The 245,490-nt window shown below is 43.9% G+C and overlaps 4 protein-coding genes across 15 annotated transcripts; 3 read left to right on the plus strand and 1 right to left on the minus strand.

Moving 5' to 3' along the window:
* Positions 1-9,190: 9,190 nt before the first annotated feature.
* Positions 9,191-25,385, plus strand: LOC122437264 (acetylcholine receptor subunit gamma-like). 4 transcript variants are annotated; one of them, XM_043461996.1, is made up of 5 exons: positions 9,191-9,661; positions 11,208-11,305; positions 11,820-12,020; positions 12,356-12,431; positions 12,714-13,528. In XM_043461996.1, the coding sequence occupies exons 1-5, from the start codon at positions 9,618-9,620 to the stop codon at positions 12,883-12,885; spliced, it is 591 nt and encodes a 196-aa protein (XP_043317931.1). In that variant the 5' UTR covers positions 9,191-9,617; the 3' UTR covers positions 12,886-13,528. The 4 variants fall into 4 exon arrangements, 2 of the variants coding, with proteins under 2 accessions (XP_043317931.1, XP_043317932.1); XR_006268200.1 differs by lacking the exon at positions 12,714-13,528 and adding an exon at positions 22,868-25,385 and having other exon boundaries at positions 9,193-9,661; positions 12,261-12,431; XR_006268201.1 differs by having other exon boundaries at positions 9,193-9,661; positions 12,261-12,431; positions 12,714-12,783.
* Positions 25,386-45,566: 20,181 nt separating this feature from the next.
* EFHD1 (EF-hand domain family member D1) lies at positions 45,567-91,236 on the plus strand. The gene is made up of 4 exons (XM_043461999.1): positions 45,567-46,283; positions 71,714-71,861; positions 79,972-80,106; positions 89,953-91,236. The coding sequence occupies exons 1-4, from the start codon at positions 45,991-45,993 to the stop codon at positions 90,085-90,087; spliced, it is 711 nt and encodes a 236-aa protein (XP_043317934.1). The 5' UTR covers positions 45,567-45,990; the 3' UTR covers positions 90,088-91,236.
* A 12,435-nt stretch (positions 91,237-103,671) lies between these two features.
* On the plus strand, positions 103,672-231,541 carry GIGYF2 (GRB10 interacting GYF protein 2). 8 transcript variants are annotated; one of them, XM_043462001.1, is made up of 30 exons: positions 103,712-103,761; positions 106,952-107,021; positions 108,403-108,468; positions 128,855-128,938; positions 138,818-138,947; positions 139,837-139,932; positions 150,536-150,647; positions 154,894-155,005; positions 156,052-156,092; positions 178,968-179,147; positions 183,168-183,385; positions 183,478-183,640; positions 183,719-183,904; positions 187,633-187,829; positions 188,824-188,983; positions 196,506-196,672; positions 199,414-199,505; positions 200,545-200,652; positions 201,674-201,774; positions 202,431-202,531; positions 204,371-204,532; positions 205,832-205,990; positions 208,638-208,874; positions 215,896-216,018; positions 218,966-219,175; positions 219,301-219,503; positions 220,648-220,802; positions 222,322-222,497; positions 224,770-224,938; positions 229,710-231,541. In XM_043462001.1, exons 4-30 carry the CDS (start codon positions 128,898-128,900, stop codon positions 229,775-229,777), a joined length of 3,867 nt encoding a protein of 1,288 aa, XP_043317936.1. In that variant the 5' UTR covers positions 103,712-103,761; positions 106,952-107,021; positions 108,403-108,468; positions 128,855-128,897; the 3' UTR covers positions 229,778-231,541. The 8 variants fall into 8 exon arrangements, with proteins under 8 accessions (XP_043317943.1, XP_043317935.1, XP_043317941.1 ...); XM_043462004.1 differs by having other exon boundaries at positions 103,732-103,761; positions 106,952-107,010; XM_043462000.1 differs by lacking the exon at positions 106,952-107,021 and having other exon boundaries at positions 103,673-103,761.
* Positions 161,693-169,626, minus strand: KCNJ13 (potassium inwardly rectifying channel subfamily J member 13). 2 transcript variants are annotated; one of them, XM_043462009.1, is made up of 3 exons: positions 169,508-169,626; positions 163,818-164,293; positions 161,693-162,591 (listed from the first exon to the last, which is right to left on the minus strand). In XM_043462009.1, exons 2-3 carry the CDS (start codon positions 164,275-164,277, stop codon positions 161,969-161,971), a joined length of 1,083 nt encoding a protein of 360 aa, XP_043317944.1. In that variant the 5' UTR covers positions 164,278-164,293; positions 169,508-169,626; the 3' UTR covers positions 161,693-161,968. The 2 variants fall into 2 exon arrangements, with proteins under 2 accessions (XP_043317944.1, XP_043317945.1); XM_043462010.1 differs by lacking the exon at positions 169,508-169,626 and having other exon boundaries at positions 163,818-164,317.
* Positions 231,542-245,490: the final 13,949 nt, after the last annotated feature.

The following is a 245,490-nucleotide window of genomic DNA, read 5'->3' on the forward strand; positions in this document are numbered from 1 at the left end:
TTTTAGCTTAAAGCCTGAATATAATGTTTACCTGGGAAACATCTGTGATCCAACTGTTCAGTAACCTTCAAATGGGCTGTGGGATGGCTTTGTATAATGCCTTACTGAGCAGCACTTTTGTCCACCTCCGTTAGCTGCTCATTTTAAAACTTAGATCAAATGTCACATGTAAGGGCATTTGAGATACAAAGGCTGCGATTGTTCAAAGTAAAATCGTGGACAGCCTGCTGGGAAAATTATTAATGTAGATCAATATAATGCTACTTAGAAAGTGAAATCCGCCTTTGTAGAATCCTCCTTCACCCCCTACAATTAAAAAATATATTAATTCCATCTTTGTTTTATTAATGGCAAACATTTCAGTACAAGTTCAGACACAGCACTGGAAACTTTGACTTCAGACTAGAGAAGGTAAGAGCATCAAGGAGGGACTTGTGATGTGATGCACCTTCTCTGTATGTTCTGGTAGGAATTAGGCTTTGTATCAATTGCCAGGTAACTGCTTGGGGTGGCAGAGGGAAACCAGAGCTAATACAGCGCAACGCTGCCTTTCATAAAGAGGTACTGAAAGTGTACCTGCCGTGTGTCCTGAATAGATGTTATAATAAGGAAAATAACAAAGGTTTTACCAAAATTAGAAGCCTCTTTCCGTAGTATTGAGACAGAAATTATTTACAAGATGATTGTCAAGAAAGAAACATCTCAAGTGAAGAAGTATTCTAGTTTCTAGACTTTCCACTGTAAAAGTCGGCTGTGGTCTATAGACAGTGATTCTTAATTGCTGACTGAATGGAAGTCATAGACCTGTTCTGGACTGCTTCCTCAGGGGCTTAGCACTCCCCTTATAATAGCCTGAGCAGTTAAATTCATTGATGTTTGAATTTAATAGCACTGAGATGAAACTAATATTGGCACTGATGTTAGACCAACTTCACCCTAAAATACATGGGCACTCCCATTGAAACAGAACTAATAATTTAAATTGGAGATAGCTCTAAAACGTTCTTCTATAAAGGAATATAAGTGCTAGGTATCTATCATTGACTGGTTTATTTTTTTTCCCAAATTATAATGATTAAGAAAGATACCAAGATCAGGTACATTATTCTTTATTAAATAAATTCTGTATCCCTTAAAAAAAAAATTCTGTATCCCTAAAATGTTTGCTTTTCTTTGTGGCTAAACCATTCCAGTACATAATCCATATTTGTACCACATTGAACCTGCAAGCAACAAAATCTTTAGTCGGAGTGCAATGTTTTGCCTGTGTACATACGTCATTTCACAAGTTTTAAACTTTAGCCATGTGCTCTTTCTTCCACAGTGTACTTAAGAGCTGAGAAAGGCCATGTGGATGTTCCTCATTCATTTTAGCCCTGGTCACTGTGGAGCCCTATACTTTTTAGAACTTAAAGGAACTTTAGTAGATATTAGCTTCTTAGTTGCCCATAAACCACTTACCATTTAATTATATCAATAATACACAAATATGTATGTATTTAACTCATTACAGAGTTGAAGTTCTCTTTGGAACCCCCCCATTTCCTACCCAAATTTACACAAATATAAATCTATTGTAATTGTTTAGGTTGTAAAGGATTTATTTTAATGTTTTAGAGCAATTCTTGCATACAGGGTAATTTTGGAAATGTATATTTTATTAGATGGTACTTAAAGTCCTTTTTTGCCCTCAAGATACTAATTTCAAATAAAAATTTTATATTAATATATAAGTTGATCTTAACTTTCTTTTAGGAGTACACATTTTGACGTTGTTTATCTGCTGGGAGATTATCAAATTTAGTTCCCTTTAGGAATCTTGGCAGTCTCTGTCCCAAGCTTTTCTGCGCATGATGTCCATGTTTTTTTGGTCAGACTGACAGGCATGACTCACCAGCACCCCACGGCAGATACCTCGGATGGGACCCTAGGTACCCCAGGGACCAGCACCAGCCCCCCATCACCTCAGCCTTAGCATCCCAAGCAGCCTGGGAGATTCCAGCTTGCTGCCCTGTTCTTTTTTTTTTTAAAGTGGGGCTTTGCAGCCCCTCCCAAGGCCCACTGGCTAACGGGGTACGGGAAAGGAATAGGCCTCCAGGGTCCTCACCCTGAAACAGCCATTCAGAGGCTCTTGCTGAAGACCCAGGTGGTGGCTCATTTCAGTTTCCTGATCTGAGGAAGGAAGGGATCTTGCGTCCACAGCCCACGCCCCGCCATGGCCTTCATTGCTGGATAACCTGGCCCTGCTTCCCAGGTTCTGATGGTCACAGAGGGAAACAGCTCATGTGAATCCTGCCACCCCTGCCGTGCACACAGTACATGTCTTCTCTCCTGCGGGATGCTGTCATCAGCCTTGCCTCCCCCGCGCCTCTTCCGTCAGAGGACGCAGCAGTTCAGGACTGCGGAGCAGCATGGCCCTGAGGCCAGGCCAGGACACGGGCGGTGTGGCCGTGATTTCAGGTCCTGAGTTAGCGCCCCTGGTTATCTGTCCACTCACAGGCCTTGGACGCAGGAAGAAAAGGACGGGGCAGCAGTGGGCAGGGGCCAACCCCCTGGCCCTGGCCCTCACCAAGCCCTTTGCACCCCACCCATGCCCCCGCCTCTGCAGCATCTCCAGGGCCCCAGGGCCCGCCCCTGGGGGCCTGCTTCCTCCCTTGGTATCCCCCAGTCTCAGCCTGGGGCCTCTGCCCTCCACTCACCACCTAAACCTGCCTGCCGCTAATGCTGCAGCTAATTCCTGCTGTCGCAAAGCCATTACCATGCACACAGGCTGCATTTTAGCATATGTGTGTGAGTGCACGCACACGCACGTGTGCACAGGGGAGGGGGCTTGGCAGGCAAGGTGCCTTGCTAATGCCTCGCTCATTGCCTCGGAGAGTTTATGCTGTTACCTGCCAACCTCTGGTCCCCTGCCCTGGCTGCCAGCCTCCATTAGACCTTGAGTGATGGGTCCTCACGCTCTGGGCAGGGGGTGACATGCCCAACTGGAGGGTCCTGGTGTCTCTGTCCTCCGCCTTCTCCTCCGTGGGTGGCAGCTGGACTCAGAGAGTAGCTGAACCACCCCCCACTCAGCCTCTGAGACCTCCAGGGCCCTGGGGGAGCAGAACCAACCTAGGGGTGCAAGATGGATGCTGGGAGGACTTCAGTAGCATTTGAGGCCCTGGCTTCCAGTCTCCCATCTGGCTCCAGCCCTTGCAGGCCCCTGTTCTCCCACCCTCATCTGCTTCCTGTGGACCCCCACCTTTACCCCCAAGTGCCATCACAGTTGCTCCACCTTGCTTCCTCCTGCCTCAGCACAGCCAGGTCTCCCCTAGGGGGAGGCAAACCCTCTATCCTTCCAAGAAGAACCTTTGACCTTTGTGTCAACACCCTTTGGTGAACCCTGACAGCAGCCGGGAGGCCCCCGTGCGCTCAGGAGGGAGGGTAGGGCACTGGTCAAGAGAGTGGCCTTCAGCACCAGGTGGGATTGCTTTTCCCCTCTGCTCCTCCAGTTTCTGATGGTCTGGTCTTGGCCAGGTCACTCAATTTCTCTGCGTCTCAGTTAGCCTTATCTGCAGATTGGGTCTGATAACACCTGGCTCAAATAATTATTAAAAGTCTAATAGATGGTTGCACCTCATTAGCCTTATCTGCAAATTGAGTCTGATAACTCCTGGCCCAAATAGTTATTATTAAAGGTCTAATAGATTGTATTACATTGAATCGCAAGAAATTGCTTATGTCCCAGTGGTTTACACGTTAATATTTACTGGGTGAGATACTGCACTGTCAACTTTGTATCCTTGATAAGGTATCTATCTACTCAATGCCCTTGCACTTTGGTTTTATAATCTTCACAGTTTGCATTTGTGCAAATGCTTAAAGAGTTCAAGCCAAGTGGGAAAGCACAAAGAAGAGGTAAGAAGCAAAACAAAAATCAGTCTCCCTGTCAGAAATAGCCATAATTAGTGAATAATAACCATTTCCAGAAATCTCTTTTTGCACTGATACAAGTAGAAATTTAGAGTGCTGAATGTATAGAAATATCGCTATGACAAGGGATCTATTTTAAATATAGTGTATTACAGTTTAGTTTATTTTCATGAAAGAAAATAAGTGGAAGGAAATGGAAAGAAATCACATAATTCCAGCAGATGTCTCTTCATCAGAGAGACGATGCTTTCTACATAGATCATCTCATATTAACAAAATGATATGAAAGCCATAAGAAGAAAAAGTTTTGACTAGGGAGACTCTTTCATGTAGATGTGGGGAGAAACGTGAATATTATAGTAGAAATTGAAGGCATTAAATTAGCAAATTTCAAAGAAATACCTGCAGCAAGACTGAGGAAAGAAAAAGCTTATGGAGAGAGATCACAAGAAAGAAAGAAAAAAAGACAAGAAAAGGAGAGGAAACAGGCACAATTGTGCGCCAGTTTGCACAGGGTTGAACAATGATATTCAAAATGGCACACATATTTAATGTAAAAGAATTTTGCCTACCTGTGCTCTCCTTTTCTAAAGATTTCTATCATGTTTAAATGGTGAGAAAGATGTAGTTTTTGGCATGTTATAAATACTGACATTTTGAAATAAAGCTGCTGCACTGTTTTACAATAGCCAAGACATGGGAGCAACCTAAATGTCCATCAACAGAGGAATAAATAAAGATGTGCTATATATACAGAGTGGAATATACACTTGGTCATTAAAAAGAATGAATAATGCCATTGGCAACAACATGAACGGACCTCGAGATTGTCATACTGAGTGAAGCATGTCAGACAGAGAAGGAGAAGTATCCTATGACCTCCCTTATATATGGCGTCTAAAAAGAATTGATACAAATGAACTTACAAAACAGAAACACTTGCAGATTTAGAGAATGAGCTTATGGTGACCAAGGGGGAAGGGTGGGGACAAGGAATAATTAAGAGAGTTTGGAACGGACATGTACCGTCTGCTGTATTTAAAGTGGATAACCAGCAAGGACCTACTGTTCAGGATGTGGAGCTCTGCTCAGTGTTACGTGGCAGCCTGGATGAGAGGGGAGTTAGGGAAGAATGGATGCGTGTGTGTGTGTGCCTGAGTCCCTTTGCTGTCCACGTGAAACTAGCGCACCACTGTTAATCGGCAGTGTGCTTGTGCTAAGTCGCCTTAGGTGCGACCCCATGGACTGTAGCCCACCAGGCTCCTCTATCCATGGGATTCTCCAGGCAAGAATACAGGAGTGGGTTGCCATGCCCTCCTCCAGGGGATCTTCCTGACGCAGGCATAGAACCCAGGTCTCTTATGTCCCTTGCACTGGCAGGTGGGTTCTTTACCTCTAGTGCCACCTGTGAAGATATAAAGAGTTCTACAAAATTAAAAGTCTGCTGTAGCTCTTTTGAATGTATCGGACCACTTTGATGGAACTCATATGGTTCAACCTGAGAGGTGAACCTCATGTTCTCTGAACTCATCTGGACTTGAACTGTTGTATTTTGTTTTTGTTTTCCTGGTATTTTAAGTAACATTCCCCTGAACTCTCCAACTTTTCTCACTAAATGAAGACAAAAAAGTTGGAGTCTGTGATTACAGTGGAAAAGAATTGTGACACCCCACCTGCTGCCCCCCCCCCACAGGATACCAGTGACCAGGGTAGGGGGTTGGCCCTGCTGAAGAAGGCCGGATTGAGCCTGGGGGAGGGGAGATGGTGGGGAAGACCCCCTTCTCCTCCCAACTGCTTCGGAAGAAAGGGGTTGAGGAGGGGAGGATTGCGAGTGAATGGTGCATGGGATGTACACAAAAGATTGGGTTCTGAATTGGAGGCTTGAAGAGCATGGTCTGCATGCTTCCATGCCTGTGACCCCTGGTGAACATACTGGGTCAGAAGCCAGGGGTCTCACCAACCACAGAGTCCTTTGTTCAGGTACAGGACCCATCCGTTTTTAGACACCCATGAAGCCTGCAGGGGGCAGCCCCGACCCAACACCCTCCCCCAGCCCCAAACAGCACCCTTACCTCTCCCTTATAAAGGCAGGTTCAGCCTAGGAGTGCCTTGGTGCCCTTGTTCAGTTGCTCAGTCGTGTCTGATTTCTTGTGACCCTGTGGACTGCAGCACGCGAGGCTTCCCTGCCCTTCACCATCTCCCTGAGCTTGCTTAAACTCAAGTCCATTGAATTGGTGATGCCATCCAACCATCTCGTCCTCTATTGTCCCTTTCTTCTCCTGCCTTCAGTCTTTCCCAGCATCAGGATCTTTCTCAAAGAATTGGTTCTTCCCATCAAGTGGCTAAACTATTGGGAGTTTCAGCATCAGTCCTTCCAGTGAACAGTCAGGATTGATTTCTTTTAGGATTGACTGATTTGATCTCCTTGTAGTCTGAGGGACTCTCAAGAGTGTTTTATTGACTAGGATACCGGGCTTTCACTCCCGTGGCCCACATTCAATCCCTGGTCCGGGAACTGAGATCTTGCAAGCCTCGCAGTGTGGCCAAAGGAAAAAAAGAATAGTCAAGTTCAGCCCCAAAGGAGGGAGAAATCAGAGCGGCAACTAAAGCTAGCAAGCTGAAGGAGACAGGCCACACCTGAGGAAGGGCCCTCGGGGCAAGGGGAGCCCCGATACTCAGACACCTTCTGAGCATCAGGCCACACACGACCTGGGGAGCCCCTCCCCCACCCCCACACTGCAGCCCCAGGTCCCTTTCTCTTTCCGTTCTCGAGGTGCCAGCATCTCCCTCGGTGCCTTCCGGGATCAGGCCCTCGCTGTTACCATGTCCGTGCCGGGAGACAGCATCTTACGGATTCCCAGTGTGTACAGGGTGCCAGTCTAGAGCAAGGATGATGATCCCCGCCAGCCCTTCGCTGGAAGCCCAGCGGGTGTCCTTCAGTCCTCCCGGCAAGATGGGTGATATTATCCCATTTCCCAGACCGGTTTGAGTATCAGGAACTGTATGGTTCCCTGGGCTACCATCACAGGTGATCATAAACTGGGTGGAAATTTACTCTCTCACACATCTGGACGCTAGAGGCCAACAGAATCTGTGTTGGCAGGGGCATGCTCTTTCAAAGGCTATTTGGGAGTATCTGTCCCATGACTGTCTAATTAATTTCCCATGCAGGAGGAAGTCCTCGGCTTGCAGCTCCTCCACTCTCTGCCGCCTTTGTCGCCTCAGCTTCCCCCTGTGTGTCTGTCCTTTTTTGCAAGGACACGGGCTTCCCCACTGGCTCAGTGGTAAAGAATCTGCCTGCAGTGCAGGAGACGAAGGAGATGTGGGTTCCATCGCTGGGTCGGGAAGATGCCCTGGAGAAGGGAATGGCTACCCACTCCAGTATTCTTGCCTGGAGAATGGCATGGACAGAGGAACCTGGCGGGATACAGTCCATGTGGTTGCAAAGAGTTGGGACATGACTGAAACAGCTGAGCACAGTGGATGAAGGGCCCACTGTAGACCAGTGTGACCTGCACTTCACTTTTTGGAGAAGGCAAAAGAGAAAAGGGAAGATACACCCATTTGAATGCAGAGTTCCATAGAATAGCAAGGAGAAAAAAGAAAACCTTCCTCAGTGATCAATGCAAAGAAATAGAGGAAAACAACAGAATGGGAAAGACTAGTGATCTCTTCAAGAAAATTAGAGATACCAAGGGAATGTTTCATGCAAAGATGGGCACAATCAAGGACAGAAATGGTATGGACCTAACAGAAGCAGAAGATATTAAGAAGAGGTGGCAGGGATACATAGAAGAACTATACAAAAAAGATGTCCACGACCCAGATAATCATGATGAAGTGATCACTCACCTAGAGTCAGACATCCTGGAACTCGAAGTCAAGTGGGCCTTAGGAAGCATCACTACGAACAAAACTAGTGGAGGTGATGGAATTCCAGCTGAGCTATTTCAAATCCTAAAAGATGATGCTGTGAAGGTGCTACACTCAATATGTCAGCATATTTGGAAAACTCATCAGTGGCCACAGGACTGGAAAAGGTCAGTTTTCATTCCAATCCCAAAGAAAGAAAATGCCAAAGAATGCTCAAACTACTGCACAATTGCACTCATCTCACATGCTAGTAAGGTAGTGCTCAAAATTCTACAAGCCAGACTTCAACAGTATGTGAATCGTGAACTTCAAGCTGGATTTAGAAAAGGCAGAGGATCCAATGATCAAATTGCCAACATCCATTGAATCATCAAAAAAGCAGGAGAGTTCCAGAAAAATATCTACTTCTGCTTTACTAGAAAGTAGAAAGGCTTTGACTATGCCAAAGCCTTTGACTGTGTGGAACTCAAGAAACTGGAAAAGTCTTCAAGAGATGTGACTACCAGACCACCTGACCTGCCTCTTGAGTAACCTGTATGCAGGTCAGGAAGCAACAGTTAAAACTGGACATGGAACAACAGACTGGTTCCAAACAGGAAAAGAAGTACGTCAATGCTGTATACTGTCACCTGGCTTATTTAACTTGTATGCAGAGTACATCATGTTAAATGCCAGGCTGGAGATCAGCTTGAGGAAGCACAAGCTGGAATCAAGATTGCCAGGAGAAGTATCAATAACCTCATATATGCAGATGACACCACCCTTATGGCAGAAATTTAAGAAGAACTAAAGAGCCTCTTTATGAAAGTGAAAGAGAGTGAAAAAGTTGGCTTAAAGTTCAGCATTCAGGAAACTAAGATCATGGCATCTGGTCCCATCACTTCATGGCAAATAGATGGGGAAACAGTGGCAGACTTTGTTTTTTGGGGCTCCAGAATCACTGCAGATGGTGACTGCAGCCATGAAATTAAAAGACACTTCCTCCTTGGAAGAAAAGTTATGAGCAACCTAGACAGCATATTAAAAAGCAGAGACATTACTTTGCTAACAAAGGTGTGTCTAGTCAAAGCTATGGTTTTTCCAGTAGTCATGTATGGATGTGACAGTTGGACTATAAAAGAAAGCTAAGCACTGCAGAATAGATGCTTTTGAACTGTGGAGTTGGAGAAGAGTCTTGAGAGTCCCTTGGACTGCAAGGAGATCCAACCAGTCCATCCTAAAGGAAATGAGTCCTGAATATTCATTGGAAGGACTGATGCTGAAGCTGAAACTCCAATACTCTGGCCACCTGATGAGAAGAACTGACTCATTGGAAAAGACCCTGATGCTGGGAAAGATTGAAGGCTGGAGGAGAAGGGGATGACTGAGGATGAGATGGTTGGATGGCATCACGGACTCAATGGACATGAGTTTGAGTACACTCTAGGAGTTGGTAATGGATAGGGAAGCCTGGCGTGCTGCAGTCCATGGGGTCACAAAGAGTCGGACACAACTGAGCAACTGAACTGAACTGAACTAACTTTTTATATCTGCAAAAGCTGTTTCCAAACCAGATCACATTCTGAAGTCCTGAGGGTTAGGACATCAACACATCTTCTGGGGAACACAATCCAACCCTCAATAGAAAGTGACTCACCCCAAATCACCCAGAGGAACAGGCAGAATCCCAAGGCCTGAGTTCTGAATCATGGCCGGAGCAGCCTGTCATCTGAAGAGCCTGGCTTCCACCTCTCCTGAGATTTCAATATGTCAGCAGCCAGTTTGTGCCCGCTTCTGTGTCCAGCCGGCTATGTTTAGCCAGCAGAGCCAGCATAGTTCTGGGTCCCACCATCATGTCCCGGGACACTGCCCTCAAAGGTGGCCTGGTCAGCTCTGGGTTAGTCACCCCCCCCCAGCTGCCCTTTTGTCCACCCCCTGGTGGGGCCAGAAGGTCAGGATGGTTTGGGGTGAGGGGAGGGGCAAGCACATCCATGGCCTGGAGGGGCCTGATGTGGGAGGCGTAGAAGGTCCTAGCCCAGGGTGGCAAGTGTGTGGGTGTCTCCTCACCATTTCCAGATGCCCACTGTCCCCCTCCTGTCCTCCTTCAAATACAAGAGAGGGCCTGAAGCCAGCAGGGAGACTGTGGGGCTGGCCCAGGTCACCAGAGCCCACAAGGGCCTCCTGACCTGAGCCTGCTGGGGCTTTCCCAAGGTATCGACTGAAAGGTCCAAGGTTGTCTCCCTCCTTCTGAAGGTGGGAGGCTGGGGCTGAGACTTTGCTCCTACCTGTGGGGGGTGGGGGGTGAGGGTGGAGCTGCTGTGGCCTCAGAAGGCACCCAGGGCAGGAGGGTCAGCAGACAAGGCCGGCTCACCTCGCAGGCAGGAGCCTGGGGCCTGGAGGGGAGCCTGGGAAGCAGGGGCCGCAGACGTCACTAACAGCCCCTCCTCATCCCACACCCTGGACAGAGATCCTGCCCCCAGCTCCAGAAAAACCAGGAGGAAAAAGGGAAGGACAGGGAAGCAGGAGGTGAGGGGGAGACCCCAGCTCTGCCACCTGCTGGTTAGGAGATAACCGTGGAAAGTGCTGGTTCCCACCAACCCCCAACCCTGCCTTGCTCCGCTGACCCGCACTCCAAGGGAGACCCGCACTCCAGAGGAGAGGACAGACCGGGCAGAGTGAACGTGGGCCCGAGCGAAAGGGGGCCGCGGACCAGGCCCTGCCCCGCTGCAATGAAAGGCACCTGGTGGGGAAGAGCCCACAGGGGACGGGAACCTAGAGATCCTGGATGCTTCGGACAGATTGACGCTGATGTGCCGGTCCCTGGAGCCAGAACAGGCGCCAGACCTCATGTCTTCACCTGTTTAGCAAATACAGAGTGTGAGGCTCTGACCTAGGTGCTAGGACCATCAGGGACTGCGGTGGGTGGGCCAGAAGGAACACACCCGCCCATGACACACGTGCACACGCAGGTTAGACCACTGCACCCTCAGACCCAGGGAGACGCTGAGGCTGTTTCAGTGTCCTCCTCCATCAGTGGGGGGAAGGCGGTCTGTGGGAGGGCTTCCCCCTATTTTAGAGGAGCAGTTTGCTTTGTTTTAATAAGGCAAACAGATCTGAGAGGTACAGGCTGTATTTCCTTCTCACCATCTGCCCCTCCTGCTCTGGAGGCAATGGGAGAGACGGACCTGGGATCTCGCCACGAGGGGGCGCACCGGAGCTGCAGCCTCCTGGTCCTTCAACTGAAACTTTTCCAGACTCCAAAAAAGAGCTGACTCCCTGCCCCGCCCCATATCATGCCAAGGTTTTGTGGAGAACTCAGAAATTTTTGACTGCGCTTTTTGAGGCAAAACTGCCCACAGTTGCCCTCAGGTGATGGTCTATGTGACCTCCGGGGTGAGTCTACACGCACTCCAGTTTATCCACTTTCCCTCCCCATCTCCCAGGTCCCAGACCTACAGCACCAAGCAGATCAGTTTGCAGCTGAGCCAGAAAGATGGTCAGACCATCGAGTGGATTTTCATTGACGCCGGGGCCTTCACAGGTAATCTGCATCCAAGGCCCCTGCTGGACCTGGCTGTGGGCGCAGGGCCAGGCAGAGACCATGCCCCCTCCCGTGTCACTCAAGATGAAAACTCCTGTAAACCATACGTCAGCATTTATATCACTCACTCGTGTCCCACTGTTTGCGACCCCATGGGCTGTAGTCCAGCAGGCTCTTCTGTCCATGGGGATTCTCCAGGCAAGAATCCTGGTGTGGGTTGTCCTGCTCTCCTCCAGGGGATCTTCCCAACCCGGGGATCGAACCCAGGTCGATTCTTTACCATCTGAGCCACCAGGGAAGCCAACAGTAACAGTAAACCATAAAATGCATGTAATTTAAGGGCCCAGGAAAGTGATCTTACTCATTGATAATGACTCCATTTTGGCAGGAGGGCCATCGAGCATCCATCTGTGCACAGTGGTGCTCCTGTGGGTACAGGCTGGCTGCCCTGCAGCTGGGTCCTGTGGGCTGCCCGCCCCCAGTCCCTGTGCCCACCCCAGCCTGCTTCCCGCAGAAAACGGCGAGTGGGTGATCCGGCACTGGCCAGCCACGATGCTGCTGGACAAGGTGTCCCCAGCCGAGGAGGCAGGCCGCCAGAAGGTCGTCTTCTACCTGTTCATCCAGCGCAAGCGCCTCTTCTACATCATCAACATCATCGCGCCCTGTGTCCTCATCTTCTCCGTGGCCATCCTCATCTACTTCCTTCCTGCCAAGGGTACCTAGTGCTGGTGGGAGGGGGGCTGTGGCCCGGCCAGCGGCACAGGGAGTGGGGAGGGCAGAATGGCTCTGGGACCTGGGACCCGGGACACGGAATCCTTGTGGGGAGGGGGCTGCCCCACGGTGAGGAGGTTGAGACTGGCTCTGAGGGCCTCTTGGTCATGGGCAGCGGGGGGTCAGAAGTGTACTGTTGCCATCAATGTGCTCCTGGCCCAGACCGTCTTCTTCTTCCTCGCGGCCAAGAAGGTGCCCGAGACCTCCCAGGCCGTGCCACTCATCAGCAAGTACGGCTGACTCTAATTCCTGAGCCCACCTCCTTCCTTCCCTTCTCAGGAACGCCATCCAGGCCTTTGTGGAGACCTGCAACCTCATTGCCCGCACCCAGCACCAGCAGACTCACTCTGACAGTGTAAGTCAGCAGGGGGTGGGGTGGGGTTTGCACACTGGGTGAGGGACTTGGACCTGAGATGGGGCAGGATGAGTGGGGTGGCCATGGTAGGCCAATGGCATGGGAAAAGTGGGGTTGGGAGTGGCGCCATGGGCCCCTGGAAAAAGCCAGGGTCAGACTTAATGTACGTCAGAAGGGGTCACGGAAATGAAGAGCAGAAGCCTGCTGGATGGCTAAGGATGCTCCAGAGATCCAGCCTTGGTGTCACCTCTGGTCATCTCTTACCCTGCCTCCCACCCTCAGGGGAACCAGGAGTGTTCCGGTGGGCCGAGTGCTGGATCAAGTCTGCTTCCTGGCCATGCCCTCACCTTTTGTCTGTGGCACTGCTGGCATCTTCCTCACGGCCCACTACAACCGAGTGCCCGCCCTGCCATTTTCCGGGGACCCCCACTCCTGTCTGCCCTCCTCTGACTGAGCTGACGGATCACCACTAGCCATGTGGAGTCTTATCAGCTGTGTTCTGATGCTGAGGTCATGAGTATGCTCTTCGGGAAACACCCTTGGGGGATATGTGAGAAAAGTGGGAGAAATAGAGACAGAGCTGGAACCCCAGAGTGGTCGGAGCTGGGATGTGGGCAGAGTGCGCTAGTGGAATCAGCATGCACGAGGCACTGGCTTGCTTGTCCTGGCACTCTCCTGACTTCAGCGAAGTGTTGTCAACTCCCATCACTTCTGAAGCCCTTCTGACTCTGTTTATCCTGTCCCCTGCTAGACACGGCCCTAGTCCTCCAGGCCTGGGCCTCCCTTCCCTTTTACAAGTTCCCTGCAGCCTCTTGAAAGAGGGGAGTCGAGAGAAGTGAAGAGTGGCGGCCAATGCTCTTTCGAAAGAAGGGAGGCAGCCCACTCCAGCTGGCATCTGCCTGCCTTCTGGGGGCTGTAGGCACCAAATATTTTATGAGTTTTACTCTCTTTTTTTCATTGTCAAGAGCTCCTCTTAGCATCACGGATAAGCAAGAGTCACTATTCCTCTATGTTTAGGTTGGGCAAATTGGGGCTTGCCAGAACAGTGATGAATAAATAAGGTTTGGAGTTCAGAATTCCCAACTCTGACCTAATCTTAGACATTCTAAGAAAGTTCTATGGCTTGTGAAATGACTCGTCTTCCTTCTTTTCTCAAAGGCCAGGGAATTTGCACTGGTCTGAAGGGATGGTTAAGAAAGAGCTAGGGTGGGAAGGAGGGAGCCTGAGAGGAGACCCTGACCAGCCTCCCTGGCCCATTAGGAAACAAGGTAGCTAGCTGGTCTTTGGGGCAGGCAGGGTGGGGGCGGTGTCGGTAAGGCCTTGCTTTTAGAGTATGGCTGGAGCCTGAGGCCTGAGTTCTACTGGTGACAAGACACAAGCACATTTTGTGCTTCCTGAACCTGTGTCTTCATCTGTGAATATGGGCACAAATATCAGTTCCTACCCACCTTCATCACAGGATCAAAGGTGCCAATGAAGATTTAAAAAATGTTACAGTGTCACATAAACACCTGACAACGGGACATTGTTGTGGGGGGAAGAGATCCCGGAAATAGCCAGGGTTGCTGGCTTTTGGGATCACTCATCAGCAGGTTCATTGCATTTACTCCAGAGCGTGTGTGTGCGCGCTGCATGCACTGCTGTGCATTTGGAGCAGCAGGTAATTACCTGGGGTGAGTCTCTCAACCTCTCTGACTGCCTCAGAAGGTGGAGAGGAGCTCTGTAGCTCCTGGCGCAAGTAAGCAAAGATAAACAATCGCTACCATTTCTTGAGGGCTACTTTGTCTACAGCCTGACACCGATTATCTCGATCAATCCCCAAAGCAACGTGAAGATACAGGTACTACAGTATAGGATGCTGCTGCTGCTGCTACTGCTAAGTCGCTTCAGTCGTGTCCGACTCTGTGCGACCCCATAGACGGCAGCCCACCAGACTCCCCCGTCCCTGGGATTCTCCAGGCAAGAACACTGGAGTGGGTTGCCATTTCCTTCTCTAATACATGAAAGCGAAAAGTGAAAGTGAAGTCGCTCAGTCGTGTCCGACTCTTAGCGACCCCATGGACTGCAGCCCACCAGGCTCCTCCATCCATGGGATTTTCCAGGCAAGAGTACTGGAGTGGGGTGCCATTGCCCTCTCCACAGCATAGGATGGTCAGTACCAAATAAAGAGCCTCAGGGAGGTTAGGAGAGAGTCCAGGATCGCGCAGTCCCACTGTGGGTGGAGTCGGGATTTCTACAAAGATCCTGCTCCCTTAACGATTCGGAGCGGCCCTTCTCGGAGCTCATCTCGGGAGGCGGACAGGACGCACTTGGCTAAGCCGAGCCGGCGGCAGGTAGGAACAAGGACCGGGACAGGAAAAGAGACCCGATTTCACGCCGCCCATCCGCCTAACCTGAACTCTTCCGCTCAGGAGGAAGGCGTCTTGAGATATCCGTCCCCTACCCAGGCAACGCGCCAACGTTCCGCTGTGCGCTGAGTAACCGGAAGTAGTCGGACCCAAGGAGGAGGGACCTGGCAGAGCGAAGCCATTCCGTGAGACCATGACTGTTAGCAGACAGAGGGTGAACAAGTTCGAGGCGTGAGAGGCGTGAGAGGCGCATGGCCGCCCCCCGGGGCCCCTTCCCCGAAACTGTTCTCTGCGTCCACCCCCGCCCAGACTGCAGGCGGCGCAAACTGCGGCACGGGCCACGCTGTCTGACTCGGGCAGCGGGCTGGGCGGCCAGCGGGGATGAAGGGGTCTCGGGGACCCCAGGGTCGAACGGACCCAGGGCGAAGTGCGGTGTCCGGGGGGTCAGGAGGTGGCCGTGCGGCCCGGAAGGAGGTTTTCGGACGCCCTGCCCGGGCGCGGGTTACCCGCGGCGTGGAGTGCGGAGACCTCGGCGGTTTGGGTGTTTCCGCAGCTTGGCCTCCCTGCCACTGAATCCAGTTTTTCTTACACACCCCTCTGGCCTAGGCGGGTCATCTCTCCTCTGAGTCTCAGTTTTCTCATTTGCGAAGCAGGGACCGTAACAGAGCCCATGTCATAGAGTTGCGAGGATGCAGTGAGGTAATGTGACTGCCGCGTTTAGCGCAGCGGCTGCTCTGTTATGGAGTTGTCATCATCGTCCTGAATGTTCTTCCTCTCCTTTCCCCGTCTTCGAACACTCTCTCCCAGGATTTCAGTTTCTTGCCCAACAGGTGAATCTTACCTATTGTTTGAGTTCTAGTTCTAGCATCAAACAGTTTGCAGGTGCAGAGCGTAATATTTTTGCACACTTCCCTGCAGCGATTGTGTCTGGAGGTAGATTTTGTTCTTGGCTCTCTTCTAGTAGTCTAGCAGTAAATCTGTCTTCTTTTCCGAAGACCTAGATTTCCAGTCTCAGACCCCCCAGTTACCAGTTATTTGACAGCAGTTATTTACCCAGTCTCTGAGCCTCTGGTAACCCAAACCGTGTTAGTGATTAGTGTCCTGCTGCTGCATGGGGTGTGCTAAGGATCAAATCACATTCACCAATGCTTAAAGGTACTTTGTAAATTGTTAAATAGTGAGATATACATGTGAAATGAAATTACTTTTAGTTTAGTGTTTGACCCACTGTTGCTGAGGGGAACTTGGAGTTTTTCCAGGACAGTGAGTGCTGGTGTGCAAATTCAGAGGTCCTGGATTCCAGCACTCTTGGCAGCTCCTCGGGAATGTTTCCTGGTTGCTGAGAGGACTCTGCTACTTGAAAAATGTCTTTGGGAGTTTGCTTCTGTAGCCCACTGTGTAGCTGAGCTCACCTCTATGCTGACTACCACCACCCCGACCCTGATCATCAGGAACTTCCCTGGTGGTCACTGCTAGAGAATCCACCTGCCAGTGCAGGAGATGCAGGTTTGATCCCTGGGTCAGGGAGATCCCCTCGAGGAGGAACTGGCAACCCACTCCAGTATTCTTGACTGGTAAATCCCATGGACAGAGCCTGGCAGGCTATAGTCCACAGGGTTGCAAAAGAGTCAGACACAACTGATCGACTGAACAACAAAAACCCCATCCTAAGCCCTGCAACTCTTAGCTCCAGATAGAAGTCCTGCCTCAGTGGAGCTTTCTGCCAACCCTATACTCCTTTCTCCACCAAACCGAAGAAATCAAAATTTCTTTTTAAGATACTTCATGGGACATCTGGCCCAGTCCTACCCAAATCATTTCTTATTTCTTGGTCTGCAGTAAGCTAATTTGAGAATGGCAGTAATGGCTTCCATAGGCACTTTGCTGCTTTTCACACATTAACTGCTTCAAACAACCCTGTAAGGGGGATCTTGTTACCTTGTTTTACAAATAAGGAAAAAGACTCTCTGAGATGAAATAAGTTGCCCACAGCAGGAAGGGCCACATATGGTGAGATTCATACCCAGGTTGTTCAATGATGGTTCAAGCACATCTTGACAAAAATTAACCTGGATTCTTTTTTTTCTTTGCTGTGCCCTGTGGCTCGTGGGATCTTAGTTCCCTGACCAAAGTTTGAACTGAGGCCCCCTACATTGAAAGTGTGAGATCTTAACCACTGGACCATCTGGGAAGTCCCTAACCTGGGTCATTTTTAATTAGTTGCAACTATTCATTATACTGAGCCAGATTTTTTAAAACATCTGTCTCATAGCTATTCATGAGAAAAAAGTAAACTCTCATTAGAAATTAGCAACTGAAGAAGGCACTCCAGCCCTTAGGTTGTGTTTTTTAAAATGCAAAAATGTGCAGTTTTTAGACCGCTGGTTTCTTGTTTGGTCTCTATACTCTTCACCACTTGGCTCCTAAGGACATGTGGACATGTTTCGGTTTGCCAGAGTCCTGCAAGTGACTTGTCCAGTCTAATCTGATGGGTTCAGCTTACAGAGAAGTCTAGTCTCCTTTCCTGTGTGGCCTTCATATGTAAACTAATCCCACACACACACACCACTCCTTCCCCCCTCCCCCCAGCATCAAGTCAGTAGGTATCGTTGCTATCGATCCTATTCATATGTAAAACCGTTAAGATGCTTTCTAAGTACTGCAGTCCCTACTGGGGTGAGCTTGGTTTTCAAATCCAGGTGCCAGATTTTATTTTGTTCCTGTTCTCTTTGTTAGCTTTGGCCCATTCTTACCTACTATCTGAACCACTTCTTTGGCACTTATTATTCTGCCTTGTATTGCCTTGATTTTCGAAATCCATGTGTTAAACATGTTTGTTTTCTGCCCGAGTTTCCTGATACTGGACATGTGAAGGTGAATTAGCCCAATTTCCTACCTGCAGTGAATTGTCTAGTCAGAGTATCGGGACATACCTGGGCAGAAGCTTGGTGAGCTGATTAGGCATCACCCAGCATGGATAGCCTCAGATGCTAATTGCCTGCCTGAGTCTAAGGAGCACTGATATTTCCACCTGGATAATATCTTTGCTCAAATCCAGCATCCAGCTGGAAAGAGTAGCCTCTGAAGATAGGATGCAAATGACTTGCCTTACGTGTTGTCCTGGAGAGCAGAGAGATTGCTTAGCTCCACCCTCAAGAAGTAACAGCATTAGATGAAGGTCCATTAGGGTTTCCAGTTAGTGTTTTAGAAGGGAGTCGAGAGTTGGGGACCAGGGGTCACAATAGCATAGTTTTTTCTCTGACATAATTGTTATTATTTTTCTGTTTCCCAGTAGTGGTTGGCAGCAAAAGCACTAAAAAGAAAGGAACTTACATGCTTTGCTGAGAGCTAGCAAAATGTGAAGTGCTAGATCAGCTGTGCCCTTTTTCAACCAAGATTGAAGGGAAAGGACCCCAGCTGGTATAGTGGGAAGTTGAGGGCTGAGAAGAGAGAAATGGTTTGAGTCCATGAGGGTATGCCCTAAAGAAGAGAGTTAGGAGCTGTCTTGGACCTAAGCAGTTAAAAAAAAAGAAAGAAAGACTGGTGAAATACTTGTAATCAGGAGACAAAAGTACTGACAGTGTAGCTGGGACAAGCGCAGACATTTATATGGGGATGTTTAGGAGAGGGGTCCCAACTCGGCCTCGAGAGAGAGATCAGGGGATATTTTAAAGAGACAGCGGCCCTTAGTCTGGGTCCTAAAGGACAAGTTAAGTAGGGGAAGAGGGGCTCCTTGAGAGCCCAGGTGATGAGCGCAGCGGAGGGGTGAGGCTGGGGACTGCAGGTGGGCTGGTACCACTGGGCGGAAAGGAGGGAAGGACTGTGTCAGATATTCTGTAGTATCGGATACACACAGCATGCTTGTCAATGTTGTGGGACCTGGATGCTCGGACAGGCCCCTCTTCAAAAGGAAACCCTACGGACTCAAATTTCATACCGGGGAAGGAGTTACTGTAAGCACCATTAGGTTTCCCAGGCGTCCAGGGAAGCCAAAGAGATGGCAGCATCGTGCACAACCCCATTCTCCTCCCCACTCTGCTCATCTGCTCCATCCCCCTTGCCCCTCCAGCCCTTCTCTGCCTTTGCTTATTGTCTTTATCCCCTCATGGGTTTTCTTACATGCGACTCACATGACTGACTGCCCCAGCTCCTGAACCTGTAAGATCTTTCACACCCTGGTTGAAAAGCCGAGGGAGGCACTGGGGCATAGGCTATTGGCCAGGCCGGGCTACCAGTGCCCTTCATCGTCCTGCCTCGACCAGGGAGGGGCTGGGGCTGGGTGTGGCACAGTGCACGACCTCCGGAGTGTGTCCTACAGCCAGGGCTGTGGAAAGGGCAGAGCGGGCACCCCGGCACATATGCAGTTTGTCCACTCGAAGGTTTCAAATAAGATACATACTTTTTTAGACATATTGCTAGTGCCTCCTTAATAGGCTACAGGGTAGTGTCAACCTAACTTTTAAATGCAACTGAGAAACCAAACAATCTGTGAAACTCCATTTCTTGTGATACTTGCTTTATTGCTGTGATGTGGAATCAAACCCACAGCAGCTCTGAGACATTCCTGTGTCTTGAGTTACAGTTTGACCATTTCTGGTACTTTTCCTGAGAATTGCCAAATTCCGTGTGACTGGGTAGGGCCAGAGAAGTGATTTCAGAAAAGATCCGTAAGTTGATGGTCCAGGTCTAGACTAAACATTTGTGAATTCACCTTCCATTTATCTTTTTGTCTAGATCCAATGAATTTTAGGTTCACTGAGAGCCTTAGTATTTTGTTTTGGAGGGTGACAAAATATGCTCAGAGACAGATTTTCTTTGCCAGTAGTTTACTTAACACAGGTTCATTGTGGGAGTTACAGTAATTTCATAAACCAACAGCATGCTGATGTCTCTTTTTAGCTAGTAAATAAATAACATACTCCAAACCAGTGATAGATTACTCACAGTATTTTTCTAGGCACAGGGATATGAAAGGAATAAAGTCTAAATTTAGTTCCAGGTGTACTGGAGTTGGCACTGGGTGAAAGAGGAGAGTGAAAAAGTTGGCTTAAAGCTCAACATTCAGAAAACTAAGATCATTGCCTCTGGTCCCATCACTTCATGGGAAATAGATGGGGAAATAGTGTCAGACTTTATTTTTGGGGGCTCCAAAATCACTGCAGATGGTGATTGCAGCCATGAAATTAAAAGACGCTTACTCCTTGGAAGGAAAGTTACGACCAACCTAGATAGCATATTAAAAAGCAGAGACATTACTTTGCCAACAAAGGTCCGTCTAGTCCAGGCTATGGTTTTTCCAGTGGTCATGTATGGATGTGAGAGTTGGACTGTGAAGAAAGCTGAGTGCCAAAAAATTGATGCTTTTGAACTGTTGTGTTGGAGAAGACTCTTGAGAGTCTCTTGGACTGCAAGGAGATCCAACCAGTCCATCCTAAAGGAGATAAGTCCTGGGTGTTCATTGGAAGGACTGATGCTGAAGCTGAAACTCCAGTACTTTGGCCTGCGAAGAGTTGACTCATTGGAAAAGACCCTGATGCTGGGAGGGATTGGGGGCAGGAGGAGAAGGGGACGACGGAGGATGAGATGGCTGGATGGCATCACCAACTCGATGAACTTGAGTTGAGTGAATTCCAGGAGTTGGTGATGGACAGGGAGGCCTGGCGTGCTGCGATTCATGGGGTCGCAAAGAGTCAGACACGACTGAGCGACTGAACTGAACTGAACTGAGAGGGCTTTTCCAATCAAGAAGTGAAGTCCAGCTGCCTGCTCAAAAATAAAAGTCAGTTTTTGCTAGGGAACTCCAGCACTGGTGGTGATGGGCAGGCTAATCTTTGCAGGGCTGCTAAACATTTTGTCACCACTGCTGAAGGAGTCAGCTTTACCACAGCAGAGCTGATGTCCCTTCTGTTCAGAGACTGCTGCAGGGTTTAACACCACTGCCCACCAAAGAGTCGCCTTGGTCACTGCAGGAGCAAGAGGCTCAAGATCTTCAGAGAGCAAGATCAGCAAAGGACAGCTTTGTTCAGATGGAAACTCGGATATTCCTCACACAACACTCAGTATTTATAGTCTAAATGTCCACTCACCATGCTTCCTTCTTAATCTGTTTTTACTGATAAGCCCCCAGTAGGGGCCACTCGGCTAACTGAACTCCTAGCACTTATGAATGACTACACATACTATCCTGATACACTTCATTCATTCAATCTGGGTTTAGAGAAGGCAGAGGAACCAGAGATCAAATTGCCAACATGTGTTGGATCATCGAAAAAGCAAGAGAGTTCCAGAAAAACATCTGCTTTATTGACTACACCAAAGCCTTTGACTGTGTGATCACAACAAACCATGGAAAATTCTTCAAGAGACGGCAATACCAGGCCACCTTAACTGCCTTCTGAGAAATCTGTATGCAGGTCAAGAAGCAACAGTTAGAACTGGACATGGAACAACAGACTGGTTCCAAATCGGGAAAGGAGCGTATCAAGGCTGTATATTGTCACCCTGCTTAGTTAACTTCTATGCAGAGTACATCATGTGAAATGCCAGGCTGGATGAAGTACAAGCTGGAATCAAGATTGAAGGGAGAATTATCAATAACCTCATACATGCAGATGACACCACCCTTATGGAAGAAAGCAAAGAACTAAAGAGCCTCCTGATGAAAGTGAAAAGAGGAGAGTTAACAAGCTGGCTTAAAAGTCAGCATTCAAAAAACGAAGATCATGGCATTCGGTCTTATCACTTCATGGCAAAGAGATGGGGAAACAATGGAAACAGTGACAGACTTTATCTTCTTGGGCTCCAAAATCACTACAGATGGTGACTGTAGCCATTAAATTAAAAGATGTTTGCTGCTTGGAAGGAAAGCTACGACCAACCTAGACAGCATATTAAAAAACAGAGACATTACTTTGCCAACAACGGTCCATCTAGTTAAAGCTTGGTTTTTCTAGTAGTCATGTATGGATGCGAGAGTTGGACCATAAAGAAAGCTGAGGGCTGAAGAATTGATGCTTTTGAACTGTGGTGTTGGAGAAAACTCTTGAGAGTCCCTTGGACTGCAAAGAGATCCAACCAGTCCCTGCTAAAGGAAATCAGTCCTAAATATTAACTGGAAGGACTGATGCTAAAGTTGAAGCTCCAATACTTTGGCCACCTGATGGGAAGAACTGGCTCAATGGAAAAGACCCTGATGCTGGGAAAGATTGAAGGTAGGAAGAGAAGGGGATGACAGAGGATAAGATGGTTGGATGGCATCACCAAGTTGATGGACATGAGTTGGAGCAAGCTCTGGGAGTTGGTGATGGACAGGGAATCCTGGCCTGCTGCAGTCCATGGGGTTGCAAAGAGTCGGACATGACCGAGTGACTGAACTGAACTGACACTTCATTCTTATCTCAAAACAACATCTTCATTTAAGTCATAAATAAGTGAGTTTGAAATCAGAGCAAACCAATACACAACACTGAGGATAGTTTCGCTGCTCCTGAAAGGGTGGCCCCTGTTGTACCTTTGACTGAACTTACAAGGCAAGAAGACATTTCTTCAGTCCTTTCATTTCTTTTTCATTTAACATCAATCCAGCATTTTCTCGTCATTGTTGCTGACGATACAAAGGTTAACAAGACACCAATCTAGGGCCCCCTCTATCTAGTAGGAGAAACAGATGTGGGAGGGATGGTGCCTTAGGCTGAGGGGTGGTGTTTGCACATAGCACAGATGTGGTTGCTTTGGGAGGTGGGGAGAGAGAAAGAGGATACCAGTTGACGGGAGTTGAGTTGTAGAGGATCTTACGTTTCCTTGTGTTATATCCCGCGTGGTGGACATGGGAGCGCATGGGACAGTGGAGAGGTCTAAGCTTGGAAGTTGAATGGTTAGCGTAGCAGTGGGGAACGGTAGGAAAGATGGTTAGAAGTGGCAGGGTAGAAAGGGAAGTTTCTCAAGTGCATTTGAAATGCCAACACAGTTATATAATCCAGAAATTCTCATTATTGACTGTTTTGGGCATAGAAAACAGTCCCTTACACTGTTTACCTCTTGCTGCTTTGTGTATTGAATGCTCTCTCTTCTCCCATTTTTCTCTTTCAGGGACAGTTCAAGCTTTCGAAATAGGAAAATCACCTCGTGAGAGTGCACAAGCTGGCAGTAATCCTTTTCTCTGTATGTGTGTGTTTGTCCAAAGAGGCTGGGAGGGCTCCGGCTGGCCCTTCCTGCTCAGCGAAGGGACGTCCCCCAGCCGCGTGCTCCCCTTTTGCACTCGTTCCTGGAGGACAGATTCCGCTAGACAGCCTCCAGCGTCGCTGACTTTATTAAGCGGAATAAACGGAACACGTGACTTTATAATAGGCCGACTTTTTTTTTAACGGGGTTCTGTGGGGGGGAGTTCACCTTTCGTCTTTCTGTGTGCTGTCCAGGCGCCTCCCCGGCACTCTGTCGTGACCACGTGTACCAGCCAGAGCTGTCGACTGAGAGTGAGCAGTGTTATGAATGTCTGTGCATCCAGGAAAAGCATTTTGTTGGAGAGTCCCGCAACTGCTTATAAATGCTCTCTTCCAGATCTGCCATTATTGAGACATTTCTTTATTTCACACCCCTTGTCCCCCAAGACCACCCTTTCGGAACGTGTGTGACTGATGCTGTAGTCTCCTGTCTTACACCCTCCAGTCTTCCCTCCTGTGGGACTCTTTGCTTTTAGGCACTGCTGCACTTAGAATTGTAACCGGTGGGCCACACAGGTCTCACTGAGGCAGCTTAGAAGGTAGGATTGTAGATTAAACTGCACCAAACTGCAGTTTGATGAGGAGCGAGGTTATACTAGAGGTTCCAAGCGCAGGATTTGGAGCTGAGGGCAGTTTCTGACCCAGGTTCCCAGATGGGCAGAACCTGTTGTGTCCAGCCTGTTGCTGTGGGTTCTTGCATTCCCCTCGTGGAGGAGGGGAAGCAGAGGTTGGCTGCTGCCAGGTGTTAACATGGTCAGTTCTGTGATCTCAAAACTGGGACATCTGGAGAAAAGGTGACCATGATGGACAGCTTTCCTTGCGTGGTTCTGCCTGTCTGCAGTGGTGGAGAAACCTGTCAGTCCTCATCACCTGGTAAACGTGTTAGCTGGTGTGTGCTGATCCAGGGAGCCCAACACAAACCTTGTGGGCTGCTGCAGGCAGGCTCTAAAAATGGCCTGGCACATGCCAGAGAAGCCAGGTGATCTGACTCCAGAAGGACTGAAGTCAGAGGTCAGGGAGCACCTAGGGCTGGAATAAGTACCAAGGACCAGTCTTCGGCAACCTCCGAGGAGCGCCATCTTACTTGGCTCTTGTGAGCACAGATTGCAGTACCTTAAATTAAGGCCTCCCCTAAAACCTATCCTTGCAGGCCGGGGGGCTTGGCCACCTGGTGTCAGAGAAATCATCGAGTAACAGGCATTTCCTTCTGGTATTGATATTACTCTTCCTACTTTCCAACTCCTGAACACACTCTCATTACCACTATCTTGGGGTGCTTATTCCTAAAAGAATATAGAGGCCTATAGGGGCCAAAAGGGAGGTGCTTCCATTGCAGGTGAACCTAGATCAGAGGTCCAGCAGCGATTTAAACTCCAGGAGTATGAAGAGTAAACTCTAGTGCCCAGACATTTGTGAAGGGCTCACAAATACAGGAGCAGCGCTGGCCCAAGCAGGGGACAAGGCTTCCTCCTGAGCTTAGACCCCAGGGAGGTCTTCACTTTTGCCTAAACTCAGATTTGCCATGAAAATTCAAAACAGAGCAGATGTTTGGATTTGCCCACTGGGCATCTACCTGACTGTTAGCGTGTGCATGTGGGTGCATATGTGTGTAACATGTTCACAAGTGAAGGTTTTGTTGGGCCAAGTGCTTAATTGTCCATATTTGTGTTTTTTGGTGTTTTTTATTTTGGGGGGGGTAGGGGTGTCTCATTTTGATTTCTTAGTCTCTTGTGTTTTCTAGAGCTGCCCGTGTCATTCCGCGCCCCCCACCACCACCTTCCTCTTTGTCTTTGCAGTATTTGAAAGTTATTTTTTCCCCATCAAAAATATGCTGGCTAGAGCAAGAGTTATTTCTGCTAGGCAGCATCTTGCCCTAGAACTCTCCAGATCTTCTGCCTAACAGCTTTAAATCCGAGATCAAAGAGTCAGTTTCTCCAACCACCTGATTTTCACACTAGTTTGCAATGTCTTTTCAATTCCTAATGACTCCCTGGACCCCCGTGACACTGAAACAGGACGCAGTTGGGGTTAAGGTGTCACCAGTTCCAGATAAACAGGAAGCAAGGCGCACCCGGCGTGGGCCAGCCTGCAGACGTGTGGGGCGGCTGCTGGAGGCGGGGCGCCCCTGTGCCCAGACGGGCTGCTCCCAGGACCCCCAGAAGTCGGCCCCACGCCTCACCTGCTCTTCTCCTCTTAGCCTCCTGTTCATGTGTGTGTGTGTGTTTGCCCTGTGACGTTGGCAGTGACAGTTTTCCACCCAGAGAGATGCTTGTGGTCCACGATGCTCCAAGAATGAATTTCCAAGTGTTTGCCAGTGGAGGAGCAGAGGCTGTGACAAGAGTGATTTATGTTGCGCTTTCAGAGCAGTTGTCTACTGCAGTAATAAATGGAAAATATCAGCAAGAACCTGGTTGAGGACTCTTTAATACAGTGGGGAAGGGGGAGACTAGTAGTGCTTTGCTTCCTGCTTCTGTCCTTCAGCACGTGAGTCTTCAAGTGCATTCCAGAACGAAGTATGTGGAGGAGTCTAGACCCTGCCAGTGTCATTTACATGAATGTAATGTCTGAAAACTGTTCTCTAGTTGATATTAATCACTGCCAAAACAATTTACACTTTTAATACCAAAATAATTTTAATTCTGAATTGGGAATGAGGAATGTTGGAATTCAAAGATTTAGATTTGGAAGTAAGAAATCACCCCAGGTCTTAGCCTGGAATGTTTTATTTAGCCCAATGGTGGACATGTGGGGCATTCCACTGACCCTTGCCCATGTGAAATACCAGGGGAGAATGAAACTTAATGCAGAGCCTTACAAAAGATTTAAAACAGTGTAGGTTTGAGACTGCATTTCAATAGAAATTTCCTTTCTATCAGTCACAGTCCAAGTGGAGACACAAACCAGGCAAGTTATTTTAACAGTATGATCGAATTGTTGACTCAGCCACTGAAAAGGCCTAAAGGAGACAAAACCAAGGAGGCAGTGAGTCCACGGGGAGGCGCCTCGGGGTGGATGCCGCTCACCTGGTCCTGGTGTCTGAGGGTGGAACGAAGCTGGCCTGAGCTTGTTGAGCTTCAGGAACACACTGCTGCTGCTGAGATGAGGCCAGAGCTCGTCTCTTCTCCTCCAGCACCCAAGTGCCCCCGGCTGGAGAAATCCAGTGGGCTGCCAGCTGCCAAAGTAGAAATCTCTGCTCAGGGAGTTAAAATCCCACAAGCTGCAAGGTGCTGCCAAAAGAAGAAGGAGGAGAAGAAAAGACTCCCTTCTAATGAGGGAATGTGTGGAAAATAAAAATAGTGGCTGTTAATGGAGAAGCCTGACAGAGACCCTCTTCGCCAAGTGACCCGGGTTCATGGCACCGCTGGGTCATGTTGACGCCATGAGTGCTGATATGGGCCGAGGACACTTCATCTCTGATGTCCTCCTCCCCAGATTCATAACCTGTCTACTCATGAGACAGCCTCAGACAAATCCACACTGAGAGACAGTCTGCAAAACACCAAAACACTTGACCAGTACTATTCCCAAGTGTCAGCATCATGATAGAAAATGAAAGACCCAGAAACTGTCAGATTGAGAGGAAGGAAATATGATGACCGATTAATGTGGAATCCTGGACAAGAAAAAAGGGCACTAGAGGGAAACGTGGGGAAATCTGAAGAAAGCCTGACGTTTTGTAAAGAGTAATGTATCAGGGAGGGCTTCCCAGGTGGCATTAGTGGTAAAGAGCCCATCCGCCAATGCAGGAGCGGTAAGAGATGGGAGTTCGATCCCTGGGTCAGGAAGATCCCCTGGAAGAGGGCATGGCAGTGCACTCCAATACTCTTGTCTGGAGAATCCCATGGACAGAGGAGCCTGGTGGGCTGCAGTCCATGGGGTTGCAAACAGACAGGGCTGAAGCGACTTCGCACACTCACAGTGTATCAGGGAATTCCCTGGGGGTCCAGTGGTTAGAACTCTGTGCTTCCACTGCAGGAGGCACGGGTTCGATCCCTGGTAAGGGAAGTAAGATTCCACATGCCACATGCATGCTCCCCCCCAAAAAAAGCCATGTACTAATGCTCACTTCTTAGTTCTGATCTATGTACCATGGTTATATTAGATGCCAATATTAGAGGAAGCCAGGTGAAGGGTATACAGGAACTTTATGTACTACTTCTGCAACTCTTGCATAAATCTAAAGTTATTTTAGTATAAGAAGCCCAAGAAATTTCTCGAGGGGCGATTCTTGATTTGAACGCCCAGATCTTGCTCTGTGGTGGCGCCCAGGTTCCTGCTCCCCAGAGCAGGTTCCAGCAGCTCCGTCAGTGCCAGCCTCGGGGAACGCCCGCAGGCCTGTTACTCAGGGAAACTCTGCCTGTTTTCCACCCACCAGCCTCCACCTTCCCCAGTGCCTGTCCTGAGCCAGCACCCAGCCCGCAATTGCTGTAGGTTTCCAGCCTGACAGTAAATCAACACGAGCCCCACTTGACACAAGGGAAACATTTCCATGAGCTCAGATTTTTAAAAATGCTTATGAAGCTGAACAGGGCCACCCCCCACCCTAACCACAGTGGGAGGGGAGGAAGAGTAAGACCCAAAGGAGCAGAGGGTAAAGAAAGGGGCCCCAGAGAGCAGATGTGGCTCCTGAAGGACCAGCAGAAAGAGGACAAGGTGGGAGCCCCAGGAGTGGAAGGCAGAGCCCTTCCCGTCGAGGAGCCTCACAGACTCCCCCCACCAGCCCTGCATGGGCTCTGGGTGGGCCACACAAGTCAGGGGGCTGGAGACCAAAAGGAAGGGGGCACCCCCCCGGCTGATGGGCCAACGGTCAGACTGTCTTCTCCCAAGTTAAGGCTTGGTAAGGTGGTCACAGGTAAACCATACCAGCGGAAAGGCAGGAAAAGGGCACCGTACCAAGATCGGACCTCTAGAACAATCATCGGTAAAATGTAAGTCCCAAATGAGCGCAGGCCCACCAAAATGACCATTGGCAACAGAAAGGATCGTTTAATTGATTATCAGAGCATAAAAGGAATAAGGGCCAGTTGGTGCAAGATAGTATTGTCGGAGGGAGATGGAATTGTCTCCCAAGCATGGAAGGGTGGGCCCAGAAGCATGGGAGCAGAGAAGAACCCAGAAATCATGCATGCCCGGCACTCAGCCAGGCAGGAGAGAGGAGGTGTGCTGACAACTGGAGACAGAGAAACCTTATTCGGTTCTCTGGAAGAAGAGAGATTAGCTAACTACACACAGGGTTAAGGCAGATGGTGGGTCTGGTGGGGAGGAGGGTGGCCACAGAAGTCCCCTAGTCTGGAGAAAGGAATGTCAATAGGTGAATGGCTTCAAATGGCTCGCTGACTGTGGAAAAATGGCCTTGTGCCATGGAACCAGGACCTCTGGGTAGATAGAGAGAGACAGGCTTTCAGTTTCAGAAAAGGTTCCTGATAATATGAGCTGTCTGTAGATGGAGTGACTGGTGCAGGCAGTGCAGGTGAATGAGCAGAGGCTGGAAGGTCACGTATTTGGGGGATTTACCGGGAAGATTCCCATGGCCCACTCCAGGGTAGACCAGATGGCCTTTAAGGCCACAGTCATCTCTAGGATCTGGTCTTAGAACTGAGGGGGCAACTTCTCTGCCAACCCCCACAGCCACACTGCTTCTGGAGATGCAATGGCATCAGGCTCTCAGCCTGCCGCTGGCTGGTGAATTACACCCCAGCCCCAGTGACAACCAGCAGCCTGCCAGTTTGGCCACGAAGGTGCTAAATGTCCAGGCTCTGAGCCCCTGGCCTCCTGGGAAATTCTTACAGCATGTTTATAAAATGATGGCTCGGTGGTGAGCTTTTCCAGGCTGCAGCTGCTAGGAAGGGGTAGGATGAGTGAAACCCACCATAAGCTGGGCAGGAAATTCCTCAAGACACAGGTCAACACGAAGCAACATAAGACCTAACCGCTCCAGCACCTGTCATGCCTCCGCCCCCTCTCCCAGGACCCAGAGGCCCAGGGCTCCAGCGAAGCACCTCCTCTGATGCCCTTCCTTCTGCAGTCCCCTCTCCAGCCCCGGCAAGTTAACGCCTGCCCCCCTGGAATGCCTGGCTGTGCCCGGTCCTCCCAGCCCACAGCACCATCATATGGTGCCTCTGCCACACCATCTCATTCTCCCTCAAATACGCTTTATACCCCTTTCTAAGGAAGGGTTTGGTGGGGTTTTTTTTTTTTTTTATTTTAAAAAGTGCTCAGTAGATTAACAAACTGCTACATCTATACGGCAGGATGTTATTAAGTAACATAAAAAGAAATGAACTCTCAAGCTATGAAAAGACATGAGAAACTTAAATGCATAGTACTAAATGAAAAAAGCCAGTCTGAAGAGGCTACATATCATGTGTTTCCATGACATGCTGGAAAAGATAAAATTATGGAGATAGCAAAAACAAAAAAGAAAACTAGTGGTTGCAGGGGAGAGGGGAGGATAAGGGAGGCACACAGAATTTTTAGGGCAGTGAAAGTTCTGTATGATACTGTAAGAGTGGGTAACTTTATTATACAGCCGTCAAAATCCATAGGATGCGCCACACCAAGAGTGAAGCCTAACGTAAAGTATGGGCTTTAGTTTAATAATAATGTACCAATACTGGATTGTCAATAGTGACAAATACACTACACTAAGATGTGAAAAATACGGGAAGTTGGGGAGGGTGGTAGAGAGGATCTGGCAACTCTTTCTAACTTTTGCTCAAATTTTCCTGTAAACCTAAAACTGCTCCCTTACAGGAAGTACAAAAAGGGGTGAGGTGATCTAGAAAAATCCATTACCTCACTCAGAAAGCCATTTTTACCACCACAGTATGTGAAACCTTTACTATAAACATATATACATGTTAGAGATTTCTAACAAATGGGATTATTCTGTTGTTGTTCAGCAGCTCAGACATGTCCGACTCTTTGCGACCCCGTGGACTGAAACACACCAGGCTTCCCTGTCCTTCACCATCTCCCAGAGCTTGCTCAAACTCATGTCCATTGAGTCGGTGATGCCATCCAATCATCTTGTCCTCTGTTGTCCCCTTCTCCTCCTGCCGTCAATCTTTTCCAGCATCAGGGTCTTTTCCAGTGAGTCAGCCCTTTGCATCAGGTGGCCAAAGTTTCAGCTTCAGCATCAGTCCTTCCAATGAATATACAGGGTTGATTTCCTTTAGGATTGACTGATCTGATTTCCTTGCAGTCCAAGGGACTCTCAAGAGTCTTGTCCAGCACCACAATTGGAAAGCATCAATCCTTTGGCCTTCAGCTTTCTTTATGTGCCAACTGTCACAACCATACATGACAACTGGAAAAATCATAGCTTTGACTATACGCATCTTTGGAGGCAAAGTAATGTCTCTGCCTTTCAATATGCTGTCTAGGTTTGTCATTGCTTTTCTTACAAGGAGCAAGCATTTGTCTATTTCGTGGCTGCAGTCACCATCTGCAGTGCATCTTCTTCTTGTTTTCACATTTTCTTTTGAAATAATTATAGACTCACAGGGTGTTGCAGAAATAGTAGAGAGAGGTCCCCAGTGCCCTTCACCCAGCTTCCCCCAGTGGTAACATTTTGCACAAAGATATCACAGGAACAAAACTAGGAAACTGACAATGTCACAATTGTGCTTTTGGTCTTGTAATTGGCTGTTTGTTCAGCAATGAATGTGAACATCTTCCAACAGTTACATCCCTGCAGTTGTGGACTTTCTGATGGCTACATAATTGCTGTGTAAACTGCTGTAATGCACTCGATAGTCTCTGTGGTTGGATGTTGGTTTATTTCCAACTTTTTTGCTGTCACCAAAAGCATTAACTTTGTTTTATTTTTTGCACGAATTTTAATAACAGTTACATGTAAGTGTATTTACTCAACATGCCTCCCTGAAGTGGCTTCATAAAACACACTTCCCTGAACATCTCTGGTAGTCCAGTGGTTAAGACTCCATGCTTCAATAGCAGAAAGCATGGTGGGTTTGATTCCTGGTCAGGGAATTAAGATCCTGAGTGCCTCACTGGTATGGCCAATAAATAAATAAATTAAATGCTATTTTAAAAACAAAAAAATACTTCCCTCCCCTGTGTCACTTCCACACTCTCCTGCTGGTGTTGCCTGGGATCACTTTTCAAATAAGCCATTTGCGCTGAATCCTTGCTCTAGGATGGCTTCTAGGAAAACCCAAACCAAACGATAAGAGGAGATTCCCTGACACACAAAACCAGAATGTCCAGAGATAAAGTGGACTTCAGGGTTGGTGTGATTCACTGGCCTCCTGACATCATCAAGGACCCAATCCTCTTCTCTCCAATCTGCCTCCCTCAAGACAGCTTGGCAGCGCCCCCTCATTGTGGCAAAGTGGCTGCAACACTTCCTGGGTTCTCAATGCACTCCATTTCTTCCAGAAAAGGATGGAGAGCACACATCTGGGAGCTCTGGCTAAAGAACAAGGAATTTTCCTTCCCAGTAGTCCCAGCAAATCTCCCTTGAGTCTCTTTGGCTTGATTTGGACAAAGTGGCCAAACCAAACCAGGCATTTGGCCAAGGGAAGTGGGTTACTTGGCCAATTGCTGTGGCAAGAGGTTGAATTTATCCCAGTTGGACTAAAATGACCCCTCCTTCGCCCCCCCCCCTGGTTTTTTCACAGTACAGGGCAGGGATGTCAGGGATACTGGGAATCATAGCATGGTCTACAGAGCTGTGAAAGGCTTTTGACATGTACCAGCAAACTGGCCCCTAGAAAATACCTATCTTTTACACATTCTCCTACTCTGGGTCTTACTATAAGTTTTTAAAATCTTTGCAATTTGATAAGTAAGAAAGTATATTATTCTATTTGTGACTTATTTGTTGGGTATTCATGTATTTTGTAAATTGCCTACTTATGTCCAGTTTTTCTACTAAAATAAACATTTTTACTTGATGAAGAGCTCTTTACAGATTAAATATACTAATCTCTTGTCATAGCTGTTGCCAATATTTTCCCCAGAATGTCATTTCTTTTGAGTTTCATTTATGGTATATTTAATTTTTTTTCACCTGGTTAAGTTTATCAATTTTTTCTTTATGCTGTTAGCTTTTGCTTAGTTCTTCTATTTTAAAGTCCTGAATCTTTAACCAAGCATATTTTTTCCAGTAAAACTGCTGTTTGTTGTTTTGTTTTTTCTTTTGTGTTTAAATCCTTAGTAAATCTGGAATAAGTTTGGCTTCAGATATTAGATAAGCGTGTAACCATATTTTTCAGTCTATGACATTAGCCAGGTCTTTTTCAAAGTCTTTATTGAATTTATTAGCATCTTGCTTCTGTTTTGTTTTCATTTTTTAGTAGCAAGGCATGTGGGATCTTAGTTTTCTGATAAGGGGTTGAACCTGCACTCCCTGAATTAGAATGCAAAGTCTCAACCACTGGACCACCAAAAAGTCCCCAAAACCAGGTTTTTTAAAACACCATTTATTAAACATTCTCCCAAGAACTTGAAATGCTTCCCTTATCATGAATTTTTTCTTCATTCGCTCAGTTGTTTCTGACTCTTTGTGACCCCATGGACTGCAGCCTACCAGACTTCCCTGTCCTTCATTATCTCCCAGAGCTTGCTCAAACTCATGTCCATTGAGTCCGTGATGCCATCCAACCATCTCATCCTCTGTCGTCCCCTTCTCCTCCTGTCTTCAATCTTTCCCAGCATCAGGGTCTTTTCAAATGAGTCAGTTCTTCACATCAGGTGGCCAAAGTATTGGAGCTTCATCTTCAGCATCAGTCCTTCCAATGAATATTCAGGACTGATTTCCTTTAGGATGGACTGGTTTGATCTCCTTGCAGTCCAAGGGACTCTCAAGAGTCTTCTCCAATACCACAGTTCAAAACATACAGTTCATGGGCCCACTTATGGATTTTCTATTAAGTTCCTTGGATCTGAATGGCTGTTTCTTTTTTCTTTTACCTTTAGAAATGATCTCTATTTTTTAGCTGTGATGTTGCATTTACAATATGCAAAAACACAAATAAAACTACCCAAGGTGTTTTGTCACTGAATGGCTTTTTCTATGCCTACAACACATGGTTTCAATAACCATAATTTAAAAATACATTTTAATAACTAAGAAAGTCTGCTATCACAATTATTCTTTTTCAAAAGTTTCTTGACTATTTTTGTACATGTATTAGAATTTATTTTTTTTAGAATTTATTTTTAATTAATTAAAAATAATTAATGGAATTAAAATCTGAATATTTTAATAACATACATTATTTTCAAGGCCGTGGTGTATATTCTTCTCTAATCAATTCTGTTATGTCTCTGCAAAGTTTTATTGTTTAGTTTTATTTTTGTTTACTTTTAAATCTAGGTTCTATTCATATTTGTTAAAGTCATTCATGTAATTCATACTTTATATCTTGCTATTATTGTTATTTTTTTCATTGTACTTTAAACTGATAATATAGGGAAGGGAAGAAGTATTGTTTTTATAAATTTCTCCTTTATAACCACCTTTTATTGAAAACTAGCTTATTAGTTCTAAAGTTTCTTGAGTTTATAGAGTGTGTGTGTGTGTATGTGTGCACCTGTAGAGGGTGGTTGATTCTTTGGACTTGCCCAGCTAGATGTCTCATTTTCATCTCCAGCTTCCTATTTCCCACAGTTCCTCAAGACACAGAAACCCCATCTCAGCCTGCACAGACTGGACTCAGAAACCGTGGCCCCCCTCCTTGGACACGCTTCTCACAGCTGCCCTTCGCCTTGGCGCCCACACATTCTTGGGTGGTTATGCCTTTAATACACAATCTCATTCTGTCCATCCAAGCTCTGATAGCCAGACAACTGAGATCCCATTTTACAGATAAGGAAGTGGAGGCTCCAGGAAAGGAAGCAATTTACCAGACTGAGCACCTACTAATAATTGCAGAGCCTAGGAAGAAGTGGGGGGCGGGCACCAGGCCCCCAGAAGTCCTCAGCAGACCTGCTCTCCAGGGTGTGTCCCAGCTCCCTGGATGTCTCACTGGCCTGTCTTGGTCTCTTGCCTCATTTTCTTCCGCAGGAGAGCCAGGGACCCAAACACTAAGCTGCAGCCCTCCCCCCCACCGCCCCCAGTCTCAGGGGCATGTTAAAGACTTAGGGACCAAGTCCTCAAGACTGTGACCCCAAAGTTCCCCACCCTCTTCTACTTTAGGCGGTGGCTTTTTTTTTTTTTTGTCAATGACTCTTGAGCATCTAGAAAAAACATATTCAACAAGAAAGCTTAATCCCTGGGAGAGCTGGGCAAGTGCGGAGGGAGGGTACGGCCTTTGGGGGTCAGGCCAACTTTGCTGCTTGCAAGCTGTGTGACCTCAGGCAAGTCACTAGACCGCTCTGCGCCTCGGGTCCTCCTCTGGAAAGGTAGCGATTTCCTCCGCCTGAGGTTCCCTTAGCATCAAGTACACTAAAATACCCCAGGAGCCAGCGTAGTGCCTGGGACGTGGTGAGGACCAATGATCCGCCACGATCACATATCAAGATAAGGTGGATGCCGGGGGAAGAACTTCGCTGGTCTCAAGGCCGAATGTGAGCGGCGCGGCGGCGCCCTCTGGCGGTCGCTCTCTGCTTTGCTGCATTTTTCCCACACCCGGTCCAAGAACAGAGGGAGCGCTGGTTGAGGACGAAAGAGACACCAGCGACCGTTTATCCGGCGGCTCCCGCCTCTGGGGGCAGCTGAGAGCGGACAGGCAGGGCGTGGAGCTACACGGCTGTCACCTGGGGTGGGGGTGTCCGGCCTCTCGTCTCCTCTTCCCACCTTCCCACTAGACACACATATCACTGTCACTCCCAATTCACCAGGCTTAAACCGAGCTACGGTTTTTCCAGTAGTCATGTATGGATGTGAGAGTTGGACTCTAAAGAAAGCTGAGCGCTGAAGAATGGATGCTTTTGAACTGTGGTGTTGGAGAAGACTCTTGAGAGTCCCTTGGACTGCAAGGAGATCCAACCAGTCCATCCTAAAGGAGATCAGTCCTGGGTGTTCATTGGAAGGGCTGGTGGTGTAGCTGAAACTCCAATATTTGGCCACCTCATGCAAAGAATTGACTCATTGGAAAAGACCCTGATGCTGGGAAAGACTGAAGGCAGGAGGAGAAGGGGACGACGGAGGATGAGATGGTTGGATGGCATCACCAACTCAATGGACATGAGTTTGAGTAAACTCCGGGAGTTGGTGATGGACTGGGAGGCCTGGCATGCTGCAGTCCTTGGGGTCCCAAAGAGTTGGACACGACTGATCGACTGAGCTGAACTGAACGTAAACCAAGCTCATCCCCAACCCACTTTGCTCTGGACATCTGGCTCCCTCATCCATGACTACTCTTGTGCAGAGGAGACATCAGTTGACTGCAGGATAATTTCTTTCACTTTTCAATGATTCTTCAAGCACCCCCCCCCCAAACGATCTTAACATACATATTAAAATCTAGTTTATGATAAGGCAGCAGTAGAAGGAATTGGAGACACGAGGCATGAGAATATCACTTCTGTTCACTATAGAAGAAGTAATTCCTGCAAGAAACACTCAGGCTGCTAAAATGAGTGGGTGAAAGGGGAGAGGGACAGGCCGCAATATGGTCTCGAAACATCTCCCCACAAAATATGTATTAAATACAAAAGGAAGGAAAGAAACTTTATCTTGAAAAAATCAGACATGTATTGTTTTCATTAAGTGGACCAAGCCATGACCACCAGCTGTGTGACCGAGGGACGTCACGTGTTACCCACCAGGTTGCGGGGGAGGGGGGGACACAATGCATGAGACACACTCTAACCACGAGGAAACACTGGACGGACCCAAACGGAGGTCCTTCTGTGAAACGACCAGCCTCTGTGCTTTAAGACATAGTCCTGAAAGTCAAAGGAAGACTGAGGGGCTGCCTCAGATGGAAAGTGACTGCAGAGGCAAGAGAGCTGGCTGCGATGTGTGATACTGAACTGGAAGCTTCTCCCTAAACGCTGCTCCTGGGACATGTGGTGAATAGTCTCCAGCTGGAGGAGGTACAGAAGCTCTTTGTCCTGATCCTGCAGCTTTTCTGTAACTTTGAAGCTGTTTTATGTCAAAATGTTGAAACAAACTAGAGGATGGGGCTGCTGGCTCCAGGGAAGAATAGAATCTTCTGCTTCCTGCCCTGAGAGCATCAGACAGTCCTCCCCCGCACTCCGGTCAGAAACAACTGGATAACTGGAGGAAATGCTCAAATGGCCTTGGGGAGCAGGCAGTGCTGGAGAAGAGGGAGGAAATGAGGTGAGTTCTACAGTGACTCAGATGGTAAAGAGTTTGCCTGCAATGCAGGAGACCTGGGTTAGTTCCCTGGGTTGGGACGATTCCCTGGAGAAGGAAATAGCAATCCACTCCAGTGTTCTTGCCGGGAGAATTCCATGGACAGAGGAGCCTGGCAGGCTACGGTCCATGGGGTTGCAAAGAGTTGGACACGACTGAACGACTAACACTTTCTTTTCTTTTCTTAATCTCTCCCAGGCTTTCTGCCTAGAAGGTAAAATCCAAACTGGCACAAAGAAGGGAAACCAAAGCAGAACCCAGTAATCTCCCTGAGTTAAAGAGTCAAAGATGGAAATTTGTAGAGGTCAAGATAACTGGAACTGACAGGACAGAGCAAGCAGGCAGAGGAAGAAGCAGATGAAGGGCTTTGCATGGACTTCCCTGAGTCTTTGGCTAAGTACGAATTGTACATGCATGGGGGAAGTACCGATTGTACATGCATGGGGGAAGTGCCGATTGTACATGCATGGGGGAAGTGCCGTGGGGCAGATGGAAACACTTTCAGGGAAGGAACAGTTACTGCCAAACTGAACAGTTCCGCAAACTCAGAAGCATGAGGAATTGTATCATCAGCCAAAGTGAAGAGATTTCATTGAATTCATAGGGTGTTGGGTAGAGAGTCCAGACATGCCACACCTTACAAGTGGGTTAAATTGGTCATAGAGGAAAGGCTAGACGAACCTTGAAAGAACTTAAAAACAAGTCTTAAAAGATCAAAGTGATCTGCAAGTAAACTACTAATAACTGCTTCCCATAAAAATTCCAACACTCTTTATTAGGTGTTCTTTAAAGCCCCTTTCAGTCTTGAAAGTCCATGATTTTTTATGTTAACCAGCTGATCTTTTTTAGTTTTAGCTTTATTGAAGTGTAATTGACATATATAAAGTGTACACTGTGGTGATTTGATATATGTATACATCGTGAGAGCATTCCCGATCTAGTTAATTAACACATCCATCACCTCACATAATAATTATCTTTTTTTCTTTCGTTTCGTTTTTGCTTAAAGGTCTACTCTAGCAAATTTCTTGTAGCTGTGTAGGGACATGGTAATTCTTCATTGCCGCCACTGGGTGGCACTTCCAGTTTTTAAATCCCCTGCCTGGCAGCAGATTTGAAAGCCTCTTCTCTGCGGCTCTGGGAGCTGATGATGGACAGGGAGGCCTGGCGTGCTGCAATCCGTGGGGTTGCAAAGAGTCGGACACGACTGAACCACAAGCATTGCTCCAGTCTTTGCTGTGATGTAACGAAACACCTGGAACTCAGCGGCGTTCATAAAGTGAAAGTCGCTCAGTTGTGTCCGACTCTTTGCGACCCCGTGGACTATACAGTCCCTGGAATTCTCCAGGACGGAATACTGGAGTGGGCAGCCTTTACCCTTCTCCAAGGGATCTTCCCAACCCAGGGATCAAACCCAGGTCTCCCACATTGCAGGTGGATTCTTTACCAGCTGAGCCACAAGGGAAGCCCGAGAATACTGGAGTGGGCAGCCTATCCCTTCTCCAGGGGATCTTCCCAGCCCAGGAATCTTTTACCAACTGAGCTACGAGGGAAGCCCTATTGTTGTTTTTACCACAATTCCCAAAGACACAGTGATGGAAAACGGCCACCACCACTGTACTGTATTCATGGACCCTCTGGGTCAGGAGTTGGGCACAGGGGCAGTGGCCCTTCTCTGTTTCTGGGTACCTGGGCCCTCCGCAGGGGCGACCCCAGTGACTGGGGTCAGAAGACCTGGGTCCCATAGTCCATGCCCTAGATGACTTCTTTGCTCCCGTGTGTGGCGCTTGGGATGGACTGGCTCCTCTGGGCCCGTGGACGAGAGCCCCAGCAGGGGCGTCTCTGGTCTGGCAACCTCAGAGTAAGCAGGGTTGCAAGAATGAGTGTTCCCAGAAGGCAAGGAGGAAACAGACAGGCCTTTCTTCATCTAGTCTCAGAAGCGATGTTGCATCCCTTCCACCGTATTCTCCCTCTCTTTCTGGCTGTGCTGGATCTTCACTGCTGCTCTTGGGCTTTTTCTAGTTATGGCTCTCAGGCTCCAGAGCACGGCCTCAGGGGTGGTGGCGCACAGGCTGAGTTGCCCCAAGGGGTGTGGAATCTTCCCAGACCAGGGATGGAATCTGTCCTCTGCACTGGTCCATCAGGGAAGCCCTTCCACCGTATTCTTTTGGTCCTCCAGTCACACAGGCCCATCCAAGTTCAAGGGGTGAGGACACAGACTCTATCAGTGGGAGGAATGTCAAATCATTTGTGGCCATGTTTCCAAACCACAGACTCTATCAGTAGGAGGAATGTCAAATCATTTGTGGCCATGTTTCCAAACCACAGACATAGATGCAAAAAAATTACAAAACGTGTGTACCCATCATGAGGGTATTTCTTGATGAAATTTTCCAACATGATATTGTTACCAGCGAGATCAGGAAATAAAACACTGTCTGAAAGCCCTCCTGTGTTCCCTCCCAGTCGTTCCCCCCACCCTCATCCCCGGTTTCTGACGCTGCACGTTACTTTCGCTTGACTTGAACTGAATTGTATACTTCACAATGGTCGACTGTGTGTTTTGTGAATTTCACCTTGCATGCGTGCTTCACTTGTGTCCGACTCTTTGCGACCCTCTGGACTGCAGCCCACCAGGCTCCTCTGTCTGTGAGATTCTCCAGGCAAGAATACTGGAGTGGGCTGCCATGTCCTCCTCCAGGGGCTCTTCCTGACCCAGGGATTGAACTCGTGTCTCTTAAGTCTCCTGCATTGGCAGGCAGGTTCTTTACTGCTAGTGCCCCCTGGGAAGCTCAAGTTTTACCTTAACTTTTTTGTTTACAAAGGGAACACAGTTCACAGGTACCAGTCAGCATGATATCCGAAGGCTCTCACCTCAGATGTTGCTAATGCAAGTCTTCCTGTTATGCATAACTTGATCAATCACTGAAGCATGACTACGAATTAAGCTAATAATGTCAGAAATTAAAAAAAAAAAAAAAAAGAAAAGCATTGGTGAATACAGCGGCTCATTGACTAAACTGAATAATGTTCAAAGCAGGCCCTCATTGGTGAAATTAAAAGCACTGTTTTTTTTAAGATATGTGGGTTGCTGTAAAATAGTTTAACCCCCCACCCACATCCATACTGCAAAGGACATGAGAATCCACCAAATTTCTAAGCTGCGCCCAAGGCTTGATTTTTATTAACCAGCTTTCAGCCACTGATGTAGGAGGGCTTCTGGTTGTTTGATGATGGTCATAAGTAAGGCAAGGAATCTGGTCTTTAGAGTGTATGCCTGCCTCTGGTGAAGGCTTTGGTTGGATTTTCTAAACAGTGGTCAAGAGCAGGGACTTGAGACTTCATCAAATTTATAGAATAGTCTGTCTGAGCTAGTCTGTGTCTGCTTGCTGGAGAATGTTGGTTTAATAAACATCTTCGTGTGTGTGTGTGTGTGTGTGTGTGTGTACTTGCCTTGATGCTTAGAGGCTTCCCAGATAACTCAGCTGATAAAGAATCTGCCTGCAATGCAGGAGATCCCAGTTTGATTACTGGGTCAGGAAGATCCACTGGAGAAGGGACAGGCTACCCACTCCAGTATTCTTGGGCTTCCCTTTCGGCTCATCTGGTTAAGAAACTGCCTGAAATGCGGGAGACCTGGGTTTGATCCCTGGTGGGGAAGATCCCCTGGAGAAGGGAAAGGCTACCCACCCTAGTATTCTGGCCTGGAGAATTCCATGGACTAGTCCATGGGGTCGCAAAGGGTTGCACATGACTGAGCGACTTTCACTTTGAAGCTTGAGGAATACTAGTTCCCTGACCAGGGATCGAACCCTTGCCCTCGGCAGTGAAAGCACAGAATCCTACCCACTGGACTGCCAGGGAATTCCCATAATAAATAATTTTATGTTTAGGAGAATTTGGTCTGGGGTTGGCTTTTCTTATAATGTGATAACAAGAATCTGGGGGAGTAAACACCCCCCTAAACTTCTTTGCCCAATACACTAACCAACCAAGTAAAGTCTGAGTTGTACCGGATCAAACCGGTTTAGGTGAGTTTGCTCATACCCTTGCCCAAGTTTTCATCAGTTTGTTTTTCTTTTTAACCACTGCTCTGTAGGAGTGCCCAATGAGGTTCTGGATACTTTGTTGCATTTGTTGATATCTTCTTCCAGTTAACATGTTAAACCTTCCATTACTTTTCCTTGCAATGTTGTTCAGTCAGGAAGTCCTGTCCAACTCTTTGCAACCCCATGGACTGCAGCCTGCCAGGCTCCTCTGTCCTCCACTATCTCCCAGAATTTGCCTAGATTCATGTCCTTTGAGTCAGTGATGCTATCTAACCATTTCATCCTCTGCTGCCCTTTTCTTTTGCTCTCAGTCTTTCCCAGCGACAGGGTCTTTTCCAAAGAGTTGACTTTTCTGACTCTTTTGTGATCCCATGGACTGTAGCCCACCAGGCTCCTCTGTTCATGGGATTTCCCAGGCAAAAATACTAGAGTGGGTTGTCGTTTCCTCCTTCAGGGGATCTTCCTGATCCAGGGATCCAACTCCAGTCTCCGACATTGTGGGCAGATTCTTTACCACGGAGCCACTAGGGAAGCCCTGTAATGGTACAAAGTAACATGCCTAACTCAAGGACCCATGAAATGTGCAAGATAGAGTGTTATCACTTTCAGAGTAACAGAGTATGGAGAGTTTGGTTTGGATGCTTTCATCTTCCTTGTGGCCATTAAACTTCAGGAAACTATCACTTGGGAGTTTTGGTGTAGTAACAAAGAAAAATGATAACCACAATTATCTGAAATGACGAAACAAACACTCCCACCTTTTCCGTTTATACATCCAACTACATTCCCAGCTATGGTTTGTCCAGTAATGAAAGCTATGGTCAAAGCTGTGGTTTTTTTTCCAGTAGTCATGTGTGGATGTGAGAATTGGACCACAAAGGAAGCTGAGTGCCAAAGAATTGATGCCTTTGCACTGTGCTGTTGGAGAAGACTCTTGAGAGTCCCTTGGACTGCAAGGACATCAAACCAGTCAATCCTAAAGGAACTTAGTCCTGAATATTCATTGGAAGGACTGATGCTGAAGATGAAGCTCCAATACATTGGCCACTTGATGCGGAAAACCCGCTCACTGGAAAAGACCCTGATGCTGAGAAAGACTGAAGGCAAAGGAGAAGGGGATGACAGAGGACAAGATGGTTGGATGGCATCTAACTCGATGGGTATGAGTTTGAGCAAGCTCTGGGAGATGGTGAAGGACAGGAAAGCCTGGCATACTGCAGTCCATGGGGTCGCAAAGAGTCGGACACGACTGAGTGACTGAACTGAACTGACATTCCCAGTGGTCTTTGGAAGCCTGGATTTTCTTCACAGAGTTCAGAGAAAGCACAAATCACAGCATTCTAATGCAGAAACAGATGTGATATCCAAGTCTACTGTTAAGGCAGAGATGAAAGACGTGTGTGTGTGTGTGTGTGTGTGTGTGTGTGAAAGATATGCAGAAATGTAAAACAGTGTTGGTCTTCTCACTTATATTATTTATGTTAATAGGTAATGGCTTATTATTGTCATTTTAAAAAGAACAGATTTGTTGAGATATAATTCACATGCATAGACTTCATCCTTTTGAAGCATACAATTCAATGGTTTTTATTATATTCATGGAGTTGTACAATCATCATCACTATCTAATTTTAGAATATTTCCAGTGCAATGAGGGATGGCATGAAGAGACTTAGGAAGAGCACAGACACTAACAATTACTTCATTCGTCAAGGACAAAACCTTTTCCTCTAAAACAAATCAAAGCCCTGAGATTTTGTCTTATTAAAGAGGTTGAGAATGCCAAGATATGCAGGACTGAATGCCTCCAGAGATGGATTCAGACCCAGGTTTCTGCTCACTTGGAAATGTTTTTCCATTTCTGGACTTGGGTTCATTTTGACTTCCTAGTAACTTGCAGGTCCATGCTTCCCGGAGGGCCGAGAGACTGGTGCCAACCCATCTAGGCTGAAGGGCATACCCGTTCTCGTCTGAATGCCACAGAACCACAAGAGACTCAAGCCTGCAGGCGTTTTCAGAGGGAGGACTGGCAAATTGTATTTTCCTAACATGGTCACAATGGAGGCTTACCTGGGGTCCAGTGGCTAAGACTCCCTGCTCCCAATGCATGGGGCCTGGGTCCGATCCCTGGTCAGCGGATCCCGTATACTGCAACTAAATATCCCGAGGGCCACAGCAAAGATCGAAGACCCCAAGTGTCATGACTAAGACTCGGTGCAGCCAAATAAATTTTTTTTTTTTTTTTTTACGAAAAGAGAACAAAATGAGCAATTTTTAAAAATCAATAGATTTAAAAAATGAAGACAGATGATCACAGTGACACATATCCCATCTCACACACTATTTTTAGATGATTTTTATCATGCCTCCATTGAGAGGTGGAGATTTTGTTTTTCATTTTGGGCTGTTCTGGGTCTTCCTTGCTGCGCTTTTCTCTAGTGGCGAGTAGGGGCTACGCTCTAGTTGCAGTGCATGGACTTTCCTCTGCCGTGGCTTTTCTTATTTAGAAGCGTGGGCTCTAGGGCTCGTGGGCTTCAGTAGTTGTGGCATGTGAACTCAGTATTTGCGGCTCCCAGGCTCTAGAGCACAGGCTCAGTCGCTCTGGCACACGGGCTTAGTTGCTCTGCAGCATGTGGGATCTTCCTGGACCAGGGATTGAACCTGTATGCTTGCATTTGCAGGCGGATTCTTACCCACTGGACCACCATCCAGGGAAGCCTGAGGACAGGAGATGCATGTCCTCTCTCCTTTATGACTGTTCTGACCAATAGAGTCGAGCTGTGTGATTTCTGATCCTATTCATAAGAGGCAATGAAGTTTCTACCTCACTCTCCCTCTTTGCAAGCCCGCCCTGGGAACCCAGCGACCATGCTGGGAGGAAGCGCAGGCCATTTGTAGGTGTTCTAGTCAACAGCTCCAAGGAAGGGCCAAGCATCAGCCAGCATCAGTCCATACCTGGGAGGGAATAAGTCTTCAGATGGATTCTCCCCTCCAGCCTCTGAGCTACCCCTGCTTGCATCAGGTGGATCAGAGAAGGGACTTCCGCATGAAGGTCTGTCCAAAGTGCAGACTTGTGAGCAAAGTAAAGGTGTTGTTTGGGCCTTAGGTTTGGGGATGGTTTGTTACACTGCAATAGGGAACTGAAAAGAAGTCCTGGAGGTAAAATACATTTGATTTCCCCTGTGAAATGCAAAGGGGCTTCTCTGATGGCTCAGACGGTAAAGAATCTACCTGCAGTTCAGGAGACCCAGGTTCGATCCCTGGGTCGGGAAGATCCCCTGGGGAAGGGAATGGCAACCCACTCCAGTATTCTTGCCTGGAGAATCCCATGGACAGAAGAAAGGCAAAATCTCCTGTACCCATCCTCCAGGAATGTTAGTGAAATAAACCACTCATGGGATGACACAGGCAAAATGGTTTCGACGGCTCTACAGCTACCGCACCTCCCCCTTGTACTGCTCCATTGCAAGCAATCACATTTGTTTTCTGGTTACAGCAGTTTTGTGTAGTCATTGTAGAACATTCAGAGAAGTGAGAATTAAAACAGTTGACGGAAATGGCTGGACTCCTAGCATTTACAATGGTTAATAATTTGACCCCGGGCTTCTCTGGTGGCTCAGTGGTAAAGAATCCGCCTGCCAATGCAGGAGACACGCGTCCGACCCCTGGTCTGGGATGATCCCACACGCCATTGAGCAACTAAGCCCATGCATCACAGCTATTGAGCCTGTGTCTAGAGCCTGGAAGCTGAAGCTGCTGAGTCCACGTGCCCCACCTACTGAAGCCCCAGCATCCTATAGCCAGTGCTCCACAGCAAGAGACGTCACCACAATGAGAGGCCCGTGCCCCGCAACTAGCGAGGAGCCACCACTTGCCACAATTACAGAAAAGCCCATGCATCGGCGAAGACCGAGCATAGCCAAGCAATAAATAAAATTATTTTTAAAAATAATAATTTGGCCCCTCTCTCTTTAGTTTTTTTCTTCTTCTGTGCATAGAAATGTATTTTACAAAATATCAGTCATATTTGCACAGTAGTATTGATGTATATGTGTGTTAGTAGCTTAGTCATGTCTGACTCTTTGTGACCCCATGGACTATAACCCACCAAGCTCCTCTGCCCGTGGGGATTCTCCAAGCAAGAATGCTGGAGTGGGTTGCCAGGCCCTCCTCCAGGGGATCGTTGCAAACCAGGGATCAAAACTGCCTCTTATGTCTCCTGCATTGGCAGGAAGGGTCTTTATCACTAGTGCCACCTCGGAAGCCCCAATAGGGATGTTAAAAACATTTTATTTGATCACACTATTTAAAAACTTAATTTTTCCCTAATTATATATATATATATATATATATATATGTATGTATGTATGTATGTATGTAGGTATGGGGCTTCCCAGTAGGGATGTTGAAAAGGTTCTATTTGATCACTTTATTTAAAAATTTAATATTTTCCCTAATTTTATAGATATATATATATATTTCGGGAAGATCCCCTGGAAGAGAGCATGGCAACTCACTTTACTATTCTTGCCTGGAGAATCCCCACAGCCAGAGGAACCTGGTGGGCTACAGTCCATGGTGTGGCAAAGGGCCAGAGGGCTGAAGGAATAAACACACAGGCCTCTCCAGATGCTAAGAATCCCTGCCAGGACCCCTCGTGCCCCTACACACCCCAGTGCCAAAGGCTGGTCCTGGATCTCAGGTGCCCACAGCCAGCAGTGGGGACAGGCCCTGGGCAGCAGCCCCCAGGCAGTCAGAACAGAGTCAGGACAGAGTCCTCAGGGGCAGAGTGTTGTTTACAAGATTTTTCTCAAGGCTTGGCTGACGTAACAGCCATCCACATCAGCCTTCTGTAGGGAATGACTGATTTTTTTTTTTTTTTTAACCATGGTGTTAAAATGCTGACTTATTTATTTTCAACCTTCTTTTTTACTTTCTTGTGTTTCACAGAAAAAGTCAGAGTCCCCAAAGTGGCGCTGGTGTCTTACCACAAGAGAGCCAGGAGTTCCTCTCTGCTTGCTTGCTTTTTTTTTTTTCTGTTTGCTTATTTGTTTTTAGTATTTTTAGTATGTTTTGGAGACATGTCTTTACAGCGAGTGTTTAAAAAGTCAGCTCGCCCTTCCCCGCGCTCCATGAGGGCGCCTCCCTCTCCCGGACCTCGCGGCCAGTGGCGGCGGGGGTGCCTCCCGCAGTCCTGGGGGCGCGCGGGTGTCACTCGGGGGCGCTCGGCTCCCCCCACCCCCAGTCTGTCGCCGGCCGCGAGCGCCGGCAGTCGGGGCACTTCTGGGGGACGAGAAAGGAACCGCCAGAACGGTAGTGAAACTTTCGCCCGCTGCCGTTCCCGGAGGACCCCAGGGTCCCCGGGCCCCCGGGGGCGGGCGGAAAGCTCAGGGTTGATCCGAGGGTCCGCGCCCCGTCCCGAGAGGCGCTCGGCCGGTCGACATCCCCGGGACAGGCGGGCACCTGTGGCCTCCGGGGCGGGCGGTTCCCGAGCCACAGCGCCTCCTTAAAGCCGCGGCTCCGCCCCGCCTGCCCACGGTTCCACCCAACCGCCGGGTCCCCGCCGTCTCGGCAAAGTGTCGCAGAGTCGCCAGCCGCCCAGGAGCGCACTGTCCGCCCAGTCCCTGAGTCTCCGGATCCACCGAGGCCATGGCCAGCGAGGAGCTGGCGAGCAAGCTGCAGCGGCGACTGCAGTGGGAGGAAGGGGACAGCGGGCTCCAGCCCGCGCCCGGAGCCGCCCCAGACCCCGAGCCCCAGCCGCAGCCGCCCGCCTGGGCGCCCACCGCCAGAGCCGACGCCGAGCTGAGCGCCCAGCTGAACCGACGGCTGGACATCAACGAGGGCGCGGCGCGGCCCCGCCGCTGCAAGGTCTTCCACCCCTACTCGGAGTTCCCGGAGTTCAGCCGCCGCCTCATCAAGGACCTGGAGAGCATGTTCAAACTGTGAGCGCTCCGCGCCGTGCGCCCCCGGGGACCCGGGGACCCGGAGCCCCGTAGGGAGGGGGCGGTGGCAGTGGGTCGGTATCTCGGAGTCCCAGGCCCCGCTTGGGGTGGGACGGAGGGGGCCAGTGCAGGGGTTTCTTTATCATTTAACCCTAACGTCCCCCAGATCCCGCACGCCCCCAGCGATCCCGGCGCGGCGGTGGTGGGCGATCCAGCCGGGCTGGGACGCCGAGGGCAGGAGCTGCGGTTCTCCCTGACCCGGCTCAGAAGTTCCGCTCGGGCCGCCGAGCCCGAGTCCCGGGCTCAGGGGTCCAGACGGCGGGTCCCGCCCCCTCCGCCGCCTGGGCTCGGAGATTTTGCCCAGCGCGCAACTTCTAGGAAACGGAGACGCGCTGCGCCTCACCTGCCAACTTTATCTCCCGAGGGAGAAATTAGCCTCTTTGTCCTTTATCTTTTTAAAAACAAAGGAGGAAACTTATCCTTGGGTGCCGCGCGGGGTTTGATGTACCCGCTGAGACAGAGAACTGGGAGTTTGTTAAACTCTTCGCAGAAGATCAGTACGTTCCGGGAGCTAGCGCGTTTGGGGAGCCTCCCGGGGGCGTCGCCTTGGCGGTGTTCCGCGTTCTTGCCTCTTGGGCAGGAGGCGCCCGTCGGAACCGGACACGGCAGCTGGCAGCTGGTCCGGCGGGGGCTCATTCCGGTCGTGCCCCTCGCGGAAGCCCCAACCCCGGACGATGGAGGCAGCGTTGCCTGGAGGCTTGTACTAGTAGTCGGCCTCGTAGTGTGGCAGCTCCCCGGGCCTCAGTTTCTTCATCTGGAGAGTGGGGAGAAGAAGTCATCCTGCCTTTTAAGGCCAGAAAGTATTTTGCACACCATAAGCTCCCAACTGAGCTATTAATATTTGTTGGAGAATTACGCCAAGACCGGGAAATGCCTGGGGGGACCGGAGGCCGCCGGCCAGGTCTTGCTTGGGGCGATTTAAAAAAGCGCTTGGAATGTGTTTGTCCTACCCGCGGAGGTTCTATTTAAAGGCGCTGTGGCCGGCGCTATGTGGCGGGAGCCTGAGCCCCTTGCTGAGGCCGGACCGTGTCCGGCTCCAGCCTCGGCACCGAGGTCGGCAGATTGGTACCCGGAGCCACCGCCTCCTCGGCTTCCTTGACACCCTAATTTCCCGGTCCCTCGCTTCCAGGCTTTGTTCTCTGGAGTTAACACCTGGTGGGTCTAATTTGGGCCATTAAGGAGCTCTGGGGCTTCCCAGGTGGCGCTCAGTTCATTTCATTCGCTCAGTCGTGTCCGACTCTTTGCGACCCCATGAATCACAGCATGCCAGGCCTCCCTGTCCATCAAAACTCCCGGAGTTTACTCAAACTCATGCCCATCGAGTCGGTGATGCCATCCAGCCATCTCATCCTCCGTCGTCCCCTTCTCCTCCTGCCCCCAATCCCTCCCAGCATCAGGGTCTTTTCCAGTGAGTCAACTCTTCACATGAGGTGGCCAAAGTACTGGAGTTTCAGCTTCAGCATCAGTCCTTCCAATGAATACCCAGGACTTATCTCCTTCAGGATGGACTGGTTGGATCTCCTTGCAGTCCAAGGGACTCTCAAGAGTCTTCTCCAACACCACAGTTCAAAAGCATCAATTTTTCGGCCCTCAGCTTTCTTCACAGTCCAACTCTCACATCCATACATGACCACTGGAAAAACCATAGCCTTGACCAGACAGACCTTTGTTGGCAAAGTAATGTCTCTGCTTTTTAATATGCTATCTAGGTTGGTCATAACTTTCCTTCGAAGGAGTAAGCTTCTTTTAATTTCATGGCTGCAGTCACCACCTGCAGCGATTTTGGAGCCCAAAAAAATAAAGTCTGACACTGTTTCCACTGTCTCCCCCATCAGCAAACAACAGTTAGAATTGGACATGGAACAACAGACTGGTTCCAAATAGGAAAAGGAGTACGTCAAGGCTGTATATTGTCACCCGGCTTATTTAACTTATATGCAGAGTACATCATGAGAAATGCTGGGCTGGAAGAAGCACAACCTGGAATTAAGATTGCCAGGAGAAATATCAATAACCTCAGATATGCAGATGACACCACCCTTTATGGCAGAAAGTGAAGAGGAACTAAAAAGCCTCTTGATGAAAATGAAAGAGGAGAGTGAAAAAGTTGGCTTAAAGCTCAACATTCAGGTGGCGCTAGTGGTAAGAAGACAAAGAAGAAAGAAAGAAAGTGAAGTCGCTCTGTTCTGTCCGACTCTTGGCAACCCCATAGACTCTAGCCTACTGGGCTCCTCCGTCCTTGGGATTTTCCAGGCAAGCTTTCTGGAGTGGGTTGCCGTTTCCTTCTCCAGGAAAGAAGACATAAGAGACGTGGTCTGAACCTGGGTGGGGAAGACCCTCTGGAGGAGGGCATGGCAACCCACTCCAGTATTCTTGCCAGGAGACTCCCATGGACAGAGGAGCCTGGGGGCTACAGTCCCTAGGATCACACAGAATCGGAGATGAATGAAGTGACTTAACACGGCAAGGAGGGCTGAGTCGAGGCAGAAGACTGTGACTGGGGCAGAGACTGAAAAGTGCATGGTTTGTCAGCACCCCTTTAACTTATTTGGGGTTATGCCTTTCCTGGCATCCTGTTCCCCGACTGACTGCTCCCAGGGCCCAGCGGTTCCTCCCAGTCCAGGTGGCTTTAGAGAGGGCATCACAGGGACCATCATATTCTTCTCGCCTTGGGGTCATTTAGATTTCTTTCATTTGTTTATTTTTATTATTATTATGTTTTTTCCGTAGAACAGACTTTGAAAGGCTGTTTGTTTGTTGGCTGCCTAAGAGTAATAAAGGGAGTCCACACAATCAGAAGGTTGGATGGCATCACAGAGTTGATGGACATGAGTGTGAGCAAACTCTGGGAGTTGGTGATGGCCAGGGAGGCCTGGCTTGCTGCAGTCCATGGGGTCTCAAAGAGCTGGACTGAATTGAACACAATCAGAGGAGCTTGGGAGATCAAGCAAGATGGCACCGATGAGGAAACAGATGCTGAAAGAAGGTCAAGCTAAAGGGCAGGCAGTGTGTGGTCTAGGGTCCTGAAGAACTGGCAGCCAAGTCAAGTGTGGGACTTCTTTCTCCAGCGCTACTGTGTCAGCCACAAGTCTAGGTGGGGTTTTCTGCCACTTGCAACCAAAACTGGCAGAAGTGAAAAGGGCATTAATGGGCTCAAGAAATTAAGAAAAAAGGGCTGGTGTCAGGTATGGCTGGATCTGGGAGCTCAAATGATGCCCTCAGAGCTTCATGTCTTTTTCTGAAGCCAGCTTCCTCTCTGTGTGGTCCCCCTTCTCAGGTGGCTTATCCCTGGAGGTGGCGGTGTGGCCACAGCAGCTCCCGTAGGTCCAGCGGGAAAGGTAACCATAGCAAAGGCCTTATCGTGTGTGTGTCTTTTGTAGCTTTACTGTTGTTTCTGGTTGGCTCCGAATCTGTTGTTGCTGCCAGAGGAATTCCTTGCTCTGATTGGCCGGGCCTGAGCCACCTGCCCCACCCCTGCGGTGACTGGCAGAGGGCTTGGCAGTGGGGCTCTTGCTGAGGAAGCAGGTGGGTGCACTGTGATGAAAATACCACCTTCCGGTGAAGGCCAGGTAGCTGCTGTGACTGCCAAGGGCAGGGACCACTGGGGGAATCATGCTTTCCCTGACGGTGGTTTGGAAAGACCCCTCCCTCCCCACCAAGTGTAGTGCTGCGCTGGGCTTAAGTCACTTCAGTCGTGTCCGACTCTGCAACCCCATGGACTGTAGCCCTCCAGGCTCCTCTGTCCATGGGATTCTCTAGGCAAGAATACTGGAGTGGGTTGCCATGCCCTTCTCTAGGGGATCTTCCCCACCCAGGGATTGAACCCGGGTCTCCTGCATTGGCAGGTGGGTTCTTTATCACTAGCATCATCTGGGAAGCCCCCCTTAAATCTAGTATCAAGACCCAATTATCCATTTTGAGTTTGGAGAGGGTACAGACAGAGCCCCCCCCACCCCCATTCCAGGGTCATTCACTGTGATCGTGGGCAAGTTGCTTAACCACATCTCGCTCTTCCTCTGTAAAATGGGGGCAGCTGTTTCTTTCAAGTTTTTTTTTTTAAGTTTTTAAAATTTATTTTTGGCTGAGCCGGGTCTTCGTTGCTGCGTGGGCTTTTTTCTGGTTGCAGTGCCTGAACTTTTCACCACCGTGGCTTCTCTTGTTGTGGAGCACCGGCTCTAGGGCATCGGGGCTTCAGTAGTTTTGACTCCCAGGCTCCAGAGCACAGGCTTAGCAGTTCTGGCTCACGGGCTTAGTTGCCACATGTGGGATCTTCCCAGATCAGGGATAGAACCCACGTCTCCTGCACTGGCAGGCAGATTCTTTCCCACTGAGCTCCCAGGAAAGCCCTCTTTCAAAGGTTTGTTGAGAACTGAGAGGAGTGGGTGACGAGTGCCAAGTCAGCCTGAGACATGAAACAGGGGCGTTTTGCTGAGAGCTGTTCCCAGCTTTGGCTCCAAGCCCCATGTCGGTGTCCGAAACCCTCCCTGCCCTGCTACCCACACCGGCACAAACAGGGACTCCTTGGCCCTGACCCCCGTGAGCGTCCACCTGAGCGTGACAGGGTCCCCCCTCAGGGGCTCCTGCCCAGCTTTCTCCCCTTCGAGGCAGCTGAAATCTTGCTCCCCTCACCCCACCAGGGTCAGGAGCTCCCAGCCTGGGGGTGTTTGTCACCTGGACCCTCTGACTCAGCTCTGCCCTTCAGTCCTCATCCCCCTCTTACCCGGGAAGGCTGCAGTGGGGCCTGGCATCTGGGGATTTGCCACCTGCTGGCCTGGCACTGCCACTTTCCTGGAGGTGCCCTTTGCAGTTGGTGAGGTCCTTGATCCCAGCTTTGCTCGCAGCTCAGCCCAGCTTTCCTGCTGGCCCTCTTTCATGTTTCCCTCTTCCTGCTGTCCTACATGACTTAAAAAAAACAAAAACTGCATGACTTAAAAAAAAAAACTACATCTACGTAAGTCCTCTTGAAAACCTCATTTTTGTTCACAGCCCCCTTCACAAGCCGGTCACTCCTGCACTGAACCTTTTCTGCAGCTGCTCTCTGAGGGCTGGGTAAGAAAAGCACTTCGTGGGGGTCTTCCAGGTGCCTATGCCTCCTGGGCATGCTCACCCCACCCCGATCCTCTCCCCGCCCTGTGAATGTGTTGCTACAGCGTCACCTTGTCCAGCCAGAAGCTGGTCATTGCCACGTGTCTGCTCCACCTGAAGCATACCTCATTGTTGTTGTTCAGCCACTAAGTCTTGTCTGATCCTTTGTGACCCCTTTGGCTGAAGCACACCAGGCCTCCCTGTCCTCCACTATCTCCTGGAGCTTACTCAAACTCGTGTCCATTGAGTCGGTGATGCCATCCAACCATCTCATCCTCTGTCGTCCCCTTCTCCTCCCACCTTCAGTCTTGCCCAGCATCCAGGTCTTCTCCAGTGAGTCGGCTCTTCGCATCAGGTGCCAAAGTACTGGAGCTTCAACTTCAGAATCAGACCTTCCAATGAATATTCAAGATTGTTTTCCTTTAGGTTTGACTGATTTGATCTCCCTGCAGTTCAAGGGACTCTCAAGAGTCTTCTCCAGCACCACAATTCAAAAGCATCCGTTCTTTGGTGTTCAACCTTCTTTATGGTCCAACTCTCACATCCGTACATGACTACTGGAAAAATACCTCTTCCTCCCTTTTTCTACTTCCTTTGCTTTTTATGCTTAAAGTGAAAAAAAATCGTGTGAAAAATCTCAAAGAAAACATAACACATTAACTTGTTTTCTGTGCTTTCCATATTTTATCCATTGCAGAAGCAGTGTTGCGAGACTGTTAAGAACATGAACTTGGAGCCAGGCTCCCTGGATTCAAACCTGACTCTACCACTTGCAACTTCAAAGGTTACTTTAGGCAGGTTACCTGAAGGCTCTGTGCCTCAGTTTCCCTTTCTGTCAGGTGGGGATAGAATGGCACCTGCCTTGTGAGATTATTGTGGAAATTAAATGCATTCATGTATGTGAAGCTGTTAGTGCAATGCTTGGCCTATGGTGAGGCCAGTAGGTTTGAGTCACTAATTTTCACGACTGTAATTTGGGTGGATATGCAGATTCTGTGTTGTCCGTTTTGTTGAACAGTTTGCAAACACTTTGCAATGTCTGGTTTGTCCTCTGAAGCTGATTTCTCCTGCAGCTTGAGCTGTGGAGCGTGGACATGGAGTGTGGCCGCTTGCTGGGTTATTGGTCCCTCTGGGACTGCACCCAGGGGGTTTATTGAAGGGATTTACTCACTGCACTGCGGGGTGAGTGGATGCGAGTCCCAGGGCTGCTGTAACAGGGACCGCAAGCTGGTGCCTTAAAACAAGAGAGATGTGTTTTCTCACCATTCTGGCAGCTGGAAACTGAAGTCATGGTGTCAGCTGGGCCACACTCCCTCTACAGGCTCTAGGGAAGAATGCTTCATGCCTCTTCTAGCTTCTGGTGGTTGCCAACAATCCTTGGCATCCCGGGCTTATAGACACATCACTCTAGTCTTTGCCTTGATAGCCTCGTGGCATTCTCCCTGTGTGTTGTCTTCATGTGGCCTTCTTGTATAGACACCTGTCATTGGATTTAGGGCTCACCCGAATCCAGTGATTTCATCATCTATTTTTTTTTTTTGGTTGTGCTGGTCTTCGTTGCTTTGCCCAGGCTTTCTCTCATTGTGGCGAGCAGTTCACAGGCTCCTGATTGCAGAGGCTTCTCTTGGTGCAGAGCACAGGCTCTAGGCACATGGGCTTCAGTAGTTGCAGTGCTTGGACTCAGTAGTTGTGACTCCCAGTAGTTGTGGCCATGCTGAGGGACGTGGGGGATCCTTGTCCCCCAACCAGGGATCAAACCCTCCCCCCCTGCAGTTGAAGTGCGGAGTCCTAACCATTGGACCACCAGGGAATTCCACAGTATGGCTTCATCCTAATTCACTTTACCACGTCTGCAAAGATCCTATTTGCAAGAGATCACATTCTGCAGTTCTGGGTGGCTGTGAATTTTGAGGGGACCACCTTCAGCCCATTATTGAGGGTGGGCAGAGGTGTCCAGTTCGTGTGCACCATGACTGCCTCGTCCTGACCTCCTGGGAGAGTGCAGTGGTGGGGACGCCCTGCCAAGGAGCCCTCGAGTTCAGGAATGTCAGAGTCGTAACCACGTTAGGTTATTTAGGTGATTTAGGAATTGTCTGAGACGTAACCCAAGCCAGAATGATTCCTACCCCAACAGAAGGGGGATCAGATGGAGTTGCCATTTAACTGCAAAAAAATAAACAAAACCAGCAGAAAACCCCCACTTGTGCCAGGAGTGCACTTACTTTCAGCAAGAATTTCACTTCTAATCAGTCTCTAGATCCAGATTGTGATGTCGCCTTTGAGTTTGCCCAGAACCTGACTTGACCAGATCGGAGTATGCCCATTCTTTTTGTCTGGGGCTCTATTCGCATAGACATTGCAAAACGTGCTTTGATCTCTTAAATACTATTTAAAAGTATTTTGCCTAGGGATTTCTTACATGTTCAAGGTTTTAAAACCTCCCTAGATTCTTGCCAGCCTGTGAACATAGTGGATCCTTGGAGTGGGGGTCATTTGTCTTTATATTGTTGGGACCTGGTGTGTTATAGAAGAGAGAGAATTTTTTAATGAGTGTGGGAAGCCAGAGGCATCACCAGCCCAGCCAGAAAAAGTTCCCTTTCCTTCGCCAAGCGTGTTACTGGATAGCCTCGGCCCAGAGAATAGTGGCCTGATTTTAAACGAAGAGGGAGAGGGCCCCGAAGGAACTGACTCTACAGTGTGTATCCAGGACTGTAATAGGAGCTGGTGGAGCGGTCAAGGTTAGACAGGAAATTTTAATTACCCTGGGCTTATCCAGAGGCCCCGTTCAAAGGGAGGTAATGAGGGCAACCATTAAAGGCAGGACCCAAATACAGCATCTTAAAAATGCAGCTGTGATGTTTTTGCAGCACACTAAATGCTTGTGTTTCAATTCCCCACAGAGAGGGTGGGGAGAGGAGCATTTGGCTATGGGAAAGTTGTCTTTTTATTCAGAATCCGAAATGATGATGTCATGGACGCCCCGTCACCACTGAACTCCAAAAAGGCGGGGCTGTCCTGGAATTCTTCATTTCTCGTCTCCCCCAACCCCAGTTTCTTTTTCTTCTCCCTAGATTTTTCTCTGAGGAAGAAGGAGGAAGAGATGTGGAGATGGAAGGCTGGGAATTTGCTAAAGGGGTGAAGGGAGTCACGTTAAGGAGGTTTACTAGGGAAGAGGGAGGGGAGGCAGTCCACCACTCTTATCTGTATCTCTCGAGTGAATTGCCTTCTACACAGGGAAAGGTGTGTGGAAATAACCGGACATTAAGTGCTTTTTTTTCCCCCTTAGAGAAAGGCAAGGGCTTCTGACTCTCCTGATTGAGTGCAAAGTGATCCACCTTAGAGTTGAAATTCCCTCACCTGCACTGGATTATGCACGTTTGACTGTTTTGGTTGAAGGTGGGGCAGGAGAACCCAGGGCTTGTCTGAATTCCTGGCGAGTGGTCAGCCAGAACCCAGCCAGGTTGGCTTCTGTTGGAGGCCTTGGTCTCTGGCAGAAAGATGCTGTAACTGGGAACTATTTCTTACAGGGGTTTAAGCGCTGGTTTTTTTGCCCTGCTTGGGTGACGTGGGAGGAGCTGGAAGGAGGTGGCGCAGTTTTTGGCAGTTTTATCTTTGCAGAGAGCTTCCTTCTTTCTCATTCCTTGCTCCTCACCTCCTCTCTTGGGGACATCTCCGCCACCCTCCTGATTACTGAGCATCCTGTTTTGTGAGAATTCGAGGGACTTATTAAAATCCTACATGAGGCAAAAATAAAAAGTCTTTTTCCTTTTCTCCCTTGCAAAATTAATTAAGTGCCTGGTGTCAAGGCTTCAGGGCTTCCCGGATGGCTCAGCAGTAAAAGAATCTGCCTGCAATAAAGGAATCCGCCTGCCAATGCAGGAGACTCGGGTTCGAGCCCTAGATCGGGACGATGCCCTGGAGGAGGAAGTGGCAACCCACTCCAGTATTCTTGCCTGGAAAATCCCATGGAGAGAGAGGACCTGGCGGGCTACAGTCCATAGGGTCACAAAGAGTCGGATACAACTGAGTGACTGAGCACGTTCGAAGCTTTAAGGTCCAGGGGACTCTAACCATATTTACACCCTTAGCGCTATAACACCTCCCTGCCCTAGTCTAACTAGTGAATAGAAATACCTTCCTCCACTGGATTTGGGGAGTTTGGTGGACATGGGCCACGTCACGTGCGGTTTTACAGTTCAGCTGACCCAGGGGGTCTCTCAGGATGTGTTGCATGAATCAAATCTCCAGAGCTAGTGGCTGCCGGACCTGTCTTCTTGGGCAGAGATACTCAGTGGAGGAGCCCAGCACTCACACTGGATTTTGCACAGCTTGCTATTGGCTGCCTGCTTCATGGATAGCTGTGGACCACGTGCACTCTCGAAGGCTCACACATTACAAGCGGCATTCTCACTCACACTCTCTCACACACAGCGTTGGCCTCATCATGGAGTCCTCCTGGAACAAACCTCTGCCTTCCCTCCTGCTTCTGTGTCCCCTGAGTGTTGATGACTGAAGGGCACCTTGGTCTTAAGTCTCAGATGCTCCTTGGAAGGCCTGTGTACAGGGGGACCTGAGTGACTTGGAATGTGGACTGTGCCATCCTGCAGTCCTGACCTGTACTCAGTGGCCCCAAGACGCAGACCCGGGGCCCCCTGGTAAATCCTAGGTTCCCAGGCTGCCTGGACCTTCTGTGACCCCTTCTTCCGTGCTGCCACCCCTGGGCTCCTGTGGCCAGCAGTGTCTGTTTGCTGATGTCTGCTTCTGTGGAATGGTAATAATGGTGATAATGATGAATCTCTTTCTCATCTCCTGTCATCACCTATTCATTCATTCAGCTTTCTCATTCATTCAGTGAAGCACATGCCAGGTACTGGAGTTGTATGGATTGATCTGGAGGGGTTTCTGCCCTTGAGACACTCAACAAACTTTGAACAGTGGGATGGTTTGACCACAATACTGTTTGACAGGGAAGGATTCAAATCCCAGGAAAGCCATGTATAAGACACCCCATGTAGCCTAGCAGACCCTGGGGGATGCTGCATTCAGGAGGGTGGTCATGGTCTTTCTGGACATAGCCAGGGAGGAGCAGCCAGCCAGGACTGGGAAGGGGGTTGGGCCCTTGATGGATCAAAGGCCTCTTGGAGCCAGAGGATGGGGGCTGGGAGCTTGAAGTCTGGTGGGGACCTGCTTGACCTCAGGGAGCAGAAGGTGGGCCATGAAGCTGCAGTGAAAGATACAGCCTTGATTCAGTGTAGAGAAGAAAGAACTTTCTCATGGTTGCAGTTGTGGAGCAATGGAAGGAATGATCTCAAAGGTGGTAAGCCCCTTTGTCTGGAGTTCCAATGGATGGTGGGTGGTCTGTCTTCATAGAGTGAGAGGTTTGCAGTAGGAAAGGGTTGGGAAGTTCTTGGGAGGCTGGGGGGTGGGCTGGATGACCATCAAGGTTCCTTCTGGACCAGGGTTGGGCCAGCTTGGTCTGTAAAGGGCCAGGTGGTAAATATGCTTGACCTTGTGGGGTCCCTAGGGCCTCTTGGCCACCGTGATAGACATTAGCTGCAGACAGTACGTCCAGGAACCTAAACTCACCAGCATGGCTGCGTCCAGAGCAAACTTGGTGAGTGGGGTTTGCCTGCAGGCTGTAGTGTGCCAGCCCCTATTCAAGGCCGTTGTTTTGGAAACTTCTGAATGCTGAGCCCTGTGAGTCTTTGATGGCCTCGTTCATCCCCTTCTTCATTTCTTGGCCTTTCTCTCTGTCTGTGGCCCGGGGTTTCGCTGGCTGGGGTGGACCTCAAGCCCCCAGGGGAAAAGGAGCCAGAAGTGGATGTGGACCACAGAGTGAGCCCGGAACCCAGGACCCAGAGTTGCTTCTGGAAGATTGTTGCTGGAGCAGGAGCGACAGGTCTGTCTGCTTCTCTCACCAACTCAGAGGACCAGGCAGCTGGGAGCCCTTGGAGGGCTGCCTCGGTGCTCCTTCCTCTGAGCGGTGGCCAAGGTGTGTTTGAGCCGGGCTGTGGTCGGGGAGAACGTAGGGACTTCCCTAGTGGTCCAGTGGTTAGGACTCTGCCCTTCCACTGCAGGGGGCACAGGTTCAATCCCTGGTCAGGGAACCAAGATCCCACAAGCTGAGTGGTATAGCCAAAAAAAAAAAAAAAGTGAGAGAGAGTTTAAAAACTCCAGATGAAAAGGAGAGTGAGCGCTAAGTTGGTTGCACTAAGACCTTGGCCTTGGGTGTCTGCCTCCTTGAGCCCCACGGTTAGAGGCGGCGTTCTTCATCTCAAGTTTTTAGACCAGCAAGCCACGCCCCCTGCCCCATGCTCCTTTATTATCTTTATCATCTCTGATTTCTTCTTCTTTTAGGAGGTCTCCAGGTGGAGAGGCGGGAGTGCTTGGGGCCAGCGCCCTCTTCGGTGGGCGTCTCCTTACACTAATGGCTCTTGCGCCCTTTGAAAGTGTGGCTGTCTGATGTTGTCTTGCTAGCGGCCCTTCTCTGTGGGGAGGCACTTGTGCAAGTCATGGGTGGGTCGCTGTGTGTGTCCGGGGGTGTCCTGACCTGGCTTTGCTTTCTTTCAGTCCCAGTCTGGCGGCTCCGTGTGTTGCTAAATGAAAGTCAATTCTTTGATTTTTGGAAGTGAGGACTGGGTGGTCTGTCCCCGTACAAGGCTGCCTCTAGTTGACAATAACATTCTCGCGCTCTGCCAGCTTGGGTCAGGTTTGCAGGAAGCAGAGGATGTCGTTTAGGATTTAGAAACTCTCACGTGCCCAAGGCTGGCCCCGCCGCCCCTTCCTGGTCAGAATGGCAAGGGACCCCAGGGCTGTGGTTGATCCCAGCCTTGGGGTGTCAGCTCCCGGGGATCCCCCGGCCCCACCTGGCACTGTGCCTGGGACGGTGGACCCCGGTCATCAGTCCTCTACCAAGGAGGTCTGGCTGATGACAAGCCCAACTCAGTGCCCTCAGGGACCGGGTGAGCTCTGTCCCAGCCTTGGAGAGGTGCTGGCCCTGATCCTGTGCAACTCTGTCCGTCTTGGCCTCTGTCCCCTCCCTAAATGACGCGTGCTCCCCGCACCCTTTCCTGCCACGGCTAGCTGTAGGAAGTTACACTCTGATTGATTCCTATCTATCAGAGCCACCACTAGCAGAGCACCTGCGGTTCTGTGCGGCGCTGTTCTTAGCGTTTCTACATCGTCAGCTGAGGAGGTGGGTGCTTTCAGCATCCCATTTTAAAGATGGGGAAACAGGCGCAGAGAAGCTAGAATCTTGCCCAGCATGACATCTTGTGTAAGTGGCGGAGCTGGGGTTTGAACCCAGGTGGCCCGTGTTCTTGTCTCCTGTGCCACCAAATCTCAACCATCCTTTTTTTAAAAAAACTAGCTAATTTGTTTTTGGCAGTTCTGGGTCTTCACTGCTTCCCAGGTGGCCTTAGTGGTAAAGAATCTGCCTGCCAGTGCAGGCAACACAGAGATGCGGGTTCAATTCCTGGGTCGGGAAGATCCCCTGCAGAAGGGTCTACCTTGCTCTGCTCGGGCTTTCTCTAGCGGTGGTGAGCAGGGGCTGCTCTTCGTTTCTGTGAGCAAGCAGCTCATTGCAATGGCTTCTCTTGTTGCAGAGCACAGGCTCTAGGCGGGAGGGCTTCAGAAGTTGTGGGGCACGGGCTTAGTTGCTCTGCAGCATGTGCGATCTTCCTGGACCAGGAATAGAACCCATGTCCCCTGCTTTGGCAGGTGGATTCTTTACCACTTTGGCAGGTGGTTTGGGGCTTCCCTGGTGGCTCAGCTGGTAAAAAAAAAATCCACCTGCAATGTGGGAGACCTGGGTTCGATCCCTGGGTTGGTAACATCCCCTGGAGAAAGGAGCGGCTACCCACTCCAGTATTCTGGCCTGGAGAATTCCATGGACTGTTATGGTCCACTGGGTGGTAAAGAGTCGGACACGACTGAGCGACTTTCACGTCACTTCACTTCTTCACCACTGGACCACCAGGGAAGCCCTCGGCCGTCCTTGACACCCTCCCCTGCACAGCCAGGCAGGGCCCTGGGTGGCAGGTCGCCTGACTTCCAGGTCTCGAGGGAACACCCACTCCCCGCCCGGGGCTACTACCTCCTACGTGGCCTCCCCTGATCCATCCTACGTGCCAGAGCCCAGATCTCATTATCCTTCTTCCCTCTTGAGAAGCCGTGTGGGTTGGGGACAGCCCACAACATTCGGTGACTCCCTATTGCTCATGGGACACAGTCCAGCCTCTTCACGATGACCCTTAAGGCCAGTCACGGCTGGCTACTGCATTCTTCTCTCTCGCTAGTTGCTCCCACCAGGCCCCCCTCCAGTTGGGCTGTTGGGCCCACAGCCCCCAATCTCCCCCATCCCCCAACCCCCATCTCCAATCTGTTACTATTGATGCTTAGGAGGCTCCCCTCGCCCTCCATAGTGTTTATCCTGGTAAAGCAGGCTTGGCTCTTTTTTTTTTTTTGGCTCTTTGTTCCAGGGCGTAGGCTCCTCTCTAGTTGAGGCTCACGGACTCAGTAGCCGCAGAGCAGGTGGGATCTTAGTTCCCATACCAGGAACCATCAGGGAATTCCCCGGCCCTTCATGGCTGAGCGTGGCTGACTTCTTTCTTCAGTCCCCAGGGCTGGACCCCCGGCCACAGGCAGGGCGGGGGAGCCTGGACCTCTGTAGAGAGATCTGATCTCTGTTCTGGAGCTGTCCCAAGACCCTAAATACGGCCCCAGGGGAGCTTCCCAGCCCGCAGGGTTGTCAGGAGTGGGAGCCTGCCATGGGGTGCTGCAGGGCCCTCTGGCAGCCCCACCACCCGCAGGCCACGTGGGCTCGGACGGGCCTGTAAGTGAGACGTGGAACAAGGAGAGTGACCACCTTCTCAGGTTGTCCCCGAGATCGCGTGACCACCCGGTGTGCGGTGGCAGCCTTAATTAGGTCACTCCTAGGTTGCAGCCCCAGGTTCTTTCCACTGAGGGAGCTGCAGGTCTGGGCCCCCAGCAGGGCTGCGGGATTTAAGGTGGTGCCAGCCCAGAGGCGGGGCCTGGGGAGGAGCTGCTGGCTGGGAAGTGGTGGGTGGAGGCGGAGGCTCTGAGGACCCAGGGGTTGCCAGCCTGGGCGTCTTCCTTTCTGTTGGGAGGGACAGCTGAGTCGCCCACAGCCCACTTCCTCTGGGCCCACGATCCCTGGCCTCCCCCTCCCTCAGGGTCTCCCCCGGCCATGTCCCTCCCTGACTCAAGGGGGTGTGCATCACTGCCAGGGCTGCCCCAGGCCCGGCCGGGTCCGGGTGTGGAAACCCCTAGTTGTTTGGGGTCACCCATCCCCCATGATCCACAGGGCTCCTGGGAATTCCCAGGACAACTAGGTTTCCAGGGGCCCCCTTGGGCCCAGTTTCCCAGCCCATCAGGGCTTTTATGGGAGCTGTTGGGAGCCAAGGGCTTCCCTGGTGGCTCAGCTGGTGAAGAATCCACCTGCAATGTGGGAGACCTGGGTTCCATCCCTGGGTTGGGAAGATCCCCTGGAGAAGGGAAAGGCAACCCACTTTCAGTATTATGACCTGGAGAATTCCATGGACTACAGTCCATGAGGCTGCAAAGAGTCAGACACAACTGAGCGACTTTCAGTGTTTTTCACTTTTTTGGGAACCAAGGGGAGGCACCTCATTGTTACAGCAAAGAACCTACCCTGCTCATTTCCACACCTCCGATCAGGAGTGCCCTTGTGGCCCCCATGACCTCCATCAGGGAGTGCTCACGACAGGCGTCCCCTGGGACACCCTTTCTTCTCACCCTCCTTTTGGATGAATAGCCTGGTAACTCTCAATTCCCAGACCCACTTGCTCTGTTCCTGTTCCCACACTGAGTCCCCAACCGCCTGCATTTATCCAAAACCAGCAAAGGTGCCCTGATTTCAAGAGGACCAAAGGGAGACCCCAGGATTAGGGTCTTTCTCTTAATGAGCCAAAACTTAAAAAAATAAGGGGCGGGGGGAGTCCTTGCTGATGAGCTGAGAGCTTATCTGCCTTCCTGTGATCTTGGCGACAAGGGAGTCACTCTGGGGCAAAACCCAGACAAAACCCAACCAAGGACACACAGCCCAGGACGTCACCGGGACCTTGAACCAGGGATGTCTGACAGCAGGAACACACTCCCATCTCCTGCCATCCTCCGCCTTCCTTAGGAGGAGCCCACTCGGGCTCCCGTGGACCCAACTGTGCCCTGCTTCATTTGCCAGGTCAGAAGCTTTCCAGGGCTCATCCCTCCCTACCCCGTCACTCGTGGCCAGAGGGTTCTTGGCACCTGGGCCCTGCGTGTGGCTGAAGCACTTTGCACTCCTGACCTGTTAACTGGTGTCACTGGCACGTTCCTCTGGGGTGGGGGGTGGTCGAGGGGGCCTGGCTTTCTTTGTGCCAGCCCTGGGGTGCTGGCGTCAGAGGGATAATTTGCATGTAGTTGAAACCTCCCAGTTTGAAGCCTTTTGCGCCTGAAAGCACAAGGCTGGGGGAGCTAGGCCCACCCTCGGCTCCCTCTCCTGAACTCGTGTGGAGGGTCCCTGGTGGGGGCTGTGTGCTCCCGCTGAAGGCATTTGGGACAAAGCAGGTTTCCCTGCTTCTCTCAACACCCTCGGTAGCAGCGGCCTGACTCTGCGTCCCCTCTGCTGTCTTGCGGGGCCCTGAGCGCACGGTGGCTGCTCTGCAGGGGTGGGGGTGGCCCCTCAGCTCTGCCCTGCCAGCCTCCTTTTCATTATAAGCTTTCAGACACCGTGTGTGGACCTACGGGGGGCTGGTCTGCAGCCTGTAGAGGTGCTGCTGCCGTGCCTGTTCAGTCCCTTAGTCGTGTCCTACTCTTTGTGACCCCATGGACGGCAGCGCGCGGGCTCCTCTGTCCTCTGCTGTCTCCTGGAGTTTGCTCAAACTCATGTCCATCGACTGTTTTCTAACCATCTCCTCCAGTGGCAGAGGATGAGATGTTAAAGGTGCTGGCCTCTTATTGGAAGAAGCAGGGTATCAGCCAGAGGCGCGTCCCTGCAGCACAGAGGAGGCTGGCACTCACCTGACCCAGAGCCACTGCCACCTCGCCTTCGCCCTCCCTGCATCTCTCCACGGTGGGTACTGTGTGCTCCCCCAGCCGCCTTAGTCTGCTCACGCCGTTCCCCCCACCCCCCACTCCCCACACCCCCATCCGTCCTGCACATCGAGCTGAGACCTCTTTTCTGAAATACCTATCTGATGTCGCGTCTCTGAGTCACACTCTTTGGGGGTTGCCCCCATTCCCCCTTAGGAAGACACAGCTTTCCCAGATTGCTTTGTGGGACCAGACCCCCTCCCCGCTTCTGGGACATCCCATTCTCTGTGGACCTCGCTGGGGACTGGGGCTCCCTCCCAGGGCTCTGCAGCCTTGCTGCTGTCAGACCCAGCTCTGCCCAAGTTCCGGCCGTATCACAGCTCAGCCATCTGTACCTCTGCCTCCCCGCTGGGACCCGTCTCTGTTCTCCTTCGACTCCAGAGAGGCCCTGGGTAGACCCGAGCCAGGTGGTGACTGAGTGAATGGAGCTGGTCCCACAGAGGCAGCCGGGGGCAGCCTGATTGGAAATCAGACTCTGGGCTCAGGCTTTTGTGCTTAATTCCTCAGAGTCCCCCTCCGTCAGAGCCTGCAGACTCCTAGTTTGCCTGCAGTGGTAACACACTTGGAGATGGGGTTTCTCAGTCTGCAGTGAATCAGGAGGGAGGGGAGGAAGGAGAGAGGTGGAAGGGGCAGATAATTTGAGAGCCGGGGGTACCACACGAAAGACAGGAAATCAGGACCTCAGAGAAGGGGCAGGCAGGGAGGCCTGGAGGAGGAACCCAGTCCTGTGACCTGGGGGAACTGACTCCTTGGAAAAGACCCTGATGCTGGGAAAGACTGAAGGCGGGAGGAGAAGGGGACGACAGGATGACATGGTTGGATGGCATCACCAACTCAATGGCCATGAGTTTGAGTAAACTCCGGGAGTTGGTGATGGACAGGGAGGCCTGGCGTGCTGCAGTTCATGGGGTCGCAAAGAGTCAGACAGGACTGAGAGACTGAACTGAACTGACCTGGGGGAGGGGGCTGAGCTCATCTGGGTAGACACAGTTGGGACACCCACAGGCCCTGGGAAAGGCCACCTGCTTCGGGCATGGTCTGGTACAGTGCCCTTCTCCTAACTGAAAGAGCCTGGGCAGCAGGGTGAAAACGCAGGTTCTGATTTAACAGGTCTGGGGAGCGACAGGAAATTCTGCGTCTTGGATAATCCTGCGTCACTGGTCCGGGGACCATACTTTGAGTGGCCAGAGCCTGCCTGTCTGAAGATTCCCGTACCAGGACTTTCTAGGGTAAAGCCGGGTGTTCCAAGCTCCTGGTGCCTTGACGCCTAGGCACCCCTCCCCCAACATTAAGAGTAAGGCATTTTCTGGGGCGCTGCCATTTCCTGAGAACTCTCTACCCCCTGGGGATCCCCAGGGTGGTTTCTGATGGCCAAGCCCCAGGCAGACAAAGGCTGGCCAGCTTCTTTCTTCGCTGATAGCAGGATTATTCTGGGGAGGTGAAACCCAAGAAAACCCAGGGGCTCTGCACAGTAGCGCCCAGAAAGCAAGCCATTCATGGACCAGCACAGGGTGGACGCTGGAAACTGGCCCCTGCCCCCTTGCCTCTGTCCTTTGCTGGGGGGCCTTTGGCAGGATGAGATTTAGGGCTCACTTGGGCCCCTTTGGCCAGGCTGGGGGCTTTCCCAGGTCACAGGCCCAGTTTGGGCGCCTCAGACCATCCTGCTTCAATCCACCCCATTCCACCAGCCAGTATAGGCCCCAGTCAGAGTCAGGAAGCCCTCAAGTGAGCCCTTGGAGGGCAGATCTGATGCTGTCACTCAGGACGGGCTGGTTGATGAGTTACTCTGTAAGGGCTTCTTGGAAATTCAGCCCAAGGGGCCACAGCAGGCTGCGGACTATGGTTTCTTCCAGAATGCTCAAGGTGGTAGATGCTGTTTAAGGCCAGTGGTGTGGGTACCTCTTCAATAGCAGCCCTGGAAGTTGTCTGCTTCCTCTTCATGGCTGCGGACAGGTCCTACTTTTAAATATAGCTCCCTCCCGTTGCACGCTTACCAGGTACCGGGGCCAGAGCTGGTGGGTTATCTTTTTTTGGCCCCTCAACAGCTCTGCACGGCACAGACAGCTCAGTGACAGTCTGCAGCGGGCTTGCAGCCTGTCTCTCCCGAGTGAATGGCAAGGCTGGGACTGCACCCAGGCCTGTGTCTGCAGGGCCATGTGCACCTCTGATGGGACTGGAATCTCCCCCCTAACAGATCCTGGAGAATAGCAAGAGGAAGGGAATGTGGACCTTTCAAAGCAAAAGCAAGAGAAAAAGCTCACCAATCCAGAAGAGGGCTAGAAGGAAGCCCTAGGAGACAAACAAGGTTGGGGCGGGATGAGGGGTGTCTTGGGACCATGAGTGGCTTTTCTTTTTAATATCCTAGACTGCCTTTAAGAGGGAAAATGTGGGTTAAAATTTAAATTATAGGGGGGAAAAGACTGGTGTATGGAGCTAAGATGTTGGTAGAGGAGGAGTCAAGGACGTAAGGGGATGCCAATGAGCCTGTGAGCATTTGAAATAGTATATAAACTGTGGAGGGGCGAGGAAAGGAAATATTTGGATGCTTTGAAAATATTTAGATGCAGTTCAAGCCAGTCTTGTAGGGAGAAGGAAAGCCCCACATGTGAGGACTCAGCAACGCGGCTCCTGTTATCTCTGCCAACGCCATCAGACACAAATTGTAAAACATCTAACTTGCACAGTTAACTAGTGGTCTGTTTGTTGGAATATCATGTATGCACTCTGTCACCACCTGTCAAGGGGGGTGACTAATTACCACCTCAAAGCCCTGCTAAATTAAATAAGGTGATTTAGCACAGTGCCTGGCACTTAGGAAGTGCTCAATAAAGAGTAAACGCAGGCGTCTATTATTAATTCTTTATAGGATTGTTGAAAGGGTTTGTATATGAGACAATGTGTGGCGAACTGCAAAGCTGACCAGTGGTAGTTATTAGGTGCTTTGAACCCCATTGTCTGCGCTGACCACAGACGGTCATCGGATGTTTTGAGAGGAGCAGATAAAACCGTGAGATGATGAGGGGGCACCTGGGAGGGTTTTCCTGCCGGCCTTGCAAATGCAGGCCCTGGAGGAGGTGGCTGTGGACCAACCCTCAGAGACGGTCACTTTAAAGGGAGAAGGGTGTGCTTCAGGCTTACGAATCCCAGTTCCAAGGGGAGGGCGGGGACACCGCTAATGTGGTCTCTTTCTAGTCTGGCTGGGACTTAACGATGGCGCTTGGCTGGTGCTTCAGGCAGGAACAAAGGGACGCAGTCTTTGCTGGGTCCCTGGGCGTGGAGGCAATGGCTGGCTCGTGACCCCTGTCTTCCTTGCCCCTCTTCCCTCAGAGACGTCCCCTCTCTGTCCACACACGGGCGTTATTCCTGGGCCAAGCTGGCCTTCTGGCCGAATGGCGGACCCTTTCCTCCATCTGGGATTTGTCCCCCTACAGAGGTGGTGGGCTTCTGCCCCCACTGTGGTCAACCCCCAATTTCCTGCCTGTTTAAAGAAATGTGAATTCCCTTCACTTGTTGCCCAGCCTTCACCAAGGCCGTTTCTCACACATTTGCCTTTTGTTCTTAGGCCTGGAAAGTATTTCAGGCTTGAGGGCTTAAGAGAAGTTTTCCAACCTCTCATGGCCCTTCTCAGTCAGAACCCCAGAGAAATTCAGGGATAGGGTCTCCGAGCCCCTCGCGGCCTGTGGGCTCAGCCTGACCGCCCTTCTGGCTGGGGAGCCTGAGCTGGCTGTGGGCTCAGGTGATGGGGAGTGTCCTGCCGGGTGAGGACAAACTCCTGCCTTGTTCCCTGACCTTCTCTTATCTCATCCCAGTTCATCTCCTGTTCCCGAGGCCTCCTCCCTTGTCCTCACCCTTGAGCGTTTCAGCTGTTTTCGTCTTCCCTTCATTTCCCTCCCTTTCTTCTCTGCGTTTGGACCCCAGCCCTCTGCCTCTGCCCCGGAAGATCTGTGTCTTGGATGCATCCCCTCTTCGTGGCTTCCGTCTCCTCTGCAGACCTCGCTGGGACTTGCACCGTGTACTGAGCAGAGGGCAGGGAACACCCGTCCACACCCTGGGCCTGGAGGGGAGAACACAGGGGCTGTTTACCTGGCCGCCTTTCTGAGGTAGCATTGCCCTGAGAAGCTGTTTCCCAAGTGTTTTCCTTGGAACGATTGCTTAGAGGAGCCTCCCCCCGGTGGAAAGTCCCTGAACGCAGAGGACTGTGTGGCCCAAGTGCTGTTTCCCTCGGACGCATGACCGTATGGAAGGCTTCGGAAAGTTCCACACTAGAGAAGCCTGTTTACTTGGAGCAGGACTCCCTGTAACAGAAACTGTCCCTCCGGCCTGTTTGTAAGAGCTCTTCCCACCTCAGGTCGTGTGTTAGCTGTTTTTGCCAGAAAGGTCTTCCTTGTTGTTCAGTCGCTAGGTCGTCTCCGACTCTCTTTGCGACCCCGTGGACTGCAGCCTTCCACCCTCAGAGACGGTCTTCCATGGGTCGGGAAGATCCCCTGGAGGAGGGCCTGGCAACCCACTCCAGTGGGTTGCCTGGAGAATCCCATGGACAGAAGAGCCTGGCGGGCTACAGTCCGTGTAGTCTCAAAGAGTCGGACACAAGTGAAGTGAGTTAGCACGCATGCTAACAATAATAAACAGTAACTCCCCATTCCCCACTCTGTCCACCACCATTCTCCTTTCTGTCTGTGAATCTGACTATTCTCGGAATGTCAGACGGGTGGAATCATGCAAATTTGTCCTTTTGCATCTGACTTACTTTCACTTAGCGTCATGTCTTCAAGGTTCATTCATGCTGTGACGGGGGCCACTCTTCGTTGTGGTGTGCGGGCTTAGTTGCTCCCCAGCATGTGGGATCTTTTCCCAGATCAGGGACTGAATGCGTGTCTCCTGCCTGGGCAGGCGGATTTACCACTGATCCAGCTGGGAGGCCCTGCCCCAGCAAATTTGACAGTCAGCACTCCTCCTAGGTGGCCTACCTACACCTACCTAACAGGCAAGCCACTGAATTGCATGGGCATCTACCCTGTTTATCTTTCCCTCCAGAAGCCTGATAGAGGGCCTTGCTGATTCTGACAGAGTCAGTCCTGGTGTTCTGGTGAACCCACTTGACACTCTTGTTTTAAAAGCAAATAAGCCTGTGACCCAGCAGTTCTGCTCTGGGATAATGACCCAAGGGAAATGAAGGTGTATGTCCATACAAAAACTTGGACAGAAGTGTTCATAGCAGCATTATTCATCATAGCAAGAAGTGGAAACAACTCAAATGTCTCTCAGCTGAAGAATGGATAAACAAAATATGGTATATTTATACAATAGAATATTATTCAGCGATAAATAACAAGAATAAAATAGTGATTGATGTGTGCTACAACATGGGTGGACCTTGAAAACATTACCCTAAGTGATGGAAGCCAGACCCAAGAAGTCACATATAGTGTGATTCCATTTATATGAAATGCTGAGAATAGGCAAATACACAGAGACAGAAAGCAAGCTGGTAGTTGCTAGAAATTGAGAAGAGGGGCTGGGGAATGACTGCTGCAGGGCATGGAGTTCTTTTCGGGGTGATGAAAATGTTGAGGAGTTATTGATAAGTGGTGATGATGGTTCCACAACATTGTGAGAATGCTAAAAACCACTGAGGTGTGCAATTTAAACTGAGCCACCATAGCTCAGCTGGTAGAGACTCCGCCTGCAATGCAGGAGACCCCGGTTCGATTCCTGGGTTGGGAAGATCTGCTGGAGAAGGGGTAGGCTACCCACTCCAGTATTCTTGGGCTTCCCTGGTAACTCAACTGGTAAAGAATCCGCCTGCAATGCGGAAGGCCTAGGTTCAGTCCCTAGGTTCAGAAGATTCCCTGGAGAAGGGAAAGTCTACCCACTCCAGAATTCTGGCCTGGAGAATTCCATGGACTGTATAGTCGATGAGATCGCAAAGAGTCGGACACAGCTGAGCGACTTTCACTTCCACTGAAATTTAAAAGAGTGAATTTTGTGGTATATAAATTGTATCTCAATAAAGCCGCTATTTTCAATGTTGGAGTTATTTTTAAAAATTACGTATTTATTTACTTGTGACTGCTCTGGGTCTTCATTGCTGTGCTCAGGCTTTCTCTGGTTGTGGCAAGCAGGGGCTACAGGTGCTCGGGCTTCAGGAGTTGTGGTACACGGGCTTAGTTGCTCCAAGGCTTGTGGGATCTTCCTGAACCAGGGATTGAACCTGTGTCTTCTGCACTGGCAGGCAGATTCTTAACCACTGGACCACCAGGGAAGAATGATAAAGCTATTACTATTATTTTTTTTTTTTAAGTTAAAAACCAAGAAAATAAGGGCAATCCCTGAATCACTTTTAGGGAATCCCTGGCAATCACGGCTTCCTAGTTTAAGTGCTCACAAACCATCTGTTGATAATACTAGATCCTGAGCTAGTCCATCTGTGATTTATAAACTCTGCCTGCTTCCTGGAAACCCTGGCACACCTGGAAACCGCACTGGAACACCTGTCTTGTCCTTCAGGGTTCTTGGAGCTTCCAGGCGACTCATCTGTGAACTCATCTTGCAACGTGATCCTTCCAGCCAAGAAGGTGGGAGTCCAGGGGGAGCACAGAGCTGCCTGGAGGAGGTGGCATCTGCTGAGGAATGGAGGGCAGACAGTACTATCGGAGATCAGAGGAAGGGGGGCAGCTCCTTGGCTCCGGGGGACAGGAAAGGCCACTGAGGAGGACGGGGTGGGGGTATGTTGTGGGTGGGAGGGACAGCATGAGCTGGCCACTGTGGCTGGAACACAGCACGCTGGGCAGTACTAGGCTTCATCTCCAGCAAGACCACGTGGGCCTCAAAATACCACCAGCCCACACGGTTAGATTTCTGGATGCCCACAGGCTACGTTGCTTGGCTGGGGGTGTGGTGTGGTTCCCAACAATGGTGGTTTCTTTTGTGGAATTGAGGGTGGGCAGGACAGTCAAGAAGTCTGTTTTTTTGTTTGCTCATTCAAGCATTTAATTTTTTTTAACTGTGGTAAAATATACATAATGTTTACCGTCTTAACCATTCAAGTGTTGAGATCACCATATGTTCACATTGTCATGTAACCATCACCACCTTCTATTTCCAGGACCTTTCCCTCATCCCAAACTGAAACTCTAAACCATGAAACAGTAACTCCCACCCCCTTCCCCCTGGTCGCTAGTAGCTACTCTAGGAATTCTGGAAATCTCATATAAGTGGAATTATGCAGGTTTGTCTTTTTGTGTCTGGTTTATTTCAGCCTTAGCATAATGTTCTCAAGCTTCATCCGTGTTGTAGCATGTATTCAGTTCAGGTGCTCAGCCGTGTCCGACTCTTTTTGACCCCATGGACTGCAGCACACCAGACTTCCGTGTCTACCACCAACTCCTGGAACTTGCTCAAACTCATGTCCATCGAGTCAGTGATGCCATCCAACCATCTCATCCTCTCTTGTCCCCTTCTCCTCCTGCCTTCAATCTTTTACAGCATCAGGGTCTTTTCCAAAGAGTCAGCTCTTCGCATCAGGTGGCCAAAGTACTGGAGCTTCAGCTTCAACATCAGTCCTTCCAATGAATATTTAGGGTTGATTTCCTTAAGGATGGGCTGATTTGATCTCCGTGCAGTCCAAGGGACTCTCACGAATCTTCTCCAACACCACATTTCAAGAGCATTAATTCTTCTGCACTCAGCTTTCTTTACGGTCCAACTCTCACATCCATACATGACCACTGGAAACACCATGGCTTTGACTGTATGGATCTTTGTCAGCAATGTATAGAATTTCATTTTAAAAATAATTTTATGTATTTATTTTTGACCTCGCTGGGTCTTTGTTGCTACAAGGGTGTTCCCTGGTTGCAACCCGTGGGCTTCTCATCGCAGTGGCTTCTCTTGATGCAGAGCCCAGGCTCTTCAGTGCTCAGGCTTTGGTAGTTGCTGCCCGTGGGCTCAGTAGTTGTGGCTCTGGGGCTCAATTACTCTGCATCATGTGCAATCTTCCTGGACCAGGGATCAAACCCATGTTCCGTGCATTGTCATGTGGATTCTTATTCACTTCACCACCAGGGAAGATCAGAATTTCATTTTTGAAATGGAGAATAATATGCTATTGTGTGAATATATAATATCCCATTGTATGGATATACCTCAGTTTGCTTATCTGTTCATCCATCAGGGGATTCTGGGGTTGTTCCCACCTTTGGACTGTTCTGAATGGATTTGATTTTAAAGCATGATGTTCATACCATAGCAACAAGGGATCTCTGGGAAGTGGAGAATAGGATGGATTTGCTGGGAGAAGAGCCAGAGAGTCTGTGAGAAGCTCCATAATAGCCCAGGTGTGTAGAGAAGGATGCTGGGGGTGGGGCTGGGTGGAGTGGCTGGGGCAGAAGAACAGAGGGTGAGGAAGGCTCCCACGGGGCTGACCCAGGCTCCCAGGAGTACAGGGCAGGGCCAGGATCCCTGCTGTGGGGAGGCTGGGGTTGTTTCTGGCTGGGGGGCTGGGGGCACCGTCAGCAGAAGCGCTGGCTCTGTGTCGAAACTTGGCCAGGAGTATTGTGCCGAGTCCCGGCTCACCTGTGACATCAGGGCGTGACCATTCAGACCTGGGGACTGGATATCTGTGAGCGGGAGGGCAAAGCGTGAAACCAGAGTGCCAGGTCGAGAAAGCAGCTTCCAGAGACAGGAGACCTGCAGATAAGAGGAGGGGTGGGTGGAAATGGGGTGACGGGGACCCCGGGACTGGTGACGGAAGGAAGCTTCCAGAACCGTCAGTGTAATAGAGTGGGTGCATAGGGTGCCTTGTGGCAGCCCTTAGGTTGTCCAGTGTTAGGAGGTTCCGTGGATGTTTGTTGACCAAAACAGGGAAAAATAAAGGTAAACAGGCATGTTTTTCATCCTCAGGAAACTTACAGCCTAGTTAAGGCATTAACAGATCTGAAAACACTCCTGGAATGCAAGACCCACTTTGAGTCGGATCCTGCAGAGGGGTGTTAAAAGAGAGGCAGGGGACCCTTCCAACGCAGTGACCCTGGTGGGCACTGCAAGGCAGGAGTTGTTTAAGTCGTTTTTCAGTTAACTAAGGCCAAAAGCATTTCGCATTTGGTAGATTAACAAGTGTCTTTTGGTCCTGGCCGTGGTCATCCCTCACCAGCATCCTGCATTTGACCCCACAGGTATGACGCTGGAAGGGATGGCTTCATTGACCTGATGGAGCTGAAGCTGATGATGGAGAAGCTGGGGGCTCCCCAGACCCACCTGGGCCTGAAGAGCATGATCAAGGAGGTGGACGAGGACTTTGATGGCAAACTCAGCTTCCGTGAGGTACCTGGGTCCTGCTGGCCCTGAGCCCCTGGAGGGGGAGAGCCCCTGAGAGGACCCGCCGATTTACCATCCCCTGGACTACACAATGGCTTGGGCCCCTCTAGAGAGCTGCTTGGATATTTAACCTGCAGTTCTGCTTTTTAACATATTTTTCAGGAGCTAGTGAACCACAGTGCTGGCATGAGAAAATGCTCAGCAAGCAGTTTGAAAATCACTTTGGGTAGGATAGCCTCCTCTGGGTAAAATAGTTAGTGTTGAGAAATCTGGAGGGATGTTCACCAAAACATTCATAGTGAATGTCTGTGGGTGTAAAGTTTTGGTGGTTTTTAGTTTTACACTTTAAAAATATATTTAAACTGTGAATTTTTATGTTGTTGTTGTTTATTCGCTAAGTCCTGTCCGACTCTTTGCAAACCCATGGACTCTAGCCCGTCAGGCTCCTCTGTCCATGGGATTTCCCAGGCAAGAATGCTGGAATAAGTTGCCATTTCCTTCTCCAGGGGATCTTCCTGACCCAGGGATCGTACCCTCGTCTCCTGCTTCGTAGGTGGATTCTTTACCACTGAACCACCTGAAAAGCTCATTAATTTTTATAATAAGCATTTTAAGGTAGTTTTTTTTTTAAAGCCATTATACAAAGGGTCTTACTCTCTGCCCCTGAACCTTCCCCTCCAAACAAGTCCAGGATAGGTTTTTGGTCTTTGAAGCCCTGAAATTGTGGGCATACAGATATCTTCCTCAAAGGGTACATATAGATTCACCTGATCTCCCAATGGGTGAAAACCTCAGCCATTTTTATTTTGGGAAATAAATCTCAGGGCCACTGGGTTTCTTCCACGGCAGGAATGCAGCTCCACAAGGAAGGGAATTGCATGTCTTGTATGTTTGAGTTTTATTGAAAGGTTTTTAGATATATCCATGACCTGGCGACATAACTTTGTCGACATAACAAAGTTATGTTGCCATAACTTTGGCAACACCATCCAGGCTGAAGGTTTAGACACTAGCCCAGCTGCTGTGGTCTCGTTTTCAGTCGTGTCTCTTTTGGGACCCTCGGAAGCTGAAAGAAGAGCGGACAGTCCTTGTCTTCTGGTCTTTAACCTTGATTATTCCAGAAACAGTGGAGTGCTGGCTGGTGAAGCTTTGGAGGCACTGCTGGGGAAAGAACTTCTTTTTTTTCTTTTTCTTTTTTTTTTTTTTTAGATTTTTTTGCAACAGCTCCTCCAACTGGCTGGACCAGTTATTATTTGAAGCCCTAAAAATATTAAAATTTTTAAACAACTTCAAGTTCTGATGGGCACAGTCAGATGGACTGTCGAAAGTTTAGAACCAACAGTAACGGCACAACAGGTGGACATCATGGCCCAGTTCAGCGGCTAACATGCAAGGGCAAACCCTTGAGTTCCCCGCAAGGCTGGGGTTGTGGGATAATACCCATGCACAAGGCCATCCAGAGCTCCTGTCTTCCCAGTGTCAGAGGTCTGGTCCCTTCCCGGGGTAGCGCCACTCCCCCTATCCCTCCCCCTGGGGACCAACACCCCACGCACAGAAAGAACCGAGGCCCCTCCACCCGCAGCATCTTAGCTAGCGAAGAAAACACAATGTCGCTCCTTATTTCTGAGTACAAAAGGACTCTGCGCCCTCCTCCTTGAACTGCCGTCGCTGCCGCCTCCTAACTTGCAAGAAGGTGGGCAACGCGCCATATTCCAGCGTCCCCCAGTCTACCTGGGTAACAAGCCCACGCCAACCCGGCGGGAGGGAAGCTTCGGAGGTGGCCCGAAGAGCCAGCCTCCTCTCCCGCAGGAGACAGCGGCTCCTGCGCCCCGGCCCAGCCCGCCGCGCCGCGCCGCCCGCGGACCAGACCCGGGAAGGGCCGAGGAGGCGAGCTGGGAGCCGCCGCTCCGGTCCCGCGCAGCCCGCCCACCTCCCGCTCCCAGGCCAGCGCGCTCTCCCGGGCCTCCAGCTCCCGAACCCACGGGAAGGCCGGGCCGGGGCCCCGGGTTCCACGGCGGAGAGGAGGCCGCGGCCCCGAGAGCCTTAGGCGGCGGGGCAGGCCGGAACCCTGGGGCTCTCGGGAGGGCAGCGCCTCCCTCCCGAGCCCGCCAGGACGCCTGGGGCCTAGTGCGGCCTGCGCATCCTCGGGGTGGCGGTTTGACTGGGCCGGGCCGGGGCCCCCCGCCCGAGGCGGGCCGAATCCGGCGGGGGCCCAGGCCTGGAGCCGGGGGCGGCAGGGTGCTGGCTGCGGGGCGGGCCGGCCGGCCGGCGGGCGGGCGGCGTGTTGCGGCTGCGCCGGGGCTGAAATAGCTGGAGATTGCGCGGTAGGGCACTCACCTCAGAGCGGCTGCGCTACCGTGGGCCTGCGCCGTCGGGAAAGAACTTCTGTGGCAAAGTTTTAACCTCTGGGGAATGGAAATCGAGGGTGCTTAGACGTCTGTGCAAGTCGCCGATTGAAAATCCCTCCCCTCTGTTTTACCCAGGAGCCTCCCGCATGTGCCCCTCGCTGTCTCCAAGATGCTCAGTTAGCCTTGGGTTAGCTGCTGGTTTGGCCATTTCGATCAGAGGCTTGGACATTTCCAAAGGGTTTCGTTGTGGGTACTCAACCCACCTACAGGCCTTCAGTGGTGTTCACGTTCAGTCCTTTGTCAATTCAGAGCCCCACTGTGGCCCCATCTCTAGGAGTCACGCCCAGAGGTACAGATTTGGAAGTGTGGATGCGTTTGCCATTAATACTCCACAGCCCAACTTCCTGCTCTTAGGATTTCACTCTGCTGATATCCACCCATGTTGTAAGCCACCAGTGGGCTGATGCCGAGTGTGTATAATGAAAAGAGGTGTACATTCCAACTTCCATCTTCCACACAGAGCGGCACAACTGGAACACATTATTTCTCAGCCTCAGTTTTTATGTCCTTAAAATAGGGCTGTTAACAGTTTTTTTGCTCAGGACTGTTTTGAGGACAAAGTTCTCTTTCTATGCCTCTATCAGTTAGAATGCTTGACTGTTAGTGACGGAAAGAGGATGCTAACTAATTTAAACAAGGAAAGAACAAGCGACTCTTGGTTCACATACCTAGGAGATGAAGAAGTGAAAGTGTTTTAGACACAAGTAATCAGGGATTTTCTCTTGCTGTATCTTGACTGTGCTTTTTTCTACATCCTTTCTTTCCAAATAGGGTGTTGTCCCTGGTGCCTGCCAAGATGGTTGCTGGCAGCTCCAGGCTACCTTGCCCTAAGGGATGCAGGGCTACTTCATCCCAGAATCCATAGCACTCTCAGAAGAAGGCTTCTGATTGGCCCTCATAGGGGTATATGCCCACCTCCTGGGCCAATCATTGCATCCAGGATACTGTGATTGGTTAGATCCAGGTCATGTGCCACAGGGCATCATAGTCAACAGCTCCACCACCATCATCACATGGCAGGAGCTGCTAGATAGACAAAATGGCTCATTTCTATAGTGCCTTCCTGACCTGACACTTAGTAGATGCTTGGTGAGTTTATATTCCCTTTATTTTTCTTTGAATTAACTTGACTGAAGTGAGTTACATCCAAAGAAAAGCCCTTTGATACAGAAAATATGTCTCCATTAAGCACCAGTTTGCTACTTTCCCCCAACGTTCAAGGGAATTGATCTTTCTTTTAAACCACTTCTTTTCCAATTATGAAAATAATATGTGCACATTTGGGGTATTTAACAAAATGGCACACATGGAGCCTTTAAAAACGATGATCTAGGACAGTGTTTGATGACCAGAGGACAAATGTTGACAGTGTGAGAAGCAGGAACAAAAGCAGATTGCCAAACTGTGTGTAAAAGATAATTGTTCGCCTTTATAGTTTATGTACATGTACAGACAGGTAGGAGAAGTCACAGGACGCACTGGAGTTAGCAGTTCTATCTCCATAGCTCTGGGGATCTAGAATCGGATTCCAGGCACTCCCCACCTCAGTCTCCTTTGGAGGCAGACAGAGAGCCCTTAATATCTTCCTCCCTTTTGCTTGCAGTCCTTACTAATTCCATTACATCTGTCTCAAAGAATTGCTCTAAGACCAGACGTGTGGTGGTTTTGTACAAAGGCTGGATAAGGGGTTTACTAGATTACCTGTCAGTTCTGGGAACTGGGTGGCTTCCCAGATGGTGCAGTGGTAAAGAATCCACCTGCCAGTGTAGGAGACCCAGGTGGGAAGATTCCCCTGGAGGAGGGAGTGGCAACCCACTCCAGTATTCTTGCCGGGAAAATCCCATGGACGGGGGAGCCTGGCAGGTTACAGTCCATAGGGTCTCAAAGAGTCAGGCACAACTGATCACACATGCACATGCATGCACAGCATACATTGGAAACTGTAGGTCTTCTTTTCTCCTCCCACCCTACCCTCCCTAAGAGGGTCCATGGCAGCCCTGGCTGTCCTGGGTTGCTGCCCTGTCTGTTTATGGTTGATTGGACCGTGGGTGGACCCCTGGCCAGACTAGGTCAATTGGATTCTGTATCTGGGAATTTGGGGCTGAAGTACGGCACAGTGGCCCTGCAAGGATAATTCAGTGTGGGGTGGCCATTTTCTACCATGTGGTCCAGACACGAGCGCTCGAGAGAGAATGTGGCCTCCCTGTCTTGAACACTTTGGCTCTCCCCATTCCAATCTTCATCCAGGCCACTGTATTTTGCCCTTGGCTTTTGAGATAGCCTATTTGTATAATGAATACCTTCTTTTTGCTTAAGCCAACAAGTGTGTTTCTGTCACTCGCCACCTCAGAGCTCTAACTAATGTGGGGAAGTGTTTGCATCACCAATCAGAGCCACGGAGTTAAAAATTCCCTTAAATTCATCACAAGCATTTGCTAGCTCATGTCTGAAACTGCTTTTTAGCTTTGTGAGTTCTCTCTGTTTCTTTGTTTTCTACTTCTCCTTCCCTCCCCCCTCTTTGCTCAGAGTCACAGCTAGGACACTTTCCAATTCTCTACAACATACCAGTCTTTGTGGACTATAAATAGGAAGACAAACAAGGCTGGGCAGTTGGAGAAATTGTCATTCAGGGGTTGGTGATTGTGATACATTAAATGGGAAAGTCTGGCGTGCTTTATGAAAGGCTGGAGATTTTCGAGTTGAGCTGGATCTTTTTTCTTTAACTGGCTGGGGCAGGGAGAGCCCTAAGTTATGACAGAGCTGCTTGTGGTCACCTGTGAGCTGGCAGAGTTAAGAGTGAGCACACGTGGCTGGGATCCACTCAGGGGAAAGGACTGTTGAGGAACTTGAAGCCCTTCTGTTGTTGCTGTTGTTTAGTCATTGAGTCAAGTCTGACTCTCTGCAATCCCACGGACCCTAGCCCGCCAAGCTCCTCTGTCCATGGGAAGTTCCAAGCAAGAATATTGGAGTGGGTTGCCATTTCTTGCTCCAGAGGATCTTCCCAAACCCTTCTGTAAACACCAACATGGTCATCTCTGCTGCAGAGTAAGAAAAGTGAGTTTCGGAGAAGAGACTCCCCAGCCTCAGGTCACTAGGATTGGTGCTTGGCTGGGGGCGGTGCTCTGTCTTTCCTAAGCTGTCTCCCTGGGAGGGAGAGACGACCTGTTTTGTGTCTGCCTTGTGGAGAATTGGGGAGGAGGGTGGCTTCTGTAACTAAGTGCTTTAAGGATGCGTAGGTGACCGAGAGATGGTTGGGTGTTGTACTCTTTCCCTCTGTCTGAGGCTCACATGTGCAGGGCTCTTAAGTCTCTTCTATGAGAGCCCGCTCACCACCATCCCCCAGCCCCCTTGTCCCCCATCCTCTTCTTGGGAGAACCTCTCCTCCTTCAACAGGCTTGACTTCCATGTCTTCTCTGGAGCCGGTGTTCTGGCTCTGAGAGTCTGCCGCAAACTGAGTCTTTGCCGGCCTCTAGTGAGAGAGTTTGAAGCTGCAGGTGGGTGACCGTGGCATTTCTGTCGAGCCAAGCTGACCACAGTGGCAGCCTCCTCCGTGAAGCTGAAAGTGCTGCAACATCTTGCTTCACCGGTTGCTTTGTTTTTGGTGAAGTCCACAGTGGAGTTAGGACCCTCAAAGCAAGAATGACAAAGAAGGACTTGTTGGCAAGGCGTTTTGGGGTGGTGATGGTGGAAGCTCGGATTTTCACTTAATGAAACATGCTTCCCTCTAGGCGGTAAGAGACACTCAAGTCGGAATTTGGAAAAAGAGCATTGAGGTTGTCTTACCTCTTACTCTGCTTTAGAAAATGCTCTTTCCTCTTGGGGAAGACAATCTTTAGAGGAAAATTGAAATTTCCCTTTAGGCATACATATTGTGTGTGTGTGTGCGCGTGTACTCTCAGATGCTGTCGTGTCTGACTCCTTACAACCCCATGGACTGTAGCCCACCAGGCTCCTCTGTCCATGGATTTCTCCAGACGAGAACACTGGGGTCAGTTGCCATTTCCTCCTCCAGGGCATCTTCCCAACCCAGGGACCGAACCCACATCTCCTGCATTGGCAGGGGGATTCTTTACCACTGAGCCACCTGAGAAGATCTATTCTTTTCAGATGGATAAATTATGGAAGTTGGATAGAAGCTGTTTGACAAATAAATTCACAAAAAAATTTTTAAGTAAAAAAAGCCATAAAACTGCCTTGGGGTGATGGAAGAACATGCAAGGGTTGAGATAGAGCAAGGACACTCATTCAGGTTGACCCATTTGTTTATTTAAAAATGTATTCTCCAGAGTATTGTATGTATTGTGTTCTCTTAGTAGAGACTGACTTTAAAGACAAATTCATTCAGGTCACATTCTGAATCTTCAGGAAGACGATGGATTATTCAATAAGTGGTGTGGGGATTACTGACTAACCATGTGGAAGAAAATAAGGTTAATGATCAACTTCACATGACAGATCAGAATAAATTTCAGAGATTAAATATTTACATGTTTTTTTTTGAAAGAGTCCTAAAAGCTGTAGACAAAAACTCAGGTGATTGTTTCTGTAACCTTGGTAGCAAGGAAGAATTTTCTAAGCATAACACTGGTGAGAGAAAAGCAAAGATTGATAGCTTTTGAAAAAAATTTTCACCATAAACAAAATTGAAAGGCAAATGACAGAACTAAAGTAGAAAACACCAAGAAAGGTAAATAGTTTAACATCAAAATGGGACACAAATGGGAAGTAGGAATGGTTTTTTAAAATATCAGAAATATTAAGTTATTTAGTTTTAAAAGTAGTGCATACCAGTCTACTGGACTTTTTCTTTCATGGCTGTTAAGCAGGATGTTGCCAATTTTTTGCTTTTATGGATAGAGCTTCTTCTTAAACCATTTTATGTAATGTTTTTATGTGATATAACATTTATGTGCATGTTTTAAGGGATGGATTCCAAGAAGTGGAATTAACGATTGGAAGGGTGAAAGCATTTTATTTTTGGTAAATATTTCCAAAACACCCTCCAAAAATTTTGATTCAGGTTACACTCTCATCGACATGAGGGTGCCCCTTCTCCTACATCCTTGTGGGAAGATGGGCCCTTTTTTAAAAAAAAAATTTATATGTTTGTTTGTTTATTGGCTGCAGTGCGTCTTCATTGCTGCACGTGGGTTTTCTCTAATGTGGCCAGCGGGGGCCACTCTTTGTTGCTGTGTGTGGGCTTCTCATTGCCGTGGCTTCTTTTGTTGTGAAACACGGGCTCTAGGGCGAGCAGGCTTCAGCAGTTGTAACTCCTGGGCTCTTAGAGCACAGGCTCAGTACTTGTGGGCCTAGTTGCTCCTTGGCACGTGGCATCTTTCCAGACCAGGATCAAGTCGGTGTCCCTTGCATCACAAGGCGGAGGCTCAACCACTGGACCACCAGGGAAACCCCTTGTTTTGTTTTTTTGACTGTGTCTCGAGGCATACGGGATCTCAGTTTCCCCGACCAGGGATCGAAGCTACATCCCCTGCAGTGGAAGCATGGAGTCTTAACCACTGGACTTCCAGGGAATTTCCCCATGTTTTCAGTGTTGACAGTGTGATAAGGGAAAAAAATAACTTGTCACGTGGACACGTGGGCACCATTTGTAATAGGCGTGGCTGTAATGACTGCAGCTCGGGTCAGAGGGGACTGTTATAAATCTCTCGGTGATGTTGACTTTGACCCTTACCAACCTTCCCCTGCAGTTCCTGCTCATATTCCACAAGGCCGCTGTGGGAGAACTGCAGGAGGACAGCGGGCTGATGGCGCTGGCGAAGCTTTCTGAGATCGATGTTGCCCTGGAGGGCGTCAAAGGTGCCAAGGACTTCTTTGAAGCCAAGGTAGGTGCCTCCTTCCTGCGTGGCACAGTCCGTCTGTCCCTGCAGCCTGCCCAGCCGAGCTCCCAGCCGGCGACCAGCTCATCAACTCCCCCAGGACAAGGGAAACGGCGATCGCTTGAGCATGTGAGATTGCAAGGAAAGGAGAGTGTGTGTCTGTGTGCCATCTGACAATTAAAAACGAATGGGAAAATGGGAAAATGGCAAATGCGTTGGATCCTGGTTTCAGATTTTTTAAAAAATTTTTGACTGTGCTGGGTCTTCATTGCGCCTCGGGCTTTTCTCTGGTTGTGGTGTGCAGGTTCTCACTGCACTGGCTTCTCTTGTGAGGAGCACAGGCTCTAGGGCACTCGGGTTTCAGGAGCTGCAGCACGTGGCCTCAGTAGTTGTGGCTCCCAGGTTTTCTAAAGCACGGGCTCAATAGTTGTGGTGCATGAGCTTAATTGCTCGGCAGCACGTGGGATCTTCCCAGACCAGGGATCAAACCCATGTCTCCTGCATTGACAGGCGGATTCTTTACCACTGAGCCGCCAAGGAAGCCCCTGATATCAGATTCAAACAGGCTTGCGGGTGCAATGGTCCCAGACAGCTCTGGAGCCAGACTTTCCTAGAGAATTCCTCTCTACCCCAAACCACACGGATTATTTGAATGGCTATCTCCGTGTTTGTACCTTAGACACCTGTGTGTAAACAAGTGACTAACGGGCCCCGAGGAGGCTGCCTCGTTGGCTTGCTCTGGATCCGAATTGTTGTGTGCAGCATTGACGATGCCATGAAGCCGGGAAGGATTCTGCAGCGCGGGGTCTTGGAGCCCTTCTGGGTGCTTCTGTTCATTCATGAGTTCATACGGTCATTGAATGTTTCTGGAGATTTTATCTCAGGCTGGGTGCTGTCGTTTTCCTCTCCACAGAGCACACTGGCAGAAAGAGAGATCAGGAAAACACTCCAAATTTCCCTCTGCAATTGAGGGTGGGGCTGGGGGGACGGGTGGGAGGGGTGCCGTGGATAAGACCGCCTGGGTTCACCTTCTGCCTCCTCCACTTACCTGTCACCTCGGTGCCTCCGTTTCCTCATCTGTACCATGGAGCTGATAATGAGATCGCCACGAGGATGAAATGCTTTCTTGCGTCTGAAGCGTTTAGCAAGTGCCTGGCTCACTGACCACACTCCATATATGATACGAGCTGTTGGGCCTCCCTACAGCTCCAGCCAGGGGCCAACCCCTTGGAGTGGTTGCTTAGTCTTCCTGATCCAGGGACCAAACTCACATCTACTGCACTGGCAGGCAGATTCTTTACCACTGAGCCACCATGGAAGCCCCACCTCTCGTGGAACTTTGGCTTATCCCAGGAGTTTCTTTGCCCAGAAACAGTGTGTCCTGGGTGACACAGCCCAGCCTGTTCAGGCCTCAAAGCCCAGCACTCTCTCTCTGCAGCTCTGTGATGCTGCGTGGAGACAAGAGTCCAGCATCTTTCTGCCAGGCAGACCCTTATCCATCGCGCCACCAAGGAAGTCCCTGCCTCAAGGATTTTATCCTTCAGAGACCCTCGTGCCAATGTACACAGATGTATAGACAAAGCTTTTCATACAGTTGGTTGGTAATGGAGGAGAACTGAACATAACAGAAATGTCTGTGACCCGGGAATTGAGTCCACTGTGGTTCACCCACACATTTACACATACGATAGCTTTGAAGAATGAGATGCAGCTGCATTTACGTTTGGTCGTTGTTCAGGCCCTCAGTCGTGTCTGACTCTTTGCGACCCCGTGGACTGCAGCACGCCAGGATTCCCTGTCCTTCACCATCTCCTGGAAGTTGCTCAGACTCATGTCCATTGAGTCGGTGATGCCATCCAACCATCCCGTCCTCTGTCATCCCCTTATGTGTGGACAGATGTCCAAAGTGAATTAGGCAAAACAGTATGCTTGAAACCCAATTTTGTGAAATAGTAAATACAACCTGGACAGCTTTGTATCAAAGTATTAGTAATAGTGATGTCAGAGGGACTGACTTTTTAAAATAATTTTGTGAGGCTTTATAATGTCTGTGCGTTATTTTTACAACCGGGAGAAAAGATGAAAAGAATAACAATAAATTTTTTTGAACGTGCTCTGTTTATACGTCTGCCTCCTCACCCACAGACTCAAAGGCAGAGTAGGTGTGTTGCCTGTGTAATTACAGTGCCTGGCTAATAATGGCCCTCAAGAAGTGTTGGCATGAATGATGAATGGAGGAAATCATTGCCCGAATTTGGGAGAAGGCCATAAAGGAGCTGACATTCGTGACAGATGTTAAAAGATGAATGGGGATTCACCTTGTAATCAGGGAGGAGAAGGCGTTCCTGCCGTGGGAACCGTGAGAGCAAGGCTCTGAGGCATGGGGTGGGGAGGGGCTGGAGGCTGGCCCCTGTCCGTACTCGACACAGCTGGACAGGAAGCTCTGGGCTCCCCTGAGGGTCAGGCTTTCCCCAGCCTGTGGATCACCAGAATTATCTGCTGACCAGCTTCCCAGACCTCACCCAACTTTCCCCGGGCTCTGCGGGAGGATTCGGTGCATGGCCAATCTTGGAGAGCATGGCCTTGCTCTGATCAGCCTTGGGTACAATGGGGACAGACTTGCCTGGGGAGAGACTGGACTCAGGGAGGCTCTGTAGACGCCTGGAGAAGAACTCCAATGAGGAGTATGACAGTGGGCTGGGAAGGAGGTGGGGATGAATCCCAAACCCTCCAGAGCTCTCAGTGTTGGGACTTCTCTGGTGGGCCTGTGGTTAAGCCTCTGTGCTCCTAGTGCAGGGGGCATGGGTTGGATCCCTGGTCAGGGAACTAAGATCCTGCATGCTGCACACTGCAGCCAAAAAACAAAAACAAAAACAAAACCCCAAAACTCTGTGTTCACGACCATGTGATTGGAGGTGGAAAGTAAAAAGCGACAAGATTATTGGAGCTGTGGGGCCAGGGGTTGGTGATACCAAGAAAAATCAAAACAGGACCCCTGTCCCTGAATGTGAATGGTTTAGGGAGGAAAAGTGATAAGCTGGGTTTGACTGTCAAGTCCGAGGTGACTTCAGGCAAGGGAAAGACCTGCCCCTTTATCTGAAGGGCACACTGTTGTTTGCTACTAGCTTTTGCTCAGTCCTGTTGGACAGAACTTAGCCACACCCCGTTAAATGGGAGAGTACAGAATGCCTTTTTTTTTTTTTTTCTTTCCTGGGGATCCTTGTGCTCAGCTGCAATTCTGCTATTAAGGAAGACAGGCATACTAGATACTATAGTCATGGAATAATCTCTTCCACCTTGTCCATTCCTGAACTGACTCCTGACAAGGGCTGCAATATTGTTACTTTGATGGGCTCCTCTCCTTGAGCCCAGGGGTGAGGCCAGTCTTCCCTAGGCCCTTGGGCCATGTGCTAGGGAAGCATCTCATAGAAAGAAAGCGGGGGGCAGGGGAGGATGGTTGTTTCATGGACAACCAGCCACACAGACCACAGGCACTAGCTTCACAGGATACAAACTGAAACCTGAAACTAGAGGGAATTGACCAAGGGCAGAACATCATGGCGACTAGAGTGGGAAAAGAAATAATCAGAGACACAAGGAAACTCTGGAGAAATGCTGATATGGAGGACAGGAGCAATTTCAAGAGGAGACTGAATCAGATGAGGTTGGGGCAGAGGTGTTGGGTCTAGCAAATGGGTCAGTGGAGAATTTTGACAGATGAGGTTCACTGTGGAGAGAGGGCAGATTGTAATAGGGTAAGGGGTAGGTGGGAACTGGGGAAAGGGCCCTGATAGCTGGCTTTTTTGTCTAGAAGGTTGGCAGAGGAGGCCTAGACAAAGTGGGGATGGTAGCTTAGGATCAGGAAAGAAATTTTTTTTTTTTTAGCCTAGAGAAGATAGATATCGGCATGTTTCTAGGTCACAAGGAAGTGATCCAGGGGAGGAAAACATAAAGAGTGGAATGATTGACAGGACAAGTACTTGGAGATCATAGAATGGAGAGGAGAGGTGGAGGAGAAGGACCTCAAGTAAAGTAATTGCACAGGTCCCCAACCTTCCTCTGACCTTGCCAGGAATGGGCAGGTGGGATGATTAGCAAGCATGTGAGTGTTGATGGTGACCCTCTGCTGACCACTTCAGATTACACAATCTAATCTTCATACAAGCTCTCTGCAGGTAGGTGTTATTGACCCACTTTGCAGATGAGGAGACTGAGGCTTAGACAGTGGTTTGTTGATCAATGTTTAACAACTGGCTCTCTGGACAAAGTGTGTATTTTATATATGTATAAAATACACACACAGACACACACACAGACACACACACACAGACACACACACACAGACACACACACACACACACACACACATATATGGGCTTCCCTGATAGCTCAGTTGGTAAAGAATCCACCTGCAATTCAGGAGACCCCGTCTCGATTCCTGGGTCAGGAAGATCTGCTGGAGAAGGAATAGGCTACCCACTCCAGTATTCTTGGGCTTCCCTTGTGACTCAGCTTGTAAAGAATCTGCCTGCAATGTGGGAGACCTGGATTCACTCCCTGGGTTGGGAAGATTCCCTGGAGAAGGGAACTTATATTTTTAGTTCTTATATATAAGAAGGCATATATATGTTTAATATATATATGTTTATATATATAAGTTTATTATATATTTTGCTGATAAAAAGGATACATAACATGCAATGTACAAATAATAATATACACTATTTTTATTGTAGATTTCATATAGTCTATTTTTTAAAAATGGCGATGGTTTAGTTGCTAAGTCGTGTCTGACTCTGGTGACCCCATGGATTGGGAACCTACCAGGCTTCTCTGTCCATGGGATTCTCTAGGCAAGAATACTGGAGTGGGTTGCCATTTCCTTCTCCAGGGGATCTTCCCAACCCAGGAATCGAACCCGGGTCTCCTGCATTGCAGGCAGGTTCTTTACTGACTGAGCTACAAGGGAAGTCCGAAGAGCAAAGTATTTTAAAAATACTTTTTAAATTTATTGTGTTGTACCGGGTCTTCATTGTAGCATGGAAACTCTTAGTTGCAGAATGTGGGATCTATTTCCCTGACCAGGGATTGAACTCTGAGCATTGGGAGCTCAGAGACTTAGTCACTGGGCTATCAGGGAAGTCCCCCTTATAGGCTATTAATTCTTTTTTTTTGTTGTTGTTATCCCAGGATGTTTTTTATTTTTATTTTATTTTATTTTATTTTCCATTTATTTTTATTAGTTGGAGGAGGCTATTGATTCTTAAAGAATAACTCCTTGATTTTTGCTGGACTCTTATGTCTGTAGGCAGTCTATGATTGCAACTGACAAAGGAATGTAGTTCCAACATGCGTGTTGGGTAGTATTTTGTTTAATTTATGAGAAAAAAGTGAAAAGACGTGTCAGAACTTCATTCATTCCTCAATGATGTGAGCAACATCTTTGCTGAATTCGAAGTAGGTTTTAAATATTGGGAGAACAGTCTTTCCATTTTGGAGCTATTTATAATGTGAAGGCTGCAGACGCTACACATGTTTACATTTAATCCACATTTTTTACATTTTTCCATCACTTTCTTAAGATTGTCTAGACATAGTCACTGAAACAATAATCAAACCCTTGTTTGTAGCATTGTTCTTCCAAGGTGTGAATATTCCTCCTGAGATTGCTTTCGAGCTACCAACAGAATGCCTTTGAACATGGAGTTGGGACAATTCATGGTACCAGGTCATCATACATGATTTCCACCTTAGAGATGTGACAGACGTAGATAACCTTGAGGATACAGACAGTAGTAAAATGTAACACAATCACCAGAAAATGATGACTTTTAAGTATGTATTACCTTTGCTTGTAATATAATTTTATTGTGAAAGTATATAAATCTAATTTTTAACAATGGCTATATTTCACAACCAGCTCATAAAATTCCTGAAAATCAAACAATTGGCTTGCAAGCAGGTAGCAGCCGGTACTTCTCTGGTTTCAGAGAGGTTCAATGAAGCGCCCAGGATCTGCTTCCTGCCCACCCTGAAACACAGGGAAAGGGGGAGGGATGAAGAGGGTGGGAGAGGAGTCCAGAGTGGACAGACCAAATTCCTCTGTTTTCTAAACAAGGGGGGAGGAGATGGACTGCAGAGTGACAGGGTCCCTGGAGACTGCGGTCATCTGGATGACCACTGTGGGGAAAGAGCTGGGAGGAGGGCAGAGCCTCAGTGAAGGACCAGCCCAAACTGGAAATCCTCACTCCCAGTGGGTCCTGGTGAGGCTTCTAAGAAAAACACATTCTCAGCCTACAAGCAGACAAAGGCCTTGGCCCAAGGGTGGCCGAAGTGTCTGGCAGAAGTGCGGGTCCTGGCAGTTGGAGGTTATGTGACGGTTGCTGCTGTGAAGATTGTTTAGGCATCTGTTCTGGGTTAGAAAGTGAATAAAGGCGAGGCCCACGTTAGGAAATAGGAGCTAGAACCCAGGTCGCAGGATTCTACAACCATTAGGGATACTTGGGGGAGGGGCTGGGTAGACGACAGTAACCTCCAACTTGGACATCTTGCCTTAATCAAGAAAGAGCAGTCTCTGAGGACTCTGGCATAGGGAGCCAGGGGTGAGAACTGCTGGGTCAGAGCAGGGCCCCAAGGGCCTGAGAAATACCTGGGGGGACGTTTGGAAAACATAATTTCCTTGACCCTATCTCTAGGGAGTTGGATCCAGAAAGAGTAAAAACATAATACGTACTGCCAATTGGTAATTTCATTGGTATTTGGCTTCAGAAATGGACCCTTGTGAAGTAAGTACAGGGAGGGTTTGAAAAGGGTATTATAATTTTTCAGTGAAATATGAGATTCTGTATTGGGCTACCATGGATGTGGTTTTCCCAGGTGGCACAGCAGTAAAGAATCTGCCTGCCAGTGAAGGAGATGCGGATTTGGTTCCTGGGGAAGATCCCCTGGAGAAAGAAATGGCAACTCACTCCAGTATTCTCGCCTGGGAAATTCCATGGATAGAAGAGCCTGGTGGGGCAGCAGTCCATGGGGTTGCAAAGAGTCGGCCACGACTTAGCGACTAAACAACAACCATGGATGTAGTGAAATGAAAATCAGAATGGACTAAATAAAAAGCATTGTAGGGAATGGTAACTCTTAGCTGCAGCACTGCAGAGAAGTGAATGAGTGGACCAGGGGGTAGACTGATGAGACAATGAGACAAGGGAGCTGCTGCTGCTGCTAAGTCGCTTCAGTCGTGTCCGACTCTGTGCTACCCCATAGATGGCAGCCCACCAGGCTCCCCCGTCCCTGGGATTCTCCAGGCAAGAACACTGGAGTGGGTTGCCATTTCCTTCTCCAGTGCATGAAAGTGAAAAGTGCAAGTGAAGTCGCTCAGTCGTGTCCCACTCTTAGTCCCATAGACTGCAGCCTACCAGGCTCCTCCGTCCACGGGATTTTCCAGGCAAGAGTACTGGAGTGGGGTGCCATTGCCTTCTCCAGATAAGGGAGCTAGTGACAGAGAAATCAAGGAGATGATGCCCACAGGTAGAAGTAATGAAAGATGATGATACATCAATTTAAAACCATTAAAGGCTCCATAAAGAAACTCATAGTTACAGAAATCAGATTTGGTAACCAGAGGGGAAGGAAGTTGGGGGACAGATGGGAGAAATGGATGAAGAGAGTCAACTCCGTGGTGATGGGTGGTAATGAGACTCACGGCGGTGATCACTTTGTAGGGTATACAGATGCTGAACTATAATGCCGTGTACCTGAAACTTACATAAAAGGTTATATCACAGTCATTCTCTAAAGCCATCATGAATCTGATTACAAAATCAGATAAAAATAACACCAACCAATTCATATATCCACCTAATAAATATCGCTGTAAGAATCCTAAAACATTAAGGAATGGAATGCAATTATAATATTTGAAATTTATGTTAAGATGGCAGGGATAATTTTTTAAATATACTCATCATAGGTAGGTTAAATTAGAAGAATGTGACCATTGCCATCAGATGTCTCAAGGGCATTTGGTGAAGTTTAATACACATTCATAATCACACATTTGAAAATAAGAAAATATGCTCTTCAACATAAGAAGATTTGCTTTCTTTATAAATATTAGGGCATTCTATAAGGCAGTAACATTAACTAATGTATACAAGTGCAGGAATAAACAAACCAGTTAGTGGGATGGGATAGAAAATAATAAAAACTGATCTCCTTCATGTGGGAATTTAGTATATGGAAAAGATAATTTTCAAATCAGTGGGAAAATAATGGGCTATTCAGTAACAGGTGTTGAGACAATTGGCTCTCCACTTAGGAAAATGAAGTAACTCCCTCCACTAGGCTCCCTCACCAAAATAAATTGCAGGGGACTTCAAGAGCCAGACGGGAAAATGAAAACAAAAAAGTATGAGAAGAAATTACAGGAAAATGGGTTTAGAACCAGGGTGGCATAGAAGAACTTCTTAAACATGATATAAAGTACAAAAGCTGGAAAGGAAATAGGTGAACTTTTTGATGACATCAAAATTTAAATGTTTGTATGACCTAAGGTACCTTGAAGTAAAGAGACAAACAAAAGACTGGAGGAAATTAACTGAAAAATATATATCTAAATTATGTAAAGAATTGCAGATTAAAGGGGAAAAAAACACTAGCTGAATAAAATGGGCAAAGAATATAAATGGGTAGTTTATCAAGAAAAGAAAGAAAGAAAGAAAATGAAGTTGCTCAGTCGTGTCTGACTCTTTGCAACCCCATGGACTGTAGCCTACAAGGCTCCTCCATCCATGGAATTTTCCAGGCAAGAGTACTGGAGTGGTTGCCATTTCCTTCTCCAGTTTATCAAAGAAGAAATAAAAGAAGGTGCCAGTTTTTCTTCCACATCAGATTGGCAAACAGGAAAAAGGTTAATGATAAGCATTGGTAAGGTTATGGGGAAAGGAGCCTTGCATTTCATGATGGTGAGGTACAGACTGGAGCAGCTCTGTGGAGGGCGATCTAGCAGTTTTTATTAAAAATAGTGTACACCTAAAGATGGGATGTTCCTGGTGGCTCAGGGGTAAAGAATCTGCCTGCCAATGCAGGAGATAGGGGTTTGATCCCTGGGTGGGGAAGATCCCCTCGAGAAGGAAATGGCAACCCATTCCAGTGTTCTGGGCTGGAAATCCATGAATAAAGGAGCCTGGCGGGCTACAGTCCATGGAGTCACAAAGAGTCAGACATGACTTAGCGACCAAACAACACCACCTAAAAATATCCCTTTGCTGCAGGCAGATTGATGCAATCCCAGTCAAAATGCCCACAGGGAGCTCATTTTGTTCTTGACTTCCCCTAGAACTAACGTATACCATTGTGAAATTAAAGGTGGAAAGTAAGTAGAAGTGGGCAATAGAAGTGGGTGTGGATATGAACAGTATCCCGGGACTTCCTTGGTGGTCCAGTGGCTAAGACTCCACGCAGGGGGCGCAGATTCGAACCCAGATGAGGGAACTAGATCCCACATGCTGCAATTAAAGACCCAGTACAGCTAAATAAATAAATATTAATTTTAAAAAGTATCATGAACAAGCTAGAAAAAAAGGAAAAGCCCAGGTGGAATAGGCAACCGCAACAGATTGGAAGGAGCATGTGTAACACAGAAGCAAGTAAAATGACGCTACCCTCGCTGTTAGAAAGCAAACACGGGAAGACCGCGGGCAGGGAGCATTGGTTCAGGGGTCCTGCTTGCAGCGGGGCCGGGGTCCCGGGCCATGTGGCTGGAGACCGCCGAGTTCTGTTTGGTGGGCTGCTCCCGCTCCAGGCGTCTCTTTCGTCTCTCACTGTTGATCTGCCCTCACTGTTTCTCTGCAGGTCCAAGCCTTGTCCTGTGCCAGTAAGTTTGAAGCGGAGCTAAAAGCAGAGCAAGATGAGCGGAAGCGGGAGGAAGAGAAGAGGAAGGTCCGCCAAGCAGCCTTCCGGGAACTCAAGGCCGCTTTCAGTGCTTAGCGGGGCTGACCCTGACCTCTGAGCACCGCTGTGCCTCACAGATGCTCTGGGGAGAGCTGGCCAGGCACCCTCACCCCTGCTGACCCTTTGCCCCAACCAGCCTCCACACCCACCACCCAGTGCACACTCCTTGGCCTCGTGGGGTGGCGGGGGCGGCTCTCATACCCATTTGGGAACCCCTCCCAGAAGGTCCCACTGCCCCCTCGAGTCTCTCTCCTGCGTGCCTTCCTCCACCCTTCTCTGTAGCCTGAACGTGCCTCCACTTGGCAACCTCTGCTTGTTCCTATCTCTTTACCCCTCCCCAACAAAGAGTGGTCTGTTGTGTTAATTCATGCAGATACTACTTTCCTTGGTGGTCCTCAGAGGAGAGAGTCGAGGGAGGCCAGTGATGTTAACAACATCCATTTCCCTGGGTCATCCTTTTCTGTGTCTCTCCTTTCTTTCCCATCCAGCCTCCTTGTTCTCATTCTTCGCCTGATCCTGCCAGATGCTCCTGCATCTTCTGTCCTTTGGTGATGTGAGGTTTAAGGCAGGCCAGGCTGGACCATAGCCTGGTCCCTCTCCAACAGTGGGCCACAGCATGCTGCTGAGGTGACAGGAAAGAGTGAAGAGACGGGGGATTCTGGTCCTCCCCATCGCCTTTCTCCTGTCCTTGGCGTTCCTCTTAGGTCCCTCCCTTTTCCTTCCCCTCTGCACTTCTCAGCCTTTCCCCCCTTCTCCTAAATACTGTGCTACTTAACTGTAAGAATGAGAGAATGATTATAAATAATATTAATGAGTAGAAGAATTCTTATTAATTCTGACTCGATGCAAATTATATTACAGTAGACCCTTGCCGTTGCCGAGTAACAAATCCAGAGTCTTTCAGAATCTGAAAAGTTATGACCATCTTCACCATCTAGCCAGTTCCCAACATCTGCTCTAAGGTGTTCAAAATGAAGCTGTTCTTCAGCACAAATTTGTACATGTTATGAGTTCTTGGGATTGCTCCCAGATATCAGGGGTTTGTTGTACTTGATAAAATAATTTCTAACGTCATATTTATTTCTTCCCTTTTTTAACTGCTGTCTTTACAATGAAGAAAACATCTGCATTTTTACCTTACAGCTATTCTTTTTAAATAAACGGTGCAAGTGGGCTTAGCCATCACATCCGCGTGCCTCTTGTCTTCTTTGAATTGGAGGAGAGGGGAGGATGTTTTCTGTGTGGGCCACTTCCAGTCCAGGCTCCTGTTTGACACTGTGTCCCTGAAGTAGAGTTAGAAGTGGTCACTGTGGGACTTCCCTGGTGCCTCAGAGGTAAAGAATCCACCTGGCAAATGCAGGAGACATGGGTTCGATCCCTGATCCAGGAGGGAGCTAAGCTCCCTGGAGCATCTAAGCTCATGCGCCACAACTACTGAGCGTGTGCTCTAGAGCCCCGGAGCTGGAGAGCCTGTGCTCTGCAACAAGAGAAGCCACTGCAGCGAGAACCCCAGGCACCCCAACTAGAGAGGAGCCCCCTGCTCGCCGCCATGAGAGAAAAGCCTGTGCAGCAGCGAAGACCCAGCACACCCAAAAATAAATAAATTAAAAACAGACAAACAAAAAAGTGAAGTCTAGAAGTTTGATTTTCCCTCCAGGGCATTCTCAGTAGGAAGGTTGTCTGTCCACTGCCCTTCCCTTTCCCATCACTGAGGATTCTTTCAGCTGCAGATGAAATCTATACCTTAATTTCTCTTGCTTCCTAGACCCCCTGAAACTCTGATGAGGGCCAGTGACCCCTTGCTCCCATCTATAATTCCACAGTATATGGCGGACCTAAATATGGTAAGGACCCCTGGCCTAAAAGAACACCCTTGGCTCCCCAGGGAGGACAATTTCTGTTTCTATACAAATCCAAGACCTACAACTCTGTGGCATCATTTTTCCATGGAAGGTCACCCCACCACCTCCCTGTTGGAGGAAGTAGACATGGAAAAGGAAATGGAGAAAAAGGAATGGAGAGGAAAAAGGAATGGAAAGACTCTCGCCATATAATCCAGCAATCATGCTTTTTGGTATTTATCGAGATGAGCTGAGATCTTTTGTCCACACAAAAACCTGCACATGAATGTTTATGGCAGCTTTATTCATAGTTGAAAACTTAGAAGCAACCAAAGTGTTCTTCAACAGGCGAATCATTAAACTGTGGTCGATCCATACAATGGAGTATTAATTCAGTGGTGAAAAATATTATTCAGTGTTAAAAAGAAATGAGTTATCAAATCACAAAATGACATGGAGGAAACTTAAGTGCATATAGCTGAGTAAAGGAAGGCAATATGGAAAGGTTACATCATATATGATTCCAATTATGTGAAATTCTAGAAAAGGCAAACTTATGAAGACAGTGAAAAGATTAGGGTTATCAGGGGTTGGGGCGGGCAAGAAAGGCTGAATAGGGGATTTTTAGTGCAGTGAAACTTACTCTGCATGTTGCTGTTGTCTTAGTTGCTAAATCATGTCCGACTCTTTTGCAACTCTGTGAATTGTAGATGGCCAGGCTTCTCTGTCCATGGGGATTCTCCAGGCAAGAATGCTGGAGTGGGTTGCTATTTCCTTCTCCAGGGAATCTTCATGACCCCGGGATTGAACCTGTCTCTTGCATTGGCAGGCGTGTTCTTTACTACTGAACCACCAGGAAAGCCCACATGATGCTATAATGGTCATAATACATTTGTCAAAACCCATGTAGAAAATATATAACAAAGAGTGGGACCTAAAGTTACTATGGACTTTATTTGATAATAGCATGTCAATAGGAGCCCATCGGTTGTAACAAATGTACCACACTAATGCAAGATGTTGGTAACAGGCAGAATCGGAGGGGGAAGGAAGAGAGGGGTATGTGAAACTTAAGTTTCTGCCAATGTTTTCTGTAAACCTAAAACTGCTCCAAAAAATAAAGTCTATTAATAAAGCAAAGGAAAAGGAAGGAAGGAAGGAAAGAAGATAACAGTGTAAATACTTCAAATGTCCATTTCCTTCTGTGGACTTCTAGGCCCATGTAGGAGCTAAGACCTCTTGTTTGCAAATGATAGAAAATGAAACACAAAAGGACTTATGAGGGAAACAAGGACACCTGTTGGGTTATGGGACTACAAAGACCAGGGACAGGTCTTCTCTGCCCCCTCTTCGTCATGAAGTCCTGTAAACAGTGTTGCCTTCATGCCTGCCATCCACAGCTCCCCTCCTCAGCAACATGGTCATGGCCTTCATTGATTTTCCTGGGCATCTACAGGGACCTCATAACTGGTTTCCCTGTCCTCACTTTGCCCTAGTTAGAATCACCTTTCTAAACTGTAAAGTGTTTCTAGCATCTTTCCTTCAGTCTTTGGCTCCCTGCCTTCAGGATCTGGCCCCTACTCACCCGTCTTGTCCCCTGTCTTGCCCCTCCTCCCCTCCAAATGGTACTCTCCAGGAATATGCAAGACCTAGTGATTCCTAGGAAGGGCCACTCAGCCAGACCTTTCCAGTTCCCTCTGCCTGGCACGCCCTCCCTTCCCCGGAGACTTCTCACTGTCACTCAGCTCAGAGATGAACCTCAAGAAGCGTTCTGATGCTCATAAGTACCCCGTCTCAGGGTTCCCATTTCACCCTAAGTTTTTCTCCACTGTAATCCTTATGACATCGTGCAGTATTCTTTTCTTTACTTCTCTTCCTCCTTGTTTTAAAGATTAATTTCTTTTTTTGGAGTATAGTTGCTTTACAATGTTGCTAGGTTCTCCTGGACAGCAAAGTGAATCAGCTACACCTATACATAGAACCCCTCTTTTTTTGATTTCCTTCCATTTAGGTCCCCACAGAGCACTAAGCAGAGCTCCCTGAGCAATACAGCAGGTTCTTGTTCATTTATTTTATACATAGTATCAATATCATAGTATCTATGTCAATCCCAATCTCCCAATCTCCTAACCTCCGGATTCATCCCACCCCCTCCTCCTTCTTCCTTCTTTGGACTTTTGAACTCTTTGGACTATGAGCTCTTTGAAGGGCAGAAGCTCTGCCTCACCCGTTGTTGCAGGCCTAACAGGTTGCTTGGCAACGTGGGAGCATGCCCCCCGCCCCCCATGCACGTTCGTTTCACAAGGACGTACCAGGTTCTTTGGAGCAGACAGACGGACAGGATAGGGACACTGCCACTGACTCAGGGGCCTTCTGGATGCCCGATACGGGAGCCTGGCCTGAGGAGACAGCTCGGAAAGTCAGGACAGCAGAGACTGTGCGGACATCTGTCTCACTGGAAAGGTGACAAGTCTACTCCCCAAGGTCCTCCTTAGAGTGGTAGGGAACACCCACAAACAAGTCAGCTCTGCCTCTGCCCTGGAGACTGTGTGATGTAACAAGAGCCACAATCAGACACTAATTAGGCCGGCACGGTATCCTCGCTGAGTCTCTGTTTCCTCATCTGTAAAATGGGGATGGTGACTGCAGATTCTGTGTCTGGCATTTACTTGGTGCTCAGGACATATGGGTCCCCTCTCCAGCTTCTACCTTCCCCTGCTACAATTCTGTCTCCTCCTGAGCTCTGGGTCTTTAAGGTCACATGCAGGAGATTCCAGGCTAGTTTGTATGTGCTCAGAAACTTAGTTGTATCTGACTCTTTGCAACCCCATGGACTGTAGCCCACCAGGCTCCTCTGTCCATGGGATTTTTCATGCAAGAATACTGGAGGGAGATGCCATCTCCTCCTCCAGGGGATCTTCCCAATCCAGGGATCCAACGCATATGCCTTACGTCTCCTGCCTGGAAGTGCTCAGTCCTGGCTGTTGCCTTGGCCCCAAGCAGTTACTCACTTACCCAGCTTCTCTATTTTCTTGAGTCCCCTTTCCCAATCAGCCTGGAGAGATTTCTGCCTGTCTGCCTGCTCCCCTGCCACACCCCTGCAGCTGACACTTGCTGAGCCCTCCTGGCCGGATCGTGTGACTTGACAAGTGTGGCCTTGTCCCTGCTCAGATTTCTCCCTTCTGACCCTGCTTGTACACCAGGCCAGATTCTGGCCACATCCCTGCCCACTAGCCTGACTGGTAGGGGGGCCGTAGGAGGCCAAACTTATAATTCCGCCCACTTAGGAAGGCACTGGGGAGGGGACATTATCCGGGGCCTCTGCTCCTTTCCTCTGCTTTCCAAAACCAACACTTTTGGCACTCTGCCACATGGTATTGGTGGGTGTACACATCGCTGTGGTCCTTTTGAAGGGCAATCTGATAAACTGTCAAAATTTACAATTATGAGGACTTCCATGGTGGTCCAATGGCTGACTCCACACTTCCATGGCAGGGGGCCTGGGTTTGATCCCTAGTCAGGGAACTAGACTCCCCCCCCCCACATGCTACAACTAAAGAACCCAATGCTACAGCTAAGACTTGATGCAGTCAAGTAAATTAATTAATTGAGCTGTATCTGTGTCAGTCATTAATTTCTGCTTTAACAAATCATCCTATAACTTAGTGGCTTAAATCAATAATTAGCATTTATTATGCCACACCATTTCTGAGGGTCAGGAGTTCAGAAGTGGTTTAGCTGGTTTCTAGCTCAGGGTCTTTTATAAACAGTCAAAATGTCACTTGAGGCTGCAGTCATCTGAAGGCTTGACTGGGGCTGGAAGACCCATCCCTAAGGTGACTCACTCATGTGATTCACGAGTTGGTGCTGGCTGTTGGCCAGAGGCCTGTTTTCTTGCTAAGTGGACTTCTCCGTTGGATGGTCAGAGTGTCTTCACAGCATGACAGCTGGTCTCTCTCAAAGCAAGTGATACTAGAGGTGTAAGCCACCCACAACATCTTTTAAGACCTCACTTCGGAAATCACGCTCTGTCATTCCCACAATATCCTACTGGTTACACAAGCCAGCCCAATCGGTAGGAAACACTGGGAGCCATCGTGGAGGCTGACTACTTCAGAATCAGTCTGGATTCTTAATTGCAAGTAACAGAATCTAAGCAGACTGATTGAAGCAGAAGGAGAATTTCTTGAAAAGACATTGAGGGGCTCATAGAATCACTAGCTGGTTGGGGGACCCAGCAATAGGCAGGAAGCCAGGTGGCTGGGGGCCACAGCCAAAAGAGCTCCATGGAGACAAGCCAGGCCTGGTGCCATTGCCCTGGGTGATAAGATCTTTGGGATGCCCTGCTTCTGCAGGTGCTTAGTCCAGATTCAGAGTCTGAGGGGGAGCCCAGTCACTTGCCCATGTGTTGGGGGTGGGAAGGGTTAGTATCTGGACCACCTGTCTTCTGTAAGGGGAGGTCTCCCACCAAGATTCTTATTTTCCACAAACATGGAAAAGTATTTCAGATACAGAACAGTTGTGAATGAAAAGCAGGTGTCTGCTGCAGACATTGTTGTTATTCAGTCGCCCAGTCATATCTGACTCTTTGTGATCCCACAGACTGCGGCACGCCAAGCTTTCCTGTCCTTCATCATCTCTCGGAGATTGCTCAAACTCATGTCCATTGAGTCGGTGATGCCATCCAACCATCTCATCCACTGTCACCCCCTTCTCTTCCTGCCTTCAATCTTTCCCAAAAGACCCCACAAGGGTCTTTTCTAATGAATCTACTCTTCGCATCATGTGGCTCAACTATTGAAACTTCAGCTTCAGCATCAGTCCTTCTAGAGAATATTCAGGATTGGTTTCCTTTAGGATTGATTGACTGGTTTGATCTGCTTGCAGTCCAAGGGTCTCTCAAGGGTCTTCTCCAACACCACTGTTGAAAAGCATCAATTCTTTGGCACTCAGCCTTCTTGATGGTCCAACTCTCACATGTTCTTGGAGAAAGGCTGGGAGCAGAGCAGCAAACACAGTACCACTCAGGTGTTTTGTTCTGTTTTACATGAGAGATACAACGCCATGTCTCTGCCCACGTCGGCTAAGCTGTATGAGGTCAGTGCCAGGTAGATTTTGGGCAACTGCTTGTATCCTCAGCTCTCAGTGGTAATGAGAATTAAGAAACACATCATGCTTGTTTCCGCATACAACCAGAAAGTCACAAAGGAGACTGTCATCAGTGGGGTTACGTGAGAGAGGAGAGAACCTAAGGGTCCTGAGTTTCCTAGGGAAAGAATCTAGGTTTGAGAGGGGTTTAAATTTTTTCTATTTTATGTTTTTGAATTCTTAAAAATATTAAACTGTAAACACATACTGCTTTACTGTTGCAACTGCTAATAACAGTTACTGAAAAAAAAGGGGGACTCTGACTGCAAAGAAAGTGAGAAGAGCAGTTGAACATGCATGTGGGAACTCTTTGGGACAGCAAAAATATGAAATCCTCAATATGCAAGACAGGAGAAAGAGAATACCATTTTGGGACACACTGTGGGGTGTTTACATGAAAGGATACGTTTATCGTATTCCAAGATCGTTTTTATGATTTAATTTTCTTGGTACATCTGGAGGTTGGAAATTTTTTAAAAAAGTTTAAATATGCAAGTACTTGTAGAATAAAAATGTTTTCAAACATAAAAATGGATCTGTTTCCATAGTTATCATCTGAGCAGCCTTTCCTTGCTGTTTGCTGTGCTCTCTTGCTGCCCTCCCTTCCTGTGTCTCCTCTTTGCTTTTCAGCTGTGTGCCCAACGCTGTGAGTTAGGGTGCCAATCTGAGCGGCACTGCCTTCTCCACTAGTGAGCCCATCCTCCTTTTTTTACCCACTTCCAAATGTCTGCACCCTCCCTCCCTCAGCACCTACTCTTTTCTAAGCCTCTGTACGCCCTGCTCCACAGACACACCTCCAGTCTCCAGTCCCAGACGCCTTGATAATGCTACAGATTTGTCATTGCCAGCCAGTCTCTTCCTCCCTCTCTTCTGAGACTGGTTCCTGCTTCTAAGCTGATCCTCCCTGTAACTCCTCTCTGTCCACCAGCTACACTTTTTCTTCCTGAGAGCCTGCCTTATCTCCAGGCTTTTCCTCTCTACAGTTGCTGGTTAGGCATGATTCCCCAGGGTTTCACAGATCTCCTCTCCATGGGTGACTCTCAGATTTTTAGTTCTGACTGCCTCTATATCTCCTTCATTTCAAACTGTCTCTTTAAAATTTTAGATGATTCCATAATGGCATCCCACTCCGGTATTCTTGCCTGGAGAATCCCATGGACAGAGGAGCGTGGCAGGCTACAGTCCGTGGGGTCACAAAGCCTGGTGGGCTGTAGTCTGCAAAGAGTCGGACACGACTGGACAACGAACACTATTAGTTTGCTAGGGCTGCTGTAACAAAGTACCACCAGTTGGGTGGCTTAGCAGAAATTTATTGTCTCAGTTCTGGGTGATAGAAATTCAAGATCAAGGTGCTCTCTGGTTCTTTCAGAGGGCCGAGGAAGAATGCATGCTCCATGCCTCTCTCCCAGCTTCTGGTGGTTTGCCGGCAACCTTTGGTGTCCGTTGGGGTGTAGAAGTATCACATGATTCCTACCTCATCTTCACGTGGAGCTCTCTGTCTGTACATGTCTGTGTACAGATTTCCTCTTTTTAGCTTATTTTCTTTGTTATTTATTTATTTGGCTGCATGGGGTCTTAGTTACATCACATGGGATCTTTGTTGGGGAGCTCGGGCTTCTCTCTAGCTGTAGAACTCGGACTCCAGACTCCGTGGGCTCACTAGGTGCATCTCTCTGGCTTAGTTGCCTAATGGCACGTGATTGAACCCACGTCTCCTGCCCTGGAAGGTGGATTCTTAACCACCGGACCACCAGGGATGTCCCCAGATTTCTTCTTTTTTTAGAAAGAACAAGCAAACCTAATGTTACTCATTTATTTATTTTTGGCTGTGCTGGGTTTGCGTTGCTGTGTGGGTGTTTCTCCAGTTGCAGTGACTGGGGACGACTCTCTAGGTGTGGTGGGTAGGCGTCTCGTGGCAGTGGCTTCTCTTGTTGTGGAACACAGGTTCAAGGCACAAAGGCCTCAGCAGTTGCGGCACATGGGTTCTGTCGTTCCGGCACGAGGGCTTAGCTGCTCTGAGGCATGTGGGATCTTCCGGCACAACGGTTCGAACCTGCGTCTCCCACACTGGCAAGTGGACTCTTTACTGCTGAGCTGCCAGGGAAGTCCCCAGATCTCCTCTTTTTATAGGGACACTTGTCATACTGAATTTTGGTTCACCCTAATGATTTCATCTTAGCTTTGATTACCTCAAAGATCCTATTTCCAAATAAAATCACATTCTGGGGTACATTCTGAGGTTAGGAGGCCAACATATCTTTTGTGGGGGGGGGGACACAATTCAATCCATAACAATGATACTTCAGTATCATATTGCTATGTAACAAATTATTCCAAAATTTAGCGGCTTCAAACAACCATTTTATTATGCTTATGGATCTGGTGGACCAGGAATTCAGACAAGGCACAGTGAGGATACCTGTCTTTGCATCATGATGTCCTGGCTTGGATGCCTGGGTATAACTTGACAGCTGGGGTTGGCATCATCTGGTGGCATTTTTCACTCAAATGTTTGGTTGTTGATGCTGGGACTTTAGCTGGGGCTATTGATGCGGGCAATTACTTGGGTCTCTTCTTATTGTCTGGATGTTCTCCCAGAATGGCAGCCTCAAGACATTTGGATTTACCATTTGTCAGCTCTTTTTAAAAAATTATTATTATTATTTTACGTCAGCTCTTGCCTTAAAAGGAACTGTGAGCAAACAAACTCCATCACATTTATGGTTTAGTTTTGGAAGGCGTCTTGTTTCACTTCCACCAGGGTCTACTGGTTATAAGGGATTGAGGAGAATTAAACTCTAGTTCCCTGGTGGCTCAGTGATAAAGAATCCGCCTGCAATGTAGGAGACGTGGATTCAGTCTCTGTGTTGGGAAGATTCTCTGGAGAAGGAAACGGCAACCCACTCCAGTATTCTTGCTTGGACAATTCCATGGACAGAGGAACCTGGTGGGCTACAATCCATGGGCTCACAAAGAGTCAGACAACAAACAGCAACATCTGGAGAGGGTAGTGGGTAGGTTCTAGAAGAGTATGTTGAACAGATCTATTTTCTTAAGAAAAATATAATCTATCACAGTTAATCAACCTGTGTTAATTTCAAATTAAATTCATTTTGAGCTAAGCTCCTTACTCCTCCTTCCCCACCAAGGATCTATTATTTTCAACTTCTGTTTCTATCAATGATATAGTAAACCTGAAACTTTGTTATTATACAATGACTAGGGCAGACATAATCTTGAATATTCTTTGGAAGGACTGATGCTGAAGCTGAAGCTCCAATACTTTGGCCACCTGATGTGAAGAGCCAACTCATTGGAAAAGACTCTGATGCTGGGAAAGATAGAGGGCATAAAGGAGAAGGGGCGGCAGGGGCTGAGATGGTTGGATGGCATCACTGACTCAATGGATGTGAATTTGCTCAAACTCCAGGAGATAGCGAAGGACAGGGGAGATCACAAGCTACAGTTCATGGGGTCACAAGGAGCTGGGCACGACTTAGTGACTGAACAACAACAAGGCAGGCATGAGTCTACTGCTGTCATTTTAAAACTACTGTTGGAAGAAACATTGGAGAGACAGAGAATGAAAGGAGAAAAGTGCCCTTCCTGAGGAGTAGGTCATCAAGAATTTATTTGATTGTATAGGTATTGATATTTTTTGAGTGCCTACCGTGTGCCAGGACAACGCCAGCTGCTGAGGATGCAAAGTTGAACAACAGAGTATGTATAATGGTTAAAAGCAGGGGACTTTTGTTAGCTTTCCTCATCACCATCATGATCATGCCTTAACTTTGTTTCTTGCTCTCTGAAAGCTTATACTGGGTTACAAATATGTCTAACGCACTCTGAAAAATGATTTGGCAGTTTCTGATACAGTTAAACAAACATTTGCCAAATAACCACCAATTTCATTCCGAGGTATTTACCCAAGCGAAATAAAACCCTTTGTTCACACAAATACCTGCATGTGAATATAGCTACTTTATTCATAACCTCTCCACATGGAAACAATCCAAATATCCAACTGAGGAATGGATGAACAAACATAGTGCATACATACAATGAAATACTACTCAGCCATGAAACAGAAGAAAGTACTGAAGCATGCAGTAGTGTGGCTGAATTTCAGGCTCTTCCGTCCATGACATTTTCCAGGCAAGAATACTGGAGTGGATTGCTACTTCCTGACCCATAGCTCCAGTGTCTTCTGCATTGGCAGGCAGGTTCTTTACCAGTGAGTCAGCTGGGAAGCCCTAAGTGAAAGCAGCCAGTCTCAAAAGGCTATATGCTCTATGGTTTCATTCATATGACACCATAAGGCAAAATTATAAGGATAGAAAACAGAATAATGTTTTTAGCGGCTGAGAGTGGATGTTAGGGCTGACTACAAAGGGTCATTTGGGGAAATTTTGTGGGAGATAGGACTATTACGTACCTTGATTTTAGTAGTAATTGTACACACCTATTTAAATTTTTCAAAAGTTGCAAAAATGTATACTAACAATGTTAAATTTTACTGTATGTAAATTATACCTTAAATATATATATATAAAACTGCATACTTAAAATGCTAATTTTTATTGTATATAAATTATACCTTAAATATATATAAAATTTTGTGTATATATATTTTATACATATATAAAATTACAGGCACTGATGGCATAGCCTCAGAGATGTGGCACAACAAGCCACATCAGTAACACATGATTTAGGCTTTCAAAGATGAGCAGGAGTTTTGCCTGTTGGCAAAAGTGGGGTAAGTATTGGGAATGGCATCATAACAAGAGGGAGCAACAAGTGCAAAGGCTAAAACAGACTGGCATATTTGAGGAACTTCATACACGGTCATATCTGGAGCATTAAACTCAGGGGATAGAGGAAAGAAAGGGGGACAATGTGGATGGTAGAGATTCTAGAGTTCAGCAGATTGGGACTGTGAAGAACCTGTTCAAGATTCTGTCTTTCAACAAATTTCCAAGTGATGCTGATACTGCTTGTTCATTGATCATATTTTGAGCAGTAAGAGCATAAAGGTGAAGGGAGAAAGTATTTCAGGAGGTAGGGAGTGGTCAATGACATTGAAAATGGGGAAGAACCAAGTCAAGTTGTGTGTGTGTGTGTGCTCAGTTGCTTAGTTGTGTCTGACTCTTTGTGTTCCTTTGGACTGTAGCCTGCCAGGCTCCTCTGTTCATGGGATTTATCAGGCAAGAATACTGGACTGGGTTGCCATTTTCTCCTCCAGGGGGTCTTCCTGACCCAGGGATTGAACCCACAACTCCTGTGTCTGCTGCATTGCAGGCAGATTCTTTACCGGCTGAGCCATTGAGGAAGCCCTTGAGTTAACATGAGGACTGAAAAAAAAAAAAAATGATAAGGACTGAAAAACTCCAGTTATCAACTTGTAGGCTGAGCAAGCAATGGGTGAACAGTCAGGACTGAAATCACATTAGAATGGTTGATAACTGCTTGCTAGGTACAGAAATCAGGAAAGTACTTAAAACCACCTCTTCTGTGCTTTTTGACTTTTTAAAAAATGAAAGTATTTATTTAGCTGCACTGGGTCTCAGCTGAGTCACGTGGGATCTTTAGTTGCAGCATGAAAATTCTTAGTTGCAGCATGCAGGATCTAGTTCCCTGACTAGAGATTGAATCTTGGCCCCCTACACTGGGAGTGTGGAGTTTTAGCCACTGGACCACCAGGAAAAGTCCCATGTGCTGTTTGGCTTTGAAAGGGAACAAAGAGGTGGAGAGGTGGTTGTAGGGGGAATTGGAAGGTTTTAACACTCAATTGTAAGATGAAAGATACTTGAGTATTTTAAAAGGTAAAAGGAAGGATCCTGTAAATAAGGGAGAGGATGAAGGCACAAGAAAACAATGGGATGACCTGAGAAGGGTAGGGTCACCTTATGTACCAAAGAAAAATACAGGGTACCCAGTTTAACGTGAATTTCAGAAAAAGCAGTGAATAATTTTTTAGTGTATGTCCGTGATGCTGCTGGGTGGCCTGTATTTTACCTGGCAATCTGCAAATAAAGAGATATTTAGGCAGAAGAGCTATAGCCCGAGACGCACTAGGAGGGACTTGATCTCTAAAGTCCTCCCCAGCTGTCAGATTCCAAGACTCTAGAATGAATTCCCAGTTCTACCAGAACCGTTAACAAGCAGACAAACTGCTTTGCATTTCAGCGTGTCACGTCCCCGTTTTTCTCTAGGATGGCTAATGAGCAGGGAAAAGGCGGAACGAAAACCTGTGGAAAAGTTCTGGTGTGGAAAATCAGCTCCTAAACGATGCAGAGCTTTCTGAACTGCTAATGGGCTCTGGACTGGGCGCACACGACGGTGAGTCACATGGCGACTGGCCCAGATCCAACTATGGATACCAACTCCACTCAACTCAAGGGCAAGCGGGGAGAGCTCTGGCCCAGGGACTCGCAGGCGCCTGCGCTCTGCCGCGGCCCCGCCCTCCTCCCGCCTGACATCCGGGGCTCGGGCAGGGGCGTGTCCGGGGAAGACGGGAGGGAGGCGGAGGAAAGGAAGGACGTCGTGGGAGGCTGGAGGAGCGGGGAGGGAGGAGAGGAGGGGCGGGGCGGGGGCGGAGCGGGGGCGGGGCGCAGACAGCGCGCTGTCACGTGACGTGCGTGGCGACGTGTCGGCCATCTTGTGTTGTTGAGGCTGAGGACTGACGGGTTCCGAGAGTCTCCCCTGTCCCGGACCGCAGGTAACCAGCGACTCGGTCTCACTCCCTTTGCCCGGCTCCGCTCCGCGGCCCGGGCTCCGCCGGCCTGCCTGGCTCTCCTGGGCCTGCCGCCCGCTCTGGCGTCCCCTCCGCTCCGGCCCGACCCGGCCCAGCCGCATGGACACCCCCAGGCCGCCCGGCAGCCGCCTCGGCCGGCTGGGGCGTCAGGCGAGCGGACAGGTCAGGTGCGGGGCGGGAGGGAGCCGCCTCCCCGGCCGGGGGCACGCCGGGCCCTGGCGCGTCTCTGCCGTCGAGCTGGGGAGCCCTCTCCTCCCGGGCCCGTTGGCATCGCAGGGGGAGCCGAGGAAGGGAGGAGGGTGATGGGTGGACAGTGTCAGGCCGGCTCGCTCAGGGCCAGAGAGCTCGCCTTTCCGCTACCTGCTTCTCCGGGCCAGCCGCCCGCCCAGCCTCGGGGTGCCCGGGGTAACAGCTGCTGCGGCCAGACAGCTGCTTCTGCCCGCGCTCCTCCCCACACCTGGCCTCGGGGAGATGCGCCCTTGCCTGCCTCACCGAGCATCTGCACTGGGGAGACTCCTTCCGCGGCAAGAGGACCGGGTCTGGACCAGGCCCGAAGCCAAGGTGGAGCCATGATCCGAACCTGGGACGGAGGTCGGGAAGAGTAGGACAGAACCCATGGCAGCTTTGGGACCCGAGCCTTCACGTCAGGTTGAAATGGGCATTAGCCTTGAGTGACCGCGGTTCCCCACGAAAGCACTCAGAATCAATTCAGTTTTCTGGCTGAAACATAAACCAAGCGACCAGGGAAGAGGGTATGGAGAGGCAGATTGTCTGACCGTGTTCGGGAACCAGTTACGTTGCTTTGCATTTATCTAGCACTGGGTTTTTGTTTTTTAAAAAATTCTTTCTTTCCCTGAAAGAACACTTAAGCACATCTATTTTCTCTGTAAGAAAGGTAAGTATTTCAGTTTAACTTGCGAGAGATCGAGGAAGGGGCCGGAACCTGTGACCAGCTTCTTATACAGTGTTGTGTACCTTGGATTATACTTACTCAGTGTTTTATACCTTGGATTACAGGCAGTTTTGGTTACCCGTGTGTATGCATGGAAGATATTTTCCCCTTACATAGTATTTACTTTTTAGAATCTAATGATTTTCTAAATTAGAAAAAATTGTCACCGTTTTTGAACACTTAACTTTTATCCTAGTATTTGCAGCTCTGGCCTGTCAGAGTTTGTTGATTTTGAACACAAATATGTTGCCTCATTCCTTGATGTTTTTATGCGTTTAACTAGTTAGTGTAGTGCTCAAAGTGGAACATGTACATTTCTGTCCCAACAAATGTTGACTTCAGTAGAAGACACTAGAAAAAAGTTTAAAAAGTGGAATGTATCTGGAAAAATGTCACACAGTTCTTAATGTCACACAGACATTTAACAATGGAAAGTACACAGGTAATGGTCGTGATTCACTAGAGAAGAAAAGGCTTTGAACCTTTTCTGTACTTGGCCTTTTCTGTACATTTTAGGATTTTGAGACTGAAGGAGGGAGAAGGTACTATGTGCTTCCATTAATTTCTTCTGTCATTTGTGCATTAATTTATTTGAAAAATATTGAGATCATACCACACTATTAGGTGCTGGGAGCAAAACAGACCAAAAATTCCTGTTTCTGTGGACCTCATTCCTAGACAGGTAAATACATACTTTTAGGTAAGATATACTGTAGTGATAAGTGATGTGGGAAAAAATGAGACAGGGTAATGGGATAATAGGGATTTGGGGGGAGGGGTTCATTTTAGAAGTGCCCTGGGAAGGCCTTGGTGGGTAAAAACTAATATTTGAGGAAAGACTTGACACAGGTAGCGGAGCTAATCCCTGTATCTCTCTGGAGGAGGAATGCCCCAGGCTAGGAATCAAGGGCAAAGACCCTGTGGTAGAAACTGAAGTGAGCTGGTCAGGTGTGGCTGGGAAGGTACCGAGGTAGTCAAGCCAGAGAGGCGCTATCACAAGGAACCTACTAGAAGAAGTGTGCTGGCTCATTGGTCCTGATGAGTAGAGTTGTTCAGCTGTCCTGGAGTCTTTTTCCACACCTCTGTGACTCTTGGAAGTCAGAATCTGGAAATTTGGGCCAGTGTGCCCACCCCTTTCTCCCCAGCAGGACATCCTTCCCTGCCCCAATTGGAAAAATTGAGGGGGCTCATATATTTCAGGAAATTGTTAGGAAATAGCTTTCTCAAAGTTTTTAAATGAGATTGATGATGACCTGCCTAAAAGGATTTTTCAAAAGAACTTGCTTTCTAAAAAGAGGGTCTTTGAAATATTTCAGACTATTTGAAAATGTAGAGAAATGAATTTCCTTTGAAATTTAGACACAGATCATTAAGAAATATATCCTGGAAGAAGTGTTTTAACTCACATTTTTAATGGTAAAGAATTCCTTTTAATGATTTCTGTGTTGTCCAGCCTAGTTTTAAATTCCTCAGGGACTGGTCCACTAACTTGTTTGTATATCTTTTATAGCATCTTACATGTGTAAAACTTACTGTGCTGAGTTATTTGTTCATCAACTTTGATCTTTCAGACTAGTTCTTCAGTAATTTTATGATAGTAGACTTTTGTTGGTTTGGAAATTTTCTTTTCTTCTGATTTTCTTTCAACTTATCTCCATATTCTTATTACTGAGCTCTCACAAATGTCTTCTTTCATTTTAATTCACTTCAGGAATTTAATATTTTGATTTTGAAATGCTTTTGTTGGTGAGTTGCATATATGTAAAATAATTTATCTTTGCTTGCCTGAAAATAATGTGTCGTTAGGAATTACAGCTTCAGGGATAGTGATGCTAGGGAGGAGGTAGTGTTTTTACAAATTGCCTTCCTCTCTTTTGTTCCTTTGGTGAGTTTTTGAAATGACAGTTCCAAATTATGTCTTTGATGTCATATTGGTTCATTTGCTCGCATGACTCTGCATTTTAATATTCCATATGTCTTTTTTTTTTTTTGACCTTCACATTGGAAGATGACACTCTTGGTAGTGATTGCCATCTGGGGGAACCATTTTGGTTGATGAGATTATTACTGTCTTGTTTATCTTTCTCTTCTGAAGGATCTTTGATTTGTGCCATTTTTGAAGACTGACTTCATTTGTAGTTCTCTGTTAGCCTCTAATAACTAAATTTTCGGTACTTTTCTGTTTTATTCTATTTCTTATAGATTATAGTGGGACCAGTCTCATTAGGTTGAATCTCCAGCCTATGTTGGTGTTAATCCAGGTATATTAGAGGCAAGTTCAATGTCTATTTTTCTTCAGCAGTTTGAATTGCCTTAACATGACTTGGCCATTGTTGTTAAAACTCTGAACCCAAGTATTTTTTTTTTTTCCTCCCCTTAACCCCCACTAGATTTTATGGTGATCAGGTCTTAGGATTTCCATTCACTTTTAATGCCCTGAAGAATTGCATGTCTTTAAAAATATAAGTAAACATACAACACATACAAGTTAGACACTTATTATTTCTTGACCAGGATTGCATTTTATCATTTGTTTATGCACTCAGATGACTGAGAAATGTACTAGATTAATTACACAGGAATACAAAAATGTTACCTTTCTCGAATTGCCCATAATTTTACTTGAGGTTGAGAGAGAAGAGGGGAGATTTGAAAAACAAAAGAATATCCTGTAGCCAAAATTAATTTTATAAAAATACTTTCAAAGTATGATATGCTTCCTCACCTCAAGTAATTAAGTAAAGAACACACACCTTTTATATTTTCTGGTTAACTAGAGTTTCCTTGAACTTTGTTTATACTTAAAATAGGAGATAACACTAGAGCTTGTTCTCTTGAGTTAGGCCCAGAGAAGAGTTTGTTACCTAGTTCTCCCCTCTTTTGCTTCTGCTTGCTCTTATAAAATGTAGAGTGCAGTGGATAAAGTTAGATGACCTTTTGGACATTGTAACATGGCTACTTTTTTTCAAAATTAAAGATGAAAGTGGCTTTCTCAAGTTGTTTTCTTGCTTGACAGTAGAATTGTCAACTTTAATTTTTAATTATTATTTTTTGACTCTTTAGAAGCAGCCTTCAAATCATCATTTGAATTTAGCTAAGAAATCTCTTGAAGCTATTGTTTCAATTTGTCACTTGAAATATCATCGTCTTGTGGACGTTTAAGATATTGTCTCTTCAGAGCCTTAAAAGGTGATTTTGATTTTGCATCTGAAAGTACTTCTGGAGCTTTGCTCCTTGAACATTTTGGCAGTGGTCATACATCTTGGGGCTCATTGATTATTTGCATAGGATACATATTGTATTGCTGTCTTGCTAGCTCTCAGTTTTCTATCAGATATGTGGTAGTTTTGAATGAAAATGCCAAGGAATAATTTCCTGAAATCTTATAGTGGTGCTCATTTATTGGCTTCATCAGAATCACTTGGAACTTTGGTTTAAAAAATATATTTTAAAGTCGCATTTCAGAGCTACTGAGACAGACTATTTAGAGTTTAGGACAGGGACTCTGGATGAAAAGCATGTCAGGTAATTATAATATTTTAACCAGGTTTGGAATCCAGTTTTTACAAAGCATATTCATTGTAAAAGTTGTGTTTTTAAAGTTTCCTAAGAGATTGCTGGGTCATTTACTGTGATACTTTTATTATTTACAGTGTTAAAAGGACCTGAACAAAGTCTGCTCAAACTTCCTGCTGTGAACCAGCAGAACTTTTGAACAGGTGAGTTTTGAAGGGGAGCACAAAACTGAGGGCTTATGCAGAGAATTTTTGCTTTTAAGGCTCTGGTTATTTTTGTTCTTTTTATTTCTCCAAACTTACAGATAGTAAATAGAAGCAATTTCTCTGGTACCATTCATATCCCTTATGAACCGTAAGAATAAGCATCCCTTTTCTGCATTGATCCTGGTATGAATTTGTGTCTTAAAGTATCATAATGATTTTTCGATGACATAAGACAGGAAGAGGAGTCATCTGAGGGGAGAGGTAAGAGGGTATATTAAGGAACCCAAGAGCACTTAACTTCATGAACAACATGAACCAGGAACTGGGACGAATTCAGGAGACAAAGTAGTCCAGAGAGCACTTTTTTCCCTGCTGGCTAGTAGGTATTATCTCATATCTCTTTGTATCTTGCTTTAGTTGTCTTTCCACACTCTGGCTTTTTCTGCTTTAGCAAACACAGAAGAAAATTGCCACCTCATTCCTGCAGCCACATATATAAACTCAAGCTTTAGTGTCACTAGCCAAATGGTTACTAGCTCGGTATCCCCTTTTCAGATTGCTGAGAGGGAAAATTTGATAGATTGAACTTTGTCCAAATTTCCGTCATTTGTCTAGTTAGTATGGCCATGGGGTTGGGATCTTGAAAGGTCCCACTCCTAAGAGTGGCGGCAGGTCTCAGAGAAGGTGGAATGTTGCCTTTTCTATGCAGAATCGCACAGAAGCTTCTAGATGTTTTCCCTTTTCCTCGAAAATTTTCCTGTATTTATCTTGGTGGTTTTAATTTACGTGTCCTGAAGAGTTAAAATACATGTGTATATTTTGGTGAACGAGGCCTAGTAGGTCTAACCAACCATTCTTGGAACAGTTGGTTCCAAGTGCAGTGTTTTAACAAAATTTCTTGGTTTTGTGGGTTCAGAGGATCATGTGTGATAAAGGTTTTGTAAAGAACTATTAGCAGATACGAGGCTTAGTTTGGAAAAATTAATTGGTTATTTAGTTTACATTGATTACTTTGATAAATTTTAATTTGTACTTTTTACATAACACTTGGATATGAGGAGGTCTGTAGAGGATTTGAAGGGTAGGACTTCTGTATATGAATCTAAATTCACATTTGAGTGGTAGCAGGGATTTTTACTTTTGGGAAAGAATCAAGGAGACAGCATAAACTTGTATTATGTGTTTTTGTATACTAGAGTTGCTAAGTATTGAAGAAAAACTTTTTTTTAGTGGAGCATTTAGAAGTCCTGTTTATTTTTTTTTTGTAGCTTGTATGTACTTGGTGACATCTAATTGCTTAAGTCATCTTTTTATTACTCAGATCTTGTTATGCTAGTAAATTAATATATAAAGATTTTGATGAAAAGAATAGGGATTACTTTTATTTACTTTTATTAAAAGTGACCTGTTACAGAATGATTTGTGGAGTGACAGACCACAAATGTGACTTCCTATGATATGTGTTTTGTTTTTTTTTTTCAGGCAAGATTTCTTTAGCAGATTGCAGCTAAATTAAAATTTTTTTTTTAGAGTGCTGCTTTATTTATTTTTGGCTGTGCTGGGTCTTCGTTGCTTTGTGTGGACTTTCTCTAGTTGCAGAGAGCAGGGGCTGCTGTTCATTGTGGTGTCCGGCTTCTCATTGTGTTGGCTTCTCTGGGTGGGGGAGCACGGGCTCTAGGTGCTCCAGTTTCTAGGAGCCATGGGCCATCTAGGGCTCCTGGGCCGTAGATCACGGGCTCAGAAGTTTTGGGACACAGGCTTTGTTGCTCTGTAGCATGTGGAATCTTCCCAGACTGGAGATCCAACGCCTGTCCCCTGCATTGGCAGGTGGATTCTTACCCACTATGCCACCATGGAAGTCTGCTAAATTAATTTTTAAGGTAGAAGAGTCCTTTCTCATATTGTTCATTTTCTTTATAATACAGAAGTTGAGGTAAAGCATGTTCAAGGCTTTGTGGGGCTTAAAAAGTGTAAACTTGCACAGGCTTTGGGGAGCCCTCTCTGGAAAAGATTGGCTTGTGGTGAGATTATCAAATAACATGGTCATGTTTATGGCATTGTAATTTTTCTTGACTAGTTTATTAGTTGCTAATTTTATTCTCCTTTCACCAAAAGGGGGGAAAAAGAAACATTTACATATTGTTCAGAACTATAAGGTGGGGAAAATGACAGTAACAGTAATAGCTTTTTGTGTGGTGATACTGTGCCCAGAGTGTTCTTTGGGAACAAAGCTCTTTTTGTTCTAGTTGTTCTGAACCTTGAGGAAGTCTTCGGAGCTCTGGTCTCTTCAGTAATGGTCCTTTGGTTGCAGAGACTGACAGAATTGTCAGAGGTATTGTTTTGGTACCTAGTAATTGGTAAATCTTGGCTCAGTCCTTGAAGAGATGGTTACATCCAGGGGATTTCATGGTTAGCCCCTTAGGAATTAAGATGGTTTTGCCCAAACCATGGCTAATTGAGTAACTGGATGAAGTCATCTTGCAGGATCGGTAGGTCAGAAAGCCTTAATTCATGTTCTAGAATCTGACACTTTTTAATCTCTTATATTAATTTTGCTATTGTTAATGAAATTTCTGATAGTGTGCTCTGAGAATATGTATTCTTCCCCAACCACAGGGCCTGGGTCTTCCCCTAGGAGCTCAGTGGTAAAGCATTCGCCTGCCAGTGCAGGAGACGCAGGAGAAATGGGTTCAGTCCCTGAGTTGAGACGATCACCTGGGGAAGAAAATAGCAACCCACTCCAGTATTCTTGCCTGGGAAATCCCATGGACAGAGGAGCTTGGCGGCTACAGTCTATGAGGTCTCAAAGAGTCAGACACCACTGCGCATGCACGCATGCAACCAGAGGGCAGAGGGGCTCACTGTATTGCTTGAGTGACGAGAAGGAATAGAAATTGGAGGATAGTGATAGTGGGACAGTGGGAGATTGGGAAAAGGAGAAAAAGTTACTTTCACAACTAAATTCCTCTGAAAATTGCAAGGAAATGGGAGGAAGAAAATAACTAAGGAGTATTGAGCACTGTGTCAGTATTTAGAGAAAAAGCTTGTGGTCATTAAACAGAAGTGTGGGTTTAATTTTCTGTCACTTAACTACCTGTAACTCTAGATAAATAAGTTAACTTCTTGGAACCTGGTTTTCCTTACTGGAAAATACATCCTGTGGTGATTTGGGAATTAAAAGTCTGCGCAGTACAGTGTCTGGCATGTGGTGTTGATAAATAGACTCTCAGTGATTGGTAGCGGTTATAATTTTATTACTATGCAGATAGATACATTTTGATAGTCAAGTGTCATATTTTAATGTGCATAGAGACCTCAGTGGGTTCTGTTTTTAAGTCTTTTGTCTTTTTTGTTTTGTTTTCAATCCAACAAATTATTTGAATACCTGCTTCGTTCCAGGTGCTGGGCTAGCCATAGTGATGAGCAAAACACTCAAAGTCCTGTCTTGTGGGTCTTACAGCCTAGTAGTAGAGGCAATAAAGAAATCATATAAGTAAATCTCAAAAATGTGAAAAGTTTCTCTGTCTTTTGAAAAATACATTTTTAACCTGAGATACTTTTGAAGTGTCCATTTGGATCTTGGTATTCTTGTCATCAGGGATGTTTTATGTCTCTTGATATACTTTCAAGTGTATGTGTGTATGTTTGTTTAAGTTAATTTATATATTTGTTGTGTTATATTTTCCTCTTTCTCTGAGATAGATGCTCTCAACTTTTTGATTTTAGATCTCCTTTACCTTCGTAAGAATTAGAGGACCCCAAAAAAAAAAAAAAAAAGAGAGGACCCCAAAGAGCTTTTGGCTTTTCAGTTATATCTATCTTCACCACATTGAGAAATTTCAATTGATTTATTGATTTTTTTTTTTTTTGATTTATTGATTTAAAAATAGCAACAATTTCTTTACATGTTAACATAAGTATATTTTTAATGAGAAATACTAGTTTTCTAAAATATTTCTAAAAAAATTTGCTGAGAAGAGTGACACTGTTTTCCCTTTTTAAAAATTGCTTTTTATGTCTTACTTTGTAGAAGGCAGCTGGATTCTCATAGCTGCTTCTGCATTGAGTCTGTTGCTGTTTATTACATTAGTTGAAGTATATGAAGGAAATTCATCCTCATTTTTTGAAAAGTGTCTGGTATATACCTAGGTTTGGATGATTTTATTTGTGTTTCAGCGCTTTCAATTCAGTGTGTTTCATGAACGGAAGTAAGTAGTTGAGCTTGTAACTCAAGGGCATCTAAGTGCCTTTCTTAGAGATGGTGGTGTGCAGCAGAAGTACGTCATGTATACTTCTGACTTCATCACATTAGGAATATTAAAAAGATGTGTACACAGAAACCAAGATTAATTGGCAGCTTTTGCTGCTTTATTAAGGGCATTCTTAAGTAAACCTGGCTTTTTTCTTTCTCGTGAGTAAAAGGCACATGGCAGTGAAGAACACGGTGGGTACTAGCACAGTTTGGTACCATTACTTGGAATGGTGCTAAAGCGGTCAGCGGTTTACCCACGACTGGTGCAGTGCCAACATAGTGAAAAATGCAGAGAATATCTTAAAATTAACAGATTTGACATCTTGGATACCTTGAAAGAGTTTCAGAGAATTGCTCTCTGGTGAGTGAAACATTTTTCAGTGTTACATTTATATATATTACATTGACTTTTTTTTTTTTTTTTTACATTAAATCTACATTTATTTTTTGTTCTAAAATGTGCTTTTTCTCTCTTTAATATCGCCCCAGGACCTCCTACATTGACTTTTTAAAAGCATTTTCAAAAAGTAATTGTTTGAATTAGAAACTGGAATAAACATATTGGGGGTGTTTAGATTTCAGTGAGGGTTTTTAATTCTGGGTAGAGGTATATCTGTTCATAAGTTGTAGGCAGTTATAAAATACTCTTCTGTATTGGTCCCATTAAAAATAGTCATCTACGCCAGCACTGTCTTAACAGAATTTTCTGCTGTGATAGAAATGTTCTGTATGTAAATCTCCACTGTCAAACACTGTAACCACTAGCCACATGTGACTGTTGAGCACTTGACATGTGGTTAGTGTGACTGAGGGAACCTGCAATTTTTAAAATGCAGAAACCTTTACTTTTTTATTACAAGAACTCAGTAGGCTTTACTTTTTTAATTAAAAAAAATTTTTTTTGGCTGTGCATCTTTTGTGATTTTAATTCCCTGACCAGGGATTGAATTTATGCCCCCTGCAGTAGAAGTTAGGAGTCCTAACCACTGAACTGCCAGGGAATTCCCTCGGAGGCCTTGTTTTTAAGAATAGTTGTAAAGAGAGAGGGGATAATGTATACATATAGCTGATTCACGTTGTACAGCAGAAACTAAAACAAAACATTATAAAGCAATTATACTCCAGTTAAAAAAAAAAAGAACAGTTTTAGATTCACAGAGAAATTGAGAATATAGTACAAGAGAGCTCCCATAGTATACCACACCCAGTTTTTGTATTGTTAGCATCTTACATTACTGTCGTGCATTTGTTATAACTAAGTAATCAGTATCGCTTATTCACTAAGTTTATTCAGATTTCCTTAGTTTTCCCTAGTCTGTTTTTTTGTTTCGGGACCCTGTCCAGGATACCACATTACATTTAGTCACATATTCAATCCATAGGCTCCCCTTGGCTGTGTTAGTTTCTCATACTTCCCTTCTGTTAACAGTTTTGACAATTTTGAGGGGTACTGGTTAAGTATTTCGTAGACTGCTTCTCTGTTGGAATTTGTCTAATGATTTTCTCCTGGTTATGAGTCATGGGTTTTTGGGAGGAAGACTACAGAAGTAAAGCGCCACATCATATCAAGAGCATATACTGTCAGCGTGATTTATTACTGTTAATATTGATTTTGATACTTGGTTGACTGTTGTACTTTGTCAGGTTTGACTACTGTAAAATTACTTTCCTCCCTCTTGGAGGAGCTAGATTTTAAATTTTAATTGATTTAATTTGATATAGCTACATGTGGTTAATAGGAACTATATAAAATGGCACAGTTCTGAACAGTGTTTCTCAGTTTTAAATATTATCCAAAACTTTATTTAACCTCTATTTTAATAGATGTAAAGAAAGGCAGTTTAACATAAAAGAAATATAAAATGTTAGTCTTGTAATGCATTGCTTTCTGAGGAGGCAGTCTGCTTTTAGTAAGCTTAGTGTTTTTCAAAATTAACTTTCTGAGGTTTCATTTATATTCAATAAAATGTCCTCATTTTAAGTGTACTCAGGCTGAGCGTACATTTGATAAGATTTGATAAGTGTATTTACTTCTGTAACCATAATGACAATCAAGATATATAACATTTTCATCACCCCCAGAACTCTCCTCCTGCTTTTTTGCAGTCCTTTTCCTTCTCCCACCACTGATTTATTTTCTGTGACTATAGATAATTTGGCCTCTTCTGCCAGTTTTATGTAAATGGAATTATTGTGTATGTGTTCATTTTGGTTCTGACTTTTGCTTAGTGTAGTATTTGTGATACGTCCATGTTGTTGCATGTATCAGTAATTAGGTGTTTTTTTTTAAGTGATGAGAATATTCCAAGGTATGTTTATTGTAGTATTCGTTTATCCATTTATCTTGCTTTGGAGCCGTTAGGAATAATTCTGACCTTAGTTTCATGGCAGTGGGTAGTGATTCAGATTGTGCTGGATTGCAGTGTTCATTTCAGTGCTGTAAATTCAAATTTGAATTCTTTTTAGGATGAGAAGAGAAGCCAACAGAGCATCTATAGTATTTTTGAAGATATGTCATAAAAAAGTATAATTGACATAGAAATAAATAGTATTTTTTGTTAAATTTCATACAATAATGTGTGGTAACAGAGAAGTAGACAGTTATGACATGATTTCCTGGGGAGGTGGGGAAGGAGTCCTTTGTTCTTTAGGATAAATGTTTAGTAGTGAAGCCTAATTTTGCTTCATGAATTTTTGTCATTAGTAGATGTGTTAACATCATATTTTAAGAAATATTTTTAAAAGTTTGCATGTTTAAAAATGAAGAGAGTTGGTATCGTCATACAGGTGGGTGCAGAAGGAAAATGTGTTTTTTGCTCTAATAGGTGAATTTTTCCTTTTATTTTTGTACCTTTAAGTTATTTTTTAAAAGGAGTTTATGTTGCAAAGAAATAAACTTCCTTTGACATTTATGTTGGGATTGTAAAAGTATTTCAAACAGACAAGGCATGCACTTTTTGTGGGAATTAAAATGTACTTTGCTGTAAAAGTAATTTAAGAATATTGCTGCAAGTTATGAAAACAGAAAAACAATTATTAATCCCACTTCATGAGCATGTCTTTATTTGTTCTGTTTTTTAAGACAGTTGGCCCTCTGTATCCATCGGTTCCACATTCTTGGATGTGGAGGGCAGAGTGTAAAGGATTTGCGCATCCCTGAATTTTGGTATCGGATAGGGTTTTGGGACCAGTCCCCCTCAGTACTGAGGGATGACTGTGTGTACAGTTACACTCTGTGTGCAAACATTATTGTACTTGTATTATGTTGAGGGAATGTGCTGCTTTTTACGGATTGCTTTCAGTCTTTTATAATTATAAGTGACGTGGTAAGTGTGATTCCTCTCTCATGTTTGAACCTTTTCATTTTTTTACTTAGCTTTTTGCTAAAGTTTGAAAAAATGAATTATTTTAGCTTAGTGCCTGAGTCTTGCTTCCTTTGAGCGTGGACTTGTTTATAGTCTTAAAAGTTGATATATTTATAGATTATGTTATCAAGATAGTGGTATAAGATCTTTTTAATGACAGAAATTTAAGTAGGGAGTGAATTTAGTATTATCAGAAGATTTGCCTTTAAAATCGTTTTGCTTCATGTCCATTAAAATATTTTTACTTGTACTCTTTTCCCCCCTTAGCTAAACCATTTATGGTTTATTGTAACCTTTTAAAAATTGAAGTATAAAATATAGTAAATATGTGCACAAATCTGAAGTGTATAGTTGGAAAATTTTTTACATAATGTATCAGTTCTGTAGTCACCACCTAAATCAAGATAGTGAGCATTTCTAGCACCCCAAAAGATTTTCCTTTTCTCCTTCCCAGTAAGTAGTCCCTGCTTCCCTGGTGAACAGAGTTCAGACATCTGTCAGAATTGATTATTTTACCTGTTGAACATCATAAAAGGAATGTTACAGTGTATATTCTTTGGTGGCTGGCTCCTTTTGCTGAACACTGTGACTGATACTCAGGCAATGTTGTTGCAGGTATCAATTAATTCTTCCTTGTTGGTCAGTATTTTGTTGTGTAAATATATATAATTAAAAAAAAAAACTTTATTTTGAAATAATTTCAAACAGAAATACAGAAAAGTTGCAAAAAATTGCTTAAACTTTCCATATGCCCTTCACCCATTTGGTTACCATTTTTAACATTTCCTGATAATAAAACTGTAAAATTCTTGTAGAGATGGGAGTACTAAACTACCTTACCTGCCTCCTGAGAAACCTGTATGCAGGTCAAGAAGCAAGAGCTAGAACTGGGCATGTAACAGAGGACTAGTTCAAAATTGGGAAAGGAGTACATCAAGGCTGTGTATTGTCACCCTGCTTATTTAACTTATATGCAGAGTATATCATGAGAAATGCTGGGCTGGTTGAATCACAAGCTGGATCAACAACCTCAGATGTGCAGATGATACCACCCTAATGGTAGAAAGTGAACAGGAACTAAAGAAAGAGCCTCTTGATGAAGGTGAAAGAGGAGACTGAAAAAGCTGGCTTAAAACTCAACATTCAAAAAAACGAGGATCATGGCATCCGGTCTCATCACTTCCTGGCAAATAGCGGGGGAAACAGTAGAAACAATGACAAACTTTATTTTCTTGGGCTCCAAAATCACTGCAGACCGTTACTACAGCTATAAAATTAAAAGATGCTTGCTCCTTGGAAGAAAAGCTATGACAAACCTAGATAGTGTATTAAAAAGCAAATGTTACTTTGCTGACAACGTTCTGTCTAGTCAAGCTATGGTTATTCCAGTAGTCCTGTACGGATGTGAGAGTTGGACTGTGAAGAAGTCTGAGCACCAAAGAGTTGATGCTTTTGAACTGTGGTGCTGGAGAAGACTCTTGAGAGTCCCTTGGACAGCACGGAGATCAAACCAGTCAATCCTGAAGGAAATCAACCCTGAATATTCATTCGAAGGACTGATGCCAAAGTTGAGGCTCCAATACTTTGGCTACCTGATGCGAAGAACTGATTCATTGGAAAAGACCCTGACGCTGGGAAATATTGAAGGAAGGAAGAGAAGGGGACGACAGGATGAGATGGTTGGATGGCATCACCAAGTCAATGGACATGAGTTTGAGTAAGCTCCAAGAGATGGTGAAGGACAGGGAAGCTTGGCATGCTGCAGTCCATGGGGTCACAAGGAGTCGTATATGACTTAGGGACTGAATGGCGTATTTTCTTTACCTCTCATTTTCTTTTTTCTTTCTCCACATATGCAGATATATATATAATATTAATTTTAAATTTTTGTAGTTCTGTTCTATTTGAGAGTCTGTTACAGACTTCATACTCCTTTTCCTCTAAACATTTCAGTGTTATTTTCTAAGAATGAGAACATTCCTCTACATAATCACAGTAAAAATTTCAAAATCATAGAAAAGTAATATTGGTATAATACTGTTGTCTAATCCGTGTCTCCTATTCAAATTGTTCTAATTATCTCTTTAATGTATTTTACAGCTTTTTTTTTTTTTTTTTTGCTGGTTCAGGATGGAATTAAGAATCATGCTTACACTTGGTTTTTATGTCTCTTTAGTCTCCCTTAATCTGGGATGGTTCTTCAGCCTTTGTCTTTTGTGGCATTGGTATTTTTGGTGACTATGGTAGATTGAATTTGTATTGTCAATTTGGACTTACTGATTTTTTCAAAATTAATTTTAGTTTATGCATTTTTGTCAGGAATATAACATTAGTGATACTGTGTCCTTGTCCATGTATCTCATCAGGAGGCATGTGGTGCCAGTTTGTCTCATTATTAGTGATGTTACCTAAGTCAGTAACAGCCAGGTGGCAGGGATGCATAGGGCACGGCGTGTGGGAAAGGGCGCATCAGAGTGCTTTGCGCCATCCTTTCCACATCTTCACCAACCTTGAAGCTCCCATATATTTGCTTATTCATTCACCTGTTGATGGACATTTGTGTTGGTAAACATGATAGCCACGTGTCAGGTATGAATAAAGCTACTATGCATATCTTATACTCTTCTCTGGGTAGAAATTTTCCTTGAGTGTATGCCTAGCAGTGGATTGTGGGGTCACCAGAAGGTGTATTATTTAGATGTAATAGGTAACTGCTAAACTGTCTTTTGAAGTGGTTGAACTAATTTGCAGAAGTGGAGTTACTAATCTTGTATTACTCTAGGTCTGGCTAAGATATGAATAGCTGGTTGCTGGAATGGGAACACAACTAATTGTTTGGTACATCTTAAGAGTGCTAGGGGAGTAGTTCTTTTTTCTGCTTTTGGGAAAGTGAAGGTGGGGAAGATGGAGGCAGATTCAGGTTCTTGGTGTTTATTCTTTGTTAGTCTTTTGGCAGACTCTGCACCGTACTGGCTGGACTTCATCCCAGGTTTGCCATAGGTTTTTTCTGGGCAGTTTTTACATTGATATCGGAGCGATACAGTAGCAGATAATTTTTTAAAGAAAGATTCAGGGGGTTTTCAAAGGAGCGTATGTTTTGATATGTTAGTAGCATAGTGTTAGCTAATCAATACATCAAGACTTCCCCTGGGAAGCAGTACTGGGGAACACTTTCAGAGTAGAACACTAGCCATTGTGCCAGGTTTTGATTCTGCTTTGGCTTCTGATTTGTCTTTGTCCAGGCAGAACTTAGTATGTAGAACTGTAGCTTCCTCCTGTTGTTGGTGATTGTGTGTGCCCAGAAGTCATCTGGCTCCTCAGCACTGTACCAGGCTGTGAGAAAATGGTAAACGTAAGAGCTGAGAGGCCAGGGTCTCTCTTTTCTTTGTTGCAGACCCAACAATATAAAAGAGCTATGTTGATTTCTTCTCTGTTCACCATTGAGCATGTATTTGGACGCACACAGAGTGATAGATGAGGTCCCAAAGAGGAGTTGAGGAAGTTCAGGAAAGCTAGAAAAATACATAGAAAAAAAGAAAAATAATTATATACTAGTAATCAGTGCTAGTGAGGGCTGATTCAGTGTCTTTAAGAAGTTGACAAAAAGGCCAGATTAAATACATTGTCAGGCGTAGGATGCAGTTTATCAAAGACTGTCAACTTTCTGGTATTAAGTGCAGAAGAACTATGTTACTTGGATTCACTTATAAGGAATTTTGAATAACGGGCAAGGTCTGAAATAGCAGTTATGTAGAAATATCGACTGAAGTGACTTAGCAGCAGCGGCAGCAGAAATATCCTCTCAGCTGTTTTTAAGTCAGCTCTGTTTAAAATCCGAGGGTAGCCCTTCCTCTGAGGTCGTTATCCCCGGAATTGGAGTCGCGAGAGAGGAGAGACGGAAGGGGGGAGGGCCTCATCACCTCTCTGTGCGTTACACTGCTCACAGGACGCTTTCCAGTGTTGTCGGGGTTACCGAGGCCCGTCTTCCCCTGATAGTTTGACGTTTTACCTTTCCTTTATCCCTCTGAGGTTCTCTCACTGGTTTTCCCACCCAGTGGTAGGTGCATCAGCAGGCAGCATCGGGATTGTCATCCTCTTCCATTCACATGCCAGTTCTGGATGAGATCAGAACAGAACAAGGACATTGTTGGAAAAACTGGTTAAGTCTGAGTGTAGTTACTAGTGGTGTACCAATGTTGGTGTCTTAGTCGTGACAGGTGTACTGTGGTAATGTAAGTTGTTTATGTTAGGGGAAACTGAGGGAATATCTGTAATATCTTTGTAACATTTGTATAAATTCATGTGTACTAAGTCACTTCAGTTGTGTCCGACTCTGTGTGACCCCGTGGACTGTATAGCCTGCCAGGCTCTTCTGTCCATGGAATTCTCAAGGCATTAATACTGGAGTGGGTTGCTCTTTCCTTCTCCAGGGGTAAATTCATAATTATTCCTAAATTTAATTAAAAAAAATGCTATTGTAGATCACAGCAGCTACCATTTCTGCATTCTTCTCAAACCTTACCCTGTCACCTACTGTCATTTGCTTACTTATCTGAGAAAATTGAGGCTATCGAATGTGAATTCCCCACCACTTGCTATTCCCCCGCAAAAAGCTTGCAGGTATCTTCAGTCATTTGAACATACTTTGCTCTTGTCACAAGTGGATAGGCAGAGCGTGTCTTTTTTTTTTCGCATTTGTTTTTTGAAGCCCCGTCCAGCCTGCCTTCTCACAGCTGCACTTCCATCATATTTTTGCTAAATAGTTTCTTCACTTTTTGATTGTACTGGTAGTTTTCCTTTAGGATATTTTCCTCTAAAGTGAAAGTGGAAATTTTCTTTCTACTCTGCTTCGTTTCTCGTTGCTTTTTCACAGCTAAGATCCTAGAAACAGTCGGCTGCGTTTGTAGTCTCCCTTTCTCACCTCCCAGCCTCTGCAGTCTCACTGTCCTCATCATGCTGCTTTCATTGCGCCCTTCAGGTCACCGGTTACTTCATTATGGAAGCCCGTGAAGACTTTCCAGTCTCTCTTTTTTGACGTCAATATTTGAAACTTCTGAATTCTTCCATTAATATATATATATTTTTGGGCCAGTATTATCTTTATTTTAAACACAAATTAGTAACTTACTAGGAAAAGAATTACTCATAATTTCACCATTCAGAAGTAAATATTACACCTGGGGGCATATGTAAATACCCACTAGGAATGAATTTTAAGATGTGTTGATTGTAGTTATATCCTCTGTATCCTGTAACCTTGTCTTGAACACTTCATATATTGTTGACATTTTTTTCGTATCAGTGAGTATTGTTGTTATTGTCACTTCTCTCTCATTTCTCCTGGTATGCAGATCCATGCTATCTGTTGGATTACTGATACCTCTCCTTTCTCTTAACTTTTGCTGATTTATTTCCTCCTGGCATCCTGAATGATCTTTCTAAAGTGTGAGTTTCATCGTGGACACTTTCTGGCCCAAATCTTTTCATAGCCTTCCATTGCTCTTGAGACATAAAATACAAAGACTTCTGGAATATGGCCATCCTTTTTCACACTTCACTTTAATTTTTAACCTTATTGAGCTAATGGATGGATAATCAGATAATCTCCCCAAAGAACCTAGTTCTTTTTCCTTTGTGCTTTAGATAAAGTGGATGTGGAAGAAGCTAGAGTCAGTGAATTTGACTTCAGGTGAAAGGTTAGGGCTAAAGAGACCTAACCGCATGGTCTTTTTTTCCTCCCTGTATCCTCATCCTCGTACATGTCCCTTCTTGACCTCTTCTTTGGGATAGTTTTATGCAATATTTGGACACAAGTCTGTAGATTTGCTTCCAAATCTCTGTCTCTCATTATCGCTCCACACTGGAGTTCAAGATGTACATGTATATTAAGTTACTTAGGATGGCTCCTCACATTCGTTTTGTCTGAAACGGTGTGTCCTTCCTCCCAAATTTCTTTTCTGTTTTTTCTTTCCTTTCAAGGTTTTCTATACAGTTTCAAAAAGCACCTCACCCCCAGTATTGCACGCTATAGATTCTATTCCATTTTTGCATCTTTTGTTCAGATTTTCCTTCTCCTTTGGGAAATATTTTATGGAGTGTTTATTTGAATGTATCCTGGGTTTTGTATAAGCCACTGTAAAGGAAGGCGGATGTGAGGGTGGGCCTTAGAGGGTAAGGGGGTGGCATGAGCCTCAATGACAGAAGGAGAATGCAGTAGAGAGTTGAAAGTTATCATTTGGCTTTGAGTTTGGAGGTGGAACAGTGGAAGGTTGAGTTGAGAAGGTATAGATTGTCAGATTGATGGAAACCTGAAAATACGAGGAGTTTTGATCATACACAGAGGGTTTAGAAAGATTGATCTTGTTGGATGTAATCAGAGGCTGAGTCAGGAGAGCAGATTAGAAATTTTATTGTAGTAATCCAGACATGGGTTAACAAAAGTTTGGCTATGATGAAAGAATGCAGGTGGAATCTTGAAGGGAAATTGACCAAATTTCAGGCAAAATGATTACATATGAGGGACAGAGAAGAGGAGGGAGTTTCAGATGATTCTAGGCTTTTGAGCCTGACTGACTAGTAAACTGAAAACAGTGGTCTGTTAGTCACTCAGTCGTATCCAGCTCTTTGCAACCCTGTGGACTGCAGCCCGCCAGGCTCCTCTGTCCATGGGATTCTCCAGGCAAGAATACTGCTGTGGGTTGTCATGCCCTCGTCCAGAGGGTCTTCCTTACCCAGGGATCAAACCTGTGTCTTGGTCTCCTGCATTGTCAGGAGGGTCTTTACCACTTGAGCCACCTGGAAAGCCCAAAAACAGTGATACCTTGATCAGTTGTTGATTAGATAGATATCCAAGAGGAGCAGGCTGCTGGAAATGCCACATAGGTCATGGGAGAAAAAAATCTGTAATGCAGAGCAGGGGTGGAATTTGTGGGAGAATTTTTGCTCTTGCTGTAATAACACCCTCACTTCTTGTACGCGCTATATCCAGGTGCAAATGAAAATGTTAGTTGCTCAGTTGTGTCTTTTAACCCTTTGTGACTCCATGGACTGTAGCGCACCAGGCTCCTCTGTCCTTGGAATGCTTCAGGCAAGAATACTCTCATGGTTATTCATTTCCTTCTCCAGGGATCTTCCTGACCCAGGGATTGAACCTGGGCCTCCCACATTGCAGGCAGATTCTTTACTGTCTGAGCCCCTATTTTAAATTCCCCATGATTTAGTCGGCAGAGTTCTACCTGAAGTACTAGTGGAGAGCACCATTGTAAATAAGATTCAAGACAATACCTAAACAGAATTTATAGTTAAAGAATCTGTGGATACACTGAGGGAAGTTAGGAGAGAAACTTGGGGGATGGTGACTAAATTGGAAAGGAGTAAAGGTGGGGGAAATATATCTGTAAAGGGCTGGTCATGGAGGACAAGGAAGGAAATAGTTTCAAGAATAAGACTATCTAAAGAGGCAGAAGAGCATGGTGGGGGCACAGCCTACAGAGTCTGGTTCAGATCCCAATTTGCTATAAAATATAAAAATAAGCTGTTTCCTAATGATCACAAGTCTCCTGGGGGTTTGAGTTGACAACATGTAGCTTGGTGGGATTTAAATGGCGGCAAAGCTTATACTTGTTTTGATACTTCACTGCATGCTTAGAAATGGCAATTGAGAAATAAGTCCCACTTTCCATTCCAAATAATTTATAATTCAGAGACATCGTGTCAGACAATCCAATACATAGAAATAAATCTGTTAGAACTGGGCTCATTTAATTTGATTTGGAAGGAGTAATCTGGGGTGGGGAATTCAGAATTAGAATCTATAGTACCTTAAATTAGAGTTCTTCAACAGTGATAACTTTTAGATTTCCTGCTTTAATTCATAAAGGAGAATGAACAGAACACCATTCTGAGTAATGTAGGTCTCTTTAGTTGATAATTAAATTGCTTGGATTACTGCCTTAGGTTCATAAGAGTTGTCCAGAAGACTACCACAGGGCATAATCTTATGGACACCCACATTATAGATGGTTGTGAGGCTCCCAGCTCAAGGCATTAAAGAAACTTCTGAGCTTTCAGTGTTTCTGCTGTATGGTAGTTTTTAACTCTTCCTGAAAGTTCATAGGTGGAATAAGTGACAGAGGACGGGAAAAGGATTTCCTTGGTTGATGTTCTTCAAGTGTTTCGTGAATCCAGGGCTTCTGTAACTTAAGACCATTGCCTGTACAGCACAGCCTCTAGGGGCTCCGTTTGCATCCTTTGTGGTAATGACACTCCTGGAGTTTGTATTTCCAGGACCTGTGTAGCCTTGTGGTAGTAATTTAAAGGGTAAAAGCATATTAAATCTCTTAAGAATGATTTTAGTATTTTCACAAATATCACAAATAATTCAGTTTTTAATTAAGATTCACTTGCTTTATAAATTCAGTCTGGTTCAAGTATTGACTTGCTTTATTAATTCAGAGCTGTTTTCCAATGGTCAGAGTCTCATAGGGGTTTGAATATAAAACAGTTGACTAGATGGGGCTTAAAATGGTGATAAAAAACACTCCTTCAGGATGTTTCATATTACAACAAAATCTTACAGTTGTAGGCTCTACAGGTCAATTTGTTAGCCAAGTAGGTCCAGGATCCCCTGGAGAAGACAATGGCAACCCACTCCAGAATTCTTGCCTGGTAAATCCTGTGGATAGGAGCCTGGTGTGCTGACATTCGTGGGGTCACAAAGACTTGGACACAATTTAGTGACTAAACCACCCACCACTTGTTCAGTCACTCAAGTGTGTCTGATTCTGCGACCCCATGGACTGTAGCATACCAGGCTTCCCTGTCCTTTACCATCTCCTGGAGCTTACTCAAACTCATGTCCATTGAGTCGGTGATGCCATCCAACTGTCTCTTCCTCTGTGTTCCCTTCTCCTGCCATCTTGAATCATTCCCAACATCATGGTCTTTTCAAATGAATCAGTTTTTCTCATCAGGTGGCCAGAGTATTGGAGTTTCAGCTTCAGCATCAGTCCTTCCAAAGAATATTCAGGATTGATTTCCTTTAGGAATGACTGGTTTGATCTCCTTGCGGAATGACTGGTTTGATCTCCTTGCAGTCCTAGGGACTCTCAAAGAGTCTTCTCCAACACCACAGTTTGAAAGCATCAATTCTTCTATGCTCATGCTTCTTTATGGTCCATCTCTCACATCCATACATGACTACTGGTAAAACTATAGCTTTGACTAGATGGACTTTTTTTTGGCAAAGTAATGTTTCTGCTTTTTAATACACTGTCTGGGTTTGTCATAGCTTTCCTTGCAAAGAGCAAGTGTCTTAATTTCATGACCGCAGTCATTGTCTGCAGTGATTTTGAAGCCCAAGAAAGTAAAATCTTTCACTGCTTCTACTTTTTCTGCTTCTGTTTGCTATGAAGTGATATGATCGGATGCTGTGATCTTAGTTTCTTGAATATTAGATTTTAAGCCAGCTTTTTCACTCTCCTCTTTCAGCTTCATCAAGGGGCTTTCTGCCATTAGAGTGGTAACATCTGAGGTTGTTGATATTTCTCCCAGCAGTTGTGATTCCAGCTTGTGATTCATCCAGTCCGTCATTCCGCATGATGTACTTTGCGTGTAAGTTAAATAAGCAGGGTGGCAATATACAGTACACCATCTTGCTTTCTCAATTTGGAACCCATCTGTTGTTCCATGTCCAGTTCTAACTGTTGCTTCATGCCCTGCATACAGGTTTCTCAGGCGGCAGGTAAAGTGGTCTGGTATTTCTCTCTCTTTAAGAATTTTCCAGTTTGTTGTGATCCACACAGTCAAAGGCTTTTGTGTAGTCAGTGAAGCAGAAGTAGATGTTTTTCTGGAATTCCCTTGCTTTCTGTGTGATCCACTGGTTGTTGGCAATTTGTTCTCTGGTTGCTCTGCCTTTTGTAAGGAGGATACTTGTCTTAATTCACAGTGGGTACCTTACCTGAGGTCTGGTCATTATCACTCCCTTGACAAGTGATTTCAGTAGGGATATACCATAATTTTGGAGAAGGCAATGGCAACCCACTCCAGTACTCTTGCCTGGAAAATCCCATGGACGGAGGAGCCTGGTAGGCTGCAGTCCATGGGGTCGCGAAGAGTCAGACACGACTGAGCGACTTGACTTTCACTTTTCACTTTCATGCATTAGAGAAAGAAATGGCAACCCACTCCAGTGTTCTTGCCTGGAGAATCCCAGGGACGGGGGAGCCTGGTGGGCTGCCATCTATGGGGTCGCACAGTCGGACACAACTGAAGCAACTTAGCAGCAGCAGCAGCATACCATAATTTAATTGAGTCTAGTGTGCATCACTTGTGAGATTCTTCATTTATGTATTACTAAGAAGTAAATCATACTGCAGAGTAAACTGATGCCATAGTTCTTTAATTACTTAGCATTTTTATTTTACAGTTTTTAAAAAATTCTTTTAAAATTATTTAGCAAATAAGTCTTAACAGATTTTCATCAGGCAGTATATACTTTGTGCATATGTTAAAAGGAAAATAGGAGTAAAATCAGTTGTTAAGGTATTCTTCAGCTTCTATTTAGATATTCTTCAGCTTCTGCACATTATATTACTTTTCTAAATTATGCAGAACTTAGAATTGTAGAAGTCTCCTTCCTCCTTGCTCTCCCCACCTTTGTAGTGTCAGGTCATTAAGGGTATTGGTGATGAAACATTTCTTAAGAGAGTGCTCCATTATTCTTTTGTCATTTTGAAATGCAGCACTTTGGTGCTTGTGTAGTTCCTAAAAGCATTCTAAGCTGTTTAATTTTTTCCCCTTTAAATATTAATACCTCAGGGCTGCTGCATGTGGCCTTGTGGACTGTGCGGTGTCAAGTCTCACTAACAAACCACAAGCTTATCTTTTTTATGTGTGTTCTTCCTTTCTCAAGTTCTGTAAAACACGTGCAGTCGTTTCTCCAGTGATGGAGAGTTACTTCACTACTATTCCATGGCTTTATTTGCTTTCTTTTTTGATACACAACATGTTTCAATTTAGAATTATAGCATAATCTTTTTGAAGGCATTGTAAGCAGCCCTTAAAATCAGCTACTAGGAACAACACAATTGAGAAGATGACAGTAATGAGCAGCCCTGTCCAGGTTTTGTACTTGCCACACAGTGACAACGGTGACACGACTTCCACTGTGGGCCAGTAGCCGTTGTAGCACGGCACTCGTTAGGGTGCATTCCAGTCTCAGAGAGTTTAAAGTTAAAAGCCACACGCCTTACCTTGTTTTGGAATCATCAGTTGCTTGTGAGGTGGTGAGGGCACTAAGTTGATCTCATTTGAGTCTGGTGTGTACGCTTATCTGGCCAGGGAAATGTAATCAGCGTTAAGTAAGAATAAGGAACTCTCCCTGGAACCCACGTGGTTGACATTTGTTGTTCATTTGCTAAGTCTTGTCCGACTCTTTGTGACCTCGTGAACTGCAGTACACCAGGCTTCCCTGTCCTTTGCTGTCTCCTGGAGTTTGCTCAAATTCATGTCCATTGAGTCCATGATGCCATCCAACCATCAGAAATACCTTCCAGGGAGAGGTCAGATAAATAGCTGATTATGGATGTTAGCACGTTTTTACTTTGCCCTTTCTGTGTTTTAGATCAGTATGTAGTTTATTGGTTTTAGATCTTTTAAAGAACAGTCAGGGTGATGTGATAAATCTTGCCTATATTTATCATATGTTTACAATATTTATAGTATTTTCTGTTTTCTAAACTCATTTTTTTCAGCTTTATTGAGATATGATTGATATAACGTTGTCTTGGTTTAAGGTGTTCATGTGTTGATTTGATTAATTTTTCAATGTATATTGCAAAATGATTATCACCATAGCATACATCTCCTTCCCATCACATAATTACCTTTTCTTATTTTGTGTGCATGTGAGAATATTTAAGGTCTACTCTTAGCAACTTTCATATGTATAATACAGTATTATTAGCTGTAATCACCATGCTGTGCCCTGGATCCCCAGAACTTGTTAATCTTAAAGCTGTAGTTTTTACCTTTGACCAGTTTCTCACCATGTCTCTCACCCTTCGGTCCCTGGTAACCACCACTTCACGGTCTGTGAGTTTGGCTTGTTAAAGATTCCACATATAAGTAATATACAGTATTTGTCCTTCCCTGTCTGACATTTCACTTTAAGTTCTGATATCTTAAAATTGCTCTTGAAAGATGACTCGTGAAATTGATTAGTGGATTATTTTCACTTGATGGTCCAAGATAACTTGAAAGGATCCCTGGAGTGTAAAGTGCTAAGGAAACAGTGGGGAGAGTTGTGACAGAAGCTGTGAGATAGATAAGGAGGGGTCTTTAAGAATCTTTGATGTACTTCATGGTGATGGGTGAGCCGTTGCAAGTGAGTAATACAAATTATTAATAAAATGTAAATCTGTTACCCCTCATTCCTTCCCCACTGCCTAAAGACTGAAAAAAGGAAATTCTTCGTTTGGTCTCCAGTGCCTGCATGGTGCATGGTCCGCTACAACCTGTCTCACCAGCATCTCTTACACCTTGCCTCCTCTTCCTGTGTCAACATAAAAAGATGGTGGATTGGAGTTAAGGGTGGATTTATTCATTTTACTTTGCCTGCTGTATTATAAATAGGCATTAAAAAAACCTCATTCTGGTGACTGGTTGAGAGGAGCATAAGCAAAACACCCTTCCTCACTGTACTTTCTGGGCTGGAATTCTGCATTCAATCTTGACCAACTGCATGGAGATGTTTTCTCTTGAACAGGTTTCTCTGCATATAAAAATCTGTTGTAAACATACGGAAAAGAATGGCAGCGGAAACGCAGACACTGAACTTTGGGCCTGAATGGTGAGTTTTCAAAACCTCATCCTGTTCAGAGTTGCATGACTAGTTCAGTAGTAAGGTATTTGTGCAGGTGTTGGGGGCTTATAAAATGTGCATGTTTTAGAGACTTTGCTTTATGTGCCTAGTTGAAAACAATATAGCCAGTCAGGAATAATTTATATTTGGTTAGTGACTGCATTTATCCTTTATTAAAAAGTCTTCCTATTCTGGTTGTGTAATGATAATGAATTTAGAACTCCTCATAGTCCCACCACCCTAGCAAATTATTTACTTTGTGTTTGAACCCTTATGTAGGTGTGAGTATAATTTTATATAATTGTAACATTTTAATGTTTATATGTTTTCTGCTACAATGTTTTGTGAGTGCTGTTCATACTTATTTGGGAAAAATAGTTTTTATTGAATTATTATTTGAGTTTTATTTTATTGATGGGCTACATAGGTGATCCAGAATTATACTGGCTATAGCCCATCTAGAATCAGGTTAGCATTTGCCGTAATACCAATTAATCAACCTTTGAGTCTCTTACAGATATGTTTGGACCCTGAATATGGAATTCTCATGGGATTTTGAAATCCATCACATTGTAGTGTGATTCTTTCCCCCTCTTCTTCCTTTCCCCCCAAAGTTGGTGATTGAAGATCCTCGTCAGTGGCGTGAATAATGATAGTTGCTTTCCCCATTCAGACCTTGAATCAGAGGCAGTATATAAAGTAGATGATTGGAATAGTGTCATAAATGTCCTTGATTGTTTCAGTGGTGGTGCTTTGATAAATGTTCCAGACTTCCTGTAGTAACTTCCTATTTGAAGACTCTTATTAACTTAAATTATTATATGCATTTCTTTTTATATGTAATTCCTTAATTTTCTTGGTCCATGTAGCTAGCATTTGGAGACTGAGGAGAAATCATTTGAAGTTTTAAGAACTGATGCAAGTTATATGCTTTGAGAGTTTATTTTGGAAATGTTGACCTAAATCACCTGTTTTAGTTCTTATTTTATATTTTAAAAATAACTTTATTACCAAATCAATATATACTTTTAGAAAAATTAGAAATTACAAGTAATCCACAAGAGGATATAACTACCGTAATTTCACTATCCATGGTAACCACTGTAAATAGGTTGGTATATCATTCTAGGTAGCTTTATGTATGCTCATTTGTGTAAATGAACGTTTATTTTCATAAAAATGGGATAATACTGTACATTCAGTTTTGTAATTTGTCTTAAAAAAACACACCAAAAGTATCTTTTTTATCAATAAATATTTTCTGTTACCTTAAATGGTTGCACTGTATGGATGTACCATCATTTATTTAATTAGTCTTCTAGATGTAGCAAATATAGGCTGTTCTCAGTTTTTCATTATTAGAAAAAAATTTTTGATGAATGTTCTTGTAGCTAAAACCTTATTCACGTCTTACCAGGTGGCTTTAAATCATACAGCTCAATGTGTAAACCATTTTGTGTGCAGTTTTTTGCCTTCATTTGTAACTGCTGCTGTTTTGCACTTACACACTTACGTCTTTTCTTTGTGAAAACATGGTTAAAATCAGCTAATTTAAGGAAGTTTTTTTTTTTTCGTCTGAGTCTCTCTCTGTTAAGAGTTGAGAGAGAGAGAGAGAGTACTAGTAGTTTATCTAAAACAAAAGGAAAAGAACCACTCCTGCTGATGCTCTGTGTAGAGTCATTGCACATTTGACGTGATGCTAAATGGGTTGACAGACTGTGGCCATGGACTGTAAGGTTTTGTTGAAACACAGCCACACTCATTTGTTTCCATATTATCTGGCTGCTTTCCCACTGTCCATGGCATTCTCCAGGCAAGAATACTGCGTCCCCTCCTCCAGGGGATCTTCCCCTCCCAGGGATCGAACCGGAGTCTCGCCTTGTGGGCGGATTCCTTACCATTTGAGCCACCAGGGAAGCTCCGTATATACACATAGTACATCTCCCATATTAAGGTACTAACTCGGGTGGCCCTGATCCAGACAGCTGCAGTGTGAATGGAGACTGTTGCTGTGCTTTTTCTGCATGTGCCATTGCATTCATTGTGAAACTTGAGGTAAGGAACTGTGTCCAGAATAACTTGAGAGTCATAGTTGAGGAGGATTACACTGAATCAGTGTGTAACTTTGAAACATACAGAAACATGTGGTGATACTGTATTCTTTTTACTAACATTTTTATCATCATGTAAAACAGGAAGTTTGGTAAGAGTTGTGTGAAATGAAGAGATTGATTTGACAGTAGTGAAGATGAGAGAGCAAAGAAAATTGTGGTCGGGACAGACCATGGATGACCATAAGTGTGGACTTCTAAAGCTAGTAGAAAAGATTGAATAGAATCTTTAGGTCTTAGCTGGTAGAATCTGGTAGAATCATTAGGTCTTAGCTTATCTTTATATTTAGGATAAAGAAATGTATTCCATAATTACTGAAGCAGTTTTAAAAAGAGTATGATAGATTTAATGAAGGCAGTTTTAAAAAGACTGTGATATAGTTAATGGAGCAGTAAGTCATTTTTATATATAAAACGAGTCATTTTAAGTCTTTTAACTTCAAATGTTACCATCTTAGAGGTTTTCTGACCATCTATAAAAACCACCCCCATTCCCTGCCTCCTTTCCCTGTTTAATTTTTTCTTCTCAGTCTATATAAAAATATAACATGCCAGATATTTTACTGATTTTCTTTATTATTTATATACCATCCTTCAACCCCCACTAGACTGTGCGCTCCTTTGAGGGCAAGTACTTTGGTCTTGATTTTTGTACACTTTGTTCATTGCTGTAACTTGAGTGCCTGGCACATAGTAGATACTCAATAAATATTTATTAAATGCATGAGTGAAGTGTTGGAAAGTAAAGTCGTTTTTAATATTTTGCTATTGTGAATATGTATACACATCCTTTAATAGTTCTGTTTGTGTTACTGTTGATTTCCTTTGGAATAATATCTTGGAAGTGGAATTTTTAAATCAGAAGTTTAATTTTTAAGGCTTTGGATGATATATGGACAGACTGACCACAAGAACGATTGTATGAATTTAATTCCCATCTGTTGCCTGTTTATTTCACTTTCAACAAAACACAAAGTACTACCTTAAAGAAAAAAAACTTTTTTAGTTCTAAATCTGGTAGGTTTCTTCTTTTTAAAGAATTTTTTGTTAGTCCTAGTAATAAGATAATTCACACTCACTCCAGAAAACCTTGGAGGAAGCAATAGTATGAAAGGAAAAACAGAAGATCTCAATTACCCTTAATTCTGCCACCCAAAGAACCGTTGTTAATATTTTGGTTTGTATCCTCCTATTCTTTTTTCTTTGCAAATGATTGTGTACTTCAAGACATTTTGAAGGAGGAAAACAAATTCATTATAACCTTTATTTTGGTATTTTAATTTTTTTATTTTGAGCATTGAAAATCTATTCAGATAAATTGGATAATAAACGAATTTATCATAGGGGAAAGAAACGATTGCAGACCGATAGCTGGCTTTATGGAGAAGGAGCCAAGGAACCTGGTTTGGGGTTTCTTTTGTCTCACCTTCATGGCCTTAAGGAAATTTACCCATGTCTTCCCTTGCAAAGAATGAGGTACTTTTGTTTTTCCCAAAGCACTTTGTTCAGACTTGTGTTAAAGTAGTTAGGACCTCGTGCTGTGTCTGTTTATATCCATTTACCTTACTCAGAAAAGAGCTACTTCCATTAAGAAAAGCACTATATTTCTCAATTTTGGTAAGTCCATTGTTTAGCTAGTGTGGGCACTTAGTAAATGTTGAATGATTCAGGTCTTACGGTGGGGGACACGGGGCAAGAGAATTCAAAGCTGAGATTTCTAGATTACTGTTCATGATCTTTGTGGAGTTGTGAGGGACATGAGACATTCTGGAGGATGGAATGCGTTAATAGTCCCAGTTTTCAAAAAGAGTAAAAAGACAACGGCCATCTGAAGGAATTTGTTGTTATCCTAGGGTGTATTTTAAAAGAGAACATTAAGAGTTGTTTAGAAAACATTTTATCAAGGGCCTCATGTTTTACGTCTTGGGTTAGGTAAGGAGATAAGGAGGCAGCAAGGATAAGGAACATGAAAAAATGAAAGTCGCTCAGTCATGTCCGACTCTTTGCGACTCCATGGACTGTAGCCTCCCAGACTCCTCTGTCCATGCATTTCTCCAGGCTAGAACACTGAAGTGGGTAGCCGTTTCCTTTTCTAGGGGACCTTCCCAACCCAGGGTTTGAACCCAGGTCTCCTGCATTGCAGGTGGATTCTTCACCATCTGAGCCTACCAGGGAAGCCAACGGACATGGTCCCTACTTTTGAATTATTTATTTAGTGGGGAAGCTGACACTAAGTAATTTCGCTGTCAGTGTTGTAAGAGGGGGAAGATCCCCAGAGGATGTAATGGCAACCCACTCCAGTATTTTTGCCTGGAGAATCCCATGGACAGAGGAGTCTGGCAGGCTATATGGTCTGTAGGGATGCAAAGAGTCTGACAGGACTGAAGCGACTTGGTATGCACACATGCACGTTGTAAAGGGAGTATAATGCTTATACAGGATATTCAGCTGCTCATTTGATGCCTGCAGGCATCTCATCCTTTATGGTTTTCCAAAACTGAGCTCATGAATTTTGCCCTTTTAAATTTCTTTTATTTCATCTTAACATCACAGTGTGCCCATTAGCTCAAGCCAGAAGTCTTGGAGTTATCCAGATCATTTTCTTTTACTTCTATATCCCTGTGTCTAGTCCATCACAATGCTGTGTCAATTCTTCCACCAAAATACCTTTTGAACCTATTCATTCCTCTCTTCATTGCCTCCAGCCTAGTGTAAGCCACCATCATCTCTGATAGAAACTAAAGGACAGGCCTTCTAATGTTTCCTGGCTCCTCTTCTGATTGCTGTTCCCACTGCAGCCAGACTAATCTTAAAATGTAAATTGGATCAAATTGTCTCCAAAATCTTTCTCTAGTTCTCCATTTGTATGACTGTTTATTAGCTTTTCCTTCCACTAGCCAATTAGTTCTATGGACATCCATGGGTACTTGTGTACAGCCAAACACCCAGGATCTAGATTTCTCTCTTTTCCCTCCTATGACCCTCTTTCCTACCCCCTACCCTCCTGCCGTCTCTCATCTTTTCCTTTCTTTCTTTCCACTTAACCTCTTTACTTCCAGGCAGTTCCCATGGCGTCCCAGGTGAAAACAATTAGAAAAAATATTCCAGACAGCAGAAAGCCTGTTTGAAGATAAGTGGACAGGAAACTATAGGTTTAAGAGGGAAATTTCAAGACATTTTGCCTTGGCTATATTGTGAAGTATGGGCGAGAAGAGCTTGCAGGTAGCCTTTCTATGTTATGAAGTTTTTTATTTTACCTGATCATTGCGTGCCAATGAATTGTTCATCAGGGAGCATTTGCTTTTGAAAGAAATAACTGGTGGTAGTGTGGAGGATGGGCTTTGACTGGTTAGATCATTTAGGGTGCTATTGTAGCAGTTGAGGTAATAAGTGTGAACAATAGAAGGTTACTTGGCCAGAGGATGGTTTGAGAGATTTAGGATTTAAAACTTGATTGTTTAGTTGCTAAGTCATGTCTGACTCTTGCGGCTCCATCACCTGTAGCCAGCCAGGCTCCTCTGTCCATGGGATTTCCCAGGCAAGAATATTGGAGTGGGTTGCCATTTCTTTCTCCAGGGGATCTTCCTGACCCAGGAATTGAACCCATGTCTCCTACATTAGCAAGTAGTTTCTTTACCACTGAGCCACCAGGGAAGCCCTTAAAACCTGGTAGGATGTGATAATTGGGTGTGGGAGATGATTCCCAGACTCTTAACCATTTGCTCAGTAGATGGTGGTATCCTTACCTACCTTTGGGAATACCGGTGATGAAGGAGGTTTTGAGTAGGTTTGGGGTCTGTTAGACCTAAAGGGCTGTGAGTGGTTGAATAAGAAAGCCGTACTCTGTCAGGGGGAGTTCACACATGGACCTGAGGGTCATGAGCTTACACAGAGATGCCTTTAGATTTGTACATCTTCACACTTCTACATGGACATTGTAAATTACTTCTGTAAGCTGAAGTTTAGATTTTGAGCAGCAGTTAACAAGTGAGGGTTGTGGGTGTTGGGTGTGGGGGAGGCTGGTTTCAGAAGGCCCTGCTGCTACCCGTCAGTGACTGCTAGTCCTGCTGGGAGGAGCACTGCGCCTCCTGTGTTAAACAGACCTCCATGTGGCCAGGAAGATGGTCAGGAGAGGGAATTCACTCAGGCCTAGTGTTGAGGTGGTTGAACTTTTCTAGAGCAGTGGAGCAGTGGGGAGAAGCCAGGTTGTGCTGGGTTTTGAAGTGGTTGGGAAGTGAGGCGGTGAAGATGTCTCTGAGATGAAGAGGAAGAGGACCAGTGCTGCATCACCAGAGAGGGATGCTGCATTAGAGGCCTTTTAAGCAAATCACTATTAGATATATTGAGAGATGAGTGGAACGCTAATAGGGAAGGATTGAGTTTCTAGAAGAGAGGGCTATATGGGGCATGATTCTAGAGCAGGTAAAGGTCACTGGTGGGTTTTTGGGGAAGGATATTATCCAGATATATTTCAGCTTTTTAGATTATCTGTGGATGAAGGAGGACTTGGGACAGGATTTGTTGATTACTAAGTGGAGCACAGCCATTCTTCTGGTTCAGGCTACTGTCTTCTCTAGGTTGCATTACGCTTAGCTTGCCTTCACAATAGCTGGAGAACTCTTTTGAGTATGCATTCCTGGTCATGTTACTCTTTAGGTCTGGTACCTGTAAGAAGTGTTCAGTTCCTAGGCATGGAAAGCCCCTGGGGGTTGTTCAGTCGCGTCTGACTCTTTGTGACCCCACGAACCTCAGAACACTAGGCTTCCCTGTTCTCACTGTTTGCTGGAGGTATCAAACTCGTGTCCATTGAGTCAGTGATGCCATCCAACCATTTCATTCTCTAGGGATTGTTGGGTGGATTTGAAACCTTATGAGGAGCAGATGAAGAAATTAGGGGTGTTGGACGGTGAGCTGGAAAGTCTCTAGTGAAACATAATTGTAGATACTGGGATGATTTTTCCATTGGAAAATGGAAGAGCGCCTAGATGTGCCCTCTAGTGGTAGACACTCTTAGGGAACATATTGACTTAGTATAAGATATTTTAAACTGATTTCTAATTATATAGATGTATATGTAAAAATTAATTTTTGGCACACTGAACCATGACTATTTAAAAAATTTGAGACCTCACTGTTGGAAAGATTTTGGTCTTTTTAGTCATAAAAACCTAGTTTTTGACTCTTGGTTCTACTGACTGTGATTGTGGGTAAATGGCTTAACTCCTTGGCTTTGTTTTTCTCATCTGTCATATTGGGAGTGGTTGTAAAAATTAAATGAGTATATGTAACATTCCCAGCTTCAGTTCTCAGTGGATTTTAATCCCACGTTTCCAGGGAAGAGCCCAAATGTTCATGAATGTGATGTGAACCGCCGTGCTGGCAGGTCCTTCAGCAGTGGTTGGGTCCTCCTTTGTGGGCACGTTGTTTTCTTACTGACTTGTTTAGCCTGTCTTATAGGAGTTGGATGAGTCACTGAGGTGACCTCTAAGTCTGTGAATAATTGGAAAGAAAACAAAAAACCAACCCAATAACAATGAACACTTTGAGCACCCAGACTGTAGTCTTAACCTGTTTATTACCAAAGAGAATCAGGCTCCCTGGTGAAACGGTTGATTCCACATCTGAGGCAAGAAATAAGCTGATTTTGGAACATTTGACATACCAGATAGAAGTGAAGCTCTCAAAAACTACTAGGGTTGGGTCAGAAGGACTTCGAAGCTAACCTGAAGCCTCTCCCACTAGGCAAAGATGAGACAGTTTGATTATTGTTAAGAATAATTGCAAAAAAAAAAAGAATAATTGCAGTGAAATGAAATGCATTAATGAAAATAATTTTACTGTTGGAGGATTGTTAGTGAATAAAGTCATTATTATGGAAACTAATAAATGAAATGGAAGAACGAAAGCTGTTTGTTTTCTTGTATGAGCTATATTCTATTAGGTCATACCAGATAGTATGAGAGGGAAGTTTCTCTTTGTACAACTACTCTACCTAGTAAATAAAGAAGAAATGATAGAATAAAGTCAGTCTGTAACCCTAGTGAATTTGGGGATCTAAGCTTTCGCTCCTGAAGGACTGCTTAGCCTTGCAAAACCAACCAGGCAGTATGTGCCTCCTGGTGGAGTTACATAACCACCACATGGATGTGGTCTTGCCAAGTCTGATCAGTCTACATCAGTCTTGGCCAAGTCTACATCCAGTCACCTGTTTACATGAAATGCAGAGAGCAGAGAAATGTATTAAACTATATCACAGGGATAAAGTTAGCAAAATTCACACCTAAAGAAAAATCCGTATCTTTTAGAGACAACATTTTGAAATATTTACAGATGAAATGATAACTTTTCTTAAAAGAATTGTCTCCAAACTTGAAAATAACTTCCTTTAAAAATTTTGAAAGCAAAAGAGTTCCTTCAGAATAATATTAAAGGAGGCTTAAATGGGGCTGTAGAAGGAATTGGATGGCCTGGGTACTGGGTCAGTGGGTACAGGAGAGTTTCTTCTTGATGCTTTTATATATGTTCAAAATTATCTGTAATAAAACATTAAAAAATAAGATAGAAACAGTGAAATAAAAAACAAAACTTTATTAGTCTTACTGTACTGATTCATTCTCCTTTTCTTTTTTCCTTGGTATTGCTTTCTACATGTGAACACATTCTGTATATTTACTATGTACCTGCTACTTTCTCTGCCATTCTTGAATAATGTGCAAGTATTTATTCTGCTTGACCTTCATACTTTTTAACGTACAAGTTGTAGACTGGTCCCCTCTTTTTTTTGTCAATACAGCTTAGCAATTTGGGGATATATTTCAGAGCTTCTGTTGAATTTTCTTTGGGCTAAACTACTGACTTGCAGTACTTTGGTCCCTTTTACCCTTGTAATCTACTACTTTGTAGAACTTTGGGCTACTCCTGATGAAAGTTTTCCCTGGAGGAAAACTTGCCATTTTTTGCTGAGGTTCAACTCCTTTTTAAAATAATAACATCTTATAAAATTGTTCCCCTTTTCCCAGTTTTATTCCTTTGAGGTAATTTCTGTTATCAGCTTGAAGTATATTTTTACCTTTCTTTTTTTCCTTAGCAGTAAATATGGCTTTTATTTTTTTTTCTCCTTGTACTTCATCTTTTTTTTCCCACTGCATTTTCAAATTCTCTACACTGATCATTAATTGCTTTTATTAAAAGTGAATTATGAAATATGGGCATATTTAGAAGTATCTTTTTTACAGGTATCTGTATTTTGCATTTTCTCTTTGGGAGCAAAAATATTTTTTAAAATATTTTGTTAAATATTAGAAAATCATTCTTTGAAGTGACTGTTCTAGTTTTTAACTCCGCAAGTACTACTGGAGAATGTTGCGTTGTTTTACATCCTTGCCAATAGCTGGTATTGTTAGAGTTATTAATTTTTATTAACCCTGTGTGAGGTGATGTCTCATTTTTGTTTTAATTATATGTTACTTTTATAGTTTAGAAAAAGGTGTCTCCTCCTCATTCCCTAAACTTCTCAGGGATATGGCACAATACTTAAGGAAGTTGTCTACTTATTTGTCAATGAACTCAATGAACTGTTCTCTTAAGTGAGCAGCAGATTGCATTAGAGCTAAAATCTTGGATACCTTGAGATAATGGCTTTTCCTTTCTGTTCTTTTGAAGAACTAAAATGAAAATATTACATTATGTGGAAATATAAAGTCCTTACTGCCAGCACATTTGACACTTTGTTTTTCTGTTCTGTCTACTGTTTTAGGCTCCGAGCTCTGTCCAGCGGTGGGAGTATTACATCCCCCCCTCTTTCGCCAGCATTGCCTAAGTATAAGTTAGCAGACTATCGTTACGGGAGAGAAGAAATGTTAGCACTTTTCCTTAAAGACAACAAGGTAAGAACGTAGGAAAGAGTTCAAAATTGCAAATGCGATTTCTGAGTGTGTACAGTTATGTGTTGATATATGAAATAGCTATGGTTTTTCTCTCTTTTCTTCTTGTGTTGAAACCTTCAGTAGTTCACAGAGGCTCTTCTAAATGATGCACACTTTATGTTTTAGAAAAGAAAACCTAAGATTTCATCACAGAAGTAGAAAGCTTCATGGAAGCAGGAGAGTGGGCAGGACTTAATTCTTTGTTTAACTGATTTCCTCACAACCTTTATTTTTATCCCTCCGTGATGGCTGAGAAAGTTTTCTCTTCTCTTTATTGCATCTGTCATTCTTTCCAGTTAGATGTTAGGAGCCAGAAGGGCAGATGCTTCTCTTGTTCTTCCTTTTGAGTTAAATGTAAAATTTTTAGTGGGGAGAAAATCTTAAAATATAGTACTTCATTTGTGTTACTTATAAATGATCAAAACTCAAACAGTATAAAGTACACTTCTGTTATGTAACTAGTGAGAAATAACATTTTCTACTTAAGTGTACTTTGCTGTTAATTTTATTAATGGATTAAGGATCAAATTTTAATGATCATTGCTAAGAACAGATACAGTTGCTTGTAAAATTCTCCTCACCACCTGTGGTTTGAGTTAAATGTGCACTCTGGAGTATCAGGGTCAGTGCTGTGTATCAAATCTGAGTGTGGTAGTCTGATGGGAGGACAGGGTGTGTGACTGGGCTTCTTAATGTTTGACCCTGTCAGAATATTCATTGTGACTGAATAAGCTTTTAATCCGTATCTTTGATAATCAGCAACAGGTAAACCAAACAATATTTTCTTGCTTTTGCTTCTTAGAATTGCAGGGAGAGTATTAATCTCATGGTCATGTGTTTGGTCAAACAGATCCCTTCAGACCTTCTGGATAAAGAATTTCTGCCCATCCTACAGGAGGAGCCCCTGCTGCCACTGGCTCTTGTGCCCTTCACGGAAGAAGAGCAGGTGTGTGCGTAGCTTTGAGCCTCAGGCCCCACCCTTGTTCCTTCCCACTGAGGCATGAAAACAGGAAGTTCCCCCTTAGGCTCTCAGGAGTGTCCTCCTTCCCCAGGGCCTGCTTCCTTCTACTCTTCTTGGCGTATGGATGCCTCTCTGAGTTGACTAGATTCTGCTTTAGATCTGAGGCTGTTGAATATTATGTAGAGATAAGGATGTGTGTTAGATTAGAGAGAAAAAGGTATTTTTCAGGGGAGAGGGCCTTCTTTTCAGAAACTTGTTGTTTTTCAAAAGTAATCTGCTAAACCTGAATTCCCACCAGTTTTTACCACTAAAGGAAAATGTAAATAATCAGCTCACAGTGTGCTTAAAACGGTGCTTTTCTGTCACAAATTTTTTAAAATGATAATTGTGAGAAAGAGTTTTGGGCTGTAAAGTAACAGATTCTGTGTTACAGTGTACGATGTCCATAGATAAATAATGGAGTTTCTGATTTCAACGAACTATGGTGATTATTGGGCTACCCTCATAGCTCAGTTGGTAAAGAATCTGCCTGCAATGCAGGAGACCTGGGTTCAGTCCCTGGGACGGGAAGATCCGCTGGCGAAGGAAATGGCAGCCCACTCCAGTATTCCTCCCTGAAGCATCCCATGGACAGAGGAGCCTGGTGGGCTACAATCCACGGGGTCGCAAGAGTTGGACACAACTTAGCAACTAAACCACCACCACCGTGGTGATTATAGTAAAATGGAGAAGGAAAGAGCTTTGTTGGAATACCACTTTAAATGAAGAATCATCATTACTTTTTAAGAAAACTTTTATTGAGACCTAAGTTACATGCCATAAAATTAAACATTTTTATAGTTTTTAGTAGATGCAGCGTTGTGTAACCCATCACCACTATCTAATTCCAGAACATTTTTCATTATTTTTTGTGACAGCTCTGGGTGTTTTTTCTGCACTCTTGCCATGCTGTGCATGGTGAAATCAGTCTATTCAGAGGGAAAGCCTATTAAGAGAACTTATTGAAACTTCCCTGGTGGTTCAGAACTGATGGGGAACTAAGATCTCACGAGCCACGAGGCGTGGCCAAATAAAAACTAGACTTCGTTAACCCGCGTTAAGTTTTAAGAAAGGTGTGATGTTTGTTTGGTGACTTTGAGCACCATGCTTGTGAGCAGTTTTGCCTCATTTGTGGTCTCTCCTAAATCAGGCTGTGCTGTGTGCTTAGTTGCTCGGGCGTGTTCGACTCTTTGCCACCCCATGGACTGTAGCCCGCCGAGCTCCTGTGTCAGTGGGGATTCTCCAGGCAAGAATACTGGAGTGGGTTGCCAGGCCCTCCTCCAGGGGATCTTCCCAACCCAGGATCGAAGCCAGGTCTCCTGCTTTGCAGGCGGATTCTTTACCGTCTGAGCCACCATGAAAGCCCAAGAATACTGGAGTGGGTAGCCTATCCCTTCTCCAGGGGATCTTCCCGACCCTGGAATCTAACCAGGGTCTTCTTCATTGCAGGCAGATTCTTTACCAGCTGAGCTACCAGGGAGGTCCAAAATCAGGCTAATAGTTCCTTCTTTATTCATGAAACCCAGTATCATCTAGGGTCATCAACAAATATTTTCATTGATGAAAAGTTGTTATTGTTATAAAGAATGCATGGGAAAGGAAGGGTCCTGTCTCTAGTAATTGGTGAAAAGTTTCTTTTCAAAAGTGGTGAATTTCCTTTAAAAAAAAATTGCACATCTGGTTATATTTTGGTTTAATTTTTCTCAAAAATATTTTTATTATGAAGCATTTCAAATAGTATAGAGAATATTATTACAATGACCTGAATATTTTCAACTCAAATACATCTAATCTTAAAATAATTTGTGTATACCTTTGTTTTAAGAAACAAAATTTCTTCTTCACCACAGTTGAGACTGCCTGGGGTATAGCCCTCTCTGCATTTCCAGGGATTACTATGAATCAGATTATTTTCATCATTCATGTTTTGATATTGTCATTATATTTTTGTGTGTCCATATACCCATAAGAGTTCCATCTTATAGGGTTATAAATTTTACATGGACTGTAGCCTCCCAGGCTCCTCAGTTCATGAAATGCTCCAACCAACCATGCTGGAGTGGGTAGCCATTTCCTTCTTCAGGGGATCTTCCTGACCCAGGGATTGAACCCAGGTCTCTAAATTGCAGGCAGATTCTTTACCATCTGAACCACCAGGGAAGCCTATATTGAATATAGTGTACTGTATATTATGGAGGAGGAACTGGCAACCACTCCAGTATCTTTGCCTGGAGAATCTCATGGACAGAGGAGCCTGGCAGGCTACAGTCTGCGGGGTCACAAAGAGTCGGACATGATTGAAGTGACAGCACCACTGTATAATTATATTCTGCAGCTTGTTTTTTTCTTTGAGTAATGATTTTTAGATTTCACATTCATACATATAGCATCAGTTTGTTCATCTCTGCTTTATAATATTTTCATAAGTGAGAAAAATCAATAAAATACTTATTTTTTTTTGCTGTAAAAGATATTCATATTTGATTATAGAAAATACAGAAAGATACGAAGAAGTAAATCTTACCTATAAAATCACCATGTAGAAATAATTACTTGTTAACATTTAGTATGTTTAAGTAGTTTATTTTTGTGTATCTTCAGTTGTCAGAATACGCCGGTAATGCAGACTGAATCCAACAGCGTATCAAAAGGATTATACACCATGGCTAAGTGGGGTTTATCCCCAGAATTCCAGGGTGGTGCAACATAAACCAATATAATATACCCTATTAATAGATTGAAGAAAAGAAAAGCACTTGATCACCTCAGTTTCCACAGAAAAAGCATTTGACAAAATTCAACACCCTTTTGTGAAAGCAAACTTAACGAACTGGGAATGGAAGTGAACTTAATTAAGGGCTTTTATGAAAAACCCACAACCAACATTATACTCTGTGATGAAAGACTGAAAGCTTTTCTTCTTGGATTGGGAACAAGATAGTATATCTGCTTTCACTACTGATATTAAACCTTGTGTTGGAAGTTTTAGCTGAGCTCTTAGGCTAGAAAAGGAAATAAAAAGGATCCCGATTGGGAGGGAAGAAGTAAAATTATCTCTGTTTGAAGATGACATGATCCTACATATAGAAAATCCTAAAGAATCCACAGAATAACTATTAACACCAGTAAGTGAATATAGCACAGTTGTATGCTACAGAATCAGTACACAAAAGTCAGTTGTGTTTCCATTACTGTGTACTTAGTCGCTCAGTCGTGTCCGACTCTTTGTGACCCCATGCCCTGTAGCCTGCCAGGCTCCTCTGTCCATGGGAATTCTCCAGGCAAGAATACTGGAGTGGGCCGCCATGCCCTCCTCCAGGGGATCTTCCCAACTCAGATATTGAACCCAGGTCTCCTGCATTGCAGGTGGATTCTTTACTGACTGAGCCACCAGGGAAGCATTTCCATATACTAGCAATGGACAATTTGCAAAGGAAATTAAGAAAATTCCGTGCAAAGTAATTAGCCTCCAACTAATAAAAATAAATGGAAAAAAAAAGAGGAAAAAAAAATTTAACTAAGGAGTATGAAACTTTGTACAATTAAAAGAAAAAAGAAACACTATTGAAAGAAATTAAGATCTCAATAAATGGAAAGGCATTAGCATTTTATTAAGCCTTGAAAGACTTAATATTATTAATGATTTGCTGCCAGTGCAATCCCCACCAAAACCCCAGTGGCTTTTTGGGTAGAAGCTGATCTTAAAATTTATATAGAAATACAGAGGACCCCAAGTTGTCAAAACAGTTTTGCGAAGAAATAAGACCTATACTTCCAGTTTTAGAACTTTACTGCAAAGCTACAGGAATCAAAACTGTTTTTAACTTCCCTGGCGGTCCAGTGGTTAAGATTTTGTGCTTCCAATTTAGGGGGCATGGGTTTGATTCCTGGACTAAGGGAACTAAGATCCTACATCCCTTGTGGCAAAAAAATTAAAAAATTGCAAAACAAAAAATTGGCTTAAGGATAGTTGCACCTACCAGCTGATTATAATTGAAAGTTAGGAAATAAAACCAAATCACTCCATACTGCTGGATCACTTTGAAGAATCATTGAGGGTATATATTACTTTTGTTTCACTGTTGCCATACCTGTACTGTTTTACCCTTGCTCTTCCATGATTTCATTGTTTTTTTCATGAGCAGTAAAGCATGTGGAATTCTCCAGGCCAGAATACTGGAGTGGGTAGCCTTTCCCTTCTCCAGGGGAATTTTTCCAACCCTGGGATCAAACCCAGGTCTCCCACATTGCAGGCGGATTCTTTACCAGCTGAGCCACAAGGGAAGCCCAAGAGTACTGGAGTGGGTATCCTATCCCTTCTCCAGCGGATCTTCCCAGCCCAGGAATCGAACTGGGGTCTCCTGCATTGCAGGCAGATTCTTTACCAACTGAGCTGTCAGGGAAGCCCAAATCATATGGTTTAGAAATCAAAATTTACAGAACAGTGCATAATAGAAGATCTCTCTCCCATCCTTTCCACCAGCCGTCTGTCTCCTTTTCTGAAAGGCAGCCTGTATTAGCAGTTTCTTGTGTATTTTTCCAAGTAAATATTGAATATATTTCCCCCTTTTTGTGGAGGTGGTGGTGTATATACTAAGCTTTGTTCTATATTTACAGTATTTTTATTGAAAAATATTCTCTGCATATTTGGAAAAAGTATTCTTTCTTTTAGTTTGCATTTCCTTCCCTGGTGCAGAGTTTCTCAGATACTTGCATTTATATTTCTTTTAATTTTTTGTTCTTCGCCATTTTGGGGGAGGAGGGGGGTGGATAGTAATCTTTTTCTTGAGCTAGTCCTAAACCTAACCTGTTAAATTTTCTTTTTTTTTTTTTTCAGTTTCTTTTTTATTGGAGTATAATTTTTACAGTGCTGTGGTAGTTTCTGCTGTACAATAAAGTGAATTACCTGTATGTGTACATGTATCCCATCTTGAAACTCCCTCCCACCCCTCATCCTACCCATCTACTAACTTGTTCATTTTTCTAAATTTAAAATTGCATTTGTTTTCATTTATGATATTTTTTAATACAGAAGCTTATTTTTATATAGCTCAATATACCAGTTTCAGTCTTTAGTAATTAGTTTTCCAATTGTTTATGAATATTTTTAATAATCATTTTTTATTTTTCATTAAATGACTGCCTAGTTTTCTTAGAGACAACATGGGTTAGAAAAGCTTTTTAGTAAGTAGGCAGAAGGACTTGGTACTAGTTACTAACATGTGATACAGTTTAAGGGCTACACTGATTACTTGAACAATCAAAAATTATTCAATAAATGCTGAAAACTGTTGGTTTTTTAAAAAGGAATAAAGTTAGATGTGCAGTACACCTTCACATGAAAATTAGTTCTAGAATGACTAAAGAAGTAGCTCTTCATTTTGTTTTTATAATGGAAAAGTTTATCTTGAGGTGTTAAGATTTGAATGCTGTAATTACCAGGGCTTAATGTAAAGATTGGCTTCCATGGTGACTGAGACAGTAAAGAATCCGCTCACAATGTGGAGACCTGGAGTTTGATCCTTGGGTGGAGAACATCCCCTGGTGAAAGAAATGGCAACCCATTCCAGTAATCTTGCCTGGAGAATTCCATGGACAGAGGAGCCTGGTGTATGTACTACAGTCCATGGAGTCGCAGAGTTGGACACGACTGAGCGATTAAGCATAGCACAGCACAAAAATGCAAAATTTAGGAATTCTGGACACTTGCTGTCCTTTCTTTTTATAATATATGTTGGAATAGGACAGTACTTAGAGCTGGCGAAAGATTCATTAATATTTTGAAATTAATATTTTGGATGGTTACCTGTTCAGGAATTGCTTAGACCTTCCTAGGCTAGAGTTTTGCATACCTATTCACCCTGTTACTCCTATCCGGGAGGTAAATAATTCTAATAACCTAAAATAGCTTCTTGCTATATATCTTGTTTCCTGATGTTACCTAAAGAGGGTATTTTATCTTTAAAATGCAAGTTAACTGAGTGTGCGCACTTCTTGCCCACACCCTCCCCACCACATATACTCTTACACATAGATGTATACACATACATGAATGCACGCATGTGTAAAATATAACTACATAAAAGGTTTTCTTTGAACAAAATTAATGCTCAAATAAGATCTTCTGGTTGCTGTTTGATTTGATATTGCCCTGTATGTCCTTCTCAAGTTTGAAAAGCATTCAGTTCAATTGCTCAGCCGTGTCCGACTCTTTGTGACCCCATGGACTGCAGCACGCCAGGCCTCCCTGTCCATCACCAACTCTCGGAGTCTACCCAAACTCATGTCCATTGAGTCGGTGATGCCATCCAATCATCTCATCCTCTGTCATCCCCTTCTCCTCTTGCCTTCAGTCTTTCCCAGCATCGGGGTCTTTTCCATTGAGTCAGTTCTTCACATCAGGTGGCCAAAGTATTGGAGTTTCAGCTTCAATATCAGTCCTTCCAATGAACAACCAGGACTGATGTCCTTTAGGATGGACTGGTTGGATCTCCTTGCTGTCCAAGGGACTCTCAAGAGTCTTCTCCAACACCACAGTTCAAAAGCATCAATTCTTCGGCACTCAGCTTTCTTTATAGTTCAACTCCCACATCCATACATGTCTACTGGAAAACCATAACCTTGACTAGACGGACCTTTGTTGGCAAAGTAATGTCTCTGCTTCCTAATAAGCTGTCTAGGTTGGGTCATAACTTGCCTTCCAAGGAGCAAGCGTCTTTTAATTTCATGGCTTCAGTCACCATCTGCAGTGATTTTGGAGTCCAAAATAATAAAGTCTGCCAGTGTTTCCCCATCTGCTTGCCATGAAGTGATGGGACCAGATGCCATGATCTTAGTTTTGTGAATGTTAAGCTTTAAGCCAACTTTTTCACTCTCCTCTTTCACTTTCATCAAGGGGCTCTTTAGTTCTTCTTCACTTTCTGCCTTAAGGGTGGTGTCATCTGCATATCTGAGGTTATTGATATTTCTCCCGGCAATCTTGACTCTAGCTTGTGCTTCCTCCAGCCCAGCATTTCTCATGATGTACTCTGCCTATAAGTTAAATAAGCAGGATGACAATGTACAGCCTCGACATATCTGTTTCCTGTGGGAACCAGTCCATGTCCAGTTCTAACTGTTGCTTCCTGCCCTGCATACAGATTTCTCAAGAGGCAGGTCAGGTGGTCTGGTATTCCCATCTCTTTCAGAATTTTTCAGAGTTTATTGTGATCCACACAGTCAAAGGCCTTGGCATAATCAATGAAGCTCCATATATTACACGTGTAATTTAAGTAACTGCTACCAGATTGGCGTATTTTATTTATTTGACATGAAAGAAAGGCACTTCATTTATGCATTTTTTTATTAGACAATACATGTGTATACATGCAAAATTCACAAAGCACATAACAGTGAAAAACAAGTCTATGAGTGACCTAGGTTTTTTTCTCCCTCAGGATTAACTGTTATTTCCATTTTCTTGTGTTCCCTTTCTAGGGTATTTAATACAACTGCAGCTACTTTTGTGTCTGTTCTTTAAAACACGCACGCACACACACACGGCTGCTATTTAGTACAACTGCAGCTACTTTTGTATCTGTTCTTTAAAACACACACACACGCTCGCACGCCTGTTAGGCATACAGTTCTACACTGTTTCTACCTAAGCATCTATTTGGGAGGTAATGACATATTTATTTAACTTCTAAGATGTGTCCCTGTCCTAACTATTTGTTAATGTATTAAGTGCTTACAACAGCCCATGAAGTAGATTGCTTTTCACATTACATGCATGAGGAAAAGGAGGCACAGAGTTGAGTAAAGGAGCCGCAGTTCACTCTCAGGCAGTCTAGCCTCTCCGTGCACTTCACTCCAGCTATTAGGCTGGAGCCTGATTAGGTGGACTGTAGGAAATGTGGTTTTCTGGATCAGAAATGATTGAATATTAGCAGTTTTGTATGATGATGGTGGTGGTGTAGTTGCTAAGTCATGTCCAACTCTTGCGACCCCATGAACTGTAGCGTGGCAGGCTCCTCTGTCCATGGGATTTCCTAGGCAAGAATGGTTACCAGAGTGGAAAAAAAAAGACTACTAGAGTTAAGTTGCCATTTCCTCCTCCAGGGGATCTTCCTGACTCGGCTTTCACCCAAGTCTCCTCTGTTGCATGCAATCTCCTGTCTTGTAGGTAGATTCTTTACTGAGTGAGCCACCAGGGAAGCCCAGTTTTGTATGGTTAACCCTAATAAGTAAGAGTTGCCTTATGTTTTTAAAAAATTGTGTAGAATCATGATTTTTAGATCAGCTCCTTTTGATTGATACTTAGCCAGTTGCCATTTTTGCTTTTACAAACAGTACTGCAGTTAAAATCGTTCTGCTTATGTTATTTTTCACACGTGTAAAAAGAGAAAGTGTTATGTCAAAAGGGGTGGACATTGAAATAGACTTTGACAAATGTATCTGATAAGTATATATATTGCCTTCCAGAGATTATACCAACTTTCACATTCAGCTGCAGTGTATTAGGAAGTGTGAAAGCATATGAGAGTTTCCCTGAACCCTGTAGATGGGTGTGTTTGAGTTTCATACATGTAATACTTTGGTTATGAGGTATTCAACAGTGTCAGATTCTGGCATGGACAGTACATTTAACACTGACTTCTATTTTTCCAGTATTAGAATACATGAATCTAGATTTTGGGATTTCACAGTCTTGTTTAATTGTGATCCCAGAAGAGTTATTCAGTAACACTGCTGTTTACTGTGTGCCCCAAGATAAATTAATGCATTTGTTTCAACTAGCTTTTCTTAAAAATAATTTTTATTAAAATACAAAAAAAAAAAAAATAAAATAAAATACAGTTTGAAGTAAGTATTGATTAAGTTTGGTATCTGCCTCTAGTTTTCCATTATTAATTATATCTTGGTCTTCAGTTTTGAAGTTACTTGATTTTATTATTATATGCCTATAAAAGTCAAAGGAAAAAAATAAGTTTCTAAAGTTTACCTGAACAAATTCTATTGAATACAGTTCTGATAAAGACAAGTAGTGACAGTTAATGAGGAGAAAATCATCCACATATTAAAACAAGAAAAATTTAGTAATGAAAGTAGAAGTTTTTCAAACCAAAATTACATGTTGATTTCTTTAAGATAGGAATATCATATTTCATTTGATTTTGAATCCAAACACAGTGGAAACAATTTGGACTTAAAATAAGTAGTTGAATTGCAGAATTTTATTTCCCTGAAATTTAGTTAGCTGCTACCAAACTTGTGTACTCTAGGCCTCACTTGTTGCCTCTCTGTCCCGAGGACCGTTGCTGCAGCCCTGCTGAAGTCAGGTTTCCCACACTCCCATACCACTGCATTTTTGCACAGATGTCTGTTAGGTTCTGTGCTGTGCTTGGTTGCTCAGTCGTGTCCGACTCTTTGCGTACAGTCCATGGAATTCTCCAGGCCAGAATACTGGAGTGGGTAGCCTTTTCCTTCAGGGCATCTTCCCGACCCAGGGATCGAACTCAGGCCTCCTGCATTGCAGGCGGATTCTTTACCAGCTGAGCCACAAGGGAAGCCCAAGAATACTGGAGTGGGTAGCCTATCCCTTATCTAGTGGATCTTCCCATCCCAGGAACCAAACTGGGGCCTCCTGCATTGCAGGTGGATTCTTTACCAACTGAGCTATCAGAGAAGCCCAAGTGTATAGAAAGAATTCAGGTAAAGATGTATTCCAGCAGTTTTTGAGTTTAAAACTCTCTCATTAAATTGTTTCATATGCCTAGGATTTTGATATTTCATAGATCATTTTCCAGTATTTCTATAATTGCTTCCTGCTTTACCTTTTCCTAAGCCATGTCTGTTCCATTTATCCAGAAGTATCGACTAAACATATTTTTGAATCCCAGACCTCTTGTCTTCCTGTGTCCCCTCTTCATGTTTGAAGGATGCCCACCCACTACTGGTCTTGTCATGTTTGACCCTTTTCCACATTGACTGTGGATGCAGATGTAAGCTAATGACTAAGTGAGTGGGATTTTGTTTATTCTTCTCAAGCATTCTCTTCCCCTCCCCTCTTCTTTCTTTGCCTTTCCCCATTCATCCCTGATAGCTGTCATTCTATTAAACTCTAGTTGGAATTGCTCATTCACACTGATGAGCAGAATGAGGCAAAATGATCCATTTTTTTTTTCATCCTGTTACTATTGATTCAGACCTTTTGTGACTCCCGCTCATTTCCACCTTTCAGTAGTTAAAGGACCCTTTCAAACCAGATCTCTTTTACTGTGTATTCTCTATCATGATGATGCGTACATATCTTGCCTCCTCTTGGGTACATACAGAACCTAACATGGTGTAAGGCATTAGTGGTTCATGTTTGTTGATCTGAAATGTTAGTTTAAAATTTTCAGCTAAACCCAAAATTTGTAACATCTTAGTGTGCCATGTGGTGATCGTCTCTCATCGCTGGTAGTCATCAGATGCCGGTTTATAGATGCTGTGGGAGATGGTGAGGAGCAACATGTGGTTTTATCTGTTTTATCCATTTTTTTCCTTTCTTTTCTTTTTTTGGCAGAGAAACTTTTCCATGTCCGTAAATAGTGCTGCTGTCCTGCGATTGACAGGACGAGGAGGAGGAGGAACAGTGGTGGGGGCTCCTAGAGGTCGAAGTTCTTCACGAGGGCGAGGTGAGCTTTCATGTGAAAAAAAAGTAATAACGGAACGGTGGAGAAAGAGAACAGGGAAATAAATAAATCACTTTAAGAATATTTTGATATTTGATTTTTGAAAACTGCTTTTTGACATTAACTGCATAATAAATGTCCTGACCATTTGTTTTTGGAACCATTTCTCAGTGTATCTAGTCCACAGCCCCTGATTTGGAGTAGAAGAGGGTGATTTGAGCCTAGAGATTTGAGTGTGAATGATTTTAGATGGTCCTCATTCTCTTGGCAAGTATTTGTGATCCATGTTCCTCGCCCCCCGGGACCTTACACTGAGAGCCGGAGCTCCCTGAAGTGCCTTGGCTGCAGGAGTGGCACCCAGGTCCCTGCAGGCCGCTGGGACTCGGGTCCCCATATAAGGCCATGTGCCAGGAGTGTCCCCAGCCAGAGAGAGGCTTTTGTAAAAGCCATCTCCTCAGTACGAGACCTTTTTAGGGTGCAGAAGAAAGAAAACATTATGCAACAATCCTTTATATAATCTGTAGTTTTATATTTTATAGATTTGTCTTTTCTTAGAAGAATAATTGATATTACTTGCTCTTTGATATCTGCTCCCTACTTGGAGTTTGTTGATCTTCTGCTGCTTAAGGGCATTCTTAATGTTTGTAATATAAATATTTACTTGAGCTTTTACTTCTAAGTTGGCTAAATCATAGCAGAAGTCTCAACACACCTTGCAGTTTTCAAAGGTGCTTTTGGAAGATGGATGTCTGCAAAAAAAGAAGTCATTGCCTCCACACATTGCACCGTCCAGGTTGGCATGATCATGAATGTGGAGTATCTAAATTCTTTTTTCTTAAAGTTATGCTTTATGAATAGAATGATTTATATCCATTCTTTATAGAGATTGTATTAAATTGTGTATTCCTGTGAAGGGGTTTCATTCAGAATGTGGGAAGGCAACTGTTCTGAATAATGAAGAGGTTAACTAAAACTCTACTTGTAGATCAAGTGCTGTTACCAGGTTGTCCATGTGTTTTCCTTCTGAATTTGTCAGTCTCTAGAATGGTGGTTTTTAACCTGGGGAGTTGTTAGAATCATCTATAAAACTCAACAGGAAAAAATATCTGCAGCAGAATATAGTGGTAGGTGAGATTTAAGCATGTGTGTTTCAGAACGTCCACAGGCCATTTAGATTCCCAAACATAGTTAGGTTCTGTTGGTCCAGAAATCGTCTGAGATCTGTGCTGCTTGGGGATGTGATGATGGTGTTTTGAGGGTGACTGTGGCCTGCTCCTTGGATGTTGCCTGGGTTTTTCTGCAGTGGGCTCGCACTGAGAAGAGATTGCCCTTGGGGAGCTTTTCCTCTAGTGCTTTTCAGGGCATGACGGTGAGAGGTCTTATTTATTAAGAAGTGAGGCCAACAAGCAGCTGTTTTTTGTTCCTCAAGTGACCACCAGTGTTGTGTGTTGCAAATACCAACCAATCTCTAAATACTTGTTAAAACAAATTCCAGGTCTAGAAACTGATGAACCATTGATTACTTTCTTTCTGCCTTCTGGTTTGAAGTGCATATTGCTATTACATAGGAATAGGACTCTTACATTCAGAATTTAAATGGGACTTGTATGAAAGATACTGTAATAAAAGCAGTGACTTAATTAACATTGATATGAATGGATGACATGAAACTAGTTAAATGAATGAACTGATTTAGTGAGAAATACTTCTGATACCATTGTCCCAACTGTGATTCTTATTGGTTCCATGAGACCTTTAATCTGTGGTTTTGTTTTCTTCAGTTATTGCTTAATTTTAACCTGTTGGTTAAATAAATAGTGATTAGTGTAGCTGGTTTTTTTTTTTTTTTTTTTGGCATGATCAGACCTGACATCAGATGATTGCCCTGCCTCTTTCCAACTTGAGAGAAGTTTGTTGTGAAAATCAGCTGACTTTCATACTTCTGACTATCATGAAGCAGTAAAATTTAAATAAGTGAACAGGGAAACAATATGAATTTGTCATCTTTTTATTTTGTCTGGTGAAGATGTTTAAAAATAAAGCGTATCTATACAGTTGTCAGCCATTGCCTTCCTCATTATTAAAGGAAGTATATTTTATTTTTTTTTAAAGGAAGTATATTTTAATCCCCCCAAAGAAGAGGGTGAAATCTCATAGATTAGGACAGTCATTTAAATTAAACTTTATGAAAGGTTCTCCATGTTATATTTACTTGCTTCTCCTCATATGAGAGCTACTCTTATGGATGATTATGGGCCTTGCACTGTGAAGAGTGTTCCTCACGTTTTGCAAGCTGGAAAGCTCTAGAATCAGGTTCTTTTTTTGTGCCCACTTACAAAGCTTTGGGCTCATAAGGAGGACCAGTGCCAATGCTAGTTATAACTGGCAGGAAATATTTTGTGGTTTGCTTATTTTTCTGGCAGCTTTTGAACGCTGTTTTTCATATTCACATGTTTCCAGAATAAAATGCTTTTTCAAGGTGCTATGTGCTTAATGGTTTTCTTGAGAAAATTGTTCTCTAAAAGGACAGGGGACTTTTTTCTTTCATCCTAAAAATATCTTTGTAAATATCACCACAGTGTTATTTAACAGTGTGTATTAAACTCTTTTAAGATAGATCTTAAATAATACATCTGTATTTCCTAAGGATAGAGGTACAAAACTGTACATTAAGTGGAAGTTAAGTTGATAGAACTGGAAGGTAACTTTAGGATTATTATAGTTCAACTCTAGTCCTCACTTCCATTTTACAGGTGAAGATATTGATACTTAGACTAAAGAAGGTATCATTGTTCTATGATTACATACATAAAATTATGCATTATTCTTGTATTCCATCATAAGATCATATAGAAGTATAATTGTATTCTGAGTCAATTCTTGATAAGTGATGCTAGAAAATAAAAATACTGTATGGATATTTGAAACAATTATTTAACTCAATTGTATTTAGCTTTGGAATGGATTCATTCTTTTATTCAGGATTCATCATTTTTCCTTGGGTGGTTTTTTACTGTTGGAGAAGTGAGTTGGGGATAATGGCTAAGATTTTATCTAGATATAAATACATGCCTAGGCACAATTTTTACCGCATCCCCCCCCCGCCCCCCGCCCAGTTTTCAGCTTGTGTGTTGGATACAAGTGGTGTACATTAGTTGGGAAATCCTCACAGTACACAGAAAATATAAAGCTGAAAGTGCATATTGCCTTCTGCCCCCAGATGGAGCATTTGGGTTTATGTCCTTCTTGATCCTAACCATGCAATCATATCATTTGTATACATTGTAATTTTTTTATAAATGTATTGCTCTTGCGCATGCTTTAGTCATTCAACAGAATAATGTAGATTTCTTTTGTGTGTGTGTGTGTGTGTGTAGATTTCTTTTAATGACAGTACTTTATCTTTTATGGCTTCCTAGTATTCTACTGAACTGTTTTATCAAAATTTACTTAGCCAGTCCTTTACTGATCATGTTTCTCTTTTTCAAAAATTTGCAACAAAAATCTCCATATATATATATATTTGCATATTTATGCAAGTATTTCTATTAGGATAAATTCTAATTAGAATGTTGAGTCAAATTTGATAAATCTAATCAGATTGCCTTCAGTAAAGGCCAGTGTACATTTGAGCCACTGGAGCCTCTATGAATTCCTACATGCACACTTTCTTACTGGCTCATTGGTTTGAATTTAGTGCTGCCTGATAGTTTTCCCCAAGATTTGTGCAAATGGGAAAGAGTGCCTTTGGTTGGTGTGGAATATTCTTTAAGAAGTTAGTTCACGAAATTGATAGTTTATAGAGTTGACAGTTTTAAATTATCCTTTCTCTGGAGTTAAAGAAATTAACATTTATGCCTGGTTTTTGTACTTTGTCTGCTCTCTTCTCAAACTCCTCACATTTTCCATTTTTATTGAAAATAGTCCAACAGAAGGTTTGATTTGTCATAATGGTTTACTGATTTTAGAATTTCACTATTGACGTTTCTGTTGAGGAGCTTGATGTCGGCACTGTTCTTGTTCAGGACTGGAGCTGGGACTCTGACACGGTTTTTTAAACATCCCCCTCTGGTCTCGCTGCTTCCCTGCTGTCACTGGTCTCGCTGGTGAAGAGTCAGTGGGCCTTGCTGAATATTTAAATGTGGACATCCTGCTTTGTGTATAGACAGCACTTTAGAGATGAATGTTTGGTGTTCAGCTTGTGCCAGATGTTGACATCTGACCATTTTCTCTGTGTTGTTGTTTTCAGGCAGAGGCAGAGGCGAATGTGGTTTCTACCAAAGAAGCTTTGATGAAGTAGAAGGGGTGTTTGGCCGAGGAGGCGGCAGGGAAATGCACAGGTCACAGAGCTGGGAGGAAAGGTAACTGAAGGAGTTACCTCCTGGGATAAAGATTCTTGGTGTAAAAGCATTTCTTCTCTGCTTTCTGCAGAGGAGAATGCTCTTTGTATAGTTACAAAGTTTTATTTTTCAAAAAATGCTACTAATTAAATAAGAGTTATGTTAGAAGTGTTTAAATGATCCTTATTTAAAGGAAGAAGCATTCTAGATAAATACATTAATATTTTTGTCCCTGCATGGATATTTAATAGTTAATTAGATATGCTGTTTGATTAGTACTCAGTGACAAGCATTTTCATTTTATTGTTTGTTGCTGTTAATCAAAGCATCTTCTCTATATTGCTTGTGACTTTATATGAAGTCTTTCAACATGAGCAAAAGCAGTTGCACAGATAATATACAAAGATGTCCATGTGATAATATTTATAAAACAATGGGAAATAAGCCAAACAACTTAATTTCAGTGTGGTTTCTTATATAATGGCATATCCACACAGTTGTTATTTGGTCACTGAGTCATGTCTGACTCTTTCCTGACCCGATGAACTGTGGCCCAACCAGGCTCCTTTGTCCATGGGAGTTCCCAGGCAAAAATACCGGAGTGGGTTGCCATTTTCTCCTCCAGGGGATCATCCGAACCCAGGGATCAAACCCACGTCTGCTGCATTGGCAGGCGGATTCTTTACCTCTGAGTCACCAAGGAATCCTTGTCCACAAAAATTAGGAAGAGTTTGAAAATATTTACTCATGTGTAAAAACACATTGTGAAAGCAGTATATAAAGCTCTGTACAGCAGATACCTAAAATAAAACATGAATTTAATTAAAAATGTACCTAATAAAAAAAGTTACTGGGTCTATAGAAGCTAACTATTGGTAGGTGAGACATTGGATATTTTTGCTTTCATATTTGTGCTTTTCTGTGTTTTCCAAATGTTAGGCAAAAACCATGTATTTGTTTTATAATTTGAAAAGGAAATGCTGTTAAAGATAGGAAAGTGGGTGTCATGGATGGGAAATCTTTGTATTACTCATGTTTTTTTTGAAACTTCATTTTACCTTTTCTAGGGGTGACAGACGTTTTGAAAAACCAGGACGAAAAGATGTAGGTAAGACTTTCTTACTCTTTTGAAGTATTTTTATCTGGATTTCCATGGCATTAGTTCTTAACAAGGCTTACAAAGGATACCTTTATTAAAAATTGACTCAGTTACTTGCCTCTCTCCAGTAGATGGGGTTGTAACATTGCTTGCATTTAGAGTTCCATGGTTATATGAGGGCTGTATTGCATGAAACCAAGGATAATAAATACAACTATTAGGATTTACTTGGTTTAATTTTTTAAGTCTGTGTGTTCTCTTTAAGACATATTCTTTATTAAGGCTACCTTATGAACTGAAATTTCAAGTTAGGAAGCAGCCTATTAACTCCTTTTCCAGTGCCTCTCACAGCTGAGAAGAAATAGAAAAAATGCTAGAAGGTTTGCTTTTGTATCTGAGAGCAAAGTCTAAAACTATGACTTTTTACTTTAGTCATTTATTCATCTGGTCTTTTTGATAAATGACAGTCTTTCTTAAGGGGCAATTTTCACATTAGATCTATAAAAATATTTTATAGTGGCTTTTATTGACTGCTTTTTAATAAGATTTTCACTTTGGCTTATTAAACCATGCTAATGATTCTGAACTTTTATAAGTAATCCACTTTTGTTGAAAATGTTGTAGATTAAAAAAAAAGTTGCTCCTGCTATGTCTTACAGTCTGCAGAATAGCAGCACTTGATTAGTTTGTTGAGACACACTGACATACTGATCAATTGTGAGATACCCTTTGACAGCAAATTAAGATAATTTAAATACTGAAAGTTCCAGAATGATTTGTTCTTTTTAATAAATTAGAGACTGTTCTTATCATGTATTTGCTTCTTATGTGTGGAGAAATGGGTGGAATTAGAAACATGTGGGTAAGAATTGTGCATGATCTTTGTGAATACCCACAGGAGAATGTAGAGGCAGAAAAAGCCCTGTAATACTCAGATTATAATTTCTGTTCGTTAGGAATCATCTTACAGTAATGATTCTGTAAGGATGGAATTAAAAGATGATTAAAGTAAAATCTAGGTGGTACAGAAAGGTTCAGCTCAGTGCATTTTGAAATGCTTTGAAGCAGGCGTGGCAGTTTTTGGCTGTTAGGTTGCTGCTGGCAGTTGGTAATAAGGGCCTGTACATGTGTAAGGTGCTTCTCTTGTGGCTCAGATGTAAAGAATCCACCTGCAAGGCAGGATACCCAGGTTTGATCCCTGGGTTGGGAATATCCCCTGTTGAAGGAAATGGCTTATGCACTCCAGTATTCTTGCCTTGAGAATTCCATTAAAAGAGGAGCCTGGTGGGCTACAGTCCATGGGGTCAAAAGAGTAGGACGCAACTGAGCAACTAACATAGCAACAACAACACACATACATATAAGTGGGCTTTATGGTTTTTGGTATCGACTTGTCTTCAGTTTAACCACTAGACCATTCAGGTATGACCTAAATCAAATACCTTATGAATATACAGTGGAAGTGAGAAATAGATTTAAGGGACTAGATCTGATAGACAGCCTGATGAACTATGGATGGAGGTTCGTGACATTGTACAGGAGACAGGGATCAAGACCATCCCCATGGAAAAGAAATGCAAAAAGGCAAAATGGTTGTCTGAGGAGGCCTTACAAATAGCTGTGAAAAGAAGAGAAGTAAAAGCAAAGAACAGGAAAGATATTCCCATTTGAATGTAGAGTTCCAAAGAATAGCCAGGAGAGATAAGAAAGCCTTCCTCAGCGATCAATGCAAAGAAATAGAGGAAAACAACAGAATGGGAAAGACTAGAGATCTCTTCAAGAAAATTAGAGATACCAAGGGAACATATCATGCAAAAATGGGCTCAATAAAGGACAGAAATGGTATGGACCTAACAGAAGCAGAAGATATTAAGAAGAGGTGGCAAGAATACACAGAAGAACTGTACAAAAAAGATCTTCATGCCCCGATAAATCACATGGTGTGATCACTCACCTAGAGCCAGACATCCTGGAATGTGAAGCCAAGAGGGCCTTAGAAAGCATCACTACGAACAAAGCTAGTGGATGTGATGGAATTCCAGTTGAGCTATTTCAAATCCTGAAAGATGACGCTGTGAAAGTGCTGCACTCAATATGCCAGCAAATTTGGAAAACTCAGCAGTGGTCACAGGACTGGAAAAGGTCCGTTTTCATTCCAATCCCTAAGAAAGGCAATGCCAAAGAATGCTCAAACTACTGCACAATTGCACTCATCTCAGACACTAGTAAAGTAATGCTCAAATATCTCCAAGTCAGGCTTCAGCAATACGTGAACCAAGAACTTCCAGATGTTCAAGCTGGTTTTAGAAAAGGCAGAGGAACCAGAGATCAAATTGCCAGTGTCCACTGGATCGTCAAAAAAGCAAGAAAGTTCTAGAAAAACATCTATTTCTGCTTTATTGACTATGCCAAAGTCTTCGACTGTGTGGATCACAATAAACTGTGGAAAATTCTGAAAGAGATGGGAATACCAGACCACCTGACCTGCTTCTTGAGAAACCTGTATGCAGATCAGGAAGCAATAGTTAGAACTGGACATGGAACAACAGACTGGTTCCAAATAGGAAAAGGAGTACATCAAGGCTATATATTGTCACCCTGCTTATTTAACTTATATGCAGAGTACATCATGAGAAACGCTGGGCTGGAAGAAGCACAAGCTGGAATTAAGATTGCCGGGAGAAATATCAATAACCTCAGATATGCAGATGACACCACCCTTATGGCAGAAAGTGAAGAGGAACTAAAAAGCCTCTTGATGAAAGTGAAAGAGGAGAATGAAAAAGTTGGTTTAAAGCTCAACATTCAGAAAACTAAGATCATGGCATCTGGTCCCATCACCTCATGGGAAATAGATGGGGAGACAGTGGAAACAGTGTCAGACTTTATTTTTTTGGGCTCCAAAATCACTGCGGGTGGTGACTGCAGCCATGAAATTAAAAGACGCTTACTCCTTGGAAGGAAAGTTACGACCAACCTAGATAGCATATTAGGAAGCAGAGACATTAGTTTGCCAACAAAGGTCCATCTAGTCAAGGCTATGGTTTTTCCAGTGGTCATGTATTGATGTGAGAGTTGGACTGTGAAGAAAGCTGAGTGCCGAAAAATTGATGCTTTTGAAATTGATGTGGTGTTGGAGAAGACTCTTGAGAGTCCCTTGGACTGCAAGGATATCCAACCAGTCCATCCTGAAGGAGATCAGTCCTGGGTGTTCATTGGAAGGACTGATGCTGAAGCTGAAACTCCAGTACTTTGGCCACCTCATGCGAAGAGTTGACTCATTGGAAAAGACCCTGATGCTGGGAGGGATTGGGGGCAGGAGGAGAAGGGGATGACAGAGGATGAGATGGTTGGATGGCATCACCAATTCGATGGGCATGAGTTTGAGTAAACTCCGGGAGTTTGTGATGGACAGGGAGGCCTGGCGTGCTGCGATTCATGGGGTCGCAAAGAGTCGGACACGACTGAGCAACTGAACTGAACTGAACTGTCTTCAGTTTATTGGGACTGTTATGCTATCTGTATTGGTTTCCACAAGCATTTTTAGCATCATTCCATTGTGGTCTCCTTGATCATCTACCCGAGACATTGTGGTCTCCTGGATCATGCATCTGAGATACTGTCACTAATTTCCCAGGTGGCCCAGGTAAGTGAGCGATAGAGCCAAGAGTTAGAGCTGCTGGTCTCACTTTCTAGTAAATGTCCCCTCTTTCAGTTTGCACTCCATTCACCTGAATGGATAATGGGGCTTTTGCAGAAAACTTAGTCCCCTCAACACAGAAGGTGTGCTTCTTTGAAGTGAAAGACTCATTCTCTCAGAAGCTTTCGATCTCCTAGACAAAAGTATTTGATTGAATTTTTTAGCTGTCTGTTATTAAATAGCATTAGTATACCAACAGAGTGTTTTGGCGGGGCGGGGGTGGGGGGGGCAGTGCGTATGTGTCTTGGAAAAGTCGTATCTAATTTTCAGATGCAAAGTTTATGTATAAATAGTATGGTGGGAGAGTCCTCTGGCCTGAATGGAGAAGGCCCTGCATCTGGATTGAGACTGAGAGCCCAGACAGGCCTGTCCATGTCCAAGTTATGCCATTTTGGGCATCCTCTCTGTGTGACCTGTGTAAGTGATGTGGAGCCCTTAGGAAAAAACATACCATGTGAATCTTCAGTACTGCTTTATTTTCACAGGTTAGGTGAATTTTGTTACCTTATTATAGAAATAAGAATTCCTGCTGTCTTATCTGTGTAACAGCAGTCTTGGGTTGGAAAAAAATCTGTTCTAGCTAGTATTTAAGAATGTCTAAGATTTTTAAACTGCAAAAGTTCTCAATAATTAAGTTTCTGTGTCCTTGATATACTTTGCTATTATCAGTCTTAGACCACTCCAGAGTTCTTTATTTTCTTCTCCTTTTGGTCAAAGAATAGGAAAATGTGACTTGCTGCCGTGCCCTGCTTTTCACAACTGCTTGCCTTTACTGTCTAGTATTTATTTCAAGAAATGATTCCTGCGTGGGTCATCACCAGTGGGGAGGGTTCATCTTTCCCTTTGCCCGCATAGGACTGGATAAGGGAGATTTCAGAGGAGCAGCAACAAATCTGTTTGAAATCTGATAGGGTGACATTTTTGGGTCTTGTTTTGGTTGAGGACAGTTTGATTTTTTTTTTTAAATGGAAATGACGAGTATACAAAAATAGTCTTAAGTTAAACCAGAGGTAAGGGAAAGGGTTCATCCTCGTACATGTAAAATTAAAATAGCAGAGAGAGCATAATTTTCATGGAGTATTAGATTTGGAAAGAAATAATAGAGTTCATCTCGTCCAACCTCCTACTGGTGAATAAACACTCATTGTGTGTTTATAGAAAAAACTATTTGAAGTTTGAAACAGGAATTTGGGTTTGAAAATGCTTCATTGCCTAATTATTTTTTGCTTTTTCTAGTGGAGGTTTTTTCCCTGAGTTACATTATATGTAAACCTTTATATCTACAAAAACATAAATATATTTGCATCTATGAAGTTTTTATACCATTCAATGGATCCTAAGTAGAAAGGTAAAGTTTTTACTTTGGTTGGAAGTCATTCAGGTGAATAGTTGTAATTTTTAAATCACTATTTGATTAATGTGCACAATAGCTTTAAAGTGGATAAAATTTTGCATCTAATACCTAATTTTGCCTAATACCACCCTACAGTTTCCGTCAGGCTAGTACTTACTTTACTTGCTCTGATCACTTTCTGCCACAAATATATGAATATGTGAGTGTGTCTGAGTGTCAGGCCCAAATGATTTTTCAGTTATTTTTGCTGTTTTCTTGTGAATATTTGTTCTTAGCTGTTAAAAATTAAGTGGGTAATATTTACCCCAGTTCGGTTTTATAAGGAACCAAAGGAATGATCTTTGTTGTCTTGAAGAAAGTAGCAGTTTTAAAAGGATGTTCACTAAATATTATGCAATCATCATTCTATCCAGGGAGCTAGGTTTGAAACTAGACTGTTGCTCCAATTGGCAGATGAAAATGAAAAATTTATGACTGATTTACCTAGAGTTCAGCTGTGTAAAGTGTGGCCATGTACTGGTATCATAGCACATTCATACAAACTCACCAACAGCATTTCTGTTGTTACATATAATCTGTTACCTTCATGTGCATTGATTTCAGCAGATAACCACCAAGAGAAATTTTGTATAATGTTATATTTCCACAACATGTATTGTTAGCTCAGCCATTTTTTTTTAATGGGTGGAGGCTTGATCACCATGATGTAATCAGAAAGATGTAATCAGCATTGGAAAAAGAAAACATGAGATACGATGAAGGAAAAATAACTGCAAAACTGGCTGAGTGTATTTAATACATTAGAAAATAGGGTGCTAAAATAGATACTTCTTACTCTATCAGTCCTGTTTCAGAGATCTGAAAACTGTCAATGCTTTGTCCATTGATGTGGATGTCCAGGTCAGTCCTGTTTGGGCTCTTGGAGACCAGAGGAGTTTGAAATTCAGGAATGGTCTTGTCAAAATTCTCCATCTTGATTTGATACTCCCCCTTGGAGCCTCGGGTCAACAGAGATGCAAAACAGTGACGTAACATGATCTCGGAGGGCAGGTAGGATGTCCTCCTCTGGCACGTTTCTCCAGTGCCTTCCTGCGTTGCTGAAAGGAACACGACCAGTTCAAAGTGGGGAGGGTTTTCATGCTGGAGCAGAGTAGCCAGAGGACTTGATGGTGTAATAGCGTGGTAGTAGGTGAGTGGAAAGATAAAGAATGGACACTCCTCAGAACTGATGCCGTCAAGGTGGAAGTCCACACTGGTCTGGTAGAGTTTGCCGTTTTCTCGTTCCTGATAGAGTATAGCTGAGACCCGGACATTGGTTAGAGGGCTAGGTCGAGTGTTGGCCACTTGGAAAATGAGATTAGGTTTGCCATCTATGTGAGCTACTACTGCTAAGTCAGTAAAGCGAATTGAGAAAGCTCGATTTTTTGGCCGGGCAATCTTCGCCACAAAGGCACCTAAATTAGAAACCATTGAGTTTTTTTTTAGAACGAACACTAGAAATGTCATTACCTTTTCTGAATGACAAGGATCTAGCAAATTGTTATACATTTCTTAGTGTCGTGCCTGCCAAATATTTCAGAAATTCAACTTACTGATTTCTCATTAGCCTGAAGCTTTTTTCAAAACAGTACATATATTCTTATTTTAAAACTGATTTCAAAATGGATAAGGAAAATTCATTTGTCACATAGAAATGTAAAACTTTTTAAGTTTGTTAGGAAGTCAGAGTGGTCATTGCCTATATTCCTACCCCTGCTTTAAAAAGAAAGGCAACAGAAAGTAAATGCAATTTCGTTGCCACCAGATTACTTCAAGTTGAAATAGAGATTAGATTCATAGTAGAATGATTTGGTGTAGGGAAGGGACCAGTAGAACAAGTGGCCCGTTGAAGAATTTTTAACTTAGAAATTTATACAAAGCCTTTTTTCTTTTAAAAAGGCTCTGACTCTCAGGTGATTTGAGTGTATGCTTCAAGTGCATCGTCTTCCTAGCCACCCCTTCTCTCCTCCACCGCCCCCCGCCCACCTCTAGATCAGGGTTTCTTAACTACTACTGTGCCTCAGATGTTGGCAGCCTGGTGAGGTCTGTGGACCTCTTATCAAAATTATGCTTAAATGCATTAAAGTAAAATACATAAAAAGGAAGCCAAATATATATATATGTGTGTGTGTGTGTGTGTGTGTGTATGTATTTTTACTTTTTTTCTTGCTAAGGATGTGTATTCTTATTCTTTATCATGCAGTACTGACTGGTACTCTGGGCTCACTAGTATTGAGTAAATGTTGAAAAGATGAATTCAGGAGAAAATTCTAGCCCAGTAAAGGTTAACAACAAAAAAAATGAAATTCCTCTGTTAGGTAAAATGACTGTCATAATATGCATTGAACACATTTATTCACTTAAGAAAATATTTAGTACCTTTGAAAAATCCTTTTAGATTTTTTTCTTCATATGTTTTTGGCTACTGTCGTAATGATACCTTTTTTCTTAGGTTGGGTAAAATTTAAATATAGAGTCAAATTTTAAGAAATTTCTACAATTGTTTGACCCAAGACTCTTTTCTAGTCTCAGGCATTACTTGTCAATAACGCAAATGGATTGTTCTGGAATACGATTGCTTGTAACTGACTACACCCATTCCAAAACATCCCTGTGCTTTGTTAAAGAGCAGAAACATTACCTGTGATAAACGCCTCTAGCATGAGGCCCAGGAGCATTTGTATGGCAAGCAGTGCGATAGCACTCGGACAGTCGCCGCTGGGGAACATGGTGCCGTAACCAATGGTGAGCTGGGTCTCCAGGGAGAAGGAGAATGCCGCTGCGAAACTGGTGATGTGCTTGACACAGATAGTGTGGTTTTCAGGTGGGGCGTCATGATCTAGTCCCAGGTCACCATTCATCTCAGCTAGAACATACCAGAGCGCTGCAAAGACAAGCCAGTGGATGACAAAAGAGGCGGCGAAGACCAGCATCATCCAGCGCCAGCGCATGTCCATTAGGGTTCCCCAGGCGTCTCGAAGATACGCAAGACCTGTTTGCGCGCCGTCCATTTGAAGCGTGCTGTGACCATCCTTGGTAACCATCCTCTGGCGCCTCTGAGTCAGGAGAGGAGCAATAACTTTGCAGTGACTGCCATCCATCTCAGGCTGTAATGCTCTGAAATCGAGAGTGTATTAGTAAACCCTAAACTGTTTCATAGTTAATATTATTTATATCCTGAGACTTAGTTTTGTAATTTTTTTTTGCAATGCTTCCTCAACTACCAGGCAGGCTTTCCCAATCTGATAGCTCTTTCTGTTTTCACATGAGGGAGCATTTACTCAGTCATTCATTTGATAGCTCATTGTGGATTGCCTTGAGATATCTCTTACTGGTTCTTTCAAGGACTGTTAAAGTTTTGTTTGGCATTTTAAAAAATTTCTGAGGGCTGGGGTTACCATTCATGTCTTGACACTTTTGTATTTTTCTTGCACAAGTCCAGCCTTCAAGTATGTATTGATTTGACTAAACATTATATGTAAATAAGTTTTCATAATTAATTAATAGCTTATAACTGAATAATGGAATGGAATGTTAAATATCTGTTCCTTTTTAAAATAGAAATCATTTAGAAGTGTAGTGTTTAGCTGACTGAAAATGTTTTGAAGCCAAACTTAGTGCTAGGATAAGATTAAGCTTTTAGAGATCTGTAGTTCTATTGTATGCTTTATAATTAGCCTGTTGAAATTTCATAATTAGATTTTATTTGTTTTTGTTACTTTGTGGCCATTTTCATGGAGGCTTTCCTTCTGTGGCTGGTGGATTGCCACCCTTTTGAATAGTCTAGATTCTGACTAGATAGTAAGGAATTTTCTCTCTACCCAAAATAAGAATCTCCAGGTAGAGATTCCAAGGTAGTATTAATTTTGGAAGTAAATGAACCATTAGAAAAAGTTTCAAGTTCAATGAACTAAAATAATCATTAAGGCATCCAATGGCAGTTTTTAGAACATATTAGTAAAACTAGTTTTTAGCTGTAGTCAGTTTTCGTCTATGTTTCTGTTTTCTCTGTGTGGTACATAGAAGTCGAACATGTACTTTCCATGTGACCGTCCCCGCATACGACAGAGGTGCAGAGGACTCGGGCAGAGGCAGCCAGGGACAGACCGGGAGATGCGGCTTTGCTTCCCTTGAGTGCTCCTCTCTTCTCTGCCGCAGTCCAGTACTTGGGGTTTGTGTGTGACTCTTTTTGTTTTGTTTTGTTTTTTACTTTTTTTTTTTCCATTTATTTTTATTAGTTGGAGGCTAATTACTTTACAACACTGTAGTGGTTTTGTCATACACTGACATGAATCAGCCATGGAGTTACATGTATTCCCCATCCCGATCCCCCCTCCCACCTCCCTCTCTACCCGATCCCTCTGGGTCTTCCCAGTGCACCAGGCCCGAGCACTTGTCTCATGCATCCAACCTGGTCTGGTGATCTGTTTCACCCTAGATAATATACATGTTTTGATGCTGTTCTCTCGAAACTTCCCACCCTCGCCTTCTCCCACAGAGTCCAAAAGTCTGTTCTGTACATCTGTGTCTCTTTTTCTGTTTTGCATATAGCGTTATTATTACCATCTTTCTAAATTCCATATATATGTGTTAGTGACTCTCTTTTTTGAGGCTTCTTCCTTCAGAAGTAGATGCCCTTGGAAGTGTTGCGTATCACCTTCCTCCCTTTTGAATGACAGCGATGTTTAAGAAGGTAACTGGAGGTGTGTGGAGCTAGGCTATTGCTTGAGTTTGCTGGACCCTCCTCTGTTTAGGAACTTTGGGGTTTTGGACACTGCCTTCCCATGTTGGAATTGGACCTTAGCAGCTGGGTAGATACTTTCCCTTTTGTCCTAAGGCTGATTTAATATTTATTGCTGATATTAGAGACATTCTCTTATATTTTTTTCAGATTTGAGTTGCTGATGGAACACTGGGATGACTGTTAAGTTTATTTAGATTAGATGGTCATTTCAGTTTCATATTATAAATTTAAAAAGTCTTAGGACCTCAATGTCTTATAATTTATTATCCTAACAAGTTGTCATTATTGTTTTATTTAGTTTTTATTTTTTTTTCTTGGCACACTAATGACTCATTTTATTAGATTTGATGATGTTTTAGAAGACCTGATCTCTACCCTTTAGTAATAATAATAAAATATTCATAAATATTTCATATTGCATTGTCTCTAATTCTTTGGAATCAGCAAGATAGACATTCATATCCCATTCTTCTGGTGAGATCACTGAGGATCAAAATTTTCACAGGGCATATGGATTATTTTCCAAGTCTGGCTAACTTTACAGTTGAATTTTTGTTTTTTTTTTTTTAACTCCAAGAAGCTGCCTTATTTAGAGAGTTTGGCGAGATAAAAATCTTCTCAAGATAATTGATACAACATTCACAAGATCATCTTTGACAGCCTAATTTTTAGCACCTTTAGTAGATATTCTTCCTGTCCGCATAAATGTCTCTAGTATCCATTTTAAATCATTGTTAGCTTTATGCATGATTTTTGTGTCAATAATGATTAATTGGATTAGCTAATATAGATTATTGATTATGTGCCAGGAATCATACCAAACACTTCACATGTATTGACTCATGTGAAGCCAGTAGCTTCACAGAGTAACCTCTTGGGCTATTTGTTGCTTTATTAGTATTAATCTTGTTTCTTATGCATGCATGAGTGCTCGGTTGTGTCCGACACTTGGTGATCCCATGGACTGTTGCCTGCCAGGCTCCTCTGTCAGTGGGATTCTTTAGGCAGAAATACTGGAGTGGGTTACCATTTCCTTCTCCAGGGGATCTTTTTGACCCAGGGATCAAACCAGTGTCTCTTAGGTCTCCTGCATTGGCAGGCAGGTTCTTTACCATTGAGCCACCTGGGAAGCCCAATGTTTCTTAACTTTCCTACTATTACCATTATTAATGACATTTTATACATAATGAAGCTGAGGCACAGTACGTTTCCTAAGATCATAAAAGTAGTGTTAGTGAGTTTCTGCTTAGTCCGTAGACCAGACCAGAGTCAGTGCTATATTGCCTCAAAAATAGACATTTTGACCTAGTTATTAGCCTTTGTGAATAACAGTGTTCCATTTGACTAGTTTGTCCAAGAACCCTTCTGAGTATTCTTCAAAAATGCTTAGGCTAAGACCTGTGATTTGTAGACAAGAAATATATTTTCAATTAAGGAAGACATCTTGCATGGTTTGAAGATGAGTAAAATCAGAATTATTACAGTCTAGTCTTGGATTCTGCAGAACAGTAGAGTTAAAATGTGGAGAAGAGAGTTCTTATAAAACATTGCCAAATTTGTATTTTACCAGATGGAGAAAATAATTTTAAAGATTACTACTTTCATCATAATTTTATGAAAGAAAAGACATTCTGACAGTAAAGGGTAACTGGCTGCCTGCACCAAGTTGATGAACTGCTGTGTGGTTTTGCATTATCCGTGACTTTGACGTTTATTGTTTGTTGCTTTCTGCCTATTTTGGCAAATGCCCGTTGTGGACCTGTACACTGGTGCTGTTCCACTTACGGAACCACTGATTGCTTATTGTGTCACAGTCATTTGTGAGAGGAAAGGTCCATGGTTGTTCTTGATTTCAACCTGCTTCATTAAGTTATAAAATTCATTACCTGAAAAGATAGCCTTTGTATACATACTATAGCTAATAAAATTAATTGTTCTAATCTGGGCCTTTTTTCAGGATTGTAATTTCTTCCTTACAGATTTTGTAGCACAGATTTTGTTCTAGGTTTTTTCAATTTTTTTTTCCTCTTGGAACTGAATAAATACAAGGAAAAGCCTGTGAACAGAAGGCTAATAGCAAAAACAGTGGAGCATTATCCTTTTTATATATAAAACGGTCCTAGATCTTGTTTAGATGGTGTTGGAAAGTAGAGTAGTTGAGAGAAGTAAGATTTTGATCCCCACTTAACAGATTACCCTGAATAATTCCGTTCTTTGGACTCGTGTGGTCAGTGTGGTTTAGCGTAATGAAGACAGGGTGGGACATGTAGCTGCCGGGGCTCTGGCTCTGTTGGTTATATAGCTGTGTCAGTTTGGGCAAGCCAGCCAATCCCCTTGGCCAGGTTTCCTTATATTAGAGAGAGAAAGAAAAGAGGGAATTAAATAACATGCTCCTTTAAAATCCTGCATGTTTGTAAACTTACTACCATTTCCCTCAACTTTTACAGGTTTCTTGTATGATTGTTTTCTATATGATTTTACATCTGCTCATATGACATTTAAAGCATTAAATTATTGTTGCCTAATATATGTAGATTTTCTCTCCATCAAATTTAAAAGTGTTTGAGGGACAGACATTATGCTATTGTATTTCAAGGTAATTTTTATATCCCTACAGGCACACAAGTGCTTTTTGAATGTTTTCATCTTAGTCTGTATTTGTGTGATTCTTGTAAACTGGTCCCAGTAGAACGTAGAATAGAAGCTCGGTATGGTTTGCTTGTATTTCTCTGTGTGGGCCAAAAGATATTTGCCTGCATATAAATCATTTGATGGAAAAAAATTGTACTTTATAAAAATGATATTTTGGCTGCTTCATTGGTCATCAAAATAATGAACTCATTCTACTCATTAGGTTGTAGCACTCAAAATTATGTCTTTTATTGTCATGTTGTACTGTAGTAGTGCAGCTCATATTAAACAGTTAGATATAAGTTATAATAACTACAGTTGTTACGTGACTAAAAGTATTACCGTGTATTTGCTCACTTCTGGTGGAAACACTTTTAAGACTGTAGAGAGTCCTAATCATCTCTCCTGCCCTCCCATAATTGGGACAAACAGTGTGAGTTCTAATTCTGTTATATAAGCTCAGAGATTCTTTTATATTTTAATTTCTTATTTGTAAAGGTACACAATTTCAGCAATAATTTCATGCTTAAAAAGAAATTAGGACACTCATTATTTTTCCTATGTGGTTAAAAAGATAAAAACAAATTTTTTTTTGGTGGTTTTTTTTAATGCTCGTTTTTGGTTTCTTTAATCCTGTCCAGAGGAAAAAGATTTTTTTTTTTTGAAAGCCACTGAATTTTTTTCTAGGATTTTTCTTTTCTCATTTCTGTATTATAATGCAGAATTAGAACACATTTAGTAACAGAAGAAAATATTCAATAATGCTTTCAATAAGACTGTTACTCTGTTTCTAAAATTTAAGGAAAAAGAATAAGGAATGTATGACCCTATAGGTAATATCTTTGTTTTGAAACTCTATTGGCAATATCTAGTTCTGTCCCTATTTGTCAGTCAGTTTTTTTTCTCTGTTTCCCTTAAGGAAAGAAATAGGATTGAGTATTATCTCAGGTACTCACCAGTTCTTTTGCTGGGTCAGCCTATACAGAGAGGCAGGTCTTGAGGAAACTCTCAGTCTGTCTTTTTGATAAGGTAATTTTAATCTACAAGTCCAGTTTGTAGGTTCTCTTCTTGGACTGGGTTTACAGTTCACATTCCTCTGTTTATAATGTCGTGGGGGCTGGTTTCAGCTGAAGCTGATGTGATTGGTCACTTAGTCTGCAGGGGGGCCAGTTAGCTCTGATCATGTGGGAAAGAACGCTGGTTTGTTAGGAGGTCTTTCTTTACTCAGCACAACTCTGGAGAAAGCCTCCAGAACTGACTTGGAGAAGGGGTGCATTTTTTCCCTCTAATCAGGACCGGTCTTTAGTAAGTTTGCATAATCTTACTTAAGAGTTTATTTGAAAGTTCAAAGGGATAAAATTCCCAGCAAGATTTCCTTTCAGCCGTCTTTCCTTACATAGCATGTTGAAGTGTGAGATGTTTCCTTTGCTAATCTTTTTTTCCTCCATTTCTTTGGGGAACATTTCCTTGGATAAGGACTTTTAGGTATAAGTTAATGAATTGATTTTATTAGTATTCTTTTCATATCCCATCTCATCAGAATGACTACCACTAATTGTGAAACTAGTAATATAGGTTAATTCTGTTACCTGAAATCTTTTTGCGGGGGGGTAAGGAGGCAGACTTTTTAATTTTTTTATGGCTGTGTACAGAGAGCTTGAATAAGAATACATTTAATTGTTGGTTCCTTGCATTTACCTTTAAAAACACACTGGTGTAAAAGAACAGAAAAAGTTTCTTAAGTCATGCTTCAGTGATCATTGAAGCATGACTTAAGAAAAAGTATGATGACATGCAATAAATACAGTGTTCAGTATACAGAAAATTTAACTTGATGTCTAAATATAATGTTTAGCTGGGAAACATCTGTGATCCAGCATTCAGCAACCTTCAAATGAGCTGTGGCCTGGCTTTGTATAATGACTTACTGAGCAACACTTTTCTCCACCTCCGTTAGCTGCTCATTTTAAAACTTTGATCAAATGTCACATGTAAGGGGATCTGAGGTATAAAGGCTCCGATTGTTCAAAGTGAAGTCATGGACAACCTGCTGGGGAAATTATTAATGTAGACCAATATAATGCTACTTAGAAAGTGAAATCCGCCTTTGTAGATTCCTCCTCCTTGCCCCCACCACAATTAAAAAAATAACTTAATTCCGTCTTTGTTTTATTAATGCCAAGCATTTCAGTACAAGTTCAGACACAGCACTGGAAACTTTGACCTTCAGAACTAGAGAAGGTAAAAGCATCAAGGAGGGACTTGTGATGTGATGCACCTTCTCTGTATGTTCTGGTAGGAATTAAGCTTTGTATCAATTGCCAGGTAACTGCTTGGGGTGGCAGAGGGAAACCAGAGCTAATACAGCGCAACGCTGCCTTTCATAAAGAGGTACTGAAAGTGTACCTGCCGTGTGTCCTGAATAGATGTTATAATAAGGAAAATAATAAAGGTTTTACCAAAATTAGAAGCCTTTTTCCATAATATATTGAGACAAGTTATTTACAAGATGATTGTCAAGAAACATATCAAATGAAGAAGTATTCTGGTTTCTGAATTTTGCACTTTGAAAGTCGGCTATGGTCTGTAAACAGTGATTCTTAATTGCTGACTGAATGGAAGTCGTAGACCTGTTCAGGAGTGCTTCCTCAGGGGCTTAGCACTCCCCTTTTAATAGCCTGAGCAGTTAAATTCATTGCTGTTTGAATTTAATAGCACTGAAATGAGGTTAGCTGAGTTGAAACTGATATTGATACTGATGTTAGACCAACTTCACCCTAAAATAAATGGGCCCTCCTATTGAAACAGAATTAATGATTTAAATTGGAGATGGCTCTAAAACATTCTATAAAGGAACATAAGTGCTAGTTATCTATCAATGAATTCCCCCCCCCCCCAAATTATAATGATTAAGAAAGATACCAAGATCAGGTACATTATTCTTTATTAAATAAATTAAATTCTGTATCCCTAAAATGTTTGCTTTGCTTTCTGGCTAAACCATTCCAGTGTATAATCCATATTTGTACCACATTGAACCTGCAAGCAACAAAATCTTTAGTCGGAGTGCAATGTTTTGCCTGTGTACATACGTCATTTCACAAGTTTTAAACTTTAGCCATGGTCCCCAGTGCTCTTTCTTCCATAGTGTACTTTGCTTTCTTTAGAAGAGGCCTGGTCTCTTTCCAGTTCTGCCTTGAAGCCCACTACTGATCATCGTCCCCAGAGATTTCAGGCAGCGTCTGGATATATACTAGCAGATGACTGAGCTCAAGGGTTACAGGACTGTGGGGCATATTCAGACCACATGAGGTCTTTTTCAGAGTCTCATACACTGCAGCCCTTCCCGTCTCTGTCTTCCAACCAGGAACTGCTGTGTTTGCAGAACCGTGTTAACCACTGGAGCAGATTGTGACCCCCTCAGGGGTTAGGATGGGAGAAAAATGGCAAATCTCTGGATATAGACTTTAAACTACTCCATCCTAGCTACCCTGAGTTTTGTTGACAATTGAGGGGGAAAAGAAAATATCAGTACCTGGATGGGATTCCCTTTCACTGTTTTTTTGGTTTTAGGAAATATTTTTAGTGTTAATCAAAGAATCTGTATCTGAATACAGGAATACAAAGTTACTTGTTAGAAAAATTTGCACATAAACAAGCTTCAAAGTCTGTCCCATAATTCCGCTTTTGGAGTTTGGGCACTTGTAAGTTCCAAGTCTCACAGCTGTAGATTTTGTTGGCTGAGTGCCCTTTTGCTCCATCTGAAGTTTTCCATAAACACCATTTCTGGCTGCAAGTCAAACATGCACACAGGTGCCCTTTTACTGCTCTTTCTCCTTAGGAAGTCCACTTAGTTAGACCAGACTAAAACCAATATTGCATTTTAATTTTATATTATTTTTAGAAGAGTCCTATTTAGACTTAATACATTAAGGCAGAAACAACCAAGTGTCTACTGCCATTGGGGAAAGTATTTATATATGTAGTACACTGTATTTTAGCACTTTCTGTATATCTTGAAGATATATGAATATAAAATTACAGTTTTTACAGGTAGTACAGTTTGCTCATAAAACTGTCATGTTTGCCGTATTGAATGCCACTTATATTTTTTTACCTTTTAGGGGTCATAGATACCTTTGAGACTCTGGCAGAAACATTAGACCCTTTTTCCTGAAAAAAGACAGGCATGCCCACGTGCTGTGTTTCCAGTTTTAAGGATTCACTACCCACAAGCTCTCTTGTTGACTGTGGTTAGGAATATTTGGTTCAGGCATCAATTTTTAAGTTATTTAATTATGTGTGCTTTTAATCATCTTGTTTACAAGTTTACAGGTTAATCTGTTAAGATTTTTTTTAAAGTCAGCTAAAACATTTGGTTACTCAGCTTTGTCATATTGCAGATGTTATAGAAGGAGAAAGACTTGAGTGCTGAGAAAGGCCATGTGGGTATCCCTCATTCATTTTAGCCCTGGTCACTGTGGAGCCCTATAATTTTTAGACCTTAAAGGAACTTTAGTAGATACTGTCTTTTGAGTTGCCTGTGAACAACTTTATCATTTAATTGTATCAGTAATACACAAATATGTATTTATTTAACTCATTATAGAGTTGAAGTTCTCTTTGGAACCCCCCACTTCCCACTCATATTTACACAAATATAAATCTGCTGTAATCATTTAGGTTGTAAAGGATTTATTTTCATGTTTTAGAGCAATTCTTTGCATACGGGATAGTTTTGGAAATGTGTATTTTATTAGATGGTACTTAAAGTCATTTTCTCCCCTCAAGATACTTATTTCGAGTAAAATTGTTATATTGTTAATATACAAGTTGATCTTAACATTATTTTAGGGGTACACATTTTGACATGTTTGTCTGCTGGAAGATTAACAAATTTAGTTCCCTTTAGGAATCTTGGCAGTCTCTGGCCCCAAGCTTTTCTGTGCATGGTATCTTTTTTTTCCTTAAGAGGACTTTAGACTTAGATCCTAGAACTTCCTCTTTCTTCTTCAGTTTCTGCAGCATTTCTGGCTGCTTCTGATGGGTTTAATTTGTGAGTAAACCCTGGATTAGGAGTTTGAACATCTGTGTTCTCTTTCTGATTTAGTGACTACTCAGCTGGGTGATGGGCTTCTCTGGTAGCTCAGATGGTAAAGAATCCACCTGCAATGCGGGAGACCTGGGTTCCATCCCTGGGTTGGGAAGATCCCCTGGAGGAGGTCATGGCAACCCACTCTAGTAGTCTTGCCTGAAGAGTCCCATGGACAGAGGAGCCTGGTGGGCTGCAGGCCTTGGGGTCTCAAAGAGTCAGACACGACTGAGTGACTCAGCACAGCACAGCACGGCCGTGTGGCTGAGAGGGTCCCCCTAGGGCATCCGTTTGCCCACAGGGATAATGGAGGTGACCAAGTCTGAGTCAGCCCTTGTGGTAATTGTGAGGATTGTGCGAGCTATTTCAGTACAGTTTGTCAGTCTGTAAGCTGTCAACTCATTTGTTTATGTGTGTATCCCTGGGCAGTGGACAGGAGGGTAAGTGTTGTGTTTTAAGTCTCTTCTTTAGTTTTAATCCTGTGTTTTTAATATTAATATTTGTCCATGGAGAAAGCCCTCATCTTAATATGCTAGAGGTTTGAGTAAACAAACAAACAAAAAATGATAAAGTAGTACTATTTAGTGCTATTTCTGTTCATACAATGAGATCCCATATCACACTGCAAAAGAACAAGCTTATGTTCTCTGTAACTATGTGGGTGAATTTCCTATAATGTTTAGTGAAAGAAGCCAGACGCACTACAGAATGGGAGAAAATATTTGCAAACAGTACAAACAGCTCACACAATCAGCAACAAAAACTAGACAACCTAAGTGAAAAATCGGCAGATCTAAATAGACATTTCTCCTAAGAAGAAATAGAAATGGCTTGTAGGACATGGAAAGATGCTAAATGTCTCTAATTGTTAGAGAAATTCAAATCAAAACCACAACTAGGTACCCCCCTCACTGGATTGGGCTAGTGTTTATGTAAATTCAGGCTGCTGAAAACAGCAAATAATATGAAAAATCTTTGATTTGGAAATTCATATTTGAGCCACATTAGTATACTGTGTTACAACCATTAACGTAGAAAAGCTTCAAAGAGGTAACAGCGCTTAGCTTTGATAATCTTAAGTGATCTGGTGGTCTTACCTACACCTTTTTTTGAGGAGGAGAAAAAGGTATGTCACTATATGAAGTCTGTCATTTGACCTAGTAATTTTGCTCTTTGAAGCTTTTTTCAGAAGAAGTGGTTCAGAAAAGCAAAACACATATCACACAGATATCTGTTCCTAAGTTATCTAGTTCTCAATAAATTAGTTATGAAGTAAGTGTCCAGTGGGGAATTACCTAGCAGTTTGCAACAGCAGCAGGGTAAACCTAGTATATATGCATTCATATTATTATTAAGATAAGTTGGGCATGACCTAGCAACTGAACAACAACAAAGATACATAATCACAGAGAAATATTTGCTGTTTAAATGAAAAGTAGATTTTGAAATAGTGGTTATACTGATTGAAACTACGTTTTAAAAATGTTATGTAAAAGCTAGCTGTAAGTGCGTACAGTTTTATTTCTAAGATTGAGGAATTGGTATTTTTATTTTTAGTATCTTTAATATTTTTTTTTTTTGCAACTTACCATCTGTTAGAAAAAATTATAATGACCAATTTTTGATGAGTTAAGCATTTTGCCATTCAGTTCAGTCACTCAGTCGTGTCCGACTCTTTGCGACCCCATGAACTGCAGCACGCCAGGCCTCCCTGTCTATCACCAACTCCCGAAGTCCACCCAAACCCATGTCCATTGTATCAATGATGCCATCCAACCATCTCATCCTCTGTCCTCCCCTTGTCCTCCTGCCCTCAATCTTTCCCAGCATCAGGGTCTTTTCAAATGAGTCAGCTCTTCGCATCAGGTGGCCAAAGTATTGGAGTTTCAGCTTCCATATCAGTCCTTCCAGTGAACACCCAGGACTGATCTCCTTTAGGATGCACTGGTTGGATCTCCTTGCAGTCCAAGGGACTCTCAAGGGTCTTCTCCAACACCACAGTTCAAAAGCATCAATTCTTTGGCGCTCAGCTTTCTTTATAGTCTCACATCCATACATGACCACTGGAAAAACCATAGCCTTGACTAGACGGACCTTTGTTGACAAAGTAGTGTCTCTGCTTTTTAATATGCTGTCTAGGTTGGTCATAACTTCCCTTCCAAGGAGTAAGTGTCTTTTTAATTTCATGGCTGCAGTCACCATCTGCAGTGATTTTGGAGCCCAGAAAAATAAAGTCAGCCACTGTTTCCCCATCTATTTCCCATGAAGTGATGGGACCGGATGCCATGATCTTAGTTTTCTGAATGTTGAACTTTAAGCCAACTCTTTTCACTCTCCTCTTTCACTTTCATCAAGAGGTTCTTTAGTTCTTCTTCACTTTCTGCCATAAGGGTGGTGTCATCTGCATATCTGAAGTGAAATGAAGTCACTCAGTCGTGTCCGACCCTTTGCAACCCCACGGACTGTATAGCCTACCATGCTCCTCCATCAATGGGATTTTCCAGGCAAGAGTACCGGAAAGGAAAGGGAAGTGGCTCAGTCGTGTCCGACTCTTTGCAACCCCATGGACAGTAGCCTATCACGCTTCTCCAACCATGGGATTTTCCAGGCAAGAGTACTGGAGTGGGTTGGCATTTACTTCTCCAGGGGATTTTCCTGACCCAGGGATCGAACCCGGGTCTCCTGCATTGTAGGCAGACGCTTTACTGTCTGAGCCACCAGGGAACTCCCTGCATATCTGAGGTTATTGATATTTCTCCTGGCAATCTTGATTCCAGTTTGTGCTTCCTCCAGCCCAGCATTTCTCATGATGTACTCTGCATATAAGTTAAATAAGCAGGGTGACAATATACAGCCTTGACGTACTCCTTTTCCTATTTGGAACCAGTCTGTTGTTCCATGTCCAGTTCTAACTGTTGCTTCCTGACCTGCATACAGGTTTCTCAAGAGACAGGTCAGGTGGTCTGGTATTCCCATCTCTCAGAATTTTCCACAGTTTATTGTGATCCACATAGTCAAAGGCTTTGGCATAGTCATTAGTGGGTGTTTTTTTTTGGGGGGGGGGAGGGTGCTTATTTTGGTGCCTTCATTACTTCTCAGAGCCTTAGTGTAAAAGTAGATGGAAATGAGTGTTTTGAGCAGCTCATCCATCAGGTATTTGTATTCCCAATGTGCCTGGCACGTATTACTTGTGACTGAATAATTACATGGGTTAAAAGTTATTTCCTATCACTTACCAATTTATACACATTAGGGATTTCTTTGTTTTAAATTTTTCTTCTGTATATATAGCTGTATTTTTCATCAAGTCATATAAATAGATGTGGGCTTTTTAAAATGTCTTGTCCCTTCTTACTCTGAGCAGGAGAGCTTGGAACGTCTAACCTTTCTATCCCAAGGGCAGATGTGGAATGTACCTATAGTTAAATTCATAAAACTTGGTACTTGCTGTGCAATAAATATTTGTTAAATGAATCAGAAGATTAACATGAGAGTTGTAGTTACGTCATTTAAACAGTGGTGTGTGATTTTGGACAGTTCCCATGGGTTATCTTTTTGACCCTCAACATTCTCAGCTGTAAAATTGGAAAAATAATTTCTAATACTGAGGATTGTTACGAAGATTAAATTGGTTAAATCAGTGTTTTTGTTAACTATGGCCGTGTAATAAGTTACTCTAAAACTTAGTGGCTGAAAATAGCAAGCATTTATTCTCTCAGTTTCTGTGGGCCAGGAAGGAAGCAGCTTAGCTCCGTCTCTTAGCTTAGGTCTGGCCTGGGTCTTCTGTGTGGTTTCAGTCATTTCAGGGCTCGATTGGGGTTGGATCCACTTCCACACCCACTCACAAGGCTGTTGGCAAGCCTTAGTTCTCTGCTATGTGGGCTTCTCACACGGCTGCCTCACAACAGGGCTGCTGGATTCCCTCAGAGAGAGCATCCAAGATGGAAGTTTTTAACTCAGTATCAGAAATGACATGTCAATCAGGTCTACTGGATTCTGTTTGTTAGGAGCAAGTCAGTAAGTCCAGCCCACACTTAAGGTGAGGTAATTACACAAAGATCAGAAGGCAGGGATTGTTGAGAGTTGTCTTAGAGGCTGCCTATAGTAATAAGATTTTGCCCAGCAAATAATTGTACCCTGCCCCCCCCCCCCAATTCCAAGATATTTTATTGTGTAATAGAACAACCCAAACGAACTTTTTGGCCAACCCAGTACTTGATAACAACCTAATAACTGTTTGGGTAAACAGGATAGGGACTCTTAATATGTGTGAAATGGAATATAAAAGGATGAGTAGAATTTCCTCATTTTCAAATATACAATTTTTTTTCACTTTAATCCAGTTTATTGAAAAGAATTGAGATTATCACTGAGAGACTATGTAACTTTTATAAACTGAGGATTCCAGTGTATGTTTTAGATTTTCAACCACATACTTTAATGTGAAATTTTCTATAGTTCGTTATGAATTACATATGTTAGCACATGTGGTATAGTTATAGTGACTAACAAATTTGCATGGTTTAGATTTCTCTTGTCTTTTGAAAGTACCAATTTAGTTTTTTATGTATAACAGTCTCTCTTTTACTGTTAATGTAACTCTTGAGTTGTATCCGGTTAGACATAACTTAGCTTTGGATTTTGTTCAAAAGCAATTTGTTGTCTGCCTGTAATGTCCTGGGTGCCAGAGTAAAGGACAAGTTGTAGCTTATACTTCCTATTTCTGAGTTTACAATCTGTTTGGAATAAAAGAGGTTGAAGTTTACCAATACCCTTTTGGACAGAATCACTGGTAGAAGTTGATATTAAATACATTGATTTACTAAATCAGATAGTTAAAAGAATTGTATGACTTAGAAAAAAAAAAGAGATATGCTGGTAAGGAAGGATTGCCAGGTGAAAACGGGAAGGGCACAAAGCAGCCCGTGTAGCAGTCTGAGGGGAGAGTGGGAGCGTGAATGGGGAGTCTGTATACATGCGTAAGTATAGCCACGGTCAGTTTTTGAAAGGCTTTGTAAGAAACTGTTGATGGTGGTTTTACTCTGGGGGATCTTGTGTAGGGGACGGTTGATTTGCTTTTCACTGCATGACTTTAAAAAAAAAAAAGCACATATTAGTTGTGTTTGAAAAAATAATTGCTCAGTCTTTGAACATTCAGCTTTAAGAAATGTGTCTAATAATATACTCATATATCCACAGTTATTTTATTTATACTGCCTGAACATTGAGAGGGATATATTTGCAGAAAAGCTTGATTTGAGCAATTAAGTCTGTTTTCAAAATCCTCGCTGGCTGAGGCTTATGGTTACTCTATTTCTTTACAGGGAGACCAAATTTTGAGGAAGGCGGACCAGTGTCAGCGGGAAGAAAGCATGAATTTATACGATCAGAGAGTGAAAATTGGCGTATTTTTAGAGAGGAACAGAATGGAGAAGATGAAGATGGAGGCTGGCGACTAGCTGGATCAAGAAGGGATGGAGAAAGGTGGCGGCCCCACAGCCCTGGTAAGAACCCTGTTGAGCAGAAGCACACAGGGACCCAAGGAAGCGAGGATTTTGCAGGAATTCTTAAGAATAAAGTGGAAAACCTAAACTGATAAGGAAAAAAGAGAGGAGTCATATTTATGTTGTCACACTCAGTCTTATTACCACAAAAAAATTTAACATAAAAATTCCCCACACCTGTTCAGTTGATTAGAAAAACTCACTTTTCTTTTTCTGGGGCAGTGTGGTTTAATGGGAAGCACCTGCCCTTAACTGTAAAAATGAGAGAGGATTTCATTTGGTTTTTCTAAGTCTCTGAATCTTTTTTCAGCATGCTTTTTTATGTGGTAATTTTATGCTTACTTAGGAATATGTGCTCTCCCTGAAGTGAGGTTTTTTTCCCCCCCCTGCATAAGAAAGGATTTATTCCTTTTTTGTCTTGAAAATGTGATTTCTTCTTATTTGAAGAATAAACTTTAGACCTAGGTCAGAAGCATAATCGTAAGTTTATCCTTTTGTCTCTCTAACTTTAGAAAAAGAAGAGAGAATAGTCATGATTAGTGGTTTTGTAAGTTCTTCTGTTTGACTCTTACGAAGGTTTCAGACTGTTCTTCCTGACATTAGATATGCTGGTAATTGAAGACACTGGTGCTTTGTGTCAAAGTTCGTTCCCTACCCAAGTGCTGATTCCATGCCTCATGATCAGCAGATGCCCCTGCAGTTTGAATCTTGGGTCATGCAGAACTGAAGCATACAAAGAGTGTGTACATGTCTTTTGAATTTCACATGCATAACATTATTTTATGTACTGACTCTATGCCAAGGAAGCTTACTTTAATACAGGAAGATATAATAATGTAATGCTGGGAAAGATTGAAGGCAGGAGAAGTGGACGACAGAGGATTAGATGGGTTAGATGGCATCACCGACTGGATGGACGTGAGTCTGAGTAAGCTCCAGGAGTTGGTGATGGACAGGGAAGCCTGACATGCTGCAGTCCATGGAGTCGCAAAGAGTCGGACATGACTGAGTGCCTGAACTGAACTGATAATAATGTAAACTGTTTTCATTTACTTAAAAGAATCAAGTTATTAACAAGTCATTGGCCTGAGTAAACATTATAACTGGCCTTTAGGGTCCTTTATGGAGTTGTGGATAGGTGGACACTTAGTGAAGTTAATCATTCAGTTAGTCAGTTAAGTCTCTCAGTCGTGTCCGACTCTTTGCGACCCCATGAATTGTAGCACGCCAGGCCTCCCTGTCCGTCACCAACTCCCGGAGTTTACTCAAACTCATGCCCATCGAGTCGGTGATGCCCGGATAGAGTCATAATCCTTTTACCTCAACTCCTCACTGGCTGCCTCTGGGGAGAGATTTCTGTCATTAGTGGGCATTGTTTGCATCACAGTTATCTAGGCAGTTCTTATCAATCTGTGTCCTGGGCAACCAGATCTTACAGTTCTCTTCAGGGCATTATGGGATTTTGTGCTGAGCTTGCCTGTAAGCAGAGGGGCTTATAGACTATGTTCCCAACAAGCATTCAGTGAAAGAATGGATGGGATCTGGGCTGAGTGGGAAGAAAATTCCAGCTGATCAAAAACAAACAAGGTGAATGTTTTGGAAGATGAACAGTGTTTCTGAGCCCGAACGTCTAACATTCATTCTATTAAAGTGAGTTAAAAGTAAAACATTAGTGTTATATTCTGCCACTTACCACCTCACCCAAGAGCTTAGATTTTGGATATATATTGTCTCTTTTTTTGTCCCCCTATCTTTTGTAAATCTTTCTTTCCAGTGAAATTTGACTTTCACATCAGTTTTGTCATCAGCTTGGCAATTTTCCAGTTTTTTTAATCCATTTATTTTAAAAAGACAGTTTGTGGGACATAAAGATACATGGGGGCTGAACAGTGTAAATATGCATTTAAAAAATCTACTTTTTAAACCCAGCATATTAAAAGCAAGTCTGATTATATCAGTTGTTATTAGTTACTATCTTAACATTTTAGTTAATCTTTTATTAGATTTGATTAAAATTTTAAATACAGTGATCTTGACTTAAGGAAATAGTATCATAATTTAGTTCAGATTTAAGGTCTATAATGCAGTGGTCAGTCTTAATAAGCTATAGATGTGCCTTATCTGGTACATTTAGTTCCATGAATAAAATTTTATTAACTATTTAAGACAACAAAACAATTATAGGGTGTAGTTTTATTAAAGTACATCTCACAACTGGGTACATATGGAGTTGGGAGCATTAAGGACAGCAGAGCACCCGCTCTGGGAGGTGAACTTAGGAAACTTAGAGGGAAACATGAGCCACATGCCTAGAAGGATAGATTCCTATCACAGTGCATACTTAGAAATGAGAGCAGCAGACAGAGCAGTCTGGAATTCAGCTTTTGATCATGAATACTTCTTTGGGATAATGGCTCTAGGTTTACATTTAGACAATCTCGTTATAAAACTCCTTCATTTTCATAGGAGGCAATAAATTGTGTTTTGTTGTAAGTAAAGTGTGGGGAAAGGGAGAATAAAGTTTTCTTCCCTTTTTGTAAGTGACTTATGAGACTTGCCTGGTGGCTCAGACAGTGAAAAAAACAATCTGCCTGCAGTGCAGAAGACCTGGGTTCAATTCCCTGGGTGCAGAAAATCCCCTGGAGAAGGAAATGGCAACCCAGTCCAGTATTCTTGCCTAGAGAATTCCATGAAACAGAGGGGCCTGGTGGGCTACAGTCCATGGGGTCACAAAGAGTCAGACATGCCTCAGTGAGTCAGCCTTTCACTTTAAGAGGCTTATAAGATGCTACATGTATTTGATGTTTTAACAATTTTGCCCTTTGGTTTTCAGTTTGATTTTTAGATCACAGGTTTTAGCAAATTGGGCCTCAAGAGTACAGTAACATTTAACTTTGACCTCTTTTTTTTTTTTTTCCCCCTGCATATCTCCCTCGGAGAGAGCAGTCAAGGATATAAAATCATAATAGGATAAAACTTGCATCTCTTTTTAAGACTCTTAGATTCAGATTTGTCAGTATTAACAAGAGGACTCCCCCCACCTGTTTTTTGTTTTGTTTTGTTTTTTTACTTAGATCTTTTCTTCTTGGGCAGTTGTTTTCTGTTGGAAAGTAGATGTTCTAAGTAATATGCAAGGGTGGATTTAGGAATGTCCCTGGGGGTATTCCACGGAAATTAAAACTCCCTAGAGAGAGTTAAGAGAAAAGGGAAAGGAAAGCAAGCCTATTACTGTGGAAAAAGCAGTAGAGGATGCAGGATTGGATTCCAGTTCCTTTGTTATGCACATTACTTCTGCTGTCAGAGGTTTTGTTTCATAAACTATATAATTGGGATAGTGGGCCAGATATGACCTGTCAGTGCTATAATTTCATGACTGTTTTGGGAAGTGGGGAGGAATCGGTATTACCAATGGGATCCTGACACTAGTAGGTGGAGATGATGAGTCTGGTATTAAGAATTGACACAATAGCATCATGTCGTGGATATTGTTATATTATCAAGGGGGCTGGTCTTATCCATAAAGAATGATATTTTCATCAGAAGAAAGAAAATGCTTTAAGACTTGCCAACGGGAGGGCATGGACTCAGGATGGAAGGATATCCAGTGCCTCAGTCTAGTCTAGGAGTGGGCCACATGAGTGACTGATCATCATTTCAGTCAGACATTCAGTTCTAGAGATTATTAAAAGTAGATACTTTGAAGAACTGTCCTTTAAAAGTGGTTTCTTTTAAGTTTATCTTTTTTTTTTTCAATTTTTTAAGTTTATCTTTAAAAACTTAAGAGTATGTTGTGATAGTAGTTTATGACGATAACTACTGTTGTCACTTACTGACGGTGCATAGAATATAATTGTGAACTTTGAGCTTCGTTTGCTTCATTTCCTACTTTTTTCTTTACAGGTTGATACATTTGCATTAGCTGTCAGTTGTAATTTTCTCCTTTGTTTCCTGTCCATGGTTTTCTCTTTCGAATACTGTCACAAAACTTCTCTAAGGTTTGTGTCCTCCTCCTCATCCCAGATGGCCCTCGTTCTGCAGGCTGGCGGGAACACATGGAACGACGGCGAAGATTTGAGTTTGATTTTCGAGACCGGGATGATGAACGGGGTTACCGAAGGGTGCGCTCCGGCAGTGGAAGCATAGATGATGACAGGGATAGCTTGCCTGAATGGTGCTTGGAGGACGCGGAAGAGGAAATGGGCACATTTGACTCATCTGGAGCGTTCCTCTCTCTGAAGGTAAGAAATTTATTTTAAATGTTATCACAGGTACTGACCTTCTTCCAAATCCAAATATGCTGTTCATCTTTGGCTTTATTTTCTCCCCACAGAAAGTACAGAAAGAGCCTATTCCAGAAGAGCAGGAGATGGACTTCCGGCCTGTAGAGGAAGGGGAGGAGTGCTCTGACTCTGAGGGCAGCCATAATGAAGAAGCCAAAGAACCCGATAAGACAAATAAGAAGGAGGCAGAGAAGCCAGACAGAGTAGGAGTTGGTAAGGCTCATTTTGCCCTTTATTTTTAATCAAACTAAGTTTCCTAAGTTGTTAATTTAAGATTGCTTCCTATTGCAGAAGCTAGTGAGGAAACACCCCAGACCTCCTCTTCATCTGCTAGACCAGGTTCTCCTTCAGACCAACCTCAGGAAGCACCACAGTTTGAGAGGAAAGAGGAATCCAAAACTGAGCAAATGGAAAAAGCTGAAGAAGAGAGTCGGACAGATAATAGTCTATCAACCAAAGTATCCAGCAGGGGGGATGGTATGTATTTATGAGAGTCAGCAAGCCAGACTTGGATTTTGCTGGGACCAGTGATTAAATGATATGATAGGCTTCATTTATGCCTCCTTGAGCTGCTTCTAGTGGTGAATTATTGGAATAGGTTATTTTACCTGTGTGTGCGCATGCTCAGTCACTTCAGTTGTGTCCAAGTCTGTGGTACCCTATGGACTATAGCCTGCCAGGCTCCTTTGTCCATGGGATTCTCCAGGTAAGAATACTGCAGTGGGTTGTCATGCCGTACTCCCGGGGATCTTCCTGACCCAGGAATCAAATGGGACTCTCCTGCATCTCCTGCTTTGCAGGCAGATTCTTTACCACTGAGTCACAGGGGAAGCCCATTTTATCAGTCCGCCTACTCAAACACTGCTTCCCCTGTGTATCTATCCCAGAATTCATCAAAACAGAATTAGAAGCAGCAAGGTAACTATCACTTCCTAGGGGTACAGCCACCCTGGTATCAGTCAAGCAAACTGGATTTGGGATCCTCTGCAGTAGTTTGATTTCCATATCAGATTCCATTTATGTAATGGCTGTGTATGTGTCCAGATGACAGACCATAATGCCATTGTTTCAAAGAGGCCAATATAACTCTGAGGAAGACCCATCACCTTTACTAGAGAATAAGCTTAAAGTTATATCTCCTTTTCCAGTGTTACTGTATTGATTTTACATACACCTTAACAGGCAGTATTAATGTTCATTTCCATGTTTCTTCTTGTATGTACTAAAAAATGGCAGTGTTACGCCTGATATTGAAAGGTAAATTGATTTATTCACAATGAAAATTAGAGCTTCCCTGATAGCTCAGTTGGTAAAGAATCTGCTTGCAAGGCAGGAGACCCTGATTCAATTCCTGGGTTGGGAAGATCCCCTGGAGAAGGGATAGGCTACCCACTCTAGTATTCTTGGGCTTCCCTTGTGGCTCAGCTGGTAAAGAAACCGCCTGCAGTGAGGGAGACCTGGGTTTGATCCCTGGTTTGGGAAGATCCCCTGGAGAAGGGAAAGGCTACTCTCTCCAGTATTCTCGCCTGGAGAATTCCATGGACTGTGGTTGCAAAGGGTCAGACACGACTGAGCACCTTTGACTCTCACCATGAAAATTCACACCTGTTGCCTTGGCCTGTGAGAGCCTTGCGTGGTCTGGCGCCTGCGCTGCCTCTGCAGTTTCAGCACTAAGCTCTCTGCACTTTGCACTCCGCTCGTCTGCTTCACAGCCTGCTAGGTCCCGGAATGGGCCTTGTTCTCTTGCCTTTGTGCCTCAGCATACGCTGTTCTCTGGGCTGAAACTCGGCCACCCCAAGGTCCCAAGCTAGGTTAGGTGTCTTCTCCTTAAACAGCCAGCACTGTTTCTAAAAAACAGCATTATGAAGAACTGTTCTTTTTCTTGCCCAGTAAATACTGTTTTGAGAGCTTGAACCAAGAATTTTTTCCTTCATTTTTTTTTTTGTTTGTAACAAAGCTAGATGAATGAATTCAGCAAGTATTTGAATCTCAACTGTATATATCAGGTACCATGAGACTTGTACATTTTGAGACCTCTTTCATTTGTAGTAGTAATTTTTCAGCTATGCTGTGCCCTCAGATTATTTGTAGTTCATACTTTTAAATGTCCACATCTACGGCCTTATTCTAGGAGGTTTTAGGGTAGGGTCTAGACACGTATCTTTTGGAAAAGCTGCTTAAATGTGCATTGGACTTAACTCTGGACTTAACAATTTATAGGGGAAATAAAGCATGTGCATATCAGTAACCTAGGACAAAAAAAATGATACGAATTCATGATTGGCACACTCCTGGAATGATCAGGAAGCAAGTGCCTTTGAACTTGTCTTAAAATAATAAGTAGAATTTGGAGTTAGGTATAGCAGGATGAATTAGGAGAGGGCATTGCAGTAGTAGGTTGCAGTGAAAGCTACAGCGAGGAAATGGGGCTGATCCAAGCATGGGCAGGAAATCAGTTTCTGTTTTTATTTAGATGAAGTATGAGATGTGGAAAGGAGGCTGGTGGGAAACGGTTGGATCATATATTTGAAAGCTGTGTGTGAAGAGTAGATTGTGTTGACAGATGGGCTGCTTTGTGACCCGTTGGTGTCCTGAGCAGTGCACTTGTGAAGGGAAGTAGTGGCAGATGAGATTTCAAAGTAAAAGCTGACAGGACATAGTTACTGCTTGTTGTTTATTAGGGGAAGGAAAAGTCAAAGATGAATTCGGTGTGTGAGAGGTTAGGGTATCCTTAATAGAGAAAGAGTGGAAGTTTTGAGGAGCACATTTGGGAGGGGGGAGAACAAATTCAGGTTATGAACAAGGAGGTGTTGGTGAGAAATTAGATAGAGATAGCCAGAGAGCAGTTGAGAGTGAGGGGGCTGTAGCTCATTGGGAAGAGTTCTGGGCCACAGAGAGAATGAACATTTAAAAGATTACATACACTGTTAGGAGTGAGAAGAAGTGGACTGAGAACAGAACCTGGGTAATCCCTACTTTTAGAGGGTAGATAGAGGAGCCAGAGAAAAACCTTGGCAAGGCAAGAAGAAGAGTGCAGGAAAAGGAAGGAAGGAGAATGTTCCAGCTTAGAATTGGGAAGATAATGTCGAACCTAAGGTTAAGTGATGGGGACTAGGAACAACCATTGTGTTTGAGCACTTTGGGTGAATGCTTATCTTTGGGAGAGAAGCTTTACTGGGGTTGTTGGAAGTAGAAGTTACCTTATAACTGGTATGGGTGGTGATAAAGTAGAGAAAGTTGTATAGAGGTCACACTGTCCTTTTAAGAAGTCTGGCAAAGGGTGGAGAGGAATGGGAATTTGGAGAAGCTTGCTGTAATTGAACAAACAAGATTTCAAAGGGGAAGCTACAGTTGTATCTAATTACTTCCATCCCCCTTTCCTCCTCAAGAGCCTGAATACTGAGGTTAGAAATAGGAACCAAGACAGAACCTCTTTTGTAGTCTTTACTCTTACTGTGAAGAACCTCCTGCTCTGTACAGGTAGACCCAATGAACTTGTTGCTACCCTGCAGAATGTATTGTATTGAACTATGTTAATTATAAGTTGAAATAGGTAATTATTCAAAGTAATTGCAGATGTTTTTAATAAAGGTTTTTATGCTGAGGTGAAGGTTTTTATGCTTCCCTTGGAGCTCAGCTGGTAAAGAACCCGCCTGCAATGTGGGAGACCTGGTTTCCATCCCTAGGTTGGGAAGATCCCCTGGAGAAGGGAAAGGCTACCCACTCCAATATTCTGGCCTGGAGAATTCAGGGACTGTGTAGTCCCTAGGGTCATTAAGAATTGGACACGACTGGGCGACTTTCACTTTCACATGCTGAGATATGGTGTATTTGAGGAGATTTGCAGTGCTTTTTACTGTCTTTACAACTCAGAGACATGATGTGAAGAAGGGATTGGACTAATTCTGTTTGTTTTCAAGAGGTAGACCTATAATTATTGGGTAGATACTCTCGTGACACAGTATGGCACTGTAGAAGCCCTTTCTGGATACCTTTCAATCTTATTTGTTGTCACCCTATGGAGGTACTTCGTCATTCTGGGGAGGAATACACACTTCTACGTAAGAAGTAGCAGCAGTGTTCATGACATGGTTCATAAATCTGTTGAGCCCAGTTAGCAAGCTGCTCAACTTGGTGATAGTTATTCTTTCTAAGAGTCTATTTTAGAGGATTTTCCTCTGTCTACATTTTTTTTTTCTCTCTAGAAATGGTTCCTGATGTCCAGCAGCCCCTGTCACAGATCCCTTCAGATACAGCCTCTCCTCTTCTCATCCTCCCACCTCCTGTTCCCAATCCTAGTCCTGTCCTCCGGCCAGTTGAAACGCCAGTTGTAGGTGCTCCTGGAATGGGTAGTGTTTCCACAGAGCCAGATGATGAAGAGGGTCTCAAACACTTGGAGCAGGTACAAATCAACATATTTCTTTTTTCTTGCCTCTCGAACTGCCATAAAAATTGAAAAGCATTAAATGAATATTCAGAAATGGAACTTTTGTGCACTAGATTTTGTGTACTAGAAAAGTTGTTTTTATGTCTAGTATTTATTTGTATGAGTAATTGTCTTTCAAATCATTTCATGCTTTTAAGTTTCTGCTATGTAGTAGTCATTAAGTCCGATTATTTTTTGCTCTTCTGAGGTTGCCCTGAGCTGTTTTCTTTTTTCTTTTGGAAATTAATGGAATGCCAGAAATGGCAAATACAAGCAGCTGTGGAGAGGCACTGTGTCTTCTATATTTTTCACCTAAAGTGTAACAGGGAAAACAGAAATACCATCATATTCATGTCTCTAGAGTTCCCTAACATTTTTATATACTGTTGCTTGTATGTAAGGTAAATGATAGCTTGCTTTCTACAGAGGAAATTCTTTTTCCTTCAGGGTACAGTTGTTGGTGGCAAGGAAGTATTGCAGAAAGGAATAAAAACTTGTAAAATATTTTATTTGTAATTGTATTATAATTGAGCTTTTTGATCTATTAACATGTTTTTACAGATTTAGTTTATATAATATAGGGCTATTTGTTTAAATGGCACTCTTTTTTTTTCCCCCATTTATTTTTATTAGTTGGAGGCTAATTACTTTACAATATTGTATTGATAAGATGCTTGGACTTTAATCTGTTCCAGTTCTAGTCTCATTTGAGTTTGCTTGATAATTTTGAAACCTTAAGCAAGACTTGATAGCCCTGAACCTGCCTTAGTTCACAGAGTTTCCCCCTTTGTGAAATGAGGATAGTACCTATTTCATGGCATTATTGGATGAATTAAATTGTTGCCTGCTGTGTCCTTTGCAGAGTGCCTCTCACAGATCATGTAGTCCAAAAGAGACGGACAGTTATGTGTACAAGTATTAATTTAGGATCATTTGTTTCCACAATTCATTATTTAATTTTTTCTTTTAGCAAGCTGAGAAAATGGTGGCTTATCTCCAAGACAGTGCACTAGATGATGAGAGACTGGCATCAAAACTGCAAGAACACAGAGCTAAGGGAGTCTCAATTCCATTGATGCACGAAGCAATGCAGAAGTGGTATTACAAAGATCCTCAGGGAGAAATTCAAGGTAGGTTGTTCCATTCTGCTCTAAGTAGAGAAGTATGCCATTACCTCCAGATTCTCTAAGATGGTGATTCAGTCATTCAGTCACTCAGTCATGTCTGACTCTTTGCAACCCTGTGGACTGCAGCATGCCAGGCTTCCCTGTCCATCACCAACTCCCAGAGCTTGCTCATACTCATGTCCATTGAGTTGGTGATGCCATCCCACCATTTTATCCTCTGTCATCCCCTTCTCCTCCCGGCTTCAGTCTTTCTCAGCATCAGTCCTTCCAGTGAATATTCAGGACTGATTTCCTTTAGGATGGACTGGTTGGATCTCCTTGCAGTCCAGGGGACTCTCAAGGGTCTTCAGTACCACAGAACAAAAGCATGGTGATTATTTAATGTTAATTTGTGTAATAGTAGAACAAAAGTCAGTGCTACAGGCTTTCTTCTTTTGTATAGACGTCTGGTTAATAGGTTCCCTCCATAGTACTTTATATTTCAATGATGGGAAGGAGTCTAGTGAAAATAATTTGAATACAAGGCAGATTGTGATTACTAATATGATGGGGGGAGTAGTCAGTATGCTTAAGACCCCCTCATTTCTGGCATGCTGGCTATTGACTGGGCAGTTGAATTTCATACATTCACTGTGTTTTAGTCACCTTGTAAAAAAAGATGATGGCAATCATCTTGGAAAAGCTTGTTTGAATGTTTCACTGAAGTGGAGTTGATATCCTAAATGACAAAAGAAATATTTAAAATATTTGAGAAGAGTACCATATTTTAAACTAATTGCTTAAAGTATGTGTATGGTATGTAAGTTAGATTAGAATGGGGAGAGAATGTTGTGAAGAACATCTGTTGATTTTTCATTTCTGCATTTTGGAATTTTTGCTTGTAACCTGAATTTCGTTGTTGACCGTTAACTTTCTTTAACATCGTAATTCCTTTTCTATCCTCAGTCCCCCTCCCCTGCTTTATTCTTCCTTATAGTATCTATCACTACATGGCACTGTGTATATTTTTTGATTATCTGAATTTACATGCCTGTAGAATGTTTTAATTAAAACATGTACAGGTGTGTATTTTAATTATATTTATTTTGAGGTAATTATAGCTTCACAAACAGTTGTGAGAAATAATACAGAGATTCCATGCACCTTTTACACAGTTTACCCCAGTGGTAACCTCTTGAAAAACTAACAATATCACATCCAGGATATTGACACTGATACAGTCAAGATTCAGAGCAGACTCTGAACAGTCTTGAACAGGACAAAAGTTTTAAATTTTGATGAAGTACAGTTGATTATGAATACCTTTTTTCTTTTATGGATTGTGCTTTGGTTTAATTAAGAACTCTTTGCTGAACACATCTCAAGGTTTTATCCCTTTCCCCCTCCTCCCTCTACATTATAGCTTTATGTACTTAAGTTGGTATTCCATTTTGAGTTAATTTTTATATAAGGTATGTGACTTACGTCAAGATTTTAATGTTTTTTCCCTATGAATATCCAGTTGTACTGGTACCTTTTCCTCTGTCTTTTTTCTATCTGACTTTTCCTCCCTGAATTGTTTTGTACTTTCTTCAAGATTTCGTTGAACATATTTATTTGTGTTGATTTATTCTGGGTTCTTTTTTCTTTTCTCTTGGCCATGCTGCGTGGGTTATGAGGTCTTAGTTTCCCAACCAGGGATTGAACCTCTGCCCCTGCAGTAGTGGCACAGAGCCCTAACCACTGGACTCCCTGAAATTCCCTGGTTTCTTTATTTGATCTTTGTGCTTGTCCCTCCAGCCAATACTGTGTGGTCTTGATTATCAGAGGTATAAAGTGAGTCCTGAAATTGGGTGTGCTGGTTCCTCCTGGCTTCTTTCTCCTGGTTTGCTTCTCCATATAAGTTTCTGAATAACCCTATTTATACACACCAGGAGTCTTGTTGAGATTTACTAGTGCATGTGTGTGCTGAGTTGCTTCAGCCGTGTCCAAGTCTTCTCGACCCTGTGGACTGTAACCTGCCAGGTTCCTCTGTCCATGGGGTTCTCCAGGCGAGGATGCTGGAGTGGGTTGCCATATAGGGATTACGTTAAACTTCTATCATTTTGAAGAGAACTGACATCTTTACCATGGTGAGTCTTCCAATCCATGAATGTGGTATGTCTGTCAGTTTTTTTAGATCTTTAATTTCTTTCCTCAGCACTGTGTAATTTTCAGTATAGATTCTGTACATATTTTATTAAATTTTTACCTAAGTATATGATTTTTTGAGCAGTTGTAAATCTTGCCGTATTTCAGTGTGTTTATTGCTACTATGTAGAATTGAATTTTAGATGTTTGTGTACCTTACTGAGCTCTTTTATTAGTGCTAGGAGTTGTTTTGTTAGATTGCATAGATTTTCTATGTAGACTATTGTCATCTGCAAATAGGGATGGTTTTCTTTTTTTCATTTCCAATCTGTAAGCCTCTTTCCTTTTGTTGCTTTACTGTATATTCCAAACTGTTAGGTAAGAGGGGTGAGAGCAGACATACTTGCTTTGTTTATCCTACTTTTCTGCCTTAGGGGGAACTTTAAATAATAATAAAGTGGTCATGTTAACTGTTGAGTTTTTTAGGTGCTGTTTATCTGGTTAAGGAAGTACCCTTTATTTTGAGAGCTTTTTATCATGATTGGATATTGGGTTTTGCCAAATGCTTTTTCAGCATCCCTTGATAACAATCATGTGATTTTTCTTTTACCCAGTTAAATATGGTAGATTACATTGACTGGTTTTTGCATATTGAATTAGGTTTTCATCCTTGGAATAAACTATTTGGTCATGGTATGTAATTCATTTTATATATTGCTGAATCTTAGTGACAAATTGTTTGGGATTTTTGTATCTCTATTCCTAAAGAATATTTTGTAGTTTTGGTTTTTTTTTTTGTACTCTTATTGTCTGGTTTTGGTATCAGGATAATACTAGCTTCATAAAATGAACTGGCAATTACTTCCTCCCCTTCTGTTTTATGGAAAACATTGTTTAGAGTTGGTGTTAGTTCTTGGTGTGTGTGTGGTTTTTGCTTTAGTAGTTTGTACTTCTTAACCTCCTACTCTTGTTTGTTCCTTCCCACCTTCCTTCCCACTACTAACGACTAATTTGTTCTTTGTGTCTATGAGTCTGTTTCTTTTTGGCTGTTTTTACTAATTAGTTATATTTTTTAGATTCTACATATAAGTGATATCATATAGTATTTGTTTGTCTTTGATTTTACCAGTCCATCTATGTTTTTGCAAATAGCAAAATTTCATTCTTTTTTTTAATGAGTGAGTAACATGCCATTGTGGACTTCCCAGGTGGTGCTGTTGGCAAAGAACCCACCTGTCAATGCAGGTAGATGCAAGAGACATGGGTTCAGTCCCTGGGTCGGGAAGATCCCCTGGAGGAGGGCATGGCAACCCACTTCAGTTTTCTTGCCTGGAGAATCCCGTGGACAGAGGAGCCTGGCAAGCCACAGTCCATTGGGTTGCACAGAGTTGAGCATGACTAAAGCAAGTTAGCACACAGCACACAGCAGAGCATGCCTTTGTATATGTATATACCACATCCTCCTCATACATTGATCTGTTGACAGACTCTTAGGTAGCTTCCATATCTTGGCAATTGTAAATTATGCTGCTGTAAACATTGGAATGCATATATTTTTTTGAATTAGTGTTTTTGTTTTATTTCAGATATGTATACCCAGGAATGGAATTGCTGGGTTGTATGGTAGTTCTGTTCTTAGGTTTTTTGTTTTTTGTTTTTTGTTTTTTTTTGAGAAAAATCCATATGTTTGCCACAGGGTGTTAATTGTTTAAATGTTTGGTAAAATTTTCCATTTGGAATATAAAAACTACAAATTCAAAAATCTTGATAGTTACAGGACAGTTTATTAAGTTATCTATTTGATGCGAATGAGTGAACTGTGATAGTTTATGTGAGTTCTGTTACGTGTTTAATATGTGTAGGTTCTGTGCTGATCTCCAGTTTCATTCTTGAAGTTGGTAACTGTAACTTGTTCATTTCTTTTTTAATCTCTGTCAGTCTTGCTAAAGGCTTCTAGTCAGCCTCTTGCCTTGTCTCTACCTTACAGAGTCTTTTTTGTTTGTTTTATATCTAATGTCCAGGGTTTTTAGTTGCATCTGGCAGGAGCAGGGGAAAGTACATCTACTCCACCTTTCCAGATGTGGAAATTCCAGGGCTTTTGTTTGTTTGTTTACTGCTGTAGATTCCTGCCTGGACCTGTATGATTGGTATTCAGTAAATATTTCCTGAGTTTGAAATTCAGTGCCTGGGTGCACTTCTCAAAAACGACAGTATGATCTTAGTTCATGTCCAAGGCAAACCGTTCAACATCACAGTAATCTGAATCTGTGCCCCAAACCCTGATACAGAAGAAGCTAAAATTGACCGGTTCTACAAAGACCTACAGGACCTTCTAGAACTAACAGCAAAAAAACAGATGTCCTTTTCATCACAGGGTATTGGAATGCAAAAGCAAGTCAAGAGATACCTAGAGTAACAGGCAAATTTGGCCTTGGAGTGCAAAATGAAGTGGGGCAAAGGCTAACAGAGTTTTGTCAAGAGAACACACCGGTTATAGCAAACACCCTTTTCCAACAACACAAAGAGACAACTCTGCACATGGACATTGTCAGATGGTCAATACCAAAATCAGATTGATTATATTCTTTGCAGCCAAAGGTGGAGAAGCTGTATACAGTCAGCACAAACAAGATCTGGAGCTGACTGGCTCAGATCATGAGCTCCTTATTGCAAAATTCAGGCTTAAATTGAATAAAATAGGGAAAACAACCAGGCCATTCAGGTATGACTTAAATCAAATCCCTTATGATTTTACAGTGCAAGTGATGAATAGATTCAAGGGATTAAACCTGGTAGACAGAATGCCAGAAGAACTATGGACGACAGAGGATCGTAACATTGTACAGGAAGCAGTGACCAAAACCATCCCAAAGAAAAAGAAATGCAAGAAGGTAAATGGTTGCCTGAGGAGGCTTTACAAATAACTAAGGAAAGGGGAGAAATGAAAAGCAAGGGAGAAATGAAAAGGTACACCCAACTGAATGCAGGGTTCCAGAGAATAGCAGGGAAAGACAAGAAGGCCTTCTTCAATGAACAATGCACAGAAGTAGAGGAAAACAATAGAATGGGAAAGACTGGAGATCTCTTCAAGAAAATTGAAGATAACCAAGGGAACATTTCATGCAAGGATAGGCATGATAATGGACAGAAACATTAAGGACCTAACAGAGAAGAGATTAAGAAGAGGTGGCAAGAATATACAGAAGAACCATACAAAAAAGGTGCTAATGACCAGGATAACCACAATGGTGTGGTCACTCACCTAGAGCTGGACATCCTGAAGTGTGAAGTCAAGTGGGGCTTAGGAAGCCTCACTACAAACAAAGCTAGTGGAGGTGATAGATTTCTAGCTGAGCTATTTCAAATCCTAAAAGATGATATGATTAATGTGTTGCATTCAATATGCCAGCAAATTTGGAAAACTCAGCAGTGGCCACAGGACTGGAAAACGTGAGTTTTCATTCTAATCCCAAATAAAGGCAAGGCCAAAGAATGTTCAAACTACTGTACAGTTGCACTCATTTTGCATGCTAGTAAGGTTATGCTCAAAATTCTTCAAGCTATGATTCAGCAGTATGTGAACTAAGAACTTTCAGATGTACGAGCTGGGCTTAGAAAAGGCAGAGGATCCAGAGATCAAATTATCAGCATTCATTGGATTATAGAGAAAGCAAGGAAATTCCAGAAAAACATCTACTTCTGCTCACTGACTATGCTAGAATCTTTGTGTGGATCACAGAAAACTGGAAAATTCTTAGAAGAGATGGGAATACCAGACCACCTTACCTGTCTGCTAAGAAACCTGCATGCAAGCCAAGAAGCAACAGTTAGAACCTTACATGGAACAGCAGATTGATTCAAAATTGGGAAAGGAGTGCAAGAAGGCTGTATATTGTCACCCTGTTTATTTAACTTCTTTGCAAAGTACATCCCCGCCAGGCTGGATGACTCACAAGCTCTAGTCAAGATTGTTGGGAGAAATAACAACCTCAGATAGGCAGATGATACCACTCTAATGGTAGAATGTAAAGAAGGAACTAAAGAGCCTCTTGATGAAGGTGAAAGAGGAGAGTGAAAAAGCCGGCTTAAAACTCAACATTCAAAAAAAAAAGATCATGGTATCTGGTCCCATCACTTCATGGCAAATAGAAGGAGAAAAAGTGGGAAGCCGTGACAGATTTCTTTTCTTGGGCTCCAAAATCACTGTGGATGGTAACTGCATCCATGAAATTATAAGTTGCTGCTCCTTGGAAGGAAAGTTAAGACAAACCTACACAGCATATTAAAAAGCAGAGACATCACTTTGCTGACAAAGGTCTATATAGTTAAAACTATGGTTTTTCCAGAAGTCTTGTACAGATGTGAGAGTTGGACCATAAAGAAGGCTGAGCACTGAAGAATGCTGTTTTTGAATTGCGGTGTTGGAGAAAACTCTTGAGATCCCTGGGATAGCAAAGAGATCAAACCAGTCAGTCTTAAAGGAAATCAACACTGAATATTCATTGGAAGGACTGATGCTGAAGCTCCAATACTTTGGCGACCTGATGTGAAGAACCGACTCATTGGAAAAGACCCTGATGCTGGGAACGATTGAAGGCAGGAGGAGAAGGGGGCAGCAGAGGATGAGACAGGTAGCATCACCGACTCACTGGACATGAAATTGATCAAACCCAGGGAGATAGTGAAGGACAGGGAACCCTGGTGTGCTGCAGTCCACGGGCTCGCAAAGAGTGGACATGACTTGGCAACTGAACAACAGCAACAAATACTTCCTGAATCACTAGTTATTGATCAGAGTGTGTTCATTAATTTTATGTATAAAATATTTGATTATTTCTTATTGTAAAATATCCAGAAAATGTCTGTTTTTTTCCCCTTCCCAAGGCCTGAATTACCTCAGATAAATAATAAAAAAATTGGTCATCTTTCTTAATTAATTATTGTTTATAGTTTGCCTAACTTCCAACAAGCTCTGACGGGAAATGAAAATTGGAGAAGAGCATATTCTTTCCATGCATGTTTATGTTCTCTATGCCTGTGTGATACCAGGTCTAACAAATACTCACTCTTTTCAGTGTGATTGCTTTTCTGAAATGAGCTTCTGAGCCCATTTGAGCTTAGATGAGCTTCTGAGCTCTGAGAGACTGAGCAAGTTGGAGACAATTGTGCTCTTTAAAATAGTTAAAACACTGCAGAAATTAGGATGTGTATACATAAGGCTTATTTTTAAATTGTTTCTGTAGTATTGTATTAGTTTGAAGTCTGTTCACCACTTTTTTTGATAAATTAAGATCAGGAGCCATCTGAAACAGGTTGTTACCTTTATCTGGGTAAGGATCAGACCCAGGAAATACTTTTTTTCTTTTTAGCTTGAAAGGATTTTTATTGCTCTTCTGTTTAATATTTGTTATTGTAGGTCCCTTCAATAATCAGGAGATGGCAGAATGGTTTCAGGCGGGCTATTTCACCATGTCTTTGTTGGTGAAGAGAGCATGTGATGAAAGCTTCCAGCCTCTTGGTGATATCATGAAAATGTGGGGAAGGGTTCCTTTCTCTCCCGGACCAGCTCCCCCTCCACATATGGTAAGTAACTTATGCCTCACTCAGAACACAGTAGCCCCAGAAGCACTTGCCCTAGATGTTACATCTCACGAAGAAGAAACTGTAGTTCCTTGAAAGTAATTGATCAGATAACAGTGGGAAGTCTGACCCAGACTACATATGTAGCTACAATGATCTTTTAAAACTCAGATGTCTGTGCCTGTCCTCCTCTTCTTTTTTGTCTCTTTCTCAACACACACACACACACACACACACACACACACCTGTCCTCCTCCTCCTCTCTCTCAACACACACACACATATATATATACACGTGTGTGTGGGTATATATATATATATACCCACACTCACACATACCCCACACTCATTCTAAAGAAATAGAATCCTCCAGTAGCTTTATAGCATGTGTTCAAGGAAGACTATTTTGCCTTGGCCTCCCTACCAGTTCATGCATGTTTTGGCTCTTTACCTTTCCAAATTCATTTCAGAGCTTTTACCTTTATCTACTGTGTTTCAATACAACTGACTTAGAGTTTCTCATTGCTTCTAGTTAGAATGCCCATTCTTCTCTCCATTTATTTACCTTTTTAAAAAATACGTGCCTCTTTACGACCCCGTGGACTGTAGCCCACCAGGCTGCGCTGTCCATGGGATTCTCCATGGACAGAGTGGGTTGAATAGTGGAATGGCTTGCTGTTTCTTTCTGCAGGGGATCTTCCCAACCCAGGGATCCAACCCCAGTCTCCTGCATTTTAGGCAGATTCTTTACCATCTAAGCCCCCAGGGAAGCCCTTTTAAAATATGTTACTGATATCTAACTAAAAATTGGATCATAACGTAACCCTTTTAGTATGCTGACACTGGAGACCTTTGAAGGGGAAGTCTTTTTTGCAGATGCTCCTGGGCCTCTCCCTGTTGAGTTCCTTTGGCTCTGGGCCTCACTTTTCCGTTTTCCAGGTTGGAGTATCTGATTGCTGGCCATAGTCTTTAAGTGACCATAGTCAGAAATCTTTAGTCTGAACACTGGATTTCTACAGTAAGATCCATGGATTTACTCACCAATTATGTATTGAGGATCTGTGCCAGGGCTATGTTAGGTTCTTATGAGATAAAGATCAGTAAGTCATTTGCAACATCTGTAGCCAAGAGAGTTCATAAGTGAGAACAGTAGCTATCACATTTTTTTGACCATAGCATATAGTAAAAAACAAAGGATTTTCACATCACTACTTCATATATTCATTAACTTGCAGATATATCTGAAGCAAGTTCCACGAAACATTTGGCGCCATGTACATATATTCTTTCTGTTTCTTCTCTTTTCCCCCAATATGTAAAAGTTTATCTTGACCCGATAATTAATTTCACTGTCTACTGATGGGTTGAGACCTCCTATAAGTTTGGAGAGCAGTGAAGAGTCCTAGGGAATTACCCTGACATTTCTGTTGTAAATCCAGAAAAATTGTTATATTATTGTATGTAAATTGTACTTTTACCATCTACTCAGAAATTGGGATGCGTTTTTATCTTGCATGTTTGAGAGCTGACAGTTAGCCACTTGGAGCTTGGCATGCTAGCTCTAATCCATTTCCTGACTTCCAGTTATAGGGGATGAGCCTCAGTCAGACCCACTTCAGGGGAAAGACGGTGGGAAGCTCTGCTTCTTGTCGGGTATTGCCTTTGCCCTTAATTGTCAACTAACCTACTGTAGCTTTTATCCATGAATAGTTAAATGAGAAAGAAAAATGTCCTTGAGTTTCAGGTCAACCTCACTCAAAGGAGTCATACATCAAATGTGTTTTTCTGAACTGTAATCAAGTGTGCGATAAAGATATAAACTGTTCATTAATGATTTGTCTAATTTTAGTGTATGTCACCCTTATGCTTTTATTTCTGCTATCTTTCACTTTTCATTTTTTCCCTCACTTTTATTTGTCTTCAAAATTTAAATTCCAGCCATGTAATTTGATATGTAAGCTAAAAAAGTTTTTACTACCCCTTATTTTTAAATTTGTGATGTATTAAAAGCAATAGAAGCACCTCTAATTTTTGGATAGAGAGTTAAACAGTTGTGAAAGCTCTTTTATATTCCATTTAATTTTAAATGTCTCATCCTCTTCAAGACGACATATACTGGCTCCCTGTATCTGTTACGAGCTACTGTAAAATTCTTACCATAGCATTTAATTTTACTCCATTCTGTTTTGTCCTACTTCTCTAATTTTTACATAATCTTCAAGTTTATAAATCACTGTTAAGATTGGGAGAACGATTTTTTTTTGTTCGTTTAAATTATTTGTTTGGCTGTGCCCAGTCTTAGTTGTGGCACTCAGGATCTTCAGTTGCGGCATGTGGGATCTAGTTCCCTGGCCAGGGATCAAACCTTGGTCCCCTGCCTTGGAACGCGGAGTCTTAACCACTAGACCAGCAGGGAGGTCCCTGGTTGTTATGTTTTAGTTATAGTATGAACTCTGGATTACAGAACAATGTTCAGCTTCAAGGGCAAGAGAGAAGACAAGCTAAAATAAAATAGGGGCCATTTCCCACCTCAGGGTATCTCTTGCGTACCAACACCACCTTCTTCCACTAGATGGCACTGCTTCGTTTCTAAAGGTTTCTGACTTTTTTTTTTAATAGTTAAAGTGTTTGGGGGCAAAAAGAGGTCTAGGAGTCCTTTTCCTTTCAAATGTAAGTACTAAATGGCTCTTAGACTCTTTTCAGTTTATTTACTGGTATTTCTTTCCCCCATCCCTTCACTCCAGGGAGAGCTGGACCAGGAACGACTGACCAGGCAGCAGGAGCTCACAGCCTTGTACCAGATGCAGCACCTTCAGTATCAGCAGTTCCTAATACAGTAAGGACAGTACTGTGGTAGGGTGCGCTGCAGCACCAGGAGGGCCTTCAGATGCAGTCTGCTCCCAGATTTCACCTTTTCCAGCAGAAGACTAAGCTTGTAGGATACGTCAGTCATCCAGCTAGTGGCACAGTGCCACTCCACATCCTAAGTCTGGTCTTAGCTGGTTTCTTAAATATTGGAAGTTTGCAGAAGGTGACACATAACTATAATTTTGCAAGATATTTAGCTGCTAAAGCAAGAATCAGTGATTTTAAGAATTAATTGCCTTCTGCATGGGTCAGCTTTGCCACAGAGAAAAAGCAGATGAGAAGGCAGGAAAGAAGTAAAAGTTTATGCTATTAGTAGTGGCATGGAGTCACTTAGATTGTGAGTCCCTTTCGTGGAAGAAGTAAGATTTGCTATCATCTGGTGCAGAGGTTGGCGGACTGACTGGCTGCCTGTTTTCCTAAGCAGAGTTTTATTGAAACTGAGTCACACGCATTTGTTTGTGTATTATCTATGACTGCTTTTGCACTACAGAGGTAGAATTGAGTAGTTGTGAATGGCCTGCAAAGGCAAAAATATTTACTGTCTGGCCCTTTACAGGAAAAAATTGTCCATCTCTGTTCTAGTGGAAAAAAATGTTAACCTAAAATTTTCCAAGCTGAAATGTATAAATTTGAGGATATTTATACAAGTGGAATTTTATTTTTGCAAAGAGTTCTTCATGTGGAAATAGCTGTTAGTTTGAATCTGTTTTATTTTCTGATAAAAGGTTATTAACATCTTAAGGGAGTTTTCCAGTTTTTGACATTTCTTTAAATTTTTTTTTTTCTATTTTCACTCTGCAGCATGTTATCTATTAGTTTAGTTCTTTCTAGAATAATGTATAGAATTGTTTGTGTGACTGTTGTGAAGTATTGTAAAAATATATTTGATAGCTATTTCTAATGGGATTTTCTTTTGTTTGTGTGGGGACTGAACTTTGTCTGGTAATGTCTCTGTAAAGTGAACTAAATGTGGATAGACAGGTTATACCATGTTTTACTTTTTGAAGACAACAGTATGCACAAGTTCTGGCCCAGCAGCAGAAAGCAGCACTGTCTTCCCAGCAGCAGCAGCAGTTGGCTCTTCTTCTCCAGCAGTTCCAGGCACTGAAGATGAGGTTGGTGCTATTTTGCGTGATGTGTCACATTGTGTGTGTATATATGTGTTTTAAAGAAAGAGAGAAAAGGAAATTTTTAATCTGTGAAGTTTAGTATCAAAATACCCACACAAAAACACATATCTTTGTGTTGTGTGTAAGAACATAGTTTTAAAAAATAACTAATAAATAGAGCATTTATTTCGTCTTTTTACTCAGAGGATAAAATTTGCATAATAACCAAAGAATTCTAAGAACACTTGAAAAGCAGTGTAGTCTCATGAACTCAGCAAGACAAAAATTTGTGGTCGAGAAATTTAATCTCATTTTTACCTGTAATATTTCAAGAATGATATTAATGGTGCCACACAGAGTTATACTTTTCCAGACCCAAAAGCCATTAAAGTGAGTCTAAAGACATGGAAACTATGCTAAAAGTCCTAAGTTCCTGCTGTTTCAGATTATCTTTCAGGATAGTATTTGTTTTATCTCCCACAAAGGTTTTAGTCATTTCATTGCTCTTAAAAACTTTACTGTCCAATTTAACCAAAACCTTTTACATTTCTCCCTTGAGCCGTAACCCATTCTGTGAGATAGGGAGGTTAAATCATGTTAAGGTCTTAGTTTTAAAGATGAGCAAACTATGTCTCAGAGTGGCTAAAGGACTTAGTTGACATAATACGCAGAAAACTTCAGAGACTGAACTAAAATGCACACCTTTTGACTTATGATCGGTGAGTTTTTTTCATGAGAAATGCTGCCTCTGCGACTCTTACTGAATTTTTAAAAGACAGTAGGCATATCTATTATTTGGAAATCAAAATTTGCCAATACCTTGAGGAGTCCAGAAGTGTGATTACTTTGCCTCTATCCTTTTTTCTTTCCTAAATGTTTTGGTAGTGTTATATTGTAGTTAAAACGGTGACGTTTTTTGGCTAAGTAACCTTGAAAACCTACAAATCTCTGAAAATACCTCTTTATCTGTTTTCTTGAATGACAAGAACAAGTTAATTTTGTTAATTTTCTAATTTCCCTTTTGCAGAATATCTGATCAGAACATCATTCCCTCAGTAACTAGGTCTGTGTCAGTGCCAGATACTGGTTCTATCTGGGAACTCCAGCCAGCACCCTCACAGCCTACAGGTAAAAACTTAAGATTGGCCTTTAGTATAGCTTCAAGGATATAGCTTTCTAATAACTTTTATAATTCAGTTTTTTTTTTTTAATCAGTTTTGGGACCTGCTTTGTAGTGAATATTAATGAAAAGTAGTTTTTAAAGAAAAATTTTATTTTTTTAATAGGCCCCAGCAAAGGATTGCAAATAGCTGTTAATGAGTTCCTGGAAATTCTTTAGTAGATAGATTTTCTGAACTTGAGCCTCCTCTTTTTTTTTTTTTAAAACATTGTCCTAACCCATTGTAGAAAAGTCTTTTAAATTGTCTTTAATCACTTGAGAGAAAACATAAATAAAGACATAAGTAATGATGACCTATGCTTTTGAGTCAAGGACTGATGTGTAACTTAACCTCTGTAGGTACCCAGAAATTTGGGAAATGGAAAAGGCTGCTGTTAACCTCATTTTCTCATCTTTCTGCCTGGTGCTCTCTTTCCTTCTGGATATGTTGATGAGTATTGTTACAAACTAGAACCCGCTGGTAGTTCAGTCTATTTGGAAGCAAAGCAGACACTTGTGATGAAGCTCGCTCTGGGACAGGAGAGCAGCTTCTTTATGCTTCTGGGTATTTAGCTGTATGTGTCAGCTCTCATACCCCTCACTTCTGTTCCTTCCTGTCTTCCAGTTTGGGAAGGTGGTAGCGTATGGGATCTTCCCCTTGACCCCGCAACTCCAGGACCTGCCCTTGAACAGCTTCAGCAGATGGAGAAGGCCAAAGCTGCAAAGGTCGGCAACTCATTCTTCCATAGCAGTGCCTGCTTTCCAGCTGCAGGACATAGACATTTGCTTATTGTTATCGGTATCACTCTAGCTGCTCACACATCTTTCCTTTAAATTCACAGCTTTGTAGCTGGTATAAGCACATTCACACTCTCTCCTTATTGTGCCTTCTTCTCCCTCAAAAGGCCTCAAAACAGTTAAAACTAACAAGTTTAAATTAAATCAGTCAATATGGGTTTGTTGACACATTAACAGTCACGGTCATATATAACACTGTTCATGATAATTGCTTATTATAAGACCATAAGAAAATATCCACTACATTGCTTATTCGACCCTTGATCTGAGGCTTGAGTTCACCACATTGAATCTTCATGGTGGTGGTTATTTGCACTCTAGAGTCCAAGACACACAGCTAAAAATCTCAGCGTTAACATTATCATTTGCATATTTTGGAGGAGCTAGCAATCTTGAATTTTGGTTTTAATACTTGTCAGAAGAGGTTGCTTGTCAATGCCTGGTGTCATTGTAATGATTTCTGGGTTCTCATGCCTCCAAGAGAATCTTGTTCCTATTTTATATTTAGTGCATTCTTATCCCCTGAGGTAGTGACAGTATCTTTAGAGTGCCCAGAATATGAAAAGAGTTCGTGGTCAAGATCTGTCTCCATATGCATTGACAGACCAGAGTTCCAACAGTTTTTGAGTCTGTTCTTGTTCCTTCCATGCTTTGTGCTTTGAACACATAGCTGATGAAACCTTGCATTCTTGTCTGTGTGCACATGTGTGTCAGGGATAGGGAGGATGCTGGCACAGACAAGGAGCACAGGAAAGCAGATGGGCCAGCTACCTAGTAGGGGAGGTGGGGACCAGGAAGTGGATGACACTTGGATAGACAGTGATTCCTGAGCTAGTCACTTAAAGGATAGTAGGAGTTAGCTCAGTTGCAGGATTTGGGGTTGACAGTGAAAGGAAGTGAAAATTAAACTGCAGTTGAAGGAAGCAAGACTTGTAAAGGCTAGGAGTATATGTGAACATCTTGGCACAGGAAACAGTTAAATAATTTGGTCTAGCCGGGAGCTGGTGTGTCTGAAGAATAAACGATGACAGAGATTAAAGAAGATGAGGCAGGCCAATAACTTGCCTGTGTCACATTAAAGACTTAGGCTATCTTTTCGAGGTGAAGGATGGTGTTAAATATAAGCCTGGGAGAGTCAGATGTAGAGCTGGGGACCCTGGGCAAAACTGGATGATGGGCAGCCAGGTAATAGATTCTTAGGCATGTGGACGAGAAAGTAAAGGCCCGAGTCGTATGTGTGGCAATAGAACTGGAGTCTCAGGACCGGATTTGACCAGTACTCGGGAGCTCTACAGGATGGAGTTTGTGAAGTGGTTGGTCCTCAAGTTTTTAAAGAATTCTGTAATTTATCACACTAGCAGCTTTTGTGACATTTCAGTTGAAACCTCATTAGACACACTGTTAGATCTTCAATCAGAAAATCCTTTGTAGGGATGAGCAAAGAAATGCCAAGCCAAGAGCATCCTGGTGTTACTGTTAGGCCTGCTGCTCTCCCCACAGGTGGGAGGTGGGATGTAGTGCCAGCGTGGAGCGAAGGCGTGGGCGAGGGTAGAGGGGAGAGCGTTCAGGGGGAGGAGCATGAAGCCCCGCGGTGGCTGTGACCGCAGAGCGTGGAGCGCTCAGAGCTCTCTCGTTTCCCAGTCGCTCCACATGTAACTGAGTGAATGGTCGTGTCTGCATGGGCCAGCTCCTGACAGTACTTGTCGTGATGTGGAGTGTTCCTGTGTGTGGCTTCAAGTTTCTGAGAGTACCCTTGTGTAACCTCAGCTGGAGCAGGAGAGGAGAGAGGCAGAAATGAGGGCGAAACGGGAAGAGGAGGAGCGAAAGAGGCAAGAAGAACTCCGGAGACAACAGGAGGAAATTCTTCGGAGACAGCAGGAGGAAGAAAGGAAAAGGCGGGAGGAAGAAGAGCTTGCCCGAAGGAAACAGGTGTGTCTCTGAGAACTCTGCCCGAAGGATCAGTGCTGAAAGAGGGAGGGCCTCCCGATACCTACTCTCCCATCATCTCACAGGTCCTAGTTCTCCTGGAGGGGACTTCCCTAAGGCATTGGGGAGTTCTCAGCAGGACGGGGGTTAGAATGTTAGGACACTCACTTCCTTCAGTAGAAATGTCTGTTATCCATTAACAGCTACTGGAGGGATGTTCGTCAGTTCTAGTATATCATTAGAATTGATTGCTTTCACATATCTCCTGGAGTATTATAAACCAGTTAGATTTGAAAAGTAATGAAACCTTGAAGTATTTATAACCAGTGACACTAAAAGTTTTTCATGTTTCACAACCATTTGTATTTCTTTTTGGGGAATTCTTTATTATGTGCTTGGACCATTTTCTCCTTGGATTTTTAAAGATCCCATTTGAAAGAATCAACTCTTAACAGCCCAGCGTGTCTAGCCTTTATTACATATTTCCTTGTCTTTTGCCATAAGAACTGAAAAACAAAAAGCATCCGTGTCCTCCATGGAATTCTCCAGGCCAAAATACTGGAGTGGGTAGCCTTTCCTTTCTCCAGGGGATCTTCCCAACCCACAGATCAAACCCAGGTCTGCCGCATTGCAGGTGGATTCTTTACCAGTTGAGCCACAAGGGAAGCCCATGCTGAGATTAGATTAGAACTACTAATATTTCTTAGAGTCACACTCCACACTAGTGTGTAACGACTTTAAGAAGTGTTACAGTAAAGGCATCTGTTTGCTGAGGGTTTCTTCCTGAGTTATTTTGACAGTGGGACCCTTTTCTGTATATTTAATATCCATAGGACTTCAGTTCTTGAGAACATGTTCTGCGACACGTGGCTTTATTCCATCCTTCTGACTGGAGAACTTCTCTCTACTCACCAGGTGTTTTTGCTGCTGACTTAGGTTCTCAGTTGATTAAAAAAATCGGGACTATTGGTAGCAACAGAGAAACAAAAGCTTGAGTCCTTACTAGTGTTAATCAGGAAATGATGGTGCTAACACTGAAACCAGGGTGGACTTAACACATGCAGTGCTGTTTAACGATCAATATTTTAAGTACAAATTATTTTGACTCTTAATATACCTATTCCCCAGCTCACTTGAACACTTTTTACTCTAGACGTTGGTTAGATACTTTTTCTATTTGCTGTTAACAGAATCTTAGCAGCACATAGCCTGTTTCTTTTCAAATTATAATGTATTGATAACATATTAGTTGAGACACACAGAAGGATATGCAGACACTCACACATACCCTCTTTAATTCAGGAAGAGGCTCTGCGACGCCAGAGGGAGCAAGAAATCGCGTTAAGGCGGCAGCGAGAAGAGGAAGAGAGACAGCAGCAGGAAGAAGCTCTTAGGAGACTGGAGGAGAGAAGGCGAGAAGAGGAGGAGAGGCGGAAGCAAGAAGAATTGTTACGCAAGCAGGTGATCAGAGCACTTGTTCTCCTCATTTCTTCTTTGAAGCTAGGAATTAGTGATTTAGAAAGTCTTAGGATATTAGGAGAGCCCATTAAAGCTTTTTCAGGTTGCGGAAAGTTACCAAAGGAGATCTGAGTGGCTCTTAATACTTCTGTAATAGCCATCCCACGTGTAATTATAAAAGCTGAACAAGATGTCAAGCAATCAAAACAAACAAAAAACAGCACCACAGGAATCAAAGAAGGGCTCCTCTTAAAAAACCAAACGTGCGGCGTGGAGGTTGATGCCTTGTTGCCTTAGGGTTCTCCCCTGTCCGCACCGTTAGAGCGTGTAGTTCTCTGCTGCCTAGTGTAGCCGTGAGATCACACAGAGGTGCTGTTACCTAACTCCGGTGCAGCCAGGACCCCTGCAGCATTTTGCTTTAATGTTTAAGAACAGTAATAGATTTTTGATTAGTGGATTCTGTTTTTAGAACAGTGTTAGATTTTCAGAAAAATTGGGATGGTAGTACAAAGATTTTCAGAAAAATTGGGATGGTAGTACAGTTTGCTATATTACTAGTTTACATTAGTATGGTACATTAATTGTGATAAACCAATGCTGACACATGACTAAGTCAGTATTGATGCATTTTTATTAACTAAAGGCTGTAGTTTATTAACATTTCTTCAGTTTTCCCCTCATGTCTCTTTTCAGTTTTAGGATTTCATTCAGAATATTGCATTAAGTTGTCATGTCTCCTTAGCTTGTTCTTGGCCATGACAGTTTCTCAGAATTTTTTTTTTTTTTTTTTTTGAGTTAAACCACTTTAAGGAATACTGGTCAGTATATTGAAGGGTAACCCTCTATTAGAGTTCTTGTGAAGTTTTTCTCACAATTAAACTGGTGTTAGGGGTGTTTGGGGAAGAAGATCACAGCAGTAAAGTACCATTTTCATCACATACCAAGGCTGTATATTAGCACCATGATGTGTGCTAATACATCATTATTAATGGTGACATTGATCTCCTGGCTGCAGTAGTGCTTATCGGGTTCTCCGCCATACTTTTCCCCTTTACTGTGTTCTTTGGAAGGGAGTCACCACGTGCAGCAGTCCACACTTACGGATGTAGGTTTTTGTTTGTTGATTAGATTGACACAAAACTGGAGATTACCTGCTTTTGCTTCAGTTCTTGATTAAAACTCTTTAGAGAAATCTAAATTCTTTAGAGGTAGATAATTTCCAGGTTAGATTGTATGTTAATGCATTATTTGGTTTATTTATTCAACAGTTAATATATATTCTGTTAATATACCACATGCTAGTTACTGTGATTGTTTCCTGCTCAAGTCCAAAACTTTCTGAGAAATTGTTTCTGCTCTCAAGAAGCTCACAGACTATGTAGGTAATGATTTTATAAGAAATAAATACCACATTGTAGATCTTTCAGCTGAAAAATCAAAATACTGACCTAAAATTGGCTAAAACAGCAGATAATATTATTGCCTCACCTGTCAAGGTGTTCTGGAGATAAGGCAGCTAAACATGAACTTCGGTGACTCAGTGATGTCATTAAGACTCCAGGTGCTCCCCAAGCTTCTCTGTCATGTCCTGGTGTGTTGACGTCTTCTCTCACAGTTCATACTCTGCTCTACCAGGTCTTGGTGTGTTGACTTTTAAGTTCATGTTTTTTACCTGATGGTTAGTAGTGTTGGATACCATACTGTACCCAGAAAGGGAGTGGCCCTTCTCTCGTGCTTCTTTCTTCTCCTCTGGGAAGAATATCTTTTCTAGAATCAGCCCTTTGGCCTAAATTAGATTACATGGGTGTCCCAGTTTACACTGGAAGCTTAAAAAGCGAAGCTTGGCATTTTAAACCTTGAATGTGACAGAGGCTCTCTCTACAAAGAAGACGACGGAAAGGAATGGGTGCTGGATAGCTAAGAATAGTTGCTGTCACCAGTTGGCTAAGAGCATCCAGAGAGAGGAAGACAAAGTATAGTTGAGTGTAAGCGAAAGACAGAGGGGACATCTACCTTCTGAAGGCAAAGAAAGTCCTTGTAGAGTAGCCAGTGTCTGCCCTGAGTTCTGGAGAGTGGAGGGGCGTGTGCTATCTGCATAAGATAGAGCATTGCAAGTGCTGTAACCAGCCTTCACAGAGGAAGGCCAGGAGAACTCCAGGGGGCACATGGAATGGTTTTGAGGGAGAGAAGCAGGAAGAGAATGATCCAGGGTACTACCGAAAGTAGTAGAGGGATAGAGGATGTGTGAAGGGGAGCTCTCCCAGGGGCCTGTGAGCCACCAGGGGCGAGACCCTCGGATGGAGTTAAGTGGTCTTGTAAAGCTGCTTTGGGTCTGGCCCTGGCTGAGGCTTTCCTGAGAGTCAGTTTCCTTGCAGGTCCTGGCAGCTCTCTGCACCCAGCATCCGTCACGAGCTGACTCTGCCTCAGGGTTGGAGCAGGTTCAAGGGTTCTTGCCTGAGGTTGTGGCAATCTCTTAGAGATCAGTATTACCACAGAAGTGCAAAGTGATGTTCCTTTTATGTAGAAATTAGCAAATAAATGAAACATGATGTTATCCGGTAAGCACACCTCTGACCGAAGCCTTGAAAAGTGACTTGGATTTGTTTTAAAACATAATTAAATTTTATTATTTTCTTTTCCTTCTGGGAAGGAAGAGGAGGCTGCGAAATGGGCCCGGGAAGAAGAGGAAGCCCAGCGTAGGTTAGAGGAGAACCGGCTACGGATGGAAGAGGAGGCAGCCAGGCTGCGGCACGAGGAGGAGGAGCGGAAGCGGAAAGAGCTGGAGCTCCAGCGGCAGAAGGAGCTGCTGCGGCAGAGGCAGCAGCAGCAGGAGGCTCTCCGGAGGCTGCAGCAGCAGCAGCAGCAGCAGCAGCTGGCACAGATGAAGGTAAGCCGGGCGCCGGGCAGGCCACCCGCTGGCGGAGCCGCCTACCCGCTTCTGTGGGTGGGTGGGTGCTGGCGGTGCGGAGGCATAAACTGTTCTTCATGTTAAGTATTGCGACTTCCCGTTTTTTGATCAGCAAAATATAACAAGATGCATTGTACTTTGTGTTAGACATTTAAAGAAGGGAAGAATAAGTAAAGGAGTCTAGGACGTGAGCAGCAACATAGGCAAAAACCAAGTAGATCTATATGGTTCATAAATTTAAACATTGGTGTGCCTACTCTATCAGTTCAACAGTGCTAAGGCAAGGATAAACGAGACAAGGCGACTGTCCTCAAAGAGCCCATAGACTCATGAGTACAGGAAACTCAAACATTTGGGTGTGTAAGTAGGAACCATCATACAGGGCTTGAAATAGAGCTGACTGTGGGGGTTATTGAAAGGTGGATTGAGGTGATGTATGCAAAGTGTTGTTTTAGGAGGGTTCAAAGCCTTATTTGAAATAGTAGAAAGTAAGACTGGGAAACCAGTAGAGAGTGTGATGGTGGTAGTGAGAATGAAGAGGGCCAAGATGAGACCTGGCTAACATTAATAAGCAAGACTTAGTGATGCTCTGAATCTGAGGGGTGAGGGCAGAAGTTGATATGGCTCTTAGATGGTAGGCCTTCCATGACTGGGAAAGTAGTGGAACTGTTGATGAAATAGGAGTAATTGGAGAGGGAGGAGCAGATTTATGGTAGGGTCTACAGAACTTCTTATGGAGTGTATGGCTGGTCGGGAGGCTTGGTATCCCCTATCTTCAAGGAGCTCGTAGGATAAAGACATAAACAGAAAATTGGAATACAGTGGGATAGGTGTAGTGAGAGAGGGAGCACGAAGCAGTAGTTCTTAAGGTGTGATCAGCTGGGAATTTGTTGATGCTGTTCAGTTGCTGAATTGTGTCTGACTCTGTGACCCCATGGACTGCAGTATACCAGGCTTCTCTGTCCTTCGCTATCTCCCACAGTTTGATCAAACTCATGTCCATTGAGTTGATGATGCCATTTAACTGTCTCATCTTCTGTCACCTCCACCTCCTCCTGCCCTCAGTCTTTCCCAGCATCAGAGTCTTTTGCAGTGAGTCACCACTTCGCATCAGGTGGCCGAAGTATTGGAGCTTCAGCTTCAGCATCAGTCCTTCCAATGAATATTCATGGTTGGTTTCCTTTAGGATTGACTAGTTTAATCTCCTTGCTGTCCAAGAGACTCTGAGGAGTCCTCTCCAGCACCGAAGTTCAAAAGCATCAATTCTTTGCCATTCAGCCTTTTTTATGATCAAACTCTTGAGCATCTGTACACAACTACTGGAAAAACCACACGTTTGACTATATGGACCTTTGTCGGCAAAGTGATGTCTCTGCTTTTTAATATGCAGTGTAGGTTTGGTTTGTCATAGCTTTTGTTTTAAGGAGCAAGTGTCTGAATTTCATGGGTGTAGTCACCGTCTACAGTGATTTTGGAGCCCAAGGAAAAAAAGTGTGTTTATATTTCTACTTTTTCCCCATCTGTTTGCCATGAAGTGATGGGACTGGATGCTATGATCTTAGTATTTTGAATGTTGAGTTTTAGGCCAGCTTTTTTACTCCTCTTTCATGCTCATCAAGAAGCTCTTTAGTTCCTTTTCACTTTCTGCCATTAAAGTGATATCATCTCCATATTTGAAGGTGAAAAGTGTGAGTCACTCAGTCGTGTCCGACTTTTGCAACCCCATGGACTGTAGCCCCCCCAGGCTCCTCTGTCCATGGAATTCTCCAAACAAGACTACTGGAGTGGGTAGCCATTCCCTCCTGCAGGGGATCTTCCTGACCCTGGAATTGAACTGGGGTCTCCTGGATTATAGGCAGATTCTTTATCATGTGAGCCACACCACATATCTGAGGCTATTGATAGTTCTCCCAGCAGTCTTGATTCCAACTTGAAATTCATCCAGCCTGGCAGGCACATTCTTGGGTCCTATCCAGACTTACTGAATGAGAACCTCTTGGAAATGGAACACAACAATTGTGTTTGAATAAGCCTTCCAGGGCTTCTGATGCTCACTAATATGTGAGACCCACTGCCCATCTGAGGCATTGGGGAAGCTTTGCTGAAAGAAGATAACTTCCAAACTGAGTCATGAAGGGAGTGAAAATTTAAATTTAAAGAAAAAAATAAAGGTCACATAGCCAGTTTGGAGAATGGAGGGGATTGTGAGAGCAGTAGAAATAGCTGGAGAGTGAGCCACGAGGTTCCTATCGAGGCTTCATATCTAGAACTTGAATTGCTAGGTCACATGATGCCAGTGTCTTTAATGGTTTAAGGAACTGCCAGATTGTTTTCTGAATTGGCTGCACCATTTTATGTTCAGTGGCTGAGGGTTCAAGTTTCTTCTCTTCCTCATCCATCTGTATTATCTGACTTTTTGATTATAGCCATCCCAGGTGTGAAATGATAACTTGTAGTGATTTTGGTTTGAATTTCCCAGATGACTGATGATGTTGAGTATCTCTTTATGTGTTTATTGACAATTTGTAAATCTTCTTTGGAGAAATGTCTGTGTGGGTCCTTTGCCTATTTTTAAACTGGGTTCTTTTTATTACTGAGTTTTTTAAGGGTTCTTTATATGTCTTAGATATTTGAGTTCCATATCACATGATTTAAAAATATTTTCTCTTATTTGTTTTTTTCCCTCTTCCTTGACAGTATCCTTTGCTGAACAAAAGTTTTACATTATGATGAAGTCCGAATTATCTGTTTTTTCTTCTCTTGCTTGTGCTTTTGTTATATCTAAGAATTACTAAATCTGAGGTCATAGTTTTACAGAATCCTATGTTTTCTTCTAAGACTTTGTAGTTTTAGCTCCCTAATCTATTTTGAGTGAATTTTTGTAAATTATGTGAGGTGAGGGTTTGACTTCCTTCTTTTGCATGTCATTTATCTGGTTGTCCTAGCACCATTTGTTGAAAAGATTATTGTTTGTCCATTGAATGGCTGCGGCATTCTCCTTAAAAAATTGGACATGTGGATTCGTTTCTGCACTCTTAATTCTTTTCAGGTGATCTGTATGATCACTGTGCTAGTAATACACTGTATCGACGTTACTATTGCTTTGTCATTAAGTTTGAAATCAGAAAGTGAGTCAGTCCTCCCACTTTGTTCCTTTTTCTCATAGTTTATTGGCTCTTCTGTGTTTCTTTAAATTCCATGTGGATTTTAGAATGAGTTTGTCAGTTTCTGTAAAGAAGCCAACTGGGATTCTGATAGGAATTGCATTGACTCTAGATCAGTTTGAGGAGTTTCGGTATCTTAACAATACTTAGTCTTCTGATCTGTAAACATAAGATATTTTTATGTTCCTTTAGATCTTGAATTTCTTTCGCTGTTTTATAGTTTTTAAGAATATAGTTTTTGTACTTTTTTGTTAATTTATTTTTAAGTATCTTGTCTTGCTTTCATCGTAAATGAAATTTTCAAAATTTTCAAAATTTCATTTTCAGATTGTTCTTTGTAAGTGTATAGATGTGCGATTGATTTTTGTATACTGAGCTTATATCCTGCTATCTTGCTGGACTGATTTATTAATAGTTTCTTAGTGAATTCATTAGGATTTTTTATATCATGTTATCTGCAAATGCTGAGACCAAGAAGCAGCCTACAGTTTAGCCTGTATCTCCAGTGAATCTGCCAGTTACCCCCTGACTGCCTTTTACCCCAACATCCACTGATTTTGAAAGTGCCCTTAGGCTTGAGCTCCTCATTCTCCACACTCTGTTGCAGATGAAGTCAGTTTCCTTTGAGAAGAGATCTGGAGCTCTCCCTATTCCAATCTGTTCCTCCTACCTCAACCTCAAGGCCAGAGTTCTTCGAGTCACAGCTCTGGAGCTGGGAACAGTGGTGGTGGTGGTTTGGTCACGAAGTCCTGTCCAACTCTTGTGACCCCATGGACTATAGCCCGCCAGGCTCCTCTGTCCATGGGATCCTCCAGACAAAAATGTTGGGAGTAGGTTGCCATTTCCTTCTCTGGGGATCCTTCCGACCCAGGAATCAAACCCGGGTCTCTGTTTAATTGTTGCAGGCAGACTCTTTACCTACTGAGCTAAGAGGGAATTGCTTTGGGAACAGTGGCACCCGCTTTTTCAGTTGAGCCCTTGGGGGAGGGACAGTAGCCTCAGGTCTCCTTGGCTTACCTCTCCTGGTGGAGTGGAACCTCTGCCTTTCAAACTGTAGGGCAGTGGCAGTCAGGGCCCTAGTGGTCTCAGGAGACCCGGGTTCAATCCCTGGCTCGGAAAGATCCCCTGGAGAAGGAAATGGCAACCCACTCCAGTATTCTTGCCTGGGAAATACCATGCAGTCCATGGGGTAGCAAACGAGTCAGACATGATTTTGCAGCTAAACAACAGCAAACTCAGTAGCTCTATGTAGTTTCCATTCCATAAGTGTAAGCTAGATATAAGAAGGGAGCTCCCATCTCTCAGCAGTGCTTGTCTCTAACTTAGCCTTTGCAACAGGTAGCTGGAGCCAGAATGAGAATTGCTAACACTGGGCTCTTTCCGGGAAGCCAGCCCTCTGTCTGGCAGCCGAGGGGAGAGAGGGAGGCCTGTGTTCTTGGCTCCCACTCCCTCATCTGAAGTGCTGGCTGAGCTGAGGGTTGGGAGAGAGTAGGTCAGGGCACAAGTCCTGCAGACTCTCTGTTTTCTTAAGGATTGTTCTTAATACTTCTTAAAGAAATGTTACTTAAAAATGGTGTTGAAAAAGTAAGGTAGCAGTATCAGAGCAGGGGGAAAATGCAGATTTTTAAATACCAGTGAAGGATATTCAGGGGTCTGAAAATGTCCCAAATTCCCTACTGTTTACTTCTCATTTGGGAAAGAGTTGTTCTGAAAAACGTGATTGACAACCCTCACTTCTCTGGGCAGTACAGGATGTTGGTTGAACTGGAAAATGCCCTGAGGCAGTGTTGATGGAGTGATGGGATAGTATTTCTTACCTACAAATAAGACTTAAGGGAAATGATATAGATCTGTCATGTGAAGGAGACTTAGATTTGTTCTGCATTGCTCCAGAGAACAGACTCGTGAATCACGAGCAGAAAGTACAGTGAAGTATATTTTGGCACAAATAAAGGAGGATTTCAGAGGTGCCTGTAAGGGGAACAGGCCATTTCAGGAGGCAGTGAATCTATTCTTGGTGCTGGCTGAGTTTCTGCTGCAGAGGACTGGCAGTTGGTTCCTTGGTACGGTGGGGTGATATAGCCACTGGGATTTTAGACAACAACAGTAGTTGCTGGTTGATTGCATCAGAATTACAAAAATATGCAAATTCTCTGGCTTTACCGTTGGCTGTTCATTGAACATGGGAGCCAGGGCATCTCTGTTTTTACGGGTCTTCCGAGTGATGCTGCAGGTTTGATAGGACTTTCCAAATGTGTCATTTCCTATGAAGAGGAAGAGTTCATTTGTGCCCCACTTTTCCTACTTTGGTACCCCCGTCTTTCTCTCTTAGCTCCCTTCTGTACCCTCTCCTCCCGGAGCAAAGGTGCATATAAGAGAAGTGCTCATACTACCCACCACTGGGCAGAAAATGTTGAGGGTTGCTCATTATGTTGGGGATGTTCAGTAGTGTTGAGGGCACTCGTTTGGAGAGCTGTCTGGTAACATCAGTGACAGTTTAACCTGCTTTTACCCTTACCCAGGAGAAGGCAATGGCAACCCACTCCAGTATTCTTGCCTGGAAAATCCCATGGACGGAGGAGCCTGGTAGGCTGCAGTCCATGGTATCGCTAAGAGTTGGACACGACTGAGCGACTTCACTTTCACTTTTCACTTTCATGCATTGGAGAAGGAAATGGCACCCCACTCCAGTGTTCTTGCCTGGAGAATCCCAGGGACGGGAGAGCCTGGTGGGCTGATGTCTATGGGGTCGCACAGAGTCGGACACGACTGAAGTGACTTAGCAGCAGCAGCAGCAGACCCTTATCCCATCAGTTCCAATTTTAGAGATTCCTACTGAAGAACCTTTCTATTTTGGCATTTTGTTTTGATCCACACACACGTACTATTTTTATTATCTGGTTTAGATTTGGTTTTAGTTTTTAAGAGCCATAAGATGTATGAAAATTGAGTGAATCTTTTTCTGGCTCAGAAAGACCAAGGGATTCCCTTAGAAATAATCAAACTTTTGAGAACACTAAAGTATACAGGACTCATGTTTACACTTTATTTTAGTCGAAAATTTTAAGGGCTAGGAAAAACAGAATAATCGATTAAAACCAATTTAGTGCTCATGACTAGAAGCCACAGCCTGGTTAATTCTCTTTTGTGAAAGACTGATTGAAAACTGCCTGGTGTTAGCCACCCACCTCAGCTTTCCCTTCAGAAATCTTGTCCTTAACCCTTTCACTGGAAAACAGGGTATCATGTCCTTATTACCTCCTTGGATTAAAAACTTAGTGATTCTTTTGTTTCATTCTCTCCCTTTATGGCTGTATATCAGTGACAGGTGTAACAAATTTGCAGTTTCATAAGAGTAAATCAAATAAAAGTGTATTGATGTATTTTGGGCTTCCCTGGTGGCTCAGTGGTAAAGAACTTGCCTGACAGTGCAGGAGATGCAGTGTTTCAATCCCTGGGTCAGGAAAAACCCCTGGAAGAGGATGTGGCAACCCACTCCAGTATTCTTTGCCTGGGGAATCCCATGCAGAAGCCTGGTGGGCTACAGTCTGTGGGGTTGCAAAATAGTCGGACACCACTTAGCAACTAAAACAGCAATAATATTGATATGTTTTAAGTTGTTTTAAAATTATCTTGTGACAAAAGAAAATTAAGTAAAAGAAGCAAAACTGATTGGTAGAATAGTCATGTAAAAGGATCAAAGAAGGAAATTTGAATTGACTGTTATAAATGGAATTGAGGGAAGCATGAATGTTCTGGCTGTACACAATGCATTATTGCCCTCCGTTTCCTATCCGTGTGTCCTCATGAACTCTTCTGCCTTCCTTTTTTGCTAGCTTCCCTCTTCTTCAACGTGGGGCCAGCAGTCCAACACGACAGCATGTCAGTCTCAGGCAACACTATCATTGGCTGAAATCCAAAAACTAGAAGAGGAACGAGAACGGCAGCTTCGAGAGGAGGTAAATTTTAAAAGTAATCTAGACAATCGGTGATTCAGAATAGCCAGTGTGCATTCTGGATTAGTGGCTACTAAAGATAAATATTGTTGTCAGAGTTGCTGTGTATCCGAGTTAGATATTTATTTTTCAGCTCTTTAGCCTGTACAATGGTCACTAGCAAATATGAAGGATCTAACAGAAATAACATTAAGATTGGGTACAAAAATATTCGATTACCTTAAACATTTTACCGTAGCTCTTGAGAGAATAGCTCAGAAATAAAAGTTACATGGGTGTTTCAGAATTAGGGGTGAGTTTTGTGCAGATAGCCTCTTATAAATTTAATGCTTACAATGCAGAAATTTTTTTCTCTAAAGGGTACTGGGTTCTGACTAACCTATAAAACCTTAAAATATGACAAATACAGTCTCTCTGTTTGTTCATCTGTATCCTGTAGTTCCTCATTAGGATAGAGAGGATACAAAAAAGAGAAAGGGATTGGGGGCGGTAGAACATAGTTCTTGACAGAAAGGAAAAAATGAGTAAGTGAAATGGTTTGGCTCAGCATACCACTAGCTGAGTGCCATCCGTCCATTGTGTATTTGCTGCTCGTGGGGATATAGTTGAATCTAAAACAGACAAGTCTCTCCCTTCATAAAGCTTACCTTTAGTTGAGGGAACAAGGACAGGAAAAGACATATGGAGTTCTAGAAGGCAGTATCTGTCAGAAAGAAAAATAAAGTGGGAAGGGGCATAGGGAGAAGGTTGGGAGTTGGGAATAGTATTGGTGGTGGGTAGCAATTGACTATCTAGTTTTATTTTAGATAGTACAGACTGGGAAGGCCTCTCTGAGAAGGTGGCATGAGGTAACTGAGTCTTAAAGGAAGTACTGTACGTGGGTATGATTTGAGGCAGAGCAGTCAATTTGTTCGAGAATGCAAGCTGTCATTCTGGATCTGGGTGGTGTGGTTCACTAAAGGCTGTGAAAATTGTCTGTGCATGTTCACCGTGTAGTGTGCATGATATCACCCAGTAGGTTAAAAGCTTTCTTCGCCTTAAAATTTACCATATTTCCTACCCTCTTTCGAAAGAAAAAAGGCTGAGCTTTCTCTGAAATCATCTCTCTTTTCTCAAACGTTAACAGCTGGATGCAGAGCAGAGTGTAGCTTCCGCCTCCAAGGCTAGAAATTGTTCCAATAATTTTGGTCTCTGCAAAATGAAAAAATAATAATAATAATGGTCATCAGAGTTGGAATCACAGGTTTTTTCTTGTTCATATTTTTGTCTGTTAGAAATTAATAATTGCCTTGTGTTTTCATTTGATTTTCTTTGAACAGTTAAGTCTGCACGCTTCAAAATGTATAAAGTGCCACCCAGCAGATAGTATCTGACAGTTCTATTTCATTCTTTCCCTGGAGGTATCCTTTCCAGGACCCTCTAATTTGTTCAGATCTGAACATGCTTGGCTTGCTGCACACATGTGCTGTTTCTCAAAATTTTGTCATCTGCATATTGTCCCAGGTGGCGTTAGTGGTAAAGAATCCACCTGCCAATGCAGGAGATATAAGGGACGAGGGTTCAGTCCCTGGGTTGGGAAGATCCCCTGAAGGAGGAAGTGTCAGCTGCCTCTAGTATTCTTGCTTGGGAGAATCCCATAGACAGAGAAGCCTGGTGGGCTACAGTCCATGGGATCACACAGTATCTTTTCTTTCAGTCCTTCTATTGAACTTTTAGCATATTCTCTCTTAAAGTTCTGAGTCCATATATTGTTCCCTCTTAAGTATTTGTGTTTATAGTCTCTTACTCTTGTTTCACTGAATACAGCATCTTACCTCTAAGAGTAATACTTATTCGTCGCTTCTATTTCCCTTGTCTCGTTTCTGTTACAGCAGAACTTTGCTTGTTTGATTTGGGCTCTGGCTTTCATCTTACAGGCTGTGTCAGATGTCTGCATCCTGGGCTGTTTGTTCTTATTTAGGAAGGCGGCACTGAGGTGCTGTTGGGAGGCTCTGGGACATGTGGCGCCTTGCTGGGGTTTGCTGTGATGGTGTTTGTAGTGGTCTCTCCTGTTCAAATCCCACCATCTGTTGGCATCTGTGGGTGTATTCTCTTGTGGTAGGTCAGCTTTCTTATAGAATAATCCACTTAGCTGGTTCAGCCTCTTCAAAAAGGAAAGTTTTAATTTTCTGCTGGGGAGAGGTGAGGGAAAGTTGCCAACTGCATTGGGTGGGGAGGGTAATTCAGGGTCTTAATGTTGCTTTTTACAGACTTTCAGCCTGTCTTCCCTTTGTTTGAGATACCCATGCCTGTAATTCCTGAGCTTTCTGTATGAATTGACCTGTTTCTGAGCTTTCTTTACTTAGGTTTCAACTTACTGGGTCTGTTGTATTGGCTATCTTTATTTGCCTGCTTTCCAGCTTTTAAAAACTTTTTCATTCTCTTTGTCCTTAAAGTTTATGTTGTAGAAAAAAATTATTTTTGTTATTTTGATAGGACTTTGGAAATAAGCATATTACATTCTTATGCTTAAATAGAAGTCCTATTTAATTTTTAAGAAGTAATTCTTAATTTCTTTTTATTCTTCTCTTAGTACTTCTGACAGTTTACATCTTTATTTGCAGCAGAGGAGTTAACTGTTAGGCGTTTAATTTTATATAGTTGCTTCCCAGGTGGCATTAGTGATAAAGAACCCACCTGCCAGTACAAGAGACATAAGAGACACAGGTTTGATCCCTGGGTTGGCAAGATCCCCTAGAGGAGGGCATGGCAATGCACTCCAGTATTCTTGCCTGGAGAATCCCATGGACAGAGGAGCCTGGTGGGTACAGTCCGTAGGGTCACAGAGTCAGGCACAACTGAAGCATCTCAGCACACACACTATGTGTTTATATTCCATTTGGTACACTGGACATTTGTGACTTTTATTTTAAAAACTGGAATCCTGAGGTAGCTTCTGTTGTGCCTGCAGCAGAGGCGCCAGCAGAGGGAACTGATGAAAGCTCTCCAGCAGCAGCAGCAGCAGCAGCAGCAGAAGCTCTCGGGCTGGGGGACCGTCAGCAAACCTGCAGGCGCCGCGAAGTCTCTCCTGGAGATCCAACAGGAAGAAGCCAGGCAGATGCAGAAGCAGCAGCAGCAGCAGCAGCAACACCAGCAGCCAAACAGAGCCCGGAGTAACACGGTGGGTCCGCCTTCCCACGCAGGCGTGCGGGCTGGCGGCGTGAGCCACCTGCTCTGACTGCGGTGGGCTCTCTTTGTGCCCTTTTTATATTGTCAACTAGTTATTCGTGTCTCTTTCGTTAACAGCATTCCAACCTGCACACCAGCATTGGGAATTCTGTTTGGGGCTCTATAAATACTGGTCCCCCTAACCAGTGGGCCTCTGACCTAGTCAGTAGTATCTGGAGCAATGCTGACACTAAAAACTCCAACATGGGATTCTGGGATGATGCAGTGAAAGAGGTGGGACCTAGGAACTCAACAAACAAAAATAAAAACGCCGGTCTCAGGTAGGGCTCAAAGCGATCGACCTGTGTTCCTTGGTGGATTGGGGGAGGAAGGGCACGTGAGGAGTATGATACTGGGTGTCCAGAGAAAGGTAGTTATTTAGTTTTTACTTACTTTCCCCTGTTTCCTGGCATGTGAGGTGATAGTTTGATGATTGTTTTTCTTCCCTATGGAAACACATCGGTATTATTACTAGCGGCTCCTTTGGTTGCTGGACATGGAGTCCATTGCCTGTCACGTGGTAACCACTTAATATTTTTTGTTACTGCTGTTGAATATTTCTCCAAGGTAGTCTCTAAAAGAGTGTAGCATTTCCTCTAAAATTTTAAGTTAGAATATTATGAACACTTAAACTGTTTTATTTTTATGATAAATTTGTTATATCTTACATTCATCTTTCTTTTGTTGAACAAGCATGGGTTTTACTGTTAAGTCATGAACTCAAATCCCAGCACTAGCACTTATGAGCTGTGTGACCTTGGGCAGGAGGGAACCTCTTTGAGCCTCAGTTCCCTCATCTGTAAAATGAAGATAGCAATAGCAACTTCATGGGTGTGGTTGTAAAGGTTAAGTGAATACATGTGAAGTAGTTAGTAAAGTGCCTGGCACATAGTAACCACTTAATAAATGGTAGTGTTGTCAGACTATTTCTTCTCGATTAATTGAGGGCTTAATGTGTGATGAATAGGACACTGAATAACATGTTGAGCATCTTTGCCAGGCACTGTGCTCTAGGCCTTTGCATATAATATTTTTGTTCTTTTTAATAACCCAAAGAAGTATTAGTGTCATTTTACAGATGAGGAAACTGAGGCTTAGCAAGATTTTAAAATCTTACTGACGGACACATAAGAACTTAATAATTTCTCTGAAAAGAAGCCCTGTATTCACAAACTAAAATGTATTAACCGAGGCTAGATTTTAATAGGTATTGAGTAAACTCTCCCACCCCCAACCCCAGTATTTCACTTTTTTGTTTTTGGGCTTTTGTTTGTTTGTCTGTTTGTTTTCATTTTTGGAGCCAAGAATTGGATTGCTGGACAGCCATCCAGTGTTGCCAAGACATTATCTATGTATGGTGTTAGAGTATGATCATAATAGTAACAGTTCCTGGGAATATAATACCACCCTATTGTTTTGCTTTAGTAAATCTGTAGGTGTGTCTAACCGGCAGAATAAGAAAGTAGAAGAAGAAGAAAAATTGCTGAAGCTCTTTCAGGGAGTAAATAAAGCCCAAGATGGATTTACCCAGTGGTGTGAACAGATGCTTCATGCCCTTAATACGGCAAATAACTTGGATGGTAAGAACTGGGGAGGGAAACCCAGCATGTGGAATGGCAGAGCAGGCCCTACAAAGAGTTAGGAAATTGAAATGATGGGCCAGCCTTCAGGAGGTGAAGTCTGATGGAGGTCAAGTCCTGCACCTACTGTAAGGACTTGACTCTTTTACAGCATTACTTGTGAGAAAAGTTCTGTAATACTATACTGAACTAGGTTACCAGTGGACACCAAAACGTAGCTGCTGTTGCAGGCTGTCCTATGATGGACAGGGCGGAAGAGATGATAGTTCCGTCCTGCTCATTTATGGGGGGCATCGCCAGATGGACGAAGGAGAGTAACTGTTACACTGAGGACATAGGTTAGCCTACATGAGAGGAGACTGAGGTGACGTGAGAATTGTTCCGTTCCTGCCTTTGGGGGCAGGGGTGGGAGTCGTGACAGAGCAGGTAGACGTGCTTTGTATGGGATAAAGCTGAGGCCTGTAATGTGCAAATGAAAAGGTTTCGGTGCAATTTGAAGAAAAACTTGCTGCTTGTTGATTGTTCACAAAGAGAAGTGTCTGCCTGAGATGGAAGCGAGTACTTCCCTCACCCGCAAATGTTCGAACAGAGACCAGTCAGCTCGGTGTGGACGGCATTCCCATAACTTGTGAGCTTTGCTGAGCTAGTCCATCTCTGATGTCTTTTCTAAAGCCAGAAACCTTTTTTTTAAAAAAACAGAGCAGGAAAAGAAGGGTTCCTTTGCAGCAGTGTGACAATAGCTGATGGTCAGAACGAGTCAGAGAAAGCAAGAGTGAAAAAGAGTAATGACTACCATCCATTAAGCACCTACCATGTACTAGGCACTTTCTAGGGGTTAATATGTGTTATCCTAGTTATCTTAATTTTTGCCATAACTTACCTTTACAATGTCGGTGATGTTATCCCCATTTTATAAATTAGGAAACGGAGGCTCAGGATGGTTAAGTAGCTCATCAAGGTCACACAGTGAGCAAATTTCAGAGTCAAGTTTTAAACCCATGTCTGTCTAACTCTGATACTTGCACTTTTCTCCTGCACCACACTGCTTCATATCGAACTTTTCTGTGTAAACAGAGGTTACCTCAGTGAAGTGAAAGGAGGCTGCAGCTGTATCTTCAGTATCTGTCACGGTGCCTGGCATACACCATGGCACTTAAAACATATTGACTGAATTTAAAGAAGAAAAGAAAGGAATCCCCAGATTACTTTAGTCTTAGGCAAGCAGTTGTTTCATCAACATAACTTAGTTTCTACCAAAATAACATTTAGTGAAACAAACGCATGATATCTTCATCTCTGTGATATTTCAGATGATTTGGGGTGTTACAGTGAGATTGGGGTTCCCCCCCCATGACTACAGAGTAGGTTAAAGAATACTTAGCCTAATAGCTGCATGCCTTTCCAGTTTCCATCATTCATGTCCCTGTTAGGTGTTAAAATATATTGAAGACTGAACCTGATCTCTGCTGTGTGGTATTTCATTGTTACTTTTTATGTCTTCTCCCCTCTCATGATACAGTGCCCACATTTGTTTCTTTCCTGAAGGAAGTAGAATCTCCATATGAGGTCCATGATTACATTAGGGCCTATTTGGGAGATACCTCTGAGGCCAAGGAGTTTGCCAAGCAGTTCCTTGAGCGCCGTGCCAAACAGAAAGCCAACCAGCGGCAGCAGCAGCAGCAGCAGCAGCAGCAGGTATGAGGCAGCAGAATGTGACGCCCTGGGCAGTGCTAGCGTCTTGAAAGTGGAGCAGCCAGAGAAATGAAAATTTAAAATACTACTACCATTTTTGTACATCACATGACTGGAACCTTTTAAAACCAGGTAGTCTTGACGTTTTCAAGTTACATGTCCTGAGACCTTTGTGAATTTCCCAAATACCAAGTATATAACCATTCATTCACTGATAGGCATGCCAGCCCCATTTTTCTTGGTTCATATAAGTGCCTCTGTCCAATTGCAAATGCCAACTTGTCATAGGTGCATAAATTTGGTTTTAATAGTTAAAACTCACCAGTGTTAACTCTCTGAAGCTTCAGATCATTTGTTCCCAGTATTGACAATACTGTACCTGCCAAATATCTCATACACTGTTGATGAGAATGTAAAGGCATAATCAGTTCTTGTTATTCTCGGGAGTTCTGTTCTGTGAACTTGCTGCCAACACAGAATTAGCAAGTGCTGAACCATTGCTCCTAGCGGGGTTAGGTTTCTGTGGACCTGTGTTACAGCATTTTTGTCAGCTGATAACTGTTAATACTGATAACCTTATTCTGTGTGTGTTTCTGTTTAAGGATACCTTATTTAAATACATTGCTGCTTCCTTAATACCGAACTCACAGCCACTGTCACTATGATGCATGCCTGAATAAAGCTTACCTAACACACACATTTTCTGAGGCACATCACAGTCTTTGGGCCGTTGAGAAACACTAGACAGCACTTGACCCTCGGGAGCCATTTTAAACAATGAAGTCACCAACAGCAGTGTGCAAAACATGACCCAAAATAGACCGAGAAGGATGCTCCTTTGCAGTATGAGAGCTGGGACAAGAAGGCAGAAAGTATTGCCCAGTTCTGCCTCAACTGGGAACATGTATCTTGGGCAGCTCAGTTTTTCATTGCTCTATAGACATGCATGTTCCGAATGAGGACAGAAACACTATAAGTAAGCAAATTCACAGATAATGGAATCCATGAATGATAAGGGTTGTCTTTACAAGTTTTCTGAAAAACAGTCTGTCAGAACTCAAGGACAGGCTTAAGAATATTTTTAATGTCGTAGTTCTTCTACTAGAATGTTTGTCATAGCGCACCTTTAGGAATGTGTAAGGTACAGAGAAGTATAGGGCGTTTAAAATCCATTTGGATAGATGGGGCTAATGGATCAACTGAAGGAAAATGAAATACGTGAACACAAACAGCCCCAGGAAAAATATTTTAAGGAATCAGAAGACACCATGCGGCAGTACGGAAGTCTCTGCGTCTGTGAGAGGGCCGCTTCTGTGCGCACAGCCAGGCTTGTCCTCCCCACGTGCTCGCTCCAGTCTGCACCCCCCCCAACCCCGTTCCGTCACCTAGCTCGGGAACCTGATCCCAGTTTAAAATGAGTTGCTCCCATAAGAGCAGCATGTAGTATGAATGGCTGGTAGATTGTTTCATAGTTTAACCAGTTGGTATAAAGTATGTGAAGAATATTTTGGGAACAGATCCCTTCTGGGATTGCTGATGGGAATAAAGTACATGACATGAACATTGTTGGGTGATGGGCCGTCGGCCGGTCTGTAGGCTCTCCTCTCTGTCCTGGGGCCCGGAGAATAAAGGAGCCTTCCACTTTGAGTAGGTGAGGGGTGTAAATTGCCAGAGAGCGAATTCCTGGTGGATGGCACAGATTCCATGTATGTCTGGAGAGTTGTTTGGTTTTTTTAAATTTTGTTTCATTTTTTGCTGTGCTGGGTTGTGGTCTGTTCTCTAGTTGCAGTGAGCGGGGCCCATCTCCATCGCGATGCACAGGCTTTCTCATTGCAGTGGCTTCTCTTAGGGAGCACAGGCTCTAGGGCGTGCGGGCTCAGCACTTGTGGGTCCCAGGTTCCAGAGCCCAGGCTCAGTCCTTCCACAGCAGGTGGGATCTTCCCAGATCAGGGATCGAGCCTGTGACCCTTGTACTGGCAGGCGGATGCTTTACCATTGAGCCACCAGGGAAGCCCCTGGAGAGGTTTTGACCGCTGTGCTGTCCCAGCAGTATGGACACCTGGAGTCCCCAGGATGGGCCTGTGGAGACACACAGCCTAAGTGGGCTGCCTGAATCTCAGTGAAGGGAAGAAGGTGGCTCAGTGGACTGCTCCCACTTTCTTGTTACCAGAATCCACGGTAGGCTTTCTGTCTTTAAACTCCTCCTTGGTAAGGTGAGGCCAGGTCAGCCATTTTCTGAGGGTGGGCCAGGCTTGTGTCCACTGTGTAATCTCAGCAGTGCCATCTTGTGTTACAGGACTCTGTGTGGGGGATGAACCACAGTGCACTCCATTCAGTATTTCAGACCAATCAGACCAACAACCAACAATCCAATTTTGAAGCTGTACAAAGTGGCAAGAAGAAGAAAAAGCAGAAGATGGTCCGAGCAGATCCTAGTCTATTAGGTGAGCACAGGCCTGAAGTCTTAGCTGGGTGTTGGGGGTGGAGTATATGCAAGTACTATGGTGGAGGGTTTTTCATGAAGGGAAATTTTTCTTACAAAAGTTTTTTTAGCCAGTTCAAAATAAATAGTATTTACTGGGCATCTCTGCAAGAGCTATGCCTCATCTACTATAGGGAGTAAGAAAAAAATATATTGTATGGTGTCTTATATTTTAAAGACTTTTTATATCTAACATGAATTTTCCTAAAAAAACTTCCAGTTTAGTTGGAAAATAATGCTAATGGAGAACAGTAAATGTTGTTTAAAATGTAAAATGCTGATTTGCATGGAAGCAGACCATAATCGAAGCAGATGCTCAAAAAAGAACTGATATTTGTTGATATTCACTGTATAATATGCTCAGAATTACCCTGCATTATGAGGCAGTGTTCCAGCGGTAACAATAGTAAACCAAGGCCTACAGGATTGAGGACGCTTCCCAGAGTCACTCAGCATTTAGCAGCGCAGCTGGGGTCTCAGAGCAGGTCTGTTTTCTCTTCACTCTTCTGTGTTAGCCATAGCTATTCTTTCTTTTTTTCCCATGACTGTTCTTACCCAATGTTAGGGACCAGTGTCCTCATACAGGTCAGCTCTGCGGAAAACGTGACACCTGAATTGGGGCTTTGAAAAAGCAGGAAGGATAGGGTATGGTGTTTCTGGAATAACAGGCAGCATAGGCAAAGTTGATGGGCTGCCTTTGTTTCTTAAACTGGGCCTAACAACCTCACCAGCAAGGATGAAATTAAAATTATTCTCTGTTCATAAATGTATTCATGAGCTGTTATAAAACTGTGTTGTCTGGAATAGAATGGTTATATTGGCAAAGATAGCAGGTTGGGAAGTCAGGCAAACCTGCTGGAGGGTGCAGTATAGACCAGGTGAAAGATACTGGTAGCCTAGGGTAGGGCTTTGGCAGTGAAGATGGAGAGGAGTTAGATGGATTTCGGAACGTTAGGGGATAGGCTTGGGCAAGGAGAAAGGAAAGGTTTGGGCAGCAGGATGGAAAGAGTCGCCCTTTTGATCAAATGATGAGCACTGGAAAGCGCAGCAGGCTTATGGGGAGAGGACATGATGTTTCAGTGTTGATGGACCGAGTGTGAAGTGACAGGGAGGCATCATACGGAGGTGAACAAGCTAACAGCACAGTGAGAGGTAGACTGCTCACCCTTGCTGGGATCCATGCTGCAGAGGTTTCCTGCCCCGGAGAAATCAATATACCAGTAACAAACCTAGCTTTGCGCATCGCCCCTTGGAACTGTGCTCTGCAAGCGGGCTTTGGAAACCTAGAGGTCTGGCGCAGTTTTGTTTTCTTCTGCCTGTCTTGGAAGGTTATGTTAAGGATGGATGGATCAGTCCAAAATTTTGTCCAGTTTTGACAGAAATAGATGAATGTAGACTTTAGAGTGTTTTTCAGTTCTGGTTGTGAGTTCTAGCTAAGAATCTCCCACTATTTAACGGTGGTACTTGGCTAGGGCAGTAGGGGTAAGTTCTTCTGAAAATGAGGTGTAAATGTTTTTGGATTAAATATTTGATCTGACCCCATTGTTTATTATAGACGTAAGAAAGAAAGGGACTTAAAATCCCCCTTCAGGGGAATGAGAAGGGAGGTCGTTCTAGGACTAGAGTTTTAAGGATTATATATCTTGAAAAGGAATGAGAAAAATTAAATATAAGGGAAGTAAAACTATTTGGAAAATACTGAAGAAACTCACTTGGGTGGGCTCTTGCTTATATACCCTATAATGAGAATTTTTGCTCAAGTAAACCTTCTGGAAATTCCTCTGATAATTTCTGCCCCATACCTACTAACCATTTATTATTGTTTCTAATTGATATATGCCTTATTGACTTGCAGATTAAGAAAAATTAACAAATATACATCAGTCACAAGTTAGCCATGCACATAATAGGAAAACAAATTCAAATTTGACCCCATCATATCCATTGAGAAAGTGATCACTGACCAAAATTGCATTTCGCTTCTAAAACAAACCTTCAGAACGAGCTCAGCCTCATCTTAATGCTCATGTCCTCCACTGTACTTGGGTTTTCTAGTTTTTCAAGCTGGCAAGTGCCATTGTGAGCATCCTGTGCTTGGATATGAGAAATATACACACAAAGTACCATTTTTCACCAGTCATAGTTTTCTTACAGAAACAGTCCCCCAAACCTTAAAGTCATGTGAGTGAGTGTCTGTTGTTCTAAACCTAAGAGTGTGGTCGTTAGAGCTGGGCATACCGGGGCTCAGTCCCTGTTGGTATTGCTTGGGGTCTTATGACACCCCAGAGCGTCCCGCTTCTGCCAGGTGGGGAAGAGTGCCCTCCTCACTGGTTTTCTTGACAAGTAAATGAGACCACATCTGCTAAAGCCAGTCCAGTAATCATTCTGTTAGAGCAATGGATACTTCACCGTTTTTTGGCCCCAGGCTTCTTTTCCCAGTCCTGTGTCTGCATGACTAAAATATTTTGTGTTTTTTTGCATTCCCGCTTTTATTGCATGTAGCTCATTTTGTTTTTATCACATTTGTTTTCGAGATACATGTGAAGTCAAAGAAAAACCTGCTTTAGAGCCGAGTAGTAGTTCATTTCATAGACTGTTTGTTCTTTAGGGTTTTCGTTTACCTAAATAACTGTTATTTTCAAGTACGAACACACTAAGGCTTTCATTATTTTGACGGGAAAAAAGTCCTGCAGGTTATGGGAACACAGTTGAGGGGTAGAACTCAGGTTGGGGTTTGGAATCCTAACCTCTTCCAATAGGAGGCCTTGGAAACAGCTTGTACCACAGCTTCCTTGATTAAAAAATAGGCATGTTTATGTTTTCAAATCAGGATATTTTGGAGTCAAAATGTAATATAATTCAACTATTTTTATTATGTAAGACATTTTTGTGTATTATTGGTACATTTAAAATGTGTATTTGTTTGAAAACTTGACTGTTAAAGGACAAAAAGGAGGGGGCAGTAGCTCAAAGTAACATTAACAGAGCTGCTTTTAGACTGGAGAGCTTCGCCTGTTTACTTTTTGATACTCAAACAGCAACTGAGACAGTTTGGGGTTTCATTTAGGGTGGTTGAACTGAAAGCGTTGTGAGACTCACTCGTTCCAGAAAGGCCCTGTTAATAGTACCTTTTATCAGTCTCTGATTATGTGAAGTTTATTGAAAACTTACACATGACTGATGGCATTGGGTTTTCAGACGTCAGTAGTGTTTGTAAGCTCAGCTGTGCTAGTATTGCTTTTTCTAAACCAGGTAGCATTTTGGTTAATCAGTGTTGCCCAGGGAGGTCCTTGCCTTTGCTGGTCTACTTAGAGTAGGTTGAGGTGAATAAGGGAGTTTTTTCATTTCTGTGCCATCTTCTGTGTGATAGGAAGAGCAGCTGAGAGCTCTCAGGATCTTGTAGCCAGCCTTCCTTGGAGCCTCCTGCCGCAAAGCAGAACCTCTCAACCAGAACTTTGGCAGTGTTTTGGACCCAGAGTATTCCCAATTAGTGAATGGGGCTGAAGTAGTGATGATTCTCACTCATATTTCAGAGTCATTTGGTTGAGTGGTTATAAAGTACTTAGTGTGTTATTCTTGTCCTCCCCCTGCCCCATTCTTCTAAGGTAGCTACACCTTCTGAATGAACTTCTCCCCCTAGCCAGTGTGGCCTGGCTTTGACACACACACACCCAGCACACACACACACACACCCCCAGGCCTGGCTTTGACACACACACACACCCAGCGCACGCGCACACACACACACACACACACACACACCCCCAGGCCTGGATTCAGGGCTCCCTTCTGAATGAACTTCTCCACCTAGCCAGTGTGGCCTGGCTTTGACGCACACACACCCAGCACACACGCACACACACACACACACCCCCAGGCCTGGATTCAGGGCTCACACACACACCCACACACCCACCCAGGCCTGGATTCAGGGCTCCCTTCTGAATGAACTTCTCCACCTAGCCAGTATGGCCTGGCTTTGACACACACACACCCAGCGCACGTGCACACACACACACACACACACACACCCAGGCCTGGATTCAGGGCTCACACACACACACACACCCAGGCCTGGATTCAGGGCTCTCTCACACACACACACACACACACACCCAGGCCTGGATTCAGGGCTCCCTAGGGCACACACGCCTTGGCTTGGACACACATACACGCGCGCGCCTTGGCTTTGACACACACACACACACACACGCCTTGGCTTTCACACACACACACACACATGCCTTGGCTTTGACACACACAGGCGCGCGCGCCTTGGCTTTGACACACACACGTGCACGCCCTGGCTTTGACACACACACACACACACACGCCTTGGCTTTGACACACACACACACGCACGCGCACACACACACACACACACACACACACACACACACACCCACACACCCACCCAGGCCTGGATTCAGGGCTCCCTAGGGCAGTGGTTTGCAGTTCTTTTTAATCAGTGATGCTGGGGTGTGTGTGTTTCTTCCCTAATTAAATTATATCAGAACCTTAAGAAATAAAACATATAAAAATAGAATCTCTCATTGGAAGGGCAAGAAAACCACTGCACTGACCTTCATCCTTTCTTCTTTTATCCTCCTCCTTTTCGTATCCTTGTTGGTGTGCTCAAAAACGGGAGACCGAAATTCCAGCCCCCTGCCTGAGTTTCAGCCACAGAGTTGTCTGGGGGTGGTCGGTCACTCATTGCTGATTTTTCCCTGCAGGGTTTTCAGTCAATGCTTCCTCGGAGCGACTCAATATGGGTGAGATCGAAACTCTGGATGACTACTGAGCACCTGCCAGAGCAGACTGGCCTTCCCTCTCCTCTCTGCCGACCATGGATTCTCCAGCTTCGGACACAACACTCACTCACCATATACTCTCTGTCACTGCAAGAAATCACAGAACCGATCATCTCAGGCTTTTTCTTCTAGCCCTTTGTGTCCAAGATTCTTTAAACCGTTTTTGTTGGTGCGCATCTGAGACTGTAGATGAGTGGACCGGACGCTGTGTCTCGGGGGTGGCAGTGGGGATTCCTCCCCAACAAGGCTGATTTTGGGCAGCACGTGTTTACTGTGCCGTGATTTCACCTCCTGTCTCCCAGAAAGTGTGTTGGGATCTGCCAATAGCAATTTACTTTCTCTTGTCACTTTTTTCCTTCTGTTTGATTTTTCTTTTTCTTCTTTTTCCCCACCCCACCCCCAAAACGGGCAAGGGGTCTGACTGGTGCAATCATGAAGAGAGTTAATGGTGACAGACATTGGCCAGCAACAAAGCTCCCGTGGACTGTGACTTGAGTGTCCGACAGAGACAGTCAGCTCTTCCAGTCTGCAGGTGGCATCGCCACAGCTAACTTCGGGATTGCATTCAAGAGGCCCTGAGTGGGGTGGTGTTTAGATTGGTTGGTTTGATGCTGCACACCCCTCACCCTCGTTCTTTCTGAGGATCCTTTCAGAGAAAGGATTCTTGTTTTTTCTTCATTAGATAGTGACTTCCAAGCAAGCTGACTTCTCCCCTGGCATACTCCAACCTGATTGGACAAAGGAAGCCCTATGGCCTGGGAGAGGAACTTATTTTTAATTTTTCTTTCTTACAAAAACGGATTTTTTCCCATAAATATTTTTACTTCAGAGGACTAGGACCAGTTTGTTTTGGGCCTTTCTGCTGAAAATTTGTCTCGTTTAAGAGGCAGTTAGGATCTTTACCATATGTATGAATTTGTATAATTTCATTTTGGATAGGGATAAACTTCTGCTTCTGATAAAAGCCCGGAATTTCATCTGGTTCCTCAGAGCATTGCGTGTGTGTCTTGCTGTGGCCCTGAAAGGTTTTGTCTAAAGATTCTGGAACGGCAAGTTGCTGGCTTGCCTTTTCTGAAAAGAGAACATGCAAAACCTGACCATCTTTTAAGACCTTCATCCATGGAAACCACTAAACAGGAGATTCCTGTGGGATGGAGGGGATGAGAGAGAGAAGCCTGGTTCTGGCTTCAGTCGTGGCCTCCTAATACCCTTTCACTGCAAATATAAATGTATTCAAGCCCTATTTATAAGCAAATACTCTTCCTGCCTCCGCCAACCCCCAACAGAGCATCACCTGAAATTGCCAGTCACACTTTGGTCTGCAGCCACCGGACCATCCATCCCCGCGCAAGAAGTGCTGTGGTTCGGGCGGCTCCTGGTCGAGCGCCTTTCCTTTCTGACATCATGGCCCGAGGAAGGCTGGAGTTGCTCTGAGAGCAGTTTGGTTTGGGATGATTCTATTTGGTTTCTGTTTTTATTCTTTTGGATCAGCATTTCCCTATCCCTTTTGGCCACCCTCCCTCCTAAACATGTACAATAACTATACAGAGACTGCTACAAACGTGTATATAGTTTTTGGATCAAACAGCATGAGGAGATGGGGAACCATTAAAAACTGGGACTCCTGCTCTCCTTTGCTTTGTAAATTCACAAGTGGGGGTGGGGAAGAGGGACAGTTAAGATGTTTACAGAACTTTAAGCTCCCTCGGAACTTTTGCCAGTGTGGAGGAAAATAAAAAAGACCTTAAATAAAACCTGGTGGTATTCTGTCTGGGTACATCACTTGTACTCACGCTTGTCGAGGTGAGTTTTGTACTAAGCCATGTTCTTGACACCATGGAAAAGCTGCAGACACGTGAGTACCCGGGACGTGGAGGCAGCCATGGCTTTCTCTGGCAGGCTCTGAGGTGCCGCCTGGTTGTTTAGTTGGAGAGCGTAGAGGTCAAGGTAAACAGGGTAAGTTGATTCAGCGTCCATCCTCCTTGGTCTCTCTCTGCTGACCTGTGGCTCGTCTCCTTCCCTCACCACACATACACACCCCTGAAGATCCCCTCCAGAGCCTGCCCACACCTTCCAGACTAGACTCGTCTCTGCTTGTTAGGGGGAAAGTTAAAAATAAAAACACAAGCGTTTGGGAGAGGGTCGGCAGATTTGGGGGAAGCAAAGTCGCTTTAGTCATGGAACATTACACTTGCTTAACCAGGAGCACTGCTTCTACATGAGAAATTTCCCACATCTTGGAAAGAAACCATTCTTTCCTAGGAATGTTTGTTTCTGTTGCAGTTCTATCAGTTTTTCAGTCTCATTTACTCACTCTTTCACTTCCAGCGACCATGTTCTTACCTCTTTCTGTGAACGTGAAGTGAAGTGAAAGTCCCTCAGTCGTGTCCGACTCTTTGAGACCCCATGGACTATATAGTCCGTGGAGTTCTCCAGGTGAGAGTACTGGAGTGGGTAGCCTTTCCCGTCTCCAAGGGATCATCTCAACCCAGGGATCGAACCCAGGTCTCCCGCATTGCAGGTGGATTCTTACCAGCTGAGCCACAAGGGAAGCTCAATAATACTGGAGTGGGTAGCCTATCCCTTCTCCAGCGGATCTTCCCGACCCAGGAATCGAACCAGGGTATCCTGCATTGCAGGTGGATTCTTTACCAACTGAGCTATCAGGGAAGCCCCTTTCTGTGAACATAGTGGCAAATTATCTAAGCTCTTCCTGAGTTTTAAAGTACTTGTTTTGTACACTGTTTGCTTCTAGTTGTCATAAGTCAGAGATTTCAAAAACATACCCAGACAGGATAATTTGATTATGGACACTTTCCCCAAGGGCGTTGGTGTCCTGGTTACTGTTGCTACATGATGCCCCCAAATTGGCTGACAACAACCCTTTCATTTTATTGGTAATTTTGTGAGCCAGGACCTCGTAGGAAGGGCTCAGCTGGGCAGTTCTTCCACAGTTGTTCTCTGGTCTTACTCAGATGTCAGCAGGGGCTGTGATCTTGGGTTGGCCAGCATGACGGCGCTCACTTGTGAACAGTGGGTGACTGGCGCTGGCGGTTGTCAGCTGGGCACTCCGCTGGGTCGGTGGCTGGAGGAGCTGTCTGTGCCTCTCCAGTGTGGGTGGTGGCTGCGGGTAGGTGGGCTGCTTGTTGGGCTGCTGACTCCCACCCCTGGGGCAGAGGCTGCCTCATCCCTTCTGACTTTCTCTGACACTTTATTCTCTCAAGGTAGTCACAAGCCATTCAGATTCAGGGGTTTGGGAACTGGAGTGAGTGGTCAGGTCATTCTAGAAGAGCAAGCGGATGGGATTTATCTTCATGAGACGAGGTTCTGTGTATACACCAAGGAGCTTGAACTCTTCATTGGCTCTGAGTTTAGGGGTCTTTTCTTAACTTCAAGATAATGGTCAGTTCAGTCGCTCAGTTCTATCTGACCCTTTGCAACCCCATGGATTGCAGCATGCCAGGCTTCCCTGTCCATCACCAACTCCTGGAGCTTGCTCAAACTCATGTCCATTTAGTCGGTGATACCATCTAACCATCTCATCCTCTGTCGTCCCCTTCTCCTGCCTTCAGTCTTTCCCAGCATCAGGGTCTTTTCAAATGAGTCAGCTCTTTGCCTCAGGTGGCCAAAGTATTGGAGTTTCAGCTTCAGCATCAGTCCTTCCAATGAACACACCCAAGACTGATCTCCTTTAGGATGGACTGGTTGGATCTCCTTGCAGTCCAAGGGACACTCTCAAGAGTCTCCTCCAACACCACAGTTTAAAAGCATCAATTCTTTGGCGCTCAGCTTTCTTTATGGTCCAACTCACTTCCATACATGACTACTGGAAAAACCATAGCCTTGATTAGACAGACCTTTTTGGCAAAGTAATGTCTGCTTTTTAATATGCTGTCTAGGTTAGTCATAGCTTTTCTTTCGAGGAGCAAGCATCTTTTAATTTCATGGCTGCAGTCACCATCTGCAGTGATTTTGGAGCCCAAGAAAATAAAGTCTCTCACTGTTTCCACTGTTTCCCCATCTATTTGCCATGAAGTGATGGGACCGGATCTTCATTTTCTGAACGTTGAATTTTTAGCCAGCTTTTTCACTTTCCTCTTGCACTTTCATCAAGAGGCTCTTTGCTTTCTGTCATAAGGGTGGTGTCATCTGCATATCTGAGGTCATTGGTACTTCTCCCAGCCATCTTGATTCCAGGTTGTGCTTCATCCAGCCCAGCATATTGTATGATGTACTCTGCATATAAATTAAACAGAGTGACAATATACAGCCTTTCCCAATTTGGACCCATCCATTGTTCCATGTCTGGTTGTAACTGTTACTTCTTGACCTGCATACAGATTTCTCAGGAGGCAGGTCAGGTGGTCCGGTATTCCTGTCTCTAAGAATTTTCCACAGTTAGTTGTGATCCACACAGTCAAAGGATTTGGCCTGGTCAGTTAAGGCAGAAGTAGATGTTTTTCTGGAACTCTCTTGCTTTTTTGATGATCCAGCAAATGTTGGCAATTTGATCCTCTGCCTTTTCTAAAACCAGCTTGAACATCTGCAAGTCCTCGGTTCAAGCACTGTTGAAGCGTGGTTTGGAGAATTTTGCTAGCGTGTGAGATGAGTGCAATTGTGCAGTAGTTTGAACATTCTTTGGCATTGCCTTTATTAGGGATTGGAATGAAAACTGACCTTTTCCAGTCCTATGACCACTGCTGAGTTTTCCAGATTTGCTGGCATATTGAGTGCAGCACTTTCATAGCATCATCTTTTAGGATTTGAAATAGCTCAACTGGAATTACATCACCTCCACTAGCTTTGTTCATAGTGATGCTTCCTAGGGCCCACTTCACACTCCAGGATGTCTGGCTCTAGGTAAGTGATCACAGCATTGTGCTTATTTGGGTCATGAAGATCTTTTTTGTTTAGTTCTGTGTATTCTTGCCACCTCTTCTTAATATCTTTCACTTCTGTTGGGTCCCTACCACTTCTTTCCTTTATTGTGCCCATCTTTGCATGAAATGTTCCCTTGGTATCTCTAATTTTCTTGAAGAGATTGCTAGTCTTTCCCATTTTATCATTTTCCTCTTATTTCTTTGCATTGATCACCAAGGAAGGGCTTTCCTGATAGCCCAGCTGGTAAAGAATCCACATGCAGTGCAGGAGACCCCAGTTCAATTCCTGGGTTGGGAAGATCCCCTGGAGAAGGGAAAGGCTACCCACTCCAGTATTCTGGCCTGGAGAATTCCATGGACTGTGTAGTCCATGGGGTCGCAAAGAGTCGGACACGACTGAGTGAGGGACACTGAGGAAGGCTTTCTCATCTCTTCTTGCTATTCTTTGAAACTCTGCATTCAGATGGGTATATCTTTCCTTTTCTCCTTTGCCTTTAGCTCCTCTTCTATTTGTGAAGCCTCCTCAGACAACCATTTTTGACTTTTTGCATTTCTTTTTCTTGGGAATGGTCTCCGGTACAATGTCACAAATCTCCATTCATAGTTCTTCAGGCACTCTGTCAGATCTAATCCCTTGAATCTGTTTATCACTTCCACTGTATAATCATAAGGGATTTGATTTTTAGGTCATACCTGAATGGTCTAGTGGTTTTCCCCACTTCAATTTAAATCTGAATTTTGCAGTAAGGAGTTCATGATCTGAGCCACAGTCAGCTCCTGGTCTTGTTTTTGCTGACTGTATAGAGCTGCTCCATCTTCGACTGCAAAGAATGTAATCAGATTTCAGTATTGACCATCTGGTGATGTCCATGTGTAGAGTCTTCTCTTGTGCTGTTGGAAGAGGGTGTTTGCTACGACCAGTGCATTCTCCTGGCAGAGCTCTTACTAACTTTGCTCTGCTTCACTTTGTTCTCCAAGGCCAAACTTGCTATTAGCCCACGTATCTTTTGACTTCCTACTTTTGCATTCCGGTCCCATCTGATGAAAAGGGCATCTTTTTTTTTAATGTTCGTTCTAGAAGGTCTTGAGGTCATCATAGAGCCGTTCAATTCCAGCTGCTTTGGCATTAGTGGTTGGGGCATAGACTTGGATTACTGTGATATTGAATGGTTTGCCTAAGGTTTTATTTAACTTTTTATTTTATATTGGAATGTAGGCTATTAACAATGTTGTGATAATTTCAGCGGACAGCAGTGGAACTCAGCCTTTTGTATGCGTGTATCCATTCTCCCCCAAACTCTCTTCCCACCCAGGCTAACTTTAGGCTTTATTTTAAATAATTATTTCTCTTGTGTGTGTGTGTGTGTGTTCGTTGCTCAGTTGTGTCTGACTCTTTGTGAACTCATAGACTGTAGCCCACCAGGCTCCTCTGTCCTTGATGGATTCTCTAGGCAGGAATACTGGAGTGGGTTGCCATTCCCTTCTCCAGGGAATCTTCCTGACCCAGGTATTGAACACGGGTCGCTTACATTGCAGGCAGATTCTTTACCGTCTGAGCCACCAGGGAAGCTCATTTCTCTTTTAGGGGCGCTATATATACAACTCGTGTACATGTATACACACATGTACAGTGTGTGTGCCATTTTATACACACTGTCTTACATTGATCAGTTGAAGAATTTGAAATGTATTTTGTACAAAATGCCCCCTCTCCATTATTTATTAAAAAGTCTGTATGGTTCTACTGTGAGGTGAAGCTGGTTCTCTTCTGTGCTTCCCATGAGGTAAGTTGAGCTTCATTAAAAGAGCGATAGGCATGCACATTCTTAATCAACTTCCAAATGGAAGTTGTCCTCAGAATGGATGAGTTTTTTGGGAACGAATATAAGTCCAGCTCTAGAGCGTGACTGACCGTGCTTCAGTGCAGGCAGTTCCAGATGAAGCAGCTGCAGTGCTTGCTGGAAGCGTGGAGAGCCTGGGAACCTGGAGGCAGCCAGGCGGGTGGTGGTCGTTTTGCAGATATCAGATGCCCTGAGTGTGATGGACCTGCACAGCTTTTGGTAGTGTTGGTTCTGGGCAGGGAAACCCGGAGCCTCTGAGAGAAGAGTTTCCCTCCAAGGATTCGTCGGTGGCAATGTCTTGCAGCTAAAGTAACAAGGTTATGGGTTCAGCCTGTGGGAGAAATAGCACACAGATGTTGGGAAACGAGAGAAGCAGGCTCTTCCTAACTGCAGCCTCACAGCTGCCTTCGCTTCCCCTTTCATTGGTGGCAAAGGGATGATGTCACGGGGATGGGACTCACCACAGTTCTAACAGTTCAGCTGGTCTTAAGCAGAAACCTCATTTCTTAAAGGTTGTTTACCTGTCCCTCTAAATCTATGAGTGGAAAGTTAGTTTGCCTTGATAGCAGAATTGTTTTTCCTTTGAAGGGTCTCTTTTAACATGAAAAATAGCCCTTGAAGGTCAGTAGGTCACTATTAGGTTTGGACCTATTGGAAAAGACCCTGATGCTGAGAAAGATTGAGGGCAGGAGAAGGGGGAGACAGAGGATGAGATGGTAGGATGGCATCACCAACACAATGGACATGAGTTTGAACAAAGTCCCAGAGACGGTGAAGGACAGAGAAGCCTGGAGTGCTGCAGTCCATGGGGTCGAAGAGTTGGACACGACTTAGCGACTGAACAACAGCGGCCACGAGGTAACAAGGACTTATCGAGATGATGTCTCAAGTGAAACCCGGAGGTGGTCATCCCAAGGCTGCTATAGCTCAGTGACCCAGGTTCTTTCTGTTTCGCCATCCGGATTGTGGCTTCCCTTCTCAAGGTCACTCATGGTCCAAGGTGACCTCTGGAGCCCCCAAACCATCATGCCCATCTTGCAGGCAGTAGGGAGTGGGTGAGGCAGACAGGCGTGCACCTCCCTGCTCGGTCACCCCCCTTGAGGAGCTCTTGGGAACACTGCCAAGTCTCTGTCAACTGGAACGTAGATGCATAACTTTTGCCTAAGTTTAGCCTTTTTCTTTTTAATTGGAAAAAATGTAAGGAGACCTTGAAGGAGACGCATGTCTTGGTCTGGACTGGGAAGTCCCACAGGCTTGGTGCTGACAGCCAGCGTCCGCTAAAAATCTTCCTGGTTTACACGTGACCGTCTTCTTGCTATGTCCTCACGTGGCAGAGAGAGATCTCATGTTTCTCTCTCTATCTCACCTTTCTATCTCTTAAAAATCATCTTTTTACCCCAACACGAGGATCCTACCCTCATGACCTAACCTAACCACCTCCCAAAGGCCCCACCTCTGAATACCATCACACTGGGATTACGGCTTCCAGCATATAAATCTGAGAGGGCACAAACATTGTCCTAACAACTAATGTAACAAACTCCTGCCAAAATGGCAGGTAAAATACCAATTATTTTTTAATCTCACTTTTTCTTTTCCCCTTAGAATATTTTAAAACAAATCCTAGTTATATTGAGTCACCCATAACGTGTTTCAGTGCACGTTGTAACATACCTTTAGAAAAGCACAGGCCAGTACCACATTAATGGTATGAATAATTCTTAATATCTAAACGCAGTCTGTATATTATTCTTTTCAGATTATCTCAGAAGTGTCTTTTTACAAAAATTTGAATCAAAATCAAAATGAGGTTCATGGATCACATTTGGTTGCTAAGTTTTAAGTCTCTTTTAGTCTAACCAGCTTCCCATCCAAAAAAAAAAAAAAATTGAAAAAACAAGATCATTTACCCACAGAACAGCCCATAATATGGATCCAGCAAGGAGCGTCCTTATGGTGTCAATTTGTTAATCTCCCCCACATTTTCTGTAAACTGGTAGGTCTAGAAACTTGACTAGCTTCAGATTCTCCTCTCCCCCTCCAAGAATAGTTAATTGGCATTCGTCCTGTGATATCACAGGCAGCATTGTCTCGTTGTCCCATTTTTACTTTTGTCAGATTTCATCAGTTAGTCCTGTTGCTATGATCCACTATAAAAGTTCTATTGTTCTTTTATGTAGCAGTTTTAGCATTCATTGATGAACATTGCCTGGGTCTATTTCATCAGTTGTTGAAATAAAGCGATTCTTTTTGAGGAGAGGGGGCATTTTTATTTTGAATAATTTCAGGCTTAAAACTTGTAAGAACAGTAAAAAGAACTCCCACATATCTTTCATCCAGATTCTCCAGTTGCTAACATTTACCCACACCTCTAGAGCTACACCCTCAATAATGACTCTCGGTAACTATTTCACGAAAGCAAACTTGTAGACATTATGTCCCTTATCCCTAAACATTTCAGACTGTGTTTCCTTGAAACAAGGACATTTTGTTACATAACCACAATACAATGAATAAAATTAGGAAATAGAGTATTTCATACTATCAGTTAATATCAAGGCTTCCTTCGTATTTCACCAATTGCTCCGCTAATGTCTTCTGTAAGGAAAAATATGAAAAGGTCAGGATGCCATCATGATTGGTTTTTGTATTTAGATGTCATATTTCTTGGTGGTGGTTTAGTCGCTAAGTCATGTCTGACTTGCCACCCCATGGACTGTAGCCCACCAGGCTCCTCTGTCCATGGGACTTCATTTCTTGAGTCTCCTCCAACCTGGAGCAGTTTCTCTTTCATACCTTGGAATTTTTTAAGGGACAATTATTTTGTAGAGGATAATGAAATGAACTGGCTACTTTTTACTGCCTTGGGTGCTTAAAGAAAAGTTCATGGCTTTAAATTTGAAAGTCAGGGCATGATCAAAGACCTTAAATTTAAATTTCATTTAAATTTAAATGAATTATTCATTTGGTAGTTAAATTGGTGGGGCCTTTAAATTCATTTGGCACTTAAATTTCATTTGGTACTTTTTCATGATTTAATTCGTATTATGCAATTGGGCAGTATTACAACAGAAGTGATATTATGTCTGTCCTTGATGTATCATATCAGAAGGTACCTGATATCAGTTTGAACCATTACTGGTGATGGTAACTTTAATTACTTAAAGATGATATCTGCCAGGTTTCTCCACTGTAATGATTTTTCTCTTTATGGGAGATACTTTGAGACTAAATATTCAGTTCTCATCAAACTTTGATCCACTAGTTTTAGCAGTCATTGGTGATTCCTGGCTTGAACAATTAGTGCTTGTCAAGGTTTCTTGTAATTTGTTAGCATTGGACATGAGTTTGAGTAAACTCTGGGAGTTGGCTATGGACAGGGAAGCCTGGCGTGCTGCATGCAGTACATGGGGTTGTAAAGAGTTGGACATGACTGAGTGACTGAACTGATTAACATTCTACTATAAGGAAGAACTTTACACACCCACACGTGCACACACTGTAGCTTATAATCTGACACTATTTCTTGTGCACAAGCCGCCTATTTGGAGACCCTCCAAGTTGACTTCTTTTGTCCTTTTGCTATATCCCTATCATCCTTTGAGCACTTCCTTACTTTGGCATGACATATTCTAGGCTCCTCACTTAGTGTCTGTAGATTTGGAATTAGCCATTTTTCTAAGGAGCCCGCTACTTCTGCAGGGGAGGCCTGAGGACTTGTGGGTGGAAGATTCTCCAATTTGAGTCTGTCCAAATTACTGCCTCCTCCACATTCCAGATCTCAAGGGCTAGCTCCTTCCCAATCAGTAATTTCACCTGAAAAAACTGACACAGTTGTGAATTCAGGATTGTGATACTGCAAGCCACACAAATTCAGGGCCTGGGCTGCTGCCAATTAAGCTCTGTAATCTACAAGAAATAAGAGAGTTTTGAAAGACTGTCATAGAAGTGCTCCAGGTCTTTGATCGTGCCTTGACTTTCAAACTTAAAGCCATGAACTTTTCTTTAAGCACCCAAGGCAGTAAAAAGTAGCCAGTTCATTCCATTATCCTCTTGATCATCATCACTAAAGAGCATCTACCTGGTCCTTCAAGCCTTGTCTTGAATAGGTGCTTCATGCTAAACAGCCCCAGGTCTTAATATAGGATATGCCATGTGTTATCAGATCTCGTTTCCCACTGGCAGTGAGCTCAAGCTCAAACAGGGTGGCAAGTCAAATTGGAAAGCATATCTTTAAGGGTCAGTTTCTGGGGAATCCTTTCAAGTGCCAAGCTCTGGTCTGAATCTGACTAGGACACAGAGTTCACTGTAGGTATTTCAAACAGAAGAGACTTAATACAGGAATTTGTCACCAAGATATTGAAAGAACTGTTGAAGGAACAAAAGAGGGAAGGTAAGGCAACCCAAATTAGTAACTCAACTCAGAAACTGACAGCAGCCTGCGCTGGAGGAGCAGAAAGAATGATCACAGGCCAGAGCACTGTCCGCTATGGGTCTGGATGCAGCCGCCTGACAGGGATCCTGGAGCCGGCGCTTCCAGGCTTCCGAGGTTACCCCTGCAGTCCTCAGCACCTGTGCGTTACTGACATTTCCGCAGCCAGTGCTGCTGCCGCCAGAGACACTCTGAGAAATCTGAAGCAGAAAGAGAGTCACTTCTCCACTCCCCTCTTTCATCTCCCACCAGTGCCTCCACTGGAGATGCTCACAGGGAGTCAGCTGGCAAGAATCTCTCAGGAGTGTGATCTGGGGACCTGGCTCTGGTATATGGCACAGAAAGGTGAGGACAGGAGATAGAGCAAATGAGCAGCACAAACAAATGAGTGAGCAAGTGAGACGGTGGTGGTGGTTTAGTCGCTAAGTCGTGTCCGACTCTTGCGACCCCGTGGATTGTAGCCCACCAGGCTCCTCTGTCCACGGGATTCTCCAGGCAAGAATACTGAAGTGGGCTGCCAAGTGAGAACAAGTAAGAAGTGGATATTAATTCTATCCAAGAAATCTCAGCTCACTGAATTTCAATATTCTAGTCATGTGCTGGGCATGGTAGTACTAGGTTCTGTTGCTCAGTCACTTCAGTCATGTCTGACTCTTTGTGACCCCACAGACGGTAGCCCACCAGGCTCCTTTGTCCATGTGATTCTCCAGACAAGAATACTGGAGTGGGTTACCATTTCTTCCTCCAGGGGATCTTCCCAACCCAGGGATCGAACCAGTGTCTCCTATGTTGGCAGGTTCTTTACCACTAGTAGCACCACCTGGGAGCCTCACTAGGTTCTATTAGGTTGGTGCAAAAGGATTTGCCATTTCGGGTCCTAGATTTTAAATTATTATAACTAGGCTCAAACTTTATTAATCAAAATAGGAACCATTACAATCAACATAGTTTGGCCAATGAGAAATAAATTTGTTTACTCCTGTAGCAAAAAATAAAAATAAAAAATAAAAATCCATTCTTCAGGATTCAGTGAACTCTTGGAAAGCATTTTCTATGTCCTGCTGGTTGTGGAAGCAGGAAGAAGATGCTGGAAGAAGTGGTAGTCAGTTGGTGAGAGGTCAGGTGAATATGGCAGATGAGGCAAAACTTTGTAGCCCAATTCATTCAACTTTTGAAATGTTGGTTGTGTGACGTGCAGCCAGGCCTTGTCACAGAGAAGAACTGGGCCCTTTCTGTTGATCAGTGCTGGCTGCAGGCGTTGCAGTTTTTGGTGCATCTCACCAGTACTTTGCTGAGCATACTTCTCGGATGGAACGGTTTCACCAGGATTCAGAAAGCTGTAGTGGATCAGACCAGCAGCAGGCCACCAAACAGTGACCATGACCCTTTTTTCTGATGCAAGTGTGGCTTTAGGAAGTGCTTTGGAGCTTCTTCTTGGTCTGACCACTGAGCTGGTTGTCGCTGCTTGTTGTATTAAAATCGTTGCCCATCACAATCCAATCAAAAAATGGTTCATTCTTGTGTAGAATAAGAGATGATGACACTTCAGATGATTTTTTTGGTTTGTGGTCGGCTTATGAGGCACCCGCTTATCGAGTTTTTCCACCTTTCCAACTTGCTTCAAATGCTAACGACCACAGAAGGGTCAATGTTGACTTCTTCAGCAATTTCTCATGTGGTTGTAAGAGGATCAGCTTCCGATGATTGCTCTCGGCTGGTGTCAACTTCCGATGACCCGCCACTAGGCTGCTCACCTTCAGGGATCTCATCTCCTTTGCAAAGCTTCTTGAACCACCACTGTACTGTACTTTCATTAGCAGTTCCTGGGCCAAATGTGTTGCTAATGTTGTGAGTTGTCTCCGCTGCTTTGTGACCTATTTTGAACGAGATTAAGAAAATTGCTCGAATTTGCTTTTTGCCTAACATCATTTCCATAGTCTAAAATGCAAATAAAATAGACAGCAAGTAAGAATTCATTAGCAAAAAACATAAAGAAATTTGTATTAAAATGATGTATAATATAACTACATTTATTTAAGAATGTATTCCCACATCAGATGGCAAAGTTCAACAACGCAAAACCGCAATTACTTTTGCACCAATGCATGTCAGTTCGTGCATTTGCATTGGTGAACTAAGCAGTCCTTGCTATCTGGGACTTAAGAGTCACAGAGTAAGGACAGGCATCCAATGGACACGTCACTTAAGGGCACCATTACATATGTCTGACAAAAGGTTTTTATCTGGGTGCACACACCAAAAAAAAAACCAAACCCTAAAAATAAATTCAAAGTGATAGGCCTCCCTAATAAATATATCAGCCCCCCCCAAAAAAAAAATTGAACAGCTCTTCACAAAGGAGTATATTCCTGTGGTCAATAAATATTAATATAAAAATGTATTCAATTTTATTAGTCATGAAAATGCAGCCACACTTGAGACACCACAACGTACCTACCAGAACAAGACTGGCAATGCCAGGTGTGGGTGAGGATGTGGGGAACCGGAACTCAGACTGTTGATGAGTATAAATGAGGACATGTTGGAAAGTGGCTCGGCAGCCTCTGTAGAATCTAAATATTATACTCGAGCCTAGCAATTCTTTCTTTTTCTTAATTGGAATATAATTACTTTACAATGTTGTGTTTGTTTCTGCTGCACAATGAAGTAGACCAGCCATACGCTTCCATATATTCCCTCCATCTTGAACCTCCCTCCCACCCCTCTAGGTCATCACAGAGCACCGAGCTGGGTTCCCCGTGGCTTACAGCAGGTTCCCACTAGCTGTCTAGTTTGCACATGGTAGCGTATATATGTCAAAGCCAACTTTCCAATTCATCTTTAGATACATAACCGAGAAAAATGAGTGTACATGTTCACCAAAGGTAGGTATAAGAATGCCCATAGGAGCTATATTCATAGGAGTTCAGTCCTGGAAATACCCCAAACAGACAGAAATAAATGGATAAAAGAAGAGGTAAATTGTGGCAACTGAATTGTTGTTCCATCACTCAGTTGTGATGGACTCTTTACAACCCCACCGTCTCCCAGAGCTTGCTCAAACTCATGTCCATTGAGTTGGTAATGCCATATTCAGCAATGAAAAAGAATGAGTCACTGCTACACGCAACGATACGGATGAATCTCACAGAAGGCTGAACAAAAGCCAGACATAAGGGTACATGTCACATGATTCCATTGATCTGAAAGCTAATCTATGATGAGAGAAGACAGATCAGCACTTTGGGGGCACTGATAGGGAGGGGCAGGAGGAATCCTGCTCATTCTCTGTCTATTTGGGTGGTATTTACACAGGTGTAATGTGTATGATGGAGAAGGCAATGGCACCCCACTCCAGTACTCTTGCCTGGAAAATCCCATGGACGGAGGAGCCCGGTAGGCTGCAGTCCATGGGGTCGCTAAGAATTGGACACGACTGAGCGACTTCACTTTCACTTTTTGGTTTCATGCACTGGAGAAGGAAATGGCAACCCACTCCAGCGTTCTTGCCTGGAGAATCCCAGGGACGGGGGAGCCTGGTGGGCTGCTGTCTATGCGGTCGCACAGAGCCGGACACGACTGAAGAGACTTAGCAGCAGCAGCAGCAGCATATGTGTATGAAAGTCCATCAAGCTGTAAGCATAAAATTTGTGTATTTTACAATATTTAGGTCATTCCTCAAATAATTGCTGTGGGACACTGGGCTTCCCTGATAGCTCAGTTGGTAAAGAATCTGCCTGCAATTCAGGAGACCCTGGTTCAATTCCTGGGTTGGGAAAATCTGCTGGAGAAGGGATAGGCTATCCTCTCCAGTACTGTTGGGCTTCCCTTGCGGCTCAGCTGGTAAAGAATCCACTTGCAATGCGTGAGACCTGGGTTTGATCCCAGGGTTGGGAAGATTCCCCTGAAGAAGGGAAAGGCTACCCACTCCAGTATTCTGGCCTGGAGAACTCCGGGGATTGTATAGTCCACGGGGTCACAAAGAGTTGGACACGACTGAGTGACTTTCACTTCACTTCAGAAAATTACCCACCCCCAAAAGTAAGAGACAGCAAAGTTTTACATAAATGTAAATGCTAAGAAAAAACTTAGAGAAGTGTGCTGAGTGGGTGGGGGACTGACTGCTCAGAGCTGAGACCTGAGTGGTGATAAGGAGGTAGCTATGTCCTGAGCTGAGAGACTGCCTTCTGGGAGAGAGGACAGCAAGTGCAAAGGCCCTGGGACTTTGGTGTATTGGAGGAACTTCCTCTAGGCTATCAGACTGAACATAAGTCCTTAGTTTGACTTTTTATTCTAAAAGCAGTGGGGAACCATGAAGGGTTTGATGTAGGAGGGTGTACTTTCTGAGAGATTAGACGTGGGGAGTAAGTGAAAAAGACTGTTGATGAATTTTATGTGGCTGGGACATCTGGAAGGTGGGGAGCTGGAATTTAATTGAGCAGGGCTGGGGTGGCAGTGGCATCAGGTTTGTTTTGGCAATGCTAAGTTGGAGACGCTCATTAGATGCCCTTGGGGCCTTCCGGGAGGCGGTGGGTGGTGGGGCCAGACCC

This window comes from Cervus canadensis, chromosome 2 (genome assembly GCF_019320065.1).
Source record: "Cervus canadensis isolate Bull #8, Minnesota chromosome 2, ASM1932006v1, whole genome shotgun sequence".
NCBI classification, from domain to species: Eukaryota; Metazoa; Chordata; class Mammalia; order Artiodactyla; family Cervidae; genus Cervus; species Cervus canadensis.

What these genes read in the sequence shown, in the direction of transcription:
- LOC122437264 (XM_043461996.1), top strand. Translation starts at nt 9,618, where the DNA reads ATGTCCCGGGACACTGCCCTCAAAGGTGGCCTGGTCAGCTCTGG. An exon ending in GGTGGCCTGGTCAGCTCTGG is followed by an intron (nt 9,662 to 11,207) that starts GTTAGTCACCCC and finishes CCCATCTCCCAG; the next exon opens with GTCCCAGACCTACAGCACCA. An exon ending in CTACTTCCTTCCTGCCAAGG is followed by an intron (nt 12,021 to 12,355) that starts GTACCTAGTGCT and finishes TTCCCTTCTCAG; the next exon opens with GAACGCCATCCAGGCCTTTG.
- EFHD1 (XM_043461999.1), top strand. Translation starts at nt 45,991, where the DNA reads ATGGCCAGCGAGGAGCTGGCGAGCAAGCTGCAGCGGCGACTGCAGTGG. An exon ending in CTGGAGAGCATGTTCAAACT is followed by an intron (nt 46,284 to 71,713) that starts GTGAGCGCTCCG and finishes TTGACCCCACAG; the next exon opens with GTATGACGCTGGAAGGGATG. An exon ending in AGGACTTCTTTGAAGCCAAG is followed by an intron (nt 80,107 to 89,952) that starts GTAGGTGCCTCC and finishes GTTTCTCTGCAG; the next exon opens with GTCCAAGCCTTGTCCTGTGC.
- GIGYF2 (XM_043462000.1), top strand. Translation starts at nt 128,898, where the DNA reads ATGGCAGCGGAAACGCAGACACTGAACTTTGGGCCTGAATG. An exon ending in CTGAACTTTGGGCCTGAATG is followed by an intron (nt 128,939 to 138,817) that starts GTGAGTTTTCAA and finishes CTACTGTTTTAG; the next exon opens with GCTCCGAGCTCTGTCCAGCG. An exon ending in TTCCAGGCACTGAAGATGAG is followed by an intron (nt 200,653 to 201,673) that starts GTTGGTGCTATT and finishes TCCCTTTTGCAG; the next exon opens with AATATCTGATCAGAACATCA.
- KCNJ13 (XM_043462009.1), bottom strand. Translation starts at nt 164,277, where the DNA reads ATGGATGGCAGTCACTGCAAAGTTATTGCTCCTCTCCTGACTCAGAGG. An exon ending in GCTAGAGGCGTTTATCACAG is followed by an intron (nt 162,592 to 163,817) that starts GTAATGTTTCTG and finishes TTTCTAATTTAG; the next exon opens with GTGCCTTTGTGGCGAAGATT.